The 288,358-nt window shown below is 39.4% G+C and overlaps 5 protein-coding genes, 1 non-coding gene and 3 pseudogenes across 9 annotated transcripts in view; 6 read left to right on the top strand and 3 right to left on the bottom strand.

Moving 5' to 3' along the window:
- The first annotated feature begins 5,271 nt into the window (after positions 1-5,271).
- Positions 5,272-16,026, top strand: HENMT1 (HEN methyltransferase 1). Of its 2 annotated transcripts, XM_045801623.2 has the most exons (8): positions 5,272-5,588; positions 6,243-6,337; positions 7,494-7,613; positions 9,203-9,315; positions 9,919-10,053; positions 11,214-11,393; positions 12,064-12,238; positions 13,092-16,026. In XM_045801623.2, the coding sequence occupies exons 2-8, from the start codon at positions 6,320-6,322 to the stop codon at positions 13,524-13,526; spliced, it is 1,176 nt and encodes a 391-aa protein (XP_045657579.1). In that variant the 5' UTR covers positions 5,272-5,588; positions 6,243-6,319; the 3' UTR covers positions 13,527-16,026. The 2 variants fall into 2 exon arrangements, with proteins under 2 accessions (XP_045657579.1, XP_045657580.1); XM_045801624.2 differs by lacking the exon at positions 7,494-7,613.
- Positions 16,027-21,849: 5,823 nt separating this feature from the next.
- Positions 21,850-98,503, bottom strand: EEIG2 (EEIG family member 2). Its single transcript, XM_045801626.2, has 11 exons — positions 98,266-98,503; positions 61,531-61,651; positions 51,579-51,608; positions 46,479-46,595; positions 42,765-42,811; positions 34,487-34,590; positions 30,832-30,927; positions 30,502-30,688; positions 30,275-30,402; positions 29,415-29,484; positions 21,850-23,000 (listed from the first exon to the last, which is right to left on the bottom strand). Exons 1-11 carry the CDS (start codon positions 98,403-98,405, stop codon positions 22,958-22,960), a joined length of 1,083 nt encoding a protein of 360 aa, XP_045657582.1. The 5' UTR covers positions 98,406-98,503; the 3' UTR covers positions 21,850-22,957.
- On the top strand, positions 52,934-53,930 carry LOC123795131 (glyceraldehyde-3-phosphate dehydrogenase pseudogene; annotated as a pseudogene).
- On the top strand, positions 73,126-73,498 carry LOC123795132 (GEL complex subunit OPTI pseudogene; annotated as a pseudogene).
- A 28,704-nt stretch (positions 98,504-127,207) lies between the features above and the next one.
- On the bottom strand, positions 127,208-127,663 carry LOC123794953 (cytochrome b5 pseudogene; annotated as a pseudogene).
- Positions 127,664-140,320: 12,657 nt separating this feature from the next.
- LOC123795427 (mitochondrial adenyl nucleotide antiporter SLC25A24-like) lies at positions 140,321-190,764 on the top strand. Its single transcript, XM_087865730.1, has 10 exons — positions 140,321-140,500; positions 144,674-144,815; positions 145,804-145,891; positions 152,302-152,413; positions 153,659-153,814; positions 159,845-159,997; positions 162,468-162,575; positions 170,101-170,268; positions 178,690-178,831; positions 190,589-190,764. The coding sequence occupies exons 1-10, from the start codon at positions 140,321-140,323 to the stop codon at positions 190,762-190,764; spliced, it is 1,425 nt and encodes a 474-aa protein (XP_087721856.1).
- LOC123795434 (U6 spliceosomal RNA) lies at positions 179,170-179,273 on the bottom strand. Its single transcript, XR_006780484.2, has one exon. It is a non-coding gene; the product is annotated as a U6 spliceosomal RNA (small nuclear RNA).
- Positions 190,765-201,016: 10,252 nt separating the features above from the next.
- On the top strand, positions 201,017-253,900 carry LOC123794954 (mitochondrial adenyl nucleotide antiporter SLC25A24-like). 3 transcript variants are annotated; one of them, XM_087865748.1, is made up of 12 exons: positions 201,017-201,242; positions 201,329-201,346; positions 217,676-217,686; positions 222,955-223,081; positions 229,754-229,841; positions 231,076-231,187; positions 239,871-240,029; positions 242,704-242,856; positions 248,090-248,197; positions 250,936-251,103; positions 253,280-253,430; positions 253,722-253,900. In XM_087865748.1, exons 1-12 carry the CDS (start codon positions 201,017-201,019, stop codon positions 253,898-253,900), a joined length of 1,500 nt encoding a protein of 499 aa, XP_087721874.1. The 3 variants fall into 3 exon arrangements, with proteins under 3 accessions (XP_087721874.1, XP_087721875.1, XP_045657310.1); XM_087865749.1 differs by lacking the exon at positions 217,676-217,686 and adding an exon at positions 216,982-216,992; XM_045801354.1 differs by lacking the exons at positions 201,329-201,346; positions 217,676-217,686 and having other exon boundaries at positions 201,017-201,199.
- Positions 253,901-272,587: 18,687 nt separating this feature from the next.
- The window catches only part of LOC123795134 (mitochondrial adenyl nucleotide antiporter SLC25A24), a 50,326-nt gene continuing 34,555 nt past the window's right edge, over positions 272,588-288,358 (top strand). The window contains exons 1-2 of the mRNA XM_045801628.2: positions 272,588-272,955; positions 287,216-287,342. Coding sequence (XP_045657584.1) covers positions 272,773-272,955; positions 287,216-287,342 — 310 coding nt within the window. The 5' untranslated portion in view covers positions 272,588-272,772. The remainder of the gene's footprint in view (positions 272,956-287,215; positions 287,343-288,358) is intronic.

The raw sequence follows: 288,358 nt of genomic DNA, 5'->3' as shown, positions 1-288,358 counted from the left end.
ACACAGTTATTGAATGGGTAATCTTTTTTTTTTTTTTTAAGATTTCTTTTTAAGTAACTTCTACACCCAGTGTGGGGCTCAAACTTATAACCCTGAGATCAAGAGTCGCATGTTCCACCAACTAAGCCAACCAGGGGTCCCTTGAATGGGTAATCTTTTTTAAAAAAAATATTTAATTTATTTATTTGAGAGAGAGAGAGAGAGAGAGTGCACAAGCAGGGGGTGGGGGCAGAAGGAGAGGGAGAAGCAGACTCCCCGCTGACCAGGGAGCCCGATGCCAGGCTCGATCCCAGAACCCTGGGATCATGACCTGAGCCGAAAGCTGACACCATGCTCTACCAACTGAGCCACACAGGTGCCCTTTGAATGGGTAATCTTATTTCTCACTTATCAACTGAAAAAATTGACACTCAGAGAAGGTAAGTAAATTTCCAAAGGTTAGAGAGTAATAGTCAAATCAATATTAAAAATTTTTTTGACTATAAAGAAAATCAATATAACCATGTAGAAAGCTGAGAACATGACCTATTATATGTGTGTATCTTTTTCTCTGTCACATATATAAAAGCACACACACAAACTTGTTTAGAAAGTATTACAGAGGAGCGCCTGTGTGTTTCAGTCTGTTAAGCATCTGCCTTTGGCTCAGGTTATGATCCCAGGATCCTGGGATCAGCCCCACATCAGGCTCCCTGCTGAGCAAGGAGCCTGCTTCTCCCTCTCCCTCTGCTGCTCTCCCTGCTTGTGCTCAATCTCTCTCTCTCTCTCAAATAAATAAAAAAAATCTTAAAAAAAAAAGTATTATGGACACCCTTGTTACAGATGTGCATGAATCCACCCAGAGACCTCCTCTTAGTTGGCCAAAGTCCAAGACTTTATTTTACAATAAAATACAGTAGCAACAGACAAAAAGCATCAAATATAATAATTCTTTAACGTATCCAAGAAATGTTTACTAGGGCCTGTGATGTATCAGGCAGGCAGTGTTCTGGATACCGGAGATACAACAGCTAACGAAACTGAGTCCTTTGTAGCTAATGTTCTAGGGGGAAGAAACAGACAATAAACAAATGAACAAATATGTAGGTTATCAGATGACAGTAAGTGCTAAGGCAAGAAATAATGCAGGGTAGGGGTGCCTGGGTGGCTCTGCCTTCAGCTCAGGTCATGATCTCAGGGTCCTGGGACTGAGTCCCATGTTGGGCCTCCCTGCTCAGCAGGGAGTCTGCTTCTTTCTCTCCCCCTACCACCCTGCACCCCCTTTGTGCTCTCTCTAATAAATAAATAGAATCTTAAAAAAAATAATGCAGGGTAAAGAGAAAAGAAAGTGTGGTGGGTGAGGACAGGTCTATTTTTTGACTTAAACTTATTCGGAAAGTGCAGAGCATGGTCTCAGTGGGACTTAGAATCTAGGGGCAGACGGTAAGATTAGGCAAGATGAGAAAACAAGATGACAAAGGGTAAGCAAGTGGTACTGGCCACTGGAAGGAACAGATGCAACCGACAGCTTGAAGAGGTCAAGATTTGGTGACTGTCCAAACGTGGGAAGGCTGGAAATAGATACAGCCAAGGATGATTTTCACACCAAAAGAGTAGGAGACCAGGAAAATGACGAAATAGGCACATTTGGAGAGGGAGCTGGACATGAGAATTCAAATTCATAAATGAGCCAGCTAGCAGCTAAAGGCAAAAACTCTAAATCCAGAAATCCTGTACATTAGATTTATTAACTTTTTAAAAAATATTTTATTTATTTATTTGAGACAGAGAGAGAGAGCACAAGCAGGGAGAAGGGCAGAGGGAGAGGGAGAAGCAGACTCCTTGCTGAGCAGGGAGCCCGAACTGGGGCTCAATCATGACCTGAGCCGAAGATAGACAATGGAATGAGCCACCTAGACATCCCCACTTATCAACTTCTAAATAATTTCTTTAAATATTTTTAAATTGTGGTAAAATATACATAACACTTAATTTTTTTCCAGGTGTGTGTATAAGACATTGATTCGACAAGTCTGTACGTCACGCTAAAACTCCCCATTTTAAGTGTATAGTTCAGCGGCATTAAGTACATTCACACTGTTGTGCAACCATCACCACCATCCATCCATAGAACTCTTCCATCATCCCAAATGGACCTCTGTTCATTAACCATTAACACCCATTTCCTTCCTCCCTCCCCCACCTCCAAAGCCCCTGGCAACCATCATTCTAATTTGTCTCCATGAATTTGACTACTTTAGGTATCTCATATAAATGGAATCATACTGAAGGGGAGGAAAAATAATTTTCTCTCTACCCTTCTAAGTTTTTGGCTGAGACACCTGTATTAAAAGACATATTAAGAAGAGAAAAACAGTTTATTAACATGTATACCTCATGTAACAGGGGAGATACTTCCCAGAGGAAGCCCAAGCCACCACTTTAAATACCATCTTCAGTACAGACAAAGATAGATGTTGGGGTGTGGGTGCCGGGGGAGGCCAGTTATGGGAGGTTACCAGGAAAAGCACAGTAAGCAGGGTAAGGTTTGTTTTGCACATTTAAATCAGTGTCTTCTCCATTTATAAGATTTCTTCTGATTTAGTCATCTTTCCTTGGCTGGTATAAAGAGGGGGACATCATTACAGATGGAGATTTCCTTTATAAATGTAAATTTCCCTTACAAAAAGCTAACTTCTATTGAGTTTTCAGACTTCTCCTGTGTTTTCTGTTTCTAGAAATAATCAGCTCAAAACAACCCTGTTGCACAAGAGGCATACTTTGGGGTGGCATATTCTACTACCCACATTCTTACCTTTGAAACTTCTTCAGTCTTCATATCCAGAAGCTCAGTTGGTAGCTTTTTCCATGTCTCATTGAACCAGTCTTTTAATCCTGAGACTAGGTCGATTAGGTTAAAGAGTTGTACCTCATTTCAGGAGGTGGTGTTTCAGGTGAGCTCCCAAAGTTAGGCCTATATGGTGCAATCAATAGGGATTTAATAAGAGGCATTTCTAGGGGGGCCTGGGTGGCTCAGTCAGTTAAGCCTCCGACTCTTGGTTTTTGGATCAGGTGGTGATCTCAGGGTCCTGGGATGGAGCCCCAAGTAGGGGCTGCAGTCAGAGTCTGCTTGAGATGATCTCTCCCTCTCCCTCTGCCATTCCTGCTTGTGCTCGCAATCTCTCTCTCAAATAAATAAATAAATAAATAAATAAATCTTAGAAAAAAATATTAAGAGGCATTTCTGTGGAAACAAAAGAAAAACAAAAGTTAGTGGAACAGACTATAAACTGAGTTTTTGGGCCCAGAGGGCAGTTAGTTGAGAAGATTTCTAGATGTTGGGCTTGAAGCATCTTCAGTCAGAGTGAGGAGAGGCAGTGGTGATCATAGATTCTCCTGGGTTGCAGTTTGAATGTCTCTGGTGATGTCATCAGGTGTCTGGTGTTCCAGTGAATTTTCTGGTTTGGCCTACATAACAAGGCATGAAGGGTGTCCATACATGAGCTGTTGTGTTGACTTCTGTGGAGTTTACATCAAATCATTCAGCTTCAGCTTTCAGGTTTTTGGGAAAAGGACAGTTTTTGTTCCTATTGATCCCAAGTCAGAGGGTGGGAGAAAATGGAAAATCTCCTTTTCTATTGAGAGAACTAGAAGAATTCGAGATCCAGTCCAGTTTACAGGTAGATAACAAAACCTCAAAGACAATGAACAGGACTAAAATCTGGTATCTCCAAAAGTACGCCACTGAAAATTATTTTTCCTCCTCTCCCTGCCCCCTTACAGTATTTGTCCTTTTGTGACTGGCTTATCACTCAGCATAATGTCTTCAAGTTTCAACCATATTGTAGCATGTTAGAATTTCATTCCTTTTAAAGGCTGAACAATATTTCATTGTATGTATATACAATTTTTATGATTGTTGCTAACTTTTGCTGCTCTGAATGATGCTGCTGTGAACACTGGTGTGCAAATATCTGTTCAAGTCTCTGCTTTCAATTCTTTTGCATATATGCTGTTGACAGATAAACTGAAGCATATTGAAATTTTTAAGAACTGGCACAAACATCAATTTGGATCGGGTAGGTCTTAACCACTGCCAGGAACTAGAGGAAAGATTTCTAAAGGGAAGACGCCATAGCAAAGCAAGGAAATTGATTGGTTACTACTTCAACAGGTATCTTGTTTGGGAAAGACTGGGTAGGTGTTTGCCATTGTATATTCTTAGGTTTCCATGTTTTAACCTTGAGGCATCTATAGGCTTAGGTCTGGGTTTGCTTACATAGGCTGCCCAGGCATTAGGGACACCTCAGTCCCATGGCCTCCTTGTTTAATTAATTTAAAAATAGCCAGAAGTGGAATTCACGTAACTTTTAAGATTCTGTTTAAATTATACATTCTGTAATAAGGAATGTGCCCCTTTAATGAAGACAGTCTACTAAAACTGCAGTTTCCCCAGGCCAATAGGAACGTCTCAAACAGTGAAACTTGAATTGTGTGTTCTTTACCATGAGACCAGACCCTTCAAAACACCGAAAGCAAGAATTCTGTTATCTATTTTTGTGACATTCCAAAGCTGTTAGTACTGTTCTTTGCATGTTGTGGCCTTAAGTATTTGAAAGTACAGTACTAACATATAATTTGCGGGATATTAACGGATTATTAATTCATTAACAAACACCAGCTTTTGAGGCTCTTCTAATGGACTAAAAATATGTTTTTCCCAAAGAAAGTAGCTTCGCATCTTTTCTCCCCCTCCTTAAACTCTTCCACCACATACAGTGAAGAAATAACTGATTATAAAGTGTCAGGTTGGATGTCTGGCAGGGGCAGGACACGATACAGTAACTTTTCTAAGAGATCATACAGGTGCACCCCTAGCATGCAGAAATTACCAGTTGGAGGGCTGGTGTTCTTCTGAGTTCAGATACTGGACCAACTTTATCCAGCCCATAGAGTCCTCAAGGCCTCTGTGGATTGTTCTGAAGATCTCAGAGACGGCGGATTAGGACACAAACCGGCCACCGGCTCGCGCTCAACCTTGCCGCGGGCCCTGCTGCCTTCCACTGCGCGGGACCGTTTTCTGTTTGTTCTTCGCTGCGAACCCGGACAGCCAGGAACGCAACAGCCGCCGGAGCCGGCCGCCCTGCTCGCGGCCCGCAGACGCGTCTGGCGCGGCGCCGCCTCGGGCCAACCGTCTCGGCCCTGATGGGCCAGGGCGGGTCGCAGCCGCGCGCCAGTGGGGGACGTGGCGGCGCCAGTGGGCTCCTCCGAAGTTCGGAGGGACTCCTCGAAAATGGCTTCGGGGCATGCGCCACAGCGGCCGTTAGGAGACGCAAAACCGACGCCTCGCAGCCTGGAGCCTGGAGGCACAGGGCGGGGCGCCGGGCCGCGAGCCGACGCCTCCGGCTGCAGACCAGCGCGGACAGCGGGAGCGCCCACGGCGCAGGTGTGGGCGCCGCAGGTGTGGCCGCGGGCGGGTAACGTCACGCAGCGAGGCCGCGCGTGCGCGGGCGTCAGGGGCGGGGCCTGAAGTTAAATACAGTGGCGGCTGCTGGCCAGGAGCTGGTGTTCGCAGCTCTTTGCTTTCCCGCAGCTGTGCACCTTCAGAAGTAAGCCGTGCGGGGACCGGGGACTCGTGCTCTGTGAGGGCTCTGACATTAGGTCGCTTGGGACGGGAGGGTGGGGGTGAGATACGACTTCGTACTCATACATTGGTATTGACGTGTTGCGTACATTTTAGGTTGAGAACCAAAATTAAAATTCAAGTTCAGTGAATTGGTTATTGGAAGTGTTTTTAGTTTCTCAGTTACTTCGGGCATTGTTTTCCTCGAAATTCCATTTTGGTCACGTGTGAGAAAGTGATTGAAAAGCCAGCTATCTCATGGGATAGAGTATGTGATTCTTGATCTCAGGGTCTTGAGTTAAAGTCCCCACACTGATGGTGGAGCATGATTAAAAAATAATGAAGCAGATAATAAACTTGAGGGCTTTAATGAAATAGTCATAATTCATTGGGTTGTTCAGATTGTATCAAACCTAACAGGAAAAGGGAAGAAGGAGAGGTAACAGCATTTAGCTGGGTTTGTCCTGATGAAAAGGGACTTGGGCTTTCTGAACCTGTTTTGTCTGAAGCCATACTTAAGCAAATTCTGTCGATTAAGTGGTAACATGAGAGAAGGGAGGAAGCTTGCTCTCCCTTGTTGATCTAGGCAGCTATTGCGTCCAGGCTTCTTTATATAAAAACTACTGTTTTGTGTTTACAGCTGAGTCGTTGCTGATTCATAGAGCTTGAAGGAGACATTAGCTTTTGTTTCAACAAAACGTGAAACTTGGAAACAAAATGGAAGAAAACAAAGAGGTAATGTTGCTCTTCTTAAACCAGCTTGTATGACTCTATAGGGGTATCCCTGAGATGGATTGTGAGGTAGTTAAAAGCGAAATCTCATTAAATTTAGCTCCTAGCATTTCTTGGTGTTGGATGGGATCGAACAAGGATATACATAAAATTCTACATTTGGTGTGTATGAAGAGAAAAAAAGTATCAGTTATTTTAAGTAGCAAAATCTACTTTGAAAATACTCTTTAAGTGGTATTTTAGTAGTGTCAGTGTGCTTTTAGATCTGCGGGAGATTTTGTTCACTAAAGATGCTGATTGAGGAGGTGTGGGGTGAGGCCTAAGATTCTACATTTCCAGGAAATCTCCGGGTAAAGAGGACCCATGGCAATGACATTTGGGAGTCCGCTGTCCAATAGGGAGCCACATGCTACACGTGTTCACTGAACACTTGAAAAAAAATGCCTTATTAAGAAGACTTAATTAAAAAGGAAGTCTTCAGGACTGCGATGCCACAAGAGCATTGCAGTAGGGGAGAGATGATGAGACTCCCATTTTCAACTGCTGGGGATTTATAGCCATGAGCAGAGGGGCTGAGCAGATGGAAAAGAGACCACAAGAGTTTTGGGTTTTAAGCATAATTTAACAATTCTTGATAAGGCAGCTTGGGGGGATCAGATTATTAGGGGGTGGTGGCAAGGAATTTGATCAGATTTCGAGATAAAGGGTGGGGAATACTCTAAACTGGCTTAGTAGGATTCTTGATGAACTGCCCTAAGCAGGCCCAAGACCGGATGGTGTCCAGGTCAAGCCCTCATCAGAAGACGGCTTAGAGGAACCTGACTTTGGTTTGGTCAGCGAGTCTCAGTCTCCTACCTATGTGGACTCCACGCTTTGGCAGTTCAGTAAAGGTCCCTTGTGGCCAGGAGACTTAGAATTGTTAAATGCATTAGTAGTTTTCCCTTCAGCTGACTCTAAGCTCTTAGAAGCATAAAGCCAGATTCTCAATAAAAGACCATGGAGGCTTTGATAACCATGCAGGAAATGAAGTACCAGTAGGTGATTTTTGGACAGAGGTGGTTGAAAGGCCAATGTATAGTACCAAGTACCTGGGAGATGAAGCTGATTTTTCCTTAATTCCTGAAGTTGTGCATGATTCAGAACACCTCTTCTGTTTCAGTCCAACAGTATGGATAATTGTGAATTTCCAAGCAAGAAAGTGATTGAGTTCAAACCACCAGTGTACGAACAGAGATACTACTTTGTTAAAAACTTAGTGAATCAACATGGGCTCAAGAAGGTACTTCTTTCCAAACACTTAAGACTGTCTTACCAACTGTTTAGTAAAAAAATACCAAGAAAAACTTAAGAAGAAACGGTTTGGCAGGAGACTATTTGAAGATGTGTTTCAAGGAAAGGGATTAGTGCAATAGGGAGAACGCTGTAAGATCTGCATGCATCAATAGTTGGAGAAACAAGGTTTTTTCTAGAGTAAACAACTGATCTGTGGGGGAGTGGGATAAAAGGGGTGGTGTGATTGGGTAGTATAATGTATTAAGGAGGGGTCCTTAAATACAGGCTGCTTCTGTCTTTATACTGAGGGCAGGGTAAAGTTCAGGGGTCTGTGGGAAGGATAGAAGCTTGAGCTGAATTTTGGTTAACAAGAAATTGGTTATACTATGTAAAAAGCAGTTTAAAGCTTCCTAAGGCTGTAGTTTGCTTTTGGACTAGGTTTTTTTTTCTTTTTCTTTTTTTAATTAAAGCTTTTATTTTAGAGAGAGCACAAGCCGGAGAGGAGAGGCAAAGGGAGAAGCAGCTCCCTGGCTGAGGGAGCCTGACTTGGGGCTCGATCCCAGGACTCTGGGATCATGACCTGAGCTGAAGGCAGAAGCTTAACCAACTGAGCCACCCAGGCACCCCTAGACTAGGTGTTTTACCCCTTCTCCAACTGTCCCATAAATGTGCCAGCTTCAGAAAGGAAAATTACTGCTTGTGGCTAAGGGTGTAATATTGTGGTAGATTGGAAGATTTACCTAAATTACTGAAAGTAAAAAAAAAAAAAGCACACCTGAGGAAAAATTGGATTGAATATAGGTTGAATGTGCCTATTGCTAAGGTATAGTTATATTCCCTTGGGAATTAAGTTTTTTTTTTTTTTTTGGAAGCAACTTAGTAAATGCTGTAATATATTGGTTTTCTGATAGAATGAATTGAGGTAAACTTTAGTCTGTTTCAGATTTAACACTCCATACATCTTAAGATAATATGGTATCTTTCATGTCTTGAGTATTCAAAAATAGTTAAAATCTGCAGATACCCCCTTAAGGCTGGCTTAGAGCAATTAGCAGCCCTAGAAGCTGATTTGGGATATCTTTGGGATTGGGTGCCATTAAACTTTAAGTATTAATTTCCTTTTCCTCCTCAAGTGGGAATCAGAAATTTAGGTGATAGTGGTTAATGAAGACTTTAGTGCATAATCCATTTAATACATACAAATGGACATTAAGGGGATTAGATTAAGAACACTGAATACAAATCCCTAAAACATTGGTCACGATGGGGCACATGTCTTAAGTTAGAAGCTGTTCAGAGGTTCAGAGTTCTGTTTTATAGGGTACCTGCCTGCCATGTAGGGTGTTCTGGGTGCCAGGCCCCTAGGATACACTTGGTACTCATCTGAATTCCTTTCTAACAGTCCAAACACTAACCCAGCTTTATTTCCTGCCCACTCCTCCCTTACGTTTCAGATTAATTTCCTTTTTGTGTACTTCTACCAAAAAGATTTTGACATAAAATTATGTGGTAATTCTGATAACCAATTACACTCAAAGTTTTTGGTCATATTTGAGTTCTGGCAATAATGTGTTCAATGCTGTGTTTCACCCGTAGATTGCCGACTTGGGCTACGGAGATGCCACACTCCTATGGATGCTGAAATATCACCGCTGCGTTGAATGTCTTGTTGGAGTAGATATTGCCGCCCAACCCTTTGAATGGGGAGGGTAATACCAAGTTCCTGAAAGTATTGTGCATTCATCTAAAACTAGTGACAGTATGAGGAAGTGTCAATTTTATGCATCTTATTTTAAAAGATTGGCACTATGAGAGCCTTAAGCTCACCGAATGACTTTGCCATAACATTGTGAATGATAGTTTTTCCTACCAATGTAGAAAGTGTAGCCTGTTAAGAAATTACAGCGGACAAGCAGTGCAGATTCAATATTCAAATGGCAAAATCTCTTAATGCTGGACACCAGGAGAACTCAGAGGATTGAACTTGCCCCAAACTCTTAATTTAAAGCCCGAGCGCTCTCCATAGTCTCATACATATAGACTTGCAGATTTTTTCAGGACTTTTTTTCTTCTAAAGAAAGTTAATCACTGATCCAAAGGGAGCTGGAAGACCAAAAGTATTTGGCAATATTCAATCTTGTTCTCATTGGCAGGTAATCTATGAGGAAGTTAACCCTATGAGCTGGTGCTTACTACCTCAAGTCATGGAAAACTCTTAGGTAGATAATGATAGGAGGATCAGATAATCAGAATTCTACAGCTAGTGCAATTCTGAATAGATAATAGTGTTAATGTCCCTTCTGTTTTTGCAGGGGTAGGTTGTCTCCAGGAGTGGGGGGTTTCATAATTCCTCGGGAACTAGATTTGACCATAACCTTGTACCGTGGTTCTGTGGTACAAAAAGACTCCCGTTTGCGTGGATTTGACTTGATAACATGTATTGAATTGTAAGTATTAAACTGAGTCTTACTGTATAAGTTAAAAAAAAAATCCGAATTAGTTCTCAGTAAATTTAGTGTCCTAACTAGATTTAAGTCGTAATCTTCGAATTCATTTGTAAAGCAGATTGCTTGACAGGATTGACTTTAATTTCAGAAATAGTACCAGGAATATCCTTTATCCAGATTCAGCTATTAAAGTTCTCCTCTTTAAAGATTTTATCTGAGAGCAAGGGAGCACAAGAGTACTAGCAAGAGAGCATGAGCTGGGGGAGGGGCTGGTAGAGGGAGAAGCAGACCCCCCTCTGAGCGGGGAACCCAACACAGAGCTCAACACAGGGCTGGTGCTTGATCCCAGGGACCTGAGACGAAGGTAGACACTTAACCGACTGAGCTGCCCGGCCTCCCCTACTTTTAAACACAGTAAAATATTTTTGAGCAGGGACACCTGGGTGGCTCAGTTAAGCATCTGCTTCGACTCAGGTCATGATCCCAGAGTCCTGGGATCCAGTCCCACGTTGGGCTCCTTGTTCGGTGGTTTACCTATTATGTGCTCCTCTTACTGGTCTGAACAGTTGTTGTCCCTCCCATTACCATCCTGCTGAGCTGTAGTGGTTGTGGGGAGATATACAGGCACATTAGCCCTAAATCATGTCAGTTTGTTGTCTTTAGAAACTTTATATTTTTCAGGCATACACTCACCGTCAAATGGTTCTCCTGTTCTTCTTTAAGGCAAAGATAGAACTGGGTTAGATGAACACACAGCATCAGGATAGAGATGGCTCACTGGCTCTAGTGGCTGCCTGTACTGGGACAGTTGATCTGGTCCTCGGGTGTGGGTGAGAATCTAGTGGGATCTGATGCTGAAATCCACAACTTTGTAAGGCATGGGTTCTGCTCTCACTCTGCTCTTGTAGCCCTGCAGGCCTCCTGGGGGGCTTATACTTATGCTTATACTTTTAGTTACTGACAGTGAGGCCTAGAGAGCCCTGAAAGAGGGGACAACATAGTCCAATGGCAGGGTGAGAATATAGGGATAGTTGGTTTTAGGTCATGGAAGTACCCTTACATAGATTCAGAAGGGATAAATATAGAGATAGAAATTGTTTTTTGCTAAATCAACTAGGAGAATAATTGCATTCTTCTGTCTTTCCCATTGACCATTTCAGGATAGAACACTTAGATTCTGAAGATCTGGCCAAGTTTCCTGAAGTTGTATTTGGGTACTTTTCTCCGGGTATGGTTGTCATCAGCACACCAAACTCTGAATTCAATCCCCTGTTTCCAGCATCAACCTTTAGAAACCCAGATCACAGATTTGAGTGGGACAGAAAGCAATTTCAGACGTGGTGAGTTCGTAGGTGTTTTTGTGAATTTTTTGGTGGGGGGTAGGGGGGAGATTACCCCACAGGAGTTTAAAATGTTATGGAGTCAGTCTTGATACCTATACATAAGTTTTTTGTCCTAAAAATTTCCCAAAATTCAGCTTGGCATGTAAGAGGGACCACCATATTTGGGCAAAATAAATGTAAGTTTTTGATTTCTTAGGTCTCAGGCAGCCAAGCAGAGTGTGAGGCACCAGGTGTGTTGATAGGAAGGCATGAGGAGTGGGAGTATTGGTGTGGAGATGAAGAAACAAAACAGAGGGGGTGTAGGGCAGTGAGGGTGAGCCTCATGCCGTGGCACAGTGTTCCCTGCCAGGGCCTTGACAGGTGGACAGATGGTCATGTTTCTGGCATGATTGCAGACCCAAATAGGAGTTGGGATTGTAGCCATTGTGGTCTCCTTTTCATGCCTACACTCTGCTCCATAACTTTCCCTTTCTCCATATTTTTGTGATTATGTGGAAACTGACTCAGGACCCTAAAGCCCCTCAGAAGCAAGCAGACCCTGTGTGGCATTGTGTGTTGCTGTAAGAACTTGCAGCTTGAAGTATTGGAGCTCATTATATTATGTTCTATTCTACTGGGGATTTTTAATTTAACCATAACTTCCAAAAATGGGTTCTTTTGATTTTAGGGCTTTGGATGTGGGAAAACTCTACAGTTACTCCGTCGAGTTTACTGGTGTGGGGGATCCACCAGCAGGAGCTGAGCACGTTGGATACTGTACCCAGATAGGGGTCTTCCAGAAAAACATAGCAAAGGCAACTGGATCGAGCATTTCAGAGCCAGAGGAACACGTTTATGAAGTTGTGAGTATTCTTCGTGAGGCAGCGACCAGGGTAAGAAGTAGGCGGATTAGGATGGTGAACTCTGTAGGGGTCCCCACTGTAGAGATGGATGTAAATGAGCTTAGACTCCTTCATGCCCACAACTGCCCTCAGGGTTGGTCTACTTCACCCTGGGGACCACCTGGCCTTTTGCCATGTCTCAGCACCTTACAGAGAAACATCAGGAGTCCTAGAAAGCTTCCAAGCCGATGTGCCAGCGACCCCCTGTTGTAATCTGTTGGGATCAGCAGCAGGAAAGATGAAAGCCAGCAGCACTTCCCGTAGCGTGGCTCAGGAAATGAGTATTGCAGCTGAACCTCCAAGCTTCTCAGGCTCTCTTGGTTCAGGAGGTTTGGTGAGAATAAGTACGTTGCCTTTCTAAGAATTTTTCTTTTTCCCATTTCTTTCTAATACAAGTAGGAACATTGTGTTGGTATGAATTGGTGGAAACCTGGCTTGGGAGACTTTGATCATTAGAATTTTTTTTTTTTAAGATTTTATTTATTTGACAGAGACAGTGAGAGAGGGAACACAAGCAAGGGGAGTGGGAGAGGGAGAAGCAGTCTCCCAGCAGAGGAGCCTGATGTGGGGCTCGATCCCATAACACGGGGATCACGCCCTGAGCCGAAGGCAGACGCTTAACGGCTGAGCCACCCAGGCGCCCCCGATCATTAGAATTTTTAAAGCAGATCAGATAATGTCTGCCTGTGGTTTGATTCCCATTATATTGTGGCATGTGTGATTCGATATATGTGTAGTTACTATGTATAGTTAATATATAGTTCATAATGTGGTAAGAGGTTACTAATGAAACGTCTTCCAATTTTTCCTTCAGGTTTATAGAACCTCATACCCGAGTTTGCAGCAGAGGAAATACTTCCGGTTTACTCTGAGCATTGAGGCGGTGAAAGCAATCGACTTAATGAAAAGCAGGTTTCTCCGGGGTCTGAGGAAGAAGGAGGGCGATCGAGTGGTACCACTTGGCAGTTGCACCCCACAGCACGGGTTAACAGAAGCTCAAAGAGCCGAGATAGAGCAGTCCCCGAAACCTTACAGTGTGGGGGAGAATTTCTATGTACCCCTGGAAAGACTCATTATCTATCCGAAGGTGAACCACTTGGTGGCAGGTAACGTGGAGAAGCTGCGAACAGTCCTTGCCGAGGGGCTTCGACTGAACCAAGACCAGACGGCCGTGCGGGTGGAGCTGGTGGATTACAACACACAGCGCCTCTTTGACGAGCATTTGGTCAGCCCTGCGCTGGAGTCCTAAGTTAGGCGGCGTGGTTTCGAGTTTTGCTAGGCTGTCCGCAGGGTGGTGGCGGGTTCCCGATGTGCTTGTTCATGTTCCTGTTAGACCCACGTTGAATGTGACTTAAGCAATTTTTAAAGCAAATCGGATTATCAAATAAAACCTTTTCCCAGGGAATAAGTAGTTTTAAAAGTTTCTAGGATCCTCTCCCTCCTTTGGGCTAAATTCTAACTTGCAATACTTGCCTACAACATCAGACAGGAAGTCTTTGAGGATGAGAGTAGCTGCCTCCCTGGCAGCTTACTGGGTGGAATTGGGGTGGTCGAAGCAGTTGAGAATCACCAGCTTCACATTGGGGGGAAAACTGGTTTAAGTGAGATCTGAGTGTAGAGGTTAGCTGACCGCGCTCGGCGGCTCTGCCCCCAAAGGGACCTATTCATCTGCCTTCCTGTTCTGATGTACCTCGGGGACAGTTTGAGTTTTTGCGACCACTTGCATATTCCAAGTCCTGTTCCAAGGAGAAAGAGCAAAGAAGGGGACAGGGTGGGTGCTGGCTTTCTGGTAAGGTGGTTTCTGTACCACTGTAAGGACCCCCTACCCCTCGAGAGCTGGGGCTTGTATTTTCTTACTCTGGCCTGGTGTGTGCCCAGTTCATGTCCTCTGGGAAGAAACAAGGAGCGAAGGACCTTTGGCCACTTGCCAGTCGGCCACAACTGGCATATCCTCACTAACCAGGGGCAGGCTGGAGTGTTGGTGCCTTGGGAAAGGCCTCTTGGGGCCATAGTTCTCAAGCTGAGTTTTTTGAAGGGTTAATAAGTAGAAAGTGGATTTGAAGATGGGGTGGGGAAAGAAGGGACTTAGCAATAGAATCTGAGCACATGACTTCTTGTTAAATCAGCTGTTCATAGTCCCTCCTCCCCTACCTTTCTAGACTGATTTTTTTCCCTCTTGAATGCATAGGACCTGTAGATATACTCTTGTTACACCCGCCCCCCCCAACAAAAGGCCCCTATCTTTCTAAGTCTCTGCATGACTTCGGCATATGGCTTCCTTCCCATTTGTTAGAGCCAAGGTTTCAAGCCCAGGCCCGCACTCTGTCTTGTTGTCCTCCAGGCTAATCGATTACTTTTGTTAAAGCTTCATCCCTTCCTGAGAACCTTCTAAAAACGATAGCTGTGGGTGATGGAGCTACTCTCTTCCCATGTCTCTTTAAGTCTCTGTGCGACAATGTCTTGATACAGCCCTTTGTACATGGAAAGGTTCATTAATGGTCTAAGCCAGGTGTCAGATGTTCTTGTAGAGATAGTAAATCTTCGCAGCCTTGCCAACTACTGAGCTCTCTGGGAATTGAGGTGGAAAAGTGGCCAGAGATAAGGTGGAGGTGTGTTCCACTAAAGTATAGACTAAATGCATCGCACCCCCCCCCCCCCAGCTTGTGCTCTCACTCTCAAATTTTAAAATATTTTGAGATGGGGCGGGGGAGAGGAGAAGCAGGCTCCCTCGCTGAGCAGGGAGCCTGACACGGGGCTTGATCCCAGGACCCTGAGATCATGACCTGAGCCGAAGGTAGATGCTTAACCGACAGCCACCCAGGCACCCCTAGTCACCATCTGTTCAACTTGCTAGCTGCTCTCCCTTTACTTCACCTCCCAGTGCATTCCCCAGCTCATGTAACCCGCGCCCCCCCCCCCCCCCGGGGGGCAGTGTTGGATGGCCACCTCCCCTTCATCCTTGCTCTTGCTATTTTCCAGCAGCTTCCTGTGAAAAGGGGACGTGAGGGAATTTTAAAATTTTGAATCATGCTTTGCTATCAATAGGTTTTTCCTCCATGCAGGCTGCATATTAGCCCCTTTGTGGGGGAGATGTTTAAAAGTCTTTAAGAAGCTTCCCTTTGCTTTCCTGTAGGGAACTCCTGGCTGTGTATGTCCTTTATATATGAGGTGAAACGAATTTCCTGTTATAAAACCAATGCCAAATGCTGGTTTGAGGAGCCTTTGGTTGCAGAGACTCGGAGCAACAGGAAGCAGAGTATCTGAAGTTGGAAGGTCTGGCTGAAACTTGATACTCAAGATGTTTGAAATCTTGATGAGGAAGGTTTCTACCTGACCTTTAGCCTCCCTCCAGAACCCAAAAGAACCCTACCAATTAAACTGTAAACTCGTTTTCTCTATCATCTAAAAGTTAAATTACAAAAGTAATACTGTAAAAAGACAATTCAGAATGATAGAGCCCTTAAAGTAAGCTTTCTAATCTTTATGCTTTTTCCTTACTACCTGCCCCCAAACCATCTTAGGAAACCCTGCACCTCAAATGCACTGCTTTCTTGAGCAGCCCTGCCCACCATTCCTCATAGAATTCCAGTGGATTAAAGTGTCTATTTTCTGATACTAATTATTTTACATAAATGGTATTGACTTTTGCAGCTTCCTTTATCGCTAGCAATGGATTTTGTAAATTAATTTGCATGCATTTTAATGAGCACTTTTCTTGGGGCACCTGGGTGGCCGGTTAAGCATCTGCCTTCAGCTCGGGTCATGATCCCTGGGTCCTGGGATCCAGTCCTGCATCAGGCTCCCAGCTCAGCGGGGAGTCTGCTGCTCCCCCCCCCCCCCTGCCCTTACCCCTTGAGCTTGTGCTGTCTCAAATAAAATCTTAAGAAAAAAGTGATTAAACATTTTTTTTTTAAGTTGATGCTAAAAAATCCAGACTGCTAAGGACAACAAAGTGTCTTCACTCTTAGAGACAACAAAGGTTCCAGTTTGGCAAGAACCATTGCCTTTTTCAGGCGGGTGGATTGTTCCTTTTTCTAGGAAAACCCTTGGAATGGACCGCAGGGTTTGTAAACAAAGGCCTCAAAACATCTACGAGGTCTTTGCTGAAAGGAATTCACTGCACTGAATGGCAATGAAAAATGTGGTTGGGTAGGAGAGGCAGTTCTTAAGAGGGAAAAGTAGGACCATAGCCCACCTCCAAGAGTAGGTGTGGAATGTGTGTTACCAGGTATTAGAACACCCCTGGCCCTTGATCTGAATGAAGTTTGCCTCCAACTGTTCCCGTGGTCTAGAAGCTTAGTCCTCACAGCACTGTGGCTTCAAGCGTAGTTGCCATGCTGTGGAGATGGCAAAGTGCCCCTTCGACAGCCCCTCCCAACCCATCATCCTCTGCTCACCTCTAGTCTCACGGACATCATACCCCACAGTTCAGCTCTCTGAGGTACTGCTCTCTGCCCCAGGGGCTCAGTTCTGTGGCTGCGTATCAAGGAGTAATTCCAAATGAAACTCAGCCAGATGCCAGCAAAAGCGCCTTGTTACACAGTGTGTTGAGCTGCTGACAGGAGGTCAGAGAGGACATCGTGCAAGGTGGAATCCCGAGCCGTACCTTGAAGGATGCCAGGTGTTCACTATGGCTAACCTGCTTTCTCGCGGTGGCGGATGCTCATCTTCGGGGATATCCCGAAACAGGGAACACTTGCAGGTTTTCCTGAGCTTTAGCAAAACAAAGCTGGTAGGAGCCAGAGGTCATAAGCTTGTACGGTAAATGTTGCACCACTTTCATGCTTTTGCAATTAGTATTTAAAGACCACAGCATGCCATGCTTTTTATACAAGTCGTTTGGAAGTCCATCCATGCTCTGCGCATTTACCCGTTGAGCCCTTCGTGTGCTGGTCACGTTTTGTGGACTCTTCTTCGCCTGCCTTGTTGCCGTTCATCTCTTCTCCTTTTCATCCTCATGTTGTGACTCTGCTGGAATTAGTCAGATTAAGCTCTGAGCATTTTATGGTCTTTCCCAGAAACACGGCATTGCTCCCTACTCCTGTACCTTAGCCTTGACCCAGTCAGATGCTTCGCGTTTGTTGAAGAGGCTCTGTTACTTTGTCCAGCCTCATCCCACTGGAAGCCATTTATCATGCTGATCACCCAGTCCTTTCTAGTAGGAATCATCACAGAACAGAGCTGACAATCTGTTATTAATTCCACATTAAAGGAAAGCTATTTACTTAGGGTAAAAGTCTGTGATGCTTCAAAATCTTTTTTGCAAGTATTTCAAATCATGTAAAATTAGTATTGAAAAGGGTCACGTGGTAGGCTCAGAGCATGCGACTCCATCTGGGGGCTGTAAGTTCTAGCCCCATGTTCCGTGGAGAGTTGATTTAAAAAATTAGTATTGAAAAAAATGTATTTTTCCTTTTGTCTTAATCCCATAGAATACTGGGAAAGAAGGGCAGACACACGGTCACTTGGGAGAGTGGAACTGAATCCCTGAAGTTAAATACCACAAGGTGGCACACTTTTCCCACTTACAGGTAATAGCACTCTTGCTTTGAGAACTCCCCGGTGTAAATAAGCTGCAAAGTAACTTGAAGCTTTTTGCAATTATACTTGGAAAATCACTGCTAAAAGGTTTAAAGATCTAGTGGCAAAGTCAGTTTAAGAGAAGTGGTTAAGGAGAAATCTCTAGGAGTCAAGTGCATAGGAACGGGGTCTAAAGTCATTCAGGCGGGAAGGTCTCTGACATTTGTTTCCTTGTCACGTGGGGGCCATATGGAATAGATGTCATCAACTCGGAATGTCCAAAGGTAAGCCTTTTCTGTTTGCCTCCTAAATTTTTGTTACATTGTAATGTGGGATGGATTAACTCCACCTAATATTTCCTATCTGCAGATATAAAGAAAGATTTTTCCATACCAGGTATGTGATATGTAGGTACAGGAGTGAAGGAGTAAAATGTGATGAGGGAGGAAGGAGGGAGGGAAGGAGAGAAAAACACTGGGTGTTGAGGAAAGGGGTAAGTCACAGAAGGCTGGGCCTGGGAACTCCATGCCTGCGATGAGGGCAGATCAGAGGGCCCTGCCAGCTTCTGCTGTGATCTGGCACGAAGTTATCCCCAACCCACAGGGTCTTTCTGCTTAGCGCACATAAGCTTTCATCATCCACACTGTCCAGGAAAGCCGTGGCAATCTGCAGCGAGATGTGGGCTCAAACCCACACTGAACTAGCGCTCCTTAAATTGCTCTTGTAAGTTTAATATCAGCAGAGGGAATGTGCCGGCACTGTTGTTCCTCTGTGAGGACCTAGTCAAAGGCAGGAACAGTCTGTACAGGGGTGGCACTGAGTATCATTTAGGTGAGGATCTCGCCCTCCAGTAGTGGCATATTGATCGACCATCTTCTGTGTGTTTAACACCAGAATGAAGGCATGTATCAGTGCCGCACGAAGGCAAATTTGGGCTCGACAGGAGCGCTTACTGTGGTATATTCCTAATAGTTCCTGGGTTCTTGCTCATCACCCAGGAGAGTTCGTGACAATATTATCTCCATCCTTGATTAGAAACAGGTTCAGAAGGGGGCTTGAATTCAGACTCTAGAGCCCATGCTCCCCCCACTGCAGGGTGAAGCTCAGAATTCAAAAGAAGGGTCTTTCTCTGGAGGATTCAAGTCTGTGCTATACCACCTGGTAATAAATGAGGGTTGGACACCCGTGAGGGAGAAGTTATACTGATCCTTTCATTTACGTTTTCTTACCTTGGCAAGAATCTGACCGATTACTGACAGAATCTTAATTGACATTTTAAAGTATACACATTGTTAAGTTTAAGATGATTTTTATTGAACAGGTATAAGATTCACCTTTACATTATTACAAATACAATAAATTTTTTTTGTAAAAAAAAATTCTTGGATTTATAATTGTACAGTAAAACAAAGAAATATATAAATATGAAGGTCATTTTCCAAGTATTAGAACAATACTAATGGAATCACTTCCATAACAGTTTTTTTCATAAACATTTACATGATTACCCACAAGTTGTATCAACTTCCAGAATAAGATATATTTCCAAAAAACAATCAAACAATATATCCTAAGTATTCCTCTGCATGGGATTTGGTCAATGAATATCAGCAGGAGAATTCTGTTACATATATATATATATGATGAACATAAACATTTGTAAATGCAGACTATGTTGTCATTGTAAATAAAAAATTTTGCCAGCTTTGTCATATAGGGAGTAGCTAGAGACCACTCACATGACTATTTAAAATATACTGTGTATATATTCTCTTATGAAAAATCACATAATAAGGTAATAAGGCCTTTATTTCCAGAGCAGTCTTTAAACTTACTTCATCCTTTATATTTTTAGACTTTATATTCTTAAACATCTCAGCTACTAAAATTATGCATAGTACCTAAGCCAACACAGAAAGGGCCATTAGTAATTTCAGTTACAGTACTTGACTATATTCACATGACGTACCATCTAAGAGAACTGACCAAGTATAATTTCTGAACTGTCCCAGTTAGACCTGTTAAAATAAAATGCAGCCCCATCATAGAAGCCCAGGCTCTTTTAAGCATTATCATATATGATTATATAAGTGTTACGTAGCCTAACACTTCAGAGTACTTAAATGAAATACTTAATACTGTCAGCTTGAGTTTGCAAAGTGGTCTAGTTGGCGTGGCAATCTCAGTCTAACGTTACTTCTGGATGTTTTATGTTTTGGTTGGAGGTTAGCTGAAGATTTGTTTTCCTTCTAGTAACAAATGGGCTAAGTGGTGGACCTTGATGGCTCACGGTTTTCCCGCAAAAGCAAAACAAAACAGAAGAATCTAGTTTGGATATCATTGCTCTGGTGGTATTTTCCTGGAACGATGGTGGACTTTAGGATTCTTGGTCAAGACTTACTCAGATTTTAAGTACTAATCCACAACAGTTGGTGAATATGGAAGCCTTCCACACCACAAAGGGGAGTCAACTATCAAAATGCAAACTGACGGCCCAGGGCTGCTCTGCCCGTGCTACCCCAGACATCCTCTCTGGTCCCAGTTACCAGCTCCAGTCACAGGAAGTGGGCTTCTGACCAGCCTCTGTATTTCCCTCAAACAGGGTATTTAAGACTTCCTTATCTGACCACAAATAAATAGCTTTAATATACCATTAATCTTTCTCTAGGATACGATTAGAAAAAGACAATGTTATACATTTGCAAATTCTCCAAGACTGGGTGGTTTGAAATTTGACTTTAATACTTAAAGACCAGTTTATTAAGATCTAATTTTTCAAATCCAATTTTCTCAACGCCAAATGGAACCAAAAGTGCACTTCGTATTTAAAAAGCAATTTTAAAAAATAGCTACATGGTTAAGATATAGCTAAACAGTACATGCTCTAAGAAAACCCAGGAAAGTAAGGCAGACATTTAAGCAAACTTTAACAAATATTTCCAGAGGGCCGTGAATAAACGTGGTTGCAAAGCATGCCCACCACTGCCACACAAAAGAAAATGAATGCAGACTCGTGCTGACTTTTCCCTCATCGATGTTTCTATTAAAATGATTTCCTACTACATAAATCAAGATGTATCTGGTGGCTGCTAAAATTATAGAGGCATGATTCTTAGCTTTTCAAGATCTCTACATTTTGTTTTTAAAAAATAATTCTCCATCCTTTTAAATACTGAGAGCCCGTCTTGTATAAAGTTGTCAGGCGGAGGGCAGGCAAGGATAAGACGGGCAGTGCCTGGATTACAGTACCTTTTACATATCTGAAGAATGTCCTCACTGAACCTCGCTTACAATCGATGGTTTTTTATCATTTTCAAAATGGCAAAATTATTTGCAGAAGTGCCAATAAAAAATATAGCCTAGAAATAATATTTTGAAAATAGAAAAATATCTTAGAACATGTCATAAATATCTCTAAACACTAGTTTCATATCTATTAAAAACTTTGACCCTCCCCCACCCCCATAATATATAATGGATGGATCAGCTCACTTGTTAATCACAGAGAACAAGCAAGTCTTTACCACTTAAGCTAAGGTTTCCTTGGTTAGACTAAAATGGTCAGGTCAATTTCTTTTCACGTCAAAATAAAATAACAAAAGTATTACTAATGAGTCAGAAACCCTATCTCTCAACATTCAAAACATTCTAAAATGGGGTTTCACCTTTTTAAAAATACCTATTTGCAACAGAACTGGATTAATTTAGAATACCCAATCCTTGAAATGTTAAAAAATCCAAAACCCTAACATGAACTACTAAAATTTTTCCAAAGCTCTACATTTGGACATTGAAATATTTTAATATATTTTCCCCTTACTTTGCCAACACAAATATACCTAGACCAAAGTTATTCTAACATATTGCGGTTTTTTTTTGGACACAGTTTTGAAAGTAAGGACTGGGAATTACTGGTTCTACAGAATCTGCATTTTTCTTCAGGGACTGAGTGACTCCAAGAACATTAAAACTTGTCATGAAAGACCAGAAAAACTTCCCACCTGATAAAAAGATGGTCTGCTGAGCTTGTTAAACTGGATCCAGATCAGATATTCTTACCTTTAAAGCTACACTGGATTATGTTATATTCTACTGTCTCAAAACAACTACTGTTACAGTAAAGAAAAAAACATAGCTTCCCATTGTGGGGAGTTTAAAATAGAAAACCACGAGTCCATGTCAGTAATGTCAAGCAGCTGTCCCCTGTCTTATCTGCCACTTCCCTGGAATAACTTTCAGTTTCAGAAAGAAGTCTGAACTTCACACAGAAAAGGCCACTGTTTCTGATCATGCTACAATTTTCCTCCTGTTCTGAATTCAGACTCCTGAAGCCAGCAGATACTACTCAGTTAGAACAGCTCTTAAGGTGCCTTACGGGAGCCTAACCTATTAAGCATTAAACTTACCTTGAATCTCATCTATAGTGCTAGTCGGAGTTCTGCAGCTCATCTAACATTCACTAGTAACAATACATGTTGCATAATAATGGCATTACACTCATTCACATATCTCAGACTTAAACACACTTACTCCATTTGTGACGGATACGGTGAGAATTGAGCATTCTACGTGTTTAAATAGTATAACATTTTCCCCCAAACATGAACACCCAAACTTTATATCAATTATTTAATCAAGAAGAATTAATAAACAGTACAATACTGTAGGTAGGATAGAATATGGAAGATTTCCTTAAGAGATTATAACTATCTGGACAGAATTTATAGGGTTCAAATGATTCACTTATTACCTCCCAAACATTCAACTTAAATAATCCGAGCCCAAACCTGTTGAGCACCTCGACTACAGGTTTTATACTTCAGTATGGAAACATACGCAGACGGAGAGCCTCGTTTTCCGCACCTGGAGGTTCTGAATTTTCATTAGCCTGTGCAGTGGCCGCAGAAGCCACGTGCAGCTAGCGACGTGTGGCCCAGCACCTGGACGCTACAGTTCTGATGTTCCCTTTCGGTGGGTGGGACAGGATGGTGGTGGGCACTTTCCCAGAAGAAATCGGTGTTGGCTTTCCTCTGAATAGAGGAACATGCTTCATCCGTAAACTATGTTCATTTTCTCCTAAGTGCTTGAATGAAGTGCCTCGACAGCTTGACTGCCCACGTCTCACACCCCCAGGGAAGCTGCAGTTCACCAGCTTGACTTCTAGCGTTTGATTACAACTTGTTCATAAGCTCCGGACCCCACCCTACAACAGGAGGGGAAAAAAACCACTTGAAGGTCTTGAGCTGTAATGCTTGAAACTGTTCTAGTTAACCTTGCCCTCCAAAAGATAGTGCATTAGGCATTTTCTACTAGATTTGATTTCCACACAGTTGAAAGATCTCACAGACAGAAAATACTTGAAATATTAAATGTTTATCATCAGTACATTGGATTAGTCACATTTATCCCTACCGTGACCTAGTATTGTTCCTAAATCTTAACCTGTGGCAAGACATCTTTTCTTGAAACACATTTATACATAAATCCTAAAAATCAATCTCATCCAAGAGTACATACTGACTGGCAATTTACCCAGGGCTTGCAGAGTTACTACGTGATTGTTTTTAGTGTGTGGTGTCTTAATGTACCTTTCTAGAAAGTGCAAGAATTCTTTTAGTCAACATGACAATGTCTTTATTTTATTTTTTTAAAGATTTCATTTATTTGAGAGAGAGAGAGAGCTAGAGAGAGCATGAGCAGGGGGGGGGGGCGAGGGAGAAGGAGAAGCAGGCTCCCCACTGAGCAGGGAGCCTAACATGGGGATTGATCCTAGGACCCTGGGATCATGACCTGAGCTGAAGGTGGACACTTAACCAACCGACAGCCACCCAGGCGTCCCCATGCCAATGTCTTTATACGTGGTCAGTAATGTAAATTATACCAGTATAATACAGATTTAAAGTGAAGTGATTTTTTTTCAAGATTTATTAGAGAGTGTGAGAGCAGGGGGAAGGGCAGGGGGAGAGAGGGGGAGGGAGGGAGGGAGAGAGAGAGAGTGAGAGACAGAAACAGACTTCCTGTTGAGCATGGAGGCTCGATCCCACAACCTTGAGACTACGACCTGAGCCGAAATCAAGAGTTGGGTGTTGAACTGACTGAGCCAGCCAGGTGCCCCTAACGTGAAGTGATCTTGAAGAAGGGTATATTTCTTCATTAGCTAGGTTTGGCACACTGCTGGCTGTCCCCCTAAATCTATCCTCCCCCTCTTCATGGTTCTGGCTACAGGCTGTACAGACTTCTCAGCTAGAGGCCACATTTCCTAAACTCCTTTGTTGACAGGTGTTAGCATGTGACTCGGTTTCCCTCCCCATGGAACATGAATGGGGATGTGTCAACTTCTGTCTCACTTGCTTAAAGAGAAATTGCTTGCTCTGGACTGGTAGCCATCCAAATTTGACAAAAGGTAGGGAAGATGGTGAAGGCAAAATGGAGGGGACTTGGGTCAGTGAATCACCTTTTGAGGCAAAGCTGTCTCATCAGCCTGGCCACTGTATTTTTGGTTATCTTTGTTATAGCAGCTTAGCCTTTGCCCTGATATTCTAGGTACTGACTGACCTCTATTAACGAAATATGGAGAATACTAAAAACTTAAAATTTGCAAGCTTTGTGACTAAAACATATTTAAATGAAGTAATGGCCTCATCAACAGAAGGTTTGTTACTGCTGATGTACCTAGTACCTTGTCCCTATGTTATAATGGAATGAACACACATGTTCCCTCTATTGTTTCTTCATCTGGGAGGATAAAGGTTTTCTACAAGTCTATAAAAGCACAGTGTCTTTCTGATGGCAGCTGGGTTTATTTTTAGGTGAGGATCCTTGAGCCCTCCTGAGTAAGCAGGAGGGGAGCTGAGGAGGTGGTGTTGCATGGAGGGGAGGGTATTATGGCTTCAAGTTATCACCAGTACCCATCTCCTCCTGTGTCAAGATGCCAGGGGCTACACTACCTGACCATTTCACTCTGCGTATGCCCAACATCAGTAAGACCAGAAGCAGCCACCATGACGATGCCAGGGGCTACACTACCTGACCATTTCACTCTGCGTATTCCCAACATCAGTAAGACCAGAAGCAGCCACCATGATTGATCTCTTCCCATATGGAATCTTAAGAGGAAATTCTTAAAAATGGGAGTAATGTACTGGTTACCAGACCACTGTGGACTGAATTGGACTTTTCAACTGACTGCTCAGAGGCTCCTGGTCTTACAGATTCATTCTGCAGAAGAAACAGGAACATTCTCAACAGAACACCTGTGAACATTCATTCACAGCTACAGACAATCCGAATTTGAAGGGACCTTGCTGAGCGCTGCCCCTGCACACTGGCTTTCAGAGGCCCTAAAATGGTTCTACTCTGGCAATGATAGTAACAGGAACCACTTTCCCTCCTGCTTTAAATAACTAGAACATTTTTATAGCACATGTAAAACAACAGTTTCACACACTAGACAACAGGCAGTACAGGACCGGTCCTGAGAGAAGGGAAATCAAGGAAGAAAGTCCAAAGCGGTTTCCTTCAGGGTCCTTCCAGCCTGCAGTGCAGGGAGAACCCCAACACAGCCAGGTGGTCTTTCTGAGTGTGGGGGTCAGAGGTCAGACTGGGGGCGAGAATCTGTAGGTGAGGATAACAGAAGGAAGGGCAGGTGAAAATAATGACCGGAGAATTTCCAAGTTTGAGGAAAACTGTAAACCACAGATCCAAGAAGCTCCATGAACCCCACGCAGAATAAACACAAAGAAAAACACACCACGGCACATCATAACCAAACTGCTAAGAACCAGTGATAAAATCTTAAAAATGGCCAGAGATGAAAGATAAATCACACAGAGGAAGAGAAACAAATGAAAGACTTTTTGTCAGGAACTAAATGTCTCCAAGGCAAGCAAGGAGTGCAACCCCGCAACCTCTGCAGGCATCCCTGGGCTGGTCAGGCTGTTTCCACCAGGCTTCAAGTGGATTACTGGGGATATGCCTCCCCAGGTCTCTACTGCTTGTTGCTCTGTTCTCTTCAGTCTCATGGGTTCACTTTCTTAGCGAGGTATGTATGGTTCTTGCGCCTCTTCAGTGCCCGAGTAAACAATTCTAGTTTCGTCTTGTGCTGCCAGTTTCTCTCTCAGACTAGATCTAATGCTAACACGTCCGTTTCTCTGATACACACCGACGAGTGACAGAGAGCCTACGTATGCAAGTACTGTGCTGGGCACTTCACGATGCTCTGCAAGAGGGACCGTTAATTAGTGCATGTTAAGCACCCGAGCGTTTCCTGCATGCCAGATTTTGTTTTAGTCATTTCCCTCTGTTAGCTCACTTAATTTAAGCCTTATAACTCTTATGAGGTGGGTTCTGTTACCGTCACTATTTTGTAGGGAGGAGACTGAGGCAGAGGGAAGTGGGGTAACTTATCGAAGACGCACGGCTGATACTCGGTGGAGCCTGGGACTGAACCCAGGGAAGCCAATTCCAGAACCTGCATCGTTAACCCCAGCGGCGTGTCTTTTTGTGGCAAGAAAGAGATATAATTTGTCAGCGTTATAGCCAAGCCGGGTCATGGTGGCTAAGCCAGGAATGAAACCCGTGTCTGACTGCACGGCCCATTCTGCTCAGCCTTCCTGCAGCATGTGACATTAGTCATGTACTTCAACCCCTGATTCTCACTTCAGGCTTTCATGCATTGGGTGAGGGTTCTTCTAACATTCGTCTGGAAAGGGGGTGGGACCCAGAATTATGAATGCCTTTAGAGCCTAGGTTCTAGATTATCTCTCAAATGGAAATTATTTTTCTTTCCTCTTAATAACAACAATATACACAACTAGCATGTACTCAGGGCTGTCCATGGGTTAGGCACTGTGTTAAATACTTTACGTAAGTTATCTGACTTAATCCTCAGTCAAATCCTGTGAGTTAGGTAACATTTATCCCTCCCATTTTTCAGGTGAGGAAAAGAAGCCTTACGGAGGTTGGTAACATCAGTAAAGCAGCTAGGGTGGAAGTCTGACGTGGACCCTGCGCAGTCTGAAACGAGAGGAGAGACAGCCTGTGCGTTTGAGCCTTTACTATCTGGTTCCAGCTGTATTGCTTGCTGTTCCTCCACCTAAATTAATCATTGATAGAGCTTACTGAGTATATCATATCATTTACTCTTTAAAAAATCAATCCCATGATTATCCCCTCTTTTCAACAGGGGTAACTAAAATTCCATCGAAGTTAAAAGATTTACCGAGGACCCCAAAGTAGCCTGGCTAGGATAGGAACCCAAACTCTTTAACTCAAAAACACATGTTCCCTCTACTATACTTATCACTGTCCTCATAAATGTTCTTTTTCTACCTGTTCCTTGCTACTAGTCTCTCCTTGCTCCGATCCCCCCCCCCTCCAAATTATGGCTAGTTTTCTAAAATGCCCATCTGATAGATCACTTTCCTGCAAAGAATGATCAAACTGTACACAGGATAAAAAAAGGTAGTAAACTCTTTGCTATGGTGACAGAGGTCATTTACAACCTGGCTTGGAGACTGTTGCCAGCCTCATGTCCCACAGCTCCCTTCCCGTGCCCCCTCCTCAGAAGTACGGATTCACTGGCAACTCCCTAAGTAGGTTATACTATTCACAAGCTAGCAAGGTAGGGTGGCTAGCTACCATGAATGCATTTGGACTCAAAGAGACGGCAGTTTCAATCTTGGTTTTACCACTTACTAGTTTTTAGGCTTTGGGCAAGTTACTTTAACCTCTTTGTTTTCTCTTTTTAAAAACTAATAATAGTACTTTGTGAGTACTGAAAGAGGTAACGTAAGAACTGAATGAAACATATATATGTGCCTGGTATAACAAATAAATGCTCAATAAGTGTTATCTATAATTATTACATATTTACTATTACATAATTTATAATTATTATGCCTATAAGTTCATTCTATTTGACCCTATTACCAGGAATATTTGTCTTCCTCATATCCACCTGTTAACCCCCAATTACCTTTTAATTCTCCCCAAGACTCTCTTCAGGTGTCGACTTTCTAGGAAGTTTTCTCTGTGTGAGTGAGGTCCCATCTCTGTTCTCTCCGTTTTCTCTACTTCTCTATATTATAGTACTTATTATACCGCTATAAATTTTAGTTTGTCTATCTCACCTGCTACAAAGAGTCCGATAATAAATATTTTAGGCTTTGTGGGCCATTGTGATCTCTACATACCACTCAGCTCTGCTACTGGGGCATCAAAGCAGCCACAGATAACACATAAATAAGTGCTGTATTCCAACAAAACTATTTTTACAAAAATAGGCACTGGGCCAACTTGGCACACAGGCTGTAGTTTGCCAACCCTATGTGCTAGGAACATAAGCTAGCTGAGGGTGAACGGGGTCTTTCTCCTTTGCATCCTTACCCATAACTTGGCCTAATATAATGAATGGATAAGTCAGTGAGAGTTAATGAAAACTATAAATTGTGCTTATATCCTCTAAAAACCCCAGTTTAAAAGAACTATTTCCTCATAGTCTCTTTATATGTCCCTCTCTTACCTATCACATCTGATTGTAGATATTTACTGTATCCTTTGTATCTGTTAGACCCTGCAATGTGCTAGACACACAGGAGGTGCTCAGTAAGAGGAGTATTGGTGGAACAAATGAATGAGACTTCTTTCAGGCTCCGAGCATTAGATAATAAAATAACTGTCTCGGACCGAGGGGGCTCCCTAACACAACTCTGACTTATCCTGGAAGTTTACATAAATATTACACAGAAATACCGAGTATCGGGGTGCATATCAGGGCAGAGATCAGAATTCCTCAAGTGTTCTGAGCATCGGTGCTCACGACTATTTGCTGCAGGGCTGGGAATCAGAATGGTAAGTCTGGCAGGTGCCTTTTCTTCATCTGAATCTGAGACTCCCAAAATGTTTGGTTTTTCTGAACTGTTCTTAGTATGTATGTTAGACTCTTTTAGGGTGGAGAAGAGGGGAGTACAAAAAAGGTTAGTACCAAGTGTGTGCTGTTGAGTGGCTGTGTGACTGCTCACAACAGACAAGAGCACTGACTGAAGTGTAATTCTGCTTTGCTCTTTCTAAAATATCAGACTGAGAACTCTCTTTCTTTTCCTTCCTTCCTTCCCTCCTTCCTTCCTTCCCTTCTTTTTCTTCCCTCCCCTCCCCTTCCCTTTCTTTCAAGATTTTATTTATTTGTCAGAGAAGGCGAGAGAGAGCAAGTGCACAAGCAGGGGGAGAAGCAGGCTCCCTGCTGAGGAGGCCTGATGAGGGGCTCGATCCCAGGACTCTGAGATCATGACCTGAGCCAAAGGCAGATGCTTAACCAAGTGAGCCACTCAGGCGCCCCCTAAGAACTCTTTTCTAAACATCCCTTTTCATTGCATCTTGCCCAATGCTCCTCCGGTCCTCTAACATTCTAAAAACACATTTAAGAAAGTCAACACATAAACTTATATAATTTCAAACATACTCAAGGAAAACTCAGAGCTGTAATTCTTCTCATGGAAGCACTGTATGTGTCTTCTAGCCTCAGTTATAAACTTTGTACCCTTCATCTTCCACTCAAGAAAATTTAAAAGAAAAAGGGAGTGTATTCTTTATTTAATAAGATACTACCTGGATTACATACCTATTTGGAAGATGATGGCTGCCGAAGGTCGTACTTCCCCCAGGACCCACAAATAACCTCAGGCCTTCCTCTGCAATTCACATGTAAAATATTTGTTATAGGTACACTTATCAGATTATTGTCAAATAATATTCTTATTGTACTCAATTCATATTTTACATTTTAGTTTTATTAAAGAAATAAAAAACTTAAAAAGCTACGGGCATGTTTTCAAACAGGCAATTAGAAGATCTCCTCATAGTTATTTCTCATCAACTTCCCTAAAGCTATTTTTCTTTCAAATGGAGTAAAGAAGACATCTCTTCCTATAAATTTCCACAAGTAAGGTTTAATTATTTCTCTTTACAACCAGTTACATAGTGAAACTAAGTCCATTGTTAACTGCTCTCTCTTCACACCAACGTGAATAATTATACCTTTCAAACTGGTGGCACGTGCATTTTCAGCCTCAGTGAAAATGCTGAGGAGGGAATAAAGGATTCTGTTATTCGCTATCCTCTCAAGATCACCACCCAGCCTTCCACGTTGCACAGTGATGTGAAGCGCCTGTGTCCAGTTATGTCAAACAGACGGGGACATCTGCCATAAGGTACACAGACACGGTGGATGTTGAGGCGCACACAATACAACCTTCCTTTAAAACTGATGTTTTTAAACTAAAGTTCATTCTCTTCTAAATTTAATATCCATTCCTGGAAATAAATGAGCTACAAAGTTATCTTCAGATTTTCATGGGCAATCAAATTTATTTTGCCAACGTGTAACAGTCAGTGTGATGTAGGGCCCCTTTCCTGTTGAGCACACGGACCACACGAACCTGGGCTGCAGACAGCTATGTACATTTAATGTTACCCACACACCTTCTGCACTGGAGTCTAGGCTGAAGTCTTGACTCTGTAGTATTTTCTCCACAATATCATCTGCATCCACTCTGGTGTCATCAACTCGCTTCAGCTGAGACTCTACAGAATCTTGCTTCACTGGGCATCTTGGAAAACAATTAAAAACATTTTTCCCCTCCTTTTCCTTATGTTACGAGAACAAAGTTGTTTTTTTCTCCCCACTTAAACACAGACCGGAAGGATACCTGTTGAGAAGTTCTGAAGCTGTATCTTCTTTGCTTGTATCAAGATTTGGTTCAGCTATTTTTTGCTCGATTTCATCACACGGCTCCAGAATGCTTTCAATTCCGGTTGATGTGCTTCCCACCGAGGTGTTTCTCCTGTGGCACAGCTCAGAAAAACTGGATGACCGGGAGTGGCACGAGCTATACCCTATCGGAGAAAAGTGCTTTGGATGAAATAACGAATATCAAATACACTGCAGTCAAGCATTCTTCTTCCACACCCCAGCAATTCCACATAACCCTTTAGTGCAGTAAATGTCTAAGGAATTCAACCTCACTGTTAGCCTCTACCTGATACTTTTGACTGCTGGCTTGCATAGCTTGATGTTCTGGAATGTCCACAGGCACCAAGTTCATCTGGAACAGAGGCACTCTTTGTTGAAAGATCTGCAATGTCATAACGCGATGTTACTATGACTGCCGACAAGTCAATGGTCAGTTTGTACTCTCATCTGCAGATTTTATGAAGTGCCAAGTTCATTATCAAGAAAAATTAGTTACAAAGTGAAAGAGACCCTTTTAAATTGGTACAATGTCAACTGCATTGCAAAAAATACAAAAAACTTAAATACCTTAGTTTATTGAAGAAATACAGTTTTTTTCATAAGATTTAACAGCATTCTATCTTAAAACCATTGCAGCTTTTACGTTCGGCATTTCTCTAATAAAAATGAGTTGGATGTATTCTTATACTCACAAAATAGCCAGATTTTTGTGTGCTTTTTGAGGCAATCTTGCTCTCAAAAAATCCATCCCAGCAGTAAACTAAAAAGCACTTTGTTACTTTAATGTTAGTGCTGCTAGTGCTAGGCTATAATTTGGGCAAATGTCTGTGGTTGAAATCAACACAGCATGGAATGTAGCAGTGAGAATAAAAGTTTTCAGGAATTGATTATAGTATTCAGTTTCAAAGTAAATGTACAAAAAAAAAAAAAAACACTCCAAGAAAACAAAACACAAAAGCCCCAAACCAAAAAACAACCCAGTGTCAAAGCCATTACTAGCAGTTCCCTGATAATATGCCTATTCCAGATGCCAATTATGTATTTCCAGAACGAGGTTCCTCAAAATGCAAAACTGCGGCCATTTTCATTAGCGTGAAATATTTGGAAACTAGAACTATTTTTCACTTAGAAGTAAAAGGAAACTAACCGAGTAACACAGCAATTATAGCAGCAGTTCTATAAATGATACTGGATGCAGCCGGACCAAGAAATGCTGCCAAACAAGGAAGCTACTGGAGCGACCTGGCCCTGCTGCAAAGGTTTCTCACTTCTGGACAGGCCATAAGCTATAAATCCAAACCAGCATCCCTTTACAGTGGTCCTAAACACAAAAGTGAGCTATAGCAAGACTGAAACCCAAAGTGTTGGTTCATATCAAGAATTATATAGGACTAACCTTTTACTCTGAGAGTTGGCTCAGATTTTAATTCATCCCTTTATCTGTTGGTTTTCAAAATGTATTCATTCAATATTTATTTATTGAATTATTTATTTATTATTTATTAAGCTGTAATTATTTATTAAGCTGTAACCAAGTCAGGTGCCCAATAATATAATATATAAGATATAGGGGGTACAAAATAAATGCTCAGAGTTTAGAGGTAGAAGTGGTTACAGTACAATGTGGCAAGCACTGAGGAAGAGTTATTAAGAGCTTCAAAGGACAAGTACATTGAACACAACCTGGTAGCGGGGGCAAGACCTCATAGAGGAGGCTAAGTCTAGGTCTTTAACCACACAGAGGAACTCCTTGGCAAGACTTGATGGGGAAAAGCATGCCTGCCTCATTTGCAGAGAGCAGACAGCTACAGTCAGAACATTGGGTAGTTGGGCAGGTATGACTGAAGGGAAAAGAGAGATGAATAGGTGCCTGGTAGTGAGGGACTTTCAATGGGTTTATTTTTATTTATTTATTTTTTAAAAGATTTTATTTATTTATTTGACAGAGAGAGACAGCCAGTGAGAGAGGGAACACAAGCAGGGGGAGTAGGAGAGGAAGAAGCAGGCTTCCCGCGGCAGAGCCTGACACGGGGCTCGATCCCAGAACTCCGGGATCGCACCCTGAGCTGAAGGCAGACGCCTAACGACTGAGTCACCCAGGCGCCCCTCAATGGGTTTAAAGAAGGAAATAATTCAGTGACTTTAAGCAAGGGTGTGATGTGACCAAACCCACATCCTGGCAACAGGATAGGATGGACTGTGCGTGGAAGAGTGAAGGTTTTCACAATAACCCATCTGAGAGTGACAGGTGGCTAGCAGGCACAAGTGGCAGGGCTTGATAGCCGAGTACATGAGTGTGCAAGGATAAGGAGACAGAAGATGTGGGAGGAAGGGTTAGGAAGACTTGGGCCAGGTGTGGGGACCCTGAGGTGCCTGAGGACGCCCGGTCACCATGCAGTGAATTGCTCCTGTGCCCCTGGACATACAAAGACAAGTAAGACCCGATCAGGAAGAACGTGGAGTCTGGCTGAGGAGAAAAAAACAGATGGATTTCAGAATATGGAACATGAAGTGGACCTTCCCAGAAAGCATTTGGAAATGTGCACCTGGAGTTTAGCAGGGAGGTCTGGAGGCAACACAGATTTGTAAATCAAAGTGTTTGATACATATTTACATGATCCATTTACATTTATGTGCTACATCCAAGGGCATGGAGGATACTGCCCAGGAACAGTGAGGGGAGGGAACTGAACTCTGTGGAACATCAGTATTTAAGAGGAAGGTGGAAGAAGATGAAGAGGCCTCCAAGAAGCTAGAGAAGGAAAGGTCAGAGAGGCGGAAGCCAAAGGAAAAGAAGGCTTCAAGAAAGAGTAAATGGTCAAGTCAGGTGAGACCAGAAAAAATGCCCACAGGATTTGATAGTCATGTTACTGGAGACATCAAGACAGGGAAGAAGACAGAAGCCAGGCGGCATATGTATTTAGGAATAAATGCACAGTATATTCTTTCTAGATGTTTGTTTCTAAAAGGTGTGAAAGAGCAAAGGGGAAGATGGAGAAGCAGGGGAGGGGAGGCTGCAGGAAGAAGAGCACGAACCCACAGAAGAGCAGCAGACAGAGGATGTAGGGCCAGTGAGGTGTTTTTTTTTAAACAAAGAATTCAGAATATTTAAATACTGAAGAGAAGGAGCTAATGGAAACATTAAAAGTATGCAAAGGATTCACTGATCCTAAATCAGGAGATGTAGTCCTTATTATCCACAACAAACCTTGTCTTTGCAACTCTAGAAAGGTGGTGAAAATGTTAATCGCATCACTACACCTTTCTTTTCATTCTTTCAAATAATAACCTCGCTCACAAGAAAGAAAGGAAGAGAAGAAAGGAAGCTCCTAAGTCCTTCTTCTTCAGCCAGCTTAACATTTTCCCCACCCTGCTTTTAATTCCTGGAGCAGATTCTGACTGTGGCTGGGGGTCTGCCTGGAGACGTGGCTCTCAAGGTGTGGCCCAGGGCCCAGCAGCATCCGTATCTCCTGGGAACTCAATAACGCGATTTTTAGGCCCCAGCCCCAATCCACCCAATCAAAACCTCTAGCAGCAGGTTTAACAAGCCCACCAGGTGACTCTGATGTACACTCATGTTTGGGGACCACTGACAGAGGAAAAGTGATCCAGGAAGGAGAAGCAACACCTGACAGGTGGCTGGCGGATTGCTGGGCATGTGGAATGGGCAAACTCCTGCGGTACCCCACTACATCTGTAGGGGGCAGAAGTACACAGTGGGAGTGTGTGTCACTGCAACATTTAGCTCTTAATCTGTCAGGGCCTAACATTTTAGACAAATGAAGCACTGGCTTAACCAAAAACTGCATAATTAAAACTCTGCTGATAATTATTGGCCCATTTCATCAAGCCATGTACCCACAGAATTTTAAATCTGGGTGGGACTTTGGGCATCTTTTAGGATGTCAAGTCGTACGAATGAAAAAACCACACACCCATACCTGCTATTCCAAGATGGATTTTGAGAGTCTCTCCACCCTTTCTATCTTCTTCCAGAGACTCAGATTCACCAGCAATTGGTATAGACATCGATGTAGAAGGAGGCCTATAAATAAATATTTCTAAGAATCAGAACTTGATTGATGGGCGAATCTGAAAACTTGAAACAGTGTTAAAGATGGGTTGTAGAGTCAGTACACAGCCTTAGTAAGGTGGCTGCTTCATGTTACCTCTTTGAGGGTGAGCGTAATAAAAATCAACGAATACCGTATGAGCTTCCTCAAAAGTGGAATAAGATTCATGAGGGGAAGAAAGGATTTTTACTCAGCAGAAAATGTGAGACCAGAAAGGGCACTGCCCTCACGGAGTCTGGGAAAGGGAGAGGGGCTCTGTCCGTGCGTCCCCTGCACCATGAGTGGAGGATGCTTCAACCGTCACCTCTCAGATGGCGCAGGGAGGAGTCTGAGGCAGAGGAGGGGCACCAGGCTCCTTTGCATCTGAGGTCGGGGGGGGGGGGTTGTATCACACCTCCCGCTCCAGGTGCCTAAGCTCTCTTGTTGGCTCTGCTAACTTCTTAAATGGTACCCATGGTTTCATCTTTTACCTTCTTCTCTGTAAACAGCTCACCTGCCCCAGGAGGAGTCTGTAAAGAACTCCAGTTGTTTGGATTTGCTTTCAGGCTGGATTCTCTGGGGTAGGTGATGGATAGATTTTCATTGGCTAATTCAAGGCTCCTATCTCCATATGGAAGCTGTGAAGCAGGGAGGGGCAAGTTCGAGTTCTAACAAGAGCCTTTTTTTTTTTTAAATAAAACATCCCTAACCTATTGAGGTTGATAGTCTAGAAAAAAAATCACATCTTCCTAGAGACCATCCCTTGGTGACCTGAGGTAAAATAGAAAGGTGGCTGAAGGGATCATGAAGCTGACCCGCTATGTGGCGATTCTCTTTTTGTTTCTGTTATTTTCTATTTATTGAAATTCAAAACACACTAGCAGAGTACCTCCAAAATAAAGATTAGTAAATAAAACTAAAAAAGTATTTCCAAAATAAAGATGACCAAAAATTAGCCTGAGTATATTAGTTATCTCTTGCTGCTGTAACACATTACCACACACTCAACACAAATTTATTATCTTACATTTCTGTAGGTTAGAGGTCTGACATAGGTTCCACTGGACTCAAATCAAGGGGCTGGCAGGACCACATTCCTCCTTGGAGGCTTTAGGGGAGAATCTGTTTCCTTGTCCACTCCAGCTTCCAAAGACCACCTGCATTCCTTGGCTCATGGCTCCTTCCTCCATCTTTAAGGCCAGAAAGGTTGCATCTCTCTCTGACTGTTCTGTACTTCACATTTTCCTCTGACCCTGACACTCTTTCAATTACCTTTTCCCTTGAATTATACCTCCTCCCTTTAAGGACCCTTGGGATATACTGGGCCCATCTGGGGAACCCAGGATAATCTCCCTATTTGAGGTCAGCCAATTAGTACCTTAATTCCACCTGCCACCTAATTCTCCTTTGCCATTTAACCCAACACATTCAGCTTCTGGGGATTAGGACATAGACATCTCGGGTGGGGGACTAATGCCACACCAATGCCATACATTAAATACACCACAGTTTAATATTTTCGTGACAGTTCAATAATTGTCATTCAGCTGCCTTAATCTACAGAATTTATCTTTTTAATCTATATAAGACATTAAACCGGCCAGATGCAGCAGTAACAAAAAAATGTAAAGCAATATAAAACAAACTGTACATTTCAGAGTAGTGGTTATTTGTGTGCTTATGCTCATATATATATATAGAACTATACATGTATACATGTGTATATGTGTATATACTATGTGTGTACATATGCTATGTGATAATTCTTAAATTCTTACTATATTATCTCAGTAGAATCCCCAGGCTATTCAGGTCCTTGAAGACAGAGACATTTAAGATTGCTATTAAATCTATTTAATTTACAGATTATTTCTATCCTAAGATCTTCTAAATTCCAAAATTGCATATCCTGTTGGGATATTTTCTTTTTTAAAAAAAATTATCTATCTATGTATCTATAACATGAATAGGGTGGAGGATGGGGAGAGGCAGAGGGAGACAAAGAATCTTACGCAGGCTCCACACCCAGCGCAAGCCCAACATTGGGCTTGATCTGAGATCCAGGAGCCTGAGATCATCACCTGAGCCCAAGTCAAGAGTTGGATGCTTAACCAATTGAACCACCCAGGCGCCCCCTGTTGGGAAATTTTCAAGTATGTGTCCTGCAACTACTTTGAGGTCACTGTATCTCCAACTAAAGCCATCCTCTTTTCCCAAATCTGCTTTCTTCTTGTATTCCCCAGCTCCGAATGCCATCACGGTCCATAAAATAACCAAAATTAGAATCCTAGATGCTGCCTCTGGGTCCTTCCTAGTCGCATTTCTCCATATTCAATCAGTTTCCAAATCACACAGATTCTCTCATATTTTTCCTATTCATCATCTCTTCTCAGCCTCCACTAATTACTTCAGTTTGGTCTTCTTTGTACCTTATGACCACAAGAGTCTCCTCACTAGTCTGCGTCCCTCAATCCGTGCTACTGTCACTGTGGTCCTTCTCAAGTGTGCATGTGAACATGTTATTCTTTGATTTAAAACACTTCAGTAGCACCTTCCAGATAAAGCTCAAACTCCTTAGAATGGTAATACAAGGCCCTCTGCAGTCTGGCCTAGACCTATCTCTTCAATTGCCAAAGGCTGGATTTTTAAATAATGTAAAATAATAGTGGGGAAAAAAAACCCAATCCTGCATTCAATATTCCATAAGAAAAATAATATGCAGAACAAATACACTTACAAAGAATGGAGTCTACAGTCACAGTCATTAATCATTGATGATGACTCAGGCCCGCCTGTCCTATCTTTTTAATGCCAGGTCCTTTGTTCTTCCTTTCACAGGTGGCCTGATTATAGTGTCTCTGTCCCTCCACCTCTTGGACCCGTTCTCCAGCCTTCAGAGCTCCCAGCCTGTGGCCTCTTCCCCTTCTCCCCCTCTCTCAGTCTCCCTTGGGCTCTGCCCTTTCCTGTCCAGCCTGACTTCAGGGCCACAACACTTTTAGCAATACATTCCATTTGGCACCCCTTGTTCTGTAGTCTCCAAAACCTTGCAGAGCCCCAACCCTGGATAATTTTAGCCTTCTTCATTAACTGCTCAAATACTGGGGCAACTAAGCATTATGGAGAAAATTCAATATCCATGGGGAATGAATGATATTAAGGCAAATTTACAATCTATAATCTTAGCTGGGCCTTGGCAGCTCTCTGAAGTCTCCCTAGACAACTCAGTCATGTTGAATAAATAATCACTGAGTGCTTAGTATGTGTCAGTTTTTATTCTATTACCCCTTTTTGTTCTGAAAATGTTTTTGTATCCATTATCAGAAATTGTTTAATATAGCTCAATTACAGAACGAAAGAGACGAGATTTTAATTTCAGAGTAATGTTTAGAGTATGTGAAAAATGACCTAAAATGACAATACTACATACTTGGTATTCATGCCCTGTAACAATGCCAGAAATTTATGCAAGCCATTTTCTTTTCCTAGAGTGTCCTTACCCACCTCCTCTGCTTCGTAATTTCCTATTCATCCTCTAAAAGTTAGCTCAGTGTCACCCGCCCTCAGTGAACACTTTCCCGGCTTTTATGTAAAAGTAGTTAGGGACTCTCTCCTTTATGCCTTGAGAGCATCATATGTTCTGTGTCCATCTCCCAAATAAACAGTGACTCCTTCAGGGGCTGGTCTTAACTTAGTTTGGTAAGTGTTAGCGCAAGGTAGACAAGTAATGCACACGTACTGAATAGATGAGTGAATCCTGGGACCCTGGACAAATTAGTTCCTTAACCTCAAGGTCCTCACTTAAAAAATATGGACAGGGGCGCCTGGGTGGCGTAGTCGTTAAGTGTCTGCCCTCGGCTCAGGGCATGGTCCCGGCGTTTTGGGATCGAGCCCCACATCCGGCTCCCTGCTCCACTGGGAGCCTGCTTCTTCCTCTCCCACTCCCCCTGCTTGTGTTCCCTCTCTCGCTGGCTGTCTCTCTCTCTGTCAAATAAATAAATAAAATCTTTAAAGAAAATATGGATAATGCATCACAGAGTTGTCTCAAGAATTAAACTGGGAGACAATACTAGTCATTAAATCATTCTGACAAACAGTAATTTCCTTCCTTCTAGAATATGAATGCTCCAGAGCCCTAGCTACTCAAGAGGATTACATCATCCCTAGATCTGCTTTACCACCAAACTGTCAGGTGCCAGTGGAGCATAAGATTTCTCTCTCGAAATATCCTTTTTCTTTATTAGCACTAGGGTTGGCTTTCCTTTCAGCCAGTTTCATTCTTTCACAAGAGTTGGTGGGTATTTGATGAGTTGCAGAGAACTATAAAACAGAGTTTAGGGCAGGTAGTTAGGAGCCTGACTTTCCAGCTGTCTTATGTATAAATACAGGCTTATGGTATGAAATTTGTCTTTCAGAAAAATAATCCAAGCCATGTTACAGATCCTCTGCTCATAAAATATCAAAGCTAGAATTTAAAGCTGAGAATGCTAAATATCTGCTGTATTCTTGTTAGTTTCTCTAGTAGGTTTTTAAAAACTTTATATTATGAAAAATTCAAAGACCGACAAAAGCCAAGAGAAGAGTAGAAAGAGCCTCCCCAGCAGTTAGTTACTTACAACTAGGTCTTACAGACGAATATTCAGTCGTGTCACGCAACTGCTTTGTGCCTTTGTTTCCTCATTCATAAGATGAGAACGTGGATTATATAATACTTTTAAAATTGGCTTTGTGAAGCTCCCTTAGAGACTTCAGGGGTAGTAAGGTACTATGTCTTTTTGCCCCTCCATAGAAAAAATGTTATATACTGGGATTCACCATACATTTGAGCAGAAGGACTTTGTGGCTAAATATTCTGAAAAAAAAATCACTGGACTAGACAACTTCTAACATTCTTTTCAGCTCTCAAGCATTGTGATTTTACATTTCTGATATATACTGAAATACACCCTAGTAAAAATAATTTACTTTTTACATCTTGTTTAAACACTTTCCTATTCAGTCCATACTCAGCATGTGTAAGTGCATGGATGTGTTAGAACTGCCCTTTTTCCACTGACAAGTGTACGATTTCAGATATTCAGAGAAAAGAGAAAATAAATATTGGGGGTTTGGTTTTCCCGAGAAATACGCTTATGTATCTTGGGATTAGGTAAGGTCTGTTTATTCTAATGAGTTATAAACATCTTTCTCTATAAATATAAACTCTAGACTGTCAGATTCACATTCCTGGAGATAGTACAGAACATAAGATGATCTATTTTTGAGCTCTTTAGTATTTGAGTTGCACAAATAGAGAGATAAAATGGTAGAGAAGGCCAGAAAGGGAATATTTATAAGTTCACGAGAAGGAATGATGAATTCCTTTTCTTCGACTTAGTTTTGCTGCTCATTTTCCCATTTCACCCTAAGCTGATTCCACTAGAAAAACACTGTTACCTAAGAAGTCAAATACAGTATAGCAATAATTGTTTAGTCCTAAGAGAGCAGGATATAAAGAAATAAGCCAGGAAATTATGGTTTGAGAGATGACAACACAGGAAGGATAAGTTACAGTAAAAGGCATAGTTTAATCAATAATTGAGTTTTACAAAAATATGTATTTTCATCTTTACAAAACACTGTAAATAGGGAACTGTATAGACATCACTATTAAAAATTTTTTAAAAAATTTATTTTAGAGTAAAAGAGTGGGGTGGGAGGGGCTGAGGGAGAGGGAGAGAGATATCTCAAGCAGACTCCCCACTGAGCAGAGCCTGATACCGGGCTTGATCTCATGACCCTGAGATCATGACCTGAGACAAAATCAAGAGTCAGACATTCAACTGACTGAGCCACCCAGGTGCCCCTGGACATTACTATTAAAAACATGAAGTTGATGCACAGGGAAATAGTTAAGGTTTTCTTTTCTAAATATATTTTTCTCAGATATTTAAATAATACATAATTAACTTTCTTTTCTAATTGTCTTCAATTGCCAGTGAGCAATCCTATTGCCTTTTCCCATTCTGTTCACTCTCCTACACTCTGAGAGGACTTTTACATATCTTTCCTCAAACCCCCACCTCCATCTTTCCCATCCCCACTCTTCAGTGATCATCTTGTTTCCTATTTCACTAAGAAATCAGAAACAATTTGAAAAGAACTTCTATTTGCTTCCACTTTTCATATGCCTGCATCTGAAGCCATATTCCCTGCCTTCATTCCTCTTGACAATTCAAGGACGCTGTCTAGCTGCTGTCCTTTTTCTCTTCTGTACCACATCTCTCCTTCTCTGTTGAACCACTCATATCACTACATAAATATGCTGAACTATCTCCCACCTTAAAAAAACCTCAAAGACCTGCCTTGACCCTATATCCTTTTTATTTGTAACTCCATTTTCTGTTCCTTTTTTTGCAGCAAAATTCCTCATAAGAATTATTTATATTGTCTCCAATTTTTCTCCTCCCAAACCCTAACTCACTCCAATAAGGGGGCAGGCTCAGAGCATTCTACCGAAGTGCTTGTTAAAGGCACCAATGGTCTCTGTACTGCAGATCCAAAGGTCAGTTCTCAGTCCTCACCTTTCACGATCCACTTCCACGGTGTGGGACAGAGCCAACTCTCTCCTTTTTGAAACACGTCCTTCACTTGGTTTTCAGGACACTCCTCTTCCTCCTCTCTCACAGTTGCTCCTTTGCTGGTTCTTCCCTTTCTCCCCGATCTCCAACACACTGGAGTGTTCCACTCCTTAGTCTGTGGTTTTTTCTTTATTTATGCTCACTCCCTCTGGGTCATTTAATCAAATCTCATGGCTTTAACTATTATGTGCTGAAGACGTCATGATTTCCAAATTGATATCTCCAGCCGGGCCTCCCCAGTGAACTCTGCAGTGCCATATCCAACTGCCTGCTTGATGTGCCTGGCTGGGTGTTAAACAGGGATCGCCAGCATAATACGTCCAACACCCAAGCTCCCAACCTCCACCTGTTCCTCTTAGAGGCTCTCTCATTTCAATAAATGAGTTACTCAGGCCTTAAACCTTGGACTACTGAAACAGCCTCCTAACTCATCTTCCTATTTCTGCCCTTGCTCCCCTTGTTGTTCCTACAAATGGTCTATTCTCTATCTAGAAGCCATAAGTCAAGATAATTTTATTCCCCTGCTCTAAACCCTCCAGTAGCTTTCTATCTCACTCAGGTTATAAGTGGCTGAGGAGACTCTTTATCATCTGATCCCATTTCCTATTCCCGCCCCACCAATTCTCTCTGTTCTGAGACATACTGGTCTCCCGGCAGCCCCTTGGACATGCCAAACACACTCCTCCCTGAGGCCTTTGTCCCTGTTTCCTCTATCTCAAATGCTCTTTCCCCAAATATCTGCATGGCGTGCTTCCCACCTCCTACAGGTCTCTGCTCAAATACCATCTCTGCCAGGGAAGACATTCTTGACTACTCTCTATAAAACAGCAGCCTTTCTCCCCACCATGCTCTCCTACCCTGCATTATTTTTCTCCAAAGCACTCATCGCCATCTTTATATTATATATTTATTTCTTAGCTTATTGTTTTCCTCTTAAGAATATGTGCTCCAAGGGGCGCCTGGGTGGCGCAGTTATTAAGCGTCTGCCTTCAGCTCTGGGCGTGATCCCAGCGTTCTAGGATTGAGCCCCATATCAGGCTCCTCCGCTATGAGCCTGCTTCTTCCTCTCCCACTCCCCCTGCTTGTGTTCCCTCTCTCGCTGGCTGTCTCTATCTCTGTTAAATAAATTAATAAAATCTTAAAAAAAAAAAAGAATATGTGCTCCAAGAGGTCAGGGACTTGGTCTTTTTTTTTTTTCACTGCTGTTTCTCTCGTGTCTAGAACAGGGCCTAGCACATGGTGGCACTTAACAGGTATTTGTTGAAGAAATGACTAAGTCCACAGAGATCAAATTAAAAAATTTAATTTGTGTAGTTTCACCCAAAACTTGAAGATCATAAAAGATCGACAGCTTAAATTATTTTAGAGTGTGGGGAGCTCGTTTGGCAAAGGGTTAATAGTAATTTCTATGTGGGTCAGGCAGTCTCCTAGGAAAAGAACAGTCCCTTCACTGGTAAACACTACAAAATACAAATGTAAAAATTTAAACAAAAAAATAAATCACTATTATACTTTTGGATAAATAATTCATCTACTGAGCATCAACTTACGTTTTAAAACACGGGTCGCCAGACATCAGCTGCATACTGATCAAAACCTGGGTATTAGAAAAAGAAATCTGATTATAAAAGTTCCCTTGAGAGGAGAAGCCATGTTCTGCAAATCCACGCATCCTAAACAGAACCTAGGCCAGTATTTCCTATTTAGAGATTATTCAATAAAACGACTGCTGAACTGGGTTATATCCAGTATTAAATTGCTGCTTTATACAGACCATTTGTCAACATTTAAAACTTCGTACTGGCAAAAATCGGTGTGGGAAAGGTGGAAACGGAGAGCAAATGCTGCACTAGTGACAGCCCCGCAGGCGTGCGCTGGGCGCGCTGGTCTCCTCTATGTCTTTGCTCCCAGATTCCTGTGGTGCTTGAGCGGCTGGAATGTTTCCCTCCGACGTGCCATGTTGACGCTTCAAGAGGGCCCTGAGGTGGCTTGTGAGAGCAGAATGCTCCGGCCTTTGCTCCAGCTTTAGGACAGAATTTGAGGCTTGGCTAATGCTTTCTGAAATGCTGCTCTCTCTCCTTTTGCTGACTGTCTTTTAAGACCGAGCCACAGGATCTTGTTACGTTCTACCGGGAATAACGGTAACAGCAGTAATAATGACAACATTAACAGCAATCGTGATTTGAGAATTATGTGCCAGGCATAAGCTAAGTGTTGGATACTGCATGATTTCATTTAGTATTCAAACCTCCTATGAGAGGCTGATACTTTCCTTTTAAGCTCAGGAGATGAAGTGATATTTTCAAGGTCAGGTAGCTAATAAAGGGCAGAGCTGAGATTCGAAACTAGGACCGCATAATACTGGAACTCACGGGCTTTATGAAGAAGAGAATATTTATATATGTGCATATTTTCTACCTAGTGGCTGACACGTATCCTAATAGAACCTCATTTCTTTCTTATTTCTTCACCCCAATGCCTCCACTATGGTTTTTTCTCTTGGAGCGCTACACTTATTAAATGTGGGACCTGGGCGGGCTGTGCTGGCATCCTTATCCCTCCGCTTTCATACAACTCCACAGTCTGGTTTCTAACTACATCAAAACAGCACTCTTCAATATCCTAAATGTCTCAGAAGGGATGGAGATGGTATCTTTTAAGATATTGTGTGGGGAAGCAGAACAGAGTGTGGGATAGTGGTTGGAGGAGGTGAGAAGTGGTTTTTGTTTGTTTTAAATACAGTAGATATGACAGCTGTTTCTTCATATGTTAATGAGGATGATTCACTGGAGACAGAGATAATTAGGGGAAAGGATAGTCCAAGTGGCAAAGCTCTTGATTAGGCAAGCTTTGGACTCTAGCACCTAAGAGGAAGGAGTGACTTCTGACAGGGAGAGGGACATTTCCTTCATTGTAACGTGGGCACAAGGGATAAGAGGGCTGGAGAGACAGGAAGAACTGTAAATTCTGCAACAGGAAGACGAGGGAATTTGAATTTAATGACTTCTGTTTTCTCCATAAAGGATACAGTAAGACCACTAGCTGAAAACAAGAGTGGTGTGTGGAGATACGAGGCCAAAGAAGGTATAAAATAGAGTATATCTAGGAAACTGGGAAAGGACGCTCACAAAAGAAATACAGTTGCTTGATGGTGGTAAGCAAGGCTGTAGGAACGGCCGCTGGATGGTTGTGTGACCTTCTCCAGCAACGTTCGGCAACTAGGATGCAGGCCCAGAGCGGACAGTTGAAGTTGAGTTTGATTGGGGTTGGGGATTCGCCAGGGGAGAGCAACGAGGGAGATGGGCGAAGAAGCAAGGAGTGTTTTTAAGCATAGGAGAATCATGGGTTATGGAATCTAAGCTGAATAAAGAGGGAAGTGGAAGCAAGTGGAGGCTGGTAGAGAGTGAGAGAACAGTAAGGTGAAGGATGGCTAAGTAGGACAGCTAAGTGAGCAGTAGACCAAGAGGACTGGAAACAAAAGAGACAGTGGTAGCAGAGGGTAATACTGATGGTGAAGTTTCTACAGATAGAAAAGTCTAGAGTTTGGCCAAGGGGGGAGGCACTGAGATGAAGAAAAAGAAAAGGTTGCTGGAGAAGGGTAGTGTAAGGAACGGGGAGCCCTCAGGCACATAAAAGATTAGCTAGAGGGAGAGAATGCACAGAGAAGACAGTCCAGAAGGACAGATCACCCACCAGATGGTGAAGCCACCAAATCATGATGACAGAAGGGATGGAAAGAGAAACTGTGAGCAAGGAGTTAAGTCACTGATGAGCAGGAGAGAGAAGGTAACTAGGTGGCCAGGAGATGACAGAGCTCAGGCAGGGACAGAGTATGAGAGCTGAATGGTATGATCTATAAAAGAGTAAGTTATAGGGTGTCTGAGTGGCTCAGTCAGCTGAGTGTCTGACTCTTGGTTTTAGCTCAGGTCAGGATCTCAGGGTTGTGAGATCGAGCCCCACATTTGGCTCTGCAGTCAGTGGGGAGTCTGCTTGAGATTTTCTTTCTCTCTCTCTGTCCCTCCCCCCACTGGTGTGTGTACGCTCTTGTGCTCTAAAGTTAAAAAGAAAAAAAAAAAGAGTAAGTTCTTTGTAGGACCAAGTGGGAGAGATGGTCTGAAAGGATCAATGGGGAGCCAGAAGGAAACTATTCCAGGAGCTGGCCCTAAGGATGGGGTGAAGATGGGAGAGTCTGAAATTAGAAAGTTATTTCAATTCCCAATGAAAACACTGTAATTCAGAGAAGGATTACCAATCTTCTTATACTGCAAATATGAAGAAACTGAATTTAGTGGCTTGAGATCAGTCTAAGAACAACAGTGCAGTCTGTTCCTTCTGGTGCTTAGACAGCATGGTAACATGAAAAGACCACTAACCACACGGCAGAAGATACGCATTCTGGTCTCTGCTCTGCCACCGATGACTTTAGTGAGACACTTAGCCTGAGTCTCAGCTTCTTCATGTATAAGACAGAGAGAATCTACCCCACCTACTATCCAATATCGTTTATGTCACACAGGTATATGCACGTGCTCTGAAATTTGTTATATTTACCGAAAACAAAGTTTGAAAACTGTAGGTATAGGGTAACTCTTTGCTCCACTAACTTCTGACCATCCAGTTTTTATTCTGAATTATTTTCCTTTCTTATCATTAGATAACTTACCATCGTGGGGTAACCTAACTAAAATACTGCAGAAGGGTTGTCCAGTGAGTCTTACTCGGTACAAGGCACTTTACAAACATTTTTTCAACTGGTCTCATTTAATACCCCCAAGCAACTCTCTGACGTGTATGTTCTCTCCGAGGCCATGAGAATAGGGGGTGGTACTTGGAAACAACAGGGCAGATGCCTAAAGTAAGTTCCACCTGTCAGTTTACTAGTTCCAGGAAAGCCCAGTGACTTCTCTGCGCCCACCACAGCTGCTTGGGAAGTCAGTTTTTGGGAGTGATGAAGCAATTTTAAGGTATTCACTCATCATGCCCCTTACTCTCAATAAGCCCTTATGCTGTAGCAGTTGTATGCACTATTCCCTGAATGTTCACAGCCCCAGAAACACCTTAGGATCATGAAGGTGAACAACTGTTACTTTTCACTGCTTCTGTGATTTGGGTAGCTCTCCCCCTTAGATGGTGAGTATTTCAGTGTTGTGTTCAGCTTATGATCTCAATACGGATTCCTATCTTGCCCTTGACTGTATATACCTATGCTTATTTAAAGGCAGAGATTCTCATTTGTTGACATGTAAATCTCAAAACGTGCTTACTTTAAGAATGGAATTATCCTGTCTTGTATTTTTGGTATCGTAGCCTTCCAGTAAACAGCGACGAGTGGTATTTCCCGATCCAGCAAACTCTGCCAGGTTTAGATCTGCAAAGCCCAGCTATGAAAAGAAAGGGAATTATATTAATAGAATATCTAGTAGGCTCCTATCATATTCTTCTTGAAATAAACATTTAACCCATGTTCTAGACAAGTTTTCTCAAAGTTCAGTCATTTGTAATTTTGGCCATCTTAACAATATCTGCTCTATTATTTGCTCAATGTGTGCCTTTAGATTGGCTCGCTTCTTTTGTAAAAATGTATTACCTATTCTATTCTTAAGTAATGCGATCTCTGAAATCACAGATTTGATGTGCTAAATATATAATTTCTTTCTGTACACATTAAAATACATAACCTTTGAAGTAAAAATAATGTTTATCAAACAATTAAAATCGTTGCAAGTAGCAGTGGTACTCACCCCACCCACACTGTGGGAAATAGCAGAGACCAATCACGATCATTTGCATATTCATAAAGAAAACTGATCAGACTTTCTTCTCCCTATTCTGGTTCTAGCTCCATTCCCAGTTAACCACTGGTGACTGCAGACAGTTGCAGGCTATTAAATTCTTACTTTCCATGCAAGAAGTAGAATGATTTAAGTTTTCTTCGGTGTAAGCCCCCTTTTTTTCACCACCTGCCATAACATTTGCCTTGCGGATCACACTTAAGCTAAATCCCTTTTTACGAAACTTCTTCCCCTTCCTCAAAACTGTGCCCCACAACAACCCTCTATGCTGCTCTACAAAAATTTAGCTCAAACTTGTTCCTCCCTCTCATGACTACCCAGGTTCAGTCCCCATTTTCTGTAGCTACCAAAGATCACCCCGAGATCTGTCTTCTGATGTTGTTCAACCCCTATTTCTCGTTTCCAAGTGGTACAAGAAATATACCCAATTTTTTTTTTTTTTACAAACTAAGTCTGTTCTATTCAACATGACTAAATATATATGGAGTCTTTTATTAAAAACAAAAAATGTTTAGAGTTTGCAATTAAGCACATCTCTCTGAATACCTAATACAAAGTATTAACCGTTTCAAACACTGCTATGACTTTAAGCTGCCTGCTTTAAGATTTTAAGACACATACTGGGCACATAAGAAGGCACTCAAGATGACGATTTTAACTACAGGCTGGAGCATTATTTTAGTAGCTTTTAACTGGTATGAAAAGAATGAAGAATAAGAACTTACAGACCAGTTGAAAGGCCATGATTCCTAAATGCAATAATAAGTCAGAACACATCAGACCACAGGTGACATCTACCTAATTTTCACATGGTTACTCTGGCCTTACTGCCTTTTAGGGGTCCAATGGATCAGCAGAAAAAGCCTAGATGTGTCCAGGGCAAAGCCACATACCAATGAGCATGTGAAGATTCATGGGGCTATTTGATTACACATCATCTGAAGGCTGTATTTCATACATTGCCCCTTCCCTTTAAACCTCCAGCACCTCTTTTCCATCCAAACTCTCTGCTGATGCCTTGCTTCCTAATTCACTCAAAAGCTAAAAGCAATCAAAAGAGCACTTAACTTCCAGAAGCTCTTACTGCCGGCCACATGCACTCACCTGCCTGCAGCTGGACTCCGAGCACTGTAAGTGAACTGGCCGTTCTCTGATCTGAGGCCAACCCCTCTCCTCCTGCCTACTCAAGTTCACTGCTTCAGGAATTCCTCCCTCTCTTCTGCACTCTCAAGCTTCCCTTCTCTACTGAACCATTCCCATTAGCACACAAACATGCTGGTTTTTACCATCTTAATGAACAAAAGAAAACTTCATCCTGTATTTCTTTCCAGTCTGTTGGACTATTTTTCTGCTTTTATAGCAAAACTCTTGAAAGAGTTGTCTACGTTGACTGTCTCGGGTCTCTTCATCCTTGGCCATCACCTTGTCAACTTCATTTCCCCACTCTCTTCTTTATTTACTCTCCTAGCCACAATGTCCTTTTCCTTGAAAATGCCAAGACCGCCTCAAGGCCTTTCACACTTACTCTTCTTTTGCCTGACATATTCTTAGATCTTCTTGTAGCTTTCCTCCTCGCTCCATTTAGGTCTATGTTCAAATACCACCTAAGAGGACTTCCGTGACCATTCTTAATGCTCTGACTCCTCCTTCCCTCCCCTCCCTTGTCTCCCTTGACCCCTTGCCTGCCTTGTTCCTCTCCTCAGTAGCTGTCATCATATCACGTACATACACACTTCGTATTTATTTTGTTTACTGTCTGTCCCCTCCAACCTCCTGTAAGAATATAAGCTCCACGAAGGCAGGGATTTGGGTCTGTTTTGTACTGTATCTTCAGTACTTAGAACAGCACCAGAACAATGCTGCCCTATGGTAGGCAGTTAATACAGATTTGCTGAACAAAAACCAGCCCACTGGCTTACCATCCACTGTTAGAATGCTGGTATTACATTGTCACCAAGCATAATTAAAAAAACAAAAAGGATCTGGTCAGTCACCATTAAGAAAGCATATTAAAAGGCGGGGTACGTCAATGTGATGTTTTAGGTTGCAGGTTACCAATGAAGGCTGTGATGTTTCAGGCTGAAGGTCAACATTTACTGAGCAACTTTTATGTGCCAGACCCTGTTCTGGACACTGCAAACAGTGACGAACAGGACAGATAAGGGCTTAGTGAGGCACCAGAGAGACCATATTTCCTTATGATTTTCTCTTTGGCTTCATTGAGATAATGGTCTCATTAAAATGGTGTGTGTATATATATACACTAGTTATGTCTGTGGTAGATATTACTTCATTTGGCAAATAATTCTGAGCAGGTAACAGTAGGCACTGGGAGTATAAATCATTCCTAGTCTCAAGGAGCTCACAGTTAAATGAGGGAAGATAGAAAGAAAACACATTCTTTTTTTTTTTTTTTTTAAGATTTTATTTATTCATTTGAGACAGAGAGAGAGCGTGCATGAGCGGGGTGAAGGGCAAAGGGAGAAGCAGACTCCCTGCTGAGTGCGGAGCCCGATGCAGGGGCTCTATCCTGGGACTCTGGGATCACGACCCAAGCTGAAGGCAGCCGCTTAACTGACTGCGCCACCCAGGCGCCCAGAAAACACATTCTTATAAAAAAGTTTAGATGCTGGGATAGAAGAAGGCACAGTTACAAGACAGAAAAGAAAAGAAAATTTCTCAGGGGAAGGGCTGACTAAGCTGAGTGTTTAATGCTGTATGAGTTGACAGGACAGGGCAAGGGGGAAGCACACGCATGGCAGGGAAAATACCAAGTCACAAGGCACAGAGGCTAAAATAGCACGGTACACTCCGGGAAGTTTCTGAGGGCAGTCAGTCTGAAGCATAAGAATAAGCGAGTGTGAGCACGTACAGATGGTGTCCAAGCTGGGTTTAAATGCTGGGTTAAAGACTTTTCATTTCAGTTTCCTTTACAGGCAATAGATAGCTGCTGAAGGACTAAAAGTGGGGTAATGATCATGTTTGAATTTCAGAATGATCATATGGCAATAATATAGAGGATGGATGGAAGCAGACATCAGAGGCAGAGAATAAAAGATAGGAGGCCAGTGCAGGTTTTAAATAAGAAATAATGAAGGCATAACCTAAGGCACTGGCCTTGTGAATGGAGAGAATGGATGGTTTTTAAATGAGAAGGGAGAAATCAGGATTTGTCAGTTGCAGCAGACCCTGTTTTTTGCCTCCCCACCATTATCCAATGTTCTTATAGTCCTTGTTAGCAGAGCCCGGATTTTATTCGACTGTCCACCCTTAGCTCATCCATGTGCAAAAGGAAAGTAGCCCAACCTCTAGCTCATTGTTAAATTGTGATTAGTCTAAGCTAGCCATGGCAATCCATTCCTATTGCCCATGAGTGGTGTAGGAGTGGGCATCTGATCCAGTTGTGGCCAATGAAAGGTATGGGGAAATCCTCTGAGGGCTAACTACTAAAAGTTTTCTCAAAGAAAGCCATTCGTGGAGAAGCAGCTGCATTTTGTCATATGTGAATGTGTGGACTAAAACTCAAGCCACCTGGTGACCATGAGAAGAGCTAGGCAAGGATAAAGTCATCAGACAGAATGGAAGAATGAAAAGAGAAAAGTAACATGGGTTCTTGGCGACGTCCTTCAGTCAGTGGATTAATCCTGGAATAGCTCTATCTCACATCTGCCACTCTGTTTCTTATCTACTTGCTTTGTGAAATTAAAAAAAAATCCCAACAACCTCTAGGTGAGGAGGGTATTCTATTACTTGTAGCGAAAAGCATCCTAATTGACACTTCAATCAAGTAGTTTCAAGGAGTTAGGTGGACTTGATGGTTAAGCTGGTGTCCTGGTTCAGCTGACTGAATTGATGGAGATACCATGAGAGACTGAAAATAAAAGAGGAACATGTGTGTTTCTGGAAGTATTACTAATTCCTTCTATTCAGCAAAAAGGTGAGCACACTAAGCATTAGTAATTCCATATAGTCAGTGAAAGTATAGAGGACAGTAGTGATCGTGTACTACAGAGTGCTAAGAGAGCACAGAGGAGAGGTCCTATTCCACTGGGGGTGAGGGGAGGTGGGACTGGCAATACCTCGCAGGGGAGACTGAATTAACTGTTGATGCTATTGCTTAATGGAACCAGAGATCATCTTCTAGTAGGGAAGCTGAAATGTAAGAATAACATCCCATAATCAGCTTTTAGAAAGAATGTGCCTATAATTTATTGCTGGATCCAACAGTTCAATCTCCAAGTTGCTTTATTTAAAAACAGCCAACTTGCGGCACCTGGGTGGCTCAGTCGGTTAAGCTTCTGACTCTTGATTTCATCTCAGGTCATGATCTGTGGGTTGTGGGATGGAGCACCTTTTCTGGCTCTGCACTCAGCGGGGAGTCTGCTTATCCCTCTCCCTCTGCACCTCCCCCCACTTGCACTAAGATAAATAAAATCTTAAGAAAACAAAATAAAAAAATAAAAACAGCCAACTTGAATAGCAATTAGAGGAGCAGACCATTTGATTTTTAAGCTTATCAATAGCAGTGAGTGATATTACAAGTTCCAAAAGAGTTAAAGAACATCTACTTACCTTTGCATAAGCTTTTCCACCTTTCAATTCCTGCCCAAGATAAAAGCACTATAAGGATATCATATGATTAAAGATTTAAAACATATATCAAATAATCCTAAAGTAGACAGTTACATATTTACATGCTTAAAAATATTGACAGTAAATTTCTAATGATCTTAATTTCAACTATTTGGATGGCTACCCTACTCCACTCCCCGAATTATCAGAATTTTAATTGAGAATTTAACTTAAATCTGAGAAAGGCAAATAGTAAGAAGACAAGCTAATTTTTAATCTATTCTGAAGAAAAATTGCCAAAAAGTGTCCCAGACACACTAAGAACCCAAATCACCAAAGAAAGGTTAAATCACTTACTTAGTAAGCACATGAATGACACTGTGGAAAGAGTTTAACAAGAGTTGAAACCCCCGCCCCAGAGACAACTACTGTTACCAATTTTTAGGAACAGTCCAAAAGATACCATTTACTCAAACGTACCATCCCACACACACTGTTCTACACCTTACTTTTTTCTACTATATATATGCTATTGTCTATGTTAATATAAACACATATAAAATTGATCCATTGTTAATATAGTAGAATCCCTCTTAACTAATGTGAACAAGACTGGCAAAAGTGAAAAATAATAAAAAATAATATACAGGCATCTTAACATTTTATTTGAAACATGTAACTGTACACTAATTTGCCAAATCTTTGGATTTAGGACATTGCACAGTTGTGAGAATTAAGTGTAAAACACTTAGAACAGAGCCCAGCACATAATATACTCTGTATGTGTGTTTGCCACTACAATTAGGGTCAAAATCTCTTCTCCCTACCCACTTTAAAAAAATTAGTTTTAGATGTACAACACAGTGATTTGACAATTCTAAACATTATGCAATGCTCATCATGGTAAGTGTAGTCACCATCTGTCACCATACAACGCAATTACAAAATTAGTAACTATATTCCCTATGTTGTACTTTTCATCTCTGTGACTTATTTATTTTATAACTGGAAGTTTGTACCTCTTAATCCCCTTCACCTATTTCGACCATCCCCTCATCCCCCTTCCCTCCGGCAACCACCAGTTTGTTCTCTGTACTTATGATTCTGTTTCTGGTTTTTATTTGTTTTGTTTTTTAGATTCCGCATGTAAGTGAAATCATATGGTATTTGTCTTTTTCTGACATTTCACTTAGCACAATACCCTCTAGTTCCATCCATGTTGTTGTGATGGCAAGAGTTCATTCTTTTTTTATACAATTTTCATCTTTAAAGTGGTGAATTTAAGCTCTCTGCTCCTCCCTGTTTGACAGACAGCCACATTTACGGTTCAGTGTCAGCCGCGTCCCTAAGCCACAATGGTGAAGGTCAGAGTAAATGGATTTGGCTTTATTGGGAGCCCGGTCACCGGGGCTGCTTTTAACTCTGGCAAAATGTATATTGTCACCATCAGTGACCCCTTCATTGACCTCAACTACATGGTCTACATGTTCCAGGATGATTCCACTCACAGCAAATTCAATGGCACAGTCAAGGCTGAGAACAGGAAACTTGTCATCGATGGAAAACCCATCTCCATCTTCCAGGAATGATATCCTGCCAACATCAAATGGGGTGATGCTGGTGCTGAATATGTTGTGGGGTCCGCTGGGGTCTTCACCACCACGGAGTAGGCTGGCACTCACTTGAAGGGTGGGGCCAGGAGGGTCATCATCTCTGCCCCTCCTGCTGATGCTTCCATGTTTGTGATGGGCGTGAACCATGAGAAGTATGACAACTCCCTGAAGATTGTCAGCAATGCCTTCTGCACAACCAACTGCTTGGCCCCTCTGGCCAAGGTCATTCTTGACAACTCTGGCATCACGGAGGGACTCATGATTCATGACTCCATGCCATCGCTGCCACCCAGAAGGCTGTGATGGACTCTCTGGGAAGCCGTCGTGTGATGGCTGAGGGGCTGCTCAGAACATCATCCCTGCTTCTACTGGTGCTGCCAAAGCTGTAGGCAAGGTCATCCTAGAGCTGAACAGGAAGCTAACTGATACGGCCTTCTGTGTCTCCGCCTGCAATGTGTCAGTAGTGGATCTGACCTGCTGCCTGGAGAAAGCTGCCAAATACGATGACACCAAGAAGGTGGTGAAGCAGGCATCGGAGGGCCCCCTCAAGGGGATCCTGGGCTACACTGAGGACCAGGTTGTCTCCTGTGACTTTAACAGTGACACCCGTTCTTCTACCTTTGATGCTGGCACTGCTCTCCGAGACCACTTTGACAAGCTCATTTCTGGATATGACAATGAATTTGGCTACAGCAACCAGGTGGTGGACCTTATAGTCCACATGGCCTCCAAGGAGTAAGAACCCCCTGGACCATCAGCCCCAGCAAGAGCAAGAGAAGAGAGAGGCCCTCAGCTACTAGGGAGTCCTTGCCCCAACTCATCCTTCAACACACTAAGAATCTCCTAACCTCTACACAGTTTCCATCCCAGACCCCATGAAGAAGGGGAGGGACTTGGGGAGCCCTACTTTGTCATGTACCATCAATGTACATGTACTATGTACCCAGCCAAGAAAAAAAAAGTGGTGAATTTAAATAAGATGAGCAGCAATCTATGGTAAACTCTATTATTCATGAATATGCTGCCCTTCCCCTTTCCTGTCCCCACTGATGTCTGGCGTGGCCATGCCACTAAATCTACCACATTATGAATTATTGAATTATTCTTCTTTATTAGGTTATTGACATATCCCTAAATAGCACACTTCACTAAATAAAACAAAACTTTCTCCAGATGATCCTTGTCTCTTCTAATTCTCTGCTCCCCTCTAAAGCTAAACTCCTTGAAAGACTTCTCAATTTGCTGTATTCCACTCTCTATATGATCTACTTCAAATAGGCTTTTGTCCTCATTTTCCCTCTGCAATGGTTCTTAAGATTACCAATGATGTCCATTTTTGTTAAAGCCCAAAGGCTCTGTCTCCATCTTACTTAACCCCTCTACAGCATCTGACAGGCTTGGCCACTCCACCTCCTTTCCTACATCATTTTTTCTCCTAACCTTCTATGGTTCTGCAATTGCCTGGTTTTACTCCTACCTCACTGGCTGCTCCTTCTCACTCGTTTGCTAGACCTACTCCTGGATTCAACCTCTGTAGAAAGAAAGCTAGTTGTACTCCAACTATACATTCCCCTGCTCTCCAAAGTAATAGAAAACTGTATTTTTAGGTGGGCATCTGACTACCCAAAATAATGACAACATTTAAAAAAAATTTTTATTTAAATTCAAGTAACATACACCGTATTATTAGTTTCAGAGGTAGAATTCAGTGCTTCCTTAGTTGCATATAACACCCAGTACTCATTACATCAAGTGCCCTCCTTAATGTCCATCACCCAGTTATCCCATTCCCCTCTACCTCCCCTTCAGCAACCCTCGGTTTGTTCCTAGAGTTAAGACTCTCTTATGGTTTGCCTCCCTCTGTTTTCATCTTATTTTATTTTCCCTTCCCTTCCCCTATGTTCATCTGTTTTGTTTCTTAAATTCCACATATGAGTGAAATCATTTGGTATCATGACAACATTTTCTACCTTCCTTTTGCGCTATGGCAGTGTGACTAAGATCTGGCCAAAAGGATGTAAGAAGAAGTGATACATATGAATTTTTTCTCCTCTCCTGCTAATTATACTACCTCTGAGTGTTAGAGTGATCCAGGATTTGGTTCAGAGCCTCTTGTCTTCTACGTCTACATTTTCCCCCATTCAAGTCTGTAGCTTTTTTTTTTTTTTTTTGAGAGAAAGAGAGAGAGGGAGGGAAGGAGAGAGAGAATGAGCAGGGGGAAGGGGAGAGGAAGAGGGGGAGAGAATCCCAAGCAGGCTCCACTCTCAGTATGGAGCCCAATGTGGGGCTATATCTCATGACCCTGACATCGTGACCTGAGCCAAAAATAAGAGTTGGACGCTTAACCAACTAAGCCAACCAGGCGTCCCAGGTCTGTAGCTTTAAATAAAAACTGTATGCTGGTAATTCTCATGTCTCTGTCTCTAGTCTGACTTCTCCCCTGAGTGTCAGACCGGTATCTTTAAATGACTACTGGACATTCCTACTTGGTATCTCATAGACACCTCCAATTTAACATGGCCAAAATAGGTCTGCTGATTTCTTCTTATCAGTTCCCAAAATTATTTCACTCTGAGCTTTTGCCATTTCAATAAATAGCACAATTACCTTCCTATATGGTCAGGCAAAGGTCTAAGAGTTATCCTCAATTCTTTTCCCCTCATTTACCACATCCAATCCATTAGTGGGGGTCTACCACCAGAAATATATCACGAATCATACCATCTGTGGTTATAGATCCATGCCAATACAAGCATTCCTCACCTGAACTACCCCTACCACCTACAGTCTATCTGCAACGCATCCTCTACACAGCAGCAAAACTGATCTTAGAAGATCATATCTTAGTAAAATCCACAAATGGATTCCAATTGTAATTAGAATAAAATCCAAACTCATTACCATGTCTTATAACACCCTACCTGATCTAGTGCCTCCATCGTCATCACCAAGAGCTTTCCCTCTCCATCTTTTCCATCTTCCGGCCAGGCTGGTCTTCTGTCATTTAAACATGACAGATTTGTTGTTTAACCTAAATGGGGTTTACAATACTTCTGAATCTGTGGCTTGGTATTTTTCATCAGTTTTAGAAGATTCTCAGCCACAATCTTTTTCCTCTCTCTCTCTCTCTCTCTGTTTCCCTCAGGGCTCCAATTACATATATGTTAGACCTTTATACTGTTTCTCACGTCTTACATTCTTTTTTGTATTTTCTACTCTCTTTCTGTGATTTTGTCTGGATATTTTCTTTTGTCTTATTTTCCAGTTTACCAAACCTCTCTTCGGTCTTGGTAAGCCTGATGTTATATCCGCCTGTTGATATTTTTATCTATTTAGCTTTATTTATTTACTTATTATATTTTAAAGATTTTTTAAAAAAGTAATCTCTACATGCAACATAGGGCTCAGACTCACAACCCCGAGATCAAGAGTCGCATGCTCTACTGACTAAGCCAGCCAGGTGATGGCTTTAAAAGCTCTATTTAGCTTTAAATTTTAGTTATTTCATTTCTCAGTTCTAGAATTTAATTTGCTTTTTTCTTTATAGTTTCTACTTCTGTAATAAAATTCCTCATATTGTTCACTCATTACAGTTACTATAAAAGCTTGTCTCCGATATTCCCAAAACTGTATCTTCCATGAGTCTGTTTTCATTATCTATTTTCCTTTTGATTTTTGGTTATGCAGTCATGTCTCTTGGTATTTTTGTTGCATGATAATTTGAAGAAGTAATTTGAGGCTCAGAATAATGTTATTTTCCTTCAGAGAAGATACACATTTGCTTCTGGCAAGTTCTGATCGGGGCAGATCACCTTCATCTAAGCAGGGATTAATAAGCAGATTAGAAGCTGAGTTTCAATCTTTATACAGGCTGATCTATATCCACTACCTCCTTCTAGGCTGAAGCTCTTAGGGAGTCCCAATGAAAAGTTTGGGGTATTTACCAAGGGCCCTTCATGCTGATGGGTTCTGGACTCCAGTTTTTGTCCCTTTAGTCTTGTAAAATTGCTGGGATCTTAGCTAGCTTTTTTTGTCACTGCTTTCAGTTCAGCTTCTTAACCACTGCTTGCAACTTAGCAAATGCTTTGAGGGGAAAAAGCAATGCCAAATGTCAGGCTCATCTCTTTATGCTTCCCTTGTCTATGACTCTAAGCTTCTTAAGTCCTTACTGCCTTCAAGCAGCTGTTTTTAATATTTTATCTAAGTTTTCTGGGTGTTCTCAGAGGGATGGGTGGTCTTTAATAAGGTGGTCTATTAATTTCAGAAGCATAAATACCCAGGTTTATTATCATTTTGGGGACTGTTATGGATTATATTGTGCATTTCCCCTCCCACCCCCCAAGATATTTTGAAGTCCTAACTTCCAGTACCTTGGGATGTGACCTTATTTGGAAATACATAGGTAATCTAGTTAGAATGAGGTCCTAATCCAACATAACTGGTACCCTCATTAAAAAAAAAGGAGATTTGAACATAGTCACAGACACACCCAGTGGGAAGATGATGTGAAGACACAAACGGAGAAGGCAGCCATGTAACTGGAGTGATGCATCTACAAGCCAAGGAATGCCCAGAGCTACCAAAAGTTAGGAGAAAGGCATGGAACAACTTCTGGAGCCTTTACAGCATGGCCCTGCTGACACCTTGATTTTGACTTCTGACCTCCAGAACAATAAGACAATACCTCTGTGTTGTTTTAAGCCACCCAGTTTGTGGTACTTTGATATAGCAGCTCCAGGAAACTAACACAGGGCCTTTTCACTTTCAGGTATGGGATGGTTAATTTGATGTGCCAACTTGCTGGGTCATGGGGTGCCCAGATATATGGTTAAACACTATTTCTGACTATGTCTGTGAGGGTGTTTCTGGATGAGATTAACATTTTAATCAGTCAACTGAGGAAAGCAGATTGCTTTCCTCAGTGTGGGTGGGCATCATCCAATCTGTTGGTCTGAATAGAAGACAAGCTGAGGAAGGGTAAATTCTCTCTCTTCACCTGACTGTTTGAATTGGGACATTGGTTTTCTCCTGCTTTCAGACTAGGACTTACACCAGCAGCACTCCTAATTAGCTCAGGCTTTGACTTGAACTTACACCATTGGTTTCCTGGTTCTCAGGCCTTTGGACTCAGACTGGAATTACACCACCAGCCATCTCCAGCTTGCAGATGGGAGATCGTGGGAGTTCTTGGCCTCCATAATTGTGTACGCCAATTCCTTATAATAAATCTATATCTATATAGCTACCTCTCCACTCTGTTGATTCTGTTTCTCTGGGGAACCTTGACTATATTAGTTAATACAAGGTCCTACTCCTTTAGAATGGTCATTCCCTAGATCTTTACAAGGGTGCCTCCTCTTCAAGTGTTACCTTTCAGAGAAGTCTCCACTACCTTTCTGTTTCTCTGGAAAACCTTGACTAATACAAGGTCCTACTGCTGTAGAATGGTCTTTCCCTAGATCTTTACATTGGTGCCTTCTCTTCAAATGTTACCGTTCAGAGAAGTCTCCCCTAATTTCCTAAAATGATTTCCTCTCCCCGAGTTATTCTCTATTATCTCATTATATTGTATATATAACACTATTACCATCTAAAACAATTTTATTTGGTTACACGCTTACTCTCTGTCTTTCCTATCACTCTTCCCCCCAGGTCCAACCAGAAAATAGAGTCCTTGAGGGCAGGAACGCATTCCAGTTCACCACTGTCCATTCAGTGCCTAGAATAGTACCTGGCACTTTGTAGGAACTCACATATTTGTTGACAGGTGAGGGACTGCTTCCCTGTGTCCTAGGCAACAGAGTGCACTATCTAACTTTTTGATCTTTGTTAAATTTATAGATAAAAAATGGTGCTTTATTTGTAGTTTTAATATACATGAATGAGACTGAGTAATTTTTTATAGGTTTGAAAGCTATTTATATTTTCCATTTTGTGAAATATATATTCTGTTCCTTGCCTATTTTTCTAAAAGGTTAATCTTTTCTTCTTGATTTATTTGGGGAGCTTTTTCCAAACCAAGGAAATTAGTCCTCTGACATGGTTTTCAGATGTCTTCCCCTAATTTATAGCTTTGCTTAAGGTATTTTTTTTTTGCAATCCAGAATATGTTTATATAAATGAGTTTACTAATTTTTCTTTATGGGTTCTCACTTTCATTCTCATGTGGCCTTTTCTCTTTTCTCATTGGTTGGAAGATAACAAGATTGGAGTAATTCCCTTGGATTTAAGATGGGAACCATTTGGTGAAGATGGCAGAGCTGCTCTACCAGCCCTGGACCCCCTGGCTATTACCCAAGAGAGACATAAACCTCTATCCTGTTTAAGTCATTGTCTATTTGGGTATCTGCTTCAGCAGCTTACTGTATGTGCCCTAACTAATACACCAAACCATCATAATCTGAGGAACTGGTTTATTCCATATGAACAAGTCCTACCTTAAATTACAAAAAAAAATTACGTTTTTTTTTTTTTTTTTTTTGTAATGGACTCTGAGTGTCTTTAATGAGCAGTTATGCTTTACTCTAAACTGGTTATATGTTTTCTTTTTATTAAAAGTCAAAGATTGACTGGTCATCTTTCAAAAATCATGACTAGAACTCCATTTAGTAAAGGTTTCAATATAAGAGCCACAGCAGCAATTAAAGTAGAAAGAGAAGAAGGTAGAATGCTTTACTTGTATCTCAGTTAATCTTTATAACTTCTAGAGAAAGCAATTATTATACTCTTAGCTTGAATGAAGAAACTGATTTTTAGAAAGTCAGGAGAACTGCCTAAGGTCTCACAGTTAATAAGCAGTATATCTGGGACTCAAACCTAGGTCACCATGACGACATACACACTTTCACTGCATTATCCTTCCCTTAGGGAAGCCTTGATGCAATTACTGCTGCTCCAAGTTAGACTGTTTCAGAGGTCTATTTTCATTAGAGCCTTAACACCTATAAAATGTATATATGTATGTATGTTATATCTTAACTGAGTAGATTAAGCAATATAGCAAAAAACAGCCACACACAACACAGTGCTATCAGTTCACTCAAAAAAGCAGAGAAAGAAAGTTAAAAATACAACTTTTTATCTCATAAAGGAGGCCACAAGACTGGAATGGAAAAGAACAAGGCAAGGGACTCCTCCATTTCATTCTAAATTCCTCCCTTAATTTTTGAACATGTATATGTATTATACTGGTAATTTAAAAAAACGTATGTAAGCTGTAGGGGTGCCTGGGTGGCTCAGTCGGTTAAGCGTCTGCCTTCGGCTCAGGTCATGATCCCAGGGTTCTGGGATTGAGCCCCGCATCAGGCTCCCTGCTCAGAGGGGAGTCTGCTTCTCCCTCTCCCCCTCTGCCTGCTGCTCCCCCTGCTTGTGCGCTCCTGCTCTGTCTCTCTCTCCAAAAACTAAACAAAATCTAATTAAAAAATGTATATAAGATGTAACATAAAGGTTACATTTCAAAACCAATAGAGTTTCATTGACCTGTAGTGGTGACAAATGGATTTCCTCTTTTTCACCCTCAAAAAAGTAAGATCACATATTTCTATATATATTAAGTTGATCCACCTGAGATTACCATCTTTGTAGATTACTGGTAACACACCTCAAGCTAAAATGTGGAAAGGAAAGGATATAAAAAACAAAACAGAGGGGCGCCTGGGTGGCTCAGTCACTAAGCATCTGCCTCTGGCTCAGGGTGGGATCCCAGAGTCCTGGGATCGAGCCCTGCATGGGGCTCCCTGCTCTGCTGGGAGCCTGCATCTTCCTCTCCCACTCCCCCTGCTTGTGTTCCCTCTCTCGGTGGCTGTCACTCTCTGTCAAATAAATAAAATCTTAAAAACAAACAAACAAACAAACAAAACAGGGCCTTGGAATTAGAAAGATTTGTGTTTGAGTCCCCATTTTGCCATTTCCTAGCTATGTGAATTTGGGCAAGTGACCACCTCTCTGAACCTCAGTTTTCCCCAAATTACAAAAAATAATACCCATTTTCACGGTTGTTGTTAGAATGTATGCAAAGTCCCTAAAATAATGCCTAACAATGAGAAATTTAATGAATGGAAGGATAAAGATTGATAGAGCCCCCCCCCCCACCAAATAACACAAATAGGGTAAATACTTAAATGTATAGTGATAGCGAGACAAGGTTCTTGAGTAATACTTTATGACTTCAGATTTTCTTAAATCCTATTTGTCACAGTAATTTAAATTATTGTTGCAAGTGTGAAATGGAATTACATATAACAGTTCTAATGATGAAGTAGAGCTAAATAAAGTGAGTCACTGACTATGGAACTAATTATGGTTTCTGAAAGGGGAGACGTAATCGGCTATTTTTATACCTTCCTCACAGATACTCTGTAGATACAAGGATCCAGGATGCCTGTCGCGGCACTTGCACTCATTTTGCACATAAAGGAGAACTTCTTCCTCCAGTGAACACAGTTTGCTTGCACCACTTCCCTGAATGAGGAAAAAAGGAGAGAAACAATTAATTACTATTGATGACAGGTTAAAAAAAGCACACACACTCTTTCACTCAGATAGATCTATAATGCAAAAGTGATAGATTAAAAGCCAGTATTTGGAAACATGAAGATAACAAACTTCTAACAATGTGATCTGAAAATCTTTAGAAGGTTTTAATTTCCATACAAACTTAAATTTAAAAAAAAGTGAAATTACTTATCAATTTAATCAATATAAATTGAAGCTTCACTACTCATTCATTCAGCACATAATACATGTTTATTTTTGATGTGCTGGTTATGTGCTAGGTGTCTGAGATATGAAGATGAGAATGACAGTGTTCCTAACCTTGTAGGGCTTGTAGTTTACAGTTAGTATCAGAGACAGAAATGTAAACAAACACTTATTCTGAAATGAACTACTGCTATAGTTTTACTCCTGTTCCAGCCATAACAGCAACAGCAACTACCATTTGCTGTCAGCTTACCACATGCTATTTAATCTCACAGCAACCCTATGAGGTAGCTGGCATCCACTTTATAGATAAGAAAGATGAAGCACAAGGAGAAAAGTTACCTCAAGGTCATTTAGGCAGGAAGTTGCAGCACTAGCATTCAAACCAGGCCCATTTAACTCAAAAGCCTACTTGTCCGTAAAGAAAAATCTGTATTTTCCCCACCAACTCTGCTCTTTCAAGTTTCCAGGCCTTTGTACCTGCTGTTCCCTCTTTGTTTTATGTAAGTGTAGGGGGCTTGGCCTTAAAATGGAAGGATAATTATTCCTCTAACATGGGAAGAAAAGAAAGACAATGGGTGAAAATAAAGAGAAAACCAAAAGGGAAAGGCAAGAGAACCCAGGTTGAATACTTTTTAATTTTCTTGGGAAAGTAAAAGGTGAGGTTATTTCTATAGGATGACAGGGGCTGGTGAATGAATTGAAAATTTAGATAAAGGTTGAGGACAGTTAGGAACAACTGATGTGATGAATGAATGTGACAGGCAACTGGTAGCTGCCTCAGTGAATAAAATGAATTTGTATTGGGATCAATCAGTCTGGTTTCATGGATTTGTCTATCAACACACAGAAATCCAAGAACAGGAATCACAAAAACAAAAATCATTTAAAAACCATAAACAAGTATGGCTTTGTATGTGGTATGCACATGTATGTTCACTTATACACATATGAACAGACACACAAAGGGGAGAGGAGGGCATGTATTTTATCACAGGTTTCAATGTGATAACTTTAGGTATTTTATTTTTTTCATTAGGAACCTTTAGTGATTTAATGAATTATGATGTGAAGAGAATGTATGTATTCTTTTTTTTTTAATTTTTAAAAAAGATTTATTTACCTGAGAGAGAGGGAGAGTGCATGTGGGGTCGGGGAGAGGGAGAGAATCTCAGCCAGACTCCCAGCTGAGCTTGGAGCCCCTCCTGGGCTAGATCTCACGACCCATGAGATCATGACCTGTGCCTAAATCAAGAGATGGATGCTCAACCAACTGAGCCACCCAGGCGCCCCTAGAATGTATGTGTTCTTAGGGGAGTTTCCTTGAAATCCAGCAGGAGTGGAATTTATTTGTATGGTCACAACACAGGCAGAATGAGTTATTTGGCGAAGAATGGATCTGGAGGAATTCGTCAGGCAACATGAGGCATCCCCAGCAAGACAGGCAGTAGCTAACATGCATACTTAAACATAAATGAATTTTTGAAAAAATAGTGAATAATAATGCAAATAACAAAGAGGAAAAAATAAAATTAGAATTTTTTAAATTGTTGTTTCCCTCTCAACATCTTGGGGCCTCAAGACTTGATGGAAGCATCAGTCATGGCCTCTGGAGCTCCTAAAAAAGGTGTGCAGGTATACCGAAGGGCTGGACCCTTCAGGAGCACCCTGTGCCTCCAGGCACTTAGTTGTGCCTGTCTCTGAGCTCACTGACATATGATCAGGAATCAGACATTTAAAACCAAAACCAAAACAACCCCTGTATTTTACTTCAAAAAAAATTACATAAAAACCTCTAGTTAAAGACAGCAGATTGAGAGCATGTATTAACCTACCTCTGCTCTCCAAAACATCCTATTTAATTTTTAAGGCATCATCTAGCAAGGACAAAGAGAACCAGAGAGGAGACAAAAATAAATGGCCAGGGATTTACAAGTGATAATGATTTAGCAAATCAAAGAAAGCTGAACATTAAGCTGGTAATGGTGAAAGCCAAAAGCAGGTATCTTAAATTAGCATTAAGTGGAATGAAGGAGGGACAAATGGCAGAAAAACTGATTGAAACCTCTTTTAGAAAGAGACCCTCAGATCTTCCTGACTCCTGCAGAAGATTGATGGTCCTGATGAGGTACAGCAGAGGGATCTCTGTATTACCCGACCTGAGGGCAGGTATTGAAAATAGCACCACAGCATGACCATATTGGGTCGGGGGGCGGGGTGGACACAGGATGAAAGACGACTGACTGAATGCTTAGATTTCCAACCTTCTTCCCCTAACCTGGCTTCTCAGGATATATTCTTTAAGAAGATGTAAGAAGAGCATTCTCTGGAGAATACAACCAGACCCAAAGAAAAGCTTTAATGAGATGAATGTTGAGGGTCACAAAATGACTCAGCAGCTCAATCTACAGTAAAAATCTGAATCAATGAACACCCTCTACGGGTACAAAGCCTCTAAGCAACTTTAACTGCCTCACAGTTAAATATGAGTAAGCATTTGAGGGAAGTCTCTTAATATGAACAAACTGAGACCAAAATGAATGGCAAAAAGGCAACTTTGAAAAACAGAGTCTATGCTGGAAGAAGAAAAAAAGATTCTCAGAGAGACCGAAAAAAAAACTGCATCTACCATAAAGGAATTGGATGCCATAAAACAGAACACACAGGGAACTAAAAAGTACTCATGGAAATCAAACTACTGGGTTAAAGATTTTATCCATTTATTTTAGTGAGAGAGATAGCAAGAGCGAGAACAAGCAGGGGGAGCTGCAGAGGGAGAGGGAGAAGTAGGCTCCCCAGTGAGCAGGGAGCCCGACGCAGGGCTCGATCCCAGGACCCTGAGATCATAACCTGAGCCAAAGGCAGATACGTTATTAACCGACTGAGCTACCCAGGCGCCCCTGGCCTTAATATTCTATTTGTCATTCCAGATCCACTCTACCCTTCTCTGTGGGCCTCTACAGACTAGGTCAACCAGGCTCACTTGCCCTCTGCCACTGAATGCAGTAAAGGGACAAACACCAGAAGGATGGAAGACAGGAGAGAGAAGAATTCCCGTTTTTTTTCCCTGTCAGACCATGTGGGAAATGGGTAGATGATCGGGGACTGCAGTTTTCCACAAGTTGCCTGTACAACTTAGACTCTAAACTATGTGCATTTATAACTTTGTTAAATAAAAACCGAATCAACAAACTAAAAAACGTAGTCAAGAACTGAAAAATCCAAAAATGGGAACAGGGGTGTATAACATTACAAGTCATGCCCTCCCCCCAGTTGCCTAAAAAAACCCCTAAAACCTTTGTTGGCTAACATATGAAAATTGAACGGTGTCTTAAAAGGTTATTCAGCCAGGGGCGCCTGGGTGGCTCAGTCGTTAAGAGTCTGCCTTCGGCTCAGGGCGTGATCCCGGCGTTCTGGGATGGAGCCCCTCATGGGGCTCCTCCGCGGGGAGCCTGCTTCTTCCTCTCCACTCGTGTTCCCTCTCTTGCTGGCTGTCTCTCTCTCTGTCAAATAAATAAAATCTTAAAAAAAAATGTTATTCAGCCAATTATCCTAGACCTTATGTCATATGTACAAAAAAATCTATTAATACTGCAAAACCCTAAAACTTTGTTTTATGTTCAGTTACTTTTCATTTGTTTGTGAAATAACAATAATTCCTCAACAATACTAATTACAGAAACACATTATTTATTTATTTATTTGGCTCCACGCCCAGTGTGGAGTCCAATGTGAGGCTTGAACTCAAGACCTTGAGATCAAGACCTGAGCTGAGATCAAGAGTCAGACCCTTAATTGACGGAGCCACCCAGGCACCCCACAGAAGCACATCTTTAGACTTTTATCTAGTTTAAGACACCCTTATAAGGCAGCAGCCTTTACATACCAAAAAGTATATGATACCATTTGCACAAATGGGAGCTTTGGCCCGAGTAACAAAAGTAAAAGAAGTCAAGTGAACTCTCTATGTGGTGTTTCTCTTAAAAAACAAACAAGCAGAGGCATCTGACTCTTGGTTTCAGCTCAGGTCATGATCTCAAGGTCGTGAGATGAAGCCCTGAGTTGGACTCCATGCTCAGCAGGGAGTCTGCTTCTCTCCCTCTCCCTCTGCCCTACCCCCCAACTCGTGTGCATTCTGTCTCTCTCTAAAATAAATAAAAATCTTTAAAACAAACAGGAAAGGAATATTTACAGAAATACTGATCTAGTTTGGCTGGAGAGTAGACGAAGGCAACATTAAGTCTGGTCGGCTTGGGAAGAAATTAAAAAATTTAGCACAGCATCATAAATGTGGGCAGATAACTGAAATTAAAGTGTGGAACAGAGATGAAGTACATGTTTTCATAAAAGATGTGACATTAAATCTTAAAGGAAAAAATACACTTCCATAATCCTATGTTCCCATCACAAAAGTGTACAGAAGTGTAAATCTCACTGGTAAAGGTAAATATTTAGACAAATACAGAATAATGTAATATTGTAATAATGGTGTGTAAATTGCTTTTATGCAGTATAAAAGGTCCTTCTTAAACTCTTCCAAAAGATAGAAGAAGACAGTACTTTGAAATTCATTTTATGAGGCCAGCATCACTCTGATACCAAAGCCAAGGATACCACAAAAAAAGAAAACTAAAGGCCAATATCCCTGATGAACACAGATGCAAAACTTTTAAATAAAATACTGGCAAACTGAATTTCATAACACATTACAAGGATCATCCTATGCAAATCAATGTGATAAACCACAGTAAAAGAAAGAAAGAGGAAAACCACATGATTGGGACACCTAGGTAGCTCAGTTGGTTAAGCATCTGCCTTCGGCCCAGGTCACGATCCTAGGGTCCTGGGACTGAGCCCTGCATCAGGCTCCTTGCTTGCTCAGCAGGGAGCCTGCTCAGGTCATGATCTCAGGGTCCTGGGATTGAACCTCATCGGGCTGCCTGCTCAGCAGGGAGTCTGCTTCTATCTCTCCCTCTGCCCCATAGCTATTACGAAAAACAGTATGGAGGTTCCTTAAAAATTAAAAATAGAATTACCATATGATCCATACATATCCAAAGGAAATGAAATTGACATCTTGAAGAGATATTTGTGCTCCCATGTTCACTGCAGCACCGTTCATAGTAGCTGAGACATGGACACAACCTAAATATCTGTCAAGGGATGACTAAAGAAAATGTGTCTCTCTCTCTCTCTCTCTCTCACACACACACACACACACACACACACACACACACAAAGAGGAATGTTACTCAGCCACAAAAAAGTAAATGTAGTAACACGGGTAAGGGTGGAGGACATTATGCTAGTGAAGTAAGTCAAACACAGAAAGACAAATATCGCATGACTTCACTTATATGTGGAATCTAAAATAGTGGAACTCAATGAATAGGATGGCGGTAGCCAGGAGTTAGAAAGTGGGAAAAAGGGGAAGATGTTGGCCAAAGGGTACAGAATTCAGTTAGGGGGCGCCTGGGTGGCACAGCGGTTAAGCGTCTGCCTTCGGCGCAGGGCATGATCCCGGCGTTGTGGGATCGAGCCCCACATCAGGCTCCTCTGCTATGAGCCTGCTTCTTCTTCTCCCTCTCTCACTGGCTGTCTCTATCTCTGTCAAATAAATTAAAAAAAAAAAAAAAGAATTCAGTTAGGCAAGATGAATAAGTTCTGGAGATCTAATGGACAGCATGGTGACCATAGTTAACAATGCTGTATTGCATATTTTTAATTTGCCAAAAGAGTAGATCTTAAATGTTCTCACCAGAAAAAAAAGGTAATTACGTGAGGTGATGGATACGTTAATTAGCTTGATTGTGGTCATCATTTTACAATGTATACATAAATCTAAACATCTCAAGTTGTACATCTTTTTTTTAAAAGATTTGCAAGAGAGTGAGAGTGCAAGAGAGCAAGAGTGAACGAGTGACTCGGGGGAGGGGCAGAAGGAGAGGGAGAATCTCAAGCAGACTTCCTACTGAGCAGGGAGCCCGATGTGGGGTTCAATCCCAGGACCCTAAGATCATGACCTGAGCCAAAATCAAGAGTTGGACATCCAACCAACTGAGTCACCCAAGCGCCCCATCAAATTGTACATCTTAAGCATATATAATTAATTTGTCAATTACACTTCAATAAAGTTAAAAAATAAAATATTATGGATGAAATGTTTCCTGCATATTTTTGTATATATTGTACATATTTTTCATGACCTGTGTAGCCCCATCCAATGAGGCCACAAATAAGCTCAGATCCACTTGCTGGGAATTAAGACACTATCCAGACACATAAATACTGTCTCCCAAGTAGTAGACTGATATATACTCTAAGACTCTGGAACAGGTTCTTATGCGAGAGAAAGAAAGTCTAATGAGCCAAGAGATCAGGTTGGGATGAACTAAGGCTATGAAAAGTGTACCATGATCATTAATTAACTCATGATATCACACAACAAAGAATCCTTACTGGAGGAGAAACTCAGAAATGATGAAGGCAAAAATAAGAGCCCAGCAAAACACGCTGGATAATACACTGCCAACCACAGTAAACACTAGATAAATATTTGTTGACTGAATGAATACATGTCATGCATCAGTCACAAACAGTCCCAGCTACCAATTCCTGTCTATGCTACTTCATAGTTATTCCTAAATCAACACCTTTTCTGCGTCTAGCACCACTACCCTAATTCAGTCCCTTAATAGCTCTTCCCTGAAATATGGCAACAGCCTCCTAAATGGTCCTCACTCAAATCTCCCTTTCTCATGGCTACCAGAGAGCTCCTTCTAAAATACAAATTTCATAATGTCATTCCTCTGTTTAAAATCCTCCCCTGATGGGGTGCCTAAGTAGCTCAGTCAGTTAATTGTCTGACTCTTGGTTTTCGTTCAGGTCCTGATCTCAGGGTTGTGGGATTGAGCCCTGCATCCGACCCCGTGCTCAGTGCAGAGTCTGCTTGAGAGTCTCTCTCCCTCTGGCTCTCGCCCTCACTCTCTCTCTAAAATAAATCTATCTTTAAAAAAATAATAAAATCCTTCACCACTTCCCCATATCTTGGAAGATAAGCTCCAACCTACTTTACATGGCCATGATTAGGTCCCTGCTTATCTTTAGTCTCTTGACCCTTTCTGTCTCATACTGCTTGTCATTCCCCATTTACTTCACACTATTTCTCATTTGTATGCCTTGTTCATGAGGTTTTCTTTCCTCTGTATGCTGTCTACTCTACCTTTCAACTTCCTACATTTACCAATTTAATTCTTACTCACTTAGTTTAGTCACGACCTGCTCTAGGAATCATTCCCCAACTCAGCCTTCAGGTGAAAGCCTGGTATCATGTATGACGTGGTCTACCTTGGTTCCCTGAATGCCTCAGTGTCTGCCATTCTGTATCCTAGAGTACTGCCAACCAGGGGAGGGGCTGGCAAGAAGTGGCGGAGTTGGCTTCCTCCATCATTCCATTCAGTCCTCATCTCCTAGGACGTTGTCCTACTTTCCTTTTTTCTCTGTCTTGTCTCTGGCAGATGCTTCTATGATTATACATATTTCAAATGAACCAATATTTGAACCAAATTCTAAAAATTTATAAGCTTAAAAATAGCTATGTCCTTTCTTAAAAGGAATTCAAGTAGAAAAAGATATGACAATTTAGGCAATCTTTTCGATTTTATATCATCAGAATAATAGCCCTGGAGTATTAAGCAATTTCTCTAAATAAAGGAAAAATTTTGTATGCCCAAGGCAATTACTCAGAATTATTTTGTGATAATCTTTAATGTGTACACACGCACGCGAATATACATGCACATACACACAGCTGCCAGAAAGCTGTCCAAACTACACAAACAAACAAAAAAAAAAAGTGGCAAAGCTAGTTCGTGACAGTTTGTTATACTGATGGGTTACCATGGAAACAAACTCAGACTACTTGGCAACTGAGACAAAAGTCACATTTAGTAATGTTTTCCGTTATGTGAGTCATTAATTTCCTATGAGTTTTATATGGTTGCTTAACCACTTACAAGAAACAAAGCAAGAGAATAGGATTTGTGTTGATACTGTGGAAAGTCAAGTATTTCTAAGATAAACGATAAAGTTGCTGATTGTGAAATACATAAGCAAAGGACTTAAAAGAAGATAAATGTTGCTATGGCCACTGCTAATTCTTCAAGAGTAAAAAAAAATTGAAAAAGTCTTTAAAATATTAATATAAAATACAGTGAAAATTTTGGATCCCTTTTTTGTAACTTAGTTATTGTACCAGCAAACTGCATTATTTAATATTCTAAGAATAACTTGCATATGTATACTCTATACATATATTTAAAATTATGCCACGTCTTGGTAATTTGAAATATTTTAACTTTTTAGAAACAGTGATCAAAAAATTGCTGGGAGGAATGCAGGCTGTTTTGCCAGACAGTATTATTGTAGGGAGGTTAAGTGTATCCAGAGCCAGTCTGCTTGGGTCCAAATCTTGCCTCTGCTACTTGCCAGCTGTCACACTGGACATGTTCCCTAACTTCTCTGCACTTCCGTTTCCTCATCCACGAAACACGGGTGGTAATAGTACCTACACCTCAAGGGAGTTTTTGGAAACTAAGTGAATTATTACACATAGTGTTTGGAACAGTGCCTAGCTTATAGTGGATCTCAATAATAAATGTTAGAAGTTGTTATTATTAAGAATATAAGCAGTTCTAAGTCTACCTACATTTGCCCCCTGCCCCGAGAGAAATAATGATTAAATTTATAAGCAGAGAATTTTCTTCAACAATCAATGGATGTTTCTATTTTCTAAGAGATACAGATTCATGAGAAAATGAAACTTTGGGAACTGAAGCAAAAATAAATATTTTAAGACTCCAAGGATAAATGAGATCTGTGTTTTCTGTAAAACTGTGACTTTTAATTACAACACTAAGTGTACATGAATCTCTCGCACTCTAGAGGCATTTTTGGCTTGTGTAACTGGGTGCACAGTACTATCACTCAGTGGAAAAAATTGAGCACAGGGGATTTTCATTCATTTCATTCATTCATTCATTCATTCATTCATTCATTCATTCTGCTGGTAGTGTTAGACAGTGAAGGAAATGATGATCCAAAGTTTGGACGTTTTGAGGTTGAGGAGCCTGAGAGTCCCTCATTTGGAAATGTCCAGTAGGTAGCCAGATACAGAGACCTAGAACTCAAAAAGAGGGCAGGGCTGAAAATACAAACATTAAGTCCTCAGCAGGTTAATGGTCATCGAGATCATGGGAATGGATAAGGCCATTCAGGGAGAGCGGTAGAGTAAGAAGGGAAGAGGGTGGAGTCTGGAACTCTAGGGAACACTAATATGTAAGGTATGGGAGAAGAAGGGGGCAAGTGAAGGAAACCAAAGGGTAAATGCAGAAGCAAAGGAGATCCTGTTGTCACTGAAACCAAGGAAAGGATTTTTAGGAAGGTGTTGCCCAAGAATATCAAATGTGGCAGAGGGGGCAGGTAAGATGATGAAGAAAAAGCACCAACAGTGAAGTCACGAGAATACCAGCAAGTGTAGTTTCAGTGGTGAGGTGGGAGGCAGATTACTACAGGAGGAAGACACAGTAGTAATAAACTGGAGAAAACGAAGGTGGTACGCGGATGGGGACATGGGGTAGAAAGATTTCAACTAATATGCAGGAGACTTACGCATGTTTTAGCGCTGAGAGGAAAGAACCACTAAAGAGAAAAAGTCAAAGATTTGAGGGGGACTGAGTAATGGCACCAGGGAGGACCCACCTCTGAGAATGTCAGAGGGGATGTGAACCGGACAATAACTGGGGAGACTGGCCCTCGACAGAAGGGGCTCCTGTTTCATCATGAGGAAGGGAAGAGAAAAGAACATGCTCTAATGCAGGCAAGTTTGTTGACAGATCACTGTTCATTGCCCAGAACTGTTTTTTTTTTTTTTAAAGATTTTATTTGTTTATACATTTGAGAGAGAGAGAGAAGGAAGGAAGGGGGGAGAGGAGCAGAAGGGGAGGGAGAGAGAGAATCTCAAGCAGACTCCCTGCTGAGCATGGAGCCTGATGCGCAGCCCCTGAGATCATGACCTGAGCCGAAACCAGGAGTTGGACACTCAATCGACTGAGCCACCCAGGCTCCCCAACCCAGAACTGTTCTGATGAGAAATTTCATTTAGAGACACACACTTGGTGTACAGGAGGTCCCCAAATAAATGTCTGAATACTTGAATGTTCATAATCTGCTGAATATATTAAAAAAAAAATCTTTGTAGTCTCACACAAGAAAGACTGTCATTCAGTGACTTAGCAGATGTCCTAACAAGAAAAGTCATTTTTTGAAAAGTATGTAAAATTATGCCAATTTTTATAGTATGATAACTGAGTAGTTGTTTTTATGAGTAAAATATGAATTTATGTTCACCTAAAGAGACTTGTATTTTTTAAGTTCCCATACATATAGTCATAGATTATTTTTTCTATATACTTTTTTTAAGAGATTTTATTTATTTATTTGACAGAGAGAGAGACAGCCAGCGAGAGAGGGAACACAAGCAGGGGGAGTGGGAGAGGAAGAAGCAGGCTCCCAGCAGAGCAGGGAGCCTGACGCAGGGCTCAATGCCAAGACCCTGGGATCACGCCCTGAGCCAAAGGCAGACGCTTAACGACTGAGCCACCCAGGCGCCCCCTATATACTTGTTGATCACATTTCTAAACATTTAATAGAAACCAGTAGAATAATATAAAAAAGGAAAGACTAGCACCCAGCTCACCTGTCAGTTAACATATAGTTTTTCTATCTATAACTTCTCAGCTGAACAGCCAGTGAAAGAAAAGCAGGATGATGTATGGAGAGAGCAAAGGATAGAGAACCAAGATGTTTTCTATTATAAACTAGGTAAGTGAGTTGCAACTAGTCATTTAACCTACTGGGGCTTCAACTTCTTCATTTAGAAACAAGAGTTAAACTAGATACTAAAATTTCACGATTCCCATGTATCAAAATAAATATTTTTGACAACATTTTATCATCCAAGAAAATTAATTTATTTTGCTGTAAATGTACACATTCTACATAGCATTACCTCCCTACCTTCTAGAAAGGACAGCACAGAAAACACCGTAAAAAAATGAAGTAACAGAAAAAAACCCATTCCTAATCTAAGGAAAGACCTTATACTAGAAATTTAAGAATACACAGGATAGTTTAGGAAAATTTAATGAAAACGACACAAATTAAAAAAAAAAAAAAAAAAAGAGCCACCATAGCTGCAGCTGGCCAACGGGGCCCTCAAAGTCTCTGGCTGGAGCACGGTGTTGCGGAGCGATGCGGTCCAGGAGGACAAGGATGAATTTTTAGATGTGATCTACTGGTTTCGACAGATCATCGCTGTGGTCCTAGGTGTCATTTGGGGGAGTGTCAGCTTTGCAGGGTTTCTTGGGAACAGCAGGATTCTGCCTGATCAATGCAGGGGTCCTGTACCTCTGCTTCAGCAACTACCTACAGATAAGTGAGGAAGAATACGGTGGCACATGGGAGTTCACGGAAGAAGGGTTTATGACATCTTTTGCCTCATTCATCGTCATTTGGATAATTTTTTACCCTGCCATCCACCATGACTGATGATGTACAGATCCCACCGGCTCTCTGCCCGGTCCAAAGAAGCCTCATAGTTACAGCACAGAAACGTGATTGTTGGGGCACCCCAGCCATGTGGAACCTGGAAGACCCGTGTTTCCTGGACCGAGAATCAGTGTGTTGGGCATCAGTGTTTTCAGCAAGGGTTGTGACCTGAAACTTTTTAAAGTACCATCCGCCTTTTGGGGAAGCATTTCTGAATTGTCCATCACCGACCACTTCTTCTTGGATATCATCATGAAGCACCTGTTTGCTGACGGGAGTTGTCCTTTGATCTGATGCACCTCTGGATCCGGATGAAGCATTAAATTGTCTTCCTCACTTCGCCACCAGGTGTACAGTTTTTAAACTATCAGTGGCATTTCAGGTCCTCTGAAAACAGTGTGGCAGTATGTGTGCGGGCCATAGCACAGTACCAGCAGTGTCTAATAACGGTTTCCACTGTAGAATGTTTTCGGGTACTTGAATAAATCAAATCTTTAATTGAGGGGAAAAAAATAGAAAACTACACAAAGCTTCCCTATTTCAATAAGGTGAAGTCCTTCATGAACACATGTACTTAAAATCAAGTTATGTACATAGGAATGAAAATATGTTCTCCACAACTCTTAAAAACAAAGGGAAAAGGGATTAACTTCGCAGAACCAAGAAGCAGATGTGAACTGTGGATTCTATACCTAGCCCAAACTCTGCATTGTGTCTAAAGGAAAAAAGGATATTCTGTCAGACATGTAAGGACTAAAAACACCCAAAACAACAACAAAGCAAAGCAAAGCAAAGCAAAGCAAAGCACTCAGGTGCCTTTTCTAAATGAGACACTTGAATTGTGTAAGAATAAGAAAAATGAATTAAAAGTTAGACCTTAAGAATAAAAAAAAAAAAAGGGAAGAAACCAAGTCCATATGTTATCTGTTTTTTTAAAAAAATACTTTACTTTTGAACAAAAGGACTTTTTCATTCCTTCTGAATAGTCAAAAATATGTGTAAAAATAACAGCTTCTCTCCCTTTTCCTACCATCCAACATCATCTACACAGTCTACTGGAGAGGGAGCAAAGTTTAGGCTCAGAAGACTTGGGCTCAAGTCTAATTTCTTTCTTTCTTTTTTTTTCATTCTTTCTTTCTTTTTTTTTAAGTAGGCTTCATGCCCAGCGTGGAACCCAATGTGCGGCTTGGACTCACGACCCTGAGATCAAGCCCTAAGCTGAGATCAAGAGTTGGACACTTAACTGACTGAGCCACCCAGATGCCAGAAAATTAAATGATATTTATCTATACATTATATAAATTACATATATATTGTATTAATTATATAAAAATTATATATATATAGCACTGTGTAAAGAACAAAATGTTATGAATCCAGACTTCACTCAAAAGCTTTTCTATGATACAATTCCTGAGTTCCTGGGTAAAATTATTCTCTTGTTTTGATAAACTCCTGGGACATTTTATATGTATCTGGAGCTGCCTTGCAAATAAGAGATATTGCAAGCAAGAAAGATGGGACTTGAATGAAGTTTTGATGTGTGTGACGGAAGTACTCTCCCTTCAGTATTTTCACAAGCGTAATTATTGAAAGGGAATTCTAGAGTATCAGAGGAGGTTTATCTGTTACAGCGATATTAAGTAGTGAATTCTAAAGAACATGCACAGGCCATCAGGACTGATCTGGAGATATAGATAAGGAGGAGGAGAATGTAGAATGCTTGAGACTGGGAGTGAAATGAGCCAGTGACACAGCTGGAATGTGACAAAATAGCAAGAAAACTGTGCTGCGAAGGCCCTACTCTGGCTGTCTTGGTAATTCTTAAAATAATGAGAATGATAAAATAAGGAGGAAAAACGCAAAAGAAGTGAATTAAAATAAAAGTCATGGCAACACAGTGTAGTGAGTGCTACTTTGAAGGGATGTCTGGGGACGAGATGGAAGAGGGGAGAGATCTGGGTGGCCATGAAAGGATGCAGTTAGGGGTTGACCAGAGAAGGACTATACTGAGCATGTGCGCTGGGAGATTTCTTGAGTGGCAGAGACCCACCGCGGTATCTCCTGCTGACTGTGACCACCGTATTATGCATCACACCGTGTTGCTTGACAGGTCTGATACCATTTCTCAGCTGGAAGAAAATCCCAGGGAGTGCAGAGTAGGTGAGTTAGAAAAACTGCAATGAATATTTTAAATAGCTTCTCTCTTTCTTTTTTGTATGCTGGTTTTATATGTGTGACCTTAGTAAAAATAACTCTCATTCTGTCTTACTACCAGTTGGCACTAATATAGTTTTCCAAATGAGGAGGTGGCAAGAGCTAATATTGCAGGTATTACTGAATTCCTAGTTGCTTCACGAAGGCTTACGCTATATTAGTATAATGAGAGAGCTTATAGTGCTCAGCTGTATATAATTACCAAATGCTTCTCATCTATATTAGTAACTTAATGAGTGAGTTAATTTTCCATGAATAGAAATGCATTAATAGAAATTGTAAAGGAAATTTATGGTTGCTTATAAAAGTTTCTTTATTAATTTAGCCTATGAGCAAAATTTTGGAACCAATTATTTTCTTTTGCAGGGACTATGAACAATCTTTTCTATGTTCCTGGGGCTGTCATTTCTAAAACTGTCTGCCTTGGACGCAGAGAAAACAGTGATGTCTATAGGACACTCCAAGGAAGATACTCATTTGAGCTTTCTGAAAGTCATTCCTTACCCATAAGAAGTGACCAAAATGCGGAGACCTTTGTGTCCAGGCTGGTACACAGATGTGATACTTAAAAAAAAACACAAAACAAAAGCAAAACCTTTGAGACGCTGCACTGGCCTCAAAAGAGAACAACAGAAGATAAAATGCTAACAACTTAAAAAGAAAATGTTAACAATTTTATGTTTAGACACCAGCACTAGAGAATTCCCAAAAGTTGCTATTGAGATGTGGTTGCAGTCTGCGAATAAGGAAATATATAAAATTTTAACTAGAAAGAAAATGTCACGAAATGAGTTTATTCTAATGCTATGCTAATGATGACTCACTAAAACGAAATGGAGCAAACATGTAAGGTCCAAAATCAATACTATGGTTACTTCCTCATTTCATTAAGATAAAATAAGACTTGGGTGTAAGCTAGTTTCTAAGCCACAATGTTTGGAAATAGCATTTGATTAGGAAAAGCCTGAGAATTTCTTGTGAAACCAGCAAACAGGTTTCAGGACAGAAAATTCTTTTTTTCTTTGAGATAACAGAAAGGTGTTCAATCATGGGTTTGTTTTAAATATTTTTACCCCTATTTTTTCTTATACTGTTTCTTTGCCTCAACCTAGAATCATGTTTTGGTCTCCATCCTAAAAATAAATACATAAAACTGTTGTTTTTTCCTGTTTTCTCCCCTTTTACCTAATTTACTTCTCTCCTCTTCATTAACAAAGTTCCCCAAAGCACAATTACACTCAACACTTCTGCTGCTTCTACTCACTCCCTGACTCCATGAAACTTGGATTCTGCTCCTACGACTCTAACGAAACGACTTGCTAAAGTTCACCACTGGACAGTCACGTGCTAAAGAATGAAATTAGACCACTATCTTACACCATATACAAAAATTAACTCAAACTGGATTAAAGACTTGAACATAAGACCTGAAATCATAAAACTCCCAGAAGAAAACTCAGGTGGGTAAGCTCCTTGATGTAATTCTTGACAATGATTTTTGAGGTTTGACTCTAAAAGCAAAGGTGACAAAAAACAGACAAATAGCATTACACCAATCTAAGAAGCTTCTGCAGAGCAAAGGAAACCATCAACAAAATGAAAAGGTAGTCTACTGAATAGGAGAAAATATTTGTAAATCATATATCCAACAAGGGGTTAAGATCCAAAATTAGAACTCCTACAACTCAATAACAAAAAAACAACCTGATTAAAGAATGCACAAAGGAAATGAGTAGACATTTTTCCAAAGACAACATAAAAATGACTAACAGGCATAGGGAAAGATACTCAAGATCACTAATCCTCAGGGCAATGCAAATCAAATCCACAATAAAATGTCACTTCACACCTGTCAGAAAGGGTAGAATTAAAAAGACAAGAAATAAATACTGGTAAGGATGTGGAAAAAAGGAAATACTTGTACACTGTTGGTGGGAATGTAAATTGGTGCAGCCACTATGGAAAACATTATAGAGGTTCCTCAAAAAATTAAAAATAAAACTACCATATTATCCAAAAATTCCATTGTTAAGTATTTATAGGAAAAAAACCCAAAAATTATTTGCAATAACAAACAAGCGTTATTTACAACAGTTAAGATATGGAACCTGAGCGGGAACAAAGAGTCCTACGCTTAAAGGATTGAGCCACCCAGGCACCCCTCTTAACATAGTTTAGACATGTAAAATCTGATCCTGAAAAACTGGCCTTTATAAAAAAATAGCCACTATACACCTTATAACAGATTAATAAAAATTAGGATAGTATAATTTTCATACTTGTTTTATAAATCATGTTTATTGCAGAATATACAAAGAAGATAACAGTTACCAAGAAAAATAATTTTATGGGAAACTGAAGTGAAAAGTAATAGTTCAACTGCCTGGAATAGTGCCTGGCACATAGCAGACACAGGAATATTTGTTAAATGAAAGAATGAACTATATAGAAAACTGTCCAAGGACTTAGATTGGTTTAACAGAGTTTTGTCAGAAAATGCTTTATTATTTTATTATTATTATTATTTTAGAGAGAGAGAATGCAAGCATAAGCAGTGGGGGAGAGGGGGAAGGAGAGAATCTAAATTAGGCTCCGTGCCCAGCACGGAGCCTGACATGGGGCTCAACCTCACAATCCAGGAGATCACGACCTGAGCCGAAATCAAGAGTCAGATGCTTAAGCAACTGAGCCACTCAGGTGCTCCTATTATTATTATTTATTTTTATTTTTATTATTTAAGTAGGCTCCATGCCCAGCATGGGACCTGAACTCATGACCCTGAGATCAAGAGCTGCATGCTCTATGGACTGAGCCAGGCAGGTATACCAGAAGATGCTTCTTAAAAACAACTTTATTGAGCTATAATTCCCACACTAAATGAGTCATCCATTTGAAATGTACAATCCAATGGTTTTTAGTGAATTCAGATTGTGAAACCACCACAATCTGTTTTAGAACATTTTCATCACCTCCAAAAGAAACCTAATCAGCAGTCACTCCCCTTTTCCCTCCAACTCCCCAGGCCTGGGCAACTACTAATTTACTTTCTGTCTCTATAGATTGAATTTATATGAAATGTCCAAAATAGGAAATCATATAATATGTAGCCTTTTGTGATGGTTTCTTTCACCCAGCATGATGTTTTCAAGATTCATCCATATGTATCAGTACTTCATTTTTTTTATTGCTGAATAATATTCCATTGTATGGATGTCCCACATTTATCCATTTGATCAGCTGACAGACATTGGGGTTGTTTTGACTTTTGACTGTTATGATTAATGTTGTTATAAAAAGTCATGTATAAGTATTTGTGCTGACATGTTTTCTTTCTTTCTTTTTTTTTTTAAAGATTTTAAAGTAATCTGTACACCCAATGTGGGGGTTGAACTTACAACCCCAAGATCAAGAGTCCTGTGTTCCACCGACCAAACCAGCCAGGTGCTGCTCTGTTGACTTGTTTTCATTTCTCTTGGGTATATTAGAGGAACTGCCAGATCATATGGAACTCCGTTTAACATCTGAGGAATTGCCAGTCTGTTCTACAAAGTGGTTGCACTGAAAATGCTTTCCTGATGAAGATTCAGTATTAACGTACTGCTCTTTAAGATGGTTTTTAATAATAAACACAAGTCCCAAAGTTATTAAAAATCAAAATATCTGACATTCTACCATCCCATTTCCCCCCTACTGGATAAGTCCTACTAATCTTTCAAAGCTTAGTTCACATGCTACCTCTTCTAAGGAGTTTTTCCTATTTTCTCAGTCAGAATTAATAGCTCCCTTTCTCCTTTGAACTGCCATACAATTTGATTTGTACATTTACTGTAGACTTTGTCACTCTGCCCTATATTGCATTTAAAAATGTATGTGTCAGTATCTCTCACTGAACTGCAGACTTTTTGATGATAAAAATTATATTTTATACCTATGTTTATAGCAACAATTATATTATTGTATATTATATTAATATATATTATTTTAATATATTCATAAATTATTATGAAGGATATATCATTTGATAATAAAAAGGGCTTGTGCAAAAGATGAAAGTAATACAGTACTTTCATAGAACAAATTTATTGGGGTGCCTGGGCAGCTCAGTCCATTAAGCATCTGCCTTAGGCTCAGGTCATGATCCTGGGGTCCCGGGATGGAGCCCCCCACAGCAGGCTCCCTGCTCAGCAAGGAGTCTGCTTCTGCCTCTCCCTCTCCTCTTCCCCCTGCTCTGGCTTGCGCTCTCTGTCTCTCTCTCATGCTGTCTGTGTCTCTCTCTCAAATAAATAAATTTAAAAATATCTTTTAAAAAAGGACAAATTTATTAAGGTAATACATTTAATGAAAGATAAATTTGAAATAATATCAATAAATGCTATTTGTTGATGAACAAATAAGTTACATCTCAAGACTTACAGTACAAGCAGAAATGGCTTAAATAAGCACAAATACAAGTGGGAAAAAGAGGGACTTGCCTAAAATTGCTAAGCAAAAATAAATTACTACATAAACCTGTATGTCTTAATTTTATTAAATCACGTTAGTTTGCAATATGACTGAATGGACTCATCAATGCTACCGCAGAAAATTCATGGCAAAATGTTCCTGTATTATGAAGTTTAAAAAGGGGTGGAGTCGCTTAAGATTTTGTCTCCTTCTCCTGCTGCCCCTCCACTCCAAAAAAGAAAAAAAAACAAAACCTGTGGTAAAATATACATCACATAAAATTTACTATCTTAACCATTTTTAAGTGTGCAGTTCATTAGTCTTAAATACATTCATATTGTATCAAATCTCTAAGAACTCTTTTCCTCTTGTGAAAGTGAAACTCCGTACACATTAAGAAATTTCCCATTCCTTCCTTCCTCCAGGTCCTGGCAACCATCATTCTACTTTCTGTCTCTATGAATATGACCACCCTAGGTAACTCACATAAATGGAATTTTATATATATAAATGAATATACACAAATTTATAAAATATATATATAAAATCAATATAAAATATATAAATGTTACATAAAAAATAAAATAAATATAAAAATAAATATATATAAATGTATACACACACATTTTTATGTATATACACACACACACACACACACACACACACATACATATATAGTGAATGGTAGGTGAACAGATTATTTGTGGTACATTCAGGCCACTAAGTTATTATTTGATGATAAAAAGAAATGAGCTATCAAGCTATGAAGACACGGAAGAACTGTAAATGCATATTACTGAGTGAAAGAAGCCAATCTGAATAAGGTTACCTACTGTATGATTCCAATTATATGACACTCTAGAAAAGGCTACTCAATGGAGCCTGGAGTTAGGGAAAAGGAGGGAGGAAGAGATGACAAAGAAGATTTTTCAGGCACTGAAACTATTCTGTATACTGTAAGGGTGGATACATGTCAGAACACATTTGTCAAAGCCCACCAAGATATAGATACGGAACACCAAGAGTGAATCTGAATGAAAACCATGGACTTTGGGTGATAATGATGTGTCAATGTAGGTCCATCAATTTTAACAAACGTTAAATTGGGAGATGTGGATAATGGGGGAGATGTGCATGTGTGGGGCAGGGGGTACATGGGAACTCTCTATACTTCCCACTCAATTTTGCTGGGCAGGGGGTACATGGGAACTCTCTATACTTCCCACTCAATTTTGCTGGGCAGGGGGTACATGGGAACTCTCTATACTTCCCACTCAATTTTGCTGGGGAGATGTGCATGTGTGGGGCAGGGGGTACATGGGAACTCTCTATACTTCCCACTCAATTTTGCTGGGAACATAATACTGCTCAAAAAATAAAGTCTATTAAAAAAAAAGAAGAAGAAGAAGGTGAGCAGAAGTGACCTCAGAGGAATCAGAAGTGGGAGGTTAAAGTGGAGAATAAAATTCATGGAAGCCAAAGTAGTCAAGTTTCAAGAAACAGGTACTTACCAGATAATTTTGAATAGAGCGCAAAGGCAGGAATGAGAAAATATTGACCAGATATGGCGATTAGAGACGGCTGATGATGTCAGCAAGGAGAGCTGCCACTGTGTGGAGGGATAGATATCAGAGTATAGGGTTGTGGGCAGGGAGAAGGAATGCTTACAAGGCAGCAAATGTGGATTATTTTTTCATGATGTTTGGGTCAGAACTGTAGAAAGAGAGAAGGAGAAGGAAGTTAGATGGAGGTGGCGTCAGAGATACAGGGGAGTGGTTTGGCACCGAACAGAAGGAAGAACATTTATCCTCTGAAACAGGGTGACAAGATTAGGGAAAGTGAAGATCAAGTCTGTAGGTAGGAGCTGTGAGACAGACAGAGACACAGATGATCAGGGAGAAGGCCTCCTAGGAAGCAGAAGGCTAGAAACACATGACCTTGTTCTTGCACGCTTAGAAGTAGTAGAGACAGCTGGAGCAACTGTCTTGTATTACCTGGGCCTTAGACAGAATGCTAAATAATTTCATGTTCATATTGGAAATCTTCAGGCCATGCCGTTCTATGCATACCTCTCATCCCTGTAATCCACAGGAAAAGACTAAGACGCAGGTCCTGGTCACTCAGCCTCTCTGAATCCCCAGCAAGCTCTTTCCTATTGTTCTGTTCCTCCTCACTCTGATTCATTCTCCTCCGGCTGCCCTCCTTCCCAACTCATTCCTGTCACCTGAAACCCTGATCCCAGAGGGTTAAGCAAACTCTTTTTTTTTTTAAAGATTTGATTTTATTTATTTGACAGAGATAGAGACAGCCAGCGAGAGAGGGAAACAAGCAGGGGGAGTGGGAGAGGAAGAAGCAGGCTCATAGCAGAGGAGCCTCATGTGGGGCTCGATCCCATAACGCTGGGATCACGCCCTGAGCCGAAGGCAGATGCTTAACCGCTGTGCCACCCAGGCGCCCCCGGGTTAAGCAAACTCTTACAGTCTCAACCTCTTCATGTAACAACACTCCACGCACTGTCTAACCGAAACCAACTATCTCATGAGGACACTATTTGTACTGAAGCCTTGTAGAGTCAGTGATGTTTACTTTCCACCCCCATCTCCCACAGAAGGCAGCACTAGCATTTCCCTAACTCCACAACGTTATTTGCAGGCTGTAATTCTTCTACTTCCAAGCTTGAGGCACATAGTATTAGGCTGTAACATCAGGCTACACTCTTCCTCTCGTAGTTAATGCCCCAATGAAGCACTGCTTTTTTGATCTCTTCACCCCAACACCTGCAATCATACTGGCTATTTTAACACCATGCAAACGACCTAACACCCTACACCAGAGTTCTCTGCCCTATGTCTACCTTCACACCCACCACTTTAGTAACGCTGCACCTTCGACCTTGCCAACCCTCCTGACTGCTCTAGAAGGAAGGAACCGCAAAGCTTCAATATCCTGCTCTCTGAGCACATCTCCGACTCCAGCAACTCTCTTACAGCCTCATTCCTTTCACACGTACTTTTCTTTACAATCACTGAGGCCTGCATCTTCTAACCATTTTGTTTTCCTGATTCATCTTCCTGGCCTGGTTTCTTTCCTCATGAAGTGTGGACCCCATAAGTGACTGCTTAACATTTCTTTCTCACCAACAGTCTAATTCCCTTGCCTCCTTGGCCTTTTCACATACCTACAACATCTAAACCTGGATCAAATTTTCCATCCATTTTTTCCTATCTCAAACCTATGAGCATTGCAGGAGAAAAATGCATGCACATACACACCGCCATCACTAAAATTCATGGGTTATTGTTTTTTTAGAGAGAGAGTGAGAGAGAGAGAGAGAGAGTGTGTGAGAGAGAGCTAGAGAGAAAGAGAGAGAGAGAAAGTGATCAAGGCGGGGGGAGGGGCAGAGGGAGAGAGAGAGAATCCCAAGCAGGCTCCACGCCCACTGCAGAGCCCAACATGAGGCTTGATCTCAGGAAACTTCCGCTTCAGCTGAAATCAAGAACTGACTGAGCCGCCCAGGTGCTCCTAAAGTTCATGTTTTAAATTCTAGTTGGGCCTTCTGGATTTGTCTCTGGTCAGCTTTCTCTCCCATCACTTATAGAAGCTTTTCTGATCTTTTATCATTATCCTCATGTTCCTTATTCCCCCTTTTTGGGTTGCTACTGAGAAAGCTAAGGTTGTCAGATGAGAATTCTCTTAAATTCCAGCCTTAAGCCAACCTACTCATTTTGCGTAAGTCACTCCTCTGGCTTTTGGCTCCGTAGATCCTACAGTATCAAAGTTAAGTCCAGACTCCTTGTAGAGACCACTCTTTCTGCCTCTCTTTATGTGTCAGCAGTAATACAAAATTATAGCAGTGCCCCCCCTTCTCCGTGGGGGATATGTTCCAAGTCTCCCAGTGGATGCCTGAAACCCGATAGTACGGAATCCTATGTGTACTACGTTTTTTCCTATGCAAACATACTTACGATAAAGTTTAATTTATAAATTAGGCACGTAAGAAACTGGCAAAGATAACTAAAATGAAACAGAACAATTATAATATACGGTAACAAAAGTTATGTGAATGTGGTCTCTCTCTTACAATATTGTATGTACTCACCCTTCTTTTTGTGACAATGTGAGATGATGAAATGTCTGTGACGAGTGAGACATAGGCATTGTGACATAGCTTTAGGCTACTGCTGACCTCCTGACCATATGTTAAAGGACGATCATCTGCTTCCTTACTGCAGCTGAACTCTGGTAATCAAAACTGCAGAAAACGGAACAACAAATAAGGGTGGAAAATACTACACACAGGTATCCCTCACTTTCAGAAAGTTTGTGTCTTGTCACTTCACATTTAGGAAAGACCTACATTAGTGCCTGCTAACTGAAAGAAAACCGAAGAGGATTTTTGCTTTCACGAAAAAAGCTGTTACCATAATAAGGTGGATTTTTCCTAAACGTGAAGTGGCGGAACGTGAACTTTTGAAAAGGTGGGGGGGGGGTGGTACTCTCTCCCTTATGCCATAGGTTGATGGAAGATTTCATAGAATGCTCTATCTTTGGATAACGGGGTAAACCTGCATTCACAGAGCTCCCAGTACATACCATGCTGCTGTCCTTGCCACTGTGTATATGTACTGTTCCTTCTATCATTTCATTTCCCCCTCCAGCTAGACTTTTTTCAAAACCTTGCTAAGGAATTCTCTTCCATGACACTCCCCACCGCCAATAAACAGTTAAACACTTCTTTCTACCTTTTCTTATCTACTACCATAAATTTTACACTGCATGGAAATTTTTCACAAAGGCAATTAAAACAACAAATTTGGGTAAAATGACTAGTACGTAGGAACAAGGACTATAGGAATTGAGTGAGAGAGAAAATCAGAGTGGGACAGTGAGGAAAGATTTCATTCATTCAACAGACAACTGACATTTATTAAGGACACAGTATGTGTAGTAAACATTGCAGGCAAGCAGTGGGTGTACTGTAGGTTGGGACAGGTACGGGCATAAAGCCAATGAGACATTTGATTTAGCTCTTGAAGAATGGTTGGAATTTGAATCAACTACAAGAATGGTGAAGAGGTGGGAAAGGAGAGAGCACCAAGGAGACAGAAACACACAAACACTTGGCTACTATAAGCTGATCAGTCTTGGCTAAAATGGGTGATTTAGGAAGAGCAGTATTAGGAAATACAACTGAAAGCCTAATCATAAAATCCTGGAATCAGAAAGGGCTATGAGAATCACCTAGGTCACCAAGCCTTCTAATGAAGGACAATGTCCCTGACAATGTTCCTTTGGATAGGGTACCAAGGTAGCCTATTCACTACTGTACTCTTCTAAATATTAGAGATTACTTTTCTAATATTATACTGGATAGAGACATGCCTTCTTTAACATGTCCCCACTGATCCTAGGTTCTGTCCTCTGATGCACCGAGCATAAGCCTGTTCCTTCTTTATGGGACAGTCTTTCAAATATCTTTCATTTAATTGACTTGTGACCTTGAACAAATTATGCTGCTTTTCTGAGGATCAACTTTCTGATTTCTAAAACAGTGGTGTACGGGGTGCCAGCGTGGCTCAGTAGGTTAAGTGTCCAACTCTTTTTTTTTTTTTAAGGTTGTATTTATTTGTCAGAGAAAGAGAGAGAGACAGCATACATAAGCAGGGGAGCAGCAGGCAGAGGGAGAAGCAGGCTCCCACTGAGCAAGGAGCCCAATATAGGACTCGATCCCAGGACCCTGGGATCATGACCTGAACTGAAGGCAGATGCTTAACTGACTGAGCCACCCAGGCGTCCCAAGCATCTGACTCTTGACCTCAGCTCAGGTCTTGGTCTCAGAGTTTTGAGTTCAGCTCTGTGCTGGGCTCCACGCTGGGCACGGAGCCTACTTAAACAAACAAAACCCGAAACAAAGCAGTGGTGTGACAGAGGCTAACTGTCCCCTGATATCTGTCCTCCCCTTCTCTTTATCATAATTGAATTTTTTTCTGGACACATGGACATCTAGGAAAGACTACACTTCTCAACCTTTCTTGGGGCTGGATGTGGTTTTCTGCTTAAGTTCTGGTCAATGGGCTCTGAACAATAGGGACCTCCCCTTTCCCTTTCCTTCTTTCTAGTGGCCAGAATTCGGATGTGGGGTGAACCAACTTATTCCCCGTGGATGAGAATGATACCCTGGGCAGGACAGAGCAAGATAAAGCCAGGGCCCCTGACAACTTGACACAGCAGAGCCACCACATCAGCCTGGAATTTATGTAAGAGAGAAATAAATTTCTGTATCTTTTAAGCCACTTATTACTTTTTAATATATGTGTTATAGCACCCCACATATATCCTAACCCAATAGGAGATAACACCTTTATAAAAGGGATTTTATAAGAATTAAATAAAATTAAGAATGTAAACTATATTACTGGTGATGGGTATTAAGGAGGGCACGTATTGCACGGTGTACTGGGTGTTATAAGCAAGTAATGAATCATGGAACTTTACATCAAAAACTAGGGATGTACTGTATGGTGACTAACATAATATAATAAAAAATATTATTAAAAAATGTAAACTATACATACACTTTTTTTGTTTTAGTATTTGAAGACTATCATCTCTCTTGAGACTCACCTCATAATTCAAGATTCCTCAGAATCTTTTTTAAAAGATTTATTTATTTATTTGAGAGGGGGAGAGGGGAGGGGCAGGGGGAGAGTGAGACAGAGATAAGCAGACTCTGTGCCGAGCGCAGAGCCCAATGCAGGGCTTGATCTCATGACCTGGAGATCGTGACCTGAGCTGAAACTAAGAGTCAGATGTTTAACCAACTGCACCACCCAGGCACCTCAGATTCCTCAGAATCTTTATATACTTCTCTGGATCTCTATTTGATAGTATCCCTCAATGGCTGATACCCCAAAATGAACATTAATTCTTTATAAGCTATGTACATAGAACAGCATATACTTCCCCAAACGACTTCCCTATAAATTTTACTTAGGGTCTCTGTGTTATTGTCATCCTTAGCAAAGCTACAACAGATCCTCTCTCCAAATACCTGCATTCTTTCAATAAATATTTATAAACTGCCTACTGTGCAAGACTTAGTGATACAAGAGTGAATATTAACTTACTGCTGTAAATGGCATTAATAATATTACAACAACAACTATTACAACTATCCAGTAATGAGACTGAATTTTGAGGACTTCCTACTGGAATGTCACACCTCAGGGGGAAAAGAGTGTATGCGTAAAACACGAGTACTATGTTTCTTATGTTTGATATACAATAATATGGGGCAAATCTAGTGAGGACAGGTCTAGTGACCTGTTTAGTGGTGTCACACATGGGAACCAGTTTTCTGAGACTAGCATTCGGAAGAAGTCATACCATATATATTTACCCACAATTTTGTTAAAACATAAAAATGAGAAACCATATAACATAAAATTTGAAAGGCAGCAGAATTTAGTGATCAAGAGTGTACCCTACCTCCCAGCTCTGCTGTTTATTAACTGTATAACTTTCAATGCCTCTTTGTACTTCTGTTTCCTCAGGTATAAAATGAGAGTAATAGCAGCAATAATGTAATAACAGTACCTTCCTACTAGGGGTATTCTGAGGATATAAAGGCTTAGAAAAATTTCTGGCACATGGGAAAAGTGTACAAAAAATGTTAGCTATCATTATTACAATACTGTATTATGTGAATAGATGACCCCATTTCTGGTCAGGGTATAAAGAAGTCTGTAACACATAGTCAATGGGGAAAAGCTGAAAGCTTTCTCTTTAGGATTAGGAACAAGACAAGGATGTCCTCTCTTACCACCTGTATTCCACATAGTACTGAAAGTCCTAGCCACAGCAGTCAGACAAGAAATAAAAGGCATTCAAATTGGTAAGGAAGAAGTAAAATGTCACTATTTGCAGATGACATGATACAATATACAGAAAACCCTGAAGATTCCACCAAAAAACTACCAGAACTGATAAATGAATTCAGTAAATTTGCAGGATACAAAATCGATAGAGAGGGACCTGTTGCATTTAAATACACTAATAATGAAAAAGGAAACTAAGAAAATCTCATTTACAATTGCACCCAACAAAAAAATACCTAGGAATAAACTTAACCACAGGGGTGAGAGAACTGTATTCTGAAAACTATAAAACAATGATGAAAGAAATTGAAGATGATACAAACAAATGGAAAGACATTCCATGCTCATGGATTGAAAGAAAAAATATTGTTAAAATGTCCATACTACACAAAGCCATTGACAGATTTAATACAATTCCTATCGAAATAGCAACAGCATTTTTCACAGGACTGGAACCACAAATGACCGTGAATAGCCAAAGGAATCTCGAAAAGAAGAACAAAACTGGAGATATCACAATCCCAGATGCCACGATATACTACAAATCTGCAGTAATCAAAACAGTATGATATTGGCACAAAAACAGACAAATCAATGGGACAAAATCGAGAGCCCAGAAATAAACCCATGATTATTTGGTCAATTAATCTTCAACAAAGGAGGCAAAAATATGCAATAGGAAAAAGTCTCTTCAACAAATGGTCAAACTGGACAGCTACATACAAAAGAATGAAATGGAACCATTTTCTTATACCATACACAAAAATAAACTCAAAATGGACTAGAAACCCAAATGTGAGACCTGAAACCATAAAAATCCTAGAAGAGTGCACAGGCAGTAATTTCTCTGACATCAACTGTGGCAACATTTTTATAGACTGTCTCCTAAGGCAAGGGAAAACAAAAGCAAAAATAAACTATTGGGATTATATCAAAATAAAAAGCTTTTGCACAGCAAAGAAAACAAATCAACCCAACAAAAGACAATGTACTGAATGGAAAAAAGATATCTGCAAATAATATATCTGATAAGGGGTTAATACTCAAAATATATAAAGAACTCATACAGCTCAATTACCACGCCCCAATAATCCAATTAAAATAGGCAGAAGACATGAACAGATAATTCTTCAAAGAACATACAGATGGCCAACAGACACATGAAAAGACACTAAACATCAGTCATCATCAGGGAAATGCAAATCAAAACCACAATAAGATATCACATCACACCCACCAAAATGGCTAAAATCAAAAACACAAGAAACGAGTATTGGAGAGGATGTGGAGAAAAAGGAACCCTTGTGCACTGCTGGTAGGAATGCAAACTGGTGCAGCAAGACAGTATAGAGGTTCCTCAAAAAATTACGACAGAACTACCATATGATCTAGTTATCACACTACTGGGTATTCACCCAAAGAATATGAGAACACTAATTTGAAAGGATATATGCACCCTTAGGTTTACTGCAGCATTATTTACAATAGCCAAATTATGGAAGCAGCCCAAGTGTCCATCAATTGATGAATGGATAAAATGTAAGTGGACTAAATATTCCAATCAAGAGACACAGAGTGGATGATTAGCTTAAGAAATAAGACACATCTATATACTATCTACAGGAGACTCACTTCAGAAGGGCACACAGAGACTGAAAGTGAAGGGATAGAAAAAGATGTTCCATGAAAATGTAAACAAAAAGAAAGCTGGTGTAGCTATACTCACTTTGGATAAAATGAACTTTAAAACAGCCTATTTATAACAAAAATGATTAAGGGCGCAAACCAGCAAGAAGATACAACATTTATAAACATAAATGCACCCAACATAGAAGCACCATAATATTGAAAGCAAATATTAACAGACCTGAAGAGAGAAACTGATAGCAATACAATATAGTAAGGAATTTACTTACATCACCACATTTACTTACACCCCACTTACATGAATGGATAGATCACTCAGATAGAAAATCAATAAGGAAATATTAGCCTTAAATGACACATTAGACCAGATGGACTTAACAGATATATACAGAACATTCCATCCAAAAACATCTGAATATGCACTCTTCTCAAGTACATGTGAAACATTCTCCAGGATCAATCACATTTTAGGCTACAAAACAAGTCTCAGTAAATTCAAGACTGAAATAATATCATGCATCTTTTCTGACTACAATGGTATGAAACTAGAAATCACTTATAAGAAAAAAACTGGAAAAACTACAAGTACACAGAGATTAAGCAACAGGTTACTGAACAACTATCATGTCACTGAAGAAATCAAAGGAGAAATAAGAAAATATCTACAGATTAATGAAAACAGAAATACAGCATACCAAAATCTATGTGATACAGTAAAAGCTGTACAGGGAAAGTTCATAGTAATACCTCAAGAAATAAAAGAAACCTTAAATAAACAATTTAACTTTACACTTAATGAAAAAAGAACAAATGAAGCCCAAAGTTAGCAGAAAGAAGGAAATAATAAAGATCAGAATGGAAATAAATGAAATAGAGATTAAAAAGACAAATAGTCAATGAAATTAAGATCTGGTTCTTTGAAAAGGTAAATAAAATTAACAAACCTTTAGCTAGATTCCCCAAGAGAAAAAGAAAGATGGCTCAAATAAATAAAATCAGAAATTAAAAGGGAGGGCCCTTGGGGCTCAGTTGGTTAAGCGTGTGACTCTTGATTTCAGCTTTGGTCATCATCTATGGGTGGTGAGATCAAGCCCCACTTTGGGCTTTGCACTGGGCATGGAGTCTGCTTAAGATTCTCTCTTTCCCCCTCCCTCTGCCCCTCCTCTACCTCCCTCTAAAAAAAAAATTAAAGGGGATAAGTTACAACTTATATCACAGAAATATAAAGGATCATAATAGGCTACTATGAACAATTATATGCCAACAAATTGTACAACATAGAAGAAATGGATAAATTCCTAGAAATTTAAAATCTTCCAACCCTGAATCACGAGGAAATAGAAACTGAACAGACTAATTACCAGCAAGGAGACTGAATCAATAATCAAAAATACACAAGAGTTCAGGACCAGATGGCTTCACTGGTAAATTCCACCAAAAATTCAAAGATTAATACCTATCCTTCTCAAACTCTTCAAAAACAAAACAAAACAAAACTGAAGAGGGAAAGCTTCTAAACTAATTTTATGAGGCCAGGATTACCCGGATATCAAAATGAGACAATGACACCATTAAAAAAAAAAAAAGAGAGAGAGACAGAGAGAGAATTACAAGCCAGTATCCGTGGTGAACATAAGTGCAAAAATACAAAATATTAGCAAACCAAATTCAACAATATATTAAAAGGATCATATGCCAAGATCGTATGGGATTTATTTCAGGGATTCAGTGATGGTTCAACATCTGCAAATCAATCAACATAATATACACATTAACAAAATGAAAGATAAAAAGCATATAATTAGCTCAACAGACGCAGAAAAAGCATTTGACAAAATTCAACATCTACTTTAAGATAAAAACTCTCAACAAACTGGGTATAAAGGGAATGTACCTGAACATAATAAAGGCCATAAATGACAAAACCACAGCTAATATCATACTCAACAGTGAAAATCTAATTTTTTTAGGGGAGGAGGGGCAGTGGGACAGGGAGAAAGAGAATCTTAAGCAGGCTCCATGCCTAATGTGGAGTCCGATGTGGTGCTCAATCTCACGACCCTGAGATCATGAACTGGGCTGAAATCAAGAATCAAACACTTAATCTACTGAGCCACCCAGGTACCCATCAACAGTGAAAATCTAAAAGCTTTTCCTTTAAGATCAGGAAGAAGACAAGGATGCCTACTATCCTCATTTTTATTCAACAAAGAATTGGAAGGCCTAGCCACAGCAATTAGGCAAGAAAAAAAGAAATAAAAGGCATACAATTTGAAAATGAAGGTAACTGTCACTATTTACAGATGACATGATACTATAAATAGAAAACCCTAAAGACTGTACCAAAAAGCTGTTAGAACTAGTAAATGAATTCACTAAAGCTGCAGGATGCAAAATTAATATATAAAAATCTGTTGCATTTCTTTTTTTAAAAAAGATTTTATTTATTTATTTAAGAGAGAAAGAGTGAGCGAAGAGAGAGCACAGGCATAGGGAGCAGCAGAGGGAGAGGGAGAAGAAGACCTCCTGTTGAGCAGGGAGCCCAATGTGGGGCTTGATCCCAGGACCATGGGATCATGACCTGAGCTTAACTGACTGAGCCACCTATGCACCCCAAAATTTGTTGCATTTCTCTACACCAATAACTAAGTAGCAGAAAGAGACATCAGGAAAAATAATCCCATTTATAATTGTATAAAAAAGAATAAAATACCTAGGAATAAATTTAACAAAGGAGGTGAGTGACTTATACACTGAAAAAGTATAAGACACTGATGAAAGAAACTGAAGATGATGTAAATAAATGGAAATATGTTCTGGGCTCATGGACTAGAAGAATTAATATTGTTTAAATGTCCCTACTACTCAAAGCAATCTACATATTCAATGCAATCCCTATTAAAATTCTAGTGACCTTTGTCACAGAACTTAAATAATTCTAAAATTTGTATGGAACCACAAAAGACCCCAAATACCCAAAACAATAATATTGAGAAAGAAGAACAAAGCCAAAAGTATCACACCACCTGATTTCAAACTATACTACAAAGCTGTGGTAATCAAAACACTATGACATTGACATAAAACCAGATTTACAGATCAGTGAAACAGAATAGAGAGCCCAGAAATAAACCCATGCACATGTGTTCAATTAATTTAGGACAAAGTAGGCAAGAATATACAATGGGAAAAGGACACTCCAACAAATGGTGTTCAGAAAACCGGACATGCAAAAAAATCAAACACAATGTGCAGTGAACTAAAATCTTGAAAACATGAAGACCTATTCTGGCCAAAGAGAAGAAATCCCTTTAGCTTGTTTACAAAGTAAAAGATCCAATACACAGATGTGCTCATTAGCTTCCCAGACACTATGAGTACAAAAAAAGATGAACAAAATAAGGCAAACTTGGGAATCCTAAAAATACAGGAAATTTTTCTTCTTATTCCTTTATTAAAGCAGACCAGAAATGAAACCTGTTCTGACAGTCTTAACAAACCTCAAAAGAGATTAAATGCTTTTACAAAGGAAGCAAGTACTTAAAAGACTTAAATAGTGTAATTTTCTGTTCTTTTGAAAGATTCAAAAATATTTCATTAGGCAATAATTTGGTTTCAGTTTATTAGATTTTAATCATACGATGTATTTTCTGAATGCTTTGTTAACTATGGTATGTAAACCCTGATAATTTAAATAACATTTATTACAAATAAACACCTTCTAGTCATATTTTTTCTAACCTCTTCACTAAACACACTTTTCTAGCAAAAACTGGATCCTTGTAAAATTAATTGTCACTACTAATCTTTAAAAGGGCAAAACGGGTAAGGAAATTCTAGATGAAAAGTTCAGTAAGCAGGCTTACTTACAAGAGACCAGAATCTAAGAAACCCACAATAACTATGTCTCCAACTGCTTATCAGGCTCACTGTCACCTCAATGTGGTGTGTCCAACATATAACCTACCTCCTATCCTCTCCCACAATATACTATCAACAAATATACCTCACATATACCATGATATACCTCAACAAAACAATAAAACAAAGACTCTGCTTGACTTCCTTACCTTACTCTGTCATGTCTTCAAGGCATTTGTCATAATATTATTATTTTATCAGCCACTTAGATGAAAAACCTCCAAGTTCAGGTTCTTGTTAGCTCCTGCCTGGGTTATTTTAACAGACTCCTAATTTGTCTCCCCATTTCTCGTCTATCCGCACTTGAATCTGACAAACAGCAACGAGCTAGCCAGCTTAAATACCACTTTAATCGCAATACAACTTAGTGCAAGAATCTCAAATTGACTTTTATCCTATGAGCAGTGGAAAACTATTCAAAGTCTTTATCTTCTGCTTCTGTTCAATGTGAACTCTCTCTGCAGTCAGGCTGATCTATCACCAGTTCCTACTGATGACCTGTTCAAGCTGTCCTCTCGCCCTCACTTCTTTGTTAATGCAAATTCATCCACCCAGCACGCTCAACTGAAAAGCTACTGTGGTTTTTCAGTAACCATTACAGCTGCAAATAAATTCTTTACCTGCAGAATTTCAACAACACTCACATATTGTGTGACCCATTGATTAGGCACTAAATCATACTGTCTCCTACTGTCGAGTAATTATACATCTGTGATCTAATTTCATTAAGTAGAGCTAATTCCCTTTGGGCTTTTATATTTGTTGTGCTTCTTGGAGCCCCTGCCACACAGCTTGAAACCTGGTAAATGCTCAGTTAACATTTGGTGAGCAATGAGTGATCTGCCTCTTTTAGTTTCTGATTAAAGCCAAATATATTTATAATTTGCAATGTACCTCTAAAGCTTTTCTCTAAAAAATGAGTTATTATTTTAGGTACATTCATGCTCAGGGATCCCCAAGAACATCCCCAGGTTGAGGGATCCATTAGGAAGACTCATAGGACTCAGCATATAGTTGTATTCATGTCAACGTTAGTTTTTTTTTTTTTTTTAAATAATCTCTACACCTAACATGGGGCTCAAACTCACAACCACGAGATCAAGAGTTGCATGCTCTACCAACTGAGCCAGCCAGGAGTCCCACGTCTAACATTTATTATAGCGAAAGGATACAAAGCAGAATCAGTAAAGCTAAAAGGTCCATGGAACCAAAGTTGTGGGAAACCAAGTGGAAAGCTTCTAAGAGTCCTCTCCCAGTAGAGTCACCCAGCATCAAATAACAGCAACACATGTTATCTACCAAGGAAGCACATTTGGGGGCTGGTCATATAGGCACTCTCCCCCTGGCACAAACCAAAATTCCAGACTCCTAGAAAGTATTCAGCATAAATCATATTGTTGGTAGTCTAGGCATGGTGAGACACTCCAAAGTTTTACATCAGTGTAGGCAACTGGTGACCGACCATTCGAGTTCTCAGATGCCAGCAAATACATTGTAAACAGGCCTTTCTAAGAAAAGTAGTGTTGGGCCTGCTGTGTTAACCCTTTTCTATGTAATTTCATATTTTTATGGGAGAAATGTTATAGTGTTAGCCATATTTGATTTATAAGAGGCATATAAAGCATTTTTGGTTTGTTTGGGGGTTTCTTTTGGTTGGCAAAAGGGTTTGTTATTTTAAAGATTTAAGATTTAAATAATTTATTTCTTTTAGAGGGGGAGGAGCGGAGTGGGTAGACAAGGAGACTCCACACTGAGCGTGGAGCCAGATCGCGCTTGAACTCAGGACCCTGAGATCATGACCTGAGCCAAAATCAAGAGTGGGACACAACCGACTGAGCCACCCAGGCACCCCTTATTTTTGAAAAAATTAAAATTTAGCATTTAATCAGAGATGCAATGCCTCAACTGGCATCCAAGAATTAAAAGTTACGCAATTTAAAAATAATTCACATCCTTTAGGTGTTTCAAGTCTTTTTTTCCTTATAAAATGAGGTATCTTTTTCAAACCAACACTTTTGTAATTGTCAGGATAAAGGAATTAAGTATGACTATTGTAAAGGAAGCAAACCCTCTTGGACAAGCTCCTTGTCTTCTCTTTAAATGTTGATTGGGTGTGGACACCTGGGTGGCTCAGTTGGTTAAGTGTCTGCTTTCTGCTCAGGTCATGATCCCAGGGTCCTGGGATTAAGTCCCACAACGGGGCTCCTTGCTTGGCAAGGAGCCTGCTTCTCCCTCTGCCTGCCGCTCCCCCTGCTTGTGCGCGCTCTCCCTCTGACAAATAAAGCTTTTAAAAAAAATGCTGATTGGGTGCTAGAGCACTGTGATAGCTGATTTCGGTACATCATCTTACTAAATCCTCTCAACAACCCTATATGCCAGTGATGGTTTGGTTTATCATGGTGGAGTTGGGATTTAGGCTCAGATTTGCCTCGTTCTAAATCCTTGTTCTTAGCTTTACACCAACCACCTCTACCTAACAAGGCACAGGCTCCTTATTACGAATCATTTCCCTCCAAACTGTAGGGGTTTTCGTTTGTTTGTTTGGCTATATAGAGCATTATTCTTTTTTTTTTTTAATTTTATTTATTTATTTGACAGAGAGAGACAGCCAGCAAGAGAGGGAACACAAGCAGGGAAGTGGGAGAGCCTGACATGGGGCTTGATCCCAGGACCCTGGGGACCACGCCCTGAGCCGAAGGCAGACGCTCAACGACTGAGCCACCCAGGCGCCCCTAGAGCACTATTCTCAACCTTACTGATTTTCATTAAGGCCACATTTTGTTGGAAGAGAAAGGGGTAAGCTGAACCCAGGATTTTTTTGCCTTTCCAACTCTTGCAAATTAGAAATAAAATTATACCCCTTGCTTGTTAAAATCTTTAGGAAGCTCCCCATTCAGCACAGCACATAATTTTCTCCTTCATCTGGCATCAATCTGTTTGAAATTAGGCAGACCTGTATCAAGATCTTGACATTTTACTTATCAGATCTGCAGGCCTTGGGAAAGTTAAGCTTTCTGAGTCTCAGTTTATTCATCCACAAAATGGGAATCCCTACCTCACAGCTTTGCTATGAGAATGAAATAAGATAATATACTTAAAGGACCTAACCTATTCATATTTGCTGAATAAATGACTGCCTGCAAAACTGGAATAACTGATTTGTGAGTAGCAAGCCAAGTCAATAATCTGAGGGAGAAAAAGGTAAGAGAGAGGTACCCTAACCACCAGGTGTCACCACCGACCAGGAAGAGCTGGTCTAACTGCCAGAAGTGGCGGGGTGGGACCCTGCAGCAAACAGGGTAAGACAGTCATTTGCACCTACAGGACGTTCAATTGGTTTTGGCTTTTCCACACTTTAAGAGCTGGTACAATATTTGCTGCACCATTTCAAGTTACACTGTTCTCTTACCAGTGTGTTAAAAATGATTGTTGTGCAATTAATTAGCTGAATAGCCACAAAAGATTTGGCCGCACAGTTTAATCTTAAAAAGTATCCTTGGCTAACTGTTTTTTAATTCTGAAAGTCGATAATGCTTTATACATCCTTTGCTTTGGCCAAATAGCCATTTACATTTTCTGGCTTCTATAGGCTTCAGCGTTGCCACCACAGACAATTTTCTGACCCCAATCACATAACCCATTGACCTTATTTACTTTACACTAATAGGGATGACAGGTAAAAAGAAAGCAGAATATTTTTAGGGTAAAAATAAAGTCTATGAGCAGTAAATTTAAGCAAAATAAGCATTAACTGTTAACCTCTTCCCTTGATCTCAGGCACTTAAAAATTCATTTTAAAAAATTCTGTAAATTTCCTATTTTCTTAAGGAACACTTACCTACTTACCTAAGGGTAAATCTGTCAACCTACCAAATAGACATTACGCGACTCAAGGAACAAACACTATCACCCTTGGCTCCATTCTGTAACCTGCCAATGACTCTCCCTGAGAGCGCCCAAGGGCTCATTTCAAAATGAGGGCAGGTCTGGGCTCTCCTTCTGGTTCTAAGTCCTTCACACTGAGAGCCACTAGCGGCCACCTCAAGACTGGTAACTCAGTGAGTGTTACCCCGTAACTGGAGACGCCGCTCTCCGATGAGGCGGACTGTTGTCTCCTCTGCCAGGGAACACTTGACTCAAGTCAAGCCTGACCGGGCCTAGCCTGGCCGCATCCTGAGCTTCGGAGTCCCCGAGTAAGCAACAAGAGAAAAGGAGTTACCCTGAGCACAGGTTTCCGTTCAGAGCCAGGGCTCTTGGAACTCAAGCAGTTTGGGTTCTTTTGGGTTTTGTTTTAACAATTCAAGTTCCACTTTGCATTTCGCAAATATGGAAACGTCTTAAGAGAAAACAGAAGTATTCTCTCCCCTCTGGCCATTGCTCTCATTCCTAGAGAATTTAGGAGGGAAGAGCAGATACCAGGAACCATCTGGAATCAGGAGAGCCGGAGCCAAGCCCAGCTGAGATGGATCCATTTGCGAAGCACTTTGTGCAGATCAATAAACTACTGACTGATTTCAGACTGGTCCCTAGAGAAAGAGAAGCGCGCGAGGCTGGCCTTCCCCCTGGAGTAAATGGGCCAAGGAATGACAAGCTGCCCATCGAAGAAACCCCTGCGGGGCAGGCGCGGGCGCAGCGGCTCGTGGGGCGCGGAGGGCGCGTTACCTGGGGGACTCTGCGGTGAAGCTGCCGCCGTCCAGCAGCCGCATCTTGCAGAACAGGACCCCATTGACGAAGGGCACTGAGGAGAGCTCCTCCAGCTCGAAGTCCACCTTAAACTTAAACTTCTTCTTCTTCATCATCATGAGAGCCAGACGCCGGCGAGCGGGATGCGGGGGCGGCCCCAAGGGGCGCGCGGGCCAGCGCCGCCGCCTCAGCTCGCCGGAGCCCCGGGCCCGCGCAGCCCCATGGCCGGGGCCGCGAGCTGCGCGCGGGGGCGCGGCCGGGGGACGCCGCGGGCCGGCCGGAGCCGGGGCAGGGGCCGCCGCCGCCGCCGCCGCCGCCGCCTCTCGCGGCAGCCCGGGCCGGAGCGCGGCGGCGCGGACCCCGCCCGCCCGCGAGGAGCGGTCGTGCTGCAGCTCGCCTGGGCTGTGGGCGCCTTTTCGGTGTGCAGCTCGCCGCCGCCGCCGCCCGTCTGAGAGCCGAGTGAGGCAAAGCCTGGAGGACCGCCGCTGCGGCCGCCGCCTCAGCGCCACGGGGCCCGAGGCGCCCCCAGTGGCGGCGGCCAGAGGCGCACTGCGGGGCGGAAGCGGGAGGGCGGGCGAGGAAATTCGGGGCGGGCGGGCGCTTCGCGGGGAAACTGACCCACGACGGCAGTTAGAGCGTCACGCCTCTCTGAGGTTAAAAAAAGACAAGCCCAACCAAAAAGGAGCTTCCTTCTGCAGCTTCCTCTCGGCCTTGTTTCAGTTTTTGCTCCGCCTCCTTTTTCCCCTCCCCCTCCAGTGATTTTTTTTTTTTTCTCTTGGGTTTGAGAGTCATGGGTTAATAGGGTTAATCAGAATCTCCACGACGTTATTTTCGTCAAATTGAAATCCTAAAACTAAAATTTCCTTTAGGTACTCTAAATTCACAAGCTTCTAATATAAAATGAGGACGTGGTAGGAAAAGGAAAGGGATTAAAATGTGCTGAGGATTGTCCACAATAGCCAAATTGTGGAAGGAAACGAGATGCCCTTCAGCAGGTGACTGGATTAAGAAGTTGTGGTCCATATATACAATGGAATATTACTCAGCTATCAGAAAGAACGAGTTCTCAACATTTGCTGCAACATGGACGGCACTGGAGGAGATAATGCTAAGTGAAATAAATCAAGCAGAGAAAGAATTATCATATGGTTTCTCTCATCTATGGAACATAAGAACTAGGAAGATCGGTAGGGGAAGAAAGGGATAAAGAAAGGGGGGTGATCAGAAGGGGGAATGAAGCATGAGAGACTGTGGACTCTGGGAAACAAACTGAGGGCTTCAGAGGGGAGGGGAGTGGGAGAATGGGATAGACTGGTGATGGGTAGTAAGGAGGGCACGTATTGCATGGTGCACTGGGTGTTATACGCAACTAATGAATTATCGAACTTTACATCGGAAACCGGGGATGTACTGTATGGTGACTAACATAATATAATAAAAAAACATTAAAATAAAAAAAATAAAAAATAAATAAAGTAAAAATAAAAATAAAAATAAAATGCGCTGAGGGCCTACCAAGTGCCCGGCACTGTACTACTATAGGCATTTTCTCTTATTTATACTTTAATTCCTGTCCCCCAGGATAAAAGAACACAGGAGGGGTTAAAATAATACCTTCCCTTTTAAAATGTGGCTGTCCATGATGGAGAGCTGAAAAGCCTGAAAATAAAGTCTCCCTAAGATGCATAGCAATTACTTTCCATCCGTAGGCATGTATATGTTGTTACAATATGTTGCCTACTTGATTACATAAAGTTAGTGTTTTCTAACTTAGTTATTCGTCGCCTGGGTGGCTCAGTTGGTTAAGTGTCTGCCTCCAGCTCAGGTCATGATCCTGGGGTCGTGGGATCAAGTCACATATCAGGCAACTTGCTCAGCGGGGAGCTTGCTTCTGCCTCTGCCCCTGACTGTGCTCGCTGTCTCTTTCTCTCTCTCTCTCTTTTTTAAAAGATTTTATTTATTTATTTGACAGAGACAGACAGCGAGAGAAGGAACACAAGCAGGGGGAGTGGGAGAGGAAGAAGCAGGCTCCAAGCGGAGAAGCCTGATGTGGGGCTCGATCCCAAAGCACTGGGATCATGCCCTGAGCTGAAGGCAGACGCTTAACAACTGCGCCACCCAGGTGCCCCTCTTTCCACTCTCAATAAATAAATCTTTAAAACAAAAAACTTAGTTATTGTCCTTTTGACTCAAAGATTCCCTCCCACTAATCTCTGAAAACATGTCATTGAAGAGATTCTCATTTCCAGTTCAGTCATTTATTCATGCATTAATTCATATGAAATAGTTTTTAATCGCCTAGAATGTCAGTTACTGGTTAGACCCAATGATCGAAAAAAAAAAAAAAAAAAAAGACAAAAACCTGCCCGCAAGAATTTTACCATCTAGTGAGAGACATATAAATCATTAAAAACTGAATCTAGAATGAAGTTGTGTTTGTTCAGAATAAAGAAGCAATTTGTCTAGAACTTAGAAGAGGAAGCAATTAGGTGAAGTTAACCTGTGTTCTGAATTTCAAAGAATGTATAGGATTTGCCCTAGATGTCCCAGGTGGAAGAAAGAGAAGACCCAGAGGCAGAGGTTAGGATTTGGGGCTGGGGGTTTGGTGGTGGATAAAGCTGGTTGCTCAGCAGGACAGGGGAGAAAAGGCAGCTGGAAGCGTCGGGTTTTGTAACTTGGACATATAGATGCATATTAATTCCACTGGCTGAGTTTTGGAAGCGGAGGAGGGCCGGCTGGGAATGGAAGAGTTATTTGAACTGCCTGTGAGATAACCAGGGAGAGAAGGGCAGCCTTAGCTCAGGTGAAAGGTTAAGATTGAAAACATGCGGGAATTAGTGTATTCTCTGATGGCTGAAACCCCAAAGGTGCATAAAAATGAGTTACTCTGAAGAATATTTAATGGGTAGATGGAAGAAGAGGAGACTGTGAAGGTGCCTGAGAACAGAGAAAGAAGAGATCAAGAAAGAGAGATGGAAAAAAAGAAAGAAAGAAAAGAAAAAAGAACAGAAAAGAAAAGAAAGAGAAATGAGCTGGAAACCAGGAGTTTTAATCATTTAACATTCATAGTAATTAAGACCTACTGTGTGCCAGGCACTATGCCACTATGCTTGGGGCTAGAGATAGAAATGAGCAAGACACACAGGGGCTTACAAACGAATGAAGGATAGCATAGATATACAAACAAATCAATGAGAGAGTGAGAGAGACAGATACATGATCCCCAGACAACAGAGGAGGGAGTTTCCAGAAAGTGCTGCAGAGCATTCCTAGAGGATTTGGACTGAAAAGAACCTATTAAACTGAAGAGCAAGGAGGTCACTGGTAGTATTGGCAAGAGAAGTCCCCACAAAAGGTGGTGGCAAAGTAAGATTAAAATGGTCTGGAAAGTAAATGGAAGGTAGTAATGAGGAGTGGTGACTAAAAACTATTTTTTATGATTTTTGTCAGTGAATGAGAAGAGACAGGACAGTAGCTAGAGGAGGAGGGTTCAAGCTTTTTCAATAACATTTATGTACTGTCTAAGATTTAGTGAGAGCCTGTTATGTACCAAGCACCTTAATAGGTCCTAGGGATCTGAGCTGCAGTCCTTGTTCTATATCTTACAGTCTACCGGAGGACACAAGTATGCAGGCCGTTGCAGTACTATGTAACATTGAGTCCATCTGTATGTGATGGTGATTAGAAGCTGCCTTGGGAACAGATAATAACCCTTAACTAGGATAAATAGGTTTATGGAAGAGTTTCTGGGATAAATGACGTTTGCACTGATGTCTGAATGATGAGAATGGGGGGTAGGGAGCAGTTTCCAGGAAGAAGGTACTGCATGTGCAAAGGCTCAGAGGAAGAGTGACCACTTTGCAGGAGGAACTGAAAGTCCTTTAGTCTGGCTGCAGCTTAGAGTGGGGTGTGGTGACATTGATACAATAGGCAGCCATTGACGTTTTAACACTGACGTTTAACAACCATTGAAGGGGCCCGATTTGCATTTTATAAAGATCTCCTGCTGGAGGAAGGGAGGGAGTCTAGTACTCTCTTTGATCCATGGTTTGATTATTAAACACCTTGTATGAATTAAAGCCCAGGCAAGAAGCAGACATCAAACTCAAAGTGTTTAAATGAGGAAAGTTCAATGAAAGGACTCTTTACTGAGGGCAGGGTAAGGGACCCACAGTCTGCTGGGGAGCTGAAAGGAGGGAGGATAAATACCCTGACCTCTCTCACTTCCTGCCTTCTGATCTCCTGCTGGTACCTCCCATGATCCAAAGCCAGAGGGCAAAGGAACCTAGCAGATGCAGTTCCTAGATGACCTCACCCAGTACCTGGCATTAGTGGGTATTCAATAAATGTTGCTTGAAATGTTTTGAATTTATGGACCAATCCTAAATGTTTTACCCCGCTAGACATGAGCTAAGACTACTTGTGTCAGAGATTTGGTAGTTCTTATAGTCTCCTCTACTATGAGAAGGAATTATTAAAGGTCTTCAACTAAAAGGAGTGGGCAAAAGAAAAAGTAACCATACCAAACAATTAGAGAATAATTATATAAGTTAAAGTTAGGTTAAGCTACAAATAAAAGAAAACTCAAACAACGGTGGCTTAAATATGACAGAAGCTCATTTCTTTCTTAATAAAAGGAGGTAAACAGTCCAAAGCTGGTAGGAGAGCTCTGTATCGGGGACCTAAGCTCTGTTTTTCCATCATCCTTGACATGTGCTTTTCACCCTGTGGTCTAAGATGGCTGCTTGAGCTCCATCACCATTTCTCAATTCTAGCCAGCAGGAAGCTGGAAGGAAAAAAGATATATTCCCTCCCTTCAAGAACACTTCCTGAAAGATGCAAACTCTGCTTTTACTTAAATTCTATTGGCCAGTGGAATGTGAACAGAAATAATGGCACCAATTTCAGGCCTGGCTCACAGAAACCTCCTACCCATGATCCTCCCTCTCTTCTGGTATCTGCTGGTTGGAATTTGGTGTGAAGGGAAACTTTTGAAGTTACTTGTTGAAGATGACAGAGCGTCTAGAAGCCTGGGTCCCTAGGTGACTGTGTGGCAAAGGGTTATTCCCTCCCTCCTCCACCCTTGACCAGGAACACTTACACTGAACTGTTAGGTGAGCAAGAAACAAATTTTACTGTGACTTTTTGAGGTATGTTTGCCCCAATAGCTAGCATTACCTTAATACAGAAATTGTTACAGAATAGGGTGCTATCATGCAAATCTAAAATTAGGCAGGCAGTAGACAACAAGGAAACTATTATTAGGAGCTGGAAAATGGAAACCCATGGCAAGACATTTGGTAAAGTTTAGTGCAGTATTTCAGAAGGCAAATAAGGTGACTACAAAGCCCATAGCTCTAGAAGAGGTTGGAAGATGAAATGTTAGTACGTTAAGTTTACTGGCTTCGTTTAGCAAGATATTAGAAAGATGAGATGAGGGGCGCCTGGGTGGCTCAGTCGACTGTTAAGCGTCTGCCTTCGGCTCAGGGCGTGATCCTGGCGTTCCGGGATCGAGCCCCACATCAGGCTCCTCCGCTAGGAGCCTGCTTCTTCCTCTCCCACTCCCCCTGCTTGTGTTCCCTCTCTCGCTGGCTGTTTCTATCTCTGTAGAATAAATAAATAAAATCTTTAAAAAAAAAAAAGAAAGATGAGATGAGCTCATGCAATAATAAGTAGGTATGCAAGCATAAATGAAAAGGAATATAGAGAGTACAAAAACTTGGAGCCTCAAGGGATTGGAAAAACTGACTGCTCTATACTTCAAAGAATAGGAAATAAGATTCAAAGAGCATTTGAGCAACAAGGCCCCATTAAAATTCAGCCAAGCAGCAAAGATTAGATTTAAGGTGTGGCCTTCACAGTTAAGCCTGCCTACCCTTTGAGAGGAGGAGAAGCGTAGGGGTGAAAAAGCAAAGAAATAAATTATGGTTGAGAATTATCTCTAGGAAAGAACTTTAGTGTTACTGGCATAGGGAACTGACTGGATGCAAACAGATCAGAAGTCTTTCAGTTTTTGAGGGTCTATATGGCTAAAGAAACCATTTGCCTGTATTAAAAGCTGTACTCTTTACAAGGAATTCATGTTTCCCCAAACCTACTTTGCATGTGGACTTAGAGGAAGAGCCAGTGATCACAGAGAACAATAAACAGGAGGGGTCATTGCAGAATGTAGAAGCAAGGTTTAGCTTGGGAACCTTCCCCACTGCCAGTTCAGGGCCATCACGATGCCTCCAGGCAGCACTGCATTTTTGCAGTGGGCCAATGTTTCCCTTTCTGCTTCCCACCTGCAAGTATTTGCTGCAATACATTTGCTCCATAATTATATAGAGCAAATGTATAGATGCCCCTCCTTCCCAGTTGTGACAATAAAAAACATCTCCAGGTCTTGCCTAATATTCCCCAGGGGACAAAGTCACCCCTGGTTGAGAATCACCAGAGCACAAGATAATACAGAGTTGTATCCAGATCTGATGGAGAAGACTGTGTAGTTACCTGGAGATCCTGCACTTTCAACTAGATGAAGTGACTGGGTGAGATTTTAGGTTATTTCCCTTGGAAAGGGAGTGAGCATAACATTTGGGAGGAAGGGTGAAATATATATATATATGTATACATGTATATGTATATGTATATGTATATATGTATATATACATATATACACATATATATTTACAAATACATATATATATTTACAAATACATATATATATATTTATAAGAAGGGTGAAATATATATATATATACACACACACACATATATACACCCGTGTGTGTGTGTGTATATATATATACATATATGTATATATGTATATTTGAGTTTATTTAGTTTTTTGATAATCTCTACATCCAACGTGGGGCTCGAACTCATTACCCTGAGATCTAGAGTCTCATGCACTTCTGGGGTGTCTGGGTGGCTCTGGCGGTTAAGTATCCGACTCTTGATTTTGACTCAGGTCCTGATCTCAGGGTCCTGTGATCAAGCCCCATGTCAGGCTCAGTGCATCAGGCTCAGTGTGGAGTCCGCTTGTCCTTCACCCTCTGCTCCTCCCGCCTCTCTGTCTCTTAAATAAATAAATAAAAAATTTAAAAAAAGTCTCATTCTCTTCTGAGCCAGCCAGGTGCCCTGGGTGAAACAGATACTTGATGACCAATAGATGGACTATGGCATAGAGTGCTAGGGCATCACCAAACATGTCTTCTCTTCTTCCTGAGTACACAGTCTCTTTTGAATGACTGAGTTCCAGCCAATCGAATGTGTGCAACTTCCAGGCCTGGTCCATAAAAATCTTGCACATGTGATTCTTTCATTCTTTCCTCATCTAATGTCTGGATGTTGATGTCAGTTTGGCCTTAGAAGCAGGGTGCTGAAGATGAGAAAGCCTCCATCAGCCTGGGTCTTTCTATCAGCAGCTTATAGCAGAGCCCCTCACTCATGCTCCCAAACCCCTAACCAGAATACTGGTCTGTGAAGTGACTGCGAAATTAGCATTAATTTTGTGGGTGTTTTTTAAAAATTATTTTAAAGATTGTGGTACAATACATATAAAACTTACCATTTAACCATTTTTAAGTGTGCAATTCAGTGGTTCAAAGTACATTGACGTTGTTGTGCAACCATCACCATTATTCATCTGTAGGACTTTTGTTTATCATCCACTGAAACTCTTTATGCATTAAATCATAACTCCTGATTTCCCTCTCCCCCCAGCCCCTAGATACCACCATTCCATTTTCTGTCTCTATGAATATGACTACTCTTGGTACTTCATATGAATGGAATCATACAATACCTGGCATTCTGTGAGTGACTTATTTTGCTTAAGCATTTAATCTTTAAAGCCACTGAAATTTGGGATGTGTTTATTGTGCCAGCTAGAATTACATAACTCTGTGGCTAGAACAGAATTTTTATTACAATAATTTAAATTAACATTGGGAGTCCATGACATTTTTTTCCTATACATTGTTCATTTGGGGAAAATACTGCTATACTGTGTTGTGTGGAAAAAGCATATATTCTAAAAATTTTAAATCAAATACTTGCCTTAATTTTCCATTGCCCATAACCAAACTAGAGTTATTAAGGAATGATTATAGGAGAATGACATAGGAGTTTGAATAATAACATTCCTAGCCAAGCAAAAGCTTTTTAATTTCACATCAAAGGAAATATGGTAGTAAAAACATAGCCTCTTTCTTTGGTCCTGCAGTTAAATAGGGACATTACTGATACCTAAGTACTGATATTTAATCGTCTTAAATACTAGTTTGCCTGATGGAAGAATGAAGGCTTTCAAAGAAAGAACTAGATTACTTTCTGAGGTGCCTCCATTAACTCTAAAACTTGATATCTTTCATCACTTTCTTTTTACCTTTTTTCAAATTTGCCAAAGATGGCAAATTGCCTTTGTGGCTCTTAAAAACAAACTCTGAATTGTACACTTTTCTATATGAAACCACAATGTTTAGTCAACATCTTCTTTCCAGTCAGGGCATAACTACAGTGGATTAAGATGGGTTCTTTCGTTGAACAAGTGTTAGAGCCTACATGCCCTAGACTGATAGCATTTGGGCGATCCTTAAACCCTGATTTGGTCCTTTCTTCCCTTGACTCCTTCATAATCTAATAATAAGTTAGCTATGGGAATGATTACTTCTTCATCTCTTTATTCTTATCAGGCAGAACTAGATTTCTCTTTCCAGAGAACAGTAAATAATAATTTCATAAGTAAATACATTATGGAAGTTGTAGAAAATAAGGTTCTTTCTCTAAGAGCATTTTAGAAATTACTGACGCTTTCAAAAAAAAAAAAAGCTGAGAAAATCTTTTAAGAATTCACACCAAACCAATTCTGAATCCCAACTCTGAAAAAACCTTATTAATTTGTTGATTTTGATCCAAATATTTTTTCAATTTAGTAAACCAAAGAGGAATGCTTTAAAGAAACCAAACTAAAAAAAGCAACCATTAAATCGGAACCTATTCTATGCATTTTCTAATTAAATTGGCAGAAGGCCAGGATACTATAGCATTTTGTTTAACTAGGCACCTGGAAAACATTTTTTATTTAAAAGATTTTATTTATTTATTTGAGAGAGAGAGAGAGCACAAGTGGGGTGAGGGTCAGAGGGAGAAGCAGACTCACTGTTGAGCAGGGAGCCCTAGGTGGGACTCGATCCTGGGACTCAGCAATCATGACTTGAGCCGAAGGCAGATGCTTAAGGACTGAGCCACCCAGGCACCCCTGGAAAACATTTTTTAAATTAGCATTATTTTCTACTTTTACAGCAGAGGTACAGAGCTTCTAGACCACTTTTTTAAATCTGTCATATTTTTCCTATTTATGAAACATGTAAATTGATCAATTGCAATAGAAAAATAAAATATCTTCTATGGCAATAAAAAGACAACGATCATATCTTCCATAATATCACCAGCTCTAAGTTAGGGCTACATACAGTTTGAACTCTGAAATGAATCAGTTATGATTTAACAACGATGGACATTGATTTAGGAGTTTCAGGTTTTAATCCCAGTTCTGCTTTTGCTGATTTGATTTTGAGTAGGTGACACCTTCCCTGAGCTCATTTTCTTCTGCAAAATGAGGGAAATGGTCTAGACTAGCACTGTTCAATAGAATTTTCTGCACTGGTGGAAATTGTCTCTGCTCTGTTCAATATGGTAGTCACTAGCTACATGTGGCTTCGAATACCTCAGATGTGGCTTGTATGATTAAAGAATTGAATTTAAAATTAAAATTTTAAATTTAGTATTTAATTCTAACTAATTTAAATAGCCACATGTGGCTAATGACTACCATATTGGACAGCAGAGTTCTAGCCTCACTCTCACTCAGCAAACATTTGAGTACCTACAATTTGCCAAGCATCAGGCTACATGGGGGATCATCACAATGTCTTTGCATTTAAGGAGTTAACATAAGAAAAGCTAAATAAATACTTGCTAATACATGTGCTTCAAAAAACGTAGGCAAAAAGCATAGAAGAGAGAGTAATTACCAGAAGGCAAATCATCTCTAAGATCATCTCTAATTCTAAAATTATATGAATTAAACTCAGCAAGTATTTACTGAGCACCTATTTTCTGTCCAGCTCATTCTTGGCTTGATTTCTGAGTACAGCATTATCACTCAGAGATAGTAGTTTATGAATACTATCAGCACTCTTATTTTGTAGATTCATTCATTCAATATTTGGGAGTGTTTCTTTATGTACCAAGCACTTTGCTAGACATGTATGAAAAAATTGAATTCGATGATGTTTTAAAGGTGATCTCAAGTCACCTCTCAGTTCATATTTTGAGTTGATAGTGTTTCAAATGTTATTTCAACTACTTAGAGATAAGTCAGCAGCATTGGCTAGTATTACTAATAAAAAAGGTAGAAATGAAAGAAGTAGGCATGTTTGTCCATTAAAAACTACTCAAGTTTTGCAATAGAATATATCAGAATAAATACTTTGAGGAAATATTCCTTCGAAAAGATCATTTTATGGTGAACAGACACATGAAAATATGCTCAACATCATTCATCATCAAGGAAATACCAATCAAAATCACAATGAGATACCACCTCATACCAGTCAATGGCTAAAATTAACAACACAGGAAACAACAGATGTTGGCAAGGATGTGGAGAAAGGGGAAGCCTCTTACACTGTTGGTGGGAATGCAAACTGGTACAGCCCCTCCAGAAAACATTATGGAGGTTCATCAAAAAGTTAAAAATAGAACTACCCCATGATCTAAAAATTGCACTACTAGGTATTTATCCAAAAGATATAAAAATACTGATTCAAAGGGGCACATGCACACCAATGTTTATAGCAGCATTATCAACAATAGCTAAACTATGGAAAGAGCCCAAATGTCACTGACTGATGAATGGATAAGGAAGATGTGGTATATATACAATGGAATATTACTGAGCCATCAAAAAGAATGAAATCTTGCCATTTGCATCTATGGATGGAGCTAGAGTGTATTATGCTAAGTGAAATAAATCAGTCAAAGAAAGACAAATACCATATGATTTCACTCATATGTGGAATTTAAGAAACAAAACAGATGAATATAGGGAAAGTGAAGGAAAATAAAATAAGATAAAAACTGAGAGGGAGGCAAACCATAAGAAACTCTTGACTATACAGAACAAACTAAGGGTTGCCGGAGGGGAGGTGGGTGGGGGAATGGGGTAAATGGGTGATGGGTATTAAGGACGGCACTTGTTGGGATGAGCACTGGGTGTTACATGTAAGTAATGAATCACTAAATTCTACTCCCCAAACTAATACTATATCTTAACTAACTTGAATTTAAATAAAATCTTGGAAGAAAAAGAAAGATTATTTTATATTATTATCTAAATATAAATATTCATTCCCTTTCAGTGTTCTTTTTTCTTTTTACTACTATCTAACTACAGTATCAAGTCCAGTATTTTTCTATGCATTAGAGTATGTCTTCTTTACATAAAACTTTTACTTGCTTTAATGCTTATTTATTGGATATGTACCCATTTATTTCTTTAACTATTCTTTATTTAGTTGACCAGTAGGCAATTATTCAATTAGAGGATAGAAAAGCAAGTAAGAGTTCAATCTTCTTCTTTTTCTTTTAAGATTTATTTATTTTAGAGAGAGAAAGAGAGTGGGGCAAGGGGCAGAGGGAAAGAGAGAATCTCAAGCAGAGCCCCCCCACCCCCCGCCAGCTGAGTGCAGAGCCCCATGAAAGGCATCACCCCACAACCCTGAGATCACGAACTGAGCCAAAATCAAGAGTAGGACGCCTAACGGACTGAGCCACCCAGGCGCCCCAAGTTGAGGGTAGGGAAAATGAAACAGAAGAAAATTGAGAAAGAGGCATTTATATAACTACCAGAGTACTTCAGGGGAGGAAGCAATTACTTCCAGATGAGACATTAAGAGAAGGTTTTGTGGAGGATGTGGCACTGAGCTAGACCTTGAGCCCTGAAGGACTTGTAGGTTCTGCCAGTGCAGAGAAGGAAGGAAAGGCCACTTCCGTCTTGAACTAGGGCAGAGACGCAGGAAAGCATGAAGTTGGGGAGAAGCATCTGAGTTGAAACAAAGGAAAAAATAGCTAGGAAAAGTACTAGGGAAAAAACCAGGCTGGAATCATAGATTGTGGCCAGAACCTGGTTTTAGATGCTAGGCTGGGTAGTCTAGACTTTATTTTGTTTGATTGTGAGGCTTTTGAGCAAGGGAATGAAAAATCAGAGATGTTCATGAAGAACATTGCCCTGACAGGAGTATTTAAGATACGTTGGGCTAGGGAGAGGCTAATGGAGGGGCCAGTCAGAAGGCTAGTTATTATAGCAGTGCAGACCATAGGCTCTCAATTGGGATATTAGCAGGGACATTAGAGAGAGAGGACTCAGGAAAGGTTATTGTAAAACAAGAATCAATAGGCCTTGGAAACCTATTGCATATGGTGATGGTATAAGGGGAGCAAGTAAAAAATAAATGACTCCAATATTATGAGTCTCTATGACAGAGAGGATGGTGGTACTTCAAGCTAATTTAGGGAATGGAAGAGGAGAAACAGATTAAGATTGATATAGAAAATATGCTCTTGTAAGGAAGAAATATATTTATACTATATTCTGGAAATATATATATTCAATTGAAGATTGAACTGAAGCCAGTGATGAAAATGTGAAGTGCACTGGGGTACATTTTGAATTTTGCTGTATGATAATAATGAGTGTTCAGGTTACTTATATTCAATGTTGTCTCCTTCATTATTTAAGTGTATTTATGTCCTCAGACTGATAAATTGGACAAATGCCTCTTGTAACCTTAACCTGACCTTCTTGGTTAGCCAAGTGTCTGAGATATATAGATTTTTTTTTTTTACTGCATTCAAAATCTTTAACAAAGGAGATTCTTAAAATAGCTCGAAGATCTTTATCTTTAACAATAACCACAAAAATGCCCATCCATGGATGGGCTTGATTTAAGCTTTTAGCTTACATGTTCTTTGAATACTTAAACTCAGGGGCTTTCTAGATTAAATCCGGTGTGGTTAATATGGTTCAAATAAACAGCCCAGAGACAGGTACTATCATTATCATGACTAATGCAATCAAATATAATTGCCCAGTTGGAAAGCATAATTTTTATTTGTATAATTTTTCTAAGAAAGAATATTCAGGTTTCAGTAGAATTGGTTAAGATAAAAAAATTTTTTTTCAGGGTTTGATAATTGTTTTACTAGACTACTTTCTAACTAGGTAGGTAGGGATGATCTGTTAAAGTGAGTCCATTTGTAACAAAATGTTCTAAGCAGGACCTTCCTCCATATCTGTGGTTTTTAATTTTCAGTGTGAAAAGAATTATAGTAGGACGACGCAGTAAGCCTACTATTTATTCTGATACCTTCAATGCCATATTTAACTTCACACGTTTTAAATTCTCTTTTGAATCTTAAGAGCTATCTTTATGAAAACCTATTTTTGTTGTTGTTGTTGTTTGAGGGAGAGGAAGGCTGAGACTGAAGGTACGTTGAGACACCCAGTATCATTTCCTCTGTTTGGCACGCTTCAGAATCCTAGCTAAGAAAAGATGGGAGGTTGCTTTGTGGGAACAAGAAGACCGTTACATGCTTGGCAAATCAGTTTGGCCAAAGACGACTGTAGCATAATCTCATCCTGATGGTTTTACTACGAAGCAAAAAAAAAAAAAAAAGCAAAATAATAATGTGATGATAAAAAGAATAAAATAAAATAATTTTTTCCCCATTGACATGTAGGAAACAAAACTGAGGTAAATGCATAAACGAATTTAAAAGCAAGTTTTATCAAAATTATCCAGTGATTTGCTTCAATTTTTGGCTTTATTTTTAGTGCAGACCTGATTTCTTAACATGTGTTTTAGTTAATCACACATGTTCATTTGTGGAAATCTTTGTTGGGGCCTTGCACTAATGTGATAAGCCAGGGTTAGAGAAAGAGGGATGTTGCTGCCTCCCAGATAGATATTAGTAAAAGGGGGATATTGTGGTTATGTGGTACAGAAGGGGCAAGGGCACGAGGAAAGGTATCCCATCGTCCTTGTTGATTAGAGTGACATTTTGTATTGAAGAATACAGATGTGCTTTGACTTAACATTGTAGACATGTATTTCCTGAAAAGTTGTATATAAGCTGATTCTTTTGTTGTTGTTAATCAAATCTGAATGTCTATGCTATAATTTTCAGAATTCCTTTACTTTCATTTCTGATTGATCTTTAATTGGCAGAGGTTTCTAGGACTTTAATTCTAAATTTCTCTGCTATTTCTTACCTCTCATGTAGTCAAGCCTGCTTTTTAATCCTACCACATGTTTATTGGTTATGATTTTTAAATTCCTTTATTAGTGAAAAATGTCTATTTCTTCTACCATATCAATTTAAACTTTGCAAATCTGTATTTCCGGTATTCCCTATATTTACTGGTATTATTATTCCATAATAATGCTAACGATATCAGCATACATTGAGCACTTACTATGTAGTAGGCATTGTTCTAGGCTAAACACCTTCATGTATTCATTTGTTCAAATCTCACCATTCAATGAGGTAGATATTCTTTTGTTTTACAGATGAAGAAACTGAAGCACAGGGAGATTATGCAACTCTCTCAAGGTTACACAATCAGTAAGTGGTAGAATCCCCTTATATCAGCGTTTCCTAAATGAGGTCCACAACTGTAATTGAGTCAAACTTGGAAGGCTTTCTAGAAGTGGTCTGCCATATCCCATTTTCTGCCTATATCCCATTAGCTAGAACTTAGTCACATAGTGGCACCTAACTGAAGGGAGGCTGGGAAATGTAGTCTAGTTGCATACCTAGGAGGAGAATGGAAATGCTTTGGTAAATAGTTAAGCAGTCTCTTGCCATATGACTACAAACTAGTCAACATACAATTATATAACTTGTGATAAATGCTGTAAAATAAAATAGTATATGTGAGTGAGTATAATGGAGTAAAGTTGGGGAGCGATTTCAGGAAAGTCCTTTGTAATAATGAGATAATATTTAAACTGAGACCTGAGAAATGAGAAGACAGTGGTAGAAGAAAGAATATGCAGCACATTATAGAACATATTAAAGACTTAGCATTTAATCCTAATAGCAGTGGAAAGACATAATATTTTAATATTTCTAACAGGATGTTAAAACAGGACTCTTGCTGACTCACCGACTCAGCTGATTCTTTCTAGGACCCCCACATTCCAAAGTGAAGTGTTAGAGTCAGATCATTCATGGCAGAATTATGGAGAAGGTGCCTAAAACCAGTTCTGTGGATCTTTACTCCCCTGCCTAACTTACTAGGGGCATACAAGGGCTAAATCGGAAGGGGCTGAGAAGCTGGTTGAGATTTAGAAGTTTCCCATGGAAAAATTTTTCAATGCGTTGTGAGTCTTCCCTACACCCATGGGAGACGTGGGACAGGTGTTTTTACTTCACCTCAGGCCTAGTGAGGAAGGCTTTAAGGGGACAAGATGGAGAGTTTAACTTGCATCCCCTGGATTCCATGGAACACAGAAATACTTGGAAAATAGTTTACTGGCATCAGACTGAAGAACTGCATTTGGAAAGTAACTATAATCCCTTCATTGGCATCCTAAAGGTATGAAACCCTTGGCCGGAGTATGTGTCTGGGTTATTTAAAATGGGATCATGCCCAAGAGGCCTTCTGCCTAAGCCAGACAACCTTAGCAGAAACAGGCTACAGATGTGCCATCGGAGGCTGAAGGTGAGGTTGGGGCTGGGGTTCCTGCATACGTGTCCAGTTCAGGCAGAGGTTTTGCCTACTTCAAGGAAGCTATAGTCAAGGGAACTCATAGCAGGATATCCAAGGTGCTCATAAAACTAACCCTGAGAGCAGGAGTCAACTTTAAACACCTGCCACGCCCAGAGTATACCAGAGCTAGACTACATGTGTGGCTGTCAAGCAAGACCTACCCCTTATCACTCTTCCTTCTCTGGCCCCTCCACCCCTGGCTGACCAAAGGCCAGCTGAGAGAATGAAGATTTGCTGATCCCCACTGCAAAGGCCTCCGGCCCTAGCAATTTGGGTGGGTAATAGGAGCAAGCATTAACTGCGATGAAGTTCAGAGTTTTAACCAACACACTGGACTGGGCATTTTTATTATTGAACTGAGACTACTTTGTGACTAATAAGAAGAATTTCGATTAACTGAGCCTACCAAAGAAATCAAGGGACTTTCCCTAGGCATTAGGAAAGAACCTTTCTGCAGAGTTGATTTGATCAGGCTTTTGGGAAGAAAAGAAGAAAGCTGTTTTCTGTTCTCACCTTAAGAGAGTTTCTGGTCCTGGGTAAAGGTTACTTGTTTTAAATAACCACACTGGCTGCTGAGTGGATATCAGACCAGAGGCTGACAGGGGTGAATGCAGAGGGCGAGTTAGGAGGTGATTGCTGGCTTCTCCACCTCCTCAGTCGTGTGACTTTGGGGAAGTCACTGAACTCCTCTGTGCATCAGTTTCCCCATCTTAGAGTGGTACGGTACCAGAACACCTTACAGGGTTGTTGAGAGGAATATATGAACTAACATTAAAGTGTTTAGAGTAGTAAGTATTGTGAAGTATGTTGCTATTTTTACTTTAAGAATTATTGTTACAGCAGACAAAACACTGCTAGTGCTTGGAATATCTTTAACTAGAGAGTATGAAAGGGTTATGATATATTTCATTTTTTTAAAGATTTTATTTATTTATTAGAGAGAGAGCACAAGCAGGTGGAGGGGCAGAGGGAGAGGGAGAAGCAGATTCCCTGCTGAGCAGGGAGCCCAACTCAGAGCTTGATCCCAGGACCCTGGGATCATGACCTGAGCTGAAGGCAGATGTGGAACCAACTGAGCCACCCAGGGGCCCCATGATATATTTTCAAATTATAGTCAATAGGATTTCATAGGGGATGATTGGATATGGAGAATAAGGTAGAGGGAGAGGGCAAGGATTACTCCCAGGTTTCTAGCTTGGACATCTGCACAGAATTGAGATTATTGAGATTGAGAAGGACAGGAATTATATACAGGCTTAATAAAGATTCCTGATTGCTGATGCTTTTAAAGTCTGTGTTTTACTAGCATTGAAAGATTTGGGCACCACAGTAGTTTTTCTGAAATTGAAAATGCTCTAAAACAAAATCACCTTCTGACCCTTGCCCCACCATTTTAGAAAATGGGGCAGGATGGGTAGGTAATTGTGTGATAACAGGGTTTTTCTTTCAAGAACCAAGAATGACCTCAACGGGCAATCAATCTTTGTAAAATAAATGTTGTCAGAAAAAATGGCATAATATTAACAATCTTAAAACTAGCATTGTTATCTTTGACAGATGTCCTCCAAAATTTAATTGTTCTATGTTTAATTAACTCAATAAACTACATAATAAACTTATCCAGTGGGGGCTGCAAGATAGTCTTCAGATCCTTTTTTTTTTTTTTCAAAAGCATACACACACAAATGCATGGATAAAATTTTAGCACTTACTGGTTTAAGTGACTTTAATGGTTTGTCGCCTTACCTTTTCTGTAGGTAGGTTGATCTTTATAAGCAGGGTAACGGCTTTCCCATCCTAGTGATATACTGTGGAGATAAAGGAAACTTTTGTTCTTTGGTATTAACTGGTATCATGTTCTTCTCCGAACTGTGGTGACAAGATCAGTGTTGAGAACCAAAATTTCTCTTCTGCCTGAGGTAGTGTCTTTATCGACCTCTCCAGCCTTGTTAGGAATTGGAAGAACATTGCTATCAGATGCCAGGGCTGACCAATGAATAAGCGGCTAAGGGCTTTTAGTCCCAGCCTTTGTGTTTTGTAGAACCCTGTGCAGATAAGCATAGCCCCTCATTATCAGAACTTTTCTTCCAGTTCTTGACAGCACTGCAGAAGAAGATTCTGTGTCCTTTGGGGCCCCGTGAGAGTGAGAAGAAGCAGGTTGTTCCCTGAGCCCTTGATGTCTAAGGTTACACCATCGACCAGGGTGGGGGGGGGTCATCTTGGTTTAATGATTACAGTATTCCTGTTGTAACAAACATTCTTCTAGGTAAAAGTACTAAATCTCCTGTTTAGTGACAGATGTTTGGTTTGGCATTTTACTTTTGCTTTTGGCAAAACTCATAAAGAGGCAAAGCCAACTCACATGATCTAGAAAGGGGAAAATGAAGTCAAATGCTAAAATACTAGACTAATTCTCTAGCAGGTTGATATGAGAGGAGGCCTTTGCTTTCAAATAGAGACTATTTTAGGTAATAGACATTTTGAGATTCATACAGGTATATAGAAAGTTAAAGTGCTTAAAACCAAATGTTTAATGTTATTTCATCTCATTTTTTAAAGATTTTCTTTCTTTCTTTCTTTCTTTATGAGAGAGAGTGAGCGAGAAATAGATTTGAAGCAGACTCTGTGCTGAGTGCAGAGCTGGGCAAGGAGCTCAATCCCACAACCGCAAGATCCTGACCTGCGCCGAAACCAACACTTAACAAACTGAGCCACCCAGGCACCCCCATTTTACTTTTTATAGCCATTGTGATCAACTGGAAGCTCCTGCTCTGAAAATTCCCAAGGTCAGCAACATCTTGGCCTTAGGGAGATAGTCCTTTGGGAACCTAATAGATACTTGTTTCCATGCTGGAGGAAAACTAGATCTGTTTATTCTTTTTCTTCTTTTTAATTTATTTCCCTTCAATTTTTATCAAAGGCATACATGTACATGACAAAAATAAAACAGAACTGAGGAATTTATACTGAAAAACAACAGTCTCTGTCCCTACTTCTCAGTGTTCCTTTCCATAGGCAAATAACCTTTCCTCATTTGGTAAAAAGATTAAAATTATTTTTAATAATTACTGATTTTTACCCTTTCATTCCTTTAAACTATCTCCTAAGAAGTTATAACTGCAAGTAATCTGGTCTATATCCTTCAAGTCTTTGTTTCTATGCTTATAGCAAACATACGTGCACACAGGAGGTACCACCTACTTTTAATAACCTTTTCTTTTGCGTAGTCCACGGATTACCTCTCAACTTCCAATTATATGCTGTTGCTGCCATTTCTTGACTTCCCAATTTAAAAGACATTATCTGTTCACTGCCTGTAATAAAAACAAGGATTTAACTGACCTTCCTTGAATTTTGATAGATATTATAGTTTTATTATTGGTTGCTTTTATATTTCTAAGTAATATACTTAAACCTCTAGTGTTTGTCTCAACAGCCTTATATAATTTCTCTTGATTCATTTCTCTTGGTTCATGATATTTATTTGCTTAATGATTATTTATTGAGTATCTATGATGGTAAGCACTATTCCAAGTGCTTAATGATCAGAACAAAGATCCCAGCCTCATTGGCCTGTATATTCTAGTTGGGGAAGGAACGTTGAGGCTCATAAATTATATAGTAGACATTGACATGTTTAATGGAAAAAAAAAGTAGAATAAGGTTAAGAGGAATCAGGAGTCAGGGAGGTGAGAGTAACAATTTTGTACTGGGTGGTCAGATTTGGCCTCGATGAGAAGTGATGTTTGAGCAAAGACTTAAAGGCAGGGAGGGGGTCATCCAGGTGAATATCTTCAGGAAGAGAGTTCAGACAGAGGAAACAGCAAAGGCCTCAAAGCAGGAGTGTGCCTGGCACATTCACGGGTTAGCAAGGAGGCTAGTATGGCTGGAATGGGGTGAGCAAAGGGCCCTGTGGTGGATGACGAGGTCAGAGAAGTAACAGAGGGTGAGATGACATAGGACCATAGGGACAAATAAAGGACTTTTCAATTTTATTCTGGGTGCATTGGGAAGCCACTGAAAGGTTTTGAGCAGAGAATAACATGGTCTGACTTATTTTAGAAGGATTTATATAGCTTCCAGGGGCGCCTGGGTGGCTCAGTCGGTTAAGTGTCTTGACTCTTGATTTCAACTGAGGTCATGATCCCAGAGTTGGGGGATTGAATCCAGCTTCTGACTCCACACTCAGCTCGGAGTGCTTGCCCTTCTCTGCTCCTCCCCCTGTTTTTTTCCCTCTCTCTCAAATAAATAAATAAATAAATAAGAAAAATCTTAAGAAAAAAAAAAAAGAAAGAAGGATTTGTATAGCTGCCATGTTGAGAATAAGTGTAGGAAGGCATTGGTGGAAGCAGGGGAATGGTTTGGGAGGTATTGCAGTAAACTTAGAGATAAAGGTAGTTCTAAAGCAGGGAGTGCTTGTGGAATTGGCGAGTAGTCACATTCTGGATATACTTTGATGAGATTATCAGCTCTTCTCCCCTTTCTTCTACCTTCTACCCTTCTACCTACCATATTCTGTCATCCATACTTTTGTTTTTACATTTTCAAGGTTAATGCCAAGTTCATTCTTTATTGTAACCTATCTTTCATGTGTTGTTTATAGGTCGATCCTGAAAGTTAACAATCAACCCTTTCCTACTTAATTATTTTTCATTGCATAGCCAAATAATGTGCAAAAATTACATTCAAACAAAAACAGGTCCAAGGTCATGACCTCTGGGCTCTTTGAAGAAGAATGTTCTAGTGTCCACATTAAATAAATTTTCTTTTATAGTTTCAGAAATCGCTTAAAATTATTAGCCGTCTTCCTTTTTTTTTTTTTTTTTTTTTTTTTTTTAGGAGAAGGAGAAAGGGAGAGAAAGAGAGCGTGAGCTTGCACATGCCAGCAGGGGGTAAGAGGAAGGGGCAGTGGGAGAGGAAGAGGGAGACTTAAGCAGACTCCATGCCCAGCACAGAGCCCGATGTGGAGTTCAAACTTAAAACCTTGAGATCATAACCTGGACCGAAATCAAGAGTCAGATGCCTAACTGACTGAGCCACCCAGGTGCCCCTATCATGAATTTTTAAAAATGTAATTCTTATTGTTTCCAGGGTAGCCTAGAATTTCCAATTATCTTTTTTTGTTTCTTGTTGAGAAAAAAAAATACATGTTTTCTTTACCATATTACTGATACCATCCATTTCTATAGTCATATCTTTTGCACAGACTACACTTCATTTTTCTTCTTGAAGACATTGCACTTGAGGCCCATTGACTTCCTCTTCTGATTTAGATTGTAAACAGCCTCACCCTGGAATTGTTTTGCATTAGACTCCTGGGTTAGTTCCAACTTTTTTATACTCCACATCTCCCTCTTTATTGGTTTCCACCCCATTTCTCTGGAATATATTAAATGAATTTTCAGGGTGCCTTGGTGGCTCAGTTGGTTAAACGTCTGCCTTCAGCTCAGGTCATGATCCTGGGGTTCTGGGATTGAGCCCTGCATTGGGCTCCTTGCTCAGTGGAGGGCCTGCTTCTCCCTCTCCCTCTGCCCTCCCCTGCACACGTGCTCTCTCGTTCGCTCACTCTCAGTCTCTCTATCTCACATAAATAAATAAATAAATAAATAAATAAATAAATAAATAAATAAATAAATAAAATATTTTAAAAAAACAAATTTTCATCAGAAAACACAGATGGGAGATGAAATTTCTGAGTGCCTGTAAATCCGAACATGTCTTTAGTACGCCTTCACATTGATTTATAGTTTGGCAGAGCACAGAATTCTGTATTCAAACATTTTATTGTCCTCAGAACCCTGAAGTTTTGGTTCCACTATCTTCTAGCATGAGAATTATTGACAAGCAGTTTGATGTTAGTTTACTGTTGTTCCTCGGTGAGTGACCTTTTTTGCTCTTCTCTAAAGGCTTTAAAAGATATTCTCGTTTCATTTTCACTGCAGCATTGTTCTCAATAGCCAAGATGTGGAAACAACCTAAATGTCCACTGATGGATGAGTGGATTAAAAAAAATAAAAAAAACATACAATGGAACATTATTCAGACATAAGAAAGAAGGAAATCCTGACATATGTGACAACATGGGTGAATGCTGAGGACATTATGCTAAGGGAAGTAAAGCCAGTCACAGAAGGACTGACACCGCATGGTATCTAAAGTAGTCAAAGTCATAGAAGTGGAGACAATGGTGGTTACCAGAGGCTGGAATGAGGGAAAAATTGGGAGTTGATGTCCAACAGGTATGAAGTTCCAATTATGCAAGATGAATAAATTCTAGAGAATAAATTCTAGAGATCTGCTGAACAACATTGTCCCTATAGTTAACAAGCCTATAGTCTATTGTGCGTTTAAAAATTTGCTAAGAAAGTTGATCTCATGTTATGTGTTCTTACCACAACAAAAAATTTAATTAAAAAATCTCTTAATATTCGGTGTTTTAAAATTTTGTGATTTATGTCTAATGATCTTTTTTCATTCATTTTCTTGGCACTCATTTATCTCCTTTACTAGGAATACTTACGTCATTCCTTAACTCTGGAGGATATATATGTGTGTGTGTATATATATATATATATATATATATATATATATATATATATATCCTCCAGTATATGTATATATCCTCCTGTGTGTGTGTGTGTGTGTGTGTGTGTGTGTGTGTATATACCTCCTCCAGAGTTAAGGAATGACATATATATATGTCTAACTTTATAGAAGTTTCCATATATATATGGAAAACTTTAATTTTAGATGACATATATTATGGAGAGCTAAGAAAATTTAAGGACTGCTTCTTTTCTTTTTTTTTCCTTGACAAAATGGAATTCATTGTGTGGAAGACTCTTGATACGTGATCGTTTAACCATTTTTGAAAATTAGAATGAAATCTAGTGTGATCATGATTATTGAATGAATTTGTTTGGAAAGTTATATTTTATTTGTGAATTAAAAAATTAGGGTAACTATAAACTTGACTGGTTTATTCAACTTTTCATTATGTTTTGTTCTTAGCTATAATATTTGTGACCCAGGGTGAATTACATTGGCTAACATGATAAATTCCACATGCATTTTGTTTACCAATGAGTTGTGTAAATTTTATTTTTGTTGAAGATTGCATATTGAATCAGTGTTATGTCCTCATACCACTTCTTGAGAAGGAAGTTCTGATTTGAAATTGTACCATTTCCTTCAAAATGAAGGGCAGTGCTTAGTTAAATAAGAGGTTGATGACATCTTTTTTTAATTTTATTTTTTAAATATTTTATTTATTTATTTGACAGAGATAGAGACAGCCAGTGAGAGAGGGAACACAAGCAGGGGGAGTGGGAGAGGAAGAAGCAGGCTCATAGCGGAGGAGCCTGATGTGGGGCTCGATCCCAGAACGCTGGGATCATGCCCTGAGCCAAAGGCAGACGCTTAACCGCTGTGCCACCCAGGCGCCCCTGATGACATCTTTTAAATCACTTCCTCTCCACTATGTGTTATTAAAATAAAATCTGTAAGTCATTTTGAAAAATGCTATGAGGGTTTCCAATAAATCATATATTAGAATTAACTGAATTTATATAACTTTCCTACTTGTATATCTTTTTCTGTCATTTTGGTCCAAATTCAAGCTACTCAGCTTAACTGTGATTTTCCTGAGAATATTGGTGTACCATCTTTACACTACTCAGTAGACATTTTGATGAATTCATTTAGTGACTAAAAACCTCCTTTAATTTACTGTATGAGAATTAATCACCCATTGCTTCTAGGAAAAAAAATAAAGTAATAACAATGTAATATATAAATATAAATATATATACACACACATATAAACATGTATGTTTTAAAAGCTCTTTTCTCCCTGTTTTTATTTTTTGGAACTTATATTTGCTCTATATTGAAATTTTGGGATTTGTTTTATCTTTTCTCTGAAGTTTTCTCTCATGTTATCTTTTGCTTTATGTCTTAGGAGTGGTTCTAGACTTTGTTTTCTTTTAACTCTTCCACTGATTTTTAAAATTTTTGGCAATTACACATTTTAATTTCTAAGAAGTCTTCTTTTGGATTTTTATCTTGGTATGTGTTGGGGAGGTCGGAATGAGAGGTAGGAACATCCAGTTTGAACTTTGTGGAATCAATATCTTTTCAAATTTCTCTGATAATGCTAATTTAAAAATTTTAAAGCTAATTTTTCTCTTCCAATAATCTCTACTCTTTCCTTAAGATCAGTGCACGTACTGTTTATCTCAGTCTTCCTCTTTTAAGTTGCTTGTTCTCTCTCTTGAGATCTTGAGTTGCCCATCATGTTTAAGAATGGGACTGTTCTAGATAGCTTTTAGGAGTTTCTTTCTGTTGTATGCATAGGTCTGTCTTCCTGTGGGATGGCTCTGTGTACATGGGAGGGATCACTGATTATGGGAATGCCAGTTACTCAGATAAACCTCCAAACTGCAATGGCTTTACACAATAGATTTGTTACTCATCTGGGTCATAGTACGATGCAAATGCCCCTGACTGGGAGGTGGCTTTCTTGCATGTGATAATTCAGAGGCCCAGAATTGTTTCCCCTAACATCTCCTTGAGCCTTGATGCCTTCTGCTTCCAGCTGCCAGAAAAGTAAACAAGAAAGTGAAAAGGCACACTTACTTTCTCAAAAGCCCTGGCTGGAAGTGACACGCTTCCCTTCTACTCACATTCTACTAGCTAGATGACTGCACTTGGGTGCAGGAGAGACTGGAAAATAAGGTCCCTGGCTGTGCACCCATTTCCCAGAAGAAGTATATCACACTGAAGAATGAGGAGCACAAGTTCTTGGTGGCCAACCAGCCACTGCTTCTATACATAGACTTAACCATTGGTTGTCTTCATTTTAGGGTAAGAATTCTGGAGCCTTTCAGTTTTTTAGGGGGGAGATTTGGCACTCCAAAATGCAAGACTAGAGAGAGATTTACTTGGGGACACTGGAATCCAGCCTGAGCCATCCTGATTTTCCTCAGTTTATTCAGTTTTTTAATGACAAAAACCCTTTTTTGGGGGGAGGCCAGGGGGAGCAGAAGTCAAATGCCAGTTGGTATCCCATGTATTAGAAATGGGAGAGGAGGGTGGGGAGTGTTGGTTGGTGTATGGTGCAGTCATGTATTAGACACAATTTCAACCAATCCTTCTGTTTTAGCCTCCCATCTGACTCCTGCTCTCTGCACCTGCCAACTCTGTCTGAAGCTTCTGTGGGTTTCTGCCAGGAGACTGACCCTCTCCTACACTGAATGTCCTTCCTGTGTATTCTGGACTGCCTGTTCTCTATTATCTAACCACAGGTTTTTAGCCTCTTTCCATTTTCCACATATTGGCTTTAATCTCTCATCCACTTCTGTTCTCTTTATTGTTCTGAGTTTGTTTTGTGTTATCTTTAGGTCTCAGAAAATAGGAAACTAGGGAAGATAAAGGTTTTTTTTTCTTGGATTTATTGTTTTGAACTTGAGGCCCCAGAACTGTTTCTTCTTGAGGAAAATCATTAGTTTCCTTACAGGAACTATTTGAGTATTTGCCCAGAGTTCTATTTACATTCTTTTTTTTTTTTTTAGAAAGAGAGAGAGAGAGGAGATAAGGAGGGGGGGAGGAGCAGAGGGAGGGAGAGAGAGAATCTTAAGCAAGCTCCATGCCCAGCGTGGAGCCCAGTTCAGGGCTTGACCTTACAACTCTGAGATCATGACCTGAGCTGAAATCAAGTCGGATGCTTAACTGACTGAGCCATCCAGGCATCCCTATATTCTTTAATTTTCTTAAAAATATAAATTTACTCTCTACCTAGTTTTTTAAATTTTAATTTCAGTATAGTTAACATACAGTGTTATATTAGTTTCGGGTGTACAATATAATGATTCAATAATTCTATACATTACTCGGGACTCGTCATGATAAGTACACTCTTAATCCCCACCACCTATTTCACCCATTCCCCCATCAACCTCCCCTCTGGTAACCACCAGTTTTTTCTCTCTAGTTAAGCGTCTGTTTCTTGGTTTGTCTCTTTTTTCCCCTTTGTTTGTTTTATTTCTTAAATTCCATATATGAGTGAAATCATATGGTATGCAACTGGCAAAATCTCATTCTTTTTTTATTGCTGAGTAATATTATTGTGTGTGTGTGTGTGTGTGTGTGTGTGTATATATATATATATATATATATATATATATATATATAGTTTAGTTTTGCTTTTGTTTCCATTGCCTCAGGAGACATATCTAGAAAAATGTTGCTACAGTTGATATAAGAGAAATTACTGCCTATGCTTTCTTCTAGGATTTTTATGGTTTTAGGTCTCACATTTAGGTCTTTAATCCATTTTGAGTTTATTTTTTTATGGTGTGAGAAAATGGTCCAGTTTCATTCTTTTACATGTAACTGTCTAATTTTCCCAACACCATTAGTTGAATAGACTGTCTTTTTCCTATTGCATATTCTTGCCTCCTTTGTTGAAGATTAATTGACCATATAATTATGGATTTATTTCTGGGCTCTATATTCTGTTCCATTGATTTGTCTATTTTTGTGCCTGAACCATAGTGTTTTGATTACTACAGCTTTATCTTTTTTTAAAGATTTTATTTATTTATTTGACATGGGGCAGTGGGCGGGGCACACAAGCAGAGGGATCAGTAGAGGGAGAGAGAAAAACAGGCTCTTTGCCCAACAGGGAGCCCATTGCAGGGCTCGATCCCAGGACCCTGGGATCATGACCTGAGCTGAAGGCAGATGCTTAACCAACTGAGCCACCAGGTGCCCCTACTACAGTTTTATAGTATATCTTGATAGCTGGGATTGTGATACTTCCAGTTTTGTTCTTCTTTTCAGGATTACTTTGGCTATTCAGAGTCTTTTGTGGTTCCATACAAATTTTAGGATGATTCATTCTAGATCTGTGAAAAATGCTGTTGGTATTTTGATAAGGATTGCATTTAATCTGTTAACTGTTTTGTGTAGTACGGACATTTTAACAATTTTTTTTCTCTCAATCCATGAGCATGGAATATCTTTCCATTTGTTTGTACCATCTTCAATTTCTTTCAAAAATGTTTTATAGTTTTCAGAGGATAGGTCTTTCACCTCCTTGGTTAAGTTTATTCCTAACTATTTTATTATTTTTGGTGCAATTTTAAATGGGATTGTTTTCTTAATTTCTCTTTCTGCTGCTTCATTATTAGTGTATAGAAATGCAACAGATTTCTGTATATTGATTTCCACATCTAGTAGTTTTTTGGTGGCATTTAGGGTTTTCTATACATAGTATCATGCCATCTGCAAATAGTGATAATTTTATTTCTTCCTTACCAATTTCAAAGCTTTTCTTTCTTTCTTTTCTTTCTTTTTCTTTCTTTCTTTCCTTCTTTCTTTCTTTCTTTCTTTCTTTCTTTCTTTCTTTCTTTCTTTCTTTCTTTCTTTCTTTCTTTCTTTCTCTTAAAGATTTGTTTGTTTATTTTAGAGACAGAGAGTGCAAGTGAGTGAGATGGGGGGAGGGGCAGAGGGAGAGGGAGAGAGAAACCCAGGCAGACTTCCTGCTGAGCACAGAGCCCAATGTGGGGCTTGATCTCAGGACCAAGAGTCGGACACTTAACTGACTGGCCCACCCAGGCACCCCTTTTATTTCTTTTTCTTATCTGATTGCCGTGGCTAGGATTTCCAATACAATGTTGAATAAAAATGGTGAGAGTGGCATCCTTGTGTTATTCTTGATCTTAGGGGAAAAGCCCTCAGTTTTTTCACCATTGAGTGTAATTTTAGTATAATTTTTCATATATGGCCTTTGTTATGTTGAGATTTGTTCCCTCTCAACTTACTTTGTTGAGGGTTTTTTATCATGAATTGATGTTGTATTTTGTCAAATGCTTTTTCTGCAACTATTGAAATGATAATATGGTTTTTTATCCTTTCTCTTGTTGATACAATGTATCATATTGATTGATGAATATTTAACCATGTTTGCATCCCTGGAATAAATTCTACTTGATCATGGTGAATGACTTTTTTATGTATTGCTGGATTCAGTTTGCTAATATTCAGTTGACGATTTTGCATCTATGTTTATCAAAGGTATCTCTTTTATATAGTGACTTGTCTGGTTTTCATAGCAGTAATGTAGGCCTCACAGAATTAATCTGGAAGTTTCCTTCCTCTTCTATTATTTGGAATAGTTTGAGAAGAATTGATATTAGTTCTTCTTTAAATGTTTGGTAGAATTCACTTGTGAAGCTCTCTGGTCCCAGACTTTTATTTGTTGGGAGTTTTTTGATTACTGACTCAATTTCATTGCTAGTAATTGGTCTATTCAAATTTTCTATTTCTTCTTGATTCAGTTTTGGGAGGTTATATGTTTCTAGGAGTTTATCCATTTCTTCTAGGTTGTCTAATTTATTGGCATATACTCGCTCTTAAGAATTCTCTTAAAATTATATAATTGTTCATGTTTCTGTGGTGTTGGTTCTTATTTCTCCTCTTTCATTTCTGATATTTTTATTTGAGCTCTCTCTCCATTTTTTTTTTTTCTGAGTCTGCCTAAAGGTTTATCAATTCTGTTGATCTTTTCATAGAACTAGCTCCTGGTTTCATTGACCTGTTCCATTATTTCTTTAGTTTCTATTTTGTTTATTTCTGCTCTAATCTTTATTATTTCCTTCCTACTACTGGTTTTGGGTTTTGTTTATTCTTTTTCTAGCTCTTGTGGATGTAAGGTTAGGTTGTTTATTTGTGATTTTTCTTGCTTGTTGAAGTAAGCCTGAATATTTATAAAATTCCCTCTCAGAACAGCTTTTGCTGCATCCCAGAGATTTTGGACCAATGTATGTTCATTTTCATTTGCCTCCATGTATTTCTTTTTTAATTTTAAAAGCCAGATATATTTTTAAAAGATCATGCCTACAATAAGTAAATTATGTGGTGATGGAACATCAAAAAATTTGATGAACAAAAGGCACATTCTAAGAGTTCAGGAGTAGAAAGAACAGAGGAGCTCTTTTTGGTTTGGTTTAAAGTAGGGGAAAAGGGAAACAGGTATATTAAAATTATTTTTTCAAGTGAGGGCTTCTGTCCGTTGGAGCAGTTAACACGGGCTTCTTTCTCCCTGGTCCAAAGCAGTCTTTTCTTTCATTGGCTTCTGAGAATGTGTTTAATCTTCCACTGTGTAGAGGTGATACATCAGGGCTACCACCAGTGCTGAGATGGCTGGGATCACCCAGCTGGTCCACCAGCTGGAATTAGAATCAGCAGTAGTAATGAGAATTTCCGAAGGCTTGGTCATCTTTGTTCTGTCATCCGGATGAAGTTCCTCAATGATGTAGTTTTTGGACAATTCTCTAGCATCTGTACAGTGTCCCACATCCTCAAAACTTTCAGTAGCATCCCCTCCAGCTTGTTCCCTTAACACTTCTTCCCCACCAGGATGCCCCTCCAAAAACTTGGTCAAATCATACACCCTGTGGTGCAGAATCAACCAGGTGCTCTTGCTGTGGTTGTGCTCTGGATTTCTTGCAGGGTGTCGTACCTGACAGTCTGGTCCCACTGCTCGGCCATTTCAGAACACGGCGAGCCTCAGGCTGTTCAGACACCAGTGGAGCCGGGAGGAGTGGAGACCCCGTCTCAGCTAGCTGGGCACAAGACATTCCCGGGCAGGCCCCAAACCCTGCCTCCATGTATTTTTTGATTTCTTCCTTGACTTCTTGGTTGACTCATTCATTGTTTAGTAGCATGTTGTTTAGCCTCCATGTATTTGTGTTCTTTCCAGATTTTTTCTTGTGGTTAATTTCTAGTTTCATAGCGCTGTGGTTGGAAAAGATGTAGGGTGTGTCTTTGATTTTTTTGAATTTGTTGAACCTTGTTTTGGGCCTAATCTATTTTGGAGAACATTTCATGTACATTTGAAAAGGATGTGTATTCTGCTGTTTTAGGATGGAATGTTCTGAATATATCTGTTAGGTCCATCTGGTCCAATGTGTCATTCAAAGCCACTGTTTCCTTGTTGATTTTCTGTTTGGATGATCTATCCATTGATGTGAGTGGGGTACTAAGGTCCCCTCTATTATTATATTACTATTGATTGCTTCCTTTATGTTTGCTATTAGCTGCTTTATGTATTTGGATGCTCCCATGTTGGGAGCATAAATATATACAATTGTGATATCTTCTTGTAGGACTGTTTCCCTTATTATTATATAATGTCCATTTTTGTTCCTTGCTATAGTCTTTGTTTCAGCGTCTATTTTGCCCAATACAAGTATTGCTATTGGCTTTCTTTTCCCTTCTGTTTGCATGATAAATGTTTTTCCATCCCTTCACTTTCAATCTGCATGTGTCTTTAGGTCTAAAAAGTGTCTCTTGTAAGCAGCATATAGATGTGTCTTGCTTTTTAAATCTATTCCATTATCCTATGTCTTTTGATTGGAGCATTTAGTCCATTTGCTTTCAAAGTAATTGTTGATAGGTGAGAACTTATTCTCATTTTGTCACTTGTTTTATGATTGTTTTTGTAGTTCTTCTCTGTTCTTTTCTTCTCATGCTCTCTTCCCTTATTATTTGCTGGTTTTCTTTAGTGATATACTTGCATCCTTTTCTCTTTATTTTTTGCATATCTATTACTGGTTTTTGATTTGTGGTTTACATTAGGTTTGTATATAACATCTTCTACATATAGCAGTCTATATCCAGTTGATCATTGCTTAAATTTGAATCCATTGTTTACTCCTCTCCCCCCCACCCCAATACTTTAGGTATATGGTGTCATACTTTACATCTTTTATTTTGTGAATCTCTTGGCTGATTTTTTATAGCTGTATTTAATTTTATTGCTTTTGTGCTTCCTATCTATCTTACTCCTTTTTATGGCCTTTTCTTTCCACTCAGAGTCCCCTTTAACATTTTTTTGTAGGGCTGGTTCGGTGGTGTGAAATTCCTTAACTTTTGTTTGTCTAGGAAACTCTTTATCTCTCCTTCTATTCTGAATGTTAGCTTTGCTGGAGAGAATGTTCTTGGCTGCAGCTTTTCCTCTTTTTCTTTTAAAGATTTTATTTATTTATTTATTTATTTATTTATTTATTTATTTATTTATTTAATTTATTTGAAAGAGAGAGGGAGAGAGCATGAGTGGGGGGGAGGAGGAGTGAGAGGGACAGCAGACTCTGCACTGAGCACAGAGGTCAACACACGGCTTGATCCCACAACCCCAAGATCACGACTTGAGCCAAAATCAAGAGTCAGATGCTCAACCTGAGCCACTCAGACACTCGTGCAAGTTTTTTTCTTTCAGTACTTTGAATATATCATGCCACTCTCTTCTGGCCTGCAAAATTTCTGCTGAAAAATCAGCTGATAGTCTTATGGGGTTTCCCTCGTATTTAGCTGTTCTGGTCTCTTCCTCTTTTAAAAATTCTCCCTTTATCACTTTTTGCTGTTTTAATTACCATGTGTTTTGGTGTGGCCTTCTTGGATGATTTTGTTCAGGGCTCCTACTTCCTAGGTGTGGATTTCTGTTTCTTTCCCCAGATTCAGTATGTTTTCAGCAATTATTTCTTCAAGAAATTTTTCTCCCCCCTTTTCTCTCTCTTCTCCTTCTGGGATCCCTATAATGTGAATGTTATTATGCTGTATGGTGTTACTGAATTTTCTCAGTCTATTTTCATTTATTATTATTTTTCTTTCTCCTGTTTAGCTTAATTGCTTTCTATTACTCTGTCCTTCAGGTTGTTGATGTTCTTCTGCTTCCTCTAGTCTACTATTTTTCCATTTAGTGTAGTTTTAATTGAGTTCTTCGTCTCTGATTTTTAAATATGGTCTTTTTAATGGTCTTACTGATATCCAACACTCTTTTCTCAAGTCCAGTGAGTACCTTTGTGAACATTACTTTAATTCTCTATCAGGCATATTATTTATCTCCATTTCATTTAGGCCTCTTGGTGTGATTTTGTCCTGTTAATTCATTTGGGACATAGTTCTCTGTCTCCTCATTTTGCCTAACTCTCTGTATCTGTGTGTATTAGGAACATCAGCTACATCTCCAGCTCTTGAAGGGGTGGTCTTAAGAAGAAGAGGAACTATAGTGCCCTGCAGTGCAATGCCCCCTGTTCACCAGAACCTGGTGCTTCAGGGCTATCTCCCATGTGTATTGTGTGTGACTTGGTGTTGTGGCTGAGCCACTTTTTCCTTCAGTCCAGTCATCTGCAATAGCTCACTTTGCTTATTGTGGGCAAGATTTGGTCCTTGTGTTGTCAGTGGGCCAGTCTGGTGCCACCTTGGTCTTGTGTTGAGTCATACCTGGTATTTGTCAGAGATGCAGTAGCACCAAATTCCTGGGTGCTTTACCTGTGTTGTCTCCTGAAAAGCTTGTGTTGGTGGGCAGGGCCCACATTCAGACCATATGTCTGCCCCCAGCCCACTGCTGGGTCCATAGTCAAACTGGAGTGTGTGGTTATTTTCCCCTTTCCCTGGGACAAGAGTCATTTTTGGAGTGGTGCTGGCCCCTGTCAGGATGGCTTTCACACTGCCAGGCATATGGCACCACTTCAGATGGGCTCAGGCCAAGAAAATATTGGAAGGGAAGGTCTGCAGGAGAAAGTGGGGGCAGGGTACATGGTGCTAACAAGGTCTGTGGTAGTCTGCTGCAGAAAGGGACCTGCAGCTGCCTGGGAAAACTCCTGCCCGGCCTGATCAGAGGGGGTGCATTGCCAAGGCTCTTGGGGGCAGGGCTCACTGTTAGCAAACAAGGTGGAGAGTATTGGTGTTGCACTGGTTCCCACAAGTGTCCATGTACCTAGGCTGTGGGGCAGAGGAGGGAAATGGTGTCCGTCAGTTCTTATTCTTGAAGTCTCCCAAAGATCCCTGCCCCTGCAGCACATTCTCTGAGATTAGTAAATAAATCTTATTCTAGTATATTTCACACATATTTCAAACTGCTACTTCTATGCTGTATCTCAGCAGGGATGTTTATTATGCTGTGTTTTTATGGATGGGGACTCCACCCTCTTGGCTCTCCCAGAGCCAAGACTGCTGGTTTTTAAATTTCTAGGTGTTAAGCCCCACTGATTTTTAGGCCTCTCTGGTTTTCAGAGCCAAATGTTATGGGGATTTCTCTTCCCTGTGCAGATCCCCTGTGTCTGGGGTGCCTTTTGTGGGATCTGGTCCTCTGCCCTTTCTGCATCTGCCATGTTCTTCTCTTTCCTGGGCAGTTCCACATGTCTGTTTGACTTCGGACCATGTCTCTGCCCTTCCTACCCTCTTCAATGCAGCTTCTTATCTATATTTAGCTGTGGAAAGTCTGTTCTGTCAGTGTTTGGGCCATTTTCTGGGTTATTTACAGGGATGTGGTGTTATCTAGTTGTATCTGTGGGAATAGGTGGGTTTAGGATCCTCCTACCTGCCATCTTTCCCAGAAGTCCTCTGCCTACTTGGTTTTAAAGAATGTCTGAATCTAGCAGCTCGGAATATTAGCTTTCTGGGTTCTCATCAGTGAGGGCAAGCTGGCAGAGTCTTCCACCCCACACCTCCCAAAAGGCCAGGTGGAGGAGTAATATTTGGGGAGGTGTGTTTGAAGGATATTTGTTTCAGTTACTCTTCCAGTTACTTTAAGTTCTGTCCTTGGAATAAGCTGACACAATTATTGGGGTTGTATTATCTTAGCCATTCCAAAAACTGCCTTGGCTGAGTTGTGTTTTAGCATTATGGTCGCCACTTTAGCAAAACTGTTGACAAGAAGCTGACTTTCCTCATAAGAACTAGGATGATCGGTAGGGGAAGAAAGGGATAAAGAAAGGGGGGGTAATCAGAAGGGGGAATGAAACATGAGAGACTATGGACTATGAGAAACAAACTGAGGACTTCAGAGGGGAGGGGGGTGGGGGAATGGGATAGACCGGTGATGGGTAGTAAGGAGGGCACGTATTGCATGGTGCACTGGGTGTTATACACAACTAATGAATCATCGAGCCTTACATCGGAAACCGGGGATGTACTGTATGGTGACTAACATAATATAATAAAAAATCATTTAAAAAAAAAAAAAGAAGCTGACTTTCCTGTTATTGCAATTACTTTAGGAATTTTTGAAGGACATTACCTTCTTTCATGACTCAATGAGACATTTTTTAAACAACTCATTGCTACATAAAATTTTGGTTCTCCCAAGGAGCTGATGAGCGTTCTCTCCTGTCTGATGATAAGAATTGTGCTACTGATAATGTTTTCCCTTATCATGTATAGTTTAGCATTCTTTGGTCTTGACTTTCTACTCTAAGAATTGTGATAATGTCTTCGACATAATATGAATTCAGATAGAACTTAATTGACAATTGGCTCCCATCCTCCACCTGGCTGCAATTCTCAAGTAAGGACCCATTAAAGGTATTATTCTCTGCAGGGTCAAGTTTCAGAAAATGACTTTATGATTATTTGGGGCTTTCTCAATAATAATTGTTCTATTTCTTATGCATCTCATAAATGAAAGTAAATTAAAACACATAGTAACTGGAAGATTGAAAAGGGTTCCTTTCTTTAACATTGCAATAATGCAATTATGAATTTTATGTGATGGAATTTTGGGGATTGCATTTATAGAGAGGGTTTTATCTTCATTTATTGTGAAGTCTCTAATTCTTCTGGGTCTCAACAAAAAGTATACACTGTTTATTGATAGTGAGCCACATACATTTTATATTGTGCACGTTACTAAGTGTTTTTATTGTAAGATACCTCAAAACCATTATGGAACAAGGTAAGGTATATACACATGAATGTGAAAATAAAGTAGCATAAAAAGACTCAGTTGAGTGTATTTTGGTGTCTGTCTATTCTGAATATAATATATTCAGTGTCCATATTATTTCCATGAAGGAGAACCATCTTATTTTTTCTCTTTTAAGATTTCTTTCAAGATATACAAAATAGCATTACTACTTGTACTGGGTAGTGTTCCCTTCAAAATTCATGGCTACCCAGAACCTTAGAATGTGATCTTACTTGAAAGTAGGGTCTTTACAGATGTAATTGGTTAAGATGAGGTCATACTAGGGCCCATACTAGTTGGCCTTTAATCCAATGACTGGTGTCCTTTTAAGAAGACCATGTAAAGACATAGAGAGACACATGGAAGGCCATGTGATAATGGAAGCAGAGACTGAAATGATGCAGCTAGAAGTTAAGGATTGCTGGCAACCACTAGAAACTGGGAAAGAGACAAGGAGAAGATACCCCTATAGAGCCTCCAGAAGAAAGTGACCTTGTTTACATCTTGATTTCAGACTTTTGACCTGAATTGTGAGAGAGTTAATTTCTGTTGTGTTAAGCAACTCACTTTTTAATAATTTGTTAATTATTTAAAACATAAATTGAGCATCTGGTAGGTGCTCCATAAATAACTGCCAATTGATATCCTTCATAAAGGAGAATTAATTAAACCTATAATAATCTGAATAACAGCAGCACTTCTACAATAATTTTAGACAAAACACATTCTGATGAAGAAAAGCCTCTTTCTTTCTTTCTTTCTTTCTTTCTTTCTTTCTTTCTTTCTTTCTTTTTTTAAAGATTTTATTTTTTTTATTTATTTGACAGAGATAGAGACAGCCAGCAAGAGAGGGAACACAGCAGGGGTAGTGGGAGAGGAAGAAGTAGGCTCATAACGGAGGAGCCTGATGTGGGGCTCGATCCCAGAACGCCGGGATCACGCCCTGAGCCGAAGGCAGACGCCTAACCGCTGTGCCACCCAGGCGCCCCTCTTTCTTTCTTTCTAAAACACACTATGGTATTATATAAAATGCTTTACTATAATTGCATTTTGAAAAGTTTTGATCTCATTAATATTACATAACATGAGTCATAGCCAAAGAAACTGACATAAATGAAGGAGATCAAATCTCATGCTTCAGAATGATGCTACCCATAGATAACATAAAGATTTTATCATTTACCTTTTGTTAATAGCCACAGGTGTCTCAGTGCAACCATTACATCGGGTCTCGTTAACTCGATCACTCTTGGAAAGATATTGATAAAACAAACTATATTTGCAACACTGATAGGAAAAAAAATGATGTGACATTTTCCTTAATTGATGAACTTTGATGATATTGTAGGACATAGAGAAAAAAAGGTAAAAAAGAATAATAAATAAAAGAGGAATACTGGAAATTGTTATTTTTCTCACCAAATGTTTCCAGGTGATGAACCATTCATTTATTCAGAATGGATTTATATACTTTGTGTATTCATAATTATATATATCAATGAGTCGGGGGGAAAATATTAATTGAATGAATTATAGAAAAATGCTTACAACGTGGTTCATAAAGGTGTTCTTAAGCTGTCATTCTGATGTTCTATCACCCTCTACTGATCAGTAGGCCAAATTACATTTAGCTTTTTTCCCTGGCCAAAGTGGATTCCTTTTTGGAAGACCAAAAACATTTTGGCAGGAGACCAGAAATAATGGTGGCTTATGGTCTGTGTTTATTTCTGTTTCATGAAAATGTAGTTCAGAGGCTGATATGATGGCTCTGTAGTCATCAGGACGCTGGTTCTTTCTGTCTTAGTTCTCCATTATGCATAAGCTGTATATGCTGAGTGGAATAAATAGGTGCAGAGCCTTTCGGAGAGTAGACTAGAATTAAGTCCATGTCATAGCACAGTGAGAGTTGGTGTATTGGTAGTTCTGACCAAGGGTGCTGATATGATGGGCTTCGTCCACTGCAACTATATGAGATTGGTGTGTCCAATTCTGGGCTACATGATACACAGTAAGATTCACCAATAGATGTCCTATAAATTCATGACCACAAATGGGTACTCATGGTTCCCCAAAATCTTATGCAGTTTCTCTTATAGCATAGCCTTCCCACTCTCCACAATAACTATGTTATACTTTCTCCCATTTCTTCTAATTTCTGTCCCTGACATCCTTTTTTTTCTGATTTTCTCTCCCTCACATTTAACATCCTCATTTTCACCAGTTCTTCATTTTTCACTGGAGGAATGGAAGCCAATGCACAGGTCCCCTTCATCTTTCCACTATCATACTTACAAACTCTCAACAGACTTTTTATCCATGTTTCCGTTGCATTGGAGGAAGGGCATCTACAGATGTTGTCAGCCTGTGCAGTAAGATAATTAGGAAATTCTTGGAGTGGTCAGCTTGAGCTAGAGTGGTGGCAATGGAGGGGAAGTGAAGCAGACAGATCATGATGTATTTTAGAGATCAAACCGAAAGAACTTTATGAAGTATTGGATGAAGGATATGAGGGAGAGGGAGAGGTGACGTTGCAGAGAATATGGAGAGTTGGATTTACTCAAGGTTATGGTTTTGCAAAATCAGCAAAGCAAAGAAAGAGGGAGCAAATGTGTAAAGGGATATGGAAAGTAGTGATTAAGATGATGGATTATGAAATGTAAGTGGAAGGAAAGAGACAAATAAAGGCACAATGAAATGAGGACAGTGACAATACAGAAACATTAATAGACTGTAGGTCCTGATGACATCCCTGTTCATATTACTTGCCTGCTTCTTAGGTCAACTGTCCTTTTCTTACTGATTTAGGATTTGAAAGTAGGGTTCCTTTAGGATTCCTTATATAGTCTGAATACTACATAATGTTGAATTTTCTATCTGTGACTCTTTTTCACCTTTTAAATGATGTATTTTGATGCACAGATATTTTCAGTTTTATCAAATTTGTATTCATGGTTTATGCTTTTTTAATGTCTTATTTTGGAACTCCTCTACGTCGAGATCACAAACATATTCTTCTAAATTTTCAGACTTCACATTTTACTTTTGGGTCTCTATTTTACCTGGAATTTATTTTTATGCATAGTATGAGGTAGGATTGGTCTTTAACTCTCCCCAGTCTGATATCTGTTCCACCAATACACCGAAAATGCTGATGTATTTCTTGCCAAATCCAAAAGACACTTTACAGTCCTAGCTTTTAATTTTACTCAGCATTTGACACTTTGAGCAGCATTTCACTTTTTTTTTTCTAAAAACAGCCTCTTCTCATGTTTTCTTTAATAGTACACTTTCCTGTTCTCTTCTACTTCTGTGAAGGCTCTTTCTCAGTCATCCTTTAATAAAAATAACATTAATGATAACTTCCACTTATGAAGTGCTTCCTATGTGCCAGGGCTCATAGTAAGTTTTGTTTGTTTGTTTTGTTTACTTAATCCTCACAACAGAATGTTGAGACAGAACTGGTACTGATGAGGAAACTGAGATTCACAGAAATTATGTCATGCGCCCAAGATTCTTCAGTTGCAGGCAGTTTGAATTTGAGCCCGAGCTCTTTACCACTATGCCATGCTGGCTCTGTTGCCTGCATTCGAAATGTACATTTTAGAGTTTTCCAGAGCTTGGTGTAGGGCCCTTTTCCTACTCTATACTTTCTAAGTGATATTCTTCTCTCTTACAAGGTTAAAAGCTATCTGTATGCCAATGACTTACAAATTTATATTTCCAGCTTGGACTCTTTCCTGAACTGTCCATGCAATTTTGCCACCTGCAAGACTCACCAGCACCTTAACAAGTCTAAATTTGAACTCTTGATCTTAATCCTAATCTCCTCCACCTCAGGGACTGACAACTCCATCTACATGGTGCTTCATGCCAGAAACCTAAAAGTTGTTTTGATACTGTCTTAGTCCCTTCATGCTGCTATAACAGAATACCACAGACTGAGTGGCTTATAAACCACAGAAATTTATTTCTCTCAGTTCTGAAGCCTGGAAGTCCAAGATCAAGGCACCGGTAGATTCAGTGTCCGGTGAGGGCCTGCTTCCTGGTTTGTAGACGCCTTCTTGCTGTGTTCTCATATGGTGGAAGGGGCAAGAGAACTCTTGGGTGTCTTTTATCAGGGAGCTTAATCCCATTCAGGGGGCATTCCCTTCATGACTTAAACACCTCCCCAAAGTCCCACCTCCTAATACCATCACATTGGGGGTTAAGATTTCAATATTAATTTTGGAGGGACATAAAAATTCAGTCTATCGCAGGTATCATTTTCTCCCTCATATCCTGCAATCCTTCATAATCCTTCAGTTCTACCTCTAAAATATATCATGATTTGTCTGCTTCTCTTTCCCTCTACTGCCACCACTCTAGTTCATGCTGACCATTCCTTTTTTTAAAAAATATTTTATTTATTTGAGAACGAGAAAGAGAGTGTGCAGCAGAGGGAGAGAGAGAAGCAGGCTCCCCACTAGAAGGGAGCCCGACGTAGGACTCCATCCCAGGACGCTGAGATCAATCACGGCCTGTGCCAAAGGCAGATGCTTAACCAGCAGAACCACCGAGACTCCCCTCAAGCTGACCACTCCTAACTGACCTCACTGCACTGGTTCCTGACGTTTTCCCCATCCTCCTCACAGTAACTAGCAGAATCTTTACACATGGTTAAATTAAACCATGTTATTCAGCTGCCAATGCATAAATGGTTCCTAGTGTAGGCTGTAATATTTCTCACCAATATTCAGCATTCTTCCCTGCGGGAGAACTTGAAGTCAGGAGAGCATGTCACTTGTTTTGGTCAATAAAATAAACAGAGAAATTGAATATGTCGCCTACAGGCAGAGGCTTTAAGATTCACAGCCTGCTTTTCCATGCTCTTTTTTCTCTTTGCCACGGCTACCAATGATGTTTCAGGTAGTGGCTACCTCAGTCCCAGAGTAAGGGCAGTGACATCCCAGGAGAAGAACGTATTGCTGACCTGTGATGGGTATATGTACAAATGAGGTATTCTCCCTGTAGGTCACTGAGATTCTGGAGTTGTTTGTTATCCCAGCATAACCTGGCTTATCCTGGCTGATATAACTCTATATTGTTCTTGAGATAAAAGCCAGGATTTTTAATGTGGCCTGTGTTTTTAATCTCAGCTTGTGCCATTCTTTCTGTTGTATATTATTCTCCAGTTCTTTGAACTTTCTAAGTTCTTTTCTTCTCAGGAATGTTAAAAATACAAGGAATGCTATTTTCCTCACTCTTAATGGGCAAACCCCTACTTACCTTTAGGACTTGGCTTAAATATCACCTAAATTCAGGAGGCCTTCCTTCATTCTCCAATATATACTATGGTCCCTGTTATGGTCTCATAGAATAATTACAAACTGAGTTGAGTGCAATTCTCCTTCATTACACTCATCTCAGTTTGTAATTATTCTGTGAGTTATGATTTTCTATGAGTATGCTTTTAGCTGTGACAGAATAGCCCGCAGAAAGTGGCTTAAAAAACAGAGGTTTGATTAGTTTCCTGTCCAAACAGGTCCAGTGGAAACTGGTTCCAGAATTGTTTCACTGGCTCAGCAATGCGATCGAGAGCTCGGACACTTTCCATCCTTCTGTTCTGCCATCCTTAGTTTTTTTTTTTTTTTTTTTTTTTTAATTTTAGAGAGAGAAAGAGAGAGAGGGGGGAGCATTTGAGCAGGGGGAGGGACAGAGGAAGAGGGAGAGTGAGAATCTCAAGTGGACTCTCCACTGAGTGGGGAACCCAACACAGGGCTCCATCTCATAACCCTGAGATCATAACCTGAGCTGAAATCAAGAGTCAGATGCTCAACTGACTGAGCCAGCCGGGCACCCCTCTGCCATCTTAAGGTTTTGACTTTCACCTTGTCTTGTCCCAACATCAGTACAGATCATAAAGAAACAATCAGCAGTGTAAGTTGACACGGAGGTGATTTAAAAACATGGGTCCGGGGGCGCCTGGGTGGCTCAGCTGTTAAGTGTCTGCCTTTGGCTCAGGTCGTGATCCCAGGGTGCTGGGATCGAGCCCTGCATTGGGCTCCCTGCTTGGCGGGAAGCCTGCTTCTCCCTCTCACACTCCCCTTGCTTGTGTTCCCTCTCTCGCTGTCTCTCTCTGTCAAATAAATAAATAAAATCTTAAAAAAAGAAAGACACACAAAAAACCCCATGGGTCCAGAATGATACTAATGGGACAAAGACTCCTAAATTTCTGCTCACACTAAAAATCAGATATGTGCATAAAATGTATTTTATTTGCCTAACCTGGTTTTTCTGATCTTTCTCATGAGTCCCACCTAGTGCATTAAAAAAAAAAAGTTAACCAAATATCTAATTTGTTTTAATGCTTGGACTGTCTGGTAACTGATTAGTCTCTTTAGATAGTATTTATTTTCTTTTGGATAAAATGTGTTTGCTCACTAATTTTCTCTCTAGGAGAGAATCTGGGTGTCTGAGGTCCTAATGTGGTTTACTTGTGACTTCTGTGGCACTGGGGCTAAGGGCCAAACTGCCCGTTTAGATCCTTGGAGCATGCTAGCTGGCATCAGTTGGTCTTTTGTCTATGTGTTCAGTGCTGGTCTCCATTGCTCCACTGCTGTGGCTGGTCTGTTCTCTTGACTTGAGCAGTGTTTCTGATGGCAATCCTTGGTGGCTGCTGATTACCGACTCCTGAATTTCTTACCAAGTCTTTCATCTAGCCTACTGACCAGGGGATCAATCCCATTACACAAGAACAATGGGCTCCAAATTTCTTTGTTCATCCACCCACAATCTGTGTGCACTTATTTAAGTATTATATATAATGCAGTTGCCAATTCATGTTAAATATTAGAAAGCTAACTTTCCGCTTACTTTTAAAAATGTAAAAAGAAGTCTTACTATTTTCTCCCTTGGTTACTGAGGGGTTTGGATTTCAACAACCCTATGGGAATGAGAGACGAAGCCTTGGTGTAATAAGAAGAGAGAGAATTGGCCCAGGATTGCCCCATGGAGGCTGATCTAGTTAACTTTGGCTCTGAGCGCGAAATTGAAAAACAAAAACAAAAACCAAAATCCTCCCTTAATAACTCGTAACGATAGGGCTACTCTGCGTCAGTTTGGAGTTTGAATTAAGAATGTGCTGTCTGAGAATCCCTGGACGAACATTAACCTGAAAAACAACAACAAAAACGGTGGTCCCAAGCAGCTTTGCCCCCCGCCCCCCACGCCAAGACTGGCAGAAGCAAATCCAGAACCAGACCTTTTGCCCAACAGGCGGGATCAGACCAGCCGGCTGGTTCGGAACCCAGGGGCTTGGGAGCGCATGCGTTCCAGGGTCAGTTGCTGCGCTGGGGGCAGCCGGGCAGCTGCCGCCACCACTGCTTCCTCGGAGGCTCCCCAACACTCGGTCCCTGCGTTGGCAGCTCCGTCTGACGGTGGGGCTTTCCCACTATTCAGGGGAGCCTTAGCGCTCTGTGACCATGCTGCGCCGAATATCGGGCTTCCTGTTGCCCACGGTGGCTGGCCAGGGAGAGGAATCCGACCGCCTTTTTGAAGAGCTCTTCCAGAAGCTGGACCACCATGGGAATGGCATGGTGGACATCACAGAACTGCAGAAAGAACTGGAAGCTATGGGTATCCCCATGGGCCAGGACGAGGAGGTGGGCCGCGGTGCGTTCAGGCCGCACAGAATATGGGAGGTTGCAGGACCACGGAACCATTAGGAGGTGGGGGTGGGGCTGGGACTGGGGTGGGGACCGAGAAGACCCCCTCAGCCCTTCCTGACCTCCTCTCCAGGCTTGGAAATTCTTTCCCTGTGAGCTGCTTCACTTAAAACTGCCCCGCTGTTGGAACACTTTTCGTAAGTTTCTGTCCTAATAGTGACCTGCCACAGAAAACGTGTTGAAGACTTTACCATCTTGCCTAAGTGGGGTCAAAGCCATTGAAACTCTTAAAAGGCCTGCTTGCACCATCGCAACGTTAACCATACGTCCCCAGTGAGCTAAATGCCTATGGCCTGTGTTCAAATTCTGTTAGCTTTTGGGAACTCCAAGGGTCTGCCTTGATGGCCTGGGATGGCTCTTTCTGCAAGGGCATCCCATAGCTTGGGCAATGCAGCCTGCACAGCCGTTTGCTCCAGAATGCTCCTGCCTCAGGGCTGCATCATGCCCTTTGGGGACACTCCTGTGTGTGCACTGGAGATGTTCTGATCCTAACACGTTAATTACAACCACGTATTTTCAGCTTAACCTAACACTATTGAAGTATTTATACTATACTGCAACAATATGCCATTTACTATAGCATAGAATTATCATTTAGCTTAATACTGACTGCTGTGTTCTCAGAGAAGCCCCACTTCCACAGTACATTTAACCAGCCGACCACCTAGAGTAAAAAAAAAAAAGTGTTTTAATTTAAGCTTCTCTAAGAGACTCTGAGGCTCAGCAGCAGCATGGGAGTGTTTGAAAAGGGGAAGGGGTCACCAGGTTTTCTGGAAATCTTTTTCTTAATGAGGTGACTTAATTAAATTCAGTAAAAGAAAATAACAATATTTAATAAGTTTCCATCTGGCAGGCTTGACTTAAATAATGGATGTGAGGTCATACAACATGGAGTCCAGACAATCAGGACAGTAGCATTTACTGTTAAGTCCATAATTCTTGGGATTTATAAAATGCATGGCAGAGAAATGGGGAGATAACTACATATCCTGGATAATGCTGTGTCACATATTGTTATAGAAATTGATGATTTGTTCCCTGAGGCCTACCCAACCACAGATGCCAGTCTTAATCATATACACTGTATATTGATTTCACTGGATTCTTTGTGTCCAAGGCTTTCTGCTGAGTTCACTTTGCATTATACAGAAAACAAACTGATGACTTTATGCCTTCCTTCTGAATATAGCCCCATAACCTTAATATTCCATTTCCCTCTAATAAAGATCTACGTCTTCTGTTTCATCAGACTGTCCAGAGGCCACTCTTTCTTCATTCCATTTATCCCAGTGGTTCTCAACTAGGAGTGATTGTGCCCCTCAGGGACATTTGGCATTTTTGACATTTTAGATGGCCATGACAGCTGGGGATGTGTGTGTGTGTGTGTGTGTGTGTGTGTGTGTGTGTGTGATACTAGCATCTAGTGAATGAAGGCCAGGGATGTTGCTACGGTGTACAGGAAACAAAAGATGATATGGTCCTAAATATCAATAGCGTCGGGGCTGAGAAACTCTGACTTATCCCAGCCACAACCCCTCCCATTCCTTGCTCCTCTTCCAGGAGCTGCATGTGCCCCTTACTTCAGTGAGTGAGTACAGGTGAACTGCACTGAATTCCTTCACATTTCTGGCCCTCTTGTAAAATCTCCTCAGCTGTAAATTGGGACAATAATAGCGCCTAGCTCATAGGGTTGTTATGATGATTAATGAGCAAATAAATGAAAAATGCCTAAAATTGTTAACTGAACTTAAAGCTGTTAGTAAGCCTCAATAAATTTGATACAGAGACTATAATCTTACCTTTATTTACATCTATGCTCAGTTTCTTTCCACTCGTCTCAAGGAATGAGGTGTTTCTTCTTTTCAAAGTTGGTTCTTCCAGTTACATTGTCAACTTCGTGTCTTCTCCATCTCCTTTAAAACAGGAAAAGTACAACTTCTGTTATTCCCTTTCTTCCTCCTGTGTGTTCAAGCTCTTCCCCTCTAATAACAATGATCTTCCCATGGCCCTGGCTCCCCACCTAGCAATTGTCTTATCATTTTCCTCTGTATGTGGTCTGGTCTTTGACAAAGCTATGTCTTCGCTCCCTGCCTTCTATTCTCTGTGGTGAGGTTTTGGTCACCATTCTTTCCCTCTGTGAAAGGTCACTGAGGACTTCTGCATTGTGTACTTTGGCTCTTGGGCTCTTTCTGCGGCATGGAACACTGATGATGGCTCTTTTATCTTCTCTTTTGGCACTCTGTCTCAGATCTCAGGCTGTTGCTTTTCAGATCCCTTTATGGACTCTCTTTTGGCTCACCCCTTGAACGCAGGTGTGCTTCAAGATTACTTTTCAAGCTTCCAACTCTCATCCTAGTGTGGGTGACTCACAAATGGATAGCTAGCCCCAGCTTCTGAGTCTCTGTACTTTCCCCTCTGATCATAGTCTTAGCTAAGTGTTCCACCACCAAGTCATTCTATATTCCTCCTTTTCCTTTACCCCAAAAAACATGCAGCTCATCACACGGTCCTATGTAATTCCTCAGTATATCTCATAACCAGTTCCCTTCCTCTCCATACCTATTGCTCCTGCTAAGCCCAGGCCCCCACCATCTCTCACCTAAGTCACTGTAATCAGTCTTATAACCAGTCTTCTTGCCTTTCCTCTTACCATTTTTTCCCTCAACATTGCCAACAGATGACCCTTCTAAAAGATACATCTGATTGTATCATGACCCTGCTTAAAATTCTTCAGGGGCTCGACAATGTCAGTGGGAAAATCCAAGCCTCTTAGCATGGTATATAAGATGATTTCTTGGTAGGTGTTAAGGCTGGTGGTGCAGTTCTCCACCTTACAGTTACTCAAAGATCTGGATTCTTTCCTTCTTACTGCTCTACCATCCTAAAGGGTCTCTCATCGTTACCTGCATTCAGCTAGTGAAAGTGGAATGAGCATGTAGGATTTTTTTAGCTAGGCCTAGAAGCGGTACACATTACTTTCCCTCTTACTTCATTGGTGAGACCTTGCTCACATGACCATATTTAACGGCAAGGGAGACTGAGAAATGTAATCTAGTGGTGTGCCCAAAGAAGGCAAGAAGGAATTTTGGTGGACAGCCAGTGGTCTCTGCTACATCCCTCATACTCTTGTAACTTTGTTCACCTTTCGCTACTCATTTTTAAAATATTCAGATGGAGCCACTTCTGTGATGATTTCCCTCACATCTTTATTACCCACTGAACTTGAGTGTTTTTTTCCTTTAGATATATTTTAGTTTATGATGTAATTAGTATTTCTGTTCTTCAATAAAACATTTATTATTATAGGAATTTTACAAAATATGTAGACATATTTCCCAAGAGTTCTAGTTTTTTTTTTTTAATGTACAGCATCGCATTAGTTTCAGGTGTACAATATAGTGCTTTGACAATGCTACACATTACTCAGTGCTCCTCAGGAAAACTGTACTTTTAATCCCCTTCACCTATTTTACTCATCCCCCACCCCACTTCCCCTCTGTTCTCTATACTTAAGAGTCTGTGTTTTTTTGTTTTGTTTTTTTAAATTTGTTTCTTTTTTTGTTTGTTTGGTTGGTCTCTTAAAATCCACTGACCTATTTCTACTTAGCCTTCTACTCTCTGGATCCATCCATGTTGTTGCAAAGGGCAAGATTTCATTCTTTTTTATGGCTGAGTAACATGTATATGTCACTTCTTCTTCATCCATTCATCTATCAAAGGAAACTCGGGTTGCTTCCATAATTTGGCTATTGAACCTTGAATCTTTTCTATCATAGTGGCTTTGGTGTGTTCCCTGTTAGCCTGTAAACTTCTTGAAGGCAGAGGTTATATCTGATTCATTTCTTTTTCTTAAGCATTTACTGAGTGAATACATGCATGACTGTTGAGTAGAAGTGTAGACTAGTCAGTTGCTAAACTTTTTTAAAGTTCCAATACTCAAAGATTCTATGTTTTTAGTGTTAGAAATTTTACTCTAAAACTAAGGTACCAATAATCTATGGCAGAATATCTAATTTATATAAGATAAATGTACACATGTTTAAACACTGTAATTTGTAATCTACCTTGTCTGAATCTCATCTCTCTAATACTCTTTCTTCTCTCTCATAGATATTATTAAAATCTGTTGATACTAACGCATGTAATCTGTTGAAGCTTAGCACATTTATGCAGTACCTTAAAGATAATGAGAAGATAATGAGGTTGACTTTTAAGAGTTTGGACACAAATAATGATGGTATGTCATTATACGGTGAGCAATCATGTATAGCCAAGAATTAACCATATTTTAGTAAAGGTTTATTATTTGATATTTGGCTTCTGTGAAAAGTGATTAAAAATTCATTTATTTAATCCTGTCATTTGTTTGCCTGTTATTACTTCTAAGTAATATTTTTAAGTGATGTAATTTTTATTTGCATACTCTCTTTCAAAAACAACAACTGTCAACAGAAAAGCCTGTACCCTTTGGACAATATGCTTTTTCCCTTTGAATAATATAAATATCTAAGAGATATTTATAACATTTTGATAAGGTTTTTACATGAAGCTCCATGTGGCAATGGTGGGTAAGCCACATCTGGAAAGATGAGTGAAAGTTAGCTTAAGGAGGAGTGGGAAAGTGTTCCAGGCAGGGAAAATGGCTTGCTGGGAGACTGGTCACAGCAGGAGAGCAGGTCATGTCTGAGGAACTGGAGGAAGACCAGTGAGGCTGAGGCTGAGAGCAAGCGGAAGTTTCAGAGATGAGGCTAAGAAGCGGGCTTGGGCAGGATCATGGAGGTTCTTGCGGCCTGTGAAGGTTTCTGTACTTGATCCCTGGGGAAATAAGGTGGGAGCCACTGAAGACTTTTCAGTAGGAGGAGCAGCACCATCAAATTTGTGTGGAGCATGGATTGGTGTGTCTAAACTGAAATGGGATTAGTGGTGATGGGAATAAATAACTTGGGAGATGTTTACACATAGAACAGATCACATTTGGTGATTGAAATTGGTGAAGGAAAGGAGAGAGGCAAGAACAACTGGTTTGAGCAACATTGGAGGGTGGTAGTATTATTTATTGATACAGGAAATATCGTATGGGCTCTCCAGTCTCTTCTTTTTATCTTGGCAAGTAAAAGAGATAATTGGGATATTAATGTTTTACGAAATGCTGCAAAAATGCAGTGAATACTGCTTAACTCTTTGCCTCTGTATCTTTTCAAAACTTCCAGTTAATCTTTATTTTCTTTGTTCCTTTAAAGGAGTGATTGATACTTCAGAAATTATTGATGCTCTCGACTTAATAGGTATACAGATTTCTGAAAAAGAGGCAGTGAAGATTCTTGAAAGGTCAGCCCTTATATGTGTGTATACATTTAAAAAATTTTTTATTTACTTTAAGACCCTTTTCATTATAATAATGACAACACTGGAAACTTGAGGGAAGCATGAGTAATAGCTTATAATTATTGAGCATCTGTTTGGTAGCATTCTTCTGAGTACTTCATGTATATTATCTACTTTAATCCTTACAAGACTTTATAGTCAAAGTGTTACTTTCCTCATTTCACAGATTAGGAAATTTTTGAATAGTGAGGTTAAGTAATTTGCCCAATGTCAACATAATCTACCACCCAAATATTAACTCATTCCTGGGATAAGGCTACCTTGTTATGAACTGTATTTCATACAGGAAAATGTATAGAAAGATAAAGGTAAAAATTTAGCAACCATGGCTTCACTGGATTTATCATAGTTAACATTTTGCCATATTTGGCTCAAATTTTTTTGAATAAATAAAATATTACCCAGAGTTGACGTTTTCAATGTATTTCTAATACTCATTTTCATCCCTGCTGCCAGAAGTAACTACTATCCTGAATGTACTATTCATTCAGACTTTTATCTCTCTATTTGTAGGCATACGCTTAAAATATATGGTATTGTTTCTCATGTTTTAAGACCTTGAGTGGTGGCATACCACATATTTTTTAAAATTACTTTTTTTCTAAGCCTTCTATTTTTAAGATTTGTTGCTGCTGGTGTATGAAACTCTAGTTAATCATTTTAGCCACAGTAGGGGTCCTGTTTAATAAATATAATTCAATTCACTTATGAATTCTCCTGCTGATGGTCATTTAGGTTTAAATTTTTTTTTGTTTTGTTACTAATACAAAACAATGCTGCAGTGAATGTTCTTGTATACATCTCCTTGTATATTACTTACAGTAGAGTTGCTTGATTATAGGGTATGCTGACATTTAACTTTAATTACATATATCAAAGTGTCCTTCCAAGTGGTTGTACCAATTTAGCTTCCTACTAAAAATGTATTTCTTTTCAAATATTTGATACTGTAGGCTTCTAATATTTTAATATTTTTTCAAGCCAGTGAGTCAGAAATACTGTCCTATGGTTTTAATTTAATTTGATTCAATTTAACCATATTCCCCATTACTAGTGAGTCTGAGTATCTTTTCATATATTTGTTGGCCATCTGGATAATTCTCTTCTGTGAATTACCTAGTCATGTCTTTTGCCTATTTTTCAGCTAGATTGGTTGTCTTTTTCTTAATGGCTGGCAGGTGTTCTTTCTAAACCCTGGATATTAATCCTATGTTGATTATATGCATTGCAAATATCTTTTCCTAGCCTGTTGCTTACTTTTAAATTCATTTTTAGGTGTTTTTTTTTTGTCATTCAGCAGTTTAATATTTTAATGTAGTCTGATTTCTCCATTTTTTCCTTTATGGATATGCTTTTCACATCTTGAGAAATTCTTCCTTAGCCTGGGACATAAAGATATTAATCTCTATTTCTTTTTCTTACTTGAGAGAGAGAGAGTATGCACATTCCTGCGTGTGTGAGTGGGGGGGGGGCAGAGGGAGAGAATCTTAAGTAGGCTCCCTACTGAGCACGGAGCCTGGGATATGGGGCTCTATCTAACCACCCATGAGATCATGACCTCAGCCGAAACCAAAAGTCATATGTTTCACCCACTGAGCCACCCAAACACCCCAAGATACTAAGCTATATTTCATTAAAAAAATGTGTCTTACATTTAGTTCTTTAACTCATCTGTAATTGATATTATGGTGTGAAATAAGGATCCATTTTCTTCTTTCTTTTCCTTCCTTCCTGCCTGCCTGCCTGCCTGCCTGCCTCCCCCTTCCTTTTCTTCGTTTCTTTCTTTCTTTCTTTCTTTCTTTCTTTCTTTCTTTCTTTCTTTCTTTCTTTCTTTCTTTCTTTCTTTCTCATAGTTGGTTATTCTGTCATCTTTTATTAACTGGTCCCAGCCTCTTTCTTTCTTCTTTCTTTCTTTCTTTCTTTCTTTCTTTCTTTCTTTCTTTCTTTCTTTCTTTCTTTCTTTTCTTTTCTTTTCTTCCTTTCCTTCTTTCTTTCTTTCTTTCTTTCTTTCTTTCTTTCTTTCTTTCTTTCTTTCTTTCTTTCTTTCTTTCTTTCTTTCTTTCTTTCTTTCTTTCTTTCCTTCCCATAGTTGGTTATTCTGTCATCTTTTATTAACTGGTCCCAGCCTTTTCCCACAGATTTTAAATGCTTACCTCTGTCATATTCAAATTTCCATCTGTGTATGGATGTGTTTCTGGTCTCTTTATTCTATTACATTGGTGTCTATTATACATCATTACCAAATGTCTTAATTACTATCACTTTATATATTTATTTTTCTGGTCAATGTGCGTTTTTGGGGGGGGGGAGAGAGCGGGGCGGGTGGAGGGGCAGGGGGAGAGGGACAGAGAATTTTAAGCTGGTTCCACACTTATCATGGAGCCCAATGTGGGGCTCAAACTCAAGACCCTGAGATTATGACCTGAGCTGAAATCAAGAGTTGGACGCTTAACCAACTGAGCCACCCAGGTGCCCCTTACTATCACTTTAGAATCCATCTTGATGCCTTGACTTTCCTCATCTTCAACAGTATCTGTGCTCTTCTTGGCCCTTTGCTTTTCCGCATTAGTTTTAGAATTGACTTATTTAGTTACATACACATGTGTGCACACAGACACTCCTTTTGGAATGTTAATTGGAATTGCATTGAATTTATAAATTAATTAAGGAGAGAATTGATATGCTTATGATGTTAAATTTACTGTTCCATGAACATTATATATATCTTTATTTAAATCCTCTTTTATGTCTTTTAATGAAGTTTTATACATTCTCTAAAATGGTCTTGTATCTTTAGTTGGATTTATATCTAAGTATGGTTTTTGTAACTTTTATAAGTGTATGGCTGAATTTGAGTTGTTTTCACTTCATTAGACCATTTGTGTCCATATTAATAAGCGATGCTATACCAAGAGCTAAGATGGAACACAGAATCCTTTCTGTGATCTGGCCCCTGTCTGCTTCTCCAGCTGCATCATCTCTACAAATTTTCTTCTACTCTGTACTCTAGGCTGACTGAGCTTCTTTCAACTTTTGAAAAACCATGGTCTTTCTATCCTCCAGACCTTGTACAAACTGTTCTTTCTGCCTGGAAGACCCTTTCAAACTCCTTCAACTGAATATCTCCTACTTACTCCTTAGGTCTCAATTTAGATGTGACATTAACCTCTGAAACTTTATCTTCCTGGTGTTTGCTTTTACAGCAGGTTTACAGAAGCTTGTTTGCCATACTCCCTGTTACCAGTAGACTGAAAGCTTCGTGAAGCAGGAACCAGAGTATATTATCTATTATTCTGTAGTCAGTGCCTACCATAGTGTCTGGCACATACGAGTAGATCAATACATGTTTTCTGATTCATTTAATGGTATCACAAGAGCCAACAGTGGAGCATGTCATATTTAATAGAAAGAGCCAGCAACATAAATATTGAAAATCATCCATTGGATCTGAAATTTGGGAGATTTCTGGAGACCTCAGTGAATGCATTTTCAGTAGGGAGCTAAAGAGTTGAGTCAGATTGTTATTGAGTGAATGGAAGGTGAGGATGTGGGGACCGTGAATGTGGTTTACTGATTTGGGATATTTGGATAAGAAGGAGAAGACAGTCAGGCAAGTCTTTTTATTTTTATTATTATTTTTTTAAGGATAGGAGAGATTTGAGGAGAAATATTGTTGGATATGCTGTAGAGAGAGGAGATAAGTGATTGGGAAGGAATGGGACCAACGGCTTGAGAAAGAAAGAGAGAGCGATGGAGACAGAGACAGAGAGTCCTTCAGTAAAAGTCAACATTTCACCCTCTAGGTCTAGAGCACAGGAGGTAAGGATGAAAGTGGGTAGGGAGAAATTTATTCATTTACTCAACCAATATTTATTGAGTGCTTGACATTCATCTAGATGCTAAGGATGTAGTAGCGAAGGAAACGGGCAAAAATCCCTGCTCTTATGTAACTCAGAATAAACAAGAGAAGAAAACAGTAAACTAGATAAACAATCTATGTTAATGGCGATTAGCAATAACCACCAATAGAGCAGGTGAGGGAAACAGTCTGTGTGTGTGAGTGGCACAGGGGGCTGAGTTTTAGACATGGTGGGTAGGGCAGATCTTGAAGGTGACATTTGAGTAGAGGTCTGAAGAAGGTGAGAGAAGGAGCCATGATAATCTTTTGGGGGAAAAGCCTTCCAGGTAAAGGAAACAGCAAGAGCAAAGGCCTAAGTTGAGCAGTGCATTTATACAGTTGAGGCACTGAGAGGGGGCTAGTGTGTTTAGAATAGAGTGAATGAGGAAGAGGGTGCTAGGAGATGTTAACAGGAATCAGAGCACATCAGATCTTGAGAGGGAAATTATAAGGACTTTGGCTTTTACTCTGTAAGTCATTGGATTGTTTTAAAACTACATATGCCATGATTTAACTTAGGTTTTGCAGTCTCATTCTGTCTCAAGTGTTGAAAATAGTTTGTAGGCAGCAAGAGAGAAAGCAGGTAGACCAATCAGGACAGTTTTGCAATAATACAGACAAAATTTGAGGGTGGCTTATACCAGGACAGAGGAGGATGGATTCTGGATATGTTTTGAAATGTTGATATGATTTACTTCTGGATCACATGTGGGGTAAAAAGGAAAGAAAATAGTCAAGGTTAATGCCAAGAGTTTTGACTTGAGCATCTAAATAATGGAGTGGCTATGCATTGAGACAGATAAGACTGAGAAAAGGAAGTTTGGGATGGGGTGGTTATCAGAGTCTAGGTTTGTTCTTGTTCTCTTTTAGATGCTGATCAGACATACAAGTAGCGATGCCACGTAGGCAGCTTGAAACAGGGGTCTAGAGTTCAGAGGAATACTCTGGCAGAGATTTAGGAGTTGTGGGGTTATAGATGATATTTAAAGCCATGAGACTGGAAGAGATGACCAGGGGGAGAGTATATACTCTGTGTCCTGGTATTCTTTAAAGTTAAGAGGCAGGGGATTGAGGGGGAAACCAGTAAAGAAGAGTAAGAAGGAGCAGCTAGAGAAAAAGGACAAGAACCAGGAGAATACTCTGTTCTGGAAGCCAAACGGAGAAAATGTAAGGAGGAGGCAGCTGTCTTTTTCAAATACTGCTGATAAACTAAATAAGATGAGGACAGAGACCAGACCACTGATTTTACACTGTGGAGACCATTGGTGAAGTAATGGTGGTGAGAGCCTGATGAGAGCAGGTTCAAGAGAGAATGACGAGGAGAAACTGGAGGGAGAGAAGATAGACAACTCTTTAAGAAGTATTACTGCAATGTGATGAACACTGGGTGTTATATGCGACTAATGAATCATTGAACAATACATTAAAAACTAATGATGTATTAATGTTGGCTAATTGAATTTAAATTAAAAAAGTGTTGCTGCAAAGGCAAAGAGAGATAAAAGTGATACTGGGGAGAGGAAGGTCAACAGATTTTTTTTTTTAAATGAGAATGCTTGAACACTCACGTTTTGGGGAGAAACAGGGTGACAATGGCCTGAGATTTAATGTCTGGAGTTGATTTCGTGGCTTGAGGAGATATTTGAAGGTTAGCAACAGAGGAAGCTGAGAAAGGGAGCTGACTGAGACAAGAAGTTGAACTTTTGGGAAGTTCATACTCAGCAATATATTTCACTATCTTTCTTCAAATTCTTAATTTCCTTCAGGGATTTGAGAAATTCTCTAATGGGAATTCTTTAAAATTCTTAAAATTGGCTTAATTATATTATTCCATATTAATGGAAGTTATACTTCTATGGGTATTTGGGTTCTTATGATATTTTTATATCTGAATTTCATGTCCATAGAAAGTGGAAATTGTCTTTTAAGAGCTGAATTACCAAGAAGGTAATTTTCAGTCATCATTCTGTTGCTAGAGAAGTTACAAGATGAGGTTTATCAGATGGAAAGAAGGGAAAATGTTTAAGAAGAAATGGGAGAAGATTGGGATGCAGGAATACCTGCATATAGTTTTGTAGTTCTTTATATTTCACAAGGCCATCATATATATAATCCCATATAATACTTTAAGGGTGCCTAGCTGGCTCTTCTGGGGGAGTGTGCAACTCTTGATCTCAGGGTTGTGAGTTTGAGCCCCATGATGGGTATAGAGCTTACTTAAAAATAAAATCGTTAAAAAAAATACTCTAAAGCTCTATGTTGTAGAACTTACTCCCATAGAAACTGAAGTTTCGAGATGTAGGATGCATTCTACATCACAAAAGTAACAATGGACAGAGCTCAACTATAACCCAGATATTCTGACTTTAAGAATATAAGATATCATTTTGATAATGCTGTTTGAAGTTTATGAATCATAATTTATATTTGAGCATATTCTTTTAAAAATATACAGCATGGATACTGATGGGTCAATGACAGTGGACTGGGACGAATGGAGGAAGTATTTTTTATTTAAACCTGCAAGAGATGTTAAGGAAGTTGCCCGTCACTGGAACTATTTTACTGTAAGTGATCTCTTCTTTAATATTTGTATATTTTATACCATGAGTCATGGGCATAAAATGTAACATGTCATAAACTGTTAGAAAATTATGGGGCCAGAATATTAGCTAGTGAGGTTTTGTTGATTAAACAAGTGATGATATAGAATGTTATTTCCTTACAAATTTGTATAATGTGAAGTATCTGAAGTGACAAAGAATATTTACTTCAACCAAAGTTTCAACTTGCAAAAGGCACCCATTTGTTGGGAAAAATTATGCACTTAACAGTTAATTACTCCTACATAGCACCATTATTCTGTATTATAGTTGCTTATTTTCTTGTCTGAAAGTAGGGACTGTGAATTGCTGATTGCTGTCACACAGCACATTCCCAATAAATATTTGTTGGATAAATGAATAAACCATAACTGGAATTCCTTTGAAAGAGCACTAAGGTTCTAGTTTTTTCACATTCATAGGCCCTCAAAAAAAATCCTACTTATGATTCATGTACAGCAGAGCTTATTGTCTGCTCTGGGCACCACATGGGAAGGTCCAGGGTTTTTTGTTTTTTTGTGTGTTGGGGCAGGGGGAGTTGGCAATTCTACTGCAGGTAAAGATATAAAAGGAAACTGCTTCCAAATGTGTGCTTATATTTCATATTTGTTTTGTTAGAGGTAAAGAGTCTGACTGAACATAACATGGGGATCCACTAGGTCTTGAACACTGGAGATACTTTTACGTTATTGCCAATTAAATAGTTATTTCCCTAGTAGTTTATTAGCCTGTATCTCACCAGAGCTACCAACATTTGGTAGAACCTGATGGGTTGTTCTTTTTTGTATTCAATCTTTGGCAAATAATTTTGAATTGAAAATCGTAATAGACTTAAAAATGGCAAATGTAAAGATTATCCTAAACATGATAAAAATATTATTAGTTAGTTAGTTTGTTTATTTATTTATTTTGATGGGCAGCAAAGCAAGGTTTATTGAGTGATAGCAAAGTGATAGTACAAAGCTCTTAAGGAGGAAGGGGACCCAAAAGGGTTGCCCAAAATATTATTAGTTTATAACTGATAGTATTCCAAGCTAATTTATGAGTTACTTAAAATATACGGGTTGGTGAAGCACAAAATTCTAGGAAAGGCTGATATTAATTTACTGTGGAGCTGAGATGTATAAAACATTATTTAGATCTTATAAGGAGAGAATGTACTCATTTGAGATCTAATTATAGTGTTATTTATTTATTTTGTTTTAATAGGGAATTGATATGGGAGAAAGATGGACTTTTCATGATTTAACTGATGAAGAGAGAAGCTCTGGCCTGTCATGGAAATATCTGTTGGCTGGAGGCATAGCTGGTACTTGTGCTCGAACATGCACAGCGCCATTAGAGCGTCTAAAAACCCTAATGCAGGTGTGTTACATAGTTCATGTGCATAATTCTGAGGAATGTGAATAATATTTGATGCTTTTCAAAAGAGGGGTTTCAGAGGTCTTAACCTGATTCCTTGATATTGTCATGTAGAAATTACTTCCTTGCCAGTAATCTCCTAGACTCGTTTACTCAGTAGGCTGCCAGGCAATCAACTCGAGGGTGCAAAAAACAAATAGTACACCCTTCTCATCCATAAGCATTTTGGAGCTTAGTGATGGAGGCAGATATGTAAATGAATAACTAAATACAATTTAATAATCTAGCACTAATATTCTAGGGGGGGCAAAAATTCGGAAAGTCTACTTTTTCTGTGGAGTAGGGGAAAAGGAAAGACAATACTCTGATTCTCCCCATGGGTTAGAAGTTTTGACACCAAGAATCAGAGGCTGGTCAAAGAGTTGCTCTCCCTCTTTATTCCTTAGCAAATACAAGGCTCTATAGGTGGAATTCTTCAATTGTCTGAAAAGTTTGGGGTCCTAGAGCTGTTGTGGTCCCCTTGAAGATGGTGCAGGCCATGGAGGGATTGCCTGAGTGTGGTGGCCAAGTCTCTGTGGTTTTGGCCACACAACTGAAACAGAGGAAAAGGGTTTCCATTCTTCCCATAGTTCTACTTAGGGCAGAAATTATGAGCATATGACAACATTCAGTCGCTCCCTCCTTTTACCTGTCTTGGGTCACCAAGTAAAAAATTTCTCCATAATTTTTATATAAAATATACAGAGCAAGGAGGCCTACCTGGCTGGCTGCTAGTGTTCTGTGTTTAAGGCAGGGGATAGAAGCATGACTAAAAGCTTAGAGAGAGAAAAAACATATCATCTACAAAAAAATCAGAGTGGCATCGGATTACTCAAGTTACAATAGATGCTAGAAAATAATAGAGTAATGCCTTAAAAGTTCTGAGGGAAAGCATTTTTAGCCTTGGTGTCCATGCTCAGCCAAATTGTCAATAAGGGGAAAAAGAAAAACAAAATAATGTTTAAAGTAGTTTCTTTTATCATCCATTGTGTTTGACATTTGGTGGGCTCTTCCTAACTGTAAACTTATGTTTTCCCTCAGCATTAGTATAATTTATGATTTCTTTCCTAATTTTCTTTCCTCCATTTTCTTTCTCTGGGATTCTTATTAGTTGGATGTTGTGCCTTCTGGATTGACCTGCTGTACATCTTTTCATAGATATATTGCATCATTATGTCATTTTACTCAACATTCTGGGAAATTTCTTCCATCTTATTTTCTAACCCTTCTGTTGAACTTCTTATTTTGGCAATCACATTTTAAATTGCCAAGAGCTCGTTTTATCCCTTCAATTGTTCCTTTTTCATAGTATATTTTTCTTGTTTTTTTTTTATTTTTATTGATTCAGTATCATCTTGATTCTTTCTGACATATTAGAGGGTCCTTTACGTTGTTTGTTTTAGTTAACTATGGCTTCCTGAATTGTCACTATTTTCTCTGGAATTAGTTTGATTAATGTTAGTTTTAGATTTTTATGCTGCCATTCCTTCCCCATATATATGGTGATCCTTTATTGTTCTTCCATATTCAAAATAAAGGACTGGATATTTTAGGTAGCTGGTATAGATTTCTTCTGCAGTCGGTTGTGTTTTCTAGCTATGTTTCTCCCACAGAATTTTTAAAAAATTAGATATAATTGACAGATAACATATATATTAGTTTCAGGTATACAACATAATGATTCAGTATTTGTACAACTGAAACACAATCATCGTGGGAAGTCTAGAAAGTTGCAATTTTTTTTTTTGTGATGAGAACATTTAAGATCTAGTCTAGTAGCAACTCAGGATTTTTGCTGTCAAAGGAGTTTACACATCCTGTTTATTTGCATTCTTTCCTTGTCACCAAGAGAAACAAGCAATGATCACAAGAAGTAAGTTCTCTGTAAATCAGTTTCTTGAAAACTCCACAACTATTTTTGTAGCCTTGTTGTTTGTTTTGCTAGCTGCTCTTTCCCTCTATGTGTGGCAGTCTCAAGCTTTTACACTGCACCATACTTCCTCAGACTTCTCTCATCAAGCTGGGGTACTAGGAGACCCTCCCAGGCCTTGCCTTCTCCTTGAGGCCTATCAATTTTTCCTTTATATATCTTGAGGCCAAAAGTTTGTATACTCTTGGCAAATAGAATCTTTTAGCATTGTGAAGGACCCTCTAGATCTTTATAAATGCTTTTAGTTCTATTTTGTCTGACATTAACATAGCCATACTCCCCTCTTCTGTTTAGAGTTTGTGGGATATATTCATTGTTATTCTTTTACTTTTAAACCTTCTGTACTTGTGTGTTTTAGATAAGCCAGTTAAAGCAGCATATGGTTGGGTTTTGTTACATTTTTAATTGGAAGATCTATTCCATTTACAGTTAATGTATTTATCGATATTTTCATTTAAACCCACCATCTTATTTCATACTTTCTATTTGCCCTGCATGTTTTAATATCCTCCTTCCTTTCTTGCCTTCTGTTGTATTTAAAAAAATCATTCTGCTTTCCCCCCTCCATTAGTTTTGTTGTTGTTTTCTAAAATATTACTTGTAGTGGTAATTTGCAGGCAAGGATGATGACATCCAACTTCAGACTAGATTTCTGTTTGTTTCTGTCAGGTGCCTGGGAGTGCTGTCAATCTGGGATCACTTTATTTTTTTTTTATTATTTTTTTTATTTTTTTAAAGATTTTTATTTATTTATTCGACAGAGATAGAGACAGCCAGGGAGAGAGGGAACACATGCAGGGGGAGTGGGAGAGGAAGAAGCAGGCTCACAGTGGAGGAGCCTGATGTGGGGCTTGATCCCATAACACCGGGATCACGCCCTGAGCTGAAGGCAGACGCTTAACCGCTGTGCCACCCAGGCGCCCCAATCTGGGATCACTTTAATTCAAGTTCGAGTCTTGAAGTTCCCTGGACCACCCAGGTGATACAAAGCCATGCTGCAAGTCCTTGCAGAGGCTGGTTTCTTCTGGTTTACACTTACCATGAGGGTATAGCCCTGCAAGTCCCCATTTAAAGTGGAGGTGGTATGTGAGAAACTTATACCTTTGGTGGGCCCTGGGATTTATATTTTGTTCTTTGTTAATCCTGTGAGGCTATCAAAACAACTTAATTTCACAACTGTTTCTTCTGCATTCAGAAATACATTTGAATGCTAATCTTACTTTTCTGTGTTTTCTCCTACATATTGGCCCTGTAATACGTCTCTGTCTTGTTAGCTCATGGATACCTTTAAGAAAACTTTAAGAAATATATATTTCATCAGCTTTTTTCAGTTGTCCTTGGTAGGAAGTTCATTCCTAATTACTAGTTTGGCATTACCACAAGTGGAATTCTAAACATATTTTAAGGTTTCTGATACATTGTCAAACTTCCTTCTAGGAAGATAATACCAACTTGCACTTTTCCTAGCAATGTGTAATATTACCTGCTTCCCTGTATCCTCACCAACAATAATATTATTTTATAAAAGATTTTGCTGGCAAGAGAAACAATAACCAGAATTTCTAGAAGGATCTAAATACTGGAATGAATCCTGTCACTTATATTTTTACCTTACTAATGGCATTTTTGACAACATTGGAGAGAGTTGAAGTACACCCTTTTCAAAAATATCAAGGTTGTTAATATTACATTCTGTTCTACAATCATATTGACATCCTCAAAGTTTTGTCAATGGGGTGATTTTAAATGTTTAAAATTAACAAATACCGTTTACATTCTTATGATGATATAAATATTATGTATTGTAAAGCCAGCTGGTGTGTTAGAACTATATTTCTTTCACTATGGATCTAGTGCCATACCTCCTTGTGGTAGATTGTTTGCAAAGATAGATTCCATAATTCTTCCCACCTTTGCAATGACTTTGCTACTCCTCCCATCAAGAAGTGGAGTTAATTTCACCATCCCTTGAATCTGGGCCAGCTTTGTCCAGGGATGTTGTGTGACTTGGAAGCCTAGACTTCAAGAGGTCTTGCAACTTTTGCTCATGCTGGCTTAAGTGCCCTAAGACCATCCATAATAGAAGTCTGGACTAACCTACTTGAAAATAAGAAACCACATGGAGAGAGAGATGCTCAGCTAACAGCACCAACACCAGCCATATGCCTGAAGCCATCTTGGACTATCCAGCCCCTGTCAAACTGCCAGATGACTATAGCTACACAAATAACCACAGGGAAGAATAGCAGAAGAACCACTCGCTGAGCCCAGTCCAATTGCTAATCCATAGAATCACCAGCAAATGAAATGTTTGTTGTTTCAAGCCACTAAGTTTTTTAGGATGCTTTGTTACATAACAATAGCTAACTGATAACACCATTTTATGTTACTCAAAGGAGAATATTTGCAAAAACCCAAATCACATCATTACATAACTTGTAGGAGGAGTGATTTAAAAAATATTTAACAATCTGTGTAGATGAAAGAATGTCAGAGAGTCTACAGTACCAATAAAGATGAGGGTATGTGGGGTCACTTTTGGACTGCACTGGCTGATGGTGGACTGTCATAGCCTCTGGGGTCAAATGGATGTCTAGCATTTGCCTGTCAAGGTGCAAATGCCATAAACAGTGGTACTGTCTCTCCTGTCTTGGTCTGGACTTGCTCTTAACAAAGAGGCCCAGGGGTGACACAAGAGAAGACAGGCATATAGACTGGTTGGTGGTCACTGGGGCAGGTACCTCTTCAGAGTGGAGCCCACCTGGGACACTCTGGAGCCAGAGTGACTGCTGTTGTAGGTGGTAGGTATACAAGGGCTTAACTTAGTGATTGTGAATCAGCCAGTGCAGAATTATTTCCTTATTTTATATATTGGCTGACTATCAGGCCTCCTATACAGATTTATTGTATATTTAAAGCAGACATATTTATTATTGTGGCTGTATAATACAGCTATCATTTTGAGTTTAAATGTCTGTTTCTTTTCAATAAATAGTTGGTAATGGTCTTAGCTGCAACTGACTTGGTGATTATCCTCATTCTGGTTCTTTTTCAAAATTAAAAAATAAATTTAGTCAGTTTTTCCCCCTCTTTTCTTCTTCATGTATGTATTGTAGGGATCCTGCAGATTTCCTCCATGTTTATTAAATATTCAACTATTACACTGCAAGGGCTGCCTGCCCAGGTCCCCAAAAAACAAATAGCTCTTTATTTATTTTTACACTTTTATTAAGTAACCTCTATCCCCCAACACGGGGCTTGAACTCACAACCCTGAGATCAAGAGTCTCATGCTCCACTGACTGAGCCAGACAGGCATCCCCCAAATTGCTCTTTAATACCTTTTATTTTAAAACCACTTTTGCATCTTCTCTTACTGGACTATATTTGTTGAATTTGTCCTTTCTTCCTTCAGTTATCTTTACTCACGTGCTGAATCACATTGTTCTGGGCTTAATTTTTCTTTTGCTCTATGCAATATATCCAATACATAGGGCATACTCTCTTATGTTCTCTCAAGGCTAAATTGGGTATTTGTTTTCCAATGTATGCCCTGGAGTAAGGTCTCAGGTCTTTTGGCCACAAAATTAGTTGGATTCCATTTTTCCTCTACTCACACTGACAATACTGATCATACTTGTTAGAGGCCTCATAGCCCCTTGTTAGCAATAAATCCTGTGAGTGTCAGTAGTCTTAACTTCTCAGGAATGTTATTTCCCTGATTCTTCTGTTTGAGTTTATATCTCCCATCTTTTCATGATGGGAGAACCATTTGTCCATCCGCCTGAGGAATAGGAAACAAAGCAACCATGTCTATGGCATGTTTATTCATGTCCCATGTGTAAAGTGTCCCCCTTCATAAGCTATAGTGCAGGGATCAAAATAAACATGCTTCCTAACCTGTCTAATCACCAGAACAGCTGCTGTTTCCCCAATAAGAGAGACTTTCAATATCCAGGGAACTTTAACTCTTTCCTGCCCACCACATAAAAATGACAATATGCAGTTTTCAAAGTTCTCCAAATCATATTGTCTGTTTTCAAAATTCTTCCTTTCCTTTTCAAGGCTCAGAGTTTAGAAGCAAAGAACGTGAGGATAATAAACCGTTTAAGAGAGATGGTCAAAGAGGGTGGAGTCATTTCTCTATGGAGAGGAAATGGTGTGAATGTTCTCAAGATTGCTCCTGAAACAGCTGTTAAGGTCTGGTCGTATGAACAGGTAAAGCCATACTACCTATGACATTTATTTACAAGGAAAAGTTATTCAATTTTATTTTTTTAAAATTGCTTCAGATTATTATAAAACAAAGGGAGACAATTACTTATATTGGAACGTTATTTTAATATTATTATTTTATTTTATTTTTAATTATTTTTTAGCTTTATTTATTTATTTGAAAGAGAGAGCAAGAGCGCCAACATGAGCAGGGAGAGGGGCAGAAGGAGAGGGAGAGAATCTCTAGCAGACTCCATGCTGAGTGCAGAGCCTGATATGGGGCTGGATCCCATGACCCTGAGGTCATGACCTGAGTCGAAACCAAGAGTTAGACACTTAACCAACTGAGCCACCCAGGCACCCTGTTATTATTATTTAAAATTATGCTGTTTTTAAAAGAAAATTCCTTCTTTTAATATTTCTTCAATAAAAGTTAGTTTAAATAATTGATTTGGGCATCTACATGGAAACTTCACAGCAGTATACTAAGTTCACTGAATTCCAACAGGAATATGGTTGAACCAAGTGAGAAAAAATGAAACAATGGGACAGAGCCGGGCTTTAGAGACCACAGACTTGTATTTGCCCCATTCTAGCTGTGTGAACTTGGATAAGTTCCCATAACATCTCTGAACTTCAGTTGGCTCATCTGTAAAATATAGAAAATAGTATCTATTTTGCAAGTGGCTTGGCACATCATAAGCATTCAAGAAACAGTGGTCCCAAGTATTACATAAAGCATAATGTAGGATACTGTGGGTAAGTTCTACAGAGGGACTCAAAATAGGTTGAGGGGCTAGGGATGGCCTCATCAAGGAGGTAACATTCAGGTTGAAACCCAAAGGGTAAGTGGAAAATTTCCAGTTGAAAGATAGAGAAAAGAATATTCTACCCAGAGTGAACACTGTGTTCAAAGCCCTGGAAGCAAAAGAGCAAGGTGTGTTTGAGGTGTTAAAAGAAGCTCCCTATGGCTAGAGTGGTGGTTGTGGTTAAAGAGGCGGCTGAGGAAGCAGACAGACAAAGGGAAGAGAGGCAAAAGCATATGCAGGGAGAATGGTTGGGACAATATGCAGTAATCCAGGTGAGAGATGAGAGTGATGTCAGTGGAGAGAGACAAGTGTACAGATTCTGCAGATATTTAAGATGTGGATAAGATTTTGTTATAATTGTTTGTGGAGTGTAAAAGAGAGGGAGATGTCACTCTGGGGGTTCAACTGGGGCCATTTATTGTGATGGGGAACACTTGGGCAGGACTGCCATGTCAAAAATCCTCAAGGGCACCATTTGCAGTATATTTTTGGGCGGCAGGATGTGTGTGTGTGTGTGTGTGTGTGTGTGTGTGTGTGTGTGTATTTAGTTTTGGGCATGTGGACCTTGAGGTGTCCATATTAGTTAGGAATCTTTAAGTCATAAATAACAGGAAGTGTGACTCAAACTGGCTTCCATAATAAATGGAATTTATTTTCTCACATTTAGAAATAGGGTGGACTTCTGGTGAAGCTTTATTTATCAGATCAACAGTGTCACCAAAGACTGCACACCATCCCCATCTCTTCTCTCTGACTTCCACTGAGTTCTTTATCCTAAGACTTACTCTTTTTGTGATTGAAAGATGACTGCCAGAGGCTTTCAGGTTTAGCAGGAAGAGAGCTAACTCTTCTTGTAGTTCTCTCAGAAGAGCAAGGAAGCTTCTTTTGGGAAGTCTTCCTAAAACACTTCCTTGGGTCTCACTGGTTCAGATTGTGTCATTTATCAATCCTTGAACTAATCAGTATTTCAGAGTGATAGAATGTACTGATTGGCTTAGAACAAGAAGCTAAAATACAGACCAAAATAAAGGCCAAGGAAATATTCTACAGAAAATCTATTCTTTAAGGAAAATTTTACTATCATTATGCAGTAATAATGACAGCTCCCACAGTGTCCATGCAGAAGCATGTTGCACGTCTGCATTATTGTATTTAATCTTCACAAAAATCCTGCAAAGTAGGGACTGCAGATATAATGATGACCAGTATGGACAAGGCACTTAACTTCATTTTCCAGATGAAAAAACTGAGTTATAGAGAAGTTAGATAATTTATCTTGGATTACTCAGTAAGTGACCTGGCCAAGATTGTTTGTGATGTCATGTTGCTTCGTTAAAATTGGATAGGGTTGCCACCGAACTTACTACATAAGGTGTTTAGTTGTTTCCATCTCATTGGTTCCCATTCCATTATAATAATTCCTTATCATAATCAACACTTGTTGAGTGTCTGCGAGATACCAGATCTTATTCTAGGCAAAAAGACATACAAGCTGAAGTCTCTACTCTTAAGTTTGGGGCCTCCTATCTAAAGGGCATGACTGTATTTAGGTCCTTGGTAATGTGCATTATGATTTTTAACAGGTGTTCATTGATATTAAATAAGTTTGTATGCCCTCTGGGACTTCTGAGTATTAACATACCTTTGAACTCTTATTAATACAGTATAAGAAGTTTCTTTCTTCTGAAGGAGCCAAATTAAAAACTTTTGAGCAATTTGCTTCTGCTTCTTTGGCTGGTGCTACTGCACAATCTCTTATTTACCCCTTGGAGGTAAGTGCTGTTGAAAGAAAATGATGTAATTGCTAATTTTAATGAAAGTTATGGCTATTTTTTTCAAATGAGCCAGAATCCTCTTACAATTAATAGTAATTACATTGAGTAGGGAAAACTTATTGCCAGGGCAGTATCACCAGAGCTGTGACATCTAAACTGGCATTTCTATTACTGTTCCATTTTTTTTCATTTTCCCTTCTGTATGAACATTAAAATCGGCTTGCCAAGTTTCTTTAAAAACAACAAACAAAACCAGTTGGGATTTTTGACTAACTGTACTGAAAGAATTTTGGGAAGAAATGACAATTGTAACACTGAATCTTTTTGTCCAGGAAGGAGGTATCGCTCTCTCTCTCTTTAAATCTTTTTTATATTCTTTGCCAAGGTTTTACACATTATGAGGCTTTCATATTAGTGTACCTTTGTGATATTTATTACTATTAATGTATTCCATTATATTTTGCTAATGTTTATTGCTAGTATATATGAAAACTCTTGGATTTTAACTTCCATCCAACCACTCTACATTACCCTTATTAATTCTAATAATTTGGAAGCTTTTCAGGTTTTTCTCTTAATCATTGTTTTTCTGAAATTTCACCATGACATGTATAGATTTGGATTCTTTTCTTCATAGTAGTTAAATTTTTTTTCAGTGAAAAAGTTGGCATTTTTGTGGTCCTGGGAAATTTTTACTATTAAATTTTGGATTATATTTTTCTTTCTTTCTTTTTTTTTTTTAAAGTAGGCTCCATGCCCAGCACGGAGCCCAACATGGGGCTCAAACTCACGATCCTGAGATCAAGACCTGAGCAGAGATCAAGAGTCTGACACCTAACCGACTGAGCCACCCAGGATTATATTTTTGTATTTGATCTTTCTATACTCTCCTTCTGTAACTCTTCTTAATTCGTTAATTATTCCAGTATAATTAACATACAGTATTATATTACTTTCAGGTGTACAATATAGAGATTCAACAATTCTATACATTGCAATGCTCATCATAATAAGTGCACTCTTAATCCCCATTACCTATTTTACCTATTGCCCCAACCACTTTCCCTGTGATAACCATCAGTTTGTTCTCTATATTGAAGACTTTTTCCATTTGTCTCTTTTTTCCTTTGTTTGTTTTGTTTCTTAAATTCTGCATATGAGTGAAATCATTTGATATTTGTCTTTCTCTGACTGATTTATTTCACTTAGCATTATACCCTCTAGATTCATCCATGTTGCAAATGGCAGGATTTCATTCTTTTCTGTGGCAGAGTAATATTCTATAGTATGTGTATATATATATATATATATATATATATATATATATATATATATATATATACCACTTCTTTTTTTCCCCCTTTTTCAATTTTTTATTTGAATTCTAGTTAGTTAACATAGAGTTACAGCACTTCTTCTTTATTCATTCATCTATCTATGGACACTTGGGCTGCTTTCATAATTTGGCTATTGTAAATAATGCTGCAATAAACATAGGGGTGCATATATCTTTTCGAATTAGTGTTTTTGTATTCTTTGGGTTAATACCCAGTAGTGGAATTACTGGATCACATGGTAGTTCTATTTTTAATTTTTTGAGGCACTTCCATACTGTTTTCCACAGTCGCTACACCAGTTTGCATTCCCAGCAAAGGTCCACAAGGGTTCCTTTCTCTCCATATCCTCGCCAATAATTGTTGTTTCTTGTGTTTTTGATTTTAGCCATTCTGACAGATGTTTGGTGATAACTCATTGTGGTTTTGATTTGCATTTCCTTTATGATTAGCGGTGTTGAGCATCTTTTCACGTGTCTTTTGACCATCTGTATGTCTTCTTTGGAGAAATGTCCATTCAGGTCTTCTCCCATTTTTAAATTGGATTATTTGGGTTTGCACGTGTGTGCGTGTGTGTGTATTTGTATGTGTATGTGTTTTTTATATATTTGGATACTTACCCCTTATTGGCTATGTCATGTGCAAATATCTTCTCCCATTCAGTAGGTTGTCTTTTAGTTTTGTTGATTGTTTCCTTTGCTGTGCAGAAGCTTTTTATTTTGATGTAGTCCTAATAGTTTATTTTTGCTGTTGTCTCCCTTGCCTCAGGAGACATAGCTAGAAAAAAGTTGCTATGGCCAATGTCAGAGAAATTATGGCCAGTGCTCTCTTCTAGGATTTTTATGGTTTAGGTTTCACATTTAGATCCTTAATCTATTATGAGTTTATTTTTGTGTATGGTTTAAGAAAGTGGTCCAATTTCATTCTTTTGCATGTAGCTGTCCTGTTCTTCCAAAACCATTAACTGAAGAGACTGTCTTTTTCCCATTGCATATTCTTGCCTCCTTTGTTGAAGATTAATTGACCACATAATTGTGGGTTTATTTATGGGCTTTCTATTCTGTTCTATTGACCTATGTGTCCACTTTTGTGTCAATACCATACTGTTTTGATTACTACAGCTTTGTAATATATCTTGAAATCTGGGATTGTGATACCTTCAGTTTGTTCTTCTTTTTCAAGATTGCTTCAGCTATTTGAGGTCTCTTGTGGTTCCATACAAATTTTAAGATTATTTGTTCTGGTTCTGTGAAAAATGCTGTTGGTATTTTGATAGGGATTGCCTTTAGTCTGTTGATTGCTTTGTGTAGCATGGACATTTTGATAATATTTTTTTCTCCCAATCCATGAGCATGGAATATCTTTCCATTTGTTTATGTCATCTTCAATTTCTTTCATCAAGGTTTTATAGTTTTTGAACAATACAGGTATTTCACCTCCTAGTTATTTTATTATTTTTGATACAGTTGTAAATGGGATTGTTTTCTTAATTTCTCTTTCTGCTACTTCATTATTAATGCGTAGGAATGCAACATATTTCTGTAATTGATTTTGTGTCCTGGAACTTTACTGATTCACTTATCAGTTCTGGTAGCTTTTTGGTGGTGTCTTTATGGTTTTCTGTATATAGTATCATGTCATCTGCAAATAATGAAAATTTTACTTCTTCCTTACCACTTTGGATGCCTGTTATTTCTTTTCTTATCTGATTGCTGTGGCTAGGATTTCCAATACTATGTTGAATAAAAATGGTGAGAGTGGCATCCTAGTGTTGTTCCTGATCTTAGCGGAAAAGCCCTGTTTTTCACCATTGAGTAGAATTTTAGTATAAGTTTTATATATGGCTTTTGTTATGTTGAGATATGTTCCCTCTAAACCTACTTTGTTGAGGGTTTTTATCATGAATGCATATTGTATTTTGTCAAATTCTTTTTCTGCATCTATTGAAATGATCATTTGGTTTTTAAATCCTTTCTCTTGTTGATGTGATGTATCACACTGATTGATTTACAAGTATTGAACCATGCTTGCGTCCCCGGAATAAATTCCACTTATCATGGTGAATGACTTTTTTTATGTATTGCTGGATTCAGTTTGCTAATATTTGGTTGAGGATTTTGCATCTGTGCTCATCAGAGATATAGGCCTGTAGTTCACTTTTTTGTAGTGTGTTTGTCTGGTTTTGGTAACAGGGTAATGTAGGCCTCACAGAATTAATTTGGAAGTTTTCCTTCCTTTTCTATTATTTGGAATAGTTTGAGAAGAATAGGTATTAATTCTTCTTTAAATCTTTGGCAGAATTCACTTGTGAAGCTATCTGGTCCCGGACTTTTGTTTGTTGGGAGTTTTTTGATTACTGACTCAATTTCATTGCTGGTAATTGGTCTGTTCAAATTTTCTATTTCTTCTTGATTCAATTTTGGGAGGTTATATGTTTCTAGGAGTTTATCCATTTCTTCCAGGTTGTCTAATTTATTGGCATATACTTGCTCATAGTCTTCTCTTACAATTGTTCGTGTTTCTGTCATGTTGGTTCTTATATCTCCTCTTTCATTTCTGATATTTTTATTTAAGCTCTCTCTCCTTTTTTTTTTTTTTTTGGGATGAGTCTGGCTAAAGGTTTATCAATTCTGTTGATATTTTCAAAGAACCAGTTCCTGATTTCATTGACCTGTTCCATTATTTCTTTAGTTTCTGTTTTGTTTATTTCTGCTCTAATCTTTATTATTTCCTTCCTACTACTGGTTTTAGGTTTTGTTTGTTATTCTTTTTTTAAAATTTATTTTTATTTTTTATTATTTATTTTTAATAATATTTATTTTGTTATATTAGTCACCATACAGTACATCCCCAGTTCTTGATGCAATGTTCCATAATTCATTACTTGCATATAACACCCAGTGCACCATGCAATATGTGCCCTCCTTAATACCCATCACCGGCCTATCCCATCCCAACCCCCTCCTCCCCCTGAAGCACTCAGTTTGTTTTTGTTTGTTATTCTTTTTCTAGCACCTGTAGGTATAAGGTTAGGTTGTTTATTTGACATTTTTCTTGCTTGTTGAGGTAGGCCTATATATTTATAAAATTCCCTCTTAGAATAGCTTTTGCTGCATCCCAGAGATTTTGGACCAATGTATATTCATTTTCATTTGTCTCCATGTAGTTTTTTATTTCCTCCTTATTTTCTTGGTTGACCCATTCATTGTTTTGTAGCATTATTTTGTTTAACCACCATGTTCTTTCCAGATTTTTTCTTGTGGTTGATTTCTGGTTTGAAACTAGATCTAGTTTCTGACCACTAGTGGTGTGGTCGGAAAAGATGTATGGTATGTCTTTGATCTTTTTGAATTTGTAGACTTAGGGAACTCAGTGACACCATTAAGCATAACAACATTCACATTATAGGGATCCCAGAAGAAGAGAGAGAAAGGGGGCACAAAATTTACTTGAAGAAATAATGGCTGAAAACTTCCTGAATTGGGGGAAGGAAACAGAAATCCAGATCCAGGAGGCACAGAGAGACCTAACAAAATCAACCAAAGAAGGTCCACACCAAGACACATAGTAATTAAAATGGGAAAATAGTGATAAAAAAAGAATTTTAAAAGCAAGAGAACAGAAAACAGTTACACACAAGGGAAACCCCATAAGGCTATCAGCTGATTTGTCAGCAGAACCTTTGCAGGCCATAACGGAGTGGTATTATATACTCAGAGTGCTGAAAGAAAAAAACCTGCACATGAGAGTACTCAATCCAGCAAGGTTATCATTCAAAACAAAAGGAGAGATTAAGAGTTGTCCTTCAGTTTGCTGATCTGTTCTTCTTCCTCTTATCTACTATTTATTCCATCTAGCATATTGTTAATTTCAGTTATTAAGTTCTTCATCCCCCCCTTTTTTTTAATGTTTTCTGTCTCTTTGTTAATAGCCTCACTGAAGTCCTCTACTCTTTTCTCAAGTCCAGTGAGTATCATTATGACCATTTCTTTAAGTTCTCTATCAGGCATATTACTCATCTCCATTTCATATAATCTCTCTTGTTGTGATTTTGTCTCATTCTTTCATTTGGGGCATATTCCTGTCTCCTCATTTTGACTTACTCTCTGTGTCTGTTTGTGTATGTTAAGAAATTTAGCTATGTCTCCTGCTATTAAAAGTAGTGGCCTTCTGAAGATGTCCTGTAATGTCCTGTAGGGCAGTGTCCCATTTGCCAGAACCTGGTGCTTCAGGAGTCTCCTGTGTGTATTGCATGTGCTCTGCTATTATGGCTGAGCCACTTTTTTCTTCAGTCTGGTCACCTGCAATGGCTCTCTTTGACTGTTGTGGACAGTTTGGTCTCTGTATTGTTAGTGGGCCAGTCTAGGGCTGCCTTGGGCTTAAGCTGAGTCAGACAAGGTGTTTCCCAGAGATGCAGTAGTACTGAACTGCCGGGTGCTTTCCCCGTGTTGTCCCCTGAGAAGCTTTTGTTGGTCAGCAGGGCCTGCATTCGGACCAGATGTCTGCCCCCAGCCTACTGCTGGGGCCATAGTTGGTCTCATATGTGTGGTTATCTTCCCCTCTCCCCAGGGCATGAATCACTTTGGAGTAGTGCTGCCTCTGTTGGAGCTGTTTGCACACTGCCAGGCTTATGGCACTGCTTTGGATGGGCTCTGATCAAGGGACTATTGGAGTGGGCAAGTCCACAGAAGAATGTGGGGGTGGGGACTGTGTTCCAGCAAGGTCTGGGCAGATCCACTGTGGGAGGGGAACTGCAGCCTCAGGGGACTGAGGCAGGCCTGGTTGTGGGGGCAGATATGCAGAAGTCCATGGAAGCGAGATGCACAGTGTTAGCAAGGTTTGCACAGGTCTGCTGTGGTAGGGGACCTGGAGCTGAGGCCTGCCTGGAGGGGGTGTGTCTGCAGGAGAATGCAGGGCAGGGCACTGTTAGCAAGTTAGCACTCTGTAGTGGGTGTAGGCACTGTGCTGGTTTCCACCTGTGTCTGTGTGTCTTTACAGGGGGTGGGGGAATGATAGGAGGAAGTTGTGCCCACCAGCTCCTTTGTTCCTGGAGAAGTCTCTCAACATTCCCCGCCCCTCTGGCACATACTCTGATATAGTAAACAAATCTCCCTCCCATATACTCCAGGCGTTTTTCAAACTGCTGCTTCTATTCTGTATCTCCACGTGCTTGTTTGTTGTGTTGTCTCTCTAAGAGCAGGGACTCATCTTCCTTTGGCTTTCCTGGATCTCCTAGAGCTAAGCCTACTGATTTTTAAAGTTCCAGGTGGTAGGTCCTGCTGATTGTAAGGACTCAAAATTTGGCCCCTCTGATTTTCAAAGCCAAACGTTATGTGAATTTGTCTTCCTTGTGTGAGATTCCTGTGCCTGGGGTGCCTGGTATGAGGGTATGTTTGTTTTCCCCTCTCTTGCCCATATTGCCTCTTTGCCCCTGGACAGTCCCATACTCCATTTAGCTCCCAGCCATGGCACCCTCCTTCCTACTCTCTTTGATCGGTCTCTTCTCTCCATTTACTTGTGGAGAGTCTGTTCTGCTGGTCTTCTGGTGTTTTTTGGGTTATTTACACTGATGTGGGTGTTTTCCATTTGTAATTGTGGGACAAGGTGAACTTAGAATCCTCCTACTCCATCATCTTCCCTGGAACTCTTCCTCCTTCTGTAACTCTTATTTGATGGATATTGGAATTCCTGGTGATAACTTCCAAAATTTTTCTTATACTTTCCCTGTGTATGTATATACATGTATAGCTGTTTGTGAAATCTTAATATCAGTTTCTTAGGATCCTAAATTTGGGGGTGGGAGGTTATAAGAACTTCTTTTTTTAAAATTTTGGGTCCCTTATCTGAGTCACAGTGTAATAGCTATGGTTACTATCTTATAATTTGGACAAAAAGAAAACAGAGCTGAATTCAGCCACTCTATCTTCCTATGAAGTTAAATTAAGAAATTCAGTAAAAGAATTTAAACACTGTATTTGTAAAATATTCCTATGGAAAACTAAAATACTCCAGGGAACAGTAGGAAAATATATAGATATACTGTCATTAAAAATACAGGATAACCTAAGATTGTTTTCTCTTTTTAATTCTATAATAATGGGTGACCTCTGTAGCCTACAATTTGTGGTAATGCTCTGGGTTAGCTAACTGATCAATGACCTTACAACATTATCTTCTTTCACGTTCAGGTTTTAAAAACTAATATGGCCGTGAGTAGAACTGGACAGTACTCTGGGATTTTGGATTGTGCCAGCAAGATTTGGAAGCTTGAAAGTGTTACTGGCTTTTACAAAGGCTATGTTCCTAGTCTTCTGGCTGTTATACCATATGTAGGCATAGATTTTACTATTTACGAGGTGAGTTTGTTTCCATGATGGACTTAAAAACAAATTTATTAGATCTGAAATTATAATACAACTTAAAGTTTTCTTTTTTTATCAAATCATACATTTAAGGCAGAGTCAATAGAAGACACAGTTTTTTGCAGTTTGTTTTGCTGCTCCTCTTCATCAGGATTACTAGGTAGTTTTCTAGGAGTATTGACTTCAATCTCCCCTCTTCTCTCCCTGCACACAACCCACTGTCCTTCGATGACTCCATCTGTTGCTGGGTTTCAGTATAGCTGGTATACCACTTACTTGAAGATCTGTTTTTTTTTTTTTTTTTTTTTAAAGATTTTATTTATTTATGTGACAGAGAGACAGCCAGCGAGAGAGGGATACACAGCAGGGGGAGTGGGAGAGGAAGAAGCAGGCTCATAGCGGAGGAGCCCGATGTGGGACTCGATCCCAGTACGCCGGGATCACGCCCTGAGCCGAAGGCAGACGCTTTAACGACTGCGCTACCCAGGCGCCCCAGAAGATCTGTTTTTTAACCTCTCTTCTGATCTCCAGACTGCATGACACTGTCTTGCTTTGCATCTTTTCTGGCATCAGATGTCTGATTTGGCTCATGTTACTCTTGCTCTCGGTTTCCTTGTGGATAATTTCTGGTAATGATAATTATCTACTCCAAATCAATTAAAGTCACTTGATTCTCGAAGGAAAAAAAAAAGTAAGAGGGGAGGAGGAGCTAAGATGGTGAAGCAGTAGGGGGATCCTGAGCTTGCCTCATCCCTCAAACACAGCTAGATCAACATCAAATCATTTTGAACAACTACGAAGTTGATCTGAGTGAGGATTAAGAAAACAATCTGCACAATTGGAGGGAGAGAACATGGCAGATGTGAGGTTCAGAGCTGTGAACTGGGGGGGAGAAAAGCTGCAGTGCCATGAAGGGGAGGGAGCCCTTTTCTCAGAGTGAAGTCAGGGAGAGAGTGGGAGAGAGAGGGAGAGAGAGAGAGCAGCACTTAGGATGCTCACAATATGCTGCAGTGAGGGGATCCCCTAGGTGGCATTGGGAGAGAAAGTTCCCCTTCCTGAAGTACATTTTGAAGAGGGTTTTTGCCTCTCCAAGGACAAAGGGCCTGCTGGGAGCCTTCAAGTGGCTTTTCAGCTGTAGGAGACAGAGGCGCACACAGGCGCAGATAACCTGGTGGCAGCTTTCTGATGTGCGTCACCATAGACTCCAGCCACCATGTGCGCATGGCGCAACTGCTTTTCTGGGACAGAACGGTGCCGGGCACAATGCTAGGCTCTCCTCTGGGGGAGGGGAGCAGGTCTGTACTGTGCCAGGCCTTTTAAAATTTGGAGTTTTGAATCCCAGCTATTGGCCAGAGATAAAACACAGAAGAACTGTGGCGCCGGGCGTGCCCAAGGCGGAGCACAGACAGGTTGAGGGCAGGGATCTGATGAAAGCCTGGGACACAGGAGAGGAGATTGTTCTCTTTTCTGTGAGGGCCACCTAAACAGGGAGGCCGTGAGTACCCCTCCCTGGAGATGAGAGGGCCGGGTGACACCATCTTCCACCCCCCACCTACCAGCACTGTCAGACTTCAGAGAGAAACACAGCACCTCCAGTGGAGGCTGGAGTCCCTTACACCAAACCCAGCCCCCTGCATCTGGCAGGGGCATCTTTACAAGGGCAGGTCTGACTGTGAGACAGAGCAGTGGATCTCTCCCTCAGATCAACACAGTCCCCCCTCGTCTACCAGGTGTACCGATCATAGAGTGCTCCAAAGTGTCAGCTTCAGTTCCAGTGGAAATAGGACCAGGCTTTCTTTTTTATTTTTAATATATTTATTTTATTTTATTTTATTTTATTTTATTTTATTTTATTTTATTTTATTTTATTTTATTTTATTTTATTTTATTATTTTTCTTCTTTTTTTCCTTGGAATCAGGCTTAAGGTTTTTTGTTCGTTTGTTGGTTTGTTTACTTTTCTCGTTTTTTTGGATCAGGCTTTTCTTTCTTTTTTCTCTTTTCTTTTTCCCTTCTTACTTTCTTACTCCTTGGAATCAGGCTTATAGTTTTTGTTTGTCTGTTTGTTTCCTCTTTTGTTCCTTTGTTACTTTATCTTTTTTCTTGAATTAGACTTTTTATTTTTTTTTCAGGCTTATCTTAACAAACAGATCAAAGCACACCTCATTAAATGTCTAAACACTCCCCACTCTAATTAAAAAAACCCCATAAGTTATCAGAATGGATAAAAAAAAAAACCCAAGACCCATCCATATGCTGCCTACAAGAGACTCATTTTAGCTCCAATGGCACCTCTAGATTGAAAGTAAGGGGGTGGAGAACCATCTCAAGCTAATGGACATCAAAAGAAAGCTGGAGTAGCCATACTAATATCAGATGAACTAGATTTTAAACCAAATACTGTAGTAAGAGATGAAGGGCACTATATCATAGGAAAGGGGTCTATCCAACAAGGAGATCTAACAATTGTACATATTTATGTCCCCAACTTGGGAGAAGCCAAATATACAAATCAATTACTAACAAACTTAAATTCATTGATAATAATGCAATGATAGTAGGAGACTTTGAACCCTACTCACTGCAATGGATAGATCCTCTAAGCAGAAAATCAATAAGGAAACAATGGTTTTGAATGACACACTGGACCAGACGGGACTTCACAGATACATTCAGAACATATCCTAAAGCAGCAGAATACACATTCTTTTTGAGTGCATGTGGAACATTCTCCAGATTAGATCACATACTGGGTCACAAATCAGGCCTCAACCAGTACAAAAGGATTAAGATCATACCATGCATATTTTCAGACCACAATGCTATGAAATTTGAAGTCAACCACAAGAACAAATTTGAAAAGACCACAAATACATGGAGGTTAAAGAGCATCCTACTAAAGAATGAATGGGTCAACCAGAAAATTAAGGAAGAAATAAAGAAATACATGGAAGCAAATGAAAATGAAAACATGACAGTCTAAACCTTTGGGATGTAGCAAAGGCGGTCATTAGAGGGAAGTATATAGCAATACTGGCATACCTCAAGAAGCAAGAAAAGTCTCAAGTACATAACCTAACCTTATACCTAAAGGAGCTGGAAAAAAGAAGAGCAAATAAAGCCTAAAACAAGCAAAAGAAGGGAAATAATTAAGATTAAAGCAGAAATAAATGGTATAGAAATTAAAAAAAAAAAAACACCAGTAGAACAAATCAACAAAACTAGGGACTGGTTCTTTGAAAGAATTAACAAGATTGATAAATCCCTAGCCAGACTTATCAAAAAGAAAAGAGAAAGGACCCAATTAAATAAAATCACAAATGAAAGAGGAGAGATCACAACCAACTCCACAGAAATACAATTATAAGAGAATAATATGAGCAATTATATGCCAATAAACTGGGCAACAGGAAGAAATGGATAAATTCCTCAAAACCTATAAACTACCAAAACTGACACAGGAAGAAATAGAAAATTTGAACAGACCCATAACCAGCAAAGAAATTGAATCAGTAATTAAAACTCTCCCAACAAATAAGAGTCCAGGGCCAGATGGCTTTCCAGGGGAATTCTACCAAACATCTCAAGAAGAATTAATACCTATTCTTTGGAGGCTGTTCCAAAAAACAGAAATGGAAGGAAAACTTCCAAACTCATTCTATGAGGCCAGCATTACCTTGATTCCAAAACCAGACAAAGACCCCACTAAAAAGGAGAATTACAGACCAATATCCCTGATGAACATGGATGAAAAATTTCTCAATAAGATAACAGAATCCAACAGTACATTAAAAGAATTACTCACCATGATCAAGTGGTATTTATTCCTGGGCTTCAGGGGTGGTTCAACATCCACGAATCAATCAACGTGACACACCACATTAATAAAAGAAAGGATAAGAACCATATGATCCTCTCAATAGATGTAGAAAAAGCATTTGACAAAATACAGCATCGTTTCTTGATAAAAACCCTCAAGAAAGTAGGGATAGAAGGAACATAGCTCAACATCATCAAGGCCATATATGAAAGGCCCACAGCTAAAACCATTCTCAATGGGGAAAAACTGAGAGCTTTTATTTCCTAAGTTCAGGGATAGGGATATCCACTCTCACCACTGTTTTTCCACATTGTACTAGAAGTCCTTGCTTCAGCAATCAGACAATAAAAAGAAATAAAAGCAGCAAAGAAGTCAGTTTCACTCTTCACAGATGACGAGATGCTCTATGTAGAAAACCTAAAAGACTCCACCAAAAAATTGCTAGAACTGATACATGAATTCAGCAAAGTTGCAAGATATAAAAATCAATGTACAGAAATCTGTTGTATATCTATATACTAATAATGAAGCAGCAGAAAGAGAAATCAAGGAATCAATCCCATTTATGATTGCATCAAAAACCATAAGATACCTAGGAATAAACCTAACCAAAGAGGTCAAAGATTTGTACACTGTAAACTATAGAACACTTATGAAAGAAACTGAAGAAGACACAAAGAAATGAATTGGAAGAACAAATATTCTTAAAATATCTATACTACCCAAAGTACACATTTTACAGTCAATGCAATCCCTCTTAATATAACAACAGCATTTTTCACAGAGCTAGAACAAACAATTCTAAAATTTGTATGAAACCAGAAAAGACCCCAAATAGCCAAGGTAATGTTGAAAAAGGAAAGCAAAGCAGGAAGCATCACAATCCTAGACTTCAAGCTGTATTACAAAGCTGTAACCATCAATACTGTACGGTACTGGCAAAAATACAGACATAGATCAGTGGAACAGAATAGAGAGTCCAGAAATGGACCCTCAACTCTATGGTCAACTAATTTTTGAAAAAGCAGGTAAGAATATCCAATGGAATAAAGACAGTCTCTTCAATAAACGGTACTGGGAAAACTGGACAGTGACATGCAGAAGAATGAAACTGGACCTCTTTTTTATACCATACACAAAAATAAATTAAAAATGGATGAAAGACCCAATGTAAGACAGGAAACCATCAAAATCCTAGAGGAGAAAACAGGCAACAACCTCTTTGATGTCAGGCAGAGCAACTTCTTACCAGACACATGTCTGGAGGCAAAGGAAACAAAAGCAAAAATGAATATAAAGGCTTCTGTACAGTGAGGGAAACAACCAACAAAACTAAGAGGCAACTGACAGAATGGGACAATATATTTGCAAATTACATATTGGATAAAGGGCTAGTAATCAGAATCTATAAGGAACTCATCAAACTCAATAACAAAAAAACCAAATAATCCAGTTAAGACATGGGCAGAAGACATGAATAGACACTTTCCCAAAGAAGACACCCAGATGGCTAAAGACACATGAAAAAAATGCTCAATGTCCCTCATCATCAGGGAACTACACATCAAAACCACACTGAGATACCACCTCACACCTGTCAGAATGGCTAAAATTAACAACTCAGTAAACAACAGATGTTGGCGAGCATGTGGTTAAAGGGGAATCCTTTTGCACTGTTAGTGGGAATGCAAACTGGTGCAGCCACTCTGGAAAACAGTATAGAGGTTCCTCAAAAAGTTACAAATAGAACTACCCTATGACCCACCAATTGCACTACTAAGTATATATCCAAAGGGTACAAAAACACTGATTCGAAGGGGCACACACACCTCAACGGGTTAAAACAGCACTATCAACAATAGCCAAATTATGGAGAGATCCCAAATGTCCATTGACTTATGAATGGATAAAGATGTGGTATAGGGGCCCTGGGTGGCTCAGTTGGTTAGGTGTCTGCCTTCAGCTTGGGTGGTGGTCCCAGGGTCCTGGGATTGAGCTTTGCATTGGGCTCTCTGCTCAGGGGGGAGTCTGCTTCTCCCTCTCCCTCTGTCCCTCCACACCACTCATGCTCTCTCTCTCTTGCTCACTCTATCTGTCTCAAATAAATAAATAAAATCTTTTAAAAAACATTTTATTTATTTGACAGAGAGAGGGCACAAGTAGGGGGAACAACAGGCAAAGCTGGTATGAAATTGACTGCAACTTTACGTGTGGACAAATGTTTTCATTCTCTTGGGTATATATCTAGGAGAACTGCTGTATCATTTGATAATTCTATGTTTAACCATTTGAAGAACTACCAAACTATTTTCCAAAGTGGTTAGACCATTTTACATTTCCACCAGCAGTGAATGAAGGTTCCAAGTTCTCCACATCCTTCTCAACACTTGTTATCATCCATCATTTTTATTATAGTCATCTTAGTGGATATGAAGTGGTAGTGTTGCCCATTTTTAATTGGTTTGTCTTTTTTATCACTGACTTGTAGGAGTTCTTTTTATATATTAGATGTAAGTCCCTGATTAGATATACAGTTTGCAAATATTTTCTTCCATTCCATGGGTTGTCTTTTACTTTATGGTGTCCACTGAAACACAAAAGTTTTTAATTTTAATTTTTTTTTGTCATTTGTGCATTGGTGTCATATCTAAGAAACCATTATCTAATGCAAGATCATGGAAAATTTACTCCTAGGTTTTCTTCTAAGAGTTTCGTAGTTTTAGTTCTTATATTTAAGTCTATGATCTATTTTTAATTTTTGTATGTGGTGTTAGGCAGGGGTCTAACTACATTCTTTTTGAAGGTGAATATCCAGTTGTTTCAACTGGAAAAGAGCCAACTGAAATTTGTTGAAAAAACTATTTTTTCCCATTGGGTTATCTTGCACCCTTGTTGAATCAATTGGCCGTAAATGAAAGTGTTTATTTCTGGACTCCTGAATTTTACTCCATTGATCTGTATATCTGTCCTTATGTACTACACTGGCATGGTTGTTGGAGCTCTGTAGTAAGTTTTAAAATCAGAAAGTGTCTCAGCTATCAAAAAGAACGATTTCTCAACATTTGCTGCAACATGGACGGCACCGGAGAAGATAATGCTAAGTGAAATAAGTCAAGCAGAGAAAGACAATTATCATATGGTTTCTCTCATCTATGGAACATAAGAACTAGGAAGATCGGTAGGAGAAGAAAGGGATAAAGAAAGGGGGGCTAATCAGAAGGGGGAATGAAGCATGAGAGACTATGGACTCTGAGAAACAAACTGAGGGCTTCAGAGGGAAGGGGGTGGGGGAATGGGATAGGCTGGTGATGGGTAGTAAGGAGGGCACGTATTGCACGGTGCACTGGGTGTTGTACGCAACTAATGAATCATCAAACTTTACAACAAAAACCAGGGATATACTGTATGGTAACTAACATAATATAATAAAAAATATTATTATAAAAAAATAAAAATAAAATCAGAAAGTGTGAATTATCTAATTCTTGTTCTTCTTTTCTAACCATTATTTTGGCTATTCTGAGTGTCCTTTCATTTTCATATGAATTTTAAGATCAGCTAGTGTCAGAAGTTTTAGGACAATGGAGAATGTAGTTGTTTCCTTGTTCTTCTTTTCTAAGCATTATTTTGGCTATTCTGAGTGTCCTTACATTTTCATATGAATTTTAAGATCAGCTAGTGTCAGAAGTTTTAGGACAATGGAGAATGTAGTTGTTTCCTTGAAATAATGATGTTGGTATGTTTGGAGAGTAAATGGTCAAGGAAAATATGATATCATTCCAGGGAAAAATTAAAGGTCCACTTAAGATTTTAGGATCATGAATTTAAAATGAGACCAATCGGTATAGGTGTCTGTTTTCTCAGCCATGTTTAACTGTATTCTGAACTATTTTCATAACATGAAATCACCATCACCATTTATCCTTATCACTCTTATTCTTTTATGAGTAGACAGTTTTCCAAAGGCTATGTGATTTATGATGACATTATTGCTCTTATGGCTATTTAATGTATTCTTGTGATTATAATTTTTGTTTTAATATCTAATGCAATAGATAATATTGATAGATATAACCCATAGAAACAAAAACTTTTTGGTGTTCTCAGTAACTTCAAAGAATGTAAAGGAGTCCTGAAACAAAAATATTGCTGTTAGAGGAAATACCGTTTGACACAATAAGCTTCCCTAAAGATTAGGCAATCAGGGCTCGGAGAGTTGAGTGGATAGTGAGTTCTCATCATTAGGGTTCTCTGATCGTTGGTTGTTTGTATGCCTCTGAATAATTCTAATTGCTAGGATGGTGCTTAGATAAAGAAGTAATATTTAGATAATTTGAGTCCTGGAAATATTGGGGGGAGGGCTTTATTAACTTCAACTGCATTAAATTACACTAAAAATTGACAGTTCAAAAATGTCCTATGGCTCTTATTACTCTGTCCTGGATTACTGCATTCTGCATTTTATATTCTTTGCTATAATGTAACATAAAAGATAGAAAGGCGTGTATGCATATGGTGAGAAAAGATATTAGCATTTTATTATTTTGGTTCTTCCTTGATAGTTATTAAAGTATATTATTACTTTGTTCTCTGCCAGCTTTTGAAGACTCATTGGCTAAACACTGATACAGAACACCCTGGGTTGCTGACTTTGATCGGATGTAATGCCTTCTCTAACTTTTGTGGTCAGTTTTTCAGCTACCCCCTGCACCTAGTGAGAACTCGCATGCAGGTTCAAGGTGAGCTTTTGTGCGAAGGATGGAAGTGTAAAAAGCTCTAGGGGATTTCTTTTTTTTTTTTTTTTTTAACCAGCAAAAATGCATTTATTTGGGATTAACAGAGATTACAATTCAGGACCTGCAAGCTATGGCAAAACCATAGCCAAGTTCAACAAACAAAGGAGAGGGACTTATTTTATGGCAAAGAAGGAGGAAGTTGGGAGAGGTTGTTTTGAAGGAAAGTCCATTGCAGAAAAGCAAGAATTGGGGGTGATGACAGTTTCTCATTGTCTGGGTTGCAGGGGTAGTCAATTTCTGTAGGACATGCAATGTACATCTTTTCCTGCTGGGGCCTGTAAAAAAATATGGAACGCTTCACGAATTTGCGTGTCATCCTTGCGCAGGGGCCATGCTAATCTCTGTATTGTTCCAATTTTAGTATATGTGCTGCCGAAGCTAGCATGCTCTAGGGGATTTTAAACTTTTTCTTCTGAAGAATGTCTAAGAATCCTCCTTATTTCTGTCATTCAGTGCTGCCTCTTTTAAAAAGACAACATTAGGAAATTCTTATATGAATGGGAATGGTGCTGTTTATTTACTGCCATAGGTGGTAGAATGAATGTTTTCACACCAGAGGGGTCCAGTCTTTTTGTGAACTAGAGTTTGTTAGTAAGACTGTGATAACAAAGGATTCAAACTTGAGATACTGATCTAAATGACTGTTAAAAGTCTTTTGCAAGTTGAGATGCAGTGATTCTGTTTCACTTAAAAATAACTCAATAAAATACCTGCTGATTATTAGGAAAAATTAGCTATTGAATGCAGAAAAGAAAGATTCTTTCAATTTATTTACACATACCTATGAAACTACCAACTATATCAAGACAGTACATTTCTAGCACCCCAGAAGGCTCCTTCATACCCTTCCCAATCAATAAACACCCCCACCCCAAGGTAACTATTATTCTGACTTTAATCACCTTTTATTAGTTTCCTATTTTATTTTAAGAGAGAGAGAGCACGAGCATGTGAGCGGGGGGAGGGCCAGAGGGAGAGGGAGAGAGAGCATCTTAAGCAGGCTTAATGCTTAGTGCAGAGCCCGAGGCAGGGCTCAATCTTACGACCCTGAGATCATGCATGACCTGGACTGAAATCAAGAGTTGGACACTTGACCAACTGAGCACCCAGGTGCCCCTAGTTTGCCTATTCTTGAAAACTATGTACTGTCTTGGAGAGTCATCTTTGTTTATTGCATGTAATTATTTTCTTTGCTGTATAGTATTTCATTATATGAATACCACACTTAATCCATTGTAATATTTTAAAATTTATTTTTTAAATTGAAGTATAGTTGACATACATTATTATATAAGTTTCAGGTGTACAACATAGTGATTTGACATTTATATCCATTGTAAATTCCTCACCACAATAAGTATATTATCCATTATACTATGGAAAACTTATTTCTTTCAGGTGTGTATACACACACAAACACACACACATATATATATATCAGGAGATGAATTTTTGGGTTATGGGGTAAATGCATATTCAGCTTTAGTAGATACTGCCAAATTGGTTTTCCATAGTGTTTATTTCAGTTTATACTATAACAGCAATGTATGAGTTTCAGTTGCTCTACATTTTTGTTAACACTTATTGTCAGTCTTTTAATTTAGACATTCTGATTGTTGTGCAATAAAATCTCACTGTGGCTTTAATTTTCATTTCTCAATGACTATTAATATTGAACACCTTTAACACTTATTTTATTTTTTTTTGCATATTACCATTTTATTTTAATTTTTTAATGATACATTTATTTCAAGATCTAACAAGTATCCCTACTAAACTGAGATTTGATGTTACAAACTTCTGTTATTCTTTTTTTTAAATTTAAATTCAATTAATTAACACATAGTGTATTATTTGTTTCAGGGGTACAGGTTTGTGATTCATCAGTCTTAAATAATACCCAGTGCTCATTATAACACACACCCTCCCCAATGTCCATTACCCAGTGCCCCATCCCCCTCCCGCCCCCTCCAGCAACCCTCAGTTTGTTTCCTATGATTAAGAGTCTCTGGTTTCATCTTGTTTCATTTTTCCTTTCTTCCCCTATGATCCTCTGTCTTGTTCCTTAAATTCCACCTATCAGTGAGATCATATGATAATTATCTTTCTCTGATTGACTTATTTCACTTGGCACAATAGCCTCTAGCTCCATCCACATCATTGCAAATGGTAAAATTTTATTTATTTTTTGATGGTATCATATATATATATTTATATATATAGTACATCTTCTTCATTCATTCATCTGTCGATGGACATCTGGGCTCTTTCTATAGTATGGCTCTTGTGAGTGTTGCTGCCATAACCATTGGGGTACAGTGCCCCTTTAGATCACTACATTTGTATCTTTGGGATAAATACCCAGTAATGCAATTGCTGGGTTGAAGGGTAGCTTTATTTTCAACTTTTTGAGGAACCTCCATACTGTTTTCCAGAGTGGCTGCACCAGCTTGCATTTCCACCAACAGTGTAAGAGGGTTCCCCTTTCTCTGTATCCTCGCCAACATCCTGTTTCCTGACTTGTTGATTTTAGCCATCCTGACTGGTGTGAGGTGGTATCTCATTGTGGTTTTGATTTGGATTTCCCTGATGCCAGGTGATGTTGAGCACTTTTTCATGGGTCTGTTGGCCATATGAATGTCTTCTTTGGAGAAATGTCTGTTCGTTCTTTGGGTGTTGAGTTTGATAAGTTCTTTATAGATTTTGGATACCAGCCCTTTATCTGATATGTTATTTGCAAACATCTTCTCCCATTCTGTCGGTTGTCTTTGTTTTTTGTTTTGTTGACTGTTTCCTTTGCTATGCAAAAGCTTTTTATCTTGATGAAGTCCCAACAGTTCATTTTTGCCTTTGTTTCCCTTGCCTTTGGAGATGCAACTAGCAAGAAGTTGCTGTGGCTTAATGTTTATTTTAAAGATTTATTTGTTTTTATTTTTTATTTTATTTTTTAAAAGATCTTATTTATTATTTATTTTTAATATTTTTTATTATATTATGTTAGTCACCATACAGTACATCCTTGGTTTTTGATATAAAGTTCGATGATTCATTAGTTATGTATAACACCCAGTGCACCATGCAATACGGGCCCTCCCCACCACCCATCACCAGCCTAGCCCCATTCCCCCACCCCCCTCCCCTCTGAAGCCCTCAGTTTGTTTCTCAGAGTCCATAGTCTCTCATGCTTCATTCCCCCTTCTGATTACCCCCCCTTTCTTTATCCCTTTCTTCTACCGATCTTCCTAGTTCTTATGTTCCATAGATGAGAGAAACAAAAGATCTTATTTATTCGACAGAGAGAGACAGCGAGAGAGGGAACACAATCAAGGGGAGTGTGAGAGGGAGAAACAGGCTTCCCACCGAGCAGGGAGCCCGATGCGGGCTCGACCCCAGGACCCTGGGATCACGACCCCAGCCGAAGGCAGACGCTTAACGGCTGAGCCACCCAGGCGCCCTAAAGATTTATTTATTTTAGAGAGAGAGAGAGCACGAGTTGGGGCAGGGGCAGAAGGAGAGGGGGAGCGAGAATCCCAAGCAGATTCTGCACTGACTGTGGAGCCTAACATCAGGCTCAATCTCACGACCCTGAGACCAGAGCTGAAATCCAGGGTCAGATGTTCACCCCATGAGCCACACTGGCGCCTCAGTTGTTGTCGTTGTTGTTTTATTTGATACGTACACAGCCATGGCTCTCTGAATAGTAAAAGTTTGGTTTCTTCCTTTCCAGCTTTTATACTTTTTACCTCCTTTTCTTGCCTCATTGACGCCACTCTTTAGGAGCTCCAGTACAATGCTATAATGATAATGGTTAAAAGTGGACATCCTTATCTCATTCCTACTCAGAATAAAATTGTTTCAGTATTTTACCATTGAGTATGATGTTGCTGTAGGTTTTGGAATATACCCTTTGTGAGATTAAGGAAGTTCTCTTCTATTCCTAGTTTGTGGAAAGTGTTTTTTAAATCATGAATAGGTGTTGAATTTTATTAAGTGCTTTTTTCTGCATCATAATAATAGTATTATTTCTCCTTTTTTTCTCTGAATGAATGACTTTCAAATGTTAAAACCACCTTGAAATCATGGATTAAACTTCACTTGGTCATGTTGCATTGCCATTTTTATATAATATTGGATTTGATTGATAGTATATTGAATAGGATTTTTATATTATGTTCATGAGAATTTTTGGTTGTAATTTTCCTTCCTGTAATGTTCTTGTCAGGTTGTTGTATTGTTACATTGGCTCCGTAAAGATAGTTAGAAAATGTTCCTTCTTTTGCTAGTCTTCAGAAGAATTTGTGTACAGCTAGTATTATTTTTTTCCTTAAATATTTGGGAGAGTTCACCAGTGAAGCCAATTTTGCCTGGATATTTTTGGTGGAAGGCTTTTTTCTTTCTTTCTATATTTTAATAACAGTTTCTAGTTTATTCTTACATCAGTTTTGAGGTGTTGTGTTTTTAAAAGAATCTGTCCATTTCATCTAAATGTTTAAACTTAATAGCATAAGGTCATTAACAATGTCCTTTTAATATGCCTTTAGTAATGACTGTAGGTTTTACAGTGATGTCTCCTTTTTATTTTCTGATATTAGCAGTTAGTTATTTTTCTTAATCAGTGTCTTGGGGTTTATTAATTTTATTCATCTTTTAATTCTGTTGGTTTTTCTCTATTGTACATTTGTGTTCTATTTCACTGTTTTATGTTCTTATTTTTATTATTTTTATCCTCTTTTTTGCTTATTTGTTTTTTGTTTAGTTTCTTAGGTTTGAAGTTGAGATCAGGGGTTGGCAAACTATGCCTTGCAGGCCAAATTTACCCACCACCCATGCGTGTAAGTAAAATGTAATTGGAAGACAGTCACTGCCATTTATTTATTTATTGTCTATGGCTACTTTCATGCTACAGTGGTAGACCTGAATAGTTCCTAGAGACCATGTGGCCCATGAAGCCTAAAATATTTACTTATCTAGCCTGTTACAGCAAAAGTTTGCTGACCCCTGGTTAAGATAATTGATTTTAAATCTTTTTTCTTTTTAACTAGGAAGATCGGTAGGGGAAGAAAGGGATAAAGAAAGGGGGGGGGGTAATCAGAAGGGGGAATGAAGCATGAGAGACTATGGACTCTGAGAAACAAACTGAGGGCCTCAGAGGGGAGGGGGTGGGGGAATGGGATAGACCGGTGATGAGTAGTAAGGAGGGCACGTATTGCATGGTGCACTGGGTGTTATACGCAACTAATGAATCATCGAGCTTTACATCGGAAACCAGGGATGTACTGTATGGTGACTAACACAATATAATAAAAAATCATTAATTAAAAAAAAAATAAAGGAGCAAAAAAAAAATCTTTTTTCTTTTTAAATATACCAATTCCAGTTTCTGAATATTTCTCCAAGTACTGCTTTACTTATATCCCATAAACTGATACTGTTTTCATTATTATTCATTTCAAAATATCATCCAAATCCATTGTGATTTCTTTTTGACTCATTGGTTATTTAGAAATATATTGCTTAATTTATAAACACTTGGGGATTTTTCCAATGATCTGTTATTGAACTTGTAGTTTAATTGCACTGGAGAAAGAGAATGTACTCTATGTGATTTCTGATCTTTGAAATTTATTGAGACCTGTCCTACTGGTCTAGATATGGTCAATTTTGTAAGTGTTCACTGTAAACTTGTAATCCTCTTGAAAAGAAAGAAGATTTTGAAGTTGTATTTAGTGTTCTACATACATGTTCTATAAAGTAAATTAGTTAAAATGTTAATCAAATATTTTATATCCTGATTTTTTTTATCTGCTTTTTCCATTGGTTACTGACAGAGGTGTGTTTAAATCTTTAGACAGGATTGTGGATTTCTTCATCTCTCCTTTAATTTGGTCTACTTTTGCTTTCTATATTTGAAGCTATATTATTGTCTATGGCCATACCACCCTGAATGTGCCCAATCTCGTCTGAAGCTATATTATTATGTATATTAAAATTTAGTATTGATCCTTTCCTTATTATGAAATGTGTCCTCTTTATTGCTAGTAATATTTGTTTTTGTCTTAAAAAGTCTACTTTGTCTGATATTAATGTAGTTACAATAGCTTTCCTTTGATTAATGTTTGCTTAGTATAATTTTTAGGGCGTCTTTTTATTTTCAGTCTTTTTGTGTCCTTATATATAGTATATCCATTCTGTAAAAAGTATAGTTAAATCTTTAAAAAAAAATCCAGTGTGATTATTTTGTCTTTTAATTAACATTTAATACATTTATATTTTAAAGCAGTGTTACAGTTGCATTGAAGTGGAAACCACATATTAAAGTGCTACTTCTTATTGATACATTTTTCATTTTCCTTTTCTCTCTCTTTTTTTGGGTCTCCTTTTGAATTAATTAGGTACATTCATTATTTCAATATTTCTCCTCTATTAGCTTGTTAGTTATATATTCTTTTTTCTTTTCTTACCCTATAGATTCCAAGGTGAATTCTTTGTTAATTACAGCCTACCTTAAATTAGTATTTTTACCAATATGTTCTTCTCTCCTTTTCTCTCTTTCTTTCTTTCTTTCTTTCTTTCTTTCTTTCTTTCTTTCTTTCTTTCTTTCTTTCTTTCCTTTTCTTTCTCTCCCTTTCTTTCTTTTTCTTTTCGCTTTCTTTTCTTCCTTCCTTTCTTTTTACCAATTTCTAATACAATACTTTTACTTCATTCACACTGCACACCTTTTTGTGCTACTATTGCTATATATTTTACTTTAGTATATATTTTAAGCCCCACAACACATTATTGTTTTAAAAATCAATGTTAATTTATATTTTATTCTCTTTTGACTGTTTTACTTCCAGAATTTCCTTGCTTTCACCTGAGATCATTATTCTTCTAGTTGAAGAACTCCTTTTAGAATTCTTTCTTCAGTGGAAGGTCTACTAGCAACAGATTTTCTCAGCTTTGTTTGTTTCTCTTTATGGCACAGTAAAAGCTATTATTCCAATGTCTTATGAGTTTCATAATTTTTGTTGAAAAGTTAGCCAACAGTTTTATTTCTGGTGTTTTAAGGTACTGTTCCCCCCCTCCCCACCATGCTTTTTAAGATTTTTCCTTCTGTCTCTGGTTTTCAGCAGTTTGAATATGATGTGCCTAAAATGTGGTTTGCTTTCTGCTTTTCCTCCTCCTGTTCTTAAAATCTGTGGTTTGATGACTTTTGTAAGTTTTGGGAAAATTCCCAGTCAAAATTTCTTCAAATAGTGCTCTATCCCATTGTCTCCCTCTTCTTCTGACATTCCAATTACATGTATGTTAGATTTTTTTCTTCATGTTCAATTTTCCTATTGTGTTCTTTTCTGTATTTTATATTCCTTTCCCCCCTCTCTGCACTTCAATCTGGATACTTTTTTTTTATTGCACCTATCTTCTGAAGTTCACTAATCTAATTTTTTTTTTTAAGATTTTATTTATTTATTTGACAGAGATAGAGACAGCCAGCGAGAGAGGGAACACAAGCAGGGGGAGTGGGAGAGAAAGAAGCAGGCTCATAGCAGAAGAGCCTGATGTGGGGCTCGATCCCATAACGCCGGGATCACGCCCTGAGCCGAAGGCAGACGCTTAACCGCTATGCCACCCAGGCGCCCCATAATCTAATGTTTTGCTTTGTCTAATCTGCTGTTGAACCTAATACACTGATGTCTTAAATTTAGTACGTTCTTTTTTTTAAAGATTTTACTTATTTGACAGAGAGATAGAGCCAGAGAGCACAAGCGGTGGGGAGGGGGAATGGCAGAGGAGGAGGGAGAAGCAGGCTCCCTGCCAAGCAGGGAGCCTGATGCGGGGCTTGATCCCAGGACCTTGAGATCATGACCTGAGCTGAAGGCAGATGCTTAACCAACTGAGCCACCCAGGTGCCCCTTTACATTTTTTTTTAAAGATTTTATTTATTTATTTGACAGAGAGAGACAGCCAGCGAGAGAGGGAACACAAGCAGGGGGAGTGGGAGAGGAAGAAGCAGGCTCCCAGCAGAGGAGCCTGATGTGGGGCTTGATCCCAGAACGCCGGGATCACGCCCTGAGCCGAAGGCAGATGCTTAATGACTGCGCCACCCAGGCGCCCCTACATTTTATTCTTAAAAAAAATAGATACTAGGTGTTGTGTGAAAGTCTCCATCTTTTTCCCTAATTTCTTAAACATATTAATCACAATTATTTTAAATTTAATATATTAATACTTGTTTTGTTGTCTAGTTTTCTCTCTATGTTTTCAGTGATTTGATCCTGTTTTTTTTTTAAATCATGTTTCATTATTTTAGATTGAATAATGTGCATTTTGTATGAAAAACTGTAAACTCTGGATGATGTTATTTTTCTCCAAATAGGGCTAACCTTTCCTCTGGTAGGTAGGTACTGTATAGGCAGATCAACCTTAATCTATTGAAGGTTGGTTTTACATTTGTTAGGGATGATTTATTTCAGCTCTGGTCTTTCTTCAAGGTACTTACTTATAGAGTATGGCCCTTACTCCTAGACAGTAACCTTTGGTGGGGCTTATCTGAAAGCCTAGAGTGGTTACCAAGGTGCCTCATCTCACCTTGTTGGGCTTGAACTCCAACCTTTATGATCCAGCATTGTGTAACTGCTAAGGTCTTTTCCTAGATCTTTAGCCTTCCACCTGCTCTTTTCTGTGGTTTTCTTGAAATCTCACTTGGTGCAGTTTTAGAGTTGGCAATGCCTCAAGGGAAAACTGCACGGAGACTTTTGGACTCACTTCACTAGTATTACCTCCATTTCAGATTTTGTTCCTCAAGTATCTGGCACATTGGCATCCTTGAACTCCAACTTTTGTCCTCAGTTTAGTACCACGTCTTTTCTGCTTGGACCCTATTCTCTCATGCTGAAAACTGTCAAATGGCCTAAGGTAAAAAAAACAAAACTGGAGTGAAATGTAGTGCTTACCTTTATACTTTCCTTCTCTCAGGGATCCTCGTCTTGTTTGCATTTATTACTCTCAAACAATGATTTCATGTAGTTTGTTCATATTTTAATATATATTTTTATTTGTAGGATTAGTCTGAAACAAACTGCTCTGTCATAATTAGAACTGAAAATCCTCCTTTGTTCTTTTGACATCTCCATATTTATTTCTGAACTCTTCTGTTTCTTTCTTTTTTTTTAAGCGATGTCTCATGGTCACTTGTACCTGCCCTCAAATCTGTAATCAGCTATTTTTCCTTTTAGTGCCTAGGTAGTGATATTTCAAAATCAATATCTGAGTCTTAGGATCATCAGCTGGTATTGAAGCTTTATTAAGTTAAAGGGAGTTGGGGAATAGTATATTTACATGATGATGCCACAGTATCATCCATCGGAGTTATTGCTAATTGCAAAGAGGAAAACACACCTTTACAATGGAGAGACTGGATGGTCACCATTACAACCAACTGACCAACTTGGCAACCAGTACTGGCAACAGTAAAACAAAAAATACCCTCTGACATAATCTGCCTCTTGATGTAATGTAATATGAAGTGCATATTACATGGCATAGCATCTGCTATGACGTACTCTTGCCCAAAATGTTTTACTGGCATCTGGGAATGCTTTTAGACCTAAAGGAAATACAGGGAATCAAGGGATAAGTTAAATGATACTATTAAGAATGAATCAGACAAATCTAGAATGTAGGATATTCTATAAGACAATTGGCCTGTGTTATTCAAACAGCCATTGTCACAGAAAAAGTGGTAGTTGCAGGGGAATGACTGGTACTAGTCTTGATTAGGAAACTAAAGAAACATAACCAGTGTGATGAGTGAATTTTGTTTAGATTTTAGTTTGGAAAAAACAAACCCAGCTCTAAGTGACATTTTTGGGACAATTGGGAAAATTTTAATAAGGAGGTATTTGGTGAGATAGAGAATTATTTTTAATTTTCTAAGGCATAATTATGATTTGGGTTATGTAGATTAATGTCTTTGTTTTTAGGGTATGTTGAAGTTTTTAGGGTTGCAGGGTTCATGGTGTTTGTAACTACCTTCAGAGTGTATACACTCACACACATATATACACATATATTTATATGTGTGTATAAAGAAAAGAGAAAGAGACAAAAAAGAAAAACAGCAAAACGTCAAATTTTGAAACTAGGTGGTGAGTATACTCATTGTACTATAGTTTACAGTTCTATAGTTTACAGTTTTCACAATAATGGGATGGGGTAAATCAATGGGGGATGTAGGTTCAACATTAGGAAAAAAGTAAGCCTGTTCCATATTCTTTTATGAAATTATAGAAATTGAGAGCAGTGTTATTAGCTTCTACTAAAATATAAAAGGCCAAAAATGAATGTAGTAAGAAAACATTCTCCAAGAAATTCCATGGTATTTTCTTAAATTTCAAGAGACTTTATCTAGATTTCAAAAGAAGGATGGAGGGAGGAAATGTGTGGATTAAAACAAATAGCAACAGACAAACTTTTCAGTTCTCTACTGCTTTTTACTTAACTTTAGCTACGTCAATTTCGGGAACATGGTGTAATGATTAAGGAGAAAAATGCTAGATGAGAATCTGAGAATATTGTCAGGTACTGAGCAATGTGCCAGCCATGTGGGGTTTGAGTAAGCAAAAAGACATTTGTCCTTGCTCTCATGGAATTGATAATCTAGCAGGGAAGATAGTTATTAATTAAATATGGACATAAAATGCATAAACTGTGATGAGAGCTACAAAAGAAAACTGGAATTCTCTAAACACTACCATGGGGGGAGCTGAGGCAGTTCTGGAAGACTTTCTTGGGGAAGTATTGTTTGGACTGAGAACTGAAGGCTGAGATGGGGTTAAGAGCCAGAGGTTGGGGGAGTGACTTTCAGGCAAAGGGAAAAGCATGTGCAACTAGCCTTAAGAGGGAAGAAGTTTGGAGACATCTGAGAAATTGAAAGTGGCCTCTATGGCTGGAGTGCAGAAAGGAAGGGAATGGTACAAGTGAGGTGGGAAGAGGAAACAGAGGCTAGACCATACTGTATTTAAGTATAATGGGGAATTACTGGTGCAGCAGAGTAACATAACCAGACGTACATTATTAAAAGTTCTCTTTGGTTAAAGTATGGAGAAAAAAAATGAAAGAGGTGATTATGGTAAGAGACTAGGCAAGAGATGTTGGTAGTTTGGAGGCATGGCAGTGGACCTGTAGGTAAATACATAGATTTGAGAGCTATTTAGAGAGTAAAACTGATGGGTAACGGTTTGGATACGTAAGATAACGGAAACATTATGGATGCCTTTCAGGTTTCCAAGTTTCAACAGGTAGAAGAATGGTGGAGCCACTCTCTGAGAAAAGAAGTAGTGAGTGAGAAACATATTTGAGTTTTTACAGTTTAAGTTGCTCCTAAGAAATAAGAAGTTGAATAAAGATACCTCTGTATGACTAGCTAGTTTTGAAAATTATGTCTACAATAATTATAAGTAAATTACACCACCAGTGGACAGAATTTGTTCCAAAAGGAAAGAAAATTAAATAGAGATGAGTATCAGATAGTTCCATTAGGGTCTCTGATTATATGTATTATGATGAAGCAGAGATGTCCCCCTGGAACTGCTTGTGAAAGAATTTAAGTAATTATATATATATTTTTTGTTTTAACATGTGTTTTACCTTAGTTAATGTTTGAAAAAAGCTAAATATCAAATTAATTAGGCTTTTTCCTTTCCTTTCATTTTCTAGGCATAATGGGAGTCCCACAGCTAAATATGATCAGCGTCTTTCGTCAAATTTATAAAAGCAGTGGAATGCTAAGGTTTTTCAGAGGCATGACTCCAAATTTCTTAAAGTTGCTTCCTTCAGTATGCATAAATTGTATGGTTTACGAGTCAATAAAACCACTCTTGGAAATAGTGTAGAAACGAAATTGTGAACTGCCATTTTATATACATTTATTTATAAGCATACAATTGTCTTGTCTTTCTTCTTAAATTTCTAGAGGATTGCATGAAAAGATGCTATATCCATCCTCCAAAAAGATAAACATACAAATCAGAATTAAATACTGAACTTTAATTTTTTGTAAGCCAGAATTATAGCTTATTAAGTTCTTTATGAATTGAAATCTTTAATATTCAGAAAGTCTATTTAAGCTTCTCTAAATTTTAATGAATACTCACCAGAAATTTGCATTTAAATAGATTAAAATGCAATTTATATTACCGAATATTACCTAATTTTATTATTAACCTAATATATTTTTATGTTGAGGAAATTGGAATATTTTGAAGTTTTTCAGCATTTTCTATTTTCTATTTTAAAAACCTAACACTGTTTTGTATGCATATTTTAGATCTGTTTGAAAGCATTAAAAGAAAACCTATGCATTTAAAATTATAATTAAGAGGGAAACAGTAGTGGTTTTGAACCCCTTTTCTTTCTCTAAACTAAACAAAACAAAATAGTTCTGTCTTAAACAGAATTACATGGCATCATAACACCTCAGTCTCCTACTGGTGTTGTTAATGGAATACTGGTGACTAATTGTTCACTTCCTGAACACTCTTATTTGTGGATTCACACATTTTTAACTTACTCTTGGTTCTTAACATTGCTAAAAATTACAAGAAATTCACCAATGTGAACAAAGTAAATCAGAAAAAATTGAGAACTCCTGGTCTTAAAACTGTGTTAAAATAAAAGGTTCATATATTTTTTCTTTTATATTAATGAGTTCATATATATTTTCTACCCTTTATACTGTGCTTTTAAACTCCAATTTTTAAGAATAAAGACTGGCTAGAACTCCCCCTTTGAAATCTTAAACTTATATGAAGGAGGAATAGTATTCTTCTTTGCCCTTTAGAGGTTGTTTCGTTTTGTATTTTGACTCCATTTTAAAAAAATGGATTAATTTATTTTTTATTGAGGTATAACTGACATACACCGTTATGTTATGCTTGCCACAAGTGTAGCTACTACAATATCATTAACTATATTCTCTACGTGGTACCTTTTATTCCCATGTGTCTCCTACTCCCCTTCACCCATTTTGCCCATCCCTCCAACATCGCCCCTCTAGCAGCCATCAGTTTATTCTCTGTATTTATGGGTCTGTTTCTGCTTTTTATTTGCTTATTCATTTGTTTTTTAGAGTCCACATATAGAGAAATCAGATGGTATTTGTCTTTCTCTGTCTGACTTATTTTACTTACGATACCCTCTAGGTCCATTCATGTTGTTGCAAATTTGCCTCTATCTTTTCAATCTATGTTGAGAGAGAACAGGCCAAAGATATTTAAGATTGTATATATATATATATATAGCTACATTTTAAAAATTGCATTGGCTCTAAAATTGTGATTTAATGGGATATAAATATAAATTATATAATTAATCCTGAAGACCTACTGCACAGCATAAAGATTATAGTAAACAATATTGTATTATAGACTTCAAAGTTGCTAAAAGACTAGACCTTACTGGTACTCACCACAAAAAAGAAATGATAATTATACAATGCCATAGAAGTGGTAACTAATGCTCTGGTGTAATCATATTGCAATATATAAATGTATCAAATCAAGTGTATACCTTTAACTTATACAATGTTATATGTAAATTATGTCTCAATAAAATTTTATGAATTGTTTAATTTAAAAAAATGGAGATATGAGTTGATAAACCAGTTTGAAAATGTAAAAAAAATAAATTATACATTTATATTATAGCCAACAACTAGTAACTGGATTAGACCAGCTCTCTTTTCAGGTGTTTTTTAGGACAAGATATTTCTGCCATTTTATAGATTATGGATTTTTCAGTTACTCTAATATTTGGAGTTATGTCTTACTTATCAAGGTTATTAAAATTTAGTTATAATTTGCTCTCACTATAAAGAGTGTTGAAACTCAAAAGAATAATTCATATAGTCTTTTTCTCTCTTGTTAAATGGCATGATTTAATTTGCTGTGAAATTAGATGAATTTAATTTCCTTAGGATAGGCTAAGGGGAGGATCTTTGGGATAGGGTACTTAATAAACTATTAATGATGGAATTAAATTGTTAAGTTAAATTTCCTAAAAATTAAAATTAATATGAATATACAACTAACATAAGTTTGAATGACAAAACCAAGCCAAATTTCTAGTTGGATTTCCATTTTTTCTTAGTAGGATTTGTTGATAGAAGGATTCTAATTAATATATAACTCAGCTTCTAAAATTCACATAAAAAGAGATTAAAATAATTTAATTAGATACTTAAATTTAATTAAAATAATTTAATTAGAAATTAAATTTTTATATGAACTGTTACTCTACAACAGAGAGAGGAAAATAAATGGCAAGCTGGACCCCTCAATAACTACAGATTATAAAGATCAGGTATTGACTTAAAATAATTACATACTGGTGAAATACTTCAAATCCTTCAGAGGATCTGAAACATTTTCCCAGTGGATCAGATCCACTGAGCTCATTTAAAGTATTTTGTCATTTTTTTTCTCTATTTTTTAGAATACAATTTGTGAATAGCAATGTGGCATATAAATTGGAATTATTATGTCCTTTCCATATTCCTAGATTCGGAGAAGTGTTCTGACTCTAGCCTGTGAGTTTATGTATTTTCCCATTATTTTGTTTGTTAATAAAGACAGAAGCATTTCTGGGGCGCCTGGGTGGCACAGCGGTTAAGCGTCTGCCTTCGGCTCAGGGCGTGATCCCGGCGTTGTGGGATCGAGCCCCCCATCAGGCTCCTCTGCTATGAGCCTGCTTCTTCCTCTCCCACTCCCCCTGCTTGTGCTCCCTCTCTCAATGGCTGTCTCTATCTCTGTTGAATAAAAAAAAAAAAAGACAGAAGCATTTCTACATACAATTCAATTAATATATAGAAGTTTATATATGGACATGAAAAGTCTAATCCCTGGGTGGCCCAAATAGGTTTGATCCCACCAAGTTGTCTGTGGAGAGAAGAGCAGTAATGAAGAAGAGTACCTGTGAATTAGATGTGTGGATCTACCTTTCCAAGGATTCAACGAATCTTTGAATTGGCTTCTAATAAGCTAGGGAAATAAAATTTAAACTCTCCTCTATGCACAATAAATGCTCTATAGGCAGTCATGTGTTTTATTCCAGTTAACCATAGAGTAAGACAATAAGCATCAAAGTTGACGGAGAGGGGTAGATAGAGATGTAAAATGTTGATTGTAGTTAAATATTGAAGTACCCACAATGTGATAGGTGTTATTTAATACATATGCTGTCTTCCTATTTAATATATAGAAGACAAAGTACTCCTCTTTCTCTTAGTAAGATAAATTAGAAACACTTCCAAACCTGTCATTTAATGAAGGAATACCACAGCTATAAATTCTTTCAGAAATCTTGACTTGTGTCTATGAATCTTCTTGATTTTCAGGACTAGGTCTATATTAAATGGAATTCTGGCTTACTTTCGTTATCCTGTATACATGTATTCAAACATCATTTTAAATTATGGGCTATTTCTGGGAGTGCCTGGGTCGCTCAATCGGTTAAGTGGCAGACTTTTCATTTCAGCTCAGGTCATGATCTCAGGGTCATGAGATTGAGCCCCAGATTGGGCTTCATGCTCAGCGTCAAGCCTGCTTATCCCTCTCCCCAACCCTCCCCCTGCTCGTGCTCACTCTCTCTCTCTCTCTCTCTCTCAAATAAATAAATAAATAAACAAAACCTTTAAAAAAATAAGTTGTGGACTATTTCTGAAAGTAATATCAAAGCATTGACATTTGGGATGGGAACAATTATTATTGAATTAATCTCTGTCATTTATTAAATGCTTCCATGACCTGTTTTTGCCAGTCTGACTAAAAAAAGAGTAAATTGGCTCTGTCTTTATATATATGTTGTTAAATATATATATTTTAAAATTAAATATGTAGCACTTCACAAAGAAAATGATAAATCAGTCATGTACTATTTGACTTCAAACACTACCTTTTTGCTTCAAACACTACCTTTCCTTCTCTCCCCCTCCTGAAAAGTAATCCTTATCCTGAAGTTGGGTGTGTTTCATTCCTATGCACATTTAAAATTTTATGTATGAGTGTATCCATAAATATTTTTCATAACTACATATTGTATATATCTTGTAAAACTTGCTTTTCAGTCAACATTGTTAGATTTATCTATGTAACTTTATTTCATTCATGTTTACTCCTATAGAGTATTCCACCATATACATACACAGATTTATCTAATCTTCTGATGGGTACTTAAGTTAATTCAAATGAGAAACAGATTCTTGTCTACGGCCATACCACCCTGAACGCGCCCGATCTCGTCAAATGAGAAACAGATTCTTAAGCTATTTTATTTTTTAATTTTCCCCCCATGGCTTGATGTCTTAAACTATTTTAATGAATATTAAGCCATGTTAGAGCTTTTTATACCTTTATGAACAGAGAATGGAGGAAATTCCAAACGTTTCTTCTGAATTATTAAAAGAACAAAGAAGCTTGAACAAGTACTTTTACATTTCAGAAAACAGAGAAGTCATTTAAATATTATTATTAGAGCAATAAAGTACTATTTAGAATTTATCAAACTGCAGACTTTCAAGAGTTAAAAACATAGCAACAGCCTCTGGAACCCAGTTAACTTAAAAAACACCTTTGTTACACATAAATTAAGAAGCCATTGGGTATTCTTTCTTGTGAAGTGCCTGTTTGAGTCTTTTTTCTATTTGCTAAATTTTTAATTGGGTTGTTTGCCTTTTTCTTATTGATTTGTAGGAGTTCTTAAAAATTCTGTATAGGAGTCATTTGTTAGCTATATGTATTATGAATATCTCTTTTTCAGTCTGGGACTTGAACATCAACTATCTTAATTGTGTCTTTTGATGAACAGATGTTTTAAATGTTGATGAGGTCCAATTTCTCAGTTTTCCTTTCATGGTTAGTGTAGTAAAAACAAACAAAAAATAACAAACAGAGACCATATGTGGTCTACAAAGCTTAAACTATTTACTGTCTAGCCCTTTGTAGAAAAAATAAAGATGATCCCTGAACTAAATGATGAGTTGAACATAGCTGCAATTCAGAGATCAGAAAGTTGCTATAGCTACCACCACCACTGTCAAACTTGCTTCAAGATACGCATGAAATTGGAGAATAAGCATTGGAATGCTGAGTCCAGGCACAAAAACTGGCCTAAACCTGATATTCATGACCCTGCATGCCGACTGAAACATCAAAAGAAAGCTGTCGTACTTCCTCTTTCCAAATTCTGTGTAAGGTTTTGGAGGGAATCTAATTTTCTTACAGAACTCTAGCTTCAAAGGAGTTTAGAAATGCAGTTTTGAGCGCTCTGTGGTCTCCAAGCACAAATGCAGAATGAAGGTTGGAAGTACCAGTCCAAAGTATCTGCCATATCTCCCAAGTGACTTTTTTAAACAATTGATATTATTACACCAATATAGCCCACTAAGAAATTTTCCATATTGCTTGCTGTGAGACAAAGCAGGGACTGAACTCAAGCTCCTCACCCAGAAACTCTCATAAAAAAAAACACAAAAAAACCCCAAAACCCACAATAGCCCAGGTCTCTGGCCCAGTTTACAGGTGCTTCTTGCCATCAGGAAGCCAGAAGCCACAAGTGCGAAACAAGCCCCATGGCCCAGCTTGCAACCGGTTTGCTCCTGTGAGAACCAGACCAGAACAGTCTGAGCCACAATGGAGCCCAGCCCTGACCTTTCACTGACTTTCCCCCTCATTATAATGTTAAAAATCATGCCAGGTGGGGCACCTGGGGGGCTTAGTCGGTTAAGTATCTGCCTTCAGCTCAGGTCATGATCTCAGGGTCCTGAGATTGAGCCCCTTGTGGGGCTCCCTGCCCAGCAGTGAGCCTGCTTCTCCCTCTCCCTCTGTGATCTCTCTCTCAATAAATAAAATAAATAAAATAAAATAAAATAAAATAAAATAAAATAAAATAAAATAAAATAAAATAAAATAAAATAAAATCTTTTAAAAAATTCATGCCTGGGGGTAGAGATTTAATATGCTAATCAGACGTGCAATGTATGACAAAACATGATCTTTCAGTGTGCAGGTACTGATAAGTCCCCATCTCTACATGCTTAAATGTTACCCTTTTACCCCTAATCTCTTTAAAACTGTCCCTGACCTTCCTTGAAAAGCCAGCCTGAGGACACTTTCCTTTGTGCTGTCTCCCTTGTCTTGAGTATAAGCCCCAATAAAGCTTTGTCTGGAACTGTTGTCAGGCCTCTTGTCAATTTCTGTTGCTTGGTGAGCCCAAGGGGCCTGTTCAGTAACATAAGGATATGACTTCTAATGAAGAAAGTAGTATTAGCAAACTTTTAAATGCGTACAATGAGCCAGTTGTAAGCACTTTACATCTTTTTTTTTTTAACTTTAATAATGTTCTTACAAGATAGGTATAATTACTAAACCCATTTTACAAATGAGAAAACTGAGTTTTAGAAAAGTAATTTGTCTAAGGTTGCATAATAGGTATGTGGTAGAGCTGGGATTCAAGATCAAGTATGTCTGAGTCAACATCTAGTACTTTTAATTCTAAGTTTAATCTTATGATTTGGTGAAGAATGGGATAGAGAGAGAAAAAAATGAAATGAAAAGGAACAAAAGCATGGAGAAATTCTAAGTTTCTCCCCTTACCAAACACACCCTAAATCCTAGAAGTTAGGTTTATGGGTCAATGGGATTAAAATCCCTCTGGAGAGGGATCTTGTTCAGATTTAATAATTCCACACTTTAAATAAGTATTGAATTTTTTTTTCTTTCTGGAATTCTGCTAAATTCTGGGGAAATTGAATAATGCTCTGTTCTTGGCATCAAGTAGTGAGACAGAAACATAAATGGCCATAATATGATAAATGCAATTTTTTTTCCTGGTGAGCAGTTTGATTACATTCCAACTATACTTTCTCTTTATATCTATAATGAACCCATATTATAAAGAATACTGTATGTAGAGCAGAGGCTGCTGGAAAGATGGCAGAGTAGGAGGACCCTGGGCTCTCCTCTTGCCATGTGGCCACCTAGAGAACACCCTCATCAGCATAAATAACCCAGAAAGTGACCCGAAGACTGGCAGGACAGACTCTCCATAGCTGGATGTAGACAAGAGGCCATGGCAAAGCAGATCCACCCCCTCCGACTGCTCTCATCAAGATCCCATCAAAGCAGTGCTACAAGCCTGGCAGTGTGCAAGCAGCCCAAAGAAGGGTCAACACCACTCCAAAGTGAGTCCTGCTCCAGGGAGAGGGGAAGATAACCACACACCAGTCTGACTGTGGCCTCAGCATTGGGCTGGGGCAGGCAGCTGGTTTGACTGTACTCCCCACCCACCAACAAAAGCTTCTCAGGGCAAAACACAGGGAAAGTGCCCGCTGTTTGGTGCTGCTTCATCCCTGGCAAACACCTGGTCTGACTCAACTCAAGCCCAAGGCAGCCCTGGACACAGGCACCAGACTCTGCCCACAATAGGCAAAGAGCCATCACAGACTGGACTGAAGGCAAACGCAGCTCTGCCACAACAGTAGGACACCCCTGTAGCAACACACATAGGAGATACCCCTGAAGCACCATTTTCTGGTGAAAAGGAGACACTGCACTGCAGGACCTCTTCTTCATAAAGACACTACTTCAAGTGTGGGAGACATAGCTGACTTTCCTAACACATAGAAACAGAACACAGCAATAGACAAAATGAGACAGAGGAATATGTCCCAAATGAAAGAGCACAACAAAATCATAGCAAGAGACCTAAACAAAATAGAGATAAGTAATACATGTCTGATAGCAAATTTAAAGTAATGCTCATAAAGATACTCACTAGAATTGAGAAAGGAGTGCAGGACCTCCATGAGACCCTCCATCAAGAGATAGGAGACCTGAAAAAGAATCAGTTAGATAATGAACTCACTAAATGAAAATAAAAATAGACCACCTGGAATAAACAGCAAACAAGAGGAAGCAGAAGAACAGATCAGCAACCTGGAGGACAGAGTAATGGGAAGTAATCAAGCTGAACAGATTAAAGGGGAAAAAATATGCAAAATGAGAATAGACCCAGGGAACTCAGTGACACTGTCAAGCACAACAGTCACAAGACAGGGATCTTAGAAGGAGAAGAGCAAGAAAAGGAGGCAGAAGATTTATTTGAAGAAATAATAGCTGAAAACTTCTTGAATCTGGGGAGGGAAAGAGAAATCCAGATCCAGGAGGCATAGAGAGGTCCCAACAAAACCAACCCAAAGAGGTCTACACCAAGACACTAAGTAAATAAGATGGCCAAAAGTAGTGATAAAGAGAATTTTCAAAGCAGCAAGAGAAAGGAAAGCAGTTACACACAAGGGAAACCCCATAAGGCTGTCTGGATTTTCAGCAGAAACTTTCCAGGCCAGAATGAAGCGGCACGATATATTCAAAGTGCTAAAATGGAGAAAATCTACAGCCAAGAATACTCTATCCTGGGGTGCCTGGGTGGCTCAGTCATTAAGCGTCTGCCTTCGCCTCAGGGCATGATCCCAGGGTCCTGGGATCTAGCCGTACATCAGGCTCCCTCCTCCGCTGGGAGCCTGTTTCTTCTTCTCCCACGCCCCCTGCTTGTGTCCCCTCTCTCGCTGGCTGTCTCTCTCTCTCTCTGTCAAATAAATTAATAAAATCTTTAAACAACAACAACAACAACAACAACAAACTCTATCCAGCAAGGCTTTCACTCAGAATAGAAGGAGAGGTAGAGTTTCCCAGACAAAGTTTAAAGGAATTCATGACCATAAGCAAAATCAGACATGTCCCCGTCGCACACGATGCCACTGGCCTGTGGATCCCAAATTCACAGTCCAGCTGCCCTCCTGCCTGAGTCGGCATGCACAGCCTGCCACCTGCTCAATGCCAAGTCAATACAGCTTCACCTCAGATTGATAAGGGCTCAAACTGACACTCTTCCCCTCAAATTCCAGCCCTTGTGCTCAAGTTTGTGCACAAAAGTGGGCATAATTATAACAGCAAAATGAAGCAACCTGAATAGTGACACTCATTCTGTGGAATATGTTATGGATGAAAGGAGTGTCCTAGGGGCGCCTGGGTGGCTCAGTCGTTTAGTGTCTGCCTTCGGCTCTGGGCGTGATCCCAAGGTCCTGGGATCGAGGCCTGCATCGAGCTCCTTTGCTGGGAGCCTGCTTCTTCCTCTCCCACTTCCCCTGCTTGTGTTCCCTCTCTCACTGGCTGTCTCTCTCTGTCAAATAAATAAATAAATAAAATCTTAAAAAAAAAAAAAAGGAGTGTGCTAGCTGAGAACATCTTCAACAAGCAAATCAAAGAACAATCCATACAGCACGATACTGGTTACTAAAAGAAACAAACCCAGGAAAAATAAAACAAGACAAAATCAGAGAGGGAGACAAACCATGAAATTCTTAATCATAGGAAACAAACAGAGTGTTGCTGGAGGGGACGGGAGTGGGGGGATGGGGAAGGCGTGTGAGTGCTGGGTGTTATGGAGCCGCTGGAGCGGTGGGTCCAGGAGAAAGTGGGAGGCGAGGAAGAAGGGGGCTCTGGAAACAGCCCCAAAGTCCCTGGGAGAGGGCCAGGAGGGCGAAGGCCCCTCTGGAAGGACTCTCTTCTTCAGACATCCCCCGAGAGGAGGGGTGGCACCGGGGCACGGGATGCTCCGGTGTGAGGCGTTTGAGACGCAGGTCAGAGCAACTCACCTGTCGCCGCTGCTCAGTTTGCCCTGGGAAACACCCGGATGCTCTTCTGACGCCGCCTGCAGAGCACGCGCCCTCCTCGCGCGGGTGAGCCCCGGACGGTCCTGGGTGCAGGTTGCCACTGCTTTTGGCGCCTCAACTTCCAACTTCCGGGGAGCGGCGCCCTTCCTGAGGGGCCTAAGCCCGGCTTCCCACGAGGTGGCCTCCCGAGTTTCTCCCGGGGGCGCCCAGTAGCCTAGCGGCGCGGGTCCGCTCGTCCCCGAGGCTACGTCGGGCCGTTGCCTGGGCCACCCGACGGCACGCACCCGCACGCACGAGAGCAGCGTCGTCGTCGTCGAGGCGGCGGCAGGCGGCGCAGGCGGGCGGCGGGAATCCCTCGCCTGGATCCAGAGGAGAGGCGGCCGGGCTGCCACGCCGCCGCGGGCCGGGCAGGACGGGCCATGCTGCGCTGGCTCCGGGGTTTCGTGCTGCCCGCGGCGGCTTGCCAGGAGGACAATGACTACTTCGGCTACGAGATCCTCTTCCAAGACCTGGACCGCGACGGGAACGGGTTGGTGGACATCGTCGAGCTCCAGGAGGGGCTGAAAAACTGGGGCTCATCGTTTGGTCCGAACTCTGAGAATGTGAGTGACCAAGGGAATGTGGCAGCGGGAGCTTGGGGGAGATGCTGGGAAGAGGGGGAAGCCATACTGGCTCTTTGCAGAGCTTCTTTGAAAGACCCGTGTTGTGAGGGTGGGGTTCTCTTCCGTGAGTCCCCGCAGCGCGGAGTAGTGCAGCCCAGCGAAACAGGTTCTCAGCCCTCTTAGAACACGTTTCACAATGACCAGAGCCTACTCCTGGGCTTTTTGGAGATGCTGAGTGCGTTTCTGGTGATTCGACATTTACTGAACCCATTCAGAATTTCAGGGGCCATGTTAGCCTTTGTGAATTCATGAGTAGGAGACCTTCTCTTTTCTCAGGATGTTCACAGCCTAGGTTCGCGCTTCAGGATCTTGTACAAAAGACAGGCACAGATAGGGCCCCAGAGCTGTGCTGTCTTTCTGACATCAACACCAAAGGTCTAGGGGGAATCGGACCTTGATCCATGGTGACGCTTCAGCTGATTTAGTACTTTGCCTAACTTAGGGATGTCTTCCTTCTCTGGACCAGTCTTGACTTGATTATTTAAAAACTGTTAGGTGAAAGTTTCAGGATATCAAGAGAAAACAATTATTCTATTTCCCTTCCATCAGTGCAAAACAATCCTCAGATGTCACCCCACTTGTTTCAGCTCTCTACTGGTGAGACTTGCGTGTTGTAAGTCCAAAATATTCCCATGGTTCGGAGATTCCTGTATGCGCTAGGACTAGTGGATTTTATAGTCATTATATAGCCCCCTTGCTGTATAAGACCTTCAGCCCAATGCAGTGTAATGTGTAATTTTATGTCAAAAGATTACAAACTCTTTAGTCATTGGATTGTCCTGCTGGCTGAGGCTCCTCAGGCAGATAAGGTAAATACGTACCTAAAATATGTGTCCGGATGAAACACTGCACCTTTCAGGGTGGAATAGTTTCAGAGTAATCAACTTGCTGCTAAGTGGCTGGTGGGTTTCCTGAAGGCATGATGTTATGTTAGTGGCTCAGTATTAGTCTCTGATGCTAGTAGCTTGGGTGTTTGGCAGCAGCAGTAGCTATATTAGGCTTGGTGAGTGGGAGCCCGTGCTGTTTGGCTCATCGATCTATCTTCACCACCATAAACACTCCATTACGATACCACTGTGTTGGCACTGGTGTTCATTGTGTCAGCTGACAGAGTCTGGTTGACTTTTTCTGGCTGCGTCATTCTGTCTGCTTGGTTGTTCATACCTCTTCCATGGTAGTGACCATACGGTGTAAACATATTTTTCCTTTGCGTCCACTCCAATCTTTGTACATATTCCCCAGATCTCTTTGTCTCTGATTATCCAATCTTTTTTGCTTCCAGGCCACTGACAGTCTAACCAAGCTATTTATCACTGGCTGTGAGTCTATATATATTGTTCTCTGGCCATTTCTCTTTTCGTGCAAAGTGAACAATCAGGTACACTACTTGAAGTTCTTTTCACTGGGCAGATTTCCTCTCATTGCTGTCTTTCAGCGTTATTCCTGAGTAGTGCTGAGTAGTGCATAACTGGGCTTTTTAAATTTGCACTCACATAAGAAATGCATCCATGAATTGAGCTCATCCCTTTTAGTCCTGTGTCAGCTGGTCATACTGAATCTCCATGTAGTTACAGGTGTGGTTTTAGGGAGCGGTAATGGTGTAACAGTGATGGAGTGTGAAAATCTGGATCACTCTTTGTGTGTGGGCCTTGCTTGTGCTCTGATTCTGCTTGTGCTTGATTTCAGACATACTGTTCCATCCTATGGTTTGTTGTTCAAATCACCAAAACTTATGACTTGAGTCTGACAGAATACAACTCAAGATAGGCAACTCTGGCTGTATGTCATTTGATGTCCCATATTTAAACTCTCTGTTTCTACCTGGGCCTCATAGCATACCAGGAACCGTTAGAGTGTTCTGCTATAGATTCTCCTTTTAGGGCTCACTATACACCCCACACAACATCTTTTCCTACCTCTGATACTTGTAATTACCACAGAGTCTACTGGGACATGTGGCCCAAGAGGCAGGGCTGTTTGCTGCATGACTTTGTTTGCTGAAGAGCTCTTTCCAACTTTGGTCCCCATTAAAAGCTGTCAACCTTTCTTGTTCCTCAGAAATGGGTCACAGACGTTTTCTTAATTTTGAGATATATTACCTCCAGGACTCAAAGAGGCTTCAGGTGTGTGTTTCCTTTTTAGGTGGTATGAGATGCAATCATTTGCCCTTCATTTTGGTGGTGGTAGGGATATGTCCTGACATACTCCAGACTGGTCCTGGAAATACTCAATTGATGTGATTCCTGAATCTTCATTGACTCTATTATCTCCCACCTTCTGGAGTGCATGTGCCTTACCAAGGCCTCCAAGCTATTGCTACCTCTTTTTTTTTTTAATAAGAGAATTATTATTATTCTTTAAAGATTTATTTATTTATTTTTAGAGTGGGGGGTGAGAAGCAGAGGGAGAGGGAGAGAGAGTCCCAAGCAGTCCCTCCGCTGAGCACAGAGCTCAACACAGGGCTCGATCTCAGGATCCTGAGATTACAACCTGAGCAGAAACCAAGAGTCAGACACTTAACAGATTGCGCCTCCTATGCACCCCCCCCATTGCTACTTCTTGTTCATCTAGTCTAATTAGCATGATGTCATCAATATAGTGAATATGTAGATGGACCAGGTCCCTCTGTGACAGAGGGCAAGAGATTTAAATGTATATTATTGTCTATGCCATGGGAATGTCAACTGTTTCCGGTTCTCCTTCTTGGTAAATGGAAAACAATGCATTCACCAGATCAATGGCCGTATTCTATGTCCCTGAGGCTGTGTTAATCTGCTCTAGTAAAGATACCACCTGTGGATCCATAGCTGCAATTGACTCCTCTGCTGCTTGGTTGAGTTTGAAGCAGTCCACCGTCATCCTCTACTGCAATCCATTTAGCTTTTGTAGGACTCAGAACAGTGAATTAAATGATGGACACCTCTGCTTTTGAATTCCTTAGTAAGTCTGTAAGTACTAATCCATGCTATTTATTTTGGGCTGTGATTTTTTTCCCAATTATTTTATTGTGGTAAAATACACATAACATAATACTTACCCTTTTGACCAGTTTTAAGTATAGAGTTCATTGGTATTAAGCAGATTCATAATTTTGCACAACCATCTGTCTCCTTAACTCTTTTCATCTGGTAAAATGAAAACTTTATGCCCATTAAAAAATAACTCCCCATTCCTCCCTCCCTCCAGCCCCTGGCAACTGTCTTTCTCCTTTCTGTCTCTGTGATTCTGACTACTCTAAGTACTTCATGTAAGTGAAATCATGCAGTATCTGTCTTTTTGTGACTGACTTATTTCACTTAGCATAATATCCTCAGACTTCATCCCTGTTGTAGCATATATCAGAATCTTTACTTTTTAAGCCTGAATAATATTTCATTGTATATTTATACCATATTTTTGGTGCTGTATTATTCTCAGCCTTTTTTCCAATGCATTGATGGCCTGCAGTAACATCCATCCAATTCCATAGTACTTATAATTGGTATTTCTCCCACATTTATCAAAAACTGAGATATTGCATCAGCCAATGCATTCTCTTTCCATCACAGTTCACCATCTCCCACCAATGACTGTGTATCATGTAGAGTCTGCTTCCTAAGACCATTTCTGGTACCAGCTGTCATAGGTTGTGTTCCATGAAAGCTGTGTCTAATACTCAGATTCGTGTGCAGACAGTTTACTGGTGAGTACTACTAGGGATAATACCTGTGAGAGCTGGAGGAAGCAGGATCGGACAGAGGGGAAAGTTGAGCTATGATGGAGCTGCAACAGAGACTTCAGACAATTCAAGGAACTGTGTATCTGGGGTAGTTCTTTCGAGTTGTCCCTCTTTGAGGCAAAAGGCCAGACCTTTATTACCTGCCCCCACGTCCTCTGCCTCTTCCCCCACTTTCTGAAGTTGGCTTCCTCCAGGGAGTGACTTCAGGCAAGGTGAGTCTTTTCAGCCTAGGACAACGCAAAGGGAAGGGCTCAATTAAGAGCTGTCCGTCACATGTACTCCCAGCTACTCTCAGTCATGAAGGTGACGTGATCAGGGCACTACAGAATCCACTACAAAGATACATTTGGAAAATAGTGCTGATGGGACTAGTTGATTAATTGGATTTGGAGTGTGAGGTAAAGGAAGAATTCAAGAATGACTCCAGGAATTTTGGTTTGAACAACTAGATGGATGGCGGTGCCATTTGCCAAGATAAGGCAGAATTGGAGAGTAGTGAAGTAGGGTGAGTGATTAATCAACAGTTCTTGGTTTGGACATTTGAGGTATCTTTTAAACAACCAGGTGGATATAGCAGGTAGTAGTTTTGTAAATCTTGAGGTGATGTCAGGGTAGAGTTGTACATCATCAGCATTATATATTTAAAGCTTTTAATTGGGTGAGATCCCCTAGGTAGAGGGTATATAAGAGCTGCTCTGAGGACAGAGTCCTGGATCATTGCAACATTTCGATGTCAGGAGCAGGAAGAGCCAACATAAGAGACTGAAAAGAAGCAATTAATGAAGTGGGAGTGAAATCAGGAGAGTATGGTCTCTTTGGAGACCATGCAAGTTGAGTATTTCAAGGAGGGAGTTATTAGATAGAACTGAGAAGTCTGCTGAGAGGTCTGGTAAGATGAAGACTGAATTTAACTGTGGGGTTTGTCAAGATGAAGAAGTGTCTGACCTTGAATAATTACAAGCATGTGTGTCCCTTGTTGTTGGTTGTGTCTGCTGTAAGTGAGAGGGCTAGGATATTGAATTGCTAGCTGCCTGACCACCTTGTTATGCTAGTGATATGTATTAAAGTCATGGGGCTGTACAATACGGAGGACACTCTGGGTTGGGGCTTTGGTCCCAGATCTCCACGTTATTCCCATCTGTGATGAGGAAGTTGTGCCAGACTACTGGAAGTTCTTGACTTCTGAACACAATCCAGGCTAGTGGGTCTCCAAACTTGAATATATATGCCTACATATTAACTTCTAAAGAAAAGCTATTCTTGTACTCCCAAGGATCGAGTTAAATCACTTTTTAAAATATTTTATTTATTGATTTCAGAGAAAGAGAGCATGAGAGAGAGCACAAGTGAAGGAGAAGGGCAGAGGGAGAGGGAGAAGCAGATGCCCCGCTGAGCAGGGAGCCTGATGCAGGGCTCGATCCCAGGACCCTGGGATCATGACCTGAGCTGAAGGCAGTTGCTTAACTGACTGAGCCACCCAGGTGCCCTGAGTTAAATCTTCTTTATCATGTTACATATATATATATATATATGTGTGTGTGTGTGTATATATGAAGCATAAAATCATTATGCTTATAGCTCTTATATAACCATAAATCCTAACAGGTGTACAAATTAAACACAAGACTATAAAAACCACTGACATTCTTTTTTTTATTTTTTTATTTTTATTTTATTTATTTTTTTAAATGATTTTTTATTATATTGTGTTAGTCACCATACAGTACATCCCCAGTTTCCAATGTAAAGTTCGATGATTCATTAGTTGCGTATAACACCCAGTGCACCACGCAATACGTGCCCTCCTTACTACCCATCACCGGTCTATCCCATTCCCCCACCCCCTCCCCTCTGAGGCCCTCAGTTTGTTTCTCATAGTCCATAGTCTCTCATGTTTCATTCCACCTTCTGATTACCCCCCCTTTCTTTATCCCTTTCTTCCCCTACCGATCATCCTAGTTCTTATGTTCCATAGATGAGAGAAATCATATGATATTTGTCTTTCTCTGCTCGACTTATTTCACTTAGCATTATCTCCTCCAGTGCCGTCCATGTTGTAGCAAATGTTGAGAATTCGTTCTTTCTGATAGCTGAGTAATATTCCATTGTATATATGGACCACAACTTCTTAATCCAGTCATCTGTTGAAGGGCGTCTCGGCTCCTTCCACGATTTAGCTATTGTGGACAATGCTGCTATGAACATTGGGGTGCATATGGCCCTTCTCTTCACTACATCTGTATCTTTGGGGTAAACACCCAGTAGTGCAATGGCTGGGTCATAGGGTAGCTCCATTTTTAACTTTTTAAGGGACCTCCACACTGTTTTCCAGAGTGGCTGTACCAACTTGGATTCCCACCAACAATGTAGGAGGGATCCCCTTTCTCCACATCCTCTCCAACAATTGTTGTTTCTTGCCTTGTCTATTTTTGCCATTCTAACTGGCGTAAGGTGGTATCTCAGTGTAGTTTTGATTTGAATTTCCCTGATGGCTAATGATTTTGAACTTTTTTTCATGTGTCTGTTAGCCATTTGTATGTCTTCATTGGAAAAGTGTCTGTTCATATCTTCTGCCCATTTTTTGATTTGTTTATTTGTTTCTCGTGTATTGAGTTTCAGAAGTTCTTTGTAGATCTTGGATACCAGTCTTTTATCTGTAGTGTCATTTGCAAATATATTCTCCCATTCCGTGGGCTGCCTCTTAGTTTTTTTGACTGTTTCCTTGGCTGTGCAGAAGCTTTTTATCTTGATAAAATCCCATAAGTTCATTTTATCTTTTATTTCTCTTGCCTTTGGAGATGAAAACCATTGACATTCTAATTAATAACATTTATTTAATGGGACAACTAATACACTTGGCTCAAACTAAATTTCTACTTTCTTATGAATATTCTGTTGATCGGTAAATTTGAGTTAAGCATTCTGAAATTATGTTTGCTCAGTTCTCCACTTTCTTTTTTTGTTTGAATACTGTGAAAACTCATTCATATAGTGGGCTCTGATGTCACTGGATTTTACTTGGCAAAAAATGCATTATTGCTTATGAGGTGAAGTCCTGTTCTTTTTTTCATTAGCCCTCAAGAAAATGGTATTACTTGAAAGTAGCTGGTGTGGGAACACAAATACACAGGGACAATGAAATAAATATTAGGCCTTAGTTATAAGGTGGCTATCTGGTTGCTTATGCTATTTGCCTTCTGATTATCTTCAGAAAGAAAACAAAAATCAGAAAATTTCCATGGAAAACACTCAGACCCCGAGGGGTTTGTGGATTTCAGGCTGAGAAACACCCAGATTATAGGCAAATTTAAGCTGCCAGTGCCCTCTTTCCCTCTGGGCTCTACCCTGTTTCCTACAGTACCTTCTCAGGAGGGGGGTGGGGGATGGGGTCTAGAAAACCAGTTTAGAGCTTACTAAGCAGAAAGAAATGTGCACTTGCTAGAGTTCTATTTATAATTCTTTGACTCCTCCCAGTAAAACTCTCCTGTTTTAGCAGTGAGCCTAATTGGTTTTGATCTATTATCAGTGCTCTAATTCCTTAACGAAGAATAGGGAAGTAGCAGGAAGAAAGTTTCCTTCCCTCTTTTCCACCCAAATCTTTGTGACCCGTGGAACTTTTGTTCTGTGGTTAACAACCTCTCAGCACTTAAACCTCTTCACAGAGACTTGCTTCTCCCCCCCCCCCCCCCCCGCCCTGGCAGTTCTTACGGAAGCAGCTCTCCTCTGAGGAGCCTTCTTGCAGCCCTCTCTGGGTTGGAGTCCCTCCTCCTCTTTCTCCTTTCGAACCACCTGCTTCACTGAAGCCCATGCCATCTGCCATCTGACCTAACCATTTTATTCTTTGCTACTTCCTGACCTTCTGTATAAACCTCTTGGTCACTGAAGACTTGGCACCTGCTCACAGTCTTCATCTCCACTCCAGATCCTTCCATTGTCCTGGGTGACTTCCACATCCACTTCTGCATATGAACCATGAAACATCCAGGCTTCCTAATTCCTTGAACGTTTATGTCCATTGACCTTCACCTCCACACCATTTCAACATCTCACTCTTATGGCTCCACTTGGGTAAATTTCCCTAATAAAACTGGAACCCACCTTATAGGGTGGTTGTTAGGATTAAACGAGGTAAGGCTTTTTTTTAGCACAATGAGGACACATAATAATCATCACTTAGTAAATGTTAGCTGTTATTATTGCACTAATTTATATCCACAGGGCTGGAGGGTGGTGGAAATAGGGCAAAAAGATTTCCATTTCTACAGATCTTACTGGGAATGTGGGAGATTCTGAAACACTAGAAAGGGAGCATGGCTGGGGAGGGTCTGAGAAGGCCCAGTGGTATGAGCAGTTCCCTCCCCAACAGCAATCTCAGCTGAACCCACAGGTGGGCTTATATATACACACTAACTTTAATTAAAAATAGGTGAGTTGAAAAGTTCACCCATAACTTTATGAAATGGCGTACATAACATAAAATTTTGAATTAGGCCAGCCTCTTGTCCAATAATGTTACAAACCATACAGATAAGCCTCTGGCTATTCATTTGACCATTGACAAGGCAAGAAGAAAAGTGACAGAACTAACATTTATTGATCATTTACCATGTGTTGGGTACTATCTTAGGTAGTTTACATTTTACATTTCATTTTAAATTTATGTTTTCTCATGTATAAAAAACAAGAGTTCTAAGTTTCAAAATTCTCATTTGAATTCTCTTGATAATGTAAATAATATGGAGAAATGAACCTCATTGACCCTTGGGAAAATGAGCAAGCTCTTTTTTTTTTTTTTTTAAGATTTATTTATTTATTTTAGAGAGAGAGAGAGAGAGACAGGGGGAGAGCATGGAAGCGAGCGCAAGGGGAAGAGGGAGAGGGAGAGAAGCAGACTCCCCACTGAGTCAGGAGCCCAACATGGGGCTTGAACCCACAACCCTGAGATCATGACCCGAGCTGAAATTAGGAGTCAAATGCTTAACTGACTAAACCACCCGGGCACCCTGTGCAAGCTCTTATTTTTAAAAACAACTTACATTTCTGCATTTTTTATGCCTTATAAAAATAAAACTGTTGTCCTTCACTGTAAGATTTCCTTGTACTACTTCAAAAAGCTTTCTTCATTTTAGCCTCTAATTGTTTTGTGACCTATTAGCAAATGTAATGCATAGGAAAGCATGTGGTTCCTACATGTATTTTTAGAATTGGCATATGACTTTAAGTCAACTTTAATCTACAATAAAAATGTTTTGAATGAGCTGGTGTGATTAATGATGGGATGTAAATGAACTATAGCAAAAAATTACTCCATTATTAGAATAATTTCTAAAAATTTAACTGTAGTAGAATAAAAATGTATTTATTGGCAAAGGAGGAAAAATTAGTCATTCAAGCCAGTTGGTAGAAAATGCTACTTAACAGTTCTAACATAAAAGTGTTTAAAAGGTTCCAAGGAGAAGAAAACATTTTCTGATCTCTCTTACTCCTAGTAACCTCTATGCCCTTTAAAACTCCATGGTGTACACAGTATAACATCTTAGGAATACAAGTTGACCTGTTTTCCAAAGGAAAAAATATATATATCTTGGAACTTCATTAAACAAACACTACAATAGAAAATTATAAATTGCTTTGAAAGACTTGTCCAGTGAAGGGAGTGGAAGAGGAATAAGTGAAATTGGTAGAGAAGGACTAATTATTTCAGGAAAATGAACAAATGAGTAGAGGATATTTTTCTTTTTTTTTATTTGAGAGACAGAAAGCACATGTGGGGGGGGCAGGGAGGAGGCAGAGATAGAGGGAGAGAATCTTTTTTTTTTTCAGATTTATTTATTTTTAGAGACAGAGAGAGAAAGAGAACAAGCACAAGCAGGAGGGGGAGAGGGAGAGGGCATCCCAAGCCGACTCCATGCTGAGTGTGAGCCCGATGAGGGGTTCCATCTCACAACCCTGAAATGACAACCTGAGCTGAAACCAAGATGCTTAACCCACTCTGCCACCCAGCACCCTAAAGGGATAGAGAGAATCTTAAGCAGGCTCCATGCTTAGCTCAGAGTCCAAGGCGGGGCTCAATCTTACGACCCTGAGATCATGACCTGAGAAAAAATCATTACTCAACTGACTGAGCCACCCAGGCACTCCCGGAAGAGATTTTTCAATCTTGTGGGTTTATTTCTTTATTTCTCTATGTTCCATTGATCAGTGTGTCTATTTTTTGTGCCAGTACCATACTGTTTTGATTAATACAGCTTTCCTAGTATATCCTGAAATCCAGAATTGTGATACCTCCAGCTTTGTTCTTCTTTCTCAGGATTGCTTTGGCTATTCAGGATCTTTTGTGGTTCCACAGAATCTTTAGGATTATTTGCTCTAGTTCTGTGAAAAATATTGTTATTTTGATAGGGGTTGTATTGAGTCTATAGATTGCTTTGGGTAGTATGGATATTTTAGCAATATTAATTTTAACAATCCATGAGCATGGAATGTCTTTCATTTGTGTTGTCTTCAATCTCTTTCATCATTTTTTTTCTTTTATCATTGTTTTATAGTTTCAGAGTATAAGTCTTATACCTCCTTAGTTAATTTTATTCCTAGGTATTTTATTCTTTTTGGTGCAATTGTGAATGGGTAAATGGGATTGTTTTCTTAATTTCTCTTTCTGCTACTTCATTATTAGTGATAGAAAAACAACCAATTTCTGGGTGTTAATTTGGTATCTTGCAACTTCACTGAATTTGTTTATTACTTATAATTGTGTGTGTGTGTGTGTGTGTGTGTGTGTGTGTGTGTAGCCTTTGGAATTTTCTCTGTATAGTACCATGTCATCTGTCAATAGCGACAGTTTAATTTCTTCCTTACCAATATGCATGCCTTTCATTTCTTTTTCTTGTGTGATTGCCATGGCTAGGACTTCCCAGTACTATGTTGAGTAAAAGTGGCAAGAGTGGACATCCTTGTCTTGTTCTTGATCTTAGAAGAAAGGCTATCAGCTTTTTGACATTACTTTCCCTCCCCCCTCCTTTTTTTTTTGCAATCATAGTTTTTTGATATTCCCTTTTTAGATGACAATTTGGCAATTTTCTTTCTGGGAACCTATGTTCCAAACAATTGCAATTCAAAGATTTTAATCTCACAAGAATATTCATTGTAGCACAGTGTCTTATAATAATAGTGAAAATTTGGGAACAACTTAAGTGGTGAACCATTCTTAAGTAAGCCAAAGAATGATTATATAAAATCCACAACATGTTTTCTTTTTTTTTTTTAAAGATTTTATTTATTTATTCGACAGAGATAGAGACAGCCAAAGAGAGAGGGAACACAAGCAGGGGGAGTGGGAGAGGAAGAAGCAGGCTCATAGCGGAGGAGCCTGATGTGGGGCTCGATCCCGTAACGCTGGGATCACGCCCTGAGCCGAAGGCAGATGCTTAACCGCTGTACCACCCAGGCGCCCCCACAACATGTTTTCTTTATATTATTTCTCCACATTTTTAGGCTTTATTCAGCAATTATTGATTACCCATTGTATGTCAGAAACTGTTCTATGTATTTGGGGTGTAGTGATGAACTAGACAGACAAAGTCCTTATTTCTTAGAGCATATGTTTTAGTAGTAGAGGCAGGCATTAAACAATAAACAAACAAGATAATTTATAATACTCCCTAATTACATACACCTCTCTGGCCTCATCTCCTGTTTTCTTCCATTTCTCACTCCCTCTCTTCTTCACTCACTGTATTACAGTGAGCCCTAATCGTTTGAGCAACGTTGGCATTCTTGATGTTTCCAAACGCATACTAGGCATGCTCTCAGAGCATGTACATAAAGCTACTGCTCTAGGTTTTGAGGCATTTTGTGCCAACTACTTTAGTGAATATGACAAACATGAAGGACCTCAGCAATTTCAATTCATGAGACTCAACTTTCAAAAAAAGCATGTATTTCATTTCATAGAACATATATCACAGCCAGGAAAATTAATAACTAAATGACAAAAAGAATACTGTTAAAGAAAAGTTGGTGATACAAATATTAGGTTTAAAATTTTTAGCAATTTGACTTAGGACCCAAAAAGTGTTTGCAGTTTGGGAATTCTATGAAAAGACCCCCATGTTCTTCATGATTACTACTGTATCCCGAAAGAATAATTCTGCATTATTACAATGTTTTCCCTGTTAATATAAACCACTGTTTCATAATTCTAAAGAAACTAGATGGTAATTCACATAAATGGATGGGGTTTATAAGGTTCTTCTTACTCAAAATAAAATAAAATTAAATATGACTTCTATCAAGTTAGAAAGAAATGTAATCAGAATGTTGACCAGATAAAGAAGCCAGACCACCCTGTTACCTTCACTGGCTGCCTCAGAGTGCATAGCTGGCATGTCACATATAAGGAAGGGGAGATGTGAGAGAATCCTGGCTCTACCTCCACCTACCCTGTAGTGTGAGGGTGAAAAAAAACCCTCAGCTTTCCCGGGGTTTTATTTCCTCAGTTATAGAATTGAGGACAGCAGGCTAGATGGCTTTTAAGAGATCTTTCAACTAAAAGGATCTAGGTCAGCTTGAGATCCCCATCTTTGAGCGAACATTTAGGGTGGCAAAAGAAATGGGTTAAAAATGGTGGGTGAAGTGGGGCTCCTGGGTGGCTCAGTCAGTTAAGCGTCTGACTCCTGATTTCAGCTCAGGTCATGATCTCAGGGTTGTGAGATCCAGCCCTGCATCTGTCTCTGTGCTGGGCGTGGGGTCTGCTTAAGATTCTTTCTCCGTCTGCCCCTTTCCCCACTCTAAATAAATCTTTAAAAAACTTTTTCATTATCTGACGCTTCATTTGCTTACCGCTTAGCAGTACCAGCAATTAGATCAAAGTATCTGGCAAAGATTTTTTTAATAATCAGAGGCCCTGCCAAGTTTGGGTAGAAAAACAATGCACCACCACGTCACACCAGCAGTCAGGACTTCCTGCCTCTGAATTTTAACAGCCATCAGCCTGGTCAGGAGATGCACATTCATGTCATTCAACAAGAACAAATGAGTGCACGCTGATTAAGAATATGTTTCCAGGTGCTTGTTGCGGCAGCACATAAACTAAAATTGGAAAGAATAAGTTTCCTGAAATCTTCCCGGGTAGTCAATGTGAATGAAACTGGTTCTAATAGAAAGAATGTAACAGAGTTAAGGGCAGGGTGGGATTTTTCTTTCTTCACAGAACAGAAAAATGACCGAAAGGCCAGTGGCTTTTCATATTTTGTACCCTAAAAAGAATACACACATCACCCCTTCTGGAATCTAACACACTGGCTTCATTTTCAAAATGAATCAATTTATTTTCCCTCAAATGCAGCCATAAATTATAAACCTTAAGCATGTGATAGTCACATGATTTCTTCAGTAAGCCCAGGACTTCCACAAGCTTCTCTGGCGCTTACAGCCAGAGTCGTTCAGGGAGTCAAATATAAAAGCTTACTTCACAGCCATACATTCCTTTGATGTTCGGGTACTGAACACAGACGCACTGGATAGCTTGTCTTCAGCATTGGCCATTTGTTTTTCTGGAAGTGTTAGCTGTGTTTTCTTTTCTTCCTTTTTTTCATTGTATTTTACTTTACTTCATTTCACTTTATTTTATTTTCATCATGATAAGTGTACTCTTTAATCCTCTTCCCCCTCCCACCTCCCTTCTGGTAACCATCAGTTTGTTCTCTATAGTTAAGAGTCTGTTTCTTGGTTTGTCTCTCTCTCCCTCTCTTTTTTTTCTTTGCTTGGTTGTTTTTTAAATTCCACATATGAGTGAGATCATATGGTGTTTGTCTTTGACTTATTTTGCTTAGCATTACACTTTCTAACTCCATCCTTGTTGTTGCAAATGGCAGGATTTCATTCTTCTTTTTTTCCACAAACTAAAGTTATTTTTAAGAGTGTGAGGCACCTCAGTTGTTCACTTCATTCTGAGCATGATTGATTAATTCATACTCTGAATGGATACAAAGCAGGATATTAAGAGTTTCCTTGTCTCTCACCGAGCTATGATTTATACTTTCCTGACAAGTTTATTTGAAAAGTGATTGGATAATTTTATCCTATATTTAAGCATTATTGGAGGTAATAAATCATACTTTGAAAGACACTTAGGGTACTGGAGAATTTGTCTTCGCATGGTGACAAAATTCACTTTTAAGTGGCTTTATCCAGCACAGTGGGATATCCTGAAGAAGGGACTGATCCCTACTCACTCATAGAGCTTTTTTTTTTTTTCCTCTTTTATAAAGAAGTCTTTTTAGGGGCACCTGGGTGGCTCAGTCGTTAAGCTTCTGCCTTCAGCTCAGGTCATGATCCCAGGGTCCTGGGATGGAGCCCTGTGTCAGGCTCCCAGCAGACTCCAGCCTGCTTCTCTGTCTCCCTCTGCCTGCCACTCCCCCTGCTTATGTGCTCATACACTCTCGCTATCTGTCAAATAAATAAATAAAATCTTGTTTTAAAAAAAGAAGCCTTTTAAAAAGAATTTTAATTGATCATCCAATGTCACATTTCAAATCACACAAGTGATTGTAGCTATAGAAGGACTTCATCCTCATTCTTTAACTTTTTGTTTGCTGGGTTCCTTTTTTTTTTTTTAAGATTTTATTTATTTGAGAGAGAGAGAGGAGGGGCAGAGGGAGAGGGAGAGAATCTCAAGCAGACTCCCTGCTGAGTGGAGAGCCTCACGTAGGGCTTGAGCTCAAGACCCTGAGATCATAACTTGAGCCAAAATCAAGAGACTGATGCTTAACTGTGACTGAGCTGCCCAGGCACCCTGTTTTGTTTTTTTAAAGTTTTTATTTAAATTCCAGTTAGTTAACATGCAGTGTAATATTAGTTTCAGGTGTACAATATAGTGAATCAATGATTCCATACATCACCTGGTGCTTACCATAACAAGTGCACAAGAAAACCCCATTTCCCCACTCCGTGCAGACACCCCTCTAACTATCAGTTTGTTCTCTAGAGTTAAGAGTCTGTTTCTTGGTTTGCTTCTTTCCCTCTTTTTTCTCCTTTTGCTCATTTGTTTGTTCCTTATATTCCACGTATGAGTGAAATCATATGGTGTTTGTCCTTCTTTGACTTAATTTCACTCAGCATAATACTTTCTAGCTCCATCCATGTTGTTGCAAATAGCAAGATTTCATTCTTTTTTTGGCTGAATCATATTCCATTGTATGTATATACCACAGCTTTATCCATTCATCTATTGATGGACACTTGGGCTGCTTCCATAATTTGGCTATTTTAAATAATGCTGCAATAAGTGTAGGGATACATGTATCCCTTTGAATTAGTTTTTTGGTGTTTTTTGGGTAAATGCCCAGTAGTGTGATTCCCGGATTGTAAGGTAATTCTCTTTTTAACTTTTTGAGGAACCTCCATACTGTTTTCCAGAGTGGCTGGACCAGTTTGCATTCTCACCAACAGTGAGGGGTTCCCCTTCCCCCACATCCTCGCCAATATCTCTTGTTTCCTAAGTTGTTAATTTTGGCCATTCTGACAGGTGTGAGGTGATATCTCATTGTGGTTTTGATTTGCATTTCCCTGATGCCGAGTGATGCTGAGCATTTTTTCATGAGTCTGGTAGCCATTCATATGTCTTCTTAATGTCTGTTCATGTCTTCTGCCCATTTCTTAACTGGATTATTTATTTTGTGTGTGTTGATTTTGATGAGTTCTTTATAGATTCTACACATTAACCCTTTATGTGATATGTCATTCGCAGATATCTTCTCCCATTCTGTCAGTTGTCTTTTAGTTTTGTTGATTGTTTCCCTCACTGCACAGAAGCCTTTTATTTTGATGAAGTCCTAATAGTTCATTTTTGTTTTTGTTTCCCTTGCCTCTGGAGACATGTCTAGTAAGAAGTTGCTCTGGCTGTGGTTAAAGAGATTGCTGCCTGTTTTCTGCTCTAAGATTTTGATGGTTTCCTTCTTATATTTAGGTCTTTCATCCATTTTGAACTTACTTTGGGTGTAAGAAAGTGGTCCAGTTTCATTCTTCTGCATTTTCTATCCAGTTTAATGTTTTAACAATATTTGTTCTTCTAATCCATGAGCATGGAATGTTTTTCCATTCCTTTGTGTCTTCTTCAGTTTCTTTCATAAGTGTTCTATAGTTTTCTGAGTAGAGATCCTTTGCCTCTTTGGTTAGGTTTATTCATAGGTATCTTATCATTTTTGATGCAGTCATAAATGGGATTGACTCCCTGATTTCTTTTCTGCTGTTGCATTATTAGTGTATAGATATGCAACAGATTTCTGTACATTGATTTTATATCCTGTGACTTTGCTGAATTCATGTATCAGTTCTAGCAATTTTTTGGTGGAGTCTTTCAGGTTTTCTACATAGAGTATCATGTCTTCTGCAAAGAGTAAAAGTTTAACTTCTTCCTTCCTGATTTGGATGCCTTTTATTTTTGTTGTTGTTGTTGTCTGATTGCTGAGGCTAGGACTTCTAATACTATGTTGAGCAACAGTGATGAGCGTGGACATCCCTGTGTGTTCCTGACCTTAGGGAAAAGCTCTCAGTTTTTGCCCATTGAGAATATTAGCTGTGGGCCTTTCATATATGACCTTTATGATGTTGATGTTCCTTCTATCCCTCCGCTCTTAAGGGTTTCTATCTAGAAAGGATGATGTATTTTGTTAAATGCTTTTTCTGCATGTATTGAGAGGACCGTATGGTTCTTATCCTTTCTTTTATTAATGTGGTATATCACATTGATTGATTTGCAGATGTTGAACCACTCCTACAGCCCAGGAATAAATCCCTCTCGATCATGGTGGATAATCCTTTTAATGTACTGTTGGATTTGATTAGCTAGTGTCTTGTTAAGAATTTTTCATCCATGTTCATCAGGGATATTGGTCTGTAATTCTCCTTTTTAGTGGGGTCTTTGTCTGGTTTTGGAATCAAGGTAATTTTGGCCTCATAGAATGAGTTTGGAAGTTTTCATTCCATTTCTAATTTTTGAAATAGCCTCAGAAGAATAGGTATTAATTCTTCTTGAGGTGTTTGGTAGAATTCCCCTGGGAAGCCATCTTGCCCTGGATTCTTGTTTGTTGGGAGATTTTTGATTACTGATTCAATTTCTTTGCTGGTTATTGGTCCATTCAAATTTTCTATTCCTGTTCCAGTTTTGGTAATTTATATGTTTCTAGAAATTTATCCATTTCTTCCAGATTGCCCAATTTGTTAGAGTATAAATATTCTCTCATAACTATATTTCTGTGGTGTTGGTTGTGATCTCTCCTCTCTCATTCATGATTTTATTTATTGGGTCCTTTCTCTTTTGTTTTTGATAAGTCTGGCTAGGAGTTTATCAATTTGGTTAATTCTTTCAGAGAGACAGCTCTTGGTATCATTGATCTGTTCTACTGGTTTTTTGATTTCTAGATCACTTATTTCTGCTCTAATCTTGATTATTTCCGTTCTTCTGCTGGTTTTAGGCCTTATTTGCTGTTCTTTTTTCCAGCTCCTTTAGGTGTAGGGTTAGATTGTGATTTGAGACTTTTCTTGCTACTTGAGGAATGCCTGTATTGCTACATACTTCCCTCTTATGACTGCCTTTGCTGTGTCCCAAAGGTTTGGACTGTTGTGTTTTCATTTGCATTTATTTCCATGTATTTTTAAATTTCTTATTTAATTTCCTGGTTAACCCATTCAGTCTTTAGTGGAGATACCCTTTAATCCCTAAGTATTTGTGGTCTTTCCAAATTTGTTCTCGTGTGTTCTTTTTCTTGTGTTCTTTGTTCTTTCCAAATTGTGTTCTTCAAGTTTCATAGCATTGTGGTCTGAAAATATGCATGATATTATCTTAATCTTTCTGTACTGGTTGAGGCCTGATTTGTGAACCAGTATGTGATCTTTTCTGGAGAATGTTCCATGTGCACTTGACAAGAATGTGTATTCTGCTGCTTTAGGATGAAATGTTTTGAATGTGTCTATAAGTTCCATCTGGTCCAGGGTGTCATTCAAAGCCATTTCCTTGTTGATCTTCTGTTTAGAAGATCTCTCCATTGCTGTGAGTGGGGTGTTAAAGTCCCTTACTATTATTGTATTATTATCAATGAGTTTCTTTAAGTTCACTAGTAATTGATTTATATATTTGGCTGCTACCAAGTTGGGGCATAAATATTTATAGTTGTTAGATCCTCTTGTTGGATAGACCCCTTTATTATGATATAGTGGCCTTCTTCATCTCTTATTGCAGACTTTGGTTTAAAATCTAGTTTGTCTGATATTAGTATGGCTACTCCAGTTTTCTTTTGACGTCCATTAGCATGATAGATGGTTCTCTACCCCCTCACTTTCCATCTGGAGGTGTCTTTGGGTCTGAGTCTTTTTTTAAAAAAACTATTTATTTGAGAGAGAGAAAGTGAGCGAGAGAGCATGAGCGGGGGTCAGGGGCAAAGGGAGAGGGAGAAGCAGACTTCCTGCTGGGCAGGGAGCCCAACTCAGGACTCGATCTCAGGACCCCAGGATCAACCTGAGCTGAAGGCAGTTGCTTAACCAACTGAGCCACCAAGGTGCCCCTAAAATGAGTCTCTTGTAAGCAGTGTATTGATGGGTCTTTACCCTTTGTCTTTTGATTGGATTATTTAGTCCATTCACATTCAGAGTGATTATTGATAGATATGAATTTAGTGCCATTGTATTATCTATAAAGTCACTGATCCTGTAGATTGTTCCTTTCTAGTCTTTGTTGCTTTTGGTGTCTCTTTCCTGCTCAAAGTGTTTCTTTTAATATTCCTTGCAGAGCTGGTTTTGTATTCATGAACTCGTTTAGACTTTGCTTGTCTTGGAAACTCTTTATCTTTCCTTTTATTCTGACTGACGGTCTTGCTGGATATAGTATTTTTGGGTGCATGTTTTTCCCATTCAGCACGTTGAATATATCATGCCACTCTCTTCTGGCCTACCAGATTTCTGTGGTCAGATCTGCTATTAAGCTTATGTGGCTACCCTTATAGTTTAAGGACTTTTTGTCCCTAGTTGCTTTCAGAATTCTCTCTTTATCTGTGTATCTTACAAGTTTCACTATGATATGTCTTGGTGTTGACTTTTTTTGGTTGCTGATTTTGAGGGGAGTTCTCTGTGCCTCTTGGACTTGAATGCCTGTTGCCTTCCCCAGATTAGGGAAGTTCTTAGCTATAATTTGTTCAAATAAACCTTCTGCCCCCTTTTCCTGGTCTTCTTCTTCTGGGGCTCCTATGATGTGGATATTATTGCATTTTGTAGAATTGCTGAATTCCCTAAGTCTATATTCATGATCTAATAATTGTCTTTCCCTCTTCTTTTCAGCCTCATTATTTTCCATAATTTCATCTTCTAAATCATCTATTCATTTCTCTGCCTCTTCCATTATCATTGTGATTACATCCAGTCAGTTTTGCATCTCAGTTATAGCATTTTTAAAATTTCAGCCTGACTAGTTTTTAGGTCTTTTATCACTGCAGCCAGCGTTTCTCTGGTGTCTTCTATGCTTCTTTCAAGCCCAGCTAGTATTTTTATGACTATTGCTCTAAATTCTTGTTCAGATATATTGCTTATATCTGTTTTGAGTAAATCCCTGGCTGTGCTTTCTTCTTGATCTTTCTTTTGGGGAGAATTCCTCAATCTTGTCATTATGTCTAGGTTTCTGTCTTTCACATGTTATGAAAGTTTGTTATGTTTCCTGCTCCTGAGAGTAATACTGTATTAAAAAGGGGTCATACACTGTCCAGGACCTGGCATTTCAGGAAGTGTTTCTGGTGTATACTGTGTACACTCTGCTGTTGTGTTTTGGCTGCTCTTTTCCACAGGTCAGGCCTCTGCAGAGGTCCTCCTTCCTTGCAGTGGGGAGTGTTTGGACTTTTTTTTTTTTTTAAAGATTTTATTTATTTATTTGACAGAGACAGCCAGCGAGAGAGGGAACACAAGCAGGGGGAGTGGGAGAGGAAGAAGCAGGCTCCTAGCAGAGGAGCCTGATGTGGGGCTCGATCCCAGAATGCCGGGATCATGCCCTGAGCCGAAGGCAGACGCTTAACGACTGTGCCACCCAGGTGCCCCGTGTTTGGTCTTTTAACTAGGTGTGCTTTGATTTGTTTGTTAAGATATGACTAAAAAAGAAAAAAAAAAAGGCCTGATCCAAGAAAAGAGAAAAGGAAAAGAAACTATAAACAGACAAACAAAAAAGTATAAGCCTGAGTCCAAAGAAAAAGAAAGAAGGAAAAAAGAAAAGAAAAGAAAGAAGCCTGATCCAAAAAATGAGAAAAGGAAACAAGTAAACAAACCAACAAATGAACAAAAAACTATGACCCTGATTCCAAAAGAAAAAAAAAGAAAAGAAAAAATAAAGAAAACCAGTTCCACCAGAACTGAAGCTGACACTTTGGAGCACTCTCTCTGATCAGTAGACCTGGTACACAAGGCAGGACTGTGTTGATCTGAGGGAGAAGCCCACTGCTCTGTCTCAGTCAGACCTGCCCTTGTAAAGATGCCCCTGCCAGATGCAGGGGGCCGGGGTTTGGTGTAAGGTTTGGTGTAAGCACTTTCCACCAGAGGTGCTGTGTTTCTCTCTGAAGTCCAACAGTGCTGGTGGGGGGTGGGGTGGAAGATGGTGTCACCCAGCCTTCTCATCTGCAGGGAGGGGTACTCACGGCCTCCCTGTTTAGGTGGCCCTCACAGAAAAGAGAACAATCTCTTCTCCTTTGTCCCAGGCTTTCATCAGATCCCTGCCCTCAACCTGTCTGTGCCCGCTGCAGGCAAGCCTGGCACCGCAGTTCTCCTGTGTTTTATCTCTGGCCAATGGCTGGGTTTCAAAACTCCAGATCTTAAAGGGCACAGCAAGGTGTGGACCTGCTCCCCTCCCCTGTAGAAGAGCCTCACAGCCATGCACCCGGCACTGTTCTGTCCCAGAAAAGCTGTTGCCCGGGCTGCACAGGTGTCTGGAGACTGTGGTGACGCACAGGGAAAAGCAACCAGGTTATCTGCCCTCCGCCCATGCTTCTGTTCCCTGCTGTTGAACTGCTGCTCAGTGGTGCCTGGTGGGCCTTTTGTCCTTGGAGAGGCAAAAACCCTCTTCCAGGGGTGCCTGGGTGGCTCAGTGTGTTGGCGTCTGCCTTCGGCTCAGGTCATGATTCTGGGTCCTGGGATCAAGCCCCGCCTCAAGATCCCTGCTCCACAGGAGCCTGCTTCTCCCTCTCCTCCCCACTCATGCTCTCTGTCACTGTTTCAGTCTCTCTCTCTCTCAAATGAATAAATAAAATATAAAAAAAAAGCAACCCTCTTCCAAATGTACTCTGGGAAGGGGAGCTTTCTCTCCAGTGCCACCCAGGGGATCCCTACACCAGGACATGTTGCGCAGACCCTTCCCCTATTCTCTCCCTCCCTCCCCAATTTTGTTCCACGAAAAGTGCTCCCTCTCCTCTGTGGCACTGCAGCTTTTCTGTCCCCCAATTCATAGCTCTGAACCTTGCATCTGCCATGTTTTCTCCCTCCAATTGTGCAAATTGTTTTCTTAATCTTCAGATTGATTTCCTAGGTGTTCAAAATGATTTGATGTTGAGCTAGCTGTATTCGAGGGAGGAGGAAGTGCAGGGTCCCCTTACTACTCCACTATCTTAAGTCCTCCCAGAAATTTAAGTATCTTCTCTCATTTAGTTAATAGAGTGTGAGGTCTCTGATGGCAAGGATGATGTATCTTAGTATCTTTCTTCTCTGAAGGCACTTGGCATTCGTTGTTTACCTCTGGTAAATACCTACTTATAAATTCAGAATTATTTGGAATGACATGGTGGGTATTGACTCTAGTATTGCACAAGTTAAAAAATCACAAATGTTCTTAGCCTTGTAGCTGTATCTGAAAAACTAAGATAATAATTAATATGAGTGAAATGTGCCAATGTTAGCATGCTACTGTGGGTTTACTTGCAATATGTCTCTGCAATGAGTTTTTTCTTTCTTATAGGACATTTTTAAAGCTGGAAATACCAATGAGGATTCAGGATTGGACTTTGGAGAATTTTTGCACTACCTTAAAGACCACGAGAAAAAAATGAGGCTGGCATTTAATAGTCTGGACAAAAATAATGATGGTGTGTGTTTGTGTTTTATTCACGATTAGCTTAACATGAATGATAATTGTCAGTACTAAAGGACATTGTTTTATCAGCCTTTAACTTCTTTGTACCATTAGAGATTCAGTTATTTCTATTGCATGTCTAGTAGTAATTTTTTCTTTCTGAGAATAATATATAAACTATATTTATTAGTGCTATAATTTTTGTGTGGTTACTATATTTTTAAATATTTAATTTATTTATTTGAGAGAGAGAGCACAAGCAGGGGGAGGGGCTGAGGGAGAGGGAGAAGCAGAATCCCCGATGAGCACGGAGTCCCATGTGGGGCTCAATCCCAGGACCCCTGGGATCATGACCCGAGCTGAAGGCAGATGCTTAACTGACTGAGTCACCCAGCACCCCCGGTTACTATTTTTTTAATGAAAGAATTTGTCCTCTGAATTTAAAACTTCTTGGCTTAGGGAGTGGGCCTCTCCACTCTTTTGCAATGTATACGCTGAAAGTATCATGGTAATTAAAAAAAAAATGCCATTGTTTACTTGCTGATTTTGAAAATATTTTGGTTGCAGGAAAGTTAGATAACCAAAAGATCTTAAAAGAAAGTAAAAGTTACTTGTAACCCTGCTGTCTGGAGATCGGGTTTAACATTTTAATATATTTTTATAGTTTCTTCTAGACTTTTTATTTATGTTTGTTTCTTGGTTTCTCTTTCTCTTTTTTTAAGCATACACTTTTTTTTTTTTTAAGATTTTATTTATTTGTCAGAGAGAGAGAGAGCACAAACAGGGGGAGCAGCAGGCAGGGGAGAAGCTGGCTCCCCACCGAGCAAGGAGTCCCATGTGGAGTTTGATCCCAGGATGGTAGGATCATGAACTGAACCAAAGACAGACACTTAACCGACTGAGACACCCAGGCATCCCTCTTTTCTCTCTTTAAATGAAATTGTAGTCACACTACATAGAGTTTGATGTCCTACTTTTTTCTTTTAATGTTATAATTTAAGCATTTTCATTTCATTTAATATTCTTCCCAAACATAGTTTTTAATGACTCTGAAATATTCCATTTATGAGTAGACTTATCTAATTATTCCTGTATTGTAAGACATTTGGGATGTTTCCAAACTTGTACTCTTATACATAGTATTGTGATCAATATCCATGCTGATTTACAGAGGAAAGGTGTGCTTTGTCACAAACCCTTAAATCATAAAGACTGTAGGTAAAAGTAGAATACCATTTCTGCATCCATATGTGGCTAATCAACCATGGATAATTAGAACCTAATTATACCCTATATAAGAAACACATGTATTAGTTTTTAAGTTTTCAGAAATCTAGTTTTTGTTAATTGAAAAATTCTAAGTATACCAGAAAAGCTATTTAAAGGATTGTACTGATGGATTCTTGGGTAAAACAAAATGTGTCCTGAATATCACAGGCTTTAGTGACCTGTGATACCCAAATTACAGTGCTTCAAGCTTCCATTCACTTTCCAGAAAGAAGTTTAGGCCTTTCTGGGTCCTGCTACTGAAGTTGTACCCAGAAACTTCAGAAATACTACTTACTAATGTCTTTCAATTAGAACTGGTCATTAATTGCTGCTGATCTTGGCCCGATAGTTCTGCTTTTTTTTTTTCTTTTAAGATTTTATTTATTTATTTGACAGAGAGAGACCCGTTAGTTCTGCCCTTGTGCTATTCTGGAATTTCACCTGTTATTGGTGGTTACCACCATCATCATCATTTGTAAGCTGAAAATCCACTATGTCAGATTATCAGTGAAATCAGAATGTCATTAGTAAAAACATAATGCACTATTGTCTCTGGTAAAGCTGTGCTTGTAGCTCTTGGTGATAAAGAGAATACTTTTTCTGAGGCAAGGCGGAGATCTGAAAGTAATACAGTGATTAGCAATATAGATCTTTTCGTTTCTGCCTTGGCTAATCAAACTGGAACATTACAGCTCAGTCCCCAAGTCCTGCGGAGGTACCGTTCTGGTAGAGCTACTGTCCAAATTCCCATGGGCTTCATTTGTTTTGGGCTGTGACATTTGGTATGAAGCTCTACTGTTGGCATGAGGACTACTGCCTACCCAGCCTGCAGAGCTTAAGTGCAAGCAGAGGTGCAAGGCCTGATTGAGCTGCCTGCTTTCTGTGTCATCATTGTTGCTGCTTCAGTGACCACTTTTGTGTAGAGCTCAGCCAATTTACTTTGGCCAGCACGTTTTTTGTGCCTGGAAAAGGCAATGCATCCTCTGGTATGGGTTGAATAGTGTGGGCCCTAAAAAAGGTATGTTATGTTGAGCCTCCCATACCTCAGACTGTGACCTTATTTGGAAATAGGTCTTTACAGAAGCAGTCATGTTAAAATGACGCTATTAGGGTAGTGCCCCATATCTAATATGACTGGTGTCATATAAAGGGGAAATTTTGGACACAGAGGCAGATATGCATGGAGGAAGATGATGTGAAGTGGCCATTTGGTGTGATGGAGTTAGGAATGGGGTGATGCATCAACAAGCCAAGGAACACCTGCAGCTACCAGAAGCTCGGAGGGAAGCACAGAGCAGATCCTTCCCTGGGATCTTCAGAGAGAGCATAGCCCTGCTGACAACTTGATTTCAGACTTCTGGCCTCCAGAACTGTGAGACCATAAATTCCTGTTGTTCTGATCTACCCAGATTGTGGCACTTTGTTACGGCAGCCGTAGGAAACTCCTCCCCGCTGTTATGCTTAATCAGGTGTCTGATAGTAGCAAAATATTTGGGGCCTCAACGTACGGCTTTCTCAGTTCATATGAACATGCAGTCACCTTCTTCCAGAGTGTCCAAGTGCTTCCAGATTGGCTGGGCTAGGGTAGTTTCTGGTATCAGGTGTGTGTCATTGACCCTGGAGCCAACATTTCCTTCTGAATTCTATTACTGGATCTGGCTCATTTCCTTCCTGACATTGTTGCTGTTGGGACTCTTCCAGCTCATCACACATTATATTTGTTAAAAATTAATAGTATGCAGGATTCAGTTTTTACCACCTGCTTTCTGTCCCCTAGGAGGCTTTCCAGGCCTTATGCCAATCAGTGAAGGCAAGAGGATGCACGTGGGCTGGTGTACTATCAAACTCACTGGCAGGAAGTGCTCAAGCCCTGATGTGATCTGATCTGTTTAACTTCTCTCACTAAGTAGTATCTGAGCTCCTGCTCCTGTTTAGCCAAAGTGTCCGTGGAATGCGGTTATAATGATGTGAATGAAGTAATTATTGAATTCTTTTTTGGATGGAGTTTTTTGGAGATTGAAGAAATGATAGGAAAGGAACTAACAATTATTGGACTTTATTTTCTGTATCTTATTTTTGTCTCATACAAGTCATTATAGCAGCTGCATTTTACAGATGAGAACACTGAGGCTAAGGAAGGGTAAATATTTTGCTTTCCATAGGCTCTCCCAGTAAGTCACATCTCCCAGGATGTATGCCTTTGTGTAGCCTTGTGAACCACACAGGCCTGGGCTTGGCCGTTTTGACTTACTTCAGTCATTAGGGCATTAGCAGGACTTAATAAGTACTTGTATATTGGAGCTTCTCCTCTTGGAATACTCTCTCTTAACATCCTGAGCCACCAGGAAAGAGATCTAACTAACCAGTGGGAGAGATCTCTCATTTAGTTCTCAGCTGTTCTACATTTCCATCTGAGGTAACAGACACGAGTGAAGCCATCTTGGATTTCCAGTGGTAGTTGAACAAACCTTCAAATGAATGAATTCGCATGAGTGGCTCAGGCAAGACCAGCAGAAGAGCAAATGAGTTGAATCAAGCTCAGATTGCATACCCATAATCAAATACATCCTTTTTAAACTACTAAATTTTGTGATAGTTTGTTACTTAGCAATAAATTGCTGGTACAGGAATGGAATATTTTGTATTTCTCTTTGGAATTGCAATACTGGAATGGTTGTGGTCCTCTTCTCCATCCGTCTAATAACTGTCATTCCGTTGAATCCATTTCAAGTCTATATTCTCAGTGAAAGCTTGATGCATATAATTAAAGACAATTTTGAATCTCCTTTTCAGCCGATAGGCCTTGATAATATTCTGGATCTCATTACCCAATTTTTTTCTACATCTTAGCTTGGATTTTTAGCTTCTTTTGGGTAAAAATTACTTGATGTATTTTAGCTCAATGAAGTAAACAGTTTTTGAGCACTATATGTGAGCTATTGCACTTGGAACTGTGCTAACAAAGGTCTTCAGAAGTAAACAATTTTGGGTGAATTAAGGATAAACATATACAAGATAGACTATGATAGTTGCTGTAGAAGTGATATAGGGAGAGCTTAATTGTGCCCAGGAACAATTTAGATTTTGTTGGATCAATACATAAACAAAGTTGAAAAGAAAGGGTTTCTTGAGGGGCACCTGGGTGGCTCAGTCAGTTGAGCATCTGACTCTTGATTTCAGCTCAGGTCATGATCTTAGGGTCGTGGGATCAAGTCCTGCATTGGGCTCTGTGCTCAGTGAGGAGTCTGCTTGAGTTTTTCTCTCTCTGTTCCTTCCCCAACTTGAACGGCCATTCTCTCTCTCTCTCTCTCAAATAAATAAATCTTAAAGAAAAAAAAGATGGGGTTTCTTGAGCAGAGAGATCATAGTTTGAACAAAGGCAGAATTAGGACATCGTCAGTCAAGGTCAGAACCGGTTAATATAGCATTTTAGGTTTAGCCATAACTTAGTGTTTTGGGGGGAAGATTTCATTGACATATAACACATATAGCAATGTGCATAAATTCTAAGTAAAAGCTCCATGAATTTTCCTGAGGCAAACATATAACATGGAAACAGCATCCAGATTAAGAAGTAAAATATTACTAGCATCTCAGGAACGGCCCTTTTGTGTCCCATCCAAATCACTACCACCCTCCGAAGTAGCTACCATCTTGCTTTCTAGTACCGTATGTAAGTTCTCAATCAATCTTTGTTAAACAAGTAAGTGTACCTTGCTCATACTGTACCTTATGCTGAAATGCTTTTTTGTTTCTTTGGCGGTCTCTTGTTTATCCTTTATAGTACTTCATTTGTGACTTTTGTTTTTAATTCTTGTTTATCCCTGCATTGCTTATTATTCATAACTCTTACATAACATGTATTTAGCACTGTGTGATATATTTTTAAAAATAAGTAGTTCATCCATACAAGCTAGTAAGCTCTTTGGGGGTTGTTGTTTTATTAATCTCTGGCTTTTCTCACATTTAACATAGTGATTTTAATAGTATACTTTCAAAAATATTTTTAAGTTATTGAATTAAGAGTGTAGTGCTTGAGGATTGTAATGGGATATAAAGCAGAGCATTCAGTTTCCCCATTTGAAGAAAAGTTTGATTTTTAAGCTAAGGAATAGACCAATGAATTCCATCCTGTGAAGCTTGGAACACTAGGGGCCTTGGAGTGATCACAAAGAATCTGAAATTCTATGTATGAATACTGGGCTTTGTCTATAGGCTAAGTAAATATGTCTCATACATATGTATACTACTTATAAATGTATGCAGATGCAGCTATGGTTCATAAAGTATGAAATGAAGATGTGACAGAATTAATAGTTTTTTGGTGTTACATACTTTACAACTAGGTGACATTAAGTTGATGTTTTTTAACATGAAAATGTCCTCATATTTTAAAAGATTGAGTAGCCTCAGCTCTTTGTTTTACACAAGGGAGGGATCAAAGATTTTTTGGACTTGGAGAGTGGCATGATGAGTTAAGTGTTTTAGAGTTTGAGGAGCATAGGGAATACTTAATTTTTCCTTTACAACATCTAGCGATGTGAGATTGAGATGCGTAGTAGGCTAGTATTAAATGTATCAGTCGACTCGAGTTATTTAACATAGAATATGGTTGTGTTAGAAAGAGTTTTTGTTGTATTATATTTTAGGTATATTATTTCTTTAAAAACTTACCTTATAAAATGTTGAGTGACCTTTTTTTCATGCCCCTGAATCAGATCTTCAGAGTTCGCTTTTTTTTTTTTTGCAGGTCTCTCTGTTTTTTTTTTAATAATAATATTTTTTTATTATATTATGTTAGTCACCATACAGTACATCCCTGGTTTTTGATGTAAAGTTCCATGATTCATTAGTTGCGTATAACACCCAGTGCACCATGCAATATGTGCCCTCCTTACTACCCATCACCAGCCTATCCCATTCCCCCACCCCTGTCCCCTCTGAAGCCCTCAGTTTGTTTGGGAAACAACCAGAGTTAGTTTTAAATTTTTTCCAGGTAGGTACAATAATCTAGATTTGTTGTAGATCTACAGTCTCTTATTGGAAACCCTTAGGGGGTTGTGTTTAGAAATTTAGAATTTGGGTTTTAGAAAAGCAACACAGTGCGTGTATGATATATTATGTAATACTCCAAGTAAGGTTTGGGGCATCACCATGCAGTTATATACGTGAATATTTCTTCAGTGAAACAAATGAATAATCACACAAAATCAGATAAATAATTGACTACCAAATGAATTTTGGTGCCAAATTTACAAAAAGTCTTTTAGTTTTCAGAGCTTTTAGTCTTTGTATTGTGAATATGGGATTGTGGGTCTCAAAAACATGGGCTTTTTAAAGACTATTGCATTCTAAGTATATTTTGCCTTGTTATCTTTGCAGATAATTTAATTTGACATTTTTTCACTTTTTAAAGGAATAGTAGAAACTTCAGAAATAATTGCTGCTTTGAAATCACTGGGTATAAATATTTCTGATGCTCAGGCAAAAAAAATTCTACAAAGGTCAGGCCTTATCCTTATTTTTGATAGTTTTTATTTTTATTTAATATTCCATGTTAGAAACTAATTGCTATAGATATAGCTCCTTCCTCCCCGCCTGCCTCCCTCCTTTCCTGCCTGCATGCCTTTCTTTTTAGATTTGATAATATTAGCTTTTATTGACATTGCTATAAGAAAGATCCCTAAGAAATTTATTGAATTGTGAGAATGCTGTTGACTAAATCATTAAGTGTTCACACGTTACAAAGTCCCTAGAATAAAATTGTGCCTGCTTTAGTTTAAAGAATAGGTGTAATTCTCTTAAGCAATTGATTTAAAATTTTTTAAACTTGAATTTTTTGACATACGAAAAGCTGTACATAACTAATATACACAACTTGATGAGTTTGGAAGTGAGTATACATCTAGGAGACCATTACCACAATCTATGCCATAAACATATCCATCCCTTCCAAAAGTTTCCTCCCACCGTCTTATTTATAACTATTATTTTTTGTGATAAGAATACTTTTTTGTAGTTAAAACTTAAATTTATTTCTTTTTTATTGAAGTATAATTGACATATAACATCAGTTTCAGGTGTACAATGTAATGTTCTGATATTTGTATATATTGTAAAATGATCATCACAATAAGTCTGGTTAACATCGTTCACCATATGTAATTAAAATTTTTTTTCTTGTGATGGGAACTTTTAAGATTTACTCTCTTAGCAGCTTTCAAAACTATACAGCACAGTATTATTAACTATAGTTACCATGCTGTACATTACATTCTCGTGACACATTTTATAACTGAGGTTTGTACCTTTCAACCTCTTTCACCCATTTCACTCATCCCCTAAACCTCCACCTCTGGCAACCACCCACCAATCTGTTCTCTGTATCTATGAGCTCTTTCGTTTTTTTTTTAAAGATTTCACTTATAGGTGAGATCATGTGGTATTTGTCTTTGTCTGACTTATTTCACTTAGCAAAATGCCCTCAAGGTCCATCTATATTGTCTCAAATGGCTAGATTTCTTTTTTTATGGCTGAATAATATTCCATTGCACACACATACCACATTTTCTTTATCCTTTCATCCATTGGTAGACACTTAAGTTGTCTCCATGTAAGAACAATTAACGTAAGATCTATCTTAGCAACTTTTAAAATATTCAACAGAGTATTCTTAGTACTTATTCTTAGAGTATTTGTTATAAATGTTATAAGCACTATTTTTGTTTTAAATTTCAGCATCGATAGTGATGGAACAATGACAATAGACTGGGATGAATGGAAATACTACTTTTTACTTCATCCCGCAACAAATATTGATGAAATTGCTCGTTTCTGGAAGCATTCTACTGTAAGATTGCTTTGTATTTTACTCTATTTTTATTTTTCTACAAATATCATGGCTCTTATGATTATGTAACCTCTATAATACTTCCAGCATCAGTGGCTAAATTAACAATATTCTCTCCTTAAAATGTTCTACTAATTGAGTAAGGACTGTTAGTATTTTATGTACAAACATAGCTACTACAATTTCTTTGTTTACTAAAACCTAGATCTTAAAGTAGATACTCATCTACTGAAGGGACCTACTTTGTGTTGAGAATAAATTACTCTGATATAGTTAACCGTCCTAGGAAAGTGGAAAAATAATATACTTTTCTTTTTTCCCAGAGTATGTCAGAGATGATATACTCAGTTAGCTTTCTATCATGGGAATTTAAAGTCAAAGATTAAGATTCAAAATTTCAGAATCAGAAAGGATCAAATATGTAATCTACCTCTTCTTTTTATGTAAGCACTCGACTCAGAGTTGTGAGGAACAAATGAGGTTTTATAATCAAAAACTTGTTTTTTCTTTTTTAGATCTCAATGCAGGATGTTAAGTTAATCATTTATTCATGGCATACTATTTGCATCCTCCTCTTCATAGATGATACAGGGGAGGACAAAGAGCATAGGCCTCAGAGTCAGATGCCTAGGGTTGAATTTCACTTCTGCCACCCACTAGCTATATAACCCCCTCTGTGCCTCAGTTTTCTCAGTTATGCACTGGGGATAGTAATGGTAGGAGTTTTGGGAATTAAATTAGTACATTAGTGAATTTAGAAAAGGGCTGGGCAGGTCATATATGTCTTCAATAAGTGTTACTTATTATGATAGCCACTTATTCTAATATGTGTAGTCTGTGTCTTGGATATGTATATATTCTTAGGAATCATGTAATGTTTCATGTGTGTGTTTAATTTACATAGATAGTATTCTGCTGAAGGCCACAACTGATTTCTTGCTTTGTTCACTCGGTGTTATGATTTTAAGATTTGTCCTTGTTATGTGTTCATCTAGTTTATTGCTTCTAACCACTACATAGTATGCATTGAACACATCTTCTTTATGCAATTCCCGAGTAATAGACATCCAGACTTTCTCCACTTCATCTAAAAAAAAAAAAAAAAAAAAGTTCCTCTTTTGTACCATAAGAGAATTTCACTGGATTTCTGGGTCAAAAGGAGTATGCATGTGCAAATTTTCAGAGGTTATCCAGTCTTAATTCTTTGAAAAATAGCCATGTTATTTCCCAAATGACTTTCTACACCAGGTTACATTCCCACCAGCAATGCATGAAGGTTTCTGTTTCTCTACATATTACTTGGTATTATCCAATTTTCTAATATTTTCCACTCTGTTGGGTATAAAGTTGTATCTTGTCTTAATGTGTATTTCTAACATGTCTTCATAGAAATACTAGAGATTCACATGTTCTTTCCTACAAATTGTCTATTTTTATCCTTGTCTATTTTTTTGATATTTGTTGAGATAGAACTGACATACAACATTGTGTAAGTTAAGGCACATAACATGATATCTGATACACTTATGTATTGTGAAATGGTTGCCACACTTCCCGCCATAACCCTCACATAATTATCTTTTTTTTTTTTTGTGGTGAGAACATTTAAGATTTACTCTCTTAGAAACTTTCAAGTATATAATACATTATTAACTGTAATCACCATGTTTTACATTAGGTCCCCAGAATTTATTCAACTCATAACCAGAGGTTTTTGTCCTTAGACCAACATCGTCCCATTTCCTTCATGTCCCAGCTCTTGGCAACCACCATTCTACTCTCTGTTTTTATGAATTTGGCTTTTTTTAAGATTCCATATATAAGTGATACTGTACAGTATTTGTCTTTCTCTGTTTGACTTATTTCAATTAGCATAATGCTCTTGCAGTCCAACCATATTGTTTCAAATAGCAGGATTTTCTTCTTCCTAATTGCTGAATAATAACCCATTGTGTATATATACAGCATCTTCTTTATTTATTCATCTATGGGTGGACACTTAGATTGTTTCCATAACTTGCTTATTGTGGATAATGCTGCAATGAACATGGAGGTACAGATATCTTTTTGAGATCCTGATTTCTTTTTTTTAAATGCTTTTTTTATTTGAGAGAGAGAGAATGAGAGAGAGAGAGAGAGAGAGAGAGCACACTTATGTGAGCAGGGGGAGGGGCAGAGGGAGAGGAAAACAAGCAGATTCCATGCTGAGCAGGGAGCCCGACTTTGGGCTCCATCCCAGGACCCTGAGATCATGACTTAGCAGAAATCAAGAGGCAGATGCTTAACCAAGTGAGCGACCCAGGCGGCCCCAAGATCCTGATTTCATTTCCTTTGGCTTTATACCAAGAAGGGGAATTTCTGGATTATATGATAGTTCTGTTTTTAATATTTTGAGGAATCTTATACTGATTTCCATAGTGGCTGTACCAATTAAATTCCCACCAATAATGCAGAAGGGTTCCTTCCCTTCTCTCTCCATCCTTACCAACACGTTATCTCGTTTTGTAGGTAGTAACCATTCTAACAAGAGGTAATATCATTGTGATTTTGATTCGCATTTCCCTACTGATTAGTAATGTGGACCATCTTTTCATAAACATGTTGGCCATTTGTATGTCTTTTTTTTTTTTTTTGAGAAATATCTATTTTGTTGTTTTGCATACTTTTTTTCAGTACATTTTTGTTTTGTTTTGGCTTTTTGCTTTTTGTGTGTGTGTGTGTGTCATTGAGTTGTATGAGACACTTATATATTTTGGATATTAACCCCAAATCAGATATATGATTTATAGGTATTTTCTGCTATTCTGTAGGTTGCCTTTTTCATATTGCTGATTGTTTCCTTTACTGTGTAGAAGCTTTTAAGTTTGATGTAGACCCACTTATTAATTTTTGCTTTTGTTTTCTTTTTATATATATATAGAGAGAGAGCAAGAGTGGGGGAAGGGCAGAGGGAGAGGGAGAGAGAGAATCTTAAGCAGGCTCCTTGCCACGGTCAGTGTGGAGCCCAATTTGGGGCTCAATCTCATGACCCTGAGATCATGACCTGAGCTAAAAACAAGAGTTGGACGCTTACAAAAAGCTTTTTGTTTTTGTTATTTATGCTCTTGGTGTCATATCCAAAAGGTCATTGTCAAGACCCATGTCAAGCAGCTTTTTCCTTATTTCCTTTAAGGAGTTTTATAGGTTCAGATCTTATGTTTAAGTTTTTATTCCATTTTGAGTTAATTTTTCTGAGTGGTTTAAGGTAGGGGTCCAGTTTTATTCTATTGCATGTGATTATCCAGTTTTCCCAACATCATTCTTTTAAGAGACTATTCCTTGTCCATCGAATATTCTTGGTTCCTTTGTCAAATGTGAGTTTACCATATATGTGAGGATTTATTTCTGGGCTCTCAATTCTGTTCCATTGGTTTTTGTGCCAGTATCATACTGTTTTCATTACTATAGTTTTGTAGTATAGCTTGAAATCAAGGAGTATAACCCCTCCAGCTTTATTCTCTCTCAGGATTGCTTTAGCTATTTGAGGTTTGTGTTTCCATCTGCATTCTAGGATTTTTTTTTCTCTTTCTGTGAAAAATGCCACTGGAATTTTGATAGGGCTTGTATTGAATCTGTAGGTGTCACTGTGTATTGGACATTTAACAATATTAATTCTTCCCGTCTATGAGCGTGGTGTATTTTTCCATTTATTTGTGTCATATTCAAATTCTTTCATCAATGTTATTTAGTTTTCAGTGTGCAAGTCTCTTACCTCCTTGGTTAAGTTTACACCTAAGTATTTTATTGTTTTTGATGCTATTATAAATGAGATTGTTTTCTATATTTCTTTTTCAGGTATTTTGTTGTTAGTGTATAGAAATGCAACTGATTTTTATATATTGATTTTGTATCTTGCAACTTTACTGATTCCATTGATTCGTTCTAACAATTTTTTGGTTGAGTCTTCAGGATTTCCTATATATGAGATCATGTCATCTGCAACAGAGACAATTTTGTTTCTTTCATTCTGATGTGGATGCCTTTTTTTTTTTTGAGAGAGATAGAGAGAGTGAGAGAGAGTGAATGGGAGCAGGGGGAGGGGCAGAGGGAGAGCAAGGGAGGGGGTCTTTTTTTTTTCTTTTTTCTTTTTCTTTCTTTTTTTTTTTTTTTTTTTTTTTGAGAGAGAGAGAGCAGGGAGAGGCAGAGGAAGAAGGAGTGAGAGAATCTTAAGCAGGCTCCACACTCAGTATGGAGCCAGATGTAGGGCTCGACTTCAGGAATCTGAAATCATGAATGAACTGAAATCAAGATTCAGAGGCTTAACCAACTGAGCCACCCAGGCGCCCCTGGATGCCTTTTATTTCTCTTTCTTTCTCAACTGCTAAGGCTAGGACTTTGAGTACTATGTTGTATAGGATTGGTGAGAATGGTCACCATTATCTTGTTCCTGATCTTCAAGGAAAGGTTTTCAACCTTTAACCATTGAGTATTATGTTAGCGGTGGTCCTGTCATATATGGCCTTTAATATGTTGAGTTATATTCATTCTATACCCAATTTTTTGATAGTTTTAATCTTGAAAGGATGTTGAATTTTGTCAAATGCTTTTTCTGCATCTATTGAGATGATCATATGATTTTTATGCTTAATTCTATTATCACATTTTTTGATTTGTGTATGTTGAACCATCTTTGCATCCCAGGGATAAATCCCATTTATCATGATCCTTTTAATATGCCATTGAATTCTATTTGCTAATATTTTGTGGAGGATTTTTGCATTTATGTTCATTAGGGCTATTGGTTTGTAGTTTTCTTATAGCATCCTTGTCTGGCTTTGGTATCAGGGTAATGCTGGTATTGTAAAAATGAGTTTGGAAGGGATCCATTCTCTTCAGTTTTTTAGTAGAGTTTGAGAATGATTGGCATTTATTCTTCTTTAAATTTTGGTAGAATTCACCGGGAATACCATCTGGTCCTGGGGTTTTCTTTGTTGGGAGATTTTTTTGATTAGTGATTCAATTTGCTTTCTCATTACTGGTCTGTTCAGATGTTCTCTTTCTTCATGATTCAGTCTCAGTAAGTTGTATATGCCTAGGAATTTATACATTTCTTCTAGATTATGCAACTTATTGGTGTATAATTGTCCAGAGTAGTGTCTTATGACCCATTGTAGTTCTGTGGTATCGGTTGTAATGTCTCCTCTTTTGTTTTTGCTTTTATTTACTTGAGTCTTCTCTCTTTCTTTTTAGTTAGACTAGCTAAAGGTTTGCCAATTTTGTTTATCTTAAAAAAAAAACAGCACTTAGTTTTGGTTATCTTTTGTTTTTTGCTTATTTGTTTTTGTTTTTGGTCTCTATTTTACTTTTTTCTTCTCTGACCTTTATTATTTCCTTTCTTCTGCTAACTTTGGTCTTAGTTTTTCTTTTTCTAGTTCCTTAAGGTTTATTTATTTTTTTAAAATTATTATTTTGTATTAGTTTCAGGGGTAGAATTTAATGATTCATCAGTTGCATATAACACACAGTACTTATTACATCAAGTGCTGTCCTTAAGGCCCATCACCCAATTACCCCATCCCCCCACCCTCCTCCAGTGACTGTCAGTTTGTTTCCTAGAATTTAGTTTGCCTCCCTCTCTGTTTTCATCTTATTTTATATTTCCTTCCCTTCCCCTATGTTCATCTGTTTTTTTTCTTAAATTCCACATTTGAGTGAAATCATATGGTATGTGTCTTTTTCTGACTGACTTATTTCACTTAGCGTAATACTAGTTCCTTAAAGTTTAAATTTAGATTGAGGTTTTTCTTGTTTCTTGAGGTAGGCCTGTATTGCTATGAACTTCCCTCTAAGAACTGCTTTTGCTGCATGCCATAAGTTTTAGTGTTTTGTGTTTCCTTTTGTTTCAAGATGTTTTTTTGATTTTCCCTTTGATTTCATCTTTGACCCATTCAGAGGCCTTATTATCTCCATTATCTCCTTTATTTTTTGTATTTAAATATTGTGCATTTAAATATGACATTTAACATATTAAGCCAGTACCATTAAAAAAAAAAAAGTAATCCTACTGAAGTCCCTTCTAGCTACCTTATCCTTTTTCTCTCTTCATGGCTATACTTCCCATTCACTTCTCAACTAACTGGCTTTGCTTTCACCACTTTGTAGAAATTCTTTTACTAAGCTAGTATCCCTACTGTTAGTACAGTGGATATTTTCTAGATCTTACCACTCTCTCTTTTTACATGTTCTCTTCACCTGGCTTCCTTTACACTGCAGTCTCCCGGTTTTCTTCCTACCTCTCTGTCATTACTTTTCTGTCTCCCTTGAGGGTCTTCTTTTTCAGTCTGTCTCTTATATATTACTTTTCTTCTATGTTCTATTTTCAACTTTCTTAGCCTCTCACTCTGTATATTTTTTTCCTAGGCAATCCTATTTACTCTTCCATGTTGAACTACCAGATAGGCTAATTGATTGCTCTAAATCTAATGTCTCTAGAGCACACCTTCCTTCTGCATGTGCAAGCATTTATTGGATATCAATTGGGACACCTCAAACACACACACCACGTCATTTGTCCCCTAGATTTTTCTTTTAGCATTTCACTGAATGGTGTCTTCACCTTCCTAATTGCCCAGGCCAGAAATGCCAAACTTATTCCAAGGTCTTGAGCTTTCCTTTACTCTCCTTCAATCCTTATATATAGTCTTGCAGTTCTTAGAATATCTAATGTCTTTGAATAAATTATTTTCTTTGCCTTAGAATATTCTCTTGGCCAATCCGTACTTTTATAGGGATAGTACAGTGTGATGGACGAGAAGGTAAACTTTGAGGTCAGAATACCTGGATTCATATTATTTTGCTACTTCTAAGTCACTTTATGTGAAAAGTGTTCCTTAACAGTTCCACTCATCTCCCCCCAACAAAAACTTAAAAATTCTACACTCTGTTAAATGTCTCTGTACTGTGTTCTTAAGACACTTTTTTGCTACCCTTGTTATTGTACTTATTCCTCTGTGTTATAATTGCTTGTTTCCTTTCCTATCTTTTGTATTATACTGTAAACTCCCAGAGGGAAGAAATGTAATTTCTGCACCATATTATGAATGCACAGCCCAGCACCTGGTGTGTTAATTTATTAATTCAACAAATATTTATTGAGCACACTTATCTCCACTGACCAAAGTGCAAGGTTTACAACAGTGCATAAAAAAGACCAGGTTGCTGCTCTTATCAGGCTTATTTTCTAAAGGAGGAAGCAAGCAATAGATAGAAATGAACTAATAAAGGGGCCCCTGGGTGGCTCAGTCATTAAGTGTCTGCCTTCGGCTCAGGTCGTGATCCCAGGGTCCTGGGATTGAGCCCCGCTTCGGGCTCCCTGCTCAGTGGGAAGCTGCTTCTCCCTCTTCCACTCCCCCTGCTGGTGTTCCCTCTCTCTGTGTGTCTCTCTCTGTCCAATAAATAAATAAAATCTTAAAAAAAATAAAAAAATAAAGAAATGAACTAATAAAGATTGTGCTAAGTATTAGAGAGGAATGCATGGAAAGAGCCAAGGAGAAATGTCCTAGGGAGAGAGAAAATAAGGTACAAAGTTCTGAGGTGGAATGGTACTTGGAAAGGGGGCACCCAATGAATGCATAAATAAAGGTGGGAAAACTAAGAAGCAGAGAAGTGACTTGTCTGCCATGATTGACAAGTAATGGAACCTAGATCCCCTGTATCCAGTGTGACACCCTTTTCAGTGAGTCACATTGCCTCAACATTTAGCAGAAATGGATAATCTTAGCAAAAGCAAGTATGATGACTGAAAATAAAGTGAAATGTAAAACTTGTTAAAGTTCAGAGTTTTAAGAAGAAAATTGTCATTTTTTTGATATGTATGTTTTCTTTTTCTTTATGATAAATTTTTATTATGTTATGTTAGTCACCATACAGTATATCCCAAGTTTTTGATGTAAATTTCCATGATTCATTACTTACGTTAAATTGTCACTCAGGGGGCACCTGGGTGGCTCAGTTGTTAAGCGTCTGCCTTCGGCTCAGGGCGTGATTCCGGCGTTATGGGATCGAGCCCCACATCAGGCTCCTCCGCTGGGAGCCTGCTTCTTCCTCTCCCACTCCCCCTGCTTGTGTTCCCTCTCTCGCTGGCTGTCTCTCTCTCTGTCGAATAAATAAATAAAAAATCTTTTAAAAAAAATAAATTGTCATTGAGAAGAGTCAATGTAAATAATAGAAAAGAAGTATAAGAGTATAAAATACTACTCTTGAATTCTGACAGATTAGGTAAGTACACAGTGGAATTCAAGAGAATTTGAAATAAAGTAGACAAACTTAATTAAGCATTTATTCCTTACATATTGTATGGCAGACATTGTGGTGTGTGACTAAGACATGATCCCTGCATTGAGTGTTTACATTTTTCATGGAAGAGATTAATCTAAATAGCTTGAGAATTTGCAATTAATAAGTCGAATTTAATAGGAATTGATTTTATGGATTTTAAATCTATATGTGAATGTATTATTAAAAATCATTTGGTCTAGTACCAGTGCTGAGAAAATTGTCAGTATTCATTAATAGGAGGTGAGCTATGAAAAAGATCTTTGGGTTTTTGGTCTTCGTAAAAAATTATCCTTTTTAAAAAAAGTATCCTTTTAATTTATCAAGTATGTATACTTTATTGTGTAATTCATTTTTACATTTTTATCAGATAATTGATATAGGGGAGAGTATATCTATTCCAGATGAATTTACTGAAGAAGAAAAGCATTCTGGAGATTGGTGGAGGCAGTTGGTGGCAGGGGGCATGGCTGGTGCAGTTGCGAGGACATGCACGGCACCTTTTGACCGCTTGAAAGTCATGATGCAGGTAGTTGGCATACTTGACCCCTTAAGCATTAAAGTCACTTGAAAAACCTTTGACAACTTTTCAAAAAGAAATGTTTTGGCACATTTCATACTATTTCTCATTAAAGTTTCACATTTTTCTGAAAATGCAAATTTTCTTATTTTCAATATTAAAAGATTTTTAAATTTTCTTAAAGATGCTTGTGTGTTATTTAAATTAATTTTTATTTGAAATGATAGTAATAGAACACTGTATTAGACGTTTTTTCAGAAATATAACTAATTATATCAAAGAAGTGATAAGACACCATTAGTCTTATTTATTGATTATCTCTACACCCTGCACCTACATAATAGCATGGTTCTCCTGTACTATTTAAGTATTAAGCATATTTCTAGGAATTGGCAAATAAGTTACTTAGAGTGTGCTATTGACTGATGTCTCACTAGAGATAATGTTGTCTAATTATCTTTATTTTACTGAGTAATGGATTGTCAATAGTAGTTTTAGTAGTGCATAGTTTAATCTATTAACTGTCATAATTAAAATCTAATGTTTGCTGAATATTTTCTTCACAAGGATACAAAAATTAATAACTCACAATCTAGTGAGTTTAAATTTCTAATAAACTTACATACCTGGTGGGTGTTTCATTGTCTTTTGTTTTTTTGGTTAGTGACATTTGGTAATGGATTATTAATAGGTTTTTTTGGTTGTTGTATGATCTTATTTATTTGTTGCTCTTAGAAGATCTTAATTCTGACAGACTCAGATGTAAAAGTAGGAGCTGTCAGAGGTGAGAGCCTCCATCTCTTGACAATCTGTTCCTGATGTTCTTCTTTGGTTTCCCTCCTTCTCTTGGCCAAAAGTTTAGCATGTTCTGTGGACTCTTCCTATTTTTCTTAGTAGCTCTTTCTTCAGAGGCATCATTTGTGTCACAGGGCACGCGGAGCAATGAGATGTGAATGCTGGGCACTTGGGTCCTGGGTGTTGCACCCCCTTTGTTCACAGGCTTTCTGACAATGTATTGGTGGCCACCATCTTCTGCAGGGAGATTGAAAGTTTGCAGATCCTGCTAGCTTTTGTGGGCACCATGTGATAAGGCACAATAACGTCAGCCTAGGAATATCCTTCTCCCACTTTTTTACAATTACCAAGTTGTGAACACTCAGATCTGTATCCACAATGCAACCCTGACCAGATTTGGGCTTTCTTTCTCCGGATCTCCTATATCTATAGCAGTAATGCCCTTACTCAGTATCAGTGTTCACTTTATGAATAATTTATAGATTGTTTTTTGTTTTTGTGATTAACAGTATAGAATGAGTATTTTTTCATGTTATTTCAAATATTCGTCAAATATTTCAAATATTTGTGTATTCTTCAAATACAGGTTTTAATGACTATTATTTCAAGTGGATGTGTCATATTAATTTTTAATTATTTTTTCCTATTCTTGGACATGTAGGTGGTTTTAAAAACTCTTTTAAAATTATAATTCATATTAGTTCATAATGATGAACATCATTGCTTATGAATCTTTTTTTTCATATTTAGGATTATTTATTTAGAAAGAGTTCCTAGAAGTTAAGTAATGATACGAACATTTTTAAGGCTGTGTGTGTGTGTGTGTGTGTGTGTGTGTGTGCATGTGTGTATATTGTTAAATTCTTTTCCAGACTTTTTCTTCCCACAGGAGATGAGAATGCCCATTTCAACTTGCTCTCTCCCATTATCATTCCCTTATATTATAGACAGGAGGGTATTTTACTAACGTTCTAATTTCCACTTTCTTAAAAAAAAGTATTCTTATTGTAAAATAATACATTAGAAAAATGGGAAGATACAGAAAAGTATAACAGAAGACCTTAAAATGACATGTAATCCTTGTGTATCAGTCTGCCAGGGCTGCTGTAACAAAATACCACAAACTGACTGGCTTACACAACAGAAGTTTATTGTCTCACAGTTTTGAAGGCTAGAAGTCTGAGATCAGGGTGTCTGCATGGTTGATTCCTTCTGAGGGCAGTGAGGAAAGGATCTATTCCAGGTCTCTCTCTTTGGCTTGTAGATGGCTGTCTTTCCTCTGTGCCTCTTCATGTTGTCTTCCCTCTGTACATGTCTCTGAGTCCACATTTCCCCCTTTTTATAAGGACACTAATCATATTAGTTTTTAGGACCTGCATTAAGACCTTACTTTAACTTGATTATTTCTAGAAAGACCCTATCTTCAAATAAGGTCACATTCTGAGATAATGGGCATTAGGACTTCAACATAGAAATTTTGGGGGGACACAGTTCAACCCATAACACCTTGTTACCCAGAAGTATGCACTATTGAAAGTTTGATATATTCTCATCCATTCCTTTTTCTGTGCATATTTCAGTGTACTCTTTAATAATCTTGTAAAATTTTAGCAGCAACAACACATTTTGTATATGCAAAAATTCTCTGGTAATTAAGTCATTCTTGTTTTCTTTAAGTTGCTCTCTTTGATGTATGAGATTAAAGTATGTATTTGGGAACAACAAAAAATTAATATATCAGTTTTATATGTCTCTAAAGGACAATGAAAATGGTGTTGAAGTTCATAGATTTCTACATTTATGTATCATTATTTTATTAGCAATAATAGCATCAATGCTATATTACTAGCAAAATAAATTTAAAAATAAATTTCCTGTATGTTTCTAGGTTCATAGTTTAAAGTCAAGGAGAATGAGATTGATTGGTGGGTTTGAGCAGATGTTAAAAGAAGGAGGAATTCGTTCTCTTTGGCGGGGAAATGGTGTAAATGTTTTTAAAATTGCACCGGAGACAGCTCTCAAGATTGGGGCCTATGAACAGGTAAAATGTTATCGATTAGGGAATTTTATGATAAAGATCAGAATTTAAATTTAATTTAAAAAATTTAGACTTTAATGAGAGAGAAAACTGGAATGTGCTTAGCAATAGATACTACTGTAAATACAAGCATACTGTGAAGATATTGTGGGTTTGGTTCTAGACCAGCGTGATAAAGTGAGTCAAATGAATTTTTGGTTTCCCAGTACATACAAAAGTTATGTTTATACTATACTGTAGTCTATTCAGTATATGATAGCATTATGTCAAAAAAAAAAACACCTATGTTTATACTCTACTTAAAAGTGCTTTATTGCTAAAAAATGCTAAGCATCATCTGAGCTTTCAGTGAGTTGTAATCTTTTTGCTAGAGGAGGGTCTTGCCTGGATGCTGTGGACTGCTGACTGAGGAGGGTGGCAGTTGCTGAAAGCTGGAGTGGCTGTGGCAATTTCTTGAAATAAGACAACAGTGAAGTTTGCCTCATTGATTAAGTCTTCCTTTCACAATTTCTCTGTAGCATGTGATGCTGTTTGCTAGCACTTTACCCACAGCAGAATTTCTTCCGAAATTGGAGTCAGTCCTCTCAAACCCTGCCACTGCTTTACTAAGTTTATGTAATAGTCTAAATCCTTTGTTGTCATTTCAACAATCTTCACAGCATATTCACCAGGAGTAGATTCCATCTCAAGAAACCACTTTTTTTGCTCATCTATCAGAAGAAACTCTTTATCCATTGGAATTTAATCATGAGATTGCAGCAATCCAGTCCCATCTTCAGGCTCCACTTCTAATTCTAGTTCTCTTGCTGTTTCCATGACACCTGCAGTAACGGTCTCCGCTGAAGTCTGGAACCCCTTCTTCCAAACTCCTGTTAATGTTGATGTTTTGACCTCTTCCTTGAATCATGAATGTTCTTAACGACATCTAGAATGGTGAATCCTTTCCCAAAGGTTTTCAATTTACTTTGTGCAGACTCATCGGAGGTATTTATGGTAGCTATAGTTTCATGGCAACGTCCCCTGCTGTCAACCCGAAGAACAGTCATCTTTAGGTCTTTCAACAAGGACTCCCTTCTTATCTTAGAAACATAGTCTACCAGTAGGTTCTCCAGTCTTGTGATAAAGTCCATTGTAATATTTCCACCTTCCTCAGTCTACTTATTCCTTCCTCAACAATCTGTCAAGACTTCGGCATCACCACCTTGCTTGCTATCAGCCAAGAGTTGTGTCCAAGCTTTAAAGAGTAGTTCCAACAGCATTTTAGGATAGGTTTCGGGAGTCCTGTGTCATGGGAGAGTGCTCCACATCAATAGTCTTCTCTATCCAGCATTTTATTCCATCCCTCAGATGCCCACCATTAGTGCTCTTGTTACCCACTCCCACACTATTTCCCTGGTTCCTTCCAGTCCATAATAGCCAGGTCCTTGGGCTATCTGAGGACTGACTCTATATAAGTTATTGGTTGGGGGGCAGTCAGCGGAGGTGGGGGGAGTGGGCAGATTGTGAGGAGAGCAAACATCCTCTCGGTAAGCATCTGCCTCTTTGAGGCCTTTACGTGCATGGCCTCAGTACAAAGAGAAGCTGTTCTGCTCTAGCAGTGGGAAGGGGACAACTTTTTGCCAAATTGGAGGGTGCTGGTGAATTTGGGAGCTCAGATTTGTCAGGCATATACACCTAAATGTTCCCATCCCGTGTATCAGGATCCTACTCCTTCCCAGTGCGGGTCCTCACTTTACCATAGGAGACCTTTTGAGGTTCTGCATTGTTTCCTTAGTAACTCTGTTATCTGTACATTTATATACTGGGCCTGATTTTTAGCAGTCTATGAGGATCATCCAAATACTGCTATGAAGGCCTCATAGTGTTCATAATATGCTTTAAGATGATAGTTAGATGACTTAACCTTGACATTGTCCTCCTTCAGAGTTTCTAAGATAGTGAATTAGGATCAGCCAACTTCACAATCCTTATAATTGTCTCCATGCTGTTCAAGTATTAGGGCAACTGCATAATGTAATGTTTTTCTGTCTACCAATACTTAATCCCAGGTCACTGTGACTAAGAATCTTAGTAATTGTAATGCCACAGCATACCATAGATTATCTTCATCCCATTTACCAACAAAGATCCCATTGTTGTCAGGTGACTGGTGAGTAATCCAGTTCTAACAACATCAGCAGGTCTACTTTCTAGGACCACTTTTCAAAGAACCAGCTTTTGATTTTGTTGATTTTCTCTATTGATTTCCTATTTTAAATTTCATTGATTTCTGTTCTAATTCTTATTATATTTTTTTCTGCTACTTTGGATTTAATTTGCTCTTCTTTTTCTAGTTTTCTGAGGTGGAAACAGATTACTATTTTTAGATCTTCTTTTTAAATATATGTATTCATGCTATGTATTTCCTTCTAAGTACTACTTACCACTCCTTTTTGATGAATTGTGTCTTCATTTTCATTTAGTTCAAAATATTTTTAAATTTCTCTTGAGATTTCTTCTTTGACCTGTGTGTTATTTAGAAGTGTGTTTTTAAATCTCTACATATTTTGGTATTTTAAAAGAATATTTTTCTGTTACTGATTTCTAATTTTGTTCCATTGTGGTCTCAGAGCAGCCATGGTATGCTTTTCATTTTTTTAAATTTGTTAAGTCATGTCTTATGGCCCAGAATGTGGTCTTTCTTGGTGAATGTTCCAAGTGAGCTTGAGAAGAATGTGTACTGTGCTATTGTTGGATGAAATAGTCTCTGGATGTCAGTTATATACAGTTGATTGATGGTAGTGTTGAGTTCAGCTATGTCATTACTGATTTTTTTTTCCTGGATCTGTCCATTTCTAATAGAGGGTGCTGAAATCTCCAGCTATGATAGTGGATACATCTATTTCTTTTTTTTAAAAAGATTTTATTTATTTGAGAGAGAGAGCAAAAGAGAGAGCATGAGTGGGGTGAGGGGCAGAGGAAGAAGCAGACTCCCTGCTGAGCTGGGAACCCAATTGCGGGTCTCGATCCCAGGACTCCTGGTTCATGACCTGAGCCGAAGGCAGACGCTTAGCCAACTGAGCCACCCAGGTGCCCCTGGATTCATCTATTTCTCATTGTACTGCTATCAGCTTTGGCCTCATGTAGTCTGATGCTCTGTTGTAAGGCACATAGGTGCTAAGGACTGTTATATCTTCTTAGATAATTTACCCTTTTATCAGTATGTAATACTTTCTTTATCCCTGGTAACTTTCCTCGGTCTGAAGTCTGCTCTGTCTGAAGTTAATATAGCTATTCACACTTTCTTTTAATTGGTGTTAATGTGTCATATTTTTCTCCATTCATTTACATTTAATCTATATGTGTCTTAATATCTAAAGTGGGTTTCTTGTAGATAACATATAGTTGAGTGTTTTTTTTTTTTTTTGATCCACCCTGACAATCCCTGGCTTTTAATTGATGCATAGGACCAGGTTTGAAGTAATACTAATTGTTTTACTTTGGATTCCCCCTGAAAAGAGTCTGGGTGCAGCTAGATTATTTGTGAAGAAGCAGGAGTGAGGAAGCAGGGACAGTGAGACACAGAAAGAAGAAAAGCCAATACAAGGGTAAATAAGTGAGGTTTCAGCTATATGCAGTAGGGGCTTGATTCTGAGGGACTTCTAGGAAGTGTACAGAATAGTTCCCAGAATTATCTGTCTGAGGGAAGAAGCTGAGCTATTTATCTGCCAGTTTCTGCCCCATATTGTATGAAGATTGCTCTTAGGACTTTAACTTCTCCAGACTTCTGGGCTGGACTGGCTCCCACAGCTTCAGAGAAGGCGTGGAGGCAGAAAAACAGAGAGATGAGAGCTTTTGCTTTTGATGGGTTTCTATCAGTGAAGTGAGTCTGTGAGTCTGCACAGAAACATCGAGATGTGATGTGGGGCTCTGGAAGGGTCTGCCATGGCCAGTGAAATCCTGCTTATGTTTGGGGCCTGAGAGTTGCTTCAGAGAACAGTGGAACACAGGGTTTTGTAGGCTTTGCTTATGGGTTTTCTAGCATACAATTCTTTCAAAAACTTCTTACACTTTTTCTCTGTTTGTTTCCAGTCAATACCACGCAGAGTAGTCATATCTAAAAATCTCTTCTCTGATGTTTTATTTTCTAGTTCTTGTGCTTAGTCATTCCCCTTCTCTCTCATTTTTATAGTGGGCTACATTGATGTCAACTGAAACAGTAGGCTGAAATTGGATGACAAGACCCCTAATCTCTTTAGGGCATCTAATTTCCTTCTGTTGGGGTACAGAGCAGGTGGCTTTTCCAACTTGGAAGCCCACCATTCTTGACTACCAAGCCAGGCTAAGAAAACTCCCTTAGTAGAGCTCCTTTTCCTTCCATTTCTGCTTGCAAATTGGCTTTGGAAAATGCCTTAAGGCTGAAAATCAGAGAGATGCATTAGGTCATGTGTTAATAGATCTTGTTAAAAGCAGCAAGGAGTAGGCAACACTAACCAACATTCTGAGATTTTACAATCAGTTTTCCTAGAACTTCAGGCTCAAAAAGCACACAATCTACCTTCCAAATTATTACAGCAGGCAATTTTATCAAGCATTTCCAGAAAGCATTAGAAAGATCATCATCTTCTCAGACTGCAATACCTGTGTCCTGACAATAAAGCCAGTGTCACATATTTTAGGTTTTAGTTATGGTAGTACCCTACATCTAGGAACCAGTTCCTGTTTTTGTTCAGGTTCATCCTAAGCTGTTACAACAAACAGATTCCAGAATACAGTAGCTTAAATGAGATAGAGGCCAGTGGCCCAGGGCTAGCAGTACAGCTAACTAGAGTAACCCCTTGTTCGTTGTAATGGAAAGAGCTTCTCACATTGTTACTCTTCTTGATTATCCAGTAACCAAATACTTATTAAGAACCCTGCATATGTAAGGCCTGGGGTGAAAAAGACATAACAGATACAATCTCTGCCTCCTTTTTGTCATTTGCATGCTCCTTATGAAATAGTACATTCATGAATATGCTTAAGTGATTTGATGTTGCTAACTCATTTTGGGGGGGGAAAGGAAAAAGGATATTGAATGGAGAAGTCTTACTATCTTAACTAACTGCGTAAAAATTAAAACCAAGTATTCTAATGTCAGGTGTCTGGAATACTTTTTCAAATAATTTTCTACTACTAATTAATGTTATAAACTTAGAAAATATATCTATATTCTATTTCAGTAATACTGTACATTTCAATACTTTTATTTATGCAGTATAAGAAATGGCTTAGTTTTGATGGTGCTAAAGTAGGAATTATTGAGAGATTTGTATCTGGCTCGTTGGCTGGTGCAACTGCCCAGACCTGTATTTACCCCATGGAGGTATGTATGATTGTAAATTTTTAAGTAAAGTAATGCTTTCAATACAAAGTATAACTTTTTTAAAATATTTATTTATTTATTTATTTGAGAGAGAGTGAGAGAGTGTATGTATGTAACCCAGGGTGGGGGGGTGGCAGGGGGAAGGGCAGAGGGAGAGGGAAAGGAGAGAAGCAGATTCCCTGCTGATCCGGACTCCACTCTGGGCTCGATCTCACAACCCTGAGATCATGACCTGTGCCAAAATCAAGAATTGGATGCCCAACTGACTGAGCCCCCCAGGTGCCCCACAAATTATAACTTTTGAAATAAATGGAAGTTGATCAGGATTTTGTATAATAAACAACTTTATAGCTACAGGATTTAAAACTCATACCAAGTGTTAGTTGGCCCTAGTAAGTGTTTTCTTTTGTTTGGTTGTTTATTTAGGATGAAGGTAGTATTGTAGATGTATCAAGAAGATAAAAAAAAAATCATTGCTTGCTTGCTTGACTGATAGAATCACTTAATCATTAATCAAATCAAATCTGTATTGTACAGCCACTAAGTTTAAGGTATTTTTCTAGATGCAGAGACAAATCAGATAGGCATTTTGGTCATGGAACTTAAAGTTGAGATGAGGAGATAAAACATGTACATCAATAATGATGATCCAAAATAGAAACTATAAATTCTAGAAGAGAGATCCATATGAAGTGCCATGGAAATTCAGAGGGGAGAAGTTAACTGCCAGTTAGGGGTTTCATGAAAGACATGAATAGAATATGTGAGTTTGGCTTCGATTTTGGACATTCAGAGATAATGAGGGAAGGCATTTCAGGTGGACATATAATGACTTAAACAAAGGAATGGAGGCAAAAGAGCAGATATTTAGGTTTGAACTGGATAATATCATGGATAATGGGTTGGGGCCAGATCAGAAAGGCTCTTGAATGCAGTGTAAGAAATATAATTTCAATTTCTTAAAAAAAGTAAGAAGCCATAAAACACGTTAGAGCCTGAAATATACTCTTGGTAAAGTTTTTTAGAGTGAGAGAGACTGGAGAAATGAGATGACTGCATACAAGAGATTGCCGCCATTCAGGGAAGTGATAGTAAAGGCTTGAAATATGATACTGCCTAGAGGAAACTGACTCATGTTAGAGCTGTCTTGAGAAGCCACAGCCTGAGAAGTGGAAAGTAGGACAGAGGGAAGGGAAGAAGGTGAAGATCTGTCTGGGTTGTGTGCCTGAGTGTTTAGGAGAGTTACGTCTGAGTTACATCTGTAAGAGAGTTTGAGTGTGGCAGAAGTGGCCCAGACTGTGAGAGGATGAGGAGTTCAGGTTTGTACGTATTTAATTGGAGTTGTTGTGGACAACCAAATTATGATTTTTAGCCAGTAGTTGCAAATGTGATACTGAGATTTGAGAGGTTTCAAGTCTTGATGTGTCATCTGCAAAGAAGTGCTAGTTAAAGTCATGAGATTACTTAGAAAAAAAGTAGTGGTTTTTTTTGTTTGTTTTGTTTTATTTTTTAAATTGAGAAGAGAATTTTTGCGAAGACCTTAATTTAGGGAGTAAGTGGGAAAAAAACCTGCCAGTGAAGCAGACAGAAAAGATTTACTTGGGTAAGAAGAGTGTTGAGTACAGTGCCCTGGGGAGGACAGAGAGTTTTGAGAATGGGATTATCCATAGTGTGGGGTGCTGCAGAGAAGTTCTTAAAACAAAGCCTTCCAACTGATGACTCAGAGACAGCTCTATCAAGATACACAGTTTGGGGGCGCCTGGGTGGCACAGCGGTTAGGCGTTTGCCTTCGGCTCAGGGCGTGATCCCGGTGTTGTGGGATCGAGCCCCACATCAGGCTCCTCCGCTATGAGCCTACTTCTTCCTCTCCCACTCCCCCTGCTTGTGTTCCCTCTCTCGCTGGCTGTCTCTCTCTCTGTCAAATAAATAAATAAAATCTTTCAAAAAAAAAAAAAGATACACAGTTTGCCCAATCAAGAAAAAGTTCATGCTTTTTTTGGGGGGGGGGGGTCTTGGCTGTTTTGGAGAGCCATTTCTCCAAGTATTTATAGTTCTCCCTGAAATTAAATTAATGGAAATTAAGAGGACAAGGAGTGAGGTTCTATCAGGAAAATTGCTCAGGAATGTTGATCATAGACAGACTACTGAAACCTACTATTGCCCTCATAGCTCCTGTTATGTTACTACTTTATGAGCACGTTTAATCGTATTAAATGATTATAGATCCACCTCACTGTTACAATAGTTCCCACAGTGTGTGTATCTTAAGTATAGATGGAATGTTATTTTTCATATTGCTTCTTCACTTTAACCTGACTATATATATGTGTGTGTGTGTGTGTGTGTGTATATATATATATATATATATATATATATATATATATTAGCTTGAAATTGGGCTGCAGTTTCTTTATTTTGATGCAATAATGTTACCTCAAATGAGTTTGGTTTAGAATATGTTGCCTTATAGCACATTAAATGAGTTTGAGCAGGTATTATCAATCAAAACCACAGTGATTAATTACATTTTCCTGTTTAAATAATTTTTAAAAACTGTACTGTGTTAGCTGTTTACGGTTAAAAGCCAATTAGGGAGAAGTTAAGATTATATTTAAGATTGCTTTCTTTTTTGATTTCTATGATAATCAGTAAACATTGTATATAATGCAGTTTAGTGTATTACTAGATGAGTTGAGTAAATCTGATCAATATATTTTTATAATATTCTTCACATTTAGGTTCTAAAGACCAGACTGGCTCTAGGTACAACTGGACAGTATTCAGGGATCATTGATTGTGGCAAGAAGCTTCTGAAACAAGAAGGTGTTAGAACCTTTTTCAAAGGTTATATTCCTAACTTGCTAAGCATTCTACCTTATGCAGGCATAGATTTTGCTGTTTATGAGGTGAGTTTATTCTCCTAATATGACATTGTGTGTTAGATTTGAAAACTTGGTGTAATAATAGTCTTCATTCTAAAAATCTAGTTGTAAATGACTTTATATGAAGTAGTTTCTTTTTTTTTTTTTTAAGATTTTATTTATTTATTTGACAGAGATAGAAACAGCCAGCGAGAGAGGGAACACAAGCAGGGGGAGTGGGAGAGGAAGAAGCAGGCTCATAGCAGAGGAGCCTGATGTGGGGCTCGATCCCATAACGCCGGGATCACACCCTAAGCCGAAGGCAGACGCTCAACCACTGTGCCACCCAGGTTCCCCCATATGAAGTAGTTTCTGACCAAGAAGTTTGGTTGAGTTGAATGGTTTTATTTGGCTTTTCATTTTATATCTCAGTTGTCTAGTATTCTAATAATAACTTTGGTGGTTTTTGTGAATTAGGTTTTACTGATAATATTTATAGACTTAAATGCTGATGTAGTGGTTCACAACTCTGGATGCATATCAGAATCACCTGCATGTAGATCTTTAAAAAATAAGACTCTTGGGCTACCTCTTCCTCTCCCCTGCTGCATGCATGCTCACTCACTCTCTCTCTCTCTCTCAAATAATAAATAAATAAATCTTAAAAAAAAAAGATTCTTGGGCTACATCCAAGAGATTCTGATTTAACTATTCTGGGAGGAGGCCTGGGATTTAGGTTTTTTTACGCTCTAGAAAAATCTGATGTACAGTTAAGATTGAGAAAGCTGAGATGTTATTGCCCAGTTGTGAAAATGAGAGTTGAGGGGAGGAGTCCTTGGGGGCTATTGGGAGAGAGACAGCGTGGAGATAGGGCATATATCCTAAGAGTGTAGTGCTTGCTGAACAGGCAGGATTCCAGGTTATTCCCTTTCTTGCCAATCGTTTCATTTTTGTGATTATACATATGTGTTAGGCAGACTATTGTAACAATATATACCATTTGGTCATAAGAACCAGGAGAGAGTATGTGACTAGTATCACTTAAATTCATTCTCAGTGCAAGAAGGACAGCTCTCCAGCCACAGGCCCAATGGTATTTTTGGCAAGTGGTACCACAATCATATGAAATATAGCCCATTTTGTTTAGCACTTAAAAATGCATATGTCTTTTATAGATGTTTAAAGTATTGAATGATATAGTATGTATTTATTTTCTCCTTTTTTGCTTGCTTCTGTGGTCTTATTAAAATAAATTCATTGCTGCTGTTTATGTTGGGCTCCCTTCTTTTTTTTATTTCTGTAGTTCTGTATCTTTTGCTTTCTTACCAGAGTAAGAGTGACGTTACTCATTTCTCTTTTTATTGTTGCATGACTAATAAATGCACTGAGTAAAGAAATTTTGAAATATATTTTTTTCAAAAGCATTGAATTATATATTTCATAGTAATTGCCTCAGTATATAATGGTAAAGCTGTATCCTTTGATAAATGAACAGCTCTAAAAGCACTTCGTGATCTTTTAAACCCACTATTTTAAAATAATTTCCTCTAGCCACTTTTATTCAAGGAAAAGCAACTTTGGAAAGATGAATCTCTCTTAAAAGTTCAGAAAATGTGGTTTTGTTAACCTAGAGTGGATTATGCAGTCTTCTCTACATTATTCTGTTAATCCCTCTGAGAATCTCCAGAATTTTGCTTGGGTCTTTGAATGTCATTACAAACCAAAACAATTAAGCAAAATAGAACAAACAAAACCAAACAGACAAAAGCACACAGAGAGATGCAAAACATTGGAGAACTCAAACTGAGGTTGTGTGAATACGTTTTTTTGAGAACATCTATGTGCCCTATCCTTGATAGGACAGTAGGCGGATAACTCCCTCTGTGCACAGAGTAGGAACAATCTTTTGTAAAGATTTTGGAGAGAACAGTTACTAAAATCAAGCAATTAAGCTTGATTCTTATTTATCAGCGTTGTGACTTGATAGCTTAGTTTCTCTGAATTAGTTCCTCATTTATAAAATTTCTAAAGTGGAGATGACAATATGTATTTGTCAGGTTTCTGGAGGGATTAAGTGAGATAACATCTATGACAATGCTCAGTGTAATTCTTGAATCAAGAAGTTACACAATACGTTTATTGAATTGAGTGAGCAGTGAACTTTATTCTACTTAGACTTGCATAGTGGTTAAAGGATATTTACTACTATTTTCTCTGCCAGCTGTTGAAGAATTATTGGCTAGAACATCACACAGCAGAGTCTGTAGACCCTGGGATAATGATTTTGCTGGGATGTAGTACATTGTCTCACACGTGTGCTCAGATAGCCACCTTCCCTCTGACCCTTATCAGAACTCGCATGCAGGTTCAAGGTGAGTTTTTTTTTAATGAAGTTATAAATTAAAAAAGTGATTAAAAATAACTTGAATGAAGTATTAATAAAAATTAAGTTAAAAACAGTTTAGAGTAACTAGGTTGTTTTAAATGAGTAGAAATTAATTATTTTAAAAAACAGAAAAACTGGAGAATTGATAAATCAAAAGCAGACTCTGATTTTTAAGGCACACATCTTGAATTTATTGTGTAATTCTCATTAATCATTGGACTATCTTAACGAACAAAGATTAAATATTGAATTACACTGATTTTTTTTCAATTTATAGCATTGGAAGAAAAAGGAACAACAACTTCTATGGTTCATCTCATTCAAGAGATATATAACAACGAAGGAAAACGGGGCTTTTTCAGGGGTCTCACCCCAAACATCATAAAGGTGCTTCCCGCAGTATGCATCAGCTGTATAGTTTATGAAATAGTGGGGCAACATTTGGGATTAATTTAGAAGTGAAATAGCAAGTTGTTGTCATTACCAAAATCACTTAATTTAAGATAATACCTGGCTTGTAAAGAGAAATTTGTCTTTTCCTAAAAGGCAAGACGTCTCAAATAATTGTTAAAACAATTTTTCTTTACCTATTACAAAATTTATAAATTAAATAATCATTTTGGTAAAGTTCTTTAATAATTTAAAATCCTTAATATCCACAAAATTCCATTTATATTTCCCACTACTCTCCCTTGAATCTTAACTTGAAACTTCTTTTTATTGAGTTTGGATATACCATGGTGACATTATAAAACATTTGGTCAATTGTAGCCGCTTGTGTCAACCTTTTTCTATTTAAATAATTTTTTTGAAAAGCTGAGCTTGACAATATTTTATACACTAAAACAAAAATCACTGCATTTAAAATCGATATTACAGCAAATGATCACAGTTTCTCTTTTTTAAGCAAAATGGAATGTTGGTTTCATAATTTCTTCACAGTTCCTTCTATCAGATTGTGGGTGGAATAATGATAGCACGATAACCTGTTTTTTTCTCTGGGTACTTTATTTGTAAATATAAACATTGTTGGTTCATTTTTATTCTTGATATTTTTTGGCTGTTATAAGGAAGTAAGTATTGAGAACAGATCAGCACTGGACATGTTTTTTTTTAATCTTCTGATTGAAAAACATTTGAGAGGAAGAATTTTAAAGATTAAATCCATTATTTCATACTTGTCGAAGCAATTCTTATTTCAGCTTATGAATTGATTGAGTTAGCCCTTGGAAATCCTAAATATTTCTCTGCACTTTTATGAAAAAATGAATCCTGTTCTCTGCTGGAATTAAATGAGAGTGTGGTAAGGTGATGGTAATGGGCTGTGTTGGCCACAACAGGCTTCAAATGAAGAACTGCCTCGCTAAATTGACTCAAGTCCAGGCTTTGAGTCTTGGCCTTGCTGATCCCAAAATCTGACTTTATTAATTTCCTCAAGATGATCAGTTTATTGGTGATAGATTAATTAAAATTACAAGGTTGAGATACATTTCACAATGCAAAGTTATTAATTTATAGTGGAGTTTAGTACTTCCCACTCACCAGAATACTTTCATCCCTTCTCCAGGGCACACTGTTTGCTGGTATCAGGGTACCTGGGAAACCAATTAAGTCATGAGAAGATTGAAATGGAATTAGGACAAAGAGAGGAATGTTTTACTCAGACCTATCCCAGTTAAGGCGGGAAGAGGTGGAACCTTGTGTACAAGGAAGAGTAGTTGAGGCGTGAAGTATAAGAAAGGAGGGGATTGTGGAACTGTAGCTAAACTAAGCCACAGATCACCAAGGGGAGGAAGGCAAATCTCATGTGAAGTGCAGGAGTAGGTGTGTAAGAAACTTGAGTACTGATAGTAGTTGTTTGGATAGACTTTCACAATGCATTCCAAATTGATGAGATCCCTTGAGTAGTAACACGGAAATGGTGGGGGGTGGGGGTGGGGATGTGGGTTCGTGGAGTATTAGGGAAATGACAAGTAGCCTGGTCATTTTGAAATATACAGTGTATAGGAAGATACAGTGGGATATGAGGCCACTGCTAGAGGTTGGTGCCAGGTCATGGAGAGCTGTGAGTTACATGTGATAATGACATGGTCTGGTGTAAGAAGATAACTGACAACAGAAGAAGGCCATTGACAGAGGAGATAGTAGAGCCAGCAAGACCAGTTAGGATGTTATTTCCATAGTTATAATTATAAAATGCTGGCTTCTGAGTAAGGGCTTCTCTTTAGAATAGGTGGATCCAATAATTATATCAGAAGTCAAAATCCAATTTATTTTATTAAGTTTCTGCTATGTGTCAGGAATTCTTTCAAGACACTCTTAAAGGTTCTCTTGCTTAATTCTAACAGAAAGTTGAGATGATGATGATGATGATTTTATCTTTTGTTAATTATTAACATATAATGTATTATTTGTTTCAGGGGTACAGGTCTGTGATTCATCCATCTTATACAACACATAGCACTCACTACGACACATACCTCCCCATTGTCCATCACTCATGCACCCCATCCCCTCACCCCTCTCCCCTCCAGCAACCCTCAGTTTGTTTCCTGAGATTGAGAGTTCTTATGGTTTGTCTCCCTCTCTGGTTTCGTCTAGTTTCATTTTTTCCTCTCTTCCCCTATGATCCTCTGCCTTGTTTCTCAAATTCCAAATATCAGTGAGATCATGTGATAATTGTCTTTCTCTGATTGACTTATTTTGCTTAGCATAATACCTTCTAGTTCCATCCACGTCATTGCAAGAGATTAATATTTTCAAATTATTTTTTAAGATTTTATGTATTTATTAGAGAGAGAACAGGCAGGGGGAGAGGGAGAAGCAGACTCCCCCTGAACAGGGAGCCCTGATGTGGGGCTTGAAACCCAGAACCTTGGAATCATGACCTGAGCCAAAGGCAGATGCTTAACCGACCAAGCCACCCAGGTGCCCCATGAACGGTGATACAAATTAGTGAAATTCTGTCTCATGGTTCTGGAGGGTTAGCAGCATGTTACACAATATAACTAAGAGGTTTGGATAGGTTAAGGAGTGGGTTATAGAAAACGCTTAGTAAAATGAATTAAAGATAAAGAAGGACCATAAGAGAAGTGATGATCTGGAGACACTTTATCATTAATTGCCTTTGAAATTTGGAGAGTCAGTTAATCTTTGAGTCTCAGTTTCCGTATTTCTCAAGTGGGGACAATAATATCGCCTTTTTTAAACCTTATTGACCAGATTGTTTTTAGAACCAAAGGAGATAAGGGATACAAAACTATTTCATAATATATGAACAGCCATTATAAGCCTTATTAGTTTATTAATCCATTCAGTATGGAGAGAATACATGTGGAATTTGTAGGATATGCTTAAACTTCAAAAATTGGCAACTGGTTGGTTATGATCCGGATCACTTAAGTAATGTATAAAGGTGATCTCTGCCTGGTGTGCTATTGTCCTGCAAGGAAGGAGCCAACTGTTTCCAGGGAAGAATTGTACTGGAGTTGGAACACTTTGAGGGTCCCAGCTTCATAAGGACCACTCTGCAGGAAGCGTATTCAAGCCTGACCTTTTAGTCTTTCAGCTTCTGCAGGGTTCTTTCCACCTGTGGTCTAAGTCATGGGCTTAGGGGCCCTGTGTCTCTTCTGTTTCTTCTCATGTATCAAAAGAGCAGTCAGTTTGGACAGAGAGGCTAAAATATTCCAAAGACTGAGGGAAATAAATTGTTAGTCTGAGTTCACTTACCACAAGTAAATAAGTTTTGACTCTAAGTAGAGTAAACCTGTTTTTGTTTTGTTTTGTTTTGTTTTGGTAATCTTTGCTTCTTTGTAAACTATAAGGTAATTGCAATTTATTGTAACCCCACTGGGTTTTTTACATATTTTGTCTCATTTAATTCTCTAAAAAATTCTATAAAATAGGTCACCACTGTTTTACAAATAAGGCAGACTCAGAGAGATAAGTAACTTATCCAAGGTAATACAGTTAGTAATTCAAATTGAGTTCTGTTGATACAAAATGAATGCTCTTTCCACAATAGTATAATGATCTTACATAAATCCTGGGGGAACGTCTCAGCATCTTAGAACAGTACTACATGACACAGTACGAGGCTAGGGAGATTATCATTTGTTCCAAGACAAATTTTTGTATATAGAAATTCCAGTCTGGAAGTCTATATAGTTTGAAGAAAGTCTAGGAGTTTGAAGTTCAAATCTTGCCAATTTAGCAAGGTTTGGATAAACTCCTTGGATTTCTGATCAAAATCCCAAAAGAGTTATGCCTTTAGAGTAAGTCTAGGACTTAGGAATAAGGGCTAAAATAAACCTGCCCTAACAAAACCTAAGTCTAACCCCCATAGGATCAAGGTGATCTGCCAAAAATTTAAAAATCCTTATCAGAATCAAACTCAAAATTTTTTTTGTGGCTATAGAAAAATCCAGAATTGCATCAATGTGTTATCAGTAATGACCAGTATACCAAAAAGCAAAACAAAACAAAAAAACTGCAGGTGAAGAAGTAGGAAAGGATCACTCATAATTAAGAGAAAAACCTCTTTATAGAAACAGACTCACGGATAATCTAAATGTTGGAATTAGCAGAGAAGGACAGCTACTGTAAATAGGTTAGAGAATTAAGGAAAAACTGGACAGGATGGGTCACAGATGGGGAATTTTGGCAGAAAAATGAAAACTGTAAAAGAACTAAATGGAAATTATAGCCCTGAAAAATATCTGAAAAAAAAAAATGAACTGGATGCAGTGAACAGCAAATCAGAGATGACTGAAGAAAGAGCTAATGAACTTAAAGATAGATCAATAGCCACGATCAACTTTGAAGAACAGAAAAAATATTGGGGGACAAATGAGCTTCAGTGATCTGTGACATGATATTGAAAGATCTAACATGCATGTAATTAGAACCCAGAAGAAGAGGAGAGAGAAAATAGGATGTAAAAAACATTTGAAGGAATAATGGTCAAAAATATCCCCAACTTGGTGAAAAACAGAGGGAGAGTGAAGGTCAGTGAACACATAAAAGCAAAACCACCAAAAACCAAAGATAAAGAAATCTTTATTTATTTATTTTTTAAAGATTTTATTTATTTATTCGACAGAGATAGAGACAGCCAGTGAGAGAGGGAACACAAGCAGGGGGAGTGGGAGAGGAAGAAGCAGGCTCACAGCAGAAGAGCCTGACGTGGGGCTCGATCCCATAACGCCAGGATCACGCCCTGAGCCGAAGGCAGACGCTTAACCGCTGTGCCACCCAGGCGCCCCAAAGATAAAGAAATCTTGAAAGCATTCAGGAAACTCTTTATCGATTTAATACCACATTCAAATTAAAACTCCAAACTTGTTTAAAATTTTCTTTTGTTGCTTTCTTGAGTTACGTCATTCCCCACTTCTCATTTTCATGTTATCTAGTCATAACCTCCTATTGTTTGCTATCTCTTTTCCATTTTTCTATGTCTGTTTTACATCTTCTTTCACAGTGCAATTGCTCCATTATATTTTTTCTTTTTCAAAAATATATGTAGGAATATTAGCTTATAATTTTCATCTGCCTGCAGTAGGAATTTGTGTGTGCGGGGAGTTTTTATTTATAGGAAAATTGGTACTCCCGTTTTTTCCTTATACTACCTTAGTCTAGATGCTGAGCATATTCATTTTTGTTAATCATAGTTGAATGAGATGGAAATTTCTGGATTAGAATTAGAAGTTCCAGTGGAGTTGGTTGGGAAGCCAGGATAGTTTTCCAATCTCCATAGCTCAGGGAAACAATTTAAAATAGCTACCTTTGTATGGTCATATCTCCTGTAACCCTCAGAACCCAGTCTAATTTAGGGCCCCTGGACATCCACAGATTCTATCTAGGTTGCCATTACTAAGAAACAACAGTCACCTTCCAAGATGATGCACTAACTTTTAGAAGTTTGTGGGAACTTTGTGAAATCTGCCCCTTCAGGGTTCTATCTTCCAGCATTTTCTGGGCATTTTCTCCTCTTTGCCTTTCTCCACTGGTGTCCTGTCAAACTTCAGTTTTACTCACAATGGTTTCTTTTCCGCATTGGGTCCTCTCCTTATAGAAGGCAACATCTGTGGAAATCTCTGAGATCTCCCACTCCTGGGCTCTCTGCTCTTGTCTAAGACATGTGTCACAAACTCCTATGCAGGTTTCTTAGCACTCTTACCTTTGGTAGTGCTCATGCCCAATTTTGAGTTTTCAGATTTTCCCCAGTCTTCTATTTTCACTGAAATGTAGTTTGAGGGAATCTTCTTTCCTTCTGCTGTTTGACTGGTTTCTAGAAAAAGTAGCATGACTCAAACTTCAGTTTCTACCTCATTCCAATGGAACCCAAGTAAGACAAAATATATCCAACTGAATATTTAGATACTTTCCTTTGTAATTGAGATTTTGAAAGAGCTAAATAAGCATATCTGTATACACACATACACACACACACACACACACACACACAATTACAACAAAGTGACAACAACAGATGCAGAATAACACAGGAATGTTGCTTTGGCAGCTCAAATACCACCAAGCAGTGTTACCATCAGCGACATTATTTTCCAAAATGGTAAACATTTCTTGGTAGCATTCTGAGCAAAGGAAGTGTAATTTCCCCTTGATTTGCATGAGAGTTCTTGAAATATTTCATGAAAATTAAAACAATGCAAAATAGATAATAAACAGGTTTTACTTGCATACATGGTATTATGACAATCAATAGTGTCCCCACAAATCCGTAAGACTAAAGGCAAAAGGAACTGCACATGAGTACTATACTCTAGTTAGAAAAGTTGCTTCCCATAAGGGTACAGGTTAACAAATCTGAAACCACTATACATGTGTACTGGAATTTAACAAGAAACCCATCTCTCTGGAGTTTATTATCAATATTACTATCATCAATATTATTAATATAATTAATATAATCATTTTTACAATTATGAATTAGGCAGCAAATCAAATTACCTAGTGAAAATATTTCACACAAACTCCATGGCAAGTGAAACAGTGTCCTTATTCTAAGTGCCTATTCCTAAAAACTGCGTGCATTCCACCTTACCTTCAATCTTTCTAAGTGAGCAAAGAAGTAAGACATCAGAGCTTAAAGTATGGGACTAGCTCAGTCGGTTCTCAATGAGAATAATACCATGTCCTAGGGAGCAATTTGGAAATTCGTGGGGGCATTTTTAAAACAATTTTTAAATAAAAAATTTAACTTGAGAATAATTTTAGACTTGAAGTAAAGTTAACTTTCAATAAAGGACATAACAACTAGGCAGAAGACCAAAAAGGAAATAAAACACTGGAACAACACCATACACTAACTAGACCTAATATACATAGAATACTCTACCTAACAAGAGGGGACTATACCTTCTTCTTAAGTGCACAGGAAACATTCTCCAGAATAGACATACACTAGGTCATAAAACAATCTCAATAAATTTAAAAGAAATAAAATCATACATAGTATGGTTCTCTGATTTAAGTGCAGTGAAACTCCGTTGTTAATATCCTAGACTATCCTGAATAATTTTGAAGAACAACAAAGTTTGAGGATTCATACTTCTTGATTTTAAGACTGATCTAATAGAGCTACAATAACAAGACAGGGTGGTATTGGCATAAGGATAGATATTGAGATTTATGAATTAAATTGGAGAGCCCAGGAATAGACCCATGTATATGTGGTCAATTGAATTTTGAAAGTGCCAAGGTAATCCGAAGGGGGAAAAGATAGTCTTTACAACAAATGGCTGAGACAACTGGATATCCATATGGAACAATATGAACTTCAGTCTTCCTACCTGACACAGTACAGAAAAAGTTAGCCAAAATAGATCATACCTTTTTTTTTTTTTTAAGATTTATTTATTTATTTTAGAGAGAGAGAGAGAGCAAGCAAGCATGGGCCGGGGAGGGACAGAGGGAGAGAATCTTCAAGCAGACTCACCGTTGAGCGTGATGCCCAACTGGGGGCTCGATCTCACCACCCATGTGATCATGACCTGAGCCGAAACCTGGCTTAACTGACTGAGCCACCCAGGGACCCCTGAGATAGATCATACCTTAATGTAAAAGTGGAAGCACTAGTATTCAAAGTATTGCATATTTAAGTAAGACATCATCTTCACCTCTCATATTGAGAAAGTTTATAATATTCTAATAAAAGTACTTGCATTTTTTAATTAAGTAAAGCACTCTCATATACTACCTATGGAAGTGGGGATTAATCCAAACTTATGGGAAGGCAATTTGAAATTTAATACTTATTTAAAAAGATGTATCTACTGGAATGTTTATATTTTCCATTGTTTATTATAGCAAAGAATTGTAATCAATATGTTTAACACAAAATGCTAGCTTAAATTTAACACAGTACAATATATTTTTAAAAGATTTTATTTTTATTTATTTGAGAGAAAGAGAGAGTGAGAGAGACCCTGAGCAGGGGGGAGAGGGAAAAGCAGACCCCCTGCTGAGAGGACCCCCCCCCCTGCTGCCAACTTGTGGCTTGATCCCAGGACCCTGGGATCATGACCTGAGCCAAAGGCAGATGCTTAACTGACTGTGCCACCCAGGTGCTCCTTAACACAGTACAATACTAAGCAGTTTTTTGAAATGTTGATGTTGATATAAGAGAATATTAACAACATGGGAAAATGTTTATACTAAATCAATTAGGAAAAGCAGTACTCAAAATATTATGTATAATTTGATATTATTTTATTCAAGAAGAAATATGCAATGAGGCAGACATATAAAGAAGAGTTGGTGAGGTGGGGGAGAGAGAGGTTATTATATCTAAATTAAATTTCTGGACAATGAGCTCATGAGTATTTTGTTCTCTGTGATTTTCTATGTTTTTCATACAATAAATATGTATCAGTTTTGGAATCAGAAATGAAATTACAAAGATCATTTTAAAATAGTGGAAGAAATTATAAAGGAGAGAATTTTTTTTAAAGATTTTATTTTTTTAAAGTAATCTCTGCATCTAGTGTGAGGCTCAGACCTACAACCTTGAGATCAAGAGTTGCACACTCCACCAACTGAGCCAGGCAGGTGCCCCTAAAGGAGATAATTTTAAGGTGGCTGAAAAAATTCTAATGTAACACATTTGGCTGATGAAGCTCCCTTGTTTTTAAGATTAAATGCCTTAAACATCATTTAAATGTAATAAAAATGTAAGAAAAAATAAGCATATTTTATTGATTGATTCATTTATTTATTATTTTAATTTTTTTTAGAGGGGGTAGGGCAGAGGGAGAGGGAGAGAGAATCTTAGGCAGGCTTCACACCCAGTAGAGAGCCTGATGCAGGGCTTAATCTCATGACCCTGAGATCATGACCTGAGCGGAAATCCAGAGTTGGACACTTAACCAACTGAGCCACCCAGGTGCCCCAATCCATTTTTTCAAAACTTAGTAATTTTATAATAGTTGATTCTTAGTCATCACGTCTCTCTTATAAACAACCTCTGTTCTCCGAGGAAGAGGATGGTAATAAGTCAAGGCAAGCTGAAGGGTTCATAATGTATATTTACTCACTCTGTCAGGCTACAAAAGGCTACCAGGAAGCCTGTGCAGGATGTTGTGTGGGCAGCAGGAAGTTCTTCTGAGATTTAACAAATAAATTTGGCTAAAGAAAATTCAAACAGGTGTACATCGTGGCCAGCCTGACTCCATTCATTCATGTGCACTCTGGATTACTGCAGCCAAGTCATACCTAGATTGGTAATGATTTGTATCATCCAAATACATGTTTTTATTTTACTTATTTTATTTTTTAATTTTTTTAAAGATTTTATTTATTTATGTGACAGAGAGACAGCCAGCGAGAGAGGGAACACAGCAGGGGAGTGGGAGAGGAAGAAGCAGGCTCCCAGCGGAGGAGCCCGATGTGGGACTCGATCCCGAAACGCCGGGATCAAGCCCTGAGCCGAAGGCAGACGCTTAACGACTGCGCTACCCAGGCGCCCCCATATACGTGTTTTTAATTCAATGATAAAATGAAAAAGAATAGTCTCCATTTTCTACTTTTAGTTTTTATTGGTTGTAGTGTTAGATTTTTAGACCAGTAAACTTATTTTTTAAGCAAGCATTTCTGGTTTGAATTTTTTTAGGGAAGATATAATGGCTTTTAGTGCTGTAGTGTATCCCAAACAATTTATGGTGATGATGTATGATCCCAAACAAAATATGACTGCCTCCAATATAATTCTTCTGTCTGCAGAAGTAGAGACAATAAGGCATTGCTCCTCTCCTCCAACAATATTTTGGAATTATTGAAGAGCTTTATAGTGTATTATCTCATGATTCTTCCACTACCCCTCGGAGAAAGGCAGAGCAGGTATTATTAATCCAGTCTTGTCGGCAAAGAAACTGGAGCTCAGAGATTTTAGGTAAGTTTGCTGGAAGTCAAAAATGTCTAAGAACATGGGAATTAAGGTGGTGTTTAGAAAGGACATGGTTCTTGGGGCCAGATATATATGAATATGAATCCTGACCGTCATTTGGGAAAGTTACTCAATCTTGCTGACAGTTTTCACATAAGTAAAAAAGGGGTATTAATCCCTGTTTTGGAGGATTGTTATGAGACTTAAATGAGAATAAAATATGTAGATGATCAGAATTTAGGACGTTTCTCTAACAGCTGTCTCCATTCATTTCTCTTAAATACCTCTATATTCACTGACACCCTTGCAGCTGACTGTTTTAAGTATGAAGCATAACTTATGGGATGGAATTACTAAGCCATTTTTAAACTGTGTTTCCCAGAGTCACTTTAACTTTATTTAGTGTGGGGCTGGTTTTTCCCATGCTCTAGATAAAATTTAGGGCAAGTTCCACAACTTTTCTGATTGCTTTCAGTTAACAAAATGTTCTTCAATAAGGTGATTAATATGTTTGGTGCAGTGTGGTCGTCACAACTTTAGTCTTGATTTTAAGGTAAATAACTTCTCCCTCTACCTTTGCTCAGGCGTGCTGTGATGAGAGGGCTGTGATGACCAGGCTGGGCCTGTTTGGTTTCTTCTCTCTGTTCCCCTTCTAGGATTCTTCTTTCTCTAGCTCCTGAACCCCATCAGAGTCGCCACAGAATAGAAAGGAGAGGAAAGGGCCAGGAGGCGGGTTCTTCCATGACTAACATACTGATAGGAGCTGCACTGAGTTCTCTGCCCCGATGTCTTTCTCTACAGGGGAGACTCCCTACCCCACCCAGTCACTAGGAAACTCTCTTCTGTAGTTTCTTGTTGGGTGTCGTGCACTCTCCCTGGCTGGTCACTTCTGTTTCCTTCTTCCATCTCTACACAACTGATGGTGCCTCCACCTTTCTTTCCTGCTGAAGTGCATCTCTGAATTCAGACAGCCCTTCGGCCCTTTTACACAGGACCCGAGACAACATGGACGTTTGCTGTGGCGATGCCTTGCACAGCCCACATCTGGTACAGGAGAAACAGTCACACATTCTTCGTTTCAACAGACTGTGTACTGGCCTCAGGCAGCAGCTTCTCTTTCACTTTATTGGTGAGAACATTTAGCAAACATTGTGTAACCACAATCAGGTACCCAGTCCACTGTGTCCAGCACAGTCCACCAGGCCTCAAAACGCATGAGACTTATGTCAAATTTCCAGGTAGTCTCACTGAAGCTCCTTGCTCTAAGCTGGAGGTGAGGGGTGCAGACCCCTTCCCCTAGGTGGAAGGTGGAATGGGTAGAGAGGGGGGCTCAGTGCCACAGCAGCTCTCTCTAGATATCCTCTTCTAGGGGGCTTCAAGGTCACAAAACAGACTTTCCACCACCACTTCCTTGGAAAATTCTGCATTATGCTCTTGCATATCATTTTGAAATAGGTTATCTGCTGTCTTGGTATCTTAATCTAAACTTCTATTTAACCGCCTGTTATTTCTGCATTATTTTATATAAAATTTGTGTTCCTTACACTGCTTATGAATTTAGTTTTTGTTAATTGCGTCTCATCTTGCCGTTGACTTTAATAATAATTTCCGAGATGCTTTATTATTTTTATCTGACTTTTCAAGTGGAACTAACTTTTGGACATTTGGCAAATAATCTGATATACTGAAACGCAAGTTAAGTTTAATAAAGAAAATCTATCTGTACATCTATATCCTCTTCCAGAAAATGCCTTTCTCCCCTTTCCTTTTATCTGGACTCACTGGGAACTGCAGCGCATTCACAGAATCCTGGGCCCATGGATTGTTCCAGTCATGAACACCTAACCTCACGAGGAGTCCTTCATGAAGACTTGGAGAACTTAGTACCAGAAACAGTGTTGAGAAAGGCTCTCTCTGGTGCCTGAGGTAGTATGACATAAAACCGAGAGCGTTCTACCACACCTAGAAAACTGCACTGCGGGAGAAGATGGAAGCAGGAGCACAGATGGGAGCAGAGATGTGAGAGACAACCTGGAGGCTATTCTAGTTCATGGCTCTTGTTTCACCCGAGTTCCAGATGCAGTTCTTCTCTTTTTGCATAAGTTAAATCAAATTGGATTTCTGGCCTTTTGGCTCTTCAAACGCTATCTCCTGATAGCCCACTAGGATTTCTTTAAAAATTTTTTTAAAACAAAATAAAAAAAATTAAATTTTAATATGACTACAAATTTACTGCACGCACACACATGAATATAGGGCCTTATACAGAGTCAACATCTAGAAGGCGTTTGAAGCTGCGTAGACATTTAAAGGGAGGGTTAACTAAAATCGAGAAAGAATCAGTATCATAGTAGCAAGTAGCAAGAATCAGCATCATAACAACTTTACAAAATGGCACACTTTGACAACAGAAGGTTTCAAGGGTTACAAAAAGAACTTTGGGGCGTCTGGGTGGCTCAGTCGGTTAAGCACCTGCCTTTGGCTCAGGTCATGATCTCAGGGTCGTAGGATCGAGCCCTGCATCTGGCTCCCTGCTCAGCGGGGAGCCTGCGTCTCCCTCTCCCTCTGCCTGCAGCTCTGCCTGCTTGTATTCTCTCTCTCTCTCTCTCTCTCTCTCTCTCTCTCTGTGAAACAAATAAATAAAATCTTAAAAAAAAAATAGCTAACCATCTCATGGCCTTTTTGGAGCACAAAGTTACATTAGTTACTTCAGGGCTGAAATAGATGACTGAGTCACTGAGCAATCATTCACAGGGATTATAAAGTTCCTGATTCCAGAAGAAACTTTGATTCTGTTATTGATGGAAATGTGCTGATGCGATGCATTGTTTTTGCAATATATAAAATAACTTTCAAAGATAAATATATTACACTTCTTCTGTTGATTTACTTTAGTTTTGTTAGATTGCACCATGAATGAATATGAACAGAATATTTTTTTAAGTGGGAAAAAGTATGCTGTTATACCCCGGTTTTAAATAATATTTTAGTCTGTATCTTTTGTTAGTGTAGTTTAGGGATCTGTAACTATATTGATGACTTAAAAATAAAGACCCACTTAGCATCTTTCTTTTGATCCCCTCCTGTCTGCACTCTTCTCCCAGCTTCTATTTGGCACCGACCGCCCTTCATCTTTAGGTTATAGCTCCCTCTACTGAGTTGTTAGCAACATTATGTTGTGGTCGTTTCCCTCAGTCGTGGCTGCTTTTCCTTCAGAAGGAGAATAACACTTTGAAAATGTGCTGAAGAGACGAACTTTCTGCAAATTGAATTGCTCTTGAACTCTTTGACACTTATTACAAAGATACAGGTGCAGCGACATTACTACAAAGAAACAAGTGATGGCAAGTTTGAAGACATCACAAAGACATAAGTGGACAAACTTTAACGTAAAAGATATTCAAAATTTGAATATATGTAGCAAAAAGGCATGAAAGAAAAAAAACAGCAAAAACTTCTGTTTTAAAAATGAGTGATTAACACTATAGCCAAACTGTAGAAAGTGCCGAGATGTCCATCAACAGACAAATGGATAAAGAAGATGTGGTTCATATATACAATGGAATATTACTCAGCCATCAGAAAGGATGATTACCCACCATTTACATCAACATGGGTGGAACTGGAGGGGATTATGCTAAGTGAAATAAGTCAATTGGAGAAAGACAATTATATGGTTTCACTCATATGTGGAATATAAGAAACTGCGCAGAGGATCATAGGGGAGGGAGGGAAAACTGAGTGGAAAGAAATCAGAAAGGGATACAAACCGTGAGAGACTCTTAACTATAGGAAACAAACTGAGGGTTGCTGGAGGGGAGGGGAGTGGGAGGATGGGGTAACTGGGTGTTGGGCATTAAGGAGGGCATGTGATGCGATGAGCACTGGGTGTTATACACAACTGATGAATTACTGAACTCTATGTCTGAAACTAATGTTGGCTAATTGAATCTAAATTTAAAAAAATGAGTGACGAACATCTTAAAATGGGAAAATGTGCATTGTAAATTTCTCTCTGCCAACATAATTAAAAAATGAATGTCTTCTTGTTTTATACTTTGTTTTTTTCTTGTTTTATAGATTCTTAATTTTATTGTTATTTTTACTTGTTTTATAGATTCTTAATTTTATTGTTATTTATACAACCCGACCTTTCTCTAGCTATAGAACCCTGGAGGTATGATTCAGTTATTTTCTTGTTTTATAGATCCTTAATTTTATTGTTATTTATACAACCCAAACTTCTTCTAGCTACAGATCCCTGGAGGTATGATTCAGTTATTTTCTTGTTTTATAGATCCTTAATTTTATTGTTATTTATACAACCCAAACTTCTTCTAGCTACAGAACCCTGGAGGTATGATTAAGTTATTTTCTGTCTCTTTTGACTAAATTGTATGCTCCATGAGAACAAAAACCCCTTTATATTTCTATATCCAAAAATATTTAAAACCATGCATTCACACTGATACCACTAATTCAAGTGCAACACTCTAGAGTTCTTTCTAGCTTTCCCCTTTGCATATTTGTAACTCATTTCTCTGACAGCAAGAAGCCTGGCTCTCTTTATCCTCACTATATTTATTTATATGCTCAAGCCCCTTGGATGTAACCAGCCTCCCAACCCATTAGACTGCTGCCCTGCTCAGCCATTTTTTTTCTCTGAGCTTTGACCCATGGTGGGCAGCTTTCCTCAAGCCTGCCTAATGGCTTTTGACTGGAGATGAAGGAAGGAAGGGAGAATGGAAGGGAGAGAGGGGAGAGAGATGGATGTGAACTTTACAAGCAAAAATATAAGTATAGACTGTTGATTCAATTTTCATGATTATTGGGGCGCCTGGGTGGCTCAGTCGTTAAGCATCTGCCTTCGGCTCAGGGCGTGATCCCGGCATTCTGGGATCGAGCCCCACATCAGGCTCCTCCCCTGGGAGCCTGCTTCTTCCTCTCCCACTCCCCCTGCCTGTGTTCCCTCTGTCGCTGGCTGTCTCTATCTCTGTCAAATAAATAAATAAATAAATCTTTAAAAAAATTTTTTTTTCATGATTATTGATTCTTCAATAAATGTGCAAACTTTTTTCATTTTAAATCTATCAGCCTTCAGAAAAAATTTATGTAAATTTTCACAAACAAGACTTTTTTTTAAAAGATTTTATTTAGTTGAGCTCAAGAGAGAGAGCCTGAGCAGTGGGGGAGGGGCAGAGGAAGAGGGAGAAGCAGACTCCCTGCTGGGCAGAGGCTCAATACCAGGTCTCTGGGATCAAGACCTGAGCTGCAGGCAGACACTGAACCGAACCGACTAAGCCACCCAGGTGCCCCAACTGAAGACATTTTAACACAATCTTTGACATAATTATTTCCAAAGTGGTAAGGCATGTGGTTTTGAAGCCCTTTGGAACTTGACACAACTGTTTTGGGATGGGAAGTATTTACATGATTTAGTAATCATGACAAACTTTCAATAATTAAGTGACATAATTATGACTGAGTTGTCTGCATTTACTTTTTGGGAGGTTAAGGGTAGTGGATAGGCTGAGCAAGAGACAGAATTCACCTTGTTATCTGGGATTCTGTCTCCTAAATGACTCAGAAAATCTGGGGAGAATATTCACTTCACTTAATGTGATAGAGTCAAAACTTAAAATGATTATTGTCTTCCTAAAGACTACTAGGCTATTCAAGTTTAAAATTCATTGTATGATTAAACTATCTTTCTAGTGATGGTGATGGCTTTATATTGAGTCAATCAAATTCTCTTACATAGCCCCCTTTGTAACTGCTTTAAATTTGAGACAGCAGTGACCAGGATTTTGTCCTTGTGGAAAGGCTGAGACTTTGGTCTTCTTAGCACCACACAATAACTACATGGTCCAGTAGATTAAAAAAAGGTAAACTTGTTTACTAGCTAAAACTATGAACATCTAGAATGACCATTCAAGTGGATTCTTTCTAAGGACAAGGTATTCAGAATAGGTGCTGAAAGAGGTCTTGGACGACCAAAATAGATGAAAGTGATAAAGTTTGAAGGTTGTCCCAATGGAAGATGGTAGTACTTAAAAGAGCTAGATGTTGGGAAAAGTAGATGGAAGCTGAACTGGGCTGAACCCTCAACTTCTGTCCTGACCACAGAAATGAATTGGGTTAAGGAAATCTGAGTGAGTTCAGGGATTCTCCTCTTGACCTCTGCAGGAACCAGTGGTCTTTGGGAATTATTAACATAGAAATGAGTAGGGATGCCCTCTCTCATGCAGATGTTTATGTCTATATAAAGTTTTATTCTCTCATGAAGGTAAGTTTCTATTGTTGATTTTACTTTTATTCTGTATGGTAACAGTGTTTTCTTAATCCGTTGTGGACAGATACTATTGTAAAAATACAGTAAAAATGATTTACTGGAAAAGTGAAATTAAGAAGACAATCCATGAGCTATTACTAGATTCAACAAACAAAAGTGCTCCATCAAAACTGCTATAAAGTTTCTAAATGCTTCTAAGTCTTTGATTTTAGCTTGTTGTGAACAGGTAACAACTTGCAGCCTGGCACTAGTGGGCAAACTACAGTTTGAGGGTATTACTTTTTACTAGCAGAGCTTTCAAACTTTAATGTATGAAAGCATCACCTGGGGCTCTCGCAAAAGGCATCCCTGGGATGGTCCTGAGACCATTTCCTCAAAAGCTGCCAAGTGATATTGTTGCTGCTGGTCTGTACCCATAGTTTTATGTAACACCTCATAAACTGTTTTGATTTTCACAGTGATATTTTGAACTATGAATTCTTATTCTATTTTACTCATGCTTAAGTCAGGTACTAATTAAGGTCAGACTTATTGAGGTATAATTTCCACAGAGTAAAATTAAACCTTTTTTTAGTGTATGGTAGTATGCATTTTAACGAACTCATAGTTGTCTGACCACCACCATAATCAAAACCTAAACAGTGCCCATCACCCGCCAAAACTCCCTTATGCTCTTACATAGTCAACACCTCCCACCCCGCAGCCCCTGGCAACCCCGGTCTGTTTTCTGTCCCTGTAGTTTCGCCTTTTCCAGAATGTCATGTAGTGTATTGTATAGTAGTTTATTCCTTTTTATCACTGAGTAGTGTTCCACTGTATGAATGCAACACAGATTGCTTATCCATTCGCCCATTAAGGACGTTTTGCTTGTTCTTGGGTTTTGGTGATCATGAACAGAACTGCTATAATCTTTCTTGTACAAGTTTTTGTGTGAACATGAGTTTTCTCAGTCAAAATTTTGACAGGCAATTCCTCTGATTACTACCAAAGAACCCCCCCCCCCCCCCGCCACAAAACCCATTCAAGTCTGGGATGATTATTTCAAGCAGCCTCTCCGAGTACAGAGTATCCACAGTGGAGGTTAAAAGAGGGTTTTAAGGACAGATATAAAATTTGATGACGTTGGAAGGCTTTTCCAAGGAAGAGGATTAATCTTAAGAGTGGAAATTGGAAGTAATATAAAGAAATAAATTGGTCTCACACTGTTTTAACTAAACAGTCCTCAATTTACAAACTCTAGATTCACATATGCCTTAAATATATAAATATAAACGGTATGAAGGGAAGTAAACTCAGGGTTTGAGTTTCTGGGTTTTGTTGGAAGAACTAGTGTTTGTTTAGTGATTCAGAGGATGTAAGGAGAGCCTTTCAAGTACCCAGTTGTATCTCCTGTAGACAAAGGAATGCAACGACAGTTTCTATTAAGCAGCTGTGAATGAACAGAGAATTGTTACAGTTAAGGATATCTCATTTGATTGGCACTTGTATTAAGACCTTTCGCATACAATATACGACCCTGTTATGAGGCAGATATTCATACTCTCAGTTCACTGGTAAGAGGTTACTCAGGGAGGCTATGCCGCATTTCCAAGTTTACAGAGCGGAAGGATTAGGACCCTGGCATTTTCGACTTCCAATGACCCTGATCTTATTCCATGTTATGAAGTAAGCCCTAAGCTTGTAACTGCATCCGTCCTGGGAGACAGGGGCCTGAGGTTTTGCTGCCAAGTGCCGTTGGCAGACGCTCCCTGTGATTTATCGGGGGCAGATCATACTAAGCTGTAAAGCAGAGTAGTCCTTCTTTACCACCTCCTACCTGGATGAACCTTGATCTTTTCTGCCAAAGAGCCTTGAGTTTCTCTTTCTTTGACCCCCAGTTTTATTGAGGTATAATTGACAGGTAATATTGCATTAGTTTTAGGTGTTCCTTTGTTTTTTAAATTGCTCTCAGATTTAAGGCCTCTGCTTCTTAAAGCAGAATTCCCAACCCAGGTGTGCAAGCACTCAACTTGCTCATTTTTGTCGATAGAAAACAGGCCCAGAGATGTAGTATTCGTGGAGCCTCACGAAAAGGTCCGAGATCTGTGCCGCCCGACACGTCCCAATTTCCGCGCGGAAGGGACTGACTACCTGTTGGCAGGCTGCAAAGACTCCCAAGCTGTTCGGGAAGGGGGCTTGAAGTTGAGTGACCCGAGCTTCGAACTGCCCTTTCCCCCCTCCCCAACACTCATTCAGCACATGCCATACCCCAAGGCCTCTGGGGGGCTTGCTCCTCGACCCTGCACCTCTGACAGCTCGACCGGGGACGAGCAGAGCTCATTCCCCGGGTCCCACCGCTCCTCCCGGGACCCACCCGCAGCCCTTTCACTTCCTGCAGGTTCCAGGCCGCGCCAGGCCCGCCCCTCCACGCCTCTCGCGGAGGCCGGCGCCGGGCGAGCTCCTCCCCTAGTAGCAGCGCGAGCGGCCACTCCCTGCGCGCCACCCGGGCTGGGCCGGGGTCTTTGCTCCTGCGCCCTGCACGCCGCGGGCGCCTCGAAGCCAGGCGGCGGCCGTCGCGCGGGTCCTCGTCGCGACCGGCAGTGCCCGTCCCCGTGACTCCCCTGGGCTGGGCCGCCCCGGGCCTCCGGGACCATGCTACGCTGGCTGCGGGGCTTCGTGCTGCCCGCGGCGGCCTGCCAGGACGCGGAGCCGCCGACGCGCTACGAGACCCTCTTCCAGAGGCTGGACCACAACAAGGACGGCGTGGTGGACATCCGCGAGCTGCAGGAGGGGCTCAAGAGCCTGGGCATCCCCCTGGGCCAGGACGCCGAGGAGGTGGGTCCCGAGGGGCGCGGCCGGAGGGGCCGGAAGGGCTGCGGAGATTCTGGGCGCGGGCGGCAGGAAGGCGGAACTGTGGCTTCCAGCCCGCGAATGGGTTCCGAAGCTCGGGAATGGGGCGCCGGGCCAGTTTCCGCGGGGCCGATGCGCGTCAACACCTGAAAGCCTACCGGTATTTTTCCGAATGACATTAGTGCCGCGAACGCTGTGGCCCACTGTAACAATTTAAAACGCTGTTCCATAGTACTTCTGGTCTGAATGCATCCCGGGTTCTTCACCTGCCTTTTTGCAAAATTTGATCAAGAATTTTATTTTAGCTCTCAGCTTTGCAAGCATTTAATCGAGGTTTTGTTTGGCTCCCCCCCCCCACGTTCTGTAAAAAGGCTCACATTTTGCATCTCTTAGAAGCTGCTTTGTTACACCAGCTAGTTTTGTCTAGTGTTTCAGAACTTTTGAAAACCAATCATGTTTCCTCCAACTTCCTGTTGAGGAGAGGCAACATTCCATTGTTTAAGACCTTCTTAATGTCCTAAGTGCATAAATTGATCTAAAGGGTTGGCCGGTCGCTGAGCAGTTTCAACTTCTCTGAGTCATTTTAATTGTGTCTCTGAAGTTCAGCCCCTTCAGCAGGGTGGAGATACTTGGAACCTCGCCAACCACTCTGAAACATAAGAGGACACCGTGGCATTCCCCATCCCAAGAGGGAAGGTGATTAGACTCTAAGACCCAACAACTGTTTCACAGTTATATTTTAAGCTACTCGTTCAATGTCTTTAGTAGGTCCCTTTATTTTATTTACTATTTCTTATTGAGTCAGATCGAGTAAGTTACAATTTTTAGAAAACTGTCTATTTTCTCCAAGGTTCATAATATTCACTTACGATTTTTTAGAAGTTCTGACTATATGTGTAGTTATCTGCTCTATTTCATTTCTGATATCCAGCTCCACCACCCACACTTCAATCTTGCCAAAGATTTGTCTATTTTACTTATACTTTGAAAGAACCAACTTTTGGTACTTTTTGCTGATGGTCTCTTTTTAAAATTTTCTCATTAATTTCTGTGTATTTCCTTCTACTTTCTTTGGGCTTACTCATTTGCTCTTTTTCTAAGTTTTTTAGTTGAATGCTTGATTACTTAATTTTGAGCTACAATATCCCTTTAATCACTTCTTTTTTTTTTTTCCTTTAAATTCAACTAGCCAACATATAGTACATCATTAGTTTTTGGTGTAGGGTTCAATGATTCAGTAGTTGCGAATAATGTCCAGTGCTTTTCACATCACGTGCCCCCTCTTTAATTCCCATCACTCAGTTACCCCATTCCCCCCCACCTACCTCCCCCCTTTAATCACTTCTTTAGCTGCATCCCGCAAGTTTGTATTTTTGTTTAGTTCCAAGTATTTTCTAATTTCCAATGTGATTTCATCTTTGACCCATGAATTATTTAAATGTGTGCTTTAAATTTCCAAAAACATGCTTTTTCAGTTGGTTCTTTGAAAATATGAATAAAATAGATAAGCCTCTGGCAAGGTTGATTAAGAAAATACGAACTCAAAATCAGGAATAAAAAGTGTTTAATTTTCCAAAATTTCTATATGAACAAATTATAAAGTAAATTGTATAAAATCATGTGTATGCAAACATACAATAGTATGGCATGTATTTATCACTGTCATATATAGGTATTTTATACAGAAGCATAAAATGTATTTTAATCATACAAATACACATATATAATGTCACTCCTTGTGCTTATGCTAGATATTAACTAATCCCAGCACTCTTTTTTGACTGGTATCTTCTTCAGTAAAATGTTAGTAATGGTTATTTATGGATGGTAGGAGCTACTTTTTTACTTTTTTCTTCACAATTTTTGCATTTCAATTTTTAAAAATAATTGTGTATTATGATTAGGGGGAAAAGAGGTTTTTGTTTTCATTTTTGTTTTGTTTTTATAAATATCACCTCCTCTGAGATGAGTCTTTCCGGACCACCCTCTATGGAAGAGTTGATCACACCCTACTATGTGTAGGTCCTTGGTCTCACATGTCAGTACTATTATAATTTTCAAAAGGTGTCATTTTTAGTTATTGACTGTGCCCTCTACTAGGACCAAGCATCTCAAAGATGAGGGTCATGTCTTAGTCATCTAAGCACAGTAATACAAAAAGATTTAGGGCTGTGATTTGAAACAGCCTAAATAAGGCAATGGCTCGTTTGAGAGAATTACAGAAAAAAAAGAGAGAAAATTTAACTGTGAAGCAGTTGTTAGTGCTTCTGTTTCCAGCATGTATAAGACAAGATGACCAAAGATCCTCCTATTGCAAGATATCAAGAAATACTGGCTAAAATAAGATATATATTTTTTTATGAAGACTTTTTTTTTCTTTAAGAGCAATTTTAAGTTTAGTTGAGAGGAAGGTACAGAGATTTCCCATGTACCATCTGCCCTTGCATATGACATGCACAGTCTCTCCCATTGTCAACATCACTCAACCGAATGGTACTTTTTTTTAACCAAGGGTGAACCTACATTGACACATCGTTATCACCCAAAGCTCATAGTTTACCTGAGGATTCACTCGTGATGCTGTATATTCTCTGGGTTTGGACAAATGTGTAATGACATGTATCCATCATTATAATATCATACAGAAGATTTTTCATTGCCCTAAAAATCCTGTGCTCTGCCTATTCATCCCTGCCCCCCACTGCTTATCTTTTTATTGGCTCCACAGTGTTGCCATAATAAGAAAAAGTTAATCAAACTGCCTGGGTTTAAATCTTGGTTCTGCTACTCACTAGTTAACTTTGGACAATTTTTTTCCCCTCTTTCTTTTTTTAATTGAAGCATAGTTGTTGCATCACGTTAGTTTCAGGTGTACAACACAGTGATTCGACGACTCTAGGTTCTGCTGTGCTCCCCACAGGTGTAGCTCCCATCTGTCACCATACAACACGATTACAGTGCCATCGACTATATTCCCTATGCTGGGCCTTTTATCCCGGCGACTTAGTCCTTCCATAGCTGGAAGCCTGGACCCCCTCCTCCCCTTCTCCCTTTTTGCCCATCCCCCACCCCTGTCTGGACAAGTTTCTTAATCTCTCTAGCCCCAGTTTCCTCATCGGTGACAGAGGCAACACTAGTACCTCCTCAGAGGGTTATTGTGAAGAATAAATGAATTCAAATATGTAAAATATTTAGAAAAATGCCTGAAATCTAATAAACAGTCAGTTAGCCATTAGCCTGCAAATTATTACTTACTGTTACTACAATCACTATGGAAAGAGGGACGTCAAAAACTTTATGATTGAGGATTTGCCAACTTTTGTTTATAATTCTGTCAGTTTTCCCTTTTATATTTTAATAAATACAGTGGACTATGCTGCTGGTGTATTCAAATTGAGCATTTAGTACCCTCCTGGTGACATGATCCTTTTATCAGTAGACTTTCTTGCCTACCCTTCCAGCATGTTTTTCAAATTCCCGAATTTTTACCAGAGTGTTGCCCTCCAACAGTCATTTCCCAGGTCACCACTGGGAAATTGTCAGCACTGGGCTCCCACTTTGTGCAAGACATTCTTCTTGCCCCATTGGTGAGTGAGCCAGTTTCCAAATCCCATGTTACCACCTCTTGTGTTGGACCACTCTTGGTACTGTCAGTCAGTTCTGAGGGGCACAAACCAAGATGGGATTGGGGGTGCAAAAGATATATTGGGAGAGATGCTTGTGAAGGGTAAGGGAGAGGAAAAAAGAAGTCAGTTGAAGTCTTAAGACTGTGACACAAATTTAACTTACCCTGTTAGAAGAGTTCAAGAAGGAATGATTTGGGAAGAACCTCAGACCAAAGCATAGTTCTTAGAAAGTGTCACCTAAGCCAGTGGGGCGTCCCTGGGGGAAATGCTGTCAGTTAGTGGAGTTCTTTGTCGTTGGCTGCCCGGGGCTGGCTACCCTGGGGGCCAGTCGCTGTGAGTGCCGCAGGGCCGGTGCGAAGGTGGGGCAGGCAGGCTGTCATTCAGCTCTGCTCCCAGGGCAGGTTCTCTGAAAGGGCGATCTGAGCTAGCCACCAGAGCCCGCTGCACAGATTGCGTCTCCGTATCAGCTTGGGGAGCACTTCCTCATTGTTCTCTGCCTCTCTTTCTCTGGGAGGTCAGAGGGACAAACTACAGTCCCCTCTGCTTCAGTTAGTCACCGCTGGTACTTGTGATTTCCCTTTTTGACCGTCTGCTTTAAATTCCACTCCTACTCCGCTGTGATCTCTGCAGGTCCTCGTGACTCCTGGTGGTGTGCCCCACGCCTTCCTCTGTGAGGGGTCTGCGCTTCTCAAGCCAGTGTGCTGCGTGTGCCCGTTCGCAGTGATAATGGGTAGTGGAGTAGCAGGCAGCGTGTGGTGTCCCCATGGGCCATCCGAGTTCCCTATCTAGTCCTCTCTGCCTCCACTGTGGGAAAGCAGCCCTATCTCTTGCTGACCAGGGTTGTGTATACCCCCTAAGACGCTGACTTCTTTTCTTGCCCGTCTGTCCCTGGACACAAGGCATTCCAAGTGTCCAGGTGGCCGTTGTAGCTTGTAGTTCATTGGGACCCTTGCTGTATTCCCTGGCAAGACTATGTCCTGTTTGGGGCCCAGAAACAAACCCCGCAGAGCCCAGAGTTGTGGGAGTGGGAAGCAGAAAGTCTCCCAGTGGGTCAGTGGGAGCGCTAGTGAGTGGGACCACTCCTGCTTTCACCTCTCGGTTCTTGGGCTCATGTATTCATCATCCTGGGGGCCTGGAGCCCTACAGAGGTCTCTCGTTTAGTGCATATACTGCATCCTGAAGGCCGGCAACTCATTTTTGCCAAATGTTATCTCCTTGGAGGTGCTTCAGTTATGGTTTCTGTAGGCCATTCTAGCATCCTGGGAGGATGGCTGCTTCTGGATGGTGTGGTGTATGATATGGCCAATGGATCTCTTGGTCATGGGCCCAGATTCCCCGGATAGATGCTATGTCATGTGGGGATTTCATGCCTGTGGGTCAGGTGTTCTGTAAGCCCCAGATTGTGGTGCTATCTAACCCTTTGTGGCAGGAAAGGGAAACCCCTACCTGGAAGAGGTACCTGTTCCTGTGGGGATGAGCCAGCGCCCCTTTCCGAATAGGAGGCCTCAATATCACTGACTTTTCACCTAGTGACTGGTTGGACTTCTTGAAGAATAGTGGCATATCAGGGGCAGACAGGGGCCAGGTCATGAAAGACAATTTGGGCCTGATGAGTGGTTTGGATTTTATATGAGTAATGGGAGTCTTGGGGAGTTTTAAGTAAGAAAGAGATGCAGGCTGACTTAAGTTTTAGGAAGAGCACTCTGGGGGAGGGGGTGTGTGGGAAATGGATGGAGGAAGAGAGGGTGTTGAGGCAAGCCTGGGAAACAGTAGCCAACCAAATACTTGGAATGAGGATTACATGGTCAGTCTTTATGGGGGAAGATATCAGAAGCGTAGGTCAAGGGTTTGCGTAATGTCAAGGATTGGGGAGATTATGTACTTGAGTATCTAGAAGTGAGAACTATGAGGTGATTCTTCAAGGGAAGGCTTCAAGATAATAGTTTGCATCTAAGACAGATACCCAGCTTAAAGCGAAATCCTTCTAGATTTTCACCTGATTTTATCTCCTCTACACGACTCCAAGCTTTTGTAATGAATTTAGCATTTAGAAGAGAGCAAATTTCCGTTTAAGTTCCTGTAGACCTTAAATGGAAAGAATATGGAAAATAAAAGTAGAGTGTAGAAAATAGGCATAAGGGATATAATAGCTAACTATCACTAAGTGTTCTAAGACTACCCAGGAAAGAGAAAAGACTTCAAAGCAAGTTCTGCTTTTTTGGGGTATTTTCTATTTTGTATTCATCCTCCTCCTCCTTAATGTTGGTTTTTTGTCAAAGGCCACATTAGAACATTCTCAAAGACAGTCCCAATGTTTGGACATCACTTGAGGTACTCTAAGGAACAGGTTTTAGAACATTAAAGAATAGAGGAAATATCTGAATTTTAATTTACTCAAATGGAAATCGTGAGGAAAATAAACGGATGAAGAGTCAGCAGTTTTAGCTGGAAGTATGCTTATTTTGTTTCAGTTTAGGCTTGGAAGAATTTGGAACAGTGAAGGGCCAAAAAAACCAATAAAAACCCCCAAAACAAAAATTTTCCCAGATGTAGAATTAAGGCAGTAAACTGAAAAAAGTGGATCTTGCTCAATAGGATTTTACAGATATTTTTTCTTACTTCTCCAATCTTGGCATCATTTTTGTGGCACCTCTTTTATTAGTATGTGGAGGAGAAAGGGGGACAGGTTTTGTAGATATTCCTGTATCTGAGTTCAGAGCTGGCTGATTTGACAAATGTGTTCAGTTAGCCCGGTAAATTGCAGGCAGTTTTAAAACTAAGTTGTTTGCTGTATCTTCATGTGCACAAAAACTGTCTGTAACTTTCTTAGGATAGAGTTATCATCATAAGGGGCCTAGGACTCTTTTTTTTTTTTTTTGAGTTTTTTTTTTTAAGGTTTTTTTTTATTCATTTGACAGAGAGAGACACCGCGAGAGAGGGAACAAGCAGAGGGAGAGGGAGAAGAAGGCCTCCTGCTGAGCAGGGAGCCCGACACGGGGCTTGATCCCAGGACCCTGAGATCATGACCTGAGCTGAAGGCAGACGCTTAATGACTAAGCCACCCAGGCGCCCCAGGGGCCTGGGACTCTTAAAACAGAGAGGATTGCTGAGAGTAAGAAGGAAAGCTTCCTGGCCAATGTGTTCTATACTTGGTGTGACTATGTAGCTTTGGTCAAGTCGTTCAACCTTTGGTTTACTTTCCTTATTCTTTTTTTTTTTTTTTTAAAGATTTTATTTATTTATTTGACAGAGACAGCCAGTGAGAGAGGGACACAAGCAGGGGGAGTGGGAGAGGAAGAAGCAGGCTCATAGCGGAGGAGCCAGATGTGGGGCTCGATCCCATAACGCCGGGTTCACACCCTGAGCCGAAGGCAAACGCTTAACTGCTGTGCCACCCAGGCACCCCTACTTTCCTTATTCTTAATGCAAGTATCTTCCATGACTCTTGGACAGAGCTTTTATCAAGATCCTATGTGACTGGGTATAAAAGTTGATGTAAAAAAGCCTTTAAAATGTGATGTCACAGGCACTAGATGACAGGCTCCTAGAGGACCCTCTGTCTCCACAGGTATTGAGTGTATGCTGAACGATTAGGCAGTGTCTGCCAAGTGGTCGGACTGGACAGCCTGATTTAAGGGCTCTTCCCACCCTGGCATTCTACGATTGTTTTGATTCTCTGTCTTTAAATTTTCTCTTTACAACTACAGATGGAATAGGGTCATATACAAAAACAGTAGCTTAGCAAATGTGTATTGCTTTGAATGGAATTTCTTTTCAGGGTTTCACTCCATAACATAATTCCTGTTAAGAGGAGGGATTTATTTCATTGGCATTTTCATTGTTAGGAACTTTATTACTAAAGGAAATGTGATAGAGAAGTCATAGAGGTATATTTTAAGGCATCATAGCAGGGAGATTACGGTACAAGAAGAACAATGAATTCCAGTTATATTTATGTCAAATGTTCTAAAATATATAACATCTGTACCCTTTGTGTTTTCTCCTTATATTCTAAAATCTGATGTTACCCTTCTTTGAGGCTCTTTATTTTGGAAAGAGTGAAAAAAATGGAAGAATTCTTTCGTAAGGCATAAAATACCCTTTTCACCTTGGTAGCAGTCTGTTAGTCTCCTTCCCAAATCCTAACATTCTGTTTCCCTGACCGTGGACATTTGTCTCTTTCTTTTCTTTTCTCTGCTTGGCATTGTTCTCACTTCCTCTTTTCTGCCTGGTCAGTTATTACCCATTTGTTTAAGGCTTCAGCTCACCTGCATAATTTTACCCTAGCACAGTCAGACTTATTATGTTTTTTATCAATATTCCAGTTAAGATGTTTAGAAATAAGCTCCCACAAGGGAACATACTGTAACGGTGCTGCTTGACTCCTTTTGATCACTCTGAGTTAAAAGATATTATCTTTATAAGGGCCACATAGAGTACACTGAGAAGTCTATATCGGACAGGATCTGTGAAAAGAACAGAGGATTTGTCGAGAAAGTTTGATGCCTCACTCTGAAATGTAGACCATTGTATGTCCTTCATTCGCTGGTGCAGTGTGTGCAGTGGTTATTATTATGAGCTGTGGACTCAGACCAGGGTTCAGATGTTTTCACCATTTGCTACACTTGCGACCTCGAGTGAGCTATGTCATGCTTGGAAACCTCGAATGTAAACTAGGAATGATAAGAGCTACGCAGTAAGTAGTACAAATATTAAATTCATTCAGTTAATGTTTTTGAATAGTGCCAGAGACTGTATCACCAATACACTGGGGATATAAGAGTGAGCAAGACCGACACCGTCCCTCAACTGTGTCCTGACAACTCTCTGGATAGGAGGACTGTTTGCGTTGGTGGGGGTAATTATAAGCAAATAAGGAACAGGGTAATTTGTAAAAGTGGAAGGAATTGTTACATACAACAATAATAGTTGCCCTTTTATTAGATGAGACTATCAGCTCTGTCTTGCTCCCTCCTGTCACTTGTGTAAAATTCTGTCAGTCTGTTTCCCTTATTACTCGGGCCATGACTTCTGTCTTTTCTCCTCGGACCCCTGGACTCATGGGTCTACCTGGATGTCTGTCTTCGATGACTCTGGCTCCGTGCCCTGTCTGCAGGGCACAGGGCCCCGTGGATTGTACAATTCTCTTGTGGGGGAGAATTCATTCTTGATTGGGCCACAGCATGTCTTGTGAAACGGCATCAGATGTCTGCCACTGCTCAAGCACTCTGGGGGGGGGGGGCGTTTATTGCAAAGCCTACGGTGGTACTTAGAACTGACTATGGTGCAACCTCCCTCTAAAGGCAGACCTGTGGGCATGTCACGGACGCGTGACAGGCCTCTGTATGTTGTCAGTGCTTGACAGGATGAGTGAGTAGAGCAAGAGCTAATCGGTAATGGCCCGATTAAATTTTCTCTGTGAGTTTTTAAAGAAGAATCTATTTATTTTCTTGAAGCAGTTTTAGGTTCACAGCAAGATGAAGAGGAAGTTATAGAGATTGCCAGAGACTCCCTGCGCCTACACATGAACAGCCTCCCCCATTGTCGACATCCCCCACCAGAGCTGTACATTTGTTACAGTTGATAAACCTACACTGACACATCATTATCACCCCAAGTCCATAGTTTACCCTAGGATTCACTTTTGGTGGTGTTCCTTGGGTTTGGACAAATGCATAATGACATGTATGCATCTTTATAGTATCCTACAGAGTATTTTCACTGCCCTAAAAAAATCCCCTGTGCTCTGCCTATTCTCCCCCAACCCCCTGGCAACCACTGATCTTTTTAATGTGTTCATAATTTTGCAGAATTTTCCAGAATGTCATGTGGCTAGAATCATATAGTATGTAGCCTTCTCCGATTAGCTTCTTTCACACTTAGTAATATGTAATATGCATTTAAGGTTCCTCTGTCTTTTCATGGCTTAATGCTTCGACTCTTTTTAGCACTGAATGATATTCCATTGTCTGGATGGACCACAGTTCACTTATCCATCACCTTCTGAAGGCCATCTTGGTTGTTTCCAAGCTTTGGCAATTATGAATAAAGCTGCTCTAAACACCCGTGTGCAGGATTTTGTGTGGACCTAAGTTTTCAGCTCTTTTGGGTGGATGCCAAGGAGCATGGTTGCTGGATTATAAGGGAAGAGTGTATTTAGTTTCGTAAGAAACTGCCAAACTGTCTCCCCAAGTGGCTGTGCCATTATTGCATTCCCACGAGCAATGAGTGAGTTCCTGTTGTTCCACGTGAATTTTAATATTCAGCTTTTTAAAGAGTACTCCATATTTAGGAAAATAAATTACAGAAAAAAGTGGATTTTTTACGGTGAAACTACGCCTACACATTTTCAGTGGAGCTGGTCAGGGACCATCAGTACACGTGTAGGGAGGCCGGAGCCCTCAGTGGCTCTGAAGAGTGGGATTAAGAAGAAGCCTCAGACATTGTTTATGAACACCTCCTGACTTCCCTGCGCGATCCCAGCTGACTTCACTTCTGCCCATTGTTGAGATTATCCTCCTGAGTGTGCTGCCAACACCTGTACGGGGAGAGCTGGGACCCTGGTGGTTAGAGTAGCCTTGCTGTAGAACCACTGCAGATGCGGGGTGAAGATAAAGTACTGGGGGTGGGAGTTGGGGGGGTAGAATCGCAGAAGGAAAGGCCCTACTGGGCAGATTTTCATTAGGTCCCCAATTCCTAATCTCCACACTATTGAGTGCTTCAACCTTAGAAGAACGCTTCGAAGAAGGTATGAGGAAATAACTTCTAAAAATGTTGGACTTCCCCACCCGTCAATATGGCCCCACACCCCACGTCCCAACATTCCCCCACCCACTTTTCTCTAAAAAGAAGTTCTACCTTTAGAGACAGCCCTGTGCAGAGGTCTTCCCCGAAGTTCTGGGGGAAGAACATGAGTTATCCCTTCGAGGCTCCTCCTGGAGTGGGGTGAGAGCCTGGGCGTCTCATCCGCTGGCGCAGGAGTGCAGCCCAAGGCCTCCGTGTCTGGGTCAGGCCCCCAGTGGTCATCGCAGCGGAGGCTCCGGGCCGTGCAGCCAGGTGCTCGGGCGCACGGAGGCACCTCGAGCCTCTGCGCCGGAGCCGTTGCGATGGGCCCTCCCCTTCCTGCGCTTGATCTCGCGGAAGGAGCCTGGTGGGGGGACACTGCTATCATAGGTCTCTAACTGGACGTGTGGTGGGCAGGATCGCCTTCCTCCCTCTCACTTCCCTCTGGGAGACTCCCGGGGGGCCACAGTGTGGACCGCCCCTGCCGCTGGAGGCATCCCAAATGGATGCCCTCTACGAAGAACTCTTTCGGTACCTGGACCATAATGAAGATGGGACCCTGGATATCCTTGAGCTTCAGGAAGGCCTGCGGGATATAGGGGTCATTGAATTCCTGGAGGAAGGGCAGGTGGGCCTCAGTGGGGCTGTGGTCAGAGAGATGTGGGAGCTGGGAGCCCCGGAGATGCCTTGGGCGGGGAGAGGGGAAGCCAAATTGACGCCTTACCCAGCTTCACCTGGGACCCACTATAGCTTTCATGTTAATTACCAACGTTTTACCGTTTTAAGACTGACGACACAGCTAACACTTTTCTCAAGCATTTTTCTTATTTCCCCTGGCTCTCGTAAAACTTCCAAATTCAAATTGCTGTCAAGATGTTGGCTACCACCTTGTTTGGAGGGGGGGGTCACCTTGTTCAATGTACTCACCTGTTATTAGTAGCCTGGATGGGCATCTAGGCCAATGATGCTCCCTCCCCACTTTGGGGGATTGGGATAATCACTATATGTGTGTTTGGGAGTGGGGTGGTAGTTAGAAGTGATCTAATATTACCTTTTGGTTTCTGTTCCTGGAAGGAGGGCTTTCAGTCTGTTGGCTTGTACCCTGAGGGTCTCGCCAGTTCTGACCTTTCCTCCTAGCATGCTATCATTAGCACACTTTTAAAGACTGAGCTCAGGCATCATTTCCTCTGGGAATCCCTTGTTTTCCCAACCGCCTAGATTACAGATTACATCTCAGTCTGTAATGCCTGATACATATGTCTATCCCTCTATGTCCAAGTTATTTTCTGTTTGGAAATTATTATTGAATATGATTACTTTCCAATTATATTTGCTCTTTGGATGTTTACACCAGTAGACTGGGTGGGAGATTCGGGAGAGCGAGGACTGTTGAATTCGTTTCAGATCATTGGTACTTTGTGCTCAGAAATCTCTTGGCTGAGTTCTGTCGGGTTAAGATTTAGTAAAGCTCTTCTTACGAGCCGTGTGAGCTTGAGTCTTTACTTTCATCGTCCGTTCAGTGACTTAACAGCTGTATTTTGGCCACATTCTATATGCCAAGCATTGCAGCTCAGTTTTCTCATTTGTGGCATCAGAGGCCTGGACTGGCTGTTGGCCGTGGACCAGGCCAATCCAAAATGGTATCTCTGTAAAGTTCACTTGGTTTTTGTAGTTCCTAAAATGAAAATGGAAGTGGTATTTTTTCTTTTTTTTTTAAATTTTTTGAAGTTTTTTCTTTTTAAAACTAAATATCCTTTATGCTTATTATTTATTAATTTTTTAAAAATATTTATTTGAGAGAGAGAGAGTGAGCAGAGGGAGAGGGAGACAAGCAGACTCCCCCACTGAGCAGGGAGCCCGATGTGGCGTTAGATCCTAGGACCCTGAGATCATGACCTGAGCCGAAAACAAGAGGCAGACGCTTAACTGACTGAGCCACCCAGGCGCCCCCCCTTTATGCTTATTTAAATGTCCTTTATTCTTGTGCTTAGATTTCCAAGTGTGACTTGTATTTGTTCATTTGATACAAACTAAGCTTTTATAAGAAATTCTGGCTTATGCCATAAGCAAGTTCAGTTCTTTGAAACACATTTCTTCCTTATCAAAACAATTTTTTGCAAATCTGTCTTTTGGTTTTTAAGATACGGTGTGAGGCATATCAAGGGTTTGTATACCCAGTGGTGACTGAGGGCTCACATATTAAAACCAAGGAAGAGTTAACTCATCAACCACACAGAACCTTATATTTCAGGGGAATACTGATGTGGCTTTTCCTCAGGTGATGGTGACGTCTTTAGAGGGTTCTGATGTGAGTTTTCTCCCACATGTCTCCAGCTTCCCTAATAGAAAATTCATTTATATAAATTAAGAATTCATCAGTTAAAAAAAAAAAGAAATGGTACTTACATTATGTAATGATAAGAAAGAAAAGATACAACTTTTTTTTTCTGATAGTAGGTTTTTTTGAATGATGTTTTATTTGGCTTTTTACTGTGGAGGGTGAGAGACTGAATATACAAGTATGGGGAATAGTTCGCTCATATTTAAAATTGAACTTTGACCCACAACTTAGAGCAACCCGCTCAGGAAACCAACCCCTTTTCTGGTTGCCAAATGCCAAAATGGAATTGGCATTTAAGAGTTTGGACAAAAATAATGATGGGGTATCTTTATTTATAGCAGGGAACCAACTTGCTATAAGTCAGACTTACAGGAGGCCAGACTGCTATCTCTAGAGACAATCCAGGAAGCAAAATAACTTCTGTAATAATCAGCCCCAAATGGTCAGAGATTGTTTGATACCTGACACCTGCCCTAATTTTTGTCCCCACTTCCAACTCATTTGATTGGTCTTCATTTATTTCTACAGAGGAATACAAGAGAAAATTCAAAGGGGGAAGCCCTAGTCTTTCATATTATTGTAAGTTGGAGTCCTTATTTACCATAAGAAGGGTTAAAAAATCAAGCTGTTCAAAGATAGGGCCAGGGAGGTCTTTTTAATGTAATTTTATTTAATTTTATTTATTTATTTGTCAGAGAGAAAGCCAGTACAAGCAGGGGGAGCAGCAGGCAGAGGGAGCAGCAGCGGGAGGGAGAAGCAGGCTCGCTGCTGAGTAAGGAGCCCAATGTTGAATAGATCCCAGGACCCTGGGATCATGACCTGAGCCGAAGGCAGGCGCTTAACCGACTGAGCCACCCAGGCGTCCCTCAGGGATGTCTTTTAACTTGTAATGTCCAAAATGATAGTTGTTCCCTGATATTTCCATTGACCAAAATATAAACTTCTTAAATGAAACTTTAGTACATAAATGGGGCCCCAGAATGCTGTGCCGTTTTCTTTTGGATTATGCACATCTTGGTATGTGTTGAGTAATCAGGATGTAATTTTCAGATGAACACGATCCTCGATGTAATTTGTAAAAGTAATTAAACAACAGTATTTTTCAGTGACAATAGAAATGTATTTGCTTTTTTTGAGAGAGAACGTGCATGGGTGGGGGGAGGGGAGAGTAGCAGAGGGAGAGGCAGAAAGAATCTTGAATAGGCTCCCTGCCCATTGCTGAGCCCCGTACGGGGCTTGATCTCACGGCCCTGTGATCATGACCTGAGCCGAAGTCAGGAGTCCCAGGCTTAACTGACTGAGCCACCCAGGCATCTCAGGAAAAATACTGTTTTAGACATCTAAGTCTCACACTAGGTGAAGTGTGTGTTTTTTATCTTGGAGTTTATAAAATGCCTGTCTTACAGGAAAACAGCCAATCTGCTTGAAGTGTAAGTATGTCCAAATAATTTAGTAGTTTTAGCCTATTTAAAAAAATCTCTTTTCTTTTTTATAGAAAATCTTTACTACTGGTGATATCAACAAAGATGGGAAGCTGGATTTTGAAGAATTTATGAAGTACCTTAAAGACCATGAGAAAAAAATGAAATTGGCTTTTAAGAGTTTGGACAAAAATAATGATGGTGTGTATTTTGTGTTCATCACCAGCTATGAAGAAGCACTTCTCATATCTCCCAAAGTGTAAAACAATGTGTGTTTAGTCTCTCTTTTTTTGGAAAATAATTATTAGTAGTTTTAGTACTTGTTTTTCATAGTACTGTGATTTTTCTGCAGAATTTATGTTTTTAGTGAAGAAAACTTATGCATAGCTTTGTCTACTGAATTAAAAACTGTGACTAGGGCTGTGTGTATATGTTCACTATAGAATATTGTGCTGATTTGACTTCAGGTTATAGGTTAAAAATAATAATTAGGTTTCCTTGATCTCTGGGCAAGAGATATTTATTTTTATTCATGTATAGGCATAATGTTATATATTCTAAAATTTAAAAAACTTTCAGATTATCTTAGATTTAATAATCTTTTTGAAAGAATTACTTTAGGGCAACTACTCTCTGATCATGAAAATTGGGAGGAAAAAATAGCTATTTCAATATGTATCTTTTTTTTTTTTTAGGTTAAGTGAACTCTACCCCCAGTGTGGGGCTTGAAGTTACCACCCTGAAATCAAGAGTCACATGCTCTGCTAAGTGAGCCAGTCAGGCACCCCTAAATATGTATCTTCTGATTAGGATTATGGTTTCATTCTTTAGATTAATAGTTTAAAGTTAGAGTCCCAGTGTGTAGAGCAAAAAACAAGTGCCACAGTAGGAGAAAGGAAGCAGTCATGAAACCCTTATCACTAGAGGTAGCCTTTGATAGGAAGAGGGAATTTATTTTAAAAAATTATAATGCATACAAAAATGTAATTAAAAGATAAACTTTATAAAAAAACTAAAATGCATCCTCAAGCTCCTCCTTGTATATGAATAGTCAGGGCCATTCCATTCGCAGTTGTAACTACTCATCTCTGGTATCATAGTGCAAAAGCAGCCATAAATAATATGTACTTGAATAAACATGGCCGTGTTCCAATAAAACTTTATTTACAAAAGCAGGCAACAGGCCTTATTTGGCTGATAGGTTGTAATTTGTTGGC

Source organism: Ursus americanus, chromosome 12, assembly GCF_024610735.1.
Source record: "Ursus americanus isolate L20-20 chromosome 12, mUrsAme1.1.p, whole genome shotgun sequence".
NCBI classification, from domain to species: domain Eukaryota; kingdom Metazoa; phylum Chordata; class Mammalia; order Carnivora; family Ursidae; genus Ursus; species Ursus americanus.
This window is presented reverse-complemented; position numbering and strand designations above follow the sequence as displayed.

Excerpts from the sequence above, each read along its gene's own strand:
- HENMT1 (XM_045801623.2), top strand. Across the intron at positions 10,054-11,213 it reads TTGATAACATGTATTGAATT|GATAGAACACTTAGATTCTG; the intron begins GTAAGTATTAAA and ends TGACCATTTCAG. Across the intron at positions 11,394-12,063 it reads AGAAAGCAATTTCAGACGTG|GGCTTTGGATGTGGGAAAAC; the intron begins GTGAGTTCGTAG and ends TTTTGATTTTAG.
- EEIG2 (XM_045801626.2), bottom strand. The coding sequence starts at position 98,405 with ATGATGATGAAGAAGAAGAAGTTTAAGTTTAAGGTGGACTTCGAGCTG. Across the intron at positions 46,596-51,578 it reads GTGGAAAAGCTTATGCAAAG|CTGGGCTTTGCAGATCTAAA; the intron begins GTAAGTAGATGT and ends TTCTTTTCATAG. Across the intron at positions 30,689-30,831 it reads CCAGCAGTCAAAAGTATCAG|GGTATAGCTCGTGCCACTCC; the intron begins GTAGAGGCTAAC and ends TTTCTCCGATAG.
- LOC123795427 (XM_087865730.1), top strand. The coding sequence starts at position 140,321 with ATGCTGCGCCGAATATCGGGCTTCCTGTTGCCCACGGTGGCTGGCCAG. Across the intron at positions 144,816-145,803 it reads TGATGGTATGTCATTATACG|GAGTGATTGATACTTCAGAA; the intron begins GTGAGCAATCAT and ends GTTCCTTTAAAG. Across the intron at positions 170,269-178,689 it reads TAGATTTTACTATTTACGAG|CTTTTGAAGACTCATTGGCT; the intron begins GTGAGTTTGTTT and ends GTTCTCTGCCAG.
- LOC123794954 (XM_087865748.1), top strand. The coding sequence starts at position 201,017 with ATGCTGCGCTGGCTCCGGGGTTTCGTGCTGCCCGCGGCGGCTTGCCAG. Across the intron at positions 242,857-248,089 it reads AGATTGGGGCCTATGAACAG|TATAAGAAATGGCTTAGTTT; the intron begins GTAAAATGTTAT and ends TTATTTATGCAG. Across the intron at positions 248,198-250,935 it reads CCTGTATTTACCCCATGGAG|GTTCTAAAGACCAGACTGGC; the intron begins GTATGTATGATT and ends CTTCACATTTAG.